The sequence below is a fragment of the Sturnus vulgaris genome, chromosome 6 (genome assembly GCF_052056855.1).
Source record: "Sturnus vulgaris isolate bStuVul1 chromosome 6, bStuVul1.hap1, whole genome shotgun sequence".
Classification (NCBI taxonomy): domain Eukaryota; kingdom Metazoa; phylum Chordata; class Aves; order Passeriformes; family Sturnidae; genus Sturnus; species Sturnus vulgaris.
Window position 1 is genome coordinate 32,702,855 of NC_142248.1, and position 288,358 is coordinate 32,991,212.

Consider the following 288,358-nt stretch of genomic DNA (forward strand, 5'->3'; position numbering starts at 1 on the left):
TTTGGTTCATCACATTCTTTTCTTAGTACAAGGTCTCCAGGGGATCATCCAATAAAGACTGGAAAGTACTACTATTAGAAATAAATGCAGAGCCCTTGAAATCAAATAAAGCTCACATGTAATTATAAAACCCACACAGAGATGGAAAACCAAAGCCAATTAGCAAATGGTATAATTTGCCTCTCTGGGATTTTTGCTTACCGTTTCACTTTTTATTAATACCAACAATGAGTGTAGATTTGATTGTCAATAATGCTATACTATTTTGTCTTGAGGAATAAGATGCTGGATGTTTCCATGTGCCTATTGTGGAGACACAAGTTTTACAAATCCTGATGTGGGTTGACCCAGCAGTTAAGCACCCACACAGCTTCTTGTTCATGCCTTCTGCAGTGGGGTGGGGGACACAACAGAAGAATAAAAAGAAAATGCCTCGGTCAAGGTAAAGAGTTCAAAAATGAAGGAAGGAGGGGAAAGTGCTGCTCTCTCCATCTTTCAGGATCAGACCAATGCCCAGCCAGACTGAGCAATGGCTGCACTGGAAGATGTTCCATCCCCTACCCCAAGATTTTTATCTCTGAGCATGAAGATGCGCAGTATGGAATGTCCCTTCGGCTGGTTCGTGTCAGCTGTCCCACCTCTGTTCACTCCCAAATCCTTGCTCACCTCCAGAGTGACAAACAAGAAAGCTTTGATGTGCAAGCACTGTTCAGCAGTAGCCAAAACCACTGGGGTGTTAAGTAAGGCTGTTCTAGTCACAAAGTCAGAACACAGCAGGGCATGGTCCCCTGTGAAGAAAGTGAACTCCATTTCAGCCAGAGGCTTTACACCACGTTTGGACACAGCCTTTCAAAATGAAGTCCTTTCTTAGTGAGATGAATGAGGTGCTGCAGGTCTGATGACTGATGAGGATATTTCTGGCTATCTGAAGCAAGGTAAAATAAGGACAAGTCTGGAAATGTGTGAAGTACCAAAATAAGAATCAAAGTTACATAAACCTTTACCTACATTTAGGTTGAAAGTTTCACTGATTTTTTTTTTTTTTGTCTCCCTCAAATGCTTAACAATTATGTGGAAATATCTTACAGATGGGCTTTAATCAAGTGATGACAATTAATAGACCTTCTGATATATTTCCAAGAATAAGCTCCAAAGAGCTATCATGTGAACACTGAAAAGAGGGAAGAACTTTTTCTCTATTGCCTAAAAATTAGAGTTGAGTGGGAGAAAAAAGTTGAAAAGGAGGTGGGAGAGAAGGAAACAACAACTTTCTGATTAAATTTTACTTAACTTTCTGAAAGCATGACAAAGTATCTAATCAAATAGCAGAACAGAAAATCAGATTGACTGAGGGATCTAATACGAATTTTCATCCAAAGGTGGCACTAGCCTTTTGCTGTTGGAGTTTTTGTTGTGAGCTGGGAAATGCAGATACCAAGAAGCCCTCAACTAATCCAACGCTTACCATTAATCCCAAACAAACCATCATTAGTATCTGGATTTATCCTGCTTAGTCCTTGCTGGGTAGTGAATTATGTAACCTTTGTTTTATTAACATTTAAGGGAAGCTTATTATCAGGTAGGTTACCTCTGGAATAAAAAGAATGCAAAAAAAGAGTAAATTTTCTGCTTTCTGTTATTTGTTTATTGTTTGAGGGATTTTTAAGGATTTCTTTAAGAAGTGAGTGGATATTTCATGATAGTTCCATAAATAAACAAACTTGAAACTCACCGAGTACACTGCTTGGTAAAAACAGCTGTTAGAGAAATTACATAGCCCTTTTCTACTTAACTAGCAGATAATGTTGATAACATAATTTAGAAGAGGACTACAAAAACTAGTCTTTTTGGTATGAAAGAATTTGATGTGATGTTCAGGTGCAAAAATTGATACTTTAAAGTCTTTTCAACAAATGCCTATTCTTGTGTCCTCATACATTGTTGCAGACTAGTTTTAATAGGTGTGATATGAGTAAGATGACAATTTCAGACACATAATGTTCAAGATCTTGGCCTACTTAGGGGGAGGAGTTGGTGCTGGAGTTGTAAACAAAAGTGACTAGGTGAGCACTGCAGGGAGGGGGAAGGATTTTGAGGTTAACAAATATGAAGGCGTTCAGTGCCATAGGATGTTAGGATTTTTACATACTCATGATGCAGTATTGCAGTGGCTGGTAAACAAGTAATTTTGGAGCAGCTATCAGAGATGCATCAGACTAAATGCTGATATAAAAGGAGAGAAAATTTTTGTAATCCATGATGTAAATGTGTATGCTGAGCAGCAGACCTGCAGCAGATACTCTGTGATTTAAGCACGTGTAATGTGTGATAATATGTCTAATTCTATTTACCAGATGTTAGCTTTCAATTCTTCTCTCATTTTTCCCAAATGATAATGGTGCATTATCAAATTGTCAACATTTTCTCAGTATTGATAGAACTCCAGAGATGGGAGAAGTCCCAGCAGTCAGTCTGAAGCATTATTTTATGCCCAGTGTGAGATAGAAGCAGTAATAGATGCTCTACTATGGCAAATGTTGGTAAAGTGCTCTCACCAAAACCATAGGCTGGACAGTCCTGACTTGCTGTGAAACCTGAAGAAACTCGAGTGCATTTTCAGCTGAGTCTTTACGTCCTTCTGAGCTTACACAGCAGTTCAGCTCCTGCAAAGGGCTGAAGATTTTAATTGCTGGAACAAACTCCAGAAAGATGTTTTGCTGTGCGTGTGAGGTGTTGCATCAAAGTTGTGCCTGCACTTGATTGCCACATCTGAGATCATCACTTGACACACTTTGATAATGATTAAATGCCTTTTCAAAAGTGAGAGACTAATCAAAAGGATATTTGTTTTTTAAAGCTCTTCTTCAGAAGATTTCGCTTTTATTTTTTTGGTTTTGGTTTTCTGGTGGGTTCTTTGTTTGCATGTTTGTTTGTGTGGTTTTTCGTTGTTTGTTTGTTTGGGTTTTTTTAATAAAAAGAGCTAGTTGTTCCACTCACATAGTAAATGGATGACATCTTTACTGTTGATGAAAGAGCACTACAACTGTAGATAATCATTCCTAGTACTGAGTCAAATTTAGAGCCTCTGTCTTCTAGGAAAAATTACATTGAGAGTAGTATAAAATTAGAGGAACTTCCATGTAATTTTGAGGGCAATATTTGATGTAAATAGAAATAAAAATGTTCTGAGGATTATGTTTGCAACTACCTTTTTGGTTTTGCTACTGCAAAAAAAACCCTGTGATATTTGAATGATCCAAAATTGACTCAAGACATTTTCAAAATTTGGCAGAAAGCAAGCAACTCTTTTTATTAGATTAGGTGACATATTTTGAAAATACAAATCTTTTCATAAATTTTTTTTCTAATAACAGATTCTGGTTTTGCCTACAAATTTTATCTCTGCTATTATTAAACCATCGTAGCTACCACAGTGATTTATACTCATGAGAAAAACTTTGAATCATACAGAATTCTAATGAAGGTGTTTTGATGTATCTTCACTAAGTATGAGTTTAATCTGCCTATTGCAAAAACCAAGCATACTAGGATAATAAAATCACTGAATTACTGGGAAAAATGCCAGCAATCTCATAAACTCACTAACACAACATTACATGAACTTTCCTGAGTTTATATCTGCGCATATCTGAGCATCAGATATTCATTTAGATTATTTTGAAAAGTTCTAAACAAAAAAATAAAGTTAGGTATTTTCCAGATATTTCCAAGAATTGAATGTGTTTGATTTCAGCAAATGTGTAGGAAACCTAGAATATTGTGGATTTAGCACACAGGGTGATTTAAAAGAATCCTGATGTTACTGATGATTCCCAGATTAAATGAATCAAACTTTTTTGCAAATAATAAATTTTGACTTGACCATAATATTCATTAAAACTCATAATGACAATTTCCTATCCCTTGAATCACAGGGTTTGTATTAGTTCATCTGAGTGAACAGATCTTTAGCTCTTTAAAATGCTGTTTTGATAATGCATGTATTCTACCACCTTGCAATCTTTGCTTGGATTCCCCAGCACGTGCCAGTTTTTGTTGCTGGTAAACACTGTTGGGAGAGAAGCAGAAATGTCAGTTAGAGGAAAACATCAGGCTTGAGTATCAAGGTCCTGCAAGGTATGCTTGACTTTATTGCCTTGTGTAGATATCAACTATATTCCTCTTTCCTCTTTATCAGTTGGAAAATAGGAATGCAAAGTAATAAAAATATGGCCGGCTTAAAGGAAAGGTTAAGCAATAATTTATTCAGCTGATAAACATCCACATTGTGACACTGGTGCTAATAGAGTGTGCTTTGCTTGGCAGCTGAAGGGATGATAAAAGCTCATCATCTCTTGGAAATGAAATGACACAGGAGGTATGAAGGGAAGCATTAACAGTGAAGGTAATTAACAGCTGAGTGCAACAGCAGCTGACAGGGGAGTTTCCCCACTGGGTAGAATTTCAGTTTGAAGGTGAAAGTCTTATGAAGCCTTGCTTCAGCTCAAAGTTGTGAGCCTTATTAATAGTGGATTCATAACTGGACCATGTGAAATCCTGTTCTGAGTATGTTGTGGGTATCTGATCATTCCTTAGGGGGGATCTGTGAACATGAAGTCTGATACCCAAGACTCCTGGAATATATTACAAGCATTAGGTAAAAGACACAAATAATCTTTCACTGTGATTATATCATCTACTTTATATCATACTAAATAAACTGAATCAGCTTGAATTGATTGCATGTAAATTATCCAAAAAATGAAAGCACAGGATTTGATTTTCTGCTATACATGAATAAAGAGGTGAATTCTAAAGAGCATGGACAGAGTTAAACCCTTGCATTAGAATGAAGATGGACTTCTGATCAGTTAATTCAGAAAAATATTAAAGCACCAAGCACTTGTTGATTCTGGAGGTTTTAATACTGAGAATTCAGTAAGTATGTTAGCAGAGTCAAGTTCTCAAATATAACAATTGCATTTGAGAACTTGAATCCAGCTGGGACGTGAGGTTGTTTCCAGCAGGTGGAGTTGGTGCCAGCAGCATGTTGAGATGGGAGTGTGTTTGGAGTGGCTGGCAGCACGAGCTACTCATGGGTGAAAACAGTGTTGTCTTATGCCAAATCTTAGGAAGGTCTCTGCGTGCCAATGTTCTGATGTCCCAAAAAAATGTGGGGATTCCTTTGATTTTAAACAATCCAACAAGCTGCCAGCAGAAGTGCTAACATATGTGGTTTATTCCTGCTCTTCCCATCTCCCTTCTTTAGTATAGGAATTACTGTAATGGAGAGAGATCACCTATAGAATTTGGAATCCTCCTTCAGTGGTTTTGACCCTCAAATGAAACTTTAGTGGCAAAACAGCTCTCAAATGGTCTTCCAATCAGAGGTTCAGCAAAGAAACCCATTCTCTTATAAATCATATATAGAGGGAAATTTTTATAGATATTGTTAAGTTTCCATAAGTGTCATCTCTACTATGTTTTTAGGGAGCTGTGCTATATGCTATTATTTTCTTTTCTGAACACCAGGTTTCTCTGCTCCAGATTTGATAAGGTGGCAAAATGCTGCAATAGAAGAGAATCCCCGGGTAAAATATTTGGGCAGAGCAGAGATCATTGGCTTCCTTCCTAGCACCAGTTATGCTGAGGCTGTGCCAGGTAGTGGGCAAAAGGTGAGTGTGCAGGCCAGTGCAGCTGCCAGCAGCAGGGGGGACTCTGCTAGAGATCTGTACTGAGCAACAAATGCACGTGAAGTAGCAGGTGGTTATCTGAGCTAAGTTAAGAAAGATGTGCCTAGGCACATTAAATCCAGCTCGAATAATCTTCATCAGTGAGGACAGCAGATTTATGTTCCTATGAACAGGCTGTGTCTGAAATAGCGGACACGGCTCCCAGAAGGGATTTTCACAGGCTTTGGCAGGCAGTCTCCAGAGGGATTTTCACTGGGTGGGTGTTCCCAGAACAGATCGTGCGCATTATTTTAAGGGAAAGTTAAGAAATGAAAGCATTTCCCCTCTAATCGAACACTTGGCCAAGTCTGAAATCCTTCCTAGTCAGGTTCCCATTCTGCTGACCTGCCTGCAAGATGCCTGACAAGTGTAGATGAGGCTGGGGAAAGTTCTTGCAGTGTAATGTGGGCTGTCCTTGTGTTAGGTGTCCAGGGACTGTGCTGTACCACTATTCCTGTGTATAGGTCCTGTAAAGCTGAACTGAGGGAGCTGGATGATGCTGGAGGAAGGGCAGCTTGCTTTGCTCCCTGAACTACAAACTGGCTGTGCTACCATGACCACGCACCCCCAGCTTGTGCGTGAGAGCACTGAACTCTTTTCTAAGCCCACCAGCACAAGGAGTCCCTGGCTGAGCAGAAGGGAATCAATCTAGCAGCAGTACCAAGCACAGAAGCAGGACAAAGAGAGGGCATTTATCCAAAGGTTGCAGCCTCCCTCCTCTGCCCTAAACACATGGGCAAACTGTCTCTGCCAGTAGCTTTTTCCCATGGCTCTGTTGCTAGTTGCAAAGCAGTCACTGTGCTGACTAATGAGAAAGCAGCTCCTAGAGAGTTTATTGAATGTCCTCCTCACCAGACCCCGTGCTTCTATCATATCTGTCTGCCTTCAGGCCAGATGGGTTCTGCATCTTTGCTATGCAAAATTGGATCTTGCCCTGGGAAGTTAATGCGATTGATCTGGCAGGTGATTTTCAGGATCAGTTCTGCTAATGCCAGGTAGGTAAGGCAGGACAGACTGAGAAGCCACACATACATGGGAATAACAGTGGGATTTTTTCTCCAGGGCCTGAGAAAAATTGTGAAAAACTCCTTCGGCCTAAATGTGGCTGCTTCTTAATCCACTCTTTCTTATCTACATACTAATTACAAACAATCCATAAAACAATCCCTGTGTCTGGTGTCCTGGAAATGCAGTGGCTGGCACTGGTGATTCCTACTGTAGCACAATATCCAGGAAGGATGTGCTAGCTCAGAGTAGTACAATGCTCCATTTTGCTACAGTTTCAGAAAACCTGATTAGTTTAAGGAAGAAGTAAAAAAGTTTTTTGTTTGTTTCTGTAATGACTTGCTGTGCCATCTGTTGCTTTTTTTTTTCTTGGGTGCCACTCAGCTAGCCAGCAGCTCAGGTGCCTGCTTTTGCAGTAGCAGTGGGACCTGCAGCTAAACACCAGTGGTCCTGTGCCCTGAGCAACATTGACAGGCTCCTCTGGCTTCCAGGGAAAAGTGGCCAGCTTTTTCTGTGCTACACGATCCATATCTCTGTCATTTTACTTACCTGTACTTTGAGGGTCTGGAACATACATTCATGATTAAAATTATAGTGAAAAGTACCCTGCTGATGTCAATCAGCTGGAGTCCCTTGGAATTAGTGAAAGCTGTTTTATTCTGCAAAAAGGTGCATTAGAGTTTAAGATGTTGACAGCCACAGACATTTTACCTCCTCAGTGAGCAGTAGAAGTGAGATGAGAGGCTTGTCTCACCCTTGCACCCATTTAATGTAAATATAGTGCCTCTGGTTGTGGTAGGACTACCCCAGATTTGTGTGTGAGAGTTTTCTGCCCAACATCACTCAGTGACATTTGTACCCAGATCAGAAACTGGGAAAGGAATGGCAGAACATGCATGGCACCACACTTCCCATTGGTGTGGTTTCTCACAGTAGCTTTGCAGCCTGGTCTGAAATTTCAGGGGATATTTATTTATTTATTTATTACTGTTATTGCTATTATTTGAAATTAGTTGTGAATGCACTGTTGCTTAGAGAGCACCTCTGGATAATCAGGTAAAAAAAATCTTCTGAATACTGATGGAAAGTCTCTCATAAATCTATCTTTCCAGGTTAGTTAACTGGAAATATTAGAAAGCCTCTGCAGTCCTAAAAAATTTAAGTTTTGAATCAGTTCGGTTTTTAACAGTTGCCTTCACCTGTAGTATTCTTTTTTGCTATTTTCATCTAATATTTATTTATTTGAATTGCCTAATAACTGAGGGAAGTCCACAGACAGTGATAATGCAGAAAATGTGCTTTATGGTTTATTATCTATATTAGAAAAATCATCTTCATGGTATCTATGCCAGGTGTTTGTGTTAAAAATCATAAATCAGTCTAATATATGGTTTAAGTTTTTTATGTCTGGATTTTGACTTCTGAACATGCTGCCCAATGAAGTTGTGCAGTCTTTTTAAGCTGGAGGTTTTCAAGCTCCAGTTCAACAAAGCCATGGTTGACCTGTTCCAGTGCTGGAAAAGATCCTCCTTCAAGTGAGACATTAGACAGTCCAGGAGTCTTCTTCCAGTGGAGATTTCTGTTATTTTGAATCTGAATTACATTTATCATCTTCTTCCACAGTAATGAAAACTCAACTTTTACAACTACATGAAGTCATGAAAGCATAAAGGAAACCTTCTAAAGCTGAGCCTTGAAATAGCAGGGACGGCAGTGCTAAAGAACAGCAGGGCCTGAGAGTCACTTCAAAGCAAACTTGAAGGCAGTCTCAGCAAGTTCCTGACTTTACCTTGAGAACTAGCCTGAAAAAGATACTTTGGGACCTTATTTTGGGAATATTGAACAAGACAAAGTGACACCCAATATAATAATAAAGATCTGTCCCAGCTGTATAACTTTAGGATTCTGTCCAGTGGGGGATTCAGCAAAAATGATTCCCTGAGTATATGAATATAAACACTTTGCTCTTTATAGAAGTATGTGGGAAAGAAAGGCTGTCAGCTATATAATGTGCTGCGGAATCACCAGCATAACAATTCTGATCAGACCTGACACCTCCCATCTGTTTCTATATGCAGTCTGTTCAGCATAAATCATAAACAGATGGTGTCATGGTGTCAGTGTCTCACAAGTCATGCTGCAGTCACCAGGTGTTAGCTAGGACTCACTCAATGCCTAACTTTGCCACTTTACCCTTAATTGTTGAGTGTGCTTCATCCATAGAAATAACCTTTTATCCCACTGAAACCAACTGCTTGCTGGTTTCCATGGTGTGGGTGGCCAGAGAACAGGTTTTTCCACCAGCCAAGCTGTTCATCTTCCAAAGCTCCCTGACTGTAGCACCATTGTCAACAAGTTTTTCAGAGGATCAGGGGCTGGTAATGCATACTGACTCCCTCCAACCCATTTCCCCTCTCTTTACCACCCACATAGTTAGCCTGATTCTCTGAGCAGCTCATGCTTTCACTCTCTCATCCTACTAATTTGTTAGCTGGGGTAGCCAGTCCTTTTGCTTTACTCCACTTGATCTCCCAAGCTAGGCAGGGCTGGAAGAATAGCCTACCTTCATGTAAAAAGTCTCCCATCACTCAAAGATTTTGAAGGATTGGATAATGGTGATGTAGGGCTTAACCCTTATTATTTGTGACTACTGTTGAACATCTGGCACTTTAGTGGGAGTTGTTTCTGGTTCAAAATCCAATCAGCTAAATTCTTCCTCTCTGATTTCTCCCTGAAGTTGCAGCTGAGCATATTCAACTACATTTGAATGACTGAAATTAATTTTTCTCTTTTGTGATTTCCTCTTTGGTTGTATCAAGGATTGAGTTTGAAATTCATCTCTCTAATGCTCTGACTTAGAGCCCAATCAGCAAAGCTGTAGGAAACTCCAGATTTCTTACATCTTCTTGATATTGTTGAGATCCGGACTCTTGGTTGTCCTGTTCAGCAAGAGACTGCTGCTTCAAAGCTTGGATCTAAGTATGGACCTAATGAGTTCAAATAGCTGGGAATCATCTGTGCCTCAGTTTAACTGATGATACCTCTGTCAGACTCCTGGGCAACTGCTTTAGCAGTGCAGCTGCAACTCTGGGATGTGACATCGGCTATTGATGGCTCTGTCCCAGAACCCATGACACAGGATAGACTTTGTCCAAGGGGGAATGACTCTTAGTTTGCAGAGGCAAAGCTCCAGGATATTAATTCCTCACCTCAGCAGCAGGTTTAGTTCTTCCTGGATTTCTCCAAAGCCTATGATTGAGAAAATAACCATGTGAGAGTCAACAGCACCTGAATGTCTTGCAAATCAGAACAGCCAAAGTTCATCTGCTGTCCTGTCACTTTGACATGTGTCTGTGTGCAGAAGTGAGGCACTACATTGCTGATTTATTTCAAATCAAGCAACAACAGACAAAACTCCAAAGCAATTTTCAGCCTGAGTAATCACTGCAAATTTGCTCCAAATGTTGAACAGATGGAATCTGTATATGACTTCTCTGAGTATAAACACAAGCACCCTCTCATATTTCAATTGCTGATGTAACAACACAATGTTGCTCTTGCTGAAGGGAAGGTGCATGAATTTGGGGGTCTGATTATTTGTTTTCTCAGTGCAGTAAAAGATGTGGTGTGTTCACTTGCAAATAACACATGACACTTGCCAATTTGTTCCTCTCCATTCAAATATTTAATCAGCAAAGCAGTAGCATGAGTTCACTGCAAAAGGTGTATCATTGATATCAAAACAAATTTAGGCTTTATTTAGCTTCCTTTTGCCACATTTGGTCACTTCTCACTGCAGTGAGTCTTCTAGCACTGTTCTCACCTCCTGAGCACCTGAGATTGCGACCCCTTTTCCTTCTTCTCCTGCTGCCAGCTCCAGACCTGTGCATGATGGGAGGTATCCCAATACTACCCCAGTTACTGAATCCCCAGTGCAGCAGGACACTTCTTTCAGAAAACTTGAGCTGCTGCAGACAAGTGACTGAGCTTTTCCTGCCACCTTTTCCCAGTCACATAAATTCATTACATCCAAAACTTGTCCCGAGTGGAAGAGGGGCCAAGCAGCCAGACGATTGCTGTAGTTGATTGCAGCATCGGCTGCAGCCTCATTAGTGTTTCAGCTTTCGGACGTAGTTGTGGGATAGATTTGCTCGGTTCATTTGCTTTCAGCAAAAGCTGCTTTAGGCTTACAAGAGGCCAAGTACCCCAAGAGAGGATTTAACATGGCAGACCTATGTGTTAATGTTTTACATAATGTTTGGTAAGAAAACCAGCTGTCATTTGCTCTTAGTCAGTTGACTAGATCTGCAGGTTCCAATACTCATGGCAAATTTATTTCCTGCTGAAGATGCTGAAGATGTCAAAACCTCACACATAGTATGTTTGAGAACATGTCGTATTCTGAAATGTGTGCAGGATTTTCCAGCTTCAGCTCTTTCCTTTTAGATCTTACTAATATCATCTATATAGATGTAGAGACATGGATTTTCACACCTTAAACTTCTTTTTACTTCTCTGTTATCCTCCTTTTCTGTTTAATAGATGCCTTTAAGCTCTTCACTGTCAGCAGGTTCTCATCACTAGCCTTTAGTCTGGTTCTAGTTACACCTGCTTGAATTTTTTTAAACTACTTTCTTTTTTTTCTCTCCATTAGAAAGAGAAGGGGAAGAAAGGTTAGAGAAGTGTTCTCAGTAGATGTCTTCCAAGGGACTTCTTATCTTGTGGCTGTGGAAATCAGTTGCTGGAATCTCTCAGCACTGCCATTGCTGTCATAAAGTGCAGCAGTTGGTTCATGACCTTCCTATGGTATCACTTGCTGACTCTGCTCCCTAGTTTGTGAGCTCTGGCTGATCTGAAACCTGTATGGAGGTGAGACTGGAGCCAAGCAGAAAGGTGTGGAGGGAGCCATGTTTTGGTTATCCTGTGCTCCCCTTGGCATGCCTTTTGTAGCTGCAGAGTCGCTGGAGCTCTGGGCTTTGTGGTTTTCTGAACCCTAACCCTAGGCACAACACTAACCCTAGGCTGAGCTGTAAATCTTGCAGAGGGGTGAGCCTGGAGCCAAAAGAAACATGTGGAGGGAGCCCTTCTTATAACAGTCCTTGGCATGCATTTTTAAGCTGCAGAGTTCTTGGGCTGTGGGCTTTGTGTTTATCTGAAACCTAACCCTAGGCATGACCCTAACCGTATGCTTAACCCTAACAGTAGTCATAATCCTAACCCTAGGCAGAGCAGGTAAACCTGTAAGGGGGTGAGGCTGGAGCCACACAGAAATGCATGGAGGGAGCCGTGTTTTGGCAGTCCTGTGTTCTCCTTGGCATGCCTTTTGAAGCCGCAGAATCCCTAGAGTTCTGAACTTCATAGTTTTTAAACCCTAACCCTAGGCAGAACCTTAGGCATTACCCTCACCCTAGCTGAAACCCTTCCTTTAGGCTGAACACTCCTTTGAAATCTATTCTGCTGACAAGCTGTTAAAATATATATCAATAATATTTGTAAATGAGAAACTATAATCTAGGGGATAAATGGCAATTTGCAATTTTGTTTTTTTTTCACCTTTGCTATTCCAAGTCTGTCCTCTGTGCATATATGTGTGCCCTCTGACATGAGCAATTACTTTCAAATGTATAGATTCTGTCAGATTTTTTCTGCTTTGAGTTATTTTTTGCTGTTTTTCAGTGATGAATGCTGTGTCATAGCTTGTAAGTCACAGGATGGTCTCCGGATTCTCACATGATCAAGTAAAGGAAATTTATTTTAGTGCCCCAAAGCGCCTGCTAGTCCCTGCATTCTATGTATCTTTTTCAGTTATGTGCTGAGAGGCTGCATAAATCTTTTCAGCTCATATCATTGCTGAGCCTCAATATCCTTTAACTGGAACCTCATCACCCTAAATGGGGCTTTCATCTTTGCTGGCTGGTTTGCATTTGATGTTCTGCCACTATGAATTGGGAACTGATGAGTTTCATCTCACTGTTGCTATTGGGTGGATTTAATAACACCTTGCAGTCTGATACAGCACCTTCCCACTACTAAGTTAGGTAGTTCTTCTAGTAGTGCTATTTATGAGAATTAAATGAAAGCACATTCAAAGATACAGGTATCTTCTAAGTGATGGAAAAAGATAGCCTTGCTTTTCACTCCGCTCCATGATACAGAAAGCCACAAATGAAAAAAATGCAGACTTTGGAAAATCAGGATAATAAAATCTTGTTGAAAAAATTATCATTAATTTGTTCAGGGCTGAGATTTGTCTTGGACCTTGTGTAATGAATTCTGTGGGGAAGGTAGTACCAAATGTTACTGCTCTGATGTTGTGCTTTAGAGCTTTATCCCTCCTCAATATTGCTGCCCAAGGGTAATCTACAATACCATGGGTCTAACCAAGCTTCTTGCAGCAGGAACAGCCTTTAACCTTACATGTGTTTCCCCCTGCTCCCAAGGGAGAGGACTTGTCATTTGGTTTAATTTTTCAAGACCCAGGTCATGAGCAAGTGTTTTTCCTCTTTACCAGTGCCACTGAGAGAGTGCTCACTTTTCCTTTTACAGTTTAGTATCAGATGGAGGATGCTTTTCTGAAGAAAGAGCAAGGAAGAGCATGTCCCTTGGGACCTGACCTCAGTCCGGATGTGGTACTGCATACGCTGCTGAAAGAATGACCACTTGAAAGATCATGAGATCTGTGTAGTGTTTCAAAAGCTATCTGTTTGCTCAGCCAAATGAAACATAAGAGGTCATGCTATATGCTGGTTATGTAGTTTTTACAAAATCAGAGTATGTTTGTTCAAACTAGGTAAACTGCTGTACATGTGTTTTGTCATCTGAATAATATTTAGCCCCATGGCACTTTATAACTTTCTACATATTTTCAAATGCTGCAGAATTTAAAATCCTTCCTATTTAATATAGCTTTTACTGTTTGAGTCCTTGAAAAAAACTTGAAGTGTTCCCTGTACTTACACTTTTGAGAGCTGAAGCTGTGCCAGAATGCCTTCACAGATCCTGAAAATGGTAATTATAGAAATGGAAGTTAGATGTATGCACCAGGAACCTCGGGAGCTGCAATCTTTCTAGCTGCAAATAGATACATGGCCTAGGAAACTTTAGCATGGTGATTCTTGATAACAGAGAAGCATGTAAGAAATGTGGACCAAAGCAAATACTTTTCCTTCTTTTCCCATTATTCTTGTTATTTGCAGTATTACTTTTGGTCACACATGGCTTCTCAGAGAAAAGCCCCCCCTTAAGTCTCTTACTGGTCTGTACTTTCTACAATTTTATTGACAACTTGAGATGTAGATGGTGAAGAGAAAGAAGGGCTTTAGGCTTTACTGGGGAGAACAGGACTAGAAGGCTGCTGGGTAAGTGAATGCCAACTTAGACATGGTGAAATATTTTTTTTTCTACATGGAAAATTCTAATTAAAAATAAAATTCCTGAACATCAAATTCATAAACATCAGTGAGATTTTTTTTTTCATTCTCAGCAAATGAACTCCAGGAAACTCACCTTAGCCAAATTTATCTATATTTTTGTTTTCCAAAAGAGAAATGTATTTTTTAAAAAAAGAGTACTTAGTAAAGTATTTGGCTGAAACATGCTCTAGTTTCTTTTCAGATCATATAAATCTTTCATATAAAGTGTACACTCTCTGTTGAATAAGTTTTGGAATAAAATTTCTGGCCAGCCTCAGTCTTTGTAATCAGCACTGCAGCTGGTCTGCGGCCTCAAATCAAGTGAAATGTAGAATTTAGTCATGCTGCAAATGACCTTCTTCCTCCAGCATTTCTGAAAGTTGCTGGTTTTTCACAGAATATTTTTGACTTGGTTGTTCCTGGCGTGTGGCAGCTTTGCATGGAACCAGAGCACTTCTCCTGTGCTGTATTTAGCTGGTGCTGCCAGAGCTGCCTCTCCAAAGGCAAGCAGGCTGCCTGGGAGGATGAAAACTCAAAGCCTGGGTGTCAGGCTGCTTTGTACTCAATACAGGAATCCAACCTGCACAGAGAGAGCCCAGCACAGCTTTGTGGTTCCCAGGGTGCTGATGTTCTCCTGGCAAGTGTTAAAGCAGCCCCGACTTGCCTTGGCAGCATGTTTACCCTGGTTAGATCTCCCCAGGCACCTTCTGCAGGCAATTTCTCTCAGCAGGGCTTGTACCCTGGGCATCAACAGCACGCAGAGTTTGTCTTGTCTTCTCAACACTGCCTGAAGATTTATTTCTCCAAGCAGAGACAATGTATACCTGCTTCTTGGAACATGTCTGTGGCATCTTTGTGTTCCTGGAGAAGTACATGGGCGCTGTTTTGACAGCTTTAATCTAGTCCAGAGGAAGTCAGTAAGACAGCCATGAGGTCAGCTTCTCTCTTTAGTGAGCTGTGTAATGTTTGTATTATGTGACTTAGGGTGAAAGGACACATCTAGCTTATGGTATCTCAACAAACAATCCTGCCTTTGTTGAGTTGTCATGTCACTGGAGATGAAGGTCTTGCATCATTGATCTCAAACAGGGGCATTTTCTGCAGCTGATCTTTGAATAGATGAACAGATACTCTAACAAACACCCTGAAGACATTTACATATATTTTGAAACAAATTTAGTAGCTAGATATTTTTCCTAACAAATGATGGCTTGTTTATGATAATTGAAGGAATTGCTTTATTCTTCTTCCGGCATCACCTTGGTGGTAAATAATTTCTTTAATCCATCACAAATCTCTTGAGAACATTTGGAGGAAAAAAAATGTAAAAAACCTTCACACCCAAAGTGCTGCTCTGCCTCCCTGATTTTTCTCACAGCCATTAGCTCCTCAGTGCCCCAGTTCAGTGGAGATGGCCTCTGAAAAGATTTCTGTTGTTTTCCAGAAATCTTTTTGTATGAACAGTATCAAAAAGATGACAGGGAACATCCACATGTATTATTCACTGTTAATACCAATACCCTCTTTTGGTCTTTTTATAAGTGACACCAGGTGAAGGAATCTGTGCCGACCTGCAACAGAGCAACCTACTTAGCTTTGCTTTGTGGTCCTAAGTAAAGAACTGCTCAAAATTTTTTGCAAAAGCTATTCAGCAACTTTTTTTTTTAATCAAAGAGACAGTGTTGGGTTTTGTAAATGCCTTACTTACCTACAATTTCCAATAGTTTTTCAAATTACAAAAAAATGGGATTGTGTAAGAAACTTTCACTTCCTTTCCTCTGATTATCTTTTTAATTTTGCCTGGAAAAAAAATCTGATCAATTTAAAATTTTTTTTTGAAACAGCCTCTCTGTGGCCTCATTTCTGTACACTGGTGCATTTATGTACAGCATGCTGGTGGCTCTGCATAATTCAGCTATGGTCCTTCTCAGAAAAATATCTTGATGGGGTAATTTACACTGCAAAATCAACCACTCACTTGTAGATTCATCCTTCTCCATTGTAGGTAACTAACCTAACTGAGGTTTTAGGGGGATCTTACAAAATTGTATCTCATTTCTCTCTATTAGCAGTAGAATCCAAGGATGGCAGAGCTCCTAACTTGTTTGGCTTAAGTTACATGTCTGAATACAGAAGTGCTGTGGGATGAATCCAGGTCACTGCCCCTTGCCCTTTGTCCATCTGGACTGGAGTTAAAAACAGCATCACAGAGCACAGGGTCCAGTCTCCTGTGTTGGAGGCTGCCCTTGTTATTCACAGTAGGGTTTGCAGCAGGATTTCCTGTGTGCTCTTTGAGTCTCCTCTGAAAGCAGAACTGGTGTTTTCTTGACAGGCTTTTTCCTAGTGCTTATTGTCCTCTCCATGCTCTGTGTACTGCTGTGAATTGATTGCTTCATGCCTGATTTGCCATTATTCGCTTTTTGCTGATAGGAAGTTGAGGGAGGGAGGCAGAATGGGCAAAAATATCTGCAAAATTGGGCTCTTGGGGTTAAAAGGTTATCTGCACTTTTAGAGTTAGTCCCTCTTTTGCTCACATACAGTCCTTCTCTGTGTCCACATAGGTAAATAAACCAATATCTGGTAGTGAACTTAAGCTCTAGACAGCAATTATCCATGTCACTTAGTTGGCAGGTTACTGCCATCTGTGGCTGGGCTATGCCAGCTGGTGGCTGGTATGGCTAAGGGAAGATGATGCTCCAGAGACCATCCCTCACAGGCAGGATGGATAATAGTGTGCAGTGTCTGACCCCTCTTCAGTCCCCTGACATGCTGCAGCAAGCCTTAGCTCCTCCAGCATTCCTGTAATGCCCTTATTCCCTGCTGCATGGCACAGATATTCCACCTGCACTTGCTATAAAATTATCATTCCGCTGAAATCACATAATGTGTTTAAGTCATGGCTTAGGTCACCAGGCTTTTGAATTAAACACCATCCCCTGTCCCAGTTCTTAGGGACACAAAGCTGCAGAGGATATTTATGATCTGGTCTATGCAGTGTGGATGCGAAGATCAGCAGAAGGCTGAAACACCTCTCCTGTGCAGATAGGCTGAGAGAATCAGGATTGTTCAGCCTGGGGAAGAAAAGGCACCTTCCAGTACCTAACAGGGTTCAAGAAAGGTGGAGAGAGACTTTTTATTAGTGCATGTAGCACCAGGACAGGGCTTCAAAATGGACATGGCTTCAAACTGGAGGGAGTGGGTTTGGGTTAGACATTAGGAAGAAATTCTTTATTGTGAGGGTGGTGAGGTCCTGGCACAGGTTACCCAGAGAAGCTGTGGATGCCCCATCCCCAAAAGTGTTCAAGGCCAGGTTGGACGGGGCTTTGAGCAACCTGGGCTAGTGAAAGGTGTGGCCCATGGTAGGAGAGATGGAATGAGATCATCTTTAAGGTCTCTTCCAACCTAAAGTGCTCTATGGTTTTATGACCCACTGTAGTCCACTTGGCCCCAGTCTCAGTCCTGTTGTTATTTAGGCAGAGAGGCTGGAGGTCTGGAGCCAGGTACCTCTGTGGGGGAAGGGCAAATGACAGGGGTGCTGACTGTAGGATCTGAGGGAGCTCCTGGTGTTCAGGAAAAACGAGGAAGAGACATCTGCTGCACAGAGGCACTGGCAAAAGGCCAAAAATAATGTCATTTTGGGATTTATGAAAGCTGATAGTGCAGCCAAAAAGTGTTGCCCTGAAAAGAAGGTTGAAATAGCCTCCATCTGTTGGGATTTATCTGTGCTGTTTGTCCAGGTCTCCAGCCTGCAGTCTAGGGCAAAAGTCACATTATTTACGTGTCCTATTTTAGCTTTCTAAAAGGTCTTTAAATCCTAGTAAATAAAGCACACCCTGAAATCAGGTAGATAGCTACACAGGGATGAATAACTCATCCTTTTGGGCTGGGGCTTCTGAGGAAAGTTGACAGACTAAGCCCATTTTGGCTTTTTCCCCCTTTTTTCTCCACAATGCTATTTGGTACCAGAGTTGAATGCAGAAGTTGTGCCCACTGGGAACTTCTGCACATTTGACACCTCTCTGAAGGGTCTGATACTGACCACTAGAACAAAGCTAGAGCAAATGAACTTGATAATAGATGTGAATTTATCTATCAGATATCAGAAACTGTCAGAATAACAACAAAAAAAGATAGTTATTTCTGATAATTTTCCTTCATGCAAGTCTGCAAGGCTTTTTCCCCTCAGAAATAGAAAATGGGAAGTACTTTTTGGTCCGACATGTCCTCTAAATTCTGTGGTTTGTGCTCCTTTTAACTGCAGTTGCTGACTAGAAAAAAGTGATTACTGTTTTCTATTGTTATTTTTAGACCATAGATATAAATGGTGCAATAAAAACAGAAGGGACAAAATAGTGCAGTGCTTCAAACTTTCACTGTTTCAAGAACAGCTGCTGAAGTTAGGCTCGTGCACTAAGATGTGGTGTACCTGGTAATACTGTCAGGAGCTGTATGTGTCTGCTGTGTGTTAACAGCAAATCTGAGGTGACAGGTTTTACAAGTAAGCCAGACATGACATTTGATCACAACATGTACCAAAACCCAGTGGCTGCATTTTCTAAGGCTCACTAGGAGGCATGAGTCTGGAATTTTCAGTAAGCCACTAGCTGTAGGCTCTAACAGCTGGAAATTATGAAGAGTGTTATCAGCTAACGAATGCAGAGTTAGCAGTTCACTGAATGCTAGTATTGCAATGCTGTGCAGCCCTGAAGATCCTTCTGTAACCAACTGAATTTTTTAAACTCCTTTTCCTTGTCTCCAGTATAGGAGAGCAGGTGATTATGTTTGCAGAAAAGATCCACTGATGAGGAGAACCAGATTATAACTTGGGATATGGTTGTTTGCCCCCAGACTGAGCAAGCATTTTCTTTGTTCTTGTTTTGCAATGGCCTGCTTGTCCTCCCCTTCTCCTTGTGTGTGGCGTTCCTATAAAGGGATCCCAGTGGGAAGGGCTGTAGGAGATAGCCTCAATGACACCTGTATTCCTGTGCTGAGTATCCTCTGTTGGCTGATTCTGCCATAGGTTACAGTCAGCCCAGAGGCAGGCTCAGCAGGGCACTCTGCTGTGCCCAGCATTCCTCATTGCCAAGATGCAGCAGCAGTTCATTTCCTCTGAGCCATAACGTCCAAACAGAAGCCAGTGCCCTTCTTTTGCTTGTTTTATGAAATTGAAAGTAATATTTATGTGATCTTCATTTGGACTCTGAATTCCTCTAGGTTCACTCACTAGGTTTAATTAGCATTACTAAAATTTTTAGTAGCTTCCTACTTGTAGGAACTGCAGGTCTGGACAGTCGGGACTGATGGAGAGATCTCTAAAGCCAGGTGTTGGAACTTGTGGTTTATTGCAAAGGGCGTGGATAGAAGGCCCTGCTTGGAGCTGCCAGCTGCAGCTCAGAGCAGGCCTGTGAGAGCAGGAGGGCAAGAGTAAAAAAAGTAAAAAGGGAGCAAGGGGTAAGAGGTAAGAGCATAAGAGGGGTAAGAGCGAAGAAAAGAGTGTAAAGTAAGAGAAGTAAGAGCATAAGAGAGCGAGCTTCCCATTACAATACATTAAATCTTCTGTGTTGAATATTCTTATTTTCCTAACCAATCTAATACAAGATACAAATCCTATAGCATTTACATACAGCCTATAAGAATCACTACATTACTATACTGTGTTACACTTTAAACCTTAAAACCTACTCTTTGGACCCCCTTTACCAAGCTAGTAAGGCCTTCTTTGACCCTTGGACCTGTCTGCAAGCAGAGGGGATTGTTCTACAAGAGAGGATTACTTTCAGCTGGCCATACTATTGTTTTCTACTTGTTCAGTAACTAAGGTTTGGTATCTCAAAGATGGCTTTTATTTCAATTTCGCTTATAGTTTCCATATTCTCAAAATCTTTTGCCAGGCAATCATATTTACATGGTTTTCCAGTTTCATTTTCTCCAACATCACTGATCCTCAGGACTTTAATAAAACCTGAAACAGAGCAATTTATTTGCAAGCCTTTAAGACAATGCAGATCTTTTCTGAAATGCATCCCTCAAGAGCATAGAAAGTAATAGCTTTCCATTTCACCCCCAAAGAAGGATGAAATTTCATTTTTAGGTATACTTTCATCTTCCTCTCTAGGTGAGAGGAACACCCACAGAGCTTTCCAAGCTCTCAGAAAAAAAGCCAGAAAGGACTGTAAGAGGCAGAGTTTTCCACAGGTCATTTGGGTTATGCATGGAATGCAGACATGGTCTTTCTGTAGCTCAAACATTTTACCAAAGCCTCCTTGTCCAGCACTGCAGGTTGCTGGTGTGGAGGCCCTGGGCAGGAGCAGGGAGTTTGATGGGTGCTTCCACTATGGTGGGATGCACTACATGAGGCCAAGCAAAACTCAGCTGCTCTTCCCCCCTCAGTTCTGCCACCATTTTTGAGCCTTACCTGCAAGAACTTCTGCCCTAACCTTTGCTGGGATAGCAAATGCCACTGCCTGAAGTTTTATTGCATTTAGACAAACATTCACTGATAACTAAGCACTCTATCTACAGAGTCATGTGGGGCAGGGACATCTTCCCACTGGTCAGTTTGCTTAAAGCCATTTCCAAACTGGCCTTGAACACCTCCAGGAATGGGGCATCTATGATTTATCCAGGCAATGTGTTCCAGTGTCTCACCACCTTAATGATAAACATTTTTTGTCTTATTACTCATCTAAATCTAACCTCTTAAAACTGTTGCCCCTCATCTTGACACTACAGGCTCTGCCAAAAAACCTTTCTCCATCTCTTGTATAAGCCCCTTTATAAAAAGCTGCAATAATGTGTCTCCAGGTTGAACAACCCCAACTCTCTCAGCCCCCTGACAATTTTTGTGCCCATTTTCCATTTATTACTCAGAGTGGAATCTGTTTTGCCAAATACAGGAATTGATAAGTGATGTCCCTATCTTTATCTCAACATATGAGCTTTCTTGCTCCTTTTTTTTTCTGTTTTCTACCCCATCCTATTGGGTGTGTGAGAGTAGAGAATGAGCAGCTGGGTAGGACTTTGACTGTCAGCCAAGGCTAAGCCACCAGAGATAGCATCTTTGAAGCACATTTCAAATACAAATATAGAACATGTTTCCATGTTTCTTCTTGTGTGGTGTTTTTGCCTATCACACACTTTCAGCCCCTTTCTCTGCTTAAAAGGACTCAAATTTTTACCACCCTGCCCTCTTGGCTGTATAATACTCTGGCTTTCTTCCTTCCCTATTATAGCTGTGATTTTGGAAAAGAAAAAAAAAAGATTAAGTGTTGGCTGGAACAGAGATAGTAGGAAAGAGTAGGTGGTGCACTGACTTGAAAGGCTGGTACTGGCTACTGTCCTGACCAACTGTTTAATGTGAATATGTCATTGGAGGAAATGTATAAACAGCCCATGGAGCAGGAATCAGGATCTGGAGTACCACAGAGTTTGATTCCCTTTCTGTCTCTAGGGGATTCAAGGATGTCAGTCTTTAGTTTGAGAGCCAGTAGTGTATGGAAATTATTTGGTGAAAAAAACGATTCTGTCTTCTAGGGACTAGAATTTCCCAAAGTATCTTTGGCATGCAGCAGGTCTCCAGAGCTCAAATGGATCATGAGGACTTGGATCACAGAGTTCAATTCCTTGCTCAAATCAACCAGAAGTGGTGATTTGGAATTATCTGTTAGCTGGACCTGTTTCTCTCTGGTTTTGAACAGCCAGTTTCAGAAACGGGCTCACATCTAAGCAGACACAACTGCATGTTCTCCTTGGGAGCCTTCCCTGTTGGCTTGGCTCAGGCAGCCCTTGCTTGGTGTGTCCATTTTCAGTGAAGCAGCTCCCCTTTCTACCTCCCTGTGGCATTCCCTGGGGAGCCCCAAACACCCCACCCAGATCTGTGAGCTCTCCCAGCCTCTGACAAATTCAGAGGCTCTAAATCCCCCCTTTGGATTTTGCTCTCAGGTCAAAGTATCGAACTTGTCTACTTTGTGATCAATCTTAATTTTTAAAAAAGATCTCTAGAAAGGTGGAACGTTAGTGTATGGTATCCTCTAACTTTACACATTGCACAGGGGCAGGTTGGAGACTGCATGTCTGAGCTAAACAAACCTGAGACAAACTTCTTCAGAGATCTAACAGCGTTCTTAGCATTCCCTCAAGTCCTCTCTTCCTCTGCTAATCCTAAAACCCTCTTTTAAAAAGTCAAGAGCCTTGTGCTCTTCATAGACACTGCTAACCTTGCTGCATTTCAGTACACTGGGCACTATTTCATCAATTGTTTTCTCATGGAGAAAAGGCACATTTTTCTTGTATTACCATCACTCCTGGAAAATAAAACATAGAATAGAATGATTTTAATTGGAAGGGAACTACAGTGATCATCTAGTCCAACTGTTTGACCATTTGATAGCATGTTAATAATGGAATTGTCCAAATGCCTTTTAAACACACTGACTGAAGGCACAGCCCCTCTCTAGGAAGTCTGTTTCAGTGTTTGACCACCCTCTTGTAAAAAAATACTTCTGAACATTCAGTCTAAACTTCCTCTGGGGACAAAATATGCTAATAAACTACTTTTGCCATGGCTATAATGGGAAATACCTCTACTTAATTAGCTCAATGTATTCTAGCATTTACTCTCAATTGCATACAGAGAAGCACTTGGTCTGGGAAAAGGCTGTACTGTATGTAGAAGGGTTAAACTGGACAAGTATTTCCTGTAGAGTAGCCATATGTGGCTGTTTTCTTCTCCAGACAGACAAGCCCAGCAGAACCTCTTTGAGGATATAGATCATGAGTTTCTGTGAAGCTTTCCAGTGTGGGCTGTTATGATCCCGGTTTCATCTTTGATCAGATGTGAAGCCAAATCTGGTGAGGATATGGACATGTTCTACCTGAAAGGCTTATCTGGGGTTCTTGGATGATTTTTAAACTTTTTCGTACCTCAGTACCAAGTTCCTTAGTCTAGTTTAGTTAATTGTAGACCATTATGTGGAGTAATAAGTGTCTATTTTCTGTGACTTTCCTCCAAGTCATGAAGACCTGGACAGAAAAGCAGCTAGCAATACTGGAAATGCTGCTGGACAAAATAATCAGAGTCCCAGGTGTTATCTGTGGCCTCTTTAGATTAATTTTTCAAATCATCTTTTTAGAAATTATCAATCATTCAGATACTAAAAAATGTCATAGAATATATATTTTAAGGTTTTGAGTTCTCTGTACTTTCAGCAGCAGTGGCTCTCTGTACCTATAAACTTAGAGAGATTGCATGAAAACCAGTCCAAAATACATTACTTTTCAGTCACTGGTGACAGATCAGATAGGCCCAAGCAGTTGGTCCATCTCTGCTGTCATTCTTTCTCAGCAATACTACATCTTATTGACAACTTTGTTCTTGGGTTTTGAGTATGGATTCAGCCTGTCTCACCAGGAATGCACAATACTGAATAACACAGCAATTTTCCCCTAATGAATCTAATCATGTTTCCTACATCCTAAACTGTCCTGATGGTCTGAGGTCATTGTGTTCTTTTGCTTAACTCTGATCAGGCACAAGTGCTCCTACATAAGCAAATGCCCCCTTCGGGACTGCTAGCTCAAAATTCTGTTCTCTTCTACTTTCAGAGAAAACTAGAACCTCTGTGACATTAACTCGGTGAATTAAACTTTTGTTTAAGTTGAATTATCTTGAAAGACAGAAATAAGCTTGAATTGAAACTTCACAGTAGAAATACTTTGCTTATATTTATTTTGTTTGGCTGTACCTTCCTTGAAGGTAACTTAGAGCCACTGCATTTTTAGTTGATACTGAGAAAGAAAGAGTTCTAGCTATCTTGTAGAAACACAGATTTGATTAAAATATTTCATTTCCATCCTCTCCATCTCTGACTTGGTTGAAAACTTCTGTTATTGGTCTGAAAGCTTCGGTAGATTGAAAATTTCTTTGGCACAGCCACATGAAGCTTGTGGATGTTGTTTACTGCTCCTTAGGCTGTAACAGTAATTATATATCAAAAGGCAGAGTGGAACCTCTAGAGATTGGAATTACTTCTGAAACATTAAGCCTGTGACAATGCTGTTCACCTTGCCTAACCACATACTCCTTACATATGTGTACATAAACTTCTTTCTAATTTTACTTATATTGTAAAAAGACTTAGTACTTAGCTGCTGCTCTTGGATGATTTAGAGATTTAGTTCTCACTACACTAGGAAATGCTTTTACTCCAAATAACTGATGGAAATCTGCAGCAGAGAGCCCCAGTGTGGCTGCCATAGAGAAGGCATGGTGAATAAGAGGCAGAGAAAGGCCATGAGGGTACAGGGCTGTGCCCAAGTCCTGTCTAACCAAGCAGAGCTAATGGGTTCTGAATTGAGGTTGGGGGTCGTTGTTTCTCATACTGCTTATAACAGGAAACCAGGAGCCCTCACTCTCTGCTCTTTGGTGACACCTCGTAAAGACAGCTCGAGGACCTGAACAGTGCAGACTTAGGATGATTTAAATTCATTCTTTAAATAGATACAATGACTATCTTATTGACTCTCAATGTACTGTTTGTGTAAGAACCTCTGTTTGAAACACAGCCCCTAATTAAACACCAGGAGAAAGAACATTTTCATTAAGCTCCAGTCTTTTATTTTATCTCATAATAACTGTTTTGCTATTTTATTTCCTTTGTATTGAGTGTAAGATCAGAGCAATAACTTTGTTAAAAAGCAATCAATTCTAATCAGTTTAATAAGCAGCAGAGGAATTGCTTTGACTAAATGAAGAAGGTGTAGCCAGATCTCTGTGGCTATGAGCCTGTGCCTGCTGACACTGCTCTGTGCGTCATGTCTCAGCCTCCCTTTGTCCCTTGGTCACTGCCCCGTTCAGTCCCTGTCCTATCTCATCACTTGTGGGTATGTGCCTGCTTTTCCCACTCTGGGAGCTTGAGCAGCTTCAGGCTGTTCAGCTCACATGAGAAAGGCCTGAATAATTACACCTTGGAGACTTTCCTGGAGCTGAGGGTAAACAGTAGGGAAGCAGAATTTTATTCACTTCTAAGCAGAACTTACCCAGCCCTTGGTACCCAGTGAGGAACATACCAGTTTCTTAATTTTTCCATTTACCACTGTCCAGTCCAAAATGAAGCAATAAGTTGCTGCATATGCTCAGGCCATTACTTCCTAGGGCTTTCACATACCAGGGCTACATTTCTGGAATTCCTCCTATTCTTTAAAACATAAAGCTCCAGTTATCTCCAAGCTCCTGGTGTTAGCAACTTAATTTACTTTTCAAGTTGTGCCACTGATGTGGAATGCCAGGGAAGAAGGCAGTGACTGGCACTAGCATTAGCATTATCCACAAGATGGAAGTAAGTATTCCTCCAGTCCCATGTGACTCTTTTATTAAGAGATGATAGAGCAGAGTATACCCTCAGCAAACTGGGAAGAGTGGCTGATATAACAGAGAGTTATACAGTCATCCAAAGGGACCTTGACAGGCTGGAAAAATAGGCTGACAGGAACATCATCGAGTTCAACAAGAAGAGCAAGATCCTGCACCCTGGGGACCCTCCAGCTGGAAAGCAGCCTGGAAGAAAAGGACCTTGGCAATCTGGTGGATGCTAAGCTGAACAGGAGCCAGCACTGTGCCCTCGGAAAGAAGGGCTGATGGTATCCTGGGACCCATTAGGCAAAGCCTTGCCAGCAGGTTGAGGAAGTTGATCCTGGCCCTCTGCTCAGCACTGGTGAGGCCTGGAGCATTGAGTCCAGTACACCAGAGGCAGATGGGCACAAACTGAAGTGCAGAACGTTCCATCTGAACATCAGAACACACTTTTCCATGTAAGGATGACTGAACACTGGCACAGGGTGCCCAGAGATACTGTGGAGTCTCCATCCTTGGAGATACTCATGAGTTGGCTGGATTCAGTCCTTGGCAGCTTGCCCTAGGTGACCCTCCTTGAGCAGAGGGTTGGACTAGAGGATCTGCAGAGGTGCCTTCCAACCTCAGTCATTCTGTGATCTTTCCCTGTTACAGACTGCAAGGCAGAGGATGACCTTGTCACTCAAGTTTGATACTGAATGTCTTTGCTCTAGCTAATGTAATATATGAGAACAATTTCTTGGTGGATTCTTTTCTGAAATCAAATATCTTGAGCTAGAGTGTATTAAAAGGAATCCTTTCACTGACACCTTTGGGATTAAAGGAAGGACCTACAGGAAAAATTTCTAAAAATAGATGTGGCAAGTAAATCTGAGTATATCTGGGTGCCAGCTTTCACATTATTCATATGTTCCTCCTTTGCCACCCACATCTTCCTCTGGATACACCTTTTGGCTTGGGCAACATGAAAACAGCACTGGGGATCTTTCATCCTTCTTCAAAAGTAAAAGGTGTGAAGCAATTCAGCAAAAGGTGACTCTCAGGCAGCAGGTGAGCAGGCAGGCCCAGGTACAAGAAGGTGCTGTGAAGTCTCAGAGAGAACAGAGCTGCACACAGACACCAAGTTGTTCCTTACACTATGAAAGGTCTCATCACACAGTACTTGGACTGTACTTTTCAAAGTACATTTTGTATAGTTGTATTTTTCATTGAGAAGCTCTATTAAGCTTTAGAATGAGACTGTAATCAATCACTATGCTGTTTTCTGATGTTTGTGATGATCAGCTGGAACGTGCTATTTAGTAACAGTGTATGCATCATTTCTACTATAGATTGGCACTGAATAACCTCACAAATATATTAAACTGTTAATTTGACTTTAGTTTGTCTAAATGCTTCAGTCTAGGCTGTGAATTCTTTTTCTTAGAGAGCATTCATCCCTTTTAAAATAGAGCACACTGCTTGCCTTCCCTTTTAAATATCTCAGCTATAAAACAGTTGCAAGCACTAAAGTCAAACCAGCAAAATAATGTGGGAATCTTCAGGTGAATACTATTATTTTAAATTTACTTTCAAGTACTTTTCCTAACAATATCAGGGATAAATTTCTTGTATTTGATGATGCGCACTTGCTGATAAGCCAGCTACTAATTAACATACCCTGTACTTAGGATTCCCTAGTGACAATCGAAGAACAAAGGTATTGGGAAAGAATAACAATCAAGGCTAAAGATAACAGCTGACTTCAGATCAATCTGATCTTTACCAGAATGCATTTGGCTACAAAGACATGAAGTAACCCCTGTAATCCTTTAAGTGAGGTTACTCCAATCATACAGAGGCCATAAAAATAGCACTTGAAATTTAAGAGGTTTATGATGGCTAGTGTCCTACATGAAGAAACATCAAAAGAAAATATTCAACTGTTAAGTCTGCTTAGGCTCAAGAGGCCATTTAACAACTGTAGCACATCCTTCAAGCTGGGAAAATGCACTTCTTTTTCCTATCCCATACACAACCAGGTAACTCTCAGTTCTGCCTCTTCCTCTGTCCCCTCATCTTCACTAAATCCAAGTGATCTCCTCTTATACAACATTTAGGTGACTTACTTACTTTCTTTTGAGTGTGCTGTTACACTCCACTCTAAATATGATCAGCTCTTTGCTTTTTCACCTTAATGTTCTGCTTTAACTATGCTGAATCCTAAAGCAAATTCTATTTTGGGAGCATCCTAGCTTTTGGCATGTTTGTAATCGAGTCCTCAGCAACCTGAAAGTAGAGTGATGGTTGGTGTTCAAGGCTGCAAATCAGCTTAGCTTGGTTGCTGATAAATATGACAAACACGTGTCTGCAACTAGAACTTTTTCTTGCTAGGACATTTTTAGGGTAAAAAAGGAAGATTTTAACACATCTAATTGAAAATCTCTCCCAGACATATCTATATCTTCTTAACATACTGTTCTGGGGCTGCTAGTGTAGAAAGAAAAGGGAGAACAATTTTAACCTTACCGAAATTGAGTAAATTGGATTGTGGCGGCTAAGTTCAAGTGAAAGCTTCTTGTAAATGAAGAGCTTACAACTATTGAGCTGGCAGAAAGCCATGTGATCTTACTCATCTAATTTGCAGGAGACTTTGAGATAGTGACAAATCCTACTGCTCTGGTGGCTGCACGTGTGCAGGTGGAGAATCACACAGGTACTCCAATGAATAGTGAGGCATGAACAGAAAGAAGGGGAGACAGGATGCTGCTGCTCTGTTGTCAGTGCTGCCACTTGCTCTCTGTGGCAATTCTTGACTGTAATTTCTTATTTGTCACCTTAGTGTCAAAGAATCAGGAGTGATGGACTCAGTTCACAGTGTGGTAGATGCTCTGCAAACACAGAACAAAAAGACAATTTCTGCTCTAACCCCAAGCTTGCCATGTGATAATAAGATACAACCCAGCAGGATGCAGACAGCTTAGTAGGAATATGTGGGATCCAGTGGAGACATCATGCTCACTGTCAGAGGCAGGTTGCTCCAGCTACCAGCAGCCTGGCTAGCTGGTAACATTTTGGTGACATCATGGCTAAAGAGATTTTAAGAAATATTTGAGGGTACACATATGCATGTCTATGGTACTTCATTGATCACTCACGTTGTGTGAGGGCAAAATAAAGAAGGATAACATGTTTTAAGGCTCCAAATAAACGGGTCGTGCCACAGTCTGTTTAGAAGCATACTTGAATCCCTGTGAGAATGACTAGAAGGGGTAGAGGTTTGAAGAACTGGGAGTGAAAAGATGAGAAACAAAAGACATTAATGCCATGCAAGGAGAGGAAAAAGTGAAGGATCCAAATAGCATCACAGGAAAATAATTTTCTAGAAGGGTTTTGAATGAGACAGATAGATAGCAGGGATAGTGGTAAAAACAAACTGTCAGACTGAGATGTCTCCTGGCCATGGAGACAGAAGATAAGACACAGAATGGCAGGGGTAAAAGGCCAGCAGTGTTTCCCAAGTGAGCTGGAGAATAAAACCAGGAGAGATGGTGGGACAGATGGGAACCCTTTTGACTCTGTGTTAGATATTACATGTGTATAAGCAGCTGATGACAGATAGATTTGCATGTAAATAAAAGGCAGGCCCAGGTGAGGGAGGGCAGCATTTTTATGGATAAAGGGACAGAAAAGGCTGGGGACTCTTAGTTTTAGTCCAAATCCAGTTCATAGTGAGTTTGGGAGAATGTCTTACCCTCCTCTACACTCCCTGTTATTCAGATACCTGTGTAAGGCAAGGGTAGTGTTAATTGGATGGTAAAAGATTTAACTGATACATGTACATTGCTTAGAAACCTCTGCATGATTCTGTTATCAAAGTACAAAATATTATTTACCCAAACCCCGAAAATTCTTTCTTTCACAAGTTACTTTGGTGACTTCCAGACACCTGCTATCGCTTCATTGCGGGTAGAAGAAAAACCCCATCAAAACTAGGTCTACAACTTTCAAGAAACTTTGCTTCTCTAAAGGTACAGCCTTGAAGACCATGTGGGGGCTGAAGAGCTCTTCAGTTTCCATTCTGAAAGACACCTTAATCTAGCCAAACATCTCACATGCATTAAGCAAGAGGCATGCAGTGGTTTCCCAGGTTACAGTTCATTAGTGTCTGTATCTGAAGGCCAGGGTACCAAAGTAAGTACAATGCAGGTTTCCTTGTTGCATGGTGCTGACAGAGACCTCTCTTCTCACACACAAAATTAGACAGGCCCTGGTACTTCAGCTGTCTTTAACTTGTGTTATGATGAGAGTTTTAGAGATAGGAGAGCTGGCATAAAGGACTGCATGTAAATCCACAGTTCACAGCGTGAAGTGCTGGTCTTTCAATCTTACAGCATCTAACAGCTATGGTGACAAATACCCACATGTGGGGAGGAACGATTTGCTGAACACTCTGCTGGACTTTGCTTCCTAGAACATGCACACTGGTAGGTTTTCCAGCCACAGGGGGGATGACTTCGGGCATGAGGACCCTACCCAAGGGTGCAATCACAGAAAATAAGCACCCTTAGCACTCTCCCAACCCTACTCCAAGGAAGAACCTCCTTTAGCTACATTACAATGTGCTACTTAAAGATCATGGAGAGATTTTCTGCATTTTTATGCATTCACAGGACCTGACCTTGGAAGGTGCTCCCAGTGAGAAAACCACAGTGTCTGCACAGGGCTCCAGCAGGCACCTTGTCCATGCAGCATTCCACATATACAGAGCATTTTCCAAGGACTAGGGCCATCAGTAATCAGGCTAGGAGTTGGGACTGCTCATCTGCTAAAATCAGTGCTTGTCATACTAACACCTGCTGCTTCAATGGTGCCTGTACTCTGCTCCCTGGGAGTGTCTCTCCAGCTGTCTTGTTCTGGCTCCTAAGGGCATGCAGCTTTGATGGTCAGTGTTTAATAGTGCCCAACACCACAGGCTCCAGCACAGTCTTACCACAGATCAACAGAAGTAACAGAAACAGGCAGGAGGCAACAGCACCTTCTGTGCTTGGTGCTGTTTCAAAATAACTGCATAGCAATATGCACCAAATATCTGGAGTCTGACTTCAGAGACGTCAAAAACTAAGTTTTATAGTGATTAGAAGCTACTGAATGAAAAGATGAGCCTGGAAAATGAAAACAGGCTTCCTCATTCCATTTTCTAATTATCCTGAAAAGAAGAAAAGGGATCTTTGTACAAAGTCTCTAAGAATATATTCCCTTCCCAGTTACTTTTCTGGATTTGCTGATGGATGGGACAGCTCACTGAAGAGGTTATTGGTACATTCAAACATCAGTTTCATAAGCCTATTATTACTAGAATCTGTGGGATAATTAATGCTTGCATGAGGAGTTAATGAAGGACAAAGATTCTTTACTGCTGATGGTCTCAGTAAAACAACTGTCTGGAACATATGAAAGAGCTATTGTCAGTAACAAATTACCATTACAGAGAGCCACATGAATATAAATCTTTCAGAAAAGGTGATATGTTCTTTATTTTGTAGCTCTTATTCTAACAGTGACCCTACTGTCCCTGTGCATTATCTCTCTGATGCACTCATTTGGCTTCTTGGTGGGGGCGTTTGTACAGCTGAAGGTCTCATCATTCTGCAGTTCTGACAGAGTCCCATTTACCTGCCACCCGAGTCTTGTTCTTGTGTCTAAAAACTCGTCATCTCTTCTCAGTCCAATTTAACTGCCTTATGTAATCCCTGAGCCAAATACCCAGATGTAGAGGCCAGCATCTCAAGCAATATTGATGTCATTGTTGTGGCACTGAACAAACAAATGTCATGTATCTTCACCTGTGCAACATGCTTCTGTACAGTGCTGCTAACTTGAGCTTTCATTTGGATGGTAGTTTTCTCTCTCTAATGGCTGAGGGCCAGAAATTGTTTGAATATGAACTTAGAGGTAATTTAACTCATATCTAGAAAATCAACTGGATAAGAGTATGCATAACAGCACAAATCCTGATTGAATTTAGGCAATCTAAAGGTAACAGGATAGAGAATTGTAGGTCTGGTTAACGCTGTTAACATCTGCAGACAGGATTGCGTTTGCTACTCACTTTAAAATGAAATGTGACTTAGAAGATAGACGTCACCAAAAACTACATTTTCAGTGCCTTTCAACTTCTCTTGAATCTTTAAGAAAACGTTATATAAACCAGAATTGCTTTTCCTTCTGAGAAAAAAAAATGTTCTGAGTTCTACTTGGCTAGTTAATAAAATGATTTCCCATTTGGGTCATGATTATCTGGTTGACAGAGTACGAGTTGATCCTCATCCCATCAGGTTGTGATTTTTCTGAGACTGCTGCAAACCCCACACAAATGTGTAAAAACTGTCCATTTTCCACTAGATTTAAGTTAGTTCAGGCTTGTAAAACTGCTGGGGGAAAAGAGAGCTCCTTGTGTATTTGACTGCTTGGAAAGTTCTTGTAAAGTGTTTGTCCCTGCTGGTACTTGAAAAGACTTGCAAGGAAAAATTGATGTACGGTTTTGCTCAAGACATCTGTGTATTGCTTAGGCTTAAACCCTGAAAACAAATACTGGCCAGGGGAAAATTCCTTGAATGTGGCCTAAAATAGAGAAAAGCAGCTCATCCCACAAAACTTGGTCGACTCTTAGCTATAGGTGACCCTTTATCATTCTGTTTTGGGATGGCAGTTCATGTGTAAACCTGGATTCTGGACCAAATCTTTACAGCATCACCTCTCTTGATCATTCTTCACTGATCTTGCTAAGATCAGGAACCTATTTCTTCTTTACAGAGAGGTTATGTTCATGTCATTACTTCAGAGTGGTTGCAGTTCAAGGAAGAAGTGTTTGTACTGAAGGGAAGGGCTGCAATGCTAATGTTAGCATCTTCAGCCAGGTAAGAGCACACAATGTGCCAACACAATCCCATATGTATAGAGCATTCTTTTATATACAGCCACACAGGGATAGCATCATAGCATGACTGAAGCTCTATTAAGGCTGTTTTGAAAAGATCTTTAACATAATAAAGAGCACAACTGACTTGATCTCTGTGTAACCTTGAGGAGGAAGAAGGGGAAAAAAAATGAGAAGATTTTTTTCTGTCCTGCAACAGATCTATTTCAGTTTGAGGGGCAAGATACTGGTGGCTTTTCTGCTGCAAACTTTATCGACCTCATAATGGTCCCAGTGCATTTGTATTGCTATAGACCAGTCCTTTTTGACATAAATGCAACAATTAAATATTTAGTAAACGTGGGCAGACAAGATGAGTGAACCCTCAAAGGTCATGCAGGAAGTGTAGGACACAGCAGAATACTGACTGCTGACTTTCAATAGACATTACTTGGTATAGGTGAAGCTGTTGGATGATTATACCTCAAAGTTAATGGACTTCTACTTTCTGGAAGTGCTAGATGAGTGGACAGACTTACTGGAGAAAGGATCTACCTGTTGCATGGTGTGGGATGTCTGTCTTTCATAATACTGAATAACATACAGGAAAAGAAGGAAAAAAATCAAAAATATAGCAACATTGTTCGTTTTCTTTCCTTGCAATGCTGAACTTAAGGGAGGATCAGTTTAGTAGCACTTGTCTGTAGGCATAATGGAAATCAGAGTAAAACTGAGCACCATCAGTTGTAAAAACAGCTACGTGTGTTAGCAGGAGCATCAAAACAAGACAAACTATAAAATACCAGTGATGCTTTAAAAAATCATTTAATCTTTAGAAAGATGTCATAAGTAAAAGGTTTCTTCATGAGAAAAGATCTGGAAAAACAATAAACCAGCATATCACAAAACAGTCAGCTCCTGCGCTGTCATTTCTAAAGAGGTGGAAGTGTCAGGAATTATCAGAAAAGACAAATGTGCTTTACTAAGACTGTTCAGAGAGCTCACATTAACTTCTAACAGCCATAGACCTGCACACGTGAACACATTCATCTGCAAATGCAGGGCATAAGTGGTGAAGAAACTTATGTAATGAGTTTGCTCATGAAAAGCATAGAAAACACACTGATACTTGTGCAAATAGCAGAGGCAACAAACTGAATATAAAGGAAAACATCAAGATATGATGGTGAGTGATGGAGAGTGGAAAATGTTTTGTGCTTTTGGTCACATACTAAAACAAAAAGCAGCAAGTTCAAATGTGAGATTAGCTTTAATCATATCATAGACATAACCAAATAGTTTTCAAATGTCTGACTGACCTTAACTGCAGAGGGCAGACAGGCATACACAAGTAGTGTAACATCCAAAGAGTCCCTTTATGGTCAAGGGGAGAAACCCGATCACCCAGCAAAAGTGAGTCATGTAATAGAGAGGATCAAGTGCAATAGATTTTGAACCACAATGATTATGGGCAGCTTTCACATCAAAAATCAAGTGAAAGCAATCTCTGAGGAATGCTCAGAATTTCATGTGATCTCAGCAGAAAGATGTAGACATCAGGTTCTGTATTGCCAACAGAATATAAACAACCTTGACACAATGGAGGGTGTCCTGCAATAATGTAAGGACACGGAAGAACTTAGATGTAGTAATTATGTCAAGATGGACTGGACTGACACCCATCATCAGTCCTTTATTAGAAAACTTTACATGCCCCCTTTCAAGCAACCCTGACTCCTTTCCTCACAGGCAGCTCCACACAGCGCTGACTCTTTTCCTCAATAGCTGCTTCACACAGCACTGACTCCTCTTCTCTCTGCAAGTTCTCCTCTTCCTCCTGCATGACTGGCTAACCCCAACTTGTCCCTTACCCAGCCCCCTAACCCTGTCTGTCCCTCACGCAGCATCTTCTCACCTTATCCATCCCTTACCTCAGCACAGCCAGCAGCCTCCATCCCAAACTGCAGCAGACTCCGGGTCTCCAGCTCCAACTGTAATTAATAATCAGCTGATCCACTCTTTTATAACCCCCATCGTCATTGGGCAGGCAAGGCTGTTTCCACTCCTCAGTAATCAGTACAGCTGTAATTCTTTAGGAAAATTGCCTTCTGCACTATGCTTACAAACTATTCTCCTACTCTTGGATTCAAAAACCTAAGTATGGGGAGAAATTCAAAGCCCTTCAGTGCTGCCATGGGGAACCCAAAATATTTTTTGTAAACTGCAAATCTGCTCTGCATTACAAGAAAGAGAATGACAGAGGTGGGCAGGCAGACAACTGTTGCCTTATCTAGAAGCAGCCTTCTAGCATAAAAAGGCAGCAACAGAAAATAAACTATGCAAACAATACAGACCTCTTTCTTGTGAAACATCAATGAACCAGTGAGACAAGCACAACATCTGTACAAATACAGCTGACTCTTCACACTCAGGTAATTCTTTCAAATATATCTGCAAATCATCCAAACATTGATACTTAGAAAATTAGATTATCAATTTTCCAGGTACCTTGGTACAACAGTACCTGGAAAAAGAGGGCAGTTCTTAATTGAAGTAAGATGAGCACAGACACACGCAGAGATCTAACAAGCTAGTTATGGATATCTGACATAAGGCATCTGTAATTGCAAAAGATGCATCAGAAAAAAAACCCTTACAGGAATGGGCAAAGCTCAACAGAAAAAATTGCTTAGAGTTTAAAAGAGGTCTGCAAAAAATAATGAAAATGGGCAGTAAGTTGTTCCCAGATAGAATATTTTGAATAGTTTTTGGTAAAAGTAACTTGTCACAATGTCTGATACCATAGCTGGGATTGCAGTACCAGCACTACTCCAGCTCACAAAAATGGAGGAGAGACACTTGCCAATCAGCAAACTCAAAAACTCTGAGTACTGTGAGGTCATATAAGGGTCTAACTGTTTTGGGGCAAAAAGGGGCAGATTTTTGTTTCATGGGGACACGAATATGTACAGTCAGGACAAGCATGAGCCAAAATCACAATGATGAAAGCGAAATATTCAAATCTTGAGATTTAAGCATCAATTCTTAGAAAAGACATAGATCTAATAACAGCTATTGGAGGGAGCACTCAAACCTGGACTGCACTGGCAGGAACAACTGCCAGGGATGTCTTGCATTTCCTGGAGACATGTACTCTTTCCACAGGTAACTTCTCTGGAAAACTACTTGGTAATAAAGCATGAAAGAGCTACTGTTCTAAAGTAAGAGGAAAACATTCTCTGTTGCTAAGGGGAGCGGGGGCTTAGTTAACTCATCACTTTTTTCATAGCGGATACACATCTATATGGGTACAGAACATGCCTCATGATGCACATTCATGGAATGATCACTATATGAATTGATTAACTCCTTTCATAGACACGATTCTCAGACTTAGTTTTGCTGTTTACATTCTAGTAAATGCCATTCTTGATTTCAGTGTGGGGAGATGTTCCTTCTCTACCTTTTGAGCACCGGATACTCTTAGCAACCCAGTTTGGTGACAGCTGATAGGGGTTGCTTTCTGGCTTTTGATGCAGGTGACCTTTAGCCACTGGGTTATTCTTACTATATATTCTTACTAATATTCTTATTCTTATTCTTGGGTTTTTCTTCTTTAACTCAGTCTTCATAGACACAGAAAATAATTTTTCTGTATTTTTTATTTTGTAAATATGCCAGCTTTAGGTAACATTATTTAGTTCTTTCTGACACAATGAAGTATCATCTGGTGTAGTGAAGAGTCTAATGCACCGGTACTGTGATAACTCTCCAAATATTTCTGGTGGTTAATCTTGGATTTTCAGTCCCAGGCAAAATGTACACACATCATAAATATAAATACAATGTAATGGCAACACTTGTCTTTTGCCTCCTCGGTACTGAGAAGTTTGAGGCTTAAAATAGTGATGCGCTTGCCGCATGGATAGTATTAGATCGACAGATGGTTCACTGTTCTCACTTTGTAATCATACAACCCATATTTCCATGGACCTACCTACTGCCTGATAAGTCAGCATGTGAATACAGAAGGTTAACCTGTTAGGCGTGCCCTGGTAATTGGAGAATTGTCAAGTGTTTTCTGCACTCCTGAGCACACTGCTGCACGCTGATTATTTTCTAGCATTTTAAATATATCTTTCTCTTACTCTTGGTGGAATGGAGAAACATAACAAAGACTGATGTGCCTTCCAAAGAGAATTCCTTCTCTCTTACTGTTTATATATACACAACTGGGAAAGCTGTGTTCCCCTCACGCATCACAGTTGGTCACTTAGTGGCATATCCTATAAATGGGGTACAGTTTTCAGGGGAATTGCTAAATTTCCTTTGAGGCTCCTTCTAACATACAGACTCATGTTGTAAGCGTCCTAGCATTGTTCTTTATTACTTTTTTCTTTTTTTGCATTAAAAAATTCAATTAGTTTTGTAAATCATTCAAGATAGAGGCTGCAGTGATATCACTGGTTCAAGCACCTTTGTCCATTTAACTTTGCCAGGATTATATGACTTTCTACTCCTACTGTGTAAGCTCTGTAGCAGTTGTTCTGGTCCCTTTGTAGCTAAGCTTATCTCAATATGATTTCTGTTTCTTTGTTTCTCAAATATTACCTTTATTAAACTTTTGCTTTCTTAGATAAAGCATGAAATAAGCATTGCAGAGGTGCATAGGGAAACCCATTGTATAAACAAGAAGTATCTTCTTATGAAGATATGAAAAAATTCTTTATCTGGGAATCCCTCAGATATAAAAAAAGAACAAAACTCTGCAGTTTCTCTCCACGCACAGTCTATTGGTTTTGCTGGGGTTTCTCCAAATTAAAAAATCAAAATTTAATACTAGGTTATTACCCAGAAATATGCTCCCAAGGCTCTATGTAAAGGTTTTCCTTAATTTCTACTTCTCTGAAATAGTCCTATTACACAAACCTAAAAAATGCTCTGGGAAGGCTTAATGAGACATGTTATCTTTGATTTTTTCTGTTGCCCTGCACACAAGTTTATCTAATCAGATGGTGATTGCAGAAGCCTGGATCCATCACAGTTCTTAACATCAACTGAGGTTTCCTGACTTCTTTCTTTCATCTCTCTTAGCTTGTCCTGAGACAGCAGTTTCCAAATTGATCCAAAGCAGCTATTGCTGGAATGACTATAAGGAGTAGTTGAATAATGATGATTGGGCAGAATTAATTTATTATTATTTTCTGCATGGTCATCTCTTTTCTATGTCTCACTATGGTGTAAGGAAAAGATCTGATTCCTATTAAAAAAAAAAAGAAAAAAATATTTGCATTGATTTTGCTAGGTTCTTATCAAGGTTCTGTGACTCATATTAGTCATAACCTTGTTAGGGTCCTGATCACAACAATTAGTACATTATACAATAGAAAAACAGTTTGAATGTTGAGAGCTGTAATAGTTGGCTAACTGACAAGTGAATCCTCAGTTTTTATGTTCTTCAAAAATTTTGTACTACAGGGCTGGGAGCCATTCAAAGTTTCAGTGTTTTGCTGTTAATGAGAGATTTTATGGTTTTATGGTTGTGTATACTTAATGGTATGGGCCAAAGAAAATTATCAGCCTTGTTAGGGACTGAATCCCATTTGTATTCCACAGCACATAGCTCTCATTCTCTATTTGTCTTTTGTAGGAAAGAGTTTTAATTCCTACTGGAATTCCCACTGTGAAATCACTTTTGGAGAAACAGAGAAAGTGATACTAATACAAAGACTAACACATCTGCCTTGAGGCTATTCTTTGTTTTTCTTTTTTTTTTTTAGCACAACCAGCCTAGCTCAGCAAAAGGACATAAGATGATAGAAAAGGTAAAATAGTTTCTTTATACTTTGTTTTTCATAAACAAACAAAATATACTGATGGATCAAACTACTCCAAGTATCAGCATTTAAACTAGTCACTAGCTATCTGGCATTAAAAACAAGTCTTTTTGAGATTCAATTTCTTCAACCTTGTTTTGCAACCTCCAGTACTAATTGGTGCTCAAGATACATGGTGGACTAGTTGGCTTTTATATTTGTTTTCAACAGCAAAGCCTCTCTCTATCTTCAATAAATTACTTAGTCCTTTGTGTGTATGGATGATCATTAATACTGATTCTTACTAAGCCTCTAAATACACAGACACCACATACATATATAAAACGTGCAATTGCTCTCATTTTACTTAATGGAGTTATAGAGTGATCTACTGAGACATGGCACTATGTGCATGCTGTAAATAATTCAAGAGAGAAAGAAGCTGCCTGAGCCTTCAGAATAAATATTATACATCACCTAAAATCAGACAGACATTTGATTTCACCTCTTTAACATTCCTCAGGTAGCAAAAGAGATATGACTGAGAAGTTTAAAGGTAGTGTGGAGCTAGATCTAAAACATTTTCTCTCCCTCCCTCAAAGTATGTTTGTCAGTGAAGTCTGAGACTGTAAAATATTTTACTTGCTAAATAGCATTAAATTTTTAAAAGTGTGATGATGCCTTAGTACCTTGGAGTTCAACAGAGAAATTATGAGTATTCATTCTAGCCAGATATTTTATCAAGGCAAGGAAAAGATTTTCAGTGTTTTGGATTCTGTCACAATGATTTCTGGCTAAGGCTTTTTCAACAGCCTATCAATTAAAAAATAGCAGTTAGGATACTTACCTGTTGTAAGTTAGCATTTGAAAATCACTGGTGAGAGTGCAAATGCTCTGTGTCTGTTGGTCACAGTGTGATCCCCTCCACAAAACTCTGAGTCAGGGGCACTGTTTCAGGGACAGCAAAATTGTCTGGACTTCATGTAATTCTACTCACATAAATTGGTTCACCTGCCTGTTCAAATGTGGAAAAAGTATCAGGCCCTGAACATAATTTTTATTTTGTGTGTGTGACTTTTAAGTATTTTTCTTTTTCTGGATGGCAGGCTTGCTCAGACTTTTGTCAACGAGCTGGAAGAGTTTTTTTCTTAGGACTCAGCTCAGGGTCTGTCACTAGGGAACAAGTGGTGTTGGTGTTTGTTAGCTTCCTAACCACCACAAAGGTGCAGCAGTGCAAACCCCGAAAGCTGAGCTCTGCTGCATTCCCACCTCCAACAAGTGGCATTGCAGGATGTCTGCCGTGGCACTCACACAGCCATGGCACATGGCAGAGCAGGCTGTGCCAGGCTCTGAGCAGAAGGAAAGCAGGAGAGAGCCTGGCCCTTGATGCTTCTGACCTGGCCTGTGGGGACAAAAAGAGCTAAAACAAAACTGTGCCCTTTCACTTGGTTTTCTTGGCTAAGCCTCTGGAGATTTTGTGGATTTGCTCTGCATATAATTAAAAAATTAATTAATTAGGGTTAATTTAAAAACGGAAAACAAATTTTCAGGCTAGTTAAATCTTCCAGAATTATTGCCTTTTTAAAAAAATGAATTTATTAGAATTTGGAAGGCTGACATTCAGTTACACAATAGCTTGCTGTGAAACATTCACCTCAATGATCTGATTTATTTCCAGCTTATCAACCATCTTGATAGCTTGGGCAGGAAAATTACAATAGATTTCCAACAGCAAGAACAAACTATCGCATGAAACACAGCCCCACTTCTCTTCTTTTTCATAGTGCCATTATTCTAACAGCATAACCAATTGTGTGAGACTCCATCAGTCCCAAGGCTAAATTCAACTTTTAAAAATGATTGTGAAAGGAACAGCAGATCACTTTTCTCCAGATAAACATTTATTTAGCTGTGTTTTTATGCTATTATTGAAGATGTGTGTGCATAGAAATAATTGTATGAATTATATTTTTCAAAAGCTGTGGTGTGAATATATTTTATGATGATCATTACAACCTGTCTGATGCCATGGTGCTCTGCCAGCCGATTGTGAGCTGGCTGGGCTGTTTGTTTCCATGTGCCTCCAAGCCAGCTGGGTATGGGTAGGATCTGTTCCTCGGGGTTTGCTGGTAGCAAGGTCTCACCAGTGTTCCAAGCATCAGTAGACCAGTTCCCTCATGATCCACTCATAGCTGACTGAGGTTGTGGGCTATGTGGAGATCTCATTTACCATCTGACCCTCTGTGGGACCCTCCAGGAGAAAGGTGCTCTCCATGCTGCATGATCAAATCAGTGTTTCAGGTTTGTAGCATCTGGTCTGCCCTCCTTCAGGTCAAAATTTTCCTAATGTGCACTGGCAGCTGTTTACCTGCACAGAAAATACAGACAAGTCTCTGAGCAAGAAGCTCCACCAGTATTGCTTCCATCTCCTTGTGGATCCCTATGAAGAAGAAAACCATTGTTTCCAGCAGAAGGACTTTGGAGCAACTGAAAGTCAGTAAAAACCTCAGTCAGTCCCAGGCAACAGCAAAGGTAACATTTTGAGAATGTTCTGGCACCTTTCCTGGAGCAGGCAGGTCTTTCTGGAGTGGGTCCTTTAGGCCACCCTGGGCACCAATATCCAGAGCTGGTGGATTAATAGAAATGCATCCCACTCTACAGTCTGCAATTATGAAATTTTACTAGTGGCCACTGATGATAGGAATGATTCTTCTTTCAATCTCAAGACAATTTCCAGCATTAGGAAGAGGTTTTAGACATCTTCCAGGACACATCCTTTGCCCACAAGTGAAAACGTGATGGTCTTAAACGTGGTTTAAAAGGCTATAAAGAGCAAATAAAACTCAAGTCTCCAATACTTTGTTTCTGAATCTGCTCTGAACAGAACATCTTGTATGGAATATTTGAATGTATTAAGTGTTTCTGTGGTCAATTTGTTGATGCCTGAAGTAAATATGATATTCATTACAAAGGTTTATTTGAGTTTTCTTGCCCAGAACACAGTTGAAACATTGGATTTTCCTTTGTAGCCTTCACTACAGGCAACACATAGTTCAGTAAAGCTAAGGTTGAGTAAAGTCACAGGGAAAGATTTTATGACGTAAGCACAGGCAAAAGCCACGAGTTGCTCCTTCCCATACCTGAGAGAGGTAATTATGATATTTCAGGATATATAGTGACAGATGGACAAAGGTATGCTTTTATATTTATCCACAGGTATAATTTAATACCCATTTCTGAGCAGAATTGCTCTGTATATTCATTTGCATAATTGGAAGGGCCTTGACATATCTAGCTGCATTTATTATTCCAGTAACACTAATCTTCTTTTTCCCATGATCTGATTAAACTTTGCAAGTGTCTTGTATCACAGTCCTCCAATGCCCACACTGCTATCAGGAGGGAGTTTTGATTTGTTCGAGGAAGGTGGTGCTGCTGACCCTTAACAATACCATTTCAATTGCCTGACCTTGCTGATTAAGTAACTCCAGTGGTCATCTCCACAGGGTGGTATTATCTCTTGTGTCAGAAAGGACTTCAGCTACTGAAAAGTTTATATGGGGAAGTTTTATTTTCTTGTTACATGCAAAAAGGTGAACTGTTCTCACTTAGAAGAAAGCAATAAGGACAAATATATTCAGCAACAGCCCAATTAATTATCCATTTTATAATTTCGAGTTACCCCAAGGTATGTCTCTGGTTTTACTGACAGATGACTTACTTTTATGTTTAGCTGCTTCCTCACTCCATTGTTTCCATGGTAACACCTCTGAAACATTGCTTCTTTCTGAGGAGATGAATTGTAAAGTGGCTGGAATATCTGAGTGTTTAAATATTAAATGAAAACAACAGAAAAATGGTGGAGTGAGTCAGACATTACAGGCAGGTGACACCCACAATATCTGCTAGTGAATTGGACTGTGGAGTAGTGCTACCTTTACTGTTCTCCTACTACAAGCTGAAACAACAGCCAGCTCTTAGGACTTGTCCTGAACCTGGGCTCTCCTGATGCCGAGAGGCAGCTGAGCACACTTATGACCAAGCCTGGCTAAAAGATCCTGTTACTAAACTCTATAAGGAGTTAGGAACAGCAAAAAAGTTAATTTACTGGAGTGCTGTATTTATTATTTGCCAGTGATAAACATTTATTGTTAAAATTGGCAATAACTACAAATTTTCTTGGTATTTTGCTGTAAAATCTGTTAGGAAGCTAACATGGAAATGCTGTAAAAAGCGTTCCTGTCAATGTTTGAAAATACACCAACGTTAGCTTTGACCATGTCTTTTCACTAATGGTAACAAACATCAGTTGTCTGGGTTTGGAGGGGGCTGTGCTACAGATGTGGCCATTTTTGTAAACTTAAAAAGGAATTTCTATGGAGGATTCTTAATGTGCTCCAGTTACAGTGATGTCTCTGTCCCTCTATACCAGCCCTCTTCAAATTCACAGTAGAAGGCTTGATCTTCAAAGCAGATGTGGTGGTGCTCATTTCCCCAGTCTAGTTTGTTTCACTCACCCTTCTGATCCACTTTGATCTCGGTTCCCTCTGCCTGCTCCCAGCGATGACTGTGCCCAGCCCACTGGCTTACAACCATCTCCTGTTCTTGTGTACCAAAGCTCTCCCTTCCTTCCCTTAAATGCCTCCTTAGACAAAATCCTCTCTCCTTCCTGTTCTGAACCTGAATTTTAAACCAGCCTTCTCAGTCCTCTCCTCTCCTGTCTGAACATAATGAGGAGCAAATTAACCCCCCTTTCTTATCTTTTCCCCAGGAGACAACATGAAACAGCAATGAAATAAATGCCCGGAATTTCTCCAAAACACAAAATACTCCATTGAGCACAATTCCCACTCATTTGATTTCTCTGACTGCCATTCCCTCTAGACTATCATTTTACATGATTTTATACACTGAATTTATCTTCTAGGACAAGGTTGTTTTCTTCCTACTGCCTATAAAAGAACCTGATTTCTACTAACTTTACAGAAATAAATGGTAAGAATATTCTTCCCATTTTCTCATTAACAGTTACAATTCCTTTTAGCTTCCACATTAGAGGTTTTCAATAGAATAAACATTTGTTTTTGAAAATATGTGGTCATATGAGGAGGAAAATTCCCAGAACTACCCAAGCTCTGCTCACTAGCAGTGTTAAAAAAAGATGCCAGCCAAAGTAGGAGGTGTAAATTTTCTTAACATTTTTCACCATAATTTTATTTTAAAAGCTTTGATAGGCAGTCAAACAGCAATTTCAGCATAAAAATGGGTATTAAGTTTCAGAACAAGCCCACTCAACATTAGGGAGAGTTGGTGTTGCCTTAGGAAAAGGGAATTAACAAGATGACCTTTCCAGGTTCCTTCAAGCATGTGTTCTACAAGTCACCAAAAAAGGATAGTTCTCACCTTTCCAATATTGTTGTTTCAGTATTTTTGTACATCAGTAATCAGGATACATGTTCCTGCACTTGTATATATAGTGTTTGGAGTTTGCAGTCGTTTTTTTCCATAGTCACTAAGGATGAATACTTGCTCTTTTCTTACTAAACTAATGAGGAAAAGGAGCTGCCCTGTCGAATCTCTCCCAGCTACCCCAACAGGAATTTCACTGGACCTCTCTGGCCTTCAGGCTTTCAAGCACTGACACTATCCGAGGCTTTTCTTGGTGAGAGAATTCTCCAAATACACAGGAAGCTTCCTCCTGTGTATTCATAAGATCACAGCAGCCTGTGGTTTGGGCCAACAACATAGCTGCTGAAAATTTTTCTCACTGTAATGAATCAGTTTTTCTTTATTTAATAATCCTTCTCATTCCGAGGGATTAGCAAAGGGTTTTGGAAAGAATTCCCAGTAGGTATGAAAGCTGAACAGAAGTGTGGTTGACTGAGGTGTGTGAAGATGTCTCCTCAGTAGCTGTTTTTGAATTTCACTTATTTCAGGCATATAAAACTTTCCAGAAAGAAAAAAAATTGCGAGCATTTTATGGAGCTGAATTTAGTTTCTTTATCAGGGAGTGGAATGAGATTATGAAGAGCAAACAAATGTGTTGTACACTGATGGAAAAAAGTGCTGTGATTAGCCCCAGTCCCTTGTGTTTAGCATGATGTCAGCTGACCTCATTCCTCACAGTTAAGGGTAAGCACAGTCAAACTTCCCCAATCCTCTGGGAGTAAGGCTTAGAATCAATACTGAGCTTAAACCCATGTGTAGATTTGAAGAGAAGAAAAGAATTCTGCTTACAGAGAGAGGAAGAAATGAAAAATTTGCACTGGACCTAGAAAATCAAGAAGTGGGGAACAAAGTCGTGTAGCAAACAGAGGGAAAGTATAAGGGAAGCAGAGAAGTAGGAAGAAGAGAAAGTGACTGTGAGAGCAGAGAGGAATTGGCAAAATGAAAACATAGTAAAGTTAACTGGAATTTGGAAAAGTTAATTGGACACTGGAATTCACTGGAGACAGCAAACTTGAGAAATTGAGGAAGACAGAATGTGTGTGGGGAGCATACGCTGTGTAACTGTCCCTGCAATTTAACCCCCATTTCACTACGGCTTTATGCACGTGCATGAGTTCTTCAAATCTGGGAAGGATTTAATCAGATCCCTATATCCCTGAGAAATCTAGAGGGCTTTAAACATAGGTACTGTGATGAATTTGGAGGGCTTAGATAATATTGATTTAAGGGTTCAAATATTGAGGTTTTTCTAACAAAATCCGTTTTTTAGCTAGACGTTGATTGAAACCTTATGAGGAGAAGGACACATTGAATACCACTGATATGCATAATGTCACTCCTGTCCTGCAAGAAGACATATTGGTGGGCTTGGAGAAATGAAGAGAGACAATGTACCTAAACTAAAATATGTTAACAGCATATGTGGGAAATAAAGAGTCAACTGATCTTATTTTCTTGTACTTTAAAGGTCACATCAAGTGTATAGATCTGGTTGGGACCATTTGTACTTACTGTATGGCAGGAAGATTATATGCATCAGCTTGACCTCTTTCCTGTGCTTGTGTGAGATCGTTAATTTCATAAAGGATTTAAGAAACTCTTGCTTGTAGCATGTCTGCATACTGTTGTTAAACTCCCAAGTAGGGTCTTAGTGACTGTGTGGGTCCTAGCTAAGTGTTGAATGTGAGGTGTAACCACAGATGCTCAGCAGAAATACAAAGTAGAATTACCCAAGATTATTAAAGAGAAAACAGCAGTTGGAAAACTGCATGACATAAAACACAAGGGAGGAGTTGGGTAAGTGAAAGGAAAATGTGGTTCCATGTTACAACGTGAGACTGACTTCTTCACAGCATTTAAATTTCAGCTCACAGTTCAGTTATTTACAGCCTTGCAAGCAAAAGAAAAGGCCTGAGTTAAACTATAGAAATAACTCTTAATTAAGGAATACTTCTGGCTTTGAAGCATGCAGAAGTACTATGTGATAACACAAGTGGCAACTCTCCACTAGAACTGGAAGATAAAAATCTGAGAATGCATAGAAAGTCATGGAGGATCTTAGCACATGGATGAGTCCTGAGTACTACAGCTGGAGCTCCTCTGTAATATAGTGGTCCCAGTTCTGGGCTTACCCATCACAGAGGCTCTGGCTGGATCAGTACTGATGCCAACAGTGGATCTGCTTCCCAAATCTCAAGTATGGTTCAGCAAAGCACCTTTCACCAGTGCTTAAAGAACAATCTGGTTATATATATATATACACACACCTAAGCAGGTAGGGTGCCTGGAGTTACAGTTCAAAACTTAAATTTTGATTTGCTTTCTGCAAGCTTGTATTGTCAAGACATATTTGCATGCTCTCCTTTGTCAGGGACTAGGTCCTAAATAAACACAGGATTGCTTCTTGCTTGAAAATCAGGTGATTAAGGACAGTGCAAAATTAGATTCTCTCCATGGTTCCCTTATAAGAACTACCTGGGCCAACTAGCAAAGGCAGTACCCCAGTCTCTTTTCTCACCAATGCCTTTCCTCTCAGTAACATTTTTATGGTTTATGGGAGATTTTTGGGTCCTTTTTTAAGGGAACATTGTTGCCTTTTCTTTGCTATTACCTCTTGACCTTGCAGACAGGACAGAGGGGTTGATATTGGGATGCCAGTTGTATCAGCCAGAAAAGTCAGACTTGAAAAGGCTCCTAGGGCTGGCTGGGTACCTGCCACAAACAATCACCTTCTAATCATCCAGAGCTTCCCAGCTCTTTTGTGCTGGAACAGTCTTCATGGCCAGCTAACAGGGCCTCAGCTTCCAGTAACTGTGCCATGCCTTTTCTGCTCCTTTTAGGGGCTGCCATAGAAAATTAATCCAAACATACTTCTCCTTCAACGCTCAGCAGCATCAATATTTTCTTCTAGATGAGCTGCTTTCATGGATCTCCTGTGAGACACTTCCCTAATTCAAAGCCTTTTGGCTGTTTCTCAGTTCAAGATACTAATTGTGCTTGAGATGAAAAACAAGCACATTTGGCAGTGCTAGATGAAACTAACATTAGCATGTGCTTCCAGTGAGACATTTTGGTGTGGGACATACACAAAAGTTAAATTATCACAATGATAATAAGAAAGAAGATTTGTTTTGTGTTCATCTTAAAGACAAGTGCTTTTCAATATTTTTGTCCTCTACACTTTGTTTTGATGATATTTCTCAAATACTTTTAATTTTCAAAATGTAATTCTTTCAGCAATCCTAGACCTAGTCTGGAAAGCATTTTGTTCTGATTATACTGAAAACAGAACATCTGAGGTATCACCAAACCACTCACTGTGAAAGTATCACTCAGAAAATGTGTGTCTTACTCCTTTTTTTTTTTGAGACTATTAAAGGAAGGCTTCACTGAATTTATATACAGTTGTTCTGCTTCCAGTAAGAGATAGCAATAATTTAAGATTAAAAAAAAATGCAAATTTCTCTGATGTCACCTTATGCAGAAAGCATTTGCCTCTTTTTTGCCCCCAACACTGTATCACTGTATCCTCATACACAGCATGGATGTCTTAAATCAGATGAAAGTGTTGGGACATCATTCCAGTAACAACCTCCATGTGAATGGCTCAAATATACTCAAATAGACCCTCCTGGTGAGAGGTAACTGGAGCTGAGTTCTGCAGCACACCTTTTCCCTTTGAGACACCCTACACATTTCTCAAAAAACGCTCAGCAAAATAAAAGTGATTTGGAATTCTGTTCTGAAAGTTTAGTATTCAAGTACAATTTTGAGGCTGCCCTGTGATCACCAGACTGATTAAAAATGCTAATCAGAAGCTTGTATGATTAGGAGATTAGTACTGTCTGAACTTTGATCTGCCTCATTTGTGTACACAAGAAAGGGAGAGACCCACACCATCACACTGAGAACTGCTTTCATGGGTAACAGATTTCTCCTCTGTAAGGAATTCACAAAAGCACTCTTCACTGTTTTGGTTCTAGTTTCTTGCTTTTAGTGGTTCATAGGGAAGGCCTCAGGGTTTCTATAGTCACTAACTATTAACTCTAAACCAGGCAACTTTATAACAGGCAAAAATAAGATAAGGCAAAAACCTCTATATCAAAACAGGCAATATTATAATTGCATTCTTGTTACTAACCATGTGCTTTGGTTTGATCCATGTGATGTTCATAGGATCTGACAGAATTAATGAAAATCCCTCACATGTGAAACTCAGGACCTATAACAATGGTTAATTTCCATGGTCCTTGTGTAAACAACATATTTACACAAATATGGAATATGTGTGAGTGACAGCCTCAACTCCAGACACAACTCCAGACACAAATTTACCTCAATTGTGGCAAACTTGTCTTTGGATGTCTTAATATCAGTACCTCTTCAAATCAGAAGTGTCATGGCTTTGAAAATGTCTTCAGTGTAAAGAGTAAATAAGTGAACAAACATAAAAATCACAAGCAACTTTCATCAGTTGTGGGAAGAGACCCAACCATTAGAACAGCTTCTTTGAAGCCCTTGTAAGTGAAGAATGGTCAGGCATTGGAACAAGCTGCCCTTGGAAGTGGTGGAATCACAAACCCTGGAAGTTCAAAAAATGTGTAGAGGTGGCACTAGGGTACATGGTTTATTGGTGAATGTGTCATTGCTGGGTTAATTGTTGAAACTGATGATCTTACAGGCCTTTGACAATCTTAATGATTTTATCATTCTAAGCAGATTATAAACTTATTTTGCTGAAAACCCAACAAATCTCTACAATACCCTCCAGTGTTACTATCCTTCTATTGCTAGATAAAATCTTTATGCAGAAAACTAGTCTTGTCAGCACTGCAACTCTCATTTAACACACAAAAAGGACATGGCAGACTAATATTTGCTTTGAGTGGATGGGGAAGATTTAGTCCCAGAAAAGAGGGTATGGAAAGCCATGTGAAGAATTAGCTCCCACCTGTTATGACAGCTGACAGGGTATAAAGTGGCATCTCTACTGACACGGCCAACCAACACCTTCACTGGAGCTTAAAGGTCTTCAATGAAAAAACCAAGTCCACTATAAATAAAGGTGCAGATCTAAAGACCTTCAGTTGCCTTTATCCAGCTTCCATTGCCTCTGTGTCTAATTAGCTTGTAAATTATTTTGGTTGGGGATAGCTTTCACTATTCTGGGTTCAACCTTGAGATTTCCTCTCTGGCCATGGAGAGAAATCAAAAGACACAACCTGATTTGTAATCTTCTCTGTTACCTTTTTTTGTAGAAGGCAAGAGCTCTCACAGTTACTTTTCCTCTGTCAGCACCTACAATTGGAATGAAAGAGAGGAGACTGGAGCATGTCTCAGTGCCATTCTTCTGATATGCAGTTGTTCTCCTGCTTTAATGTAAATCAGAAGGTCAAAAGCCCACCAGAGCCTAGGTGCCCATGGAGCTTGGACAGTTAAAACACAACTTTCCTTACCTACATGCACTTAAAGCAGCAACAATATTAACATCACTGGCAACAATATTAACATCACTGTTCCTTTTTGGTTCTTGAAAAATGCCTTTTGCACTTGAGACAATTGGCAGTCTTCAGGATGAATCCAGAGCAATTTCATATGCAGTGTGTACCAGAGCATCCTGAACACTGTGCTTCTGCATCTTATTATAGTGGATAGAATTCACAAGCAAAACTAGAAAACACATTTAACGATGGGAAAACAGAGGATTGGTGATATTTTATTTGTGATTGTTTATGTAGGCTATTTGTATTATAATTACGAAACCACGACAAACAATTCCAGATACGTGCTGTAGGTTCTGAAGAATATAGACAATGATCCAAAGGGAATCACCTGAAAGGACTTCTGTCGTAGGCCAAATGCTGTATCAAAAAGAAGATCAGATGAGTTAATCCCCTTTTGTCTACATGTGCTTCCTCATGAGTTTCTGGGAGGAATACAGAAGTGACGCGTGTGCTGTAGGAGGCTCGTTGGCTAACAGAAACCACTTAATTAATGTAAACAGAATTTTAGTTAAAAAAAGAAATGAAATCTCGGTGGCACAGCCTGGAACTAACCACCAGTTCACAAAACGGGTCATTAATTTGTTCTCCGAAGCACCAGGCGTTCGTTGCAGTGCAAACTGCGCGCAGAAGCGCCATTCTCCCCATGGAAGCCCATCTCGAAACGCATCTCCTGAGACAGGTGGGAGAGCCCCGAGCCATCGGCGCTCCCCGCCAGCCCTGGCGTGTTCTGCTCGCGTTCCGGCGCTCTGCAGCCCCTCAGGCGGCCCGGCCCGGCCCGGCCCCAGCGCGGCACCGACCGCTGCCCGCTGCCCGCCGCGCACGGACCGCAAGCGGACACCGAGAGCGGGGCATTCCTGCGCTTTTAGGGGAAAGGATTAATTTCGCCAGTTAATTCCTTCCCCCCGGCCCGGAGGTGGGGGAGAGCACATGCGCGTTGCCATGGGTGCCGGAGCAGCACCCAGAAAGTTGCGGGAGAGGGGCGGGGAGAAGGAGCCGAGCCGCCCGCCGGGGCTGGGTGCCCGCCCGGCGCCGAGCTCAGAGCCCGCGGGCAGCTGCTCTCGCCGCGGCGGCTGAGTCGCCCACCTGCCGCTTACGGCTGCCGGCGGGGGGAGGGAGGGAAGGGATAAACTTCAAACTTGGCCGGGCGGGCAGAGAGCTGCATGGATGTCTCCGTCCCTCGGCGCTGACTCGCAGCCCGTGGCGCGCTGTGGGGCGGCCGCTGCCCGGGGAGCGCGGGGCGCCGCCGCGCCGCTTCCTCCGCCGCCGGCCATGGGGCGCGGGGCTCAGCACGGCCCCTGAGCGCGACGCCTCGCCCCCCCGCTCCGGGCTGCCGCCGCCTCCCCGCCCGCCGCCACCTGCCTCTCCCTCCGCTGCGCCGCTGCCGACCTGAGGCCCTGGGCATCGGCTTCTGTTCGCGCTGCAGCCCGACCGAAATGGAGCCGTCCGCGGGAAGCTGCCGGGAGTGATCCCCGCTTTCCCACCGACCCACTGGCCGCCCCCTCGGCGCCCGCGCTCGCTCCGATGGAGCTGGAGGAGACGCCGCTCGCCCCTCCGAAGACCATGCTGCTTATGCTAAGGAAAGTTCGCAAGAGGCGGGAGATGCTGCTGCAGCAGCTGGGCTTCATCTGCGCCATCCTCTTCTTCGCCTGGTGCATGTCCAGCCTGCTCTCCAGAGCGGGTGAGTGGCGGTGCCGGCGGGACCGACGAACCCCGGCAGGGCCGGGCGGGCGGCTGGGGCGGCCCGGGGGCTGCAGCCGCCCCGGGGCTGCCGGGCTTTGGCGGGGTGTAGCGGCGGTGGCTGTTCCCGTTTGGGGTCTTCCAGTGGAAATGCCCCGGCTGCGGGCGGGGCGGGGAGCAGCGCAGGTTCCTCGGGAGAAATCCCCGCACCGGGCGGATGCGCGGCCGCAGCCCGGGGAGAGGGGAAGTTGCGCCGCTGGCCCCTGCTCGTCCGGGGCTCGCCGGCGCCGAGCTCTCGGGTCGGGACCGGCAGGGCAGCACGGGGCAGCTCTGTGCCTGGGAACGGCCCCGAAGGAGTTTCCCCCCTGCTGTTGTATCAGACTGGAGTTCTCTCCAGCCGCCTGTGGTCCCCTCCGCAACTTCGGGCTGCCTTTCGTTTTGTCCTTAGGCTGTAAACCTCTATCCGCTATAGCTGCTTCTTTTCTCAATCTCACATGCACCCCCAACACCTCTCCCCCATTACAGTATAGATTTGAGAGATAATTCTTCATTTTAGGCTAGGAACGGTGCTAATCATATGTTTTGTCGAGAGAGTATCATAACAGAGTCTTTTGCATCATTCGTGCATGTGCTGTATTGGTAAACTGATGCATTTATAATTAACCATATAATTCCCATTTGTTCCTCTGCCTGCTGGCACAGTTTGGGCTGTAAGTGTGCAGCTTCAGACCCTCATCCTGCAATATGCTTGGCATCCCTCAAATACAGAGTGTAAGGTTGCTGGGACAGCACTCCTATCTCTGGGTAGGGCTGCCAGCAGTCCTTGAAGATTTAAAAACAAAATCGACTAAGCCCATCACTAAGCATCTACGTTTAATATAAGAAACTCAGATTTAGGATGGGTCATCTACTTAAATTAAAGCTGAAGTTCAAGTGTGTCCTTTAGGGAAGAAAAATCTGCTGGAACTTGTCATAGTTTGTAATGCTCTTGTGCTCAAATTGTTGCCTGGCTTCTTTGAGCTGTATCTAGGATGACAACAAGCCATCCATATAGGAATTTGGTGTCTTAGACCATATTAGCATATTACTAATCTTAAAACTTTCAACTTATTTTTTTAACTTGGAAACAAGTAATAGGGGTATGAATATGTTTGCATAGCTTGAGAGGTTTTTTTGTTGCAGTTGTTGGTTTCCACAACTTTTTTAGGTTTTCATGAAAAATGTCATGACTAATGAAAGTTTTTAATCTCCTGGGTTATCAGCTAAATCCCTCATAACCTAATTTTTGATGGTATGCTGCATCAGGTAGGGTTTTTTTCAGCTGGCTAATTTACAGTACATGTTATCCATAAACACTGACCATCTGTTGTCTATGTTTCTTATAATTGTGGCTCAGAATATTTTACTCTGGAAAACCTAAGTTTCAAACAAGACTTCTCTTTCCAGTAGTCACTAAGAAAACACAGGTGTTACATGACGACAGTATAAACTCTAAAATTGTCCAAGGAAGAATTTTTGTTGTTATTACAGTATGTTCATTTGAAATAGACAAGATTGAGGTGGAAGTGATTTAATTAGGAGGTTCTATTCTTTCTTTGGTTATTATGATTGCATATGATGCATGATCTCACAACTGCTCCTATTTAACAGGTTTCGTTGAGAATGGTTCTGGAATATGCATTTTGGCAAAAGCTCCATTGACTTCTAAAAAAATTTTTATTTTTTTAAGACTTATGAGAATTCACTGTGATTTCCATTTTCTTTGACGAGTTATGAATGGTTTGATATTATTAAGTATACCAAAAACTGAAAAGTTTGGAATAAACTAAAATGTAACTGGAACATATCCATATGCATTTTTATTTTTTCATGAAGGCACTAATGTAATATGTGCAAGTACAGATGACTAAATGGAAGTGTGATTTTTGCTCATGTCAGCATAGCTGGGCTGGTTTCATCTATAGGAGCTGCAAGTGTTGACTTTCACAGGTACAGGCTTCAGCATTTGCTTGCTGCAGAATATTTTCCTGCTGTGGGTCACAGCCAAGTGTTCTGATAGCTGGAACATGCCAACAGCTCGGATATGGCTCCTAGTTGTACCCTTTGGAGCTAGGAGCACCTAGCACGTGTCTGTTGGCACGTGCTCCAGTCACACCTTGGATTTTACCCCATTTGCATTCTGATGGTCTGTCCATGCTCCTCGTTAGTGGGCACGTGTAGTCCAGCTGGGATTATGCAGGAAAAAAAAATCAGTGCTAGTGGGCATAATGTCTTTTTATTTAATATAGGGCAAGAATCACCTGTTCCAGACAGAAGCATTGTGTCAGGAATCTGGAGGAATAGAAGGTTGATGGCATCACCTAATGGGACACATGAGGAGAAGAACTGTACAGAGCCAGGTAAGATGGGAAAACTTTGTAATGTCCTACAAGCTCTGGAGTTGTATTGGATAGTTTTATCATGACCGAGCTGCAGTGGTGTGTAAACATTAGTATTAAACTTAAAAAACCCAACAAACCAGGAGTATTCTGTGTAGAAATAAGGTTTATTGTGTCACATAATGACATGATTTTATGTATTAAAGGTAAAAGGTAATGTTCAGATAAAGGAATGTTTTGGGGTCATTGTGAGAGTAGTGCCCACAATTCAGTGTCTTTAGTTTTGTTGCTTCAGTGATTATTCACTTCTGTTCAGCTGATGTGTGTATATTGTACAAGTCATGAGAGGTGTAGTCCTCTTAGAACTATGGGTAGTAAAATATGCAGTGTTTAGGATGACATCTGAGCTCATGATTTATGTTCATTACCATTACACAGTTAATCATGGTTTGCTAGTTTAGTGATAAACTATGTGTACAGAGTAGGAATTTATGTTGTGTGGAGGGGGTTAATGAGGTAAGTGATTTGGAAATCCTGGAATCCATTTTACTTCAGGATGTCTATCTTGGCCAAGCAAAAAGAATTGATTGAGGGCAGGAATAGATGATGCATTTTAGTAACAGTGTTAGTCCACAATGCTTTCATCTTCCCATCTGTCTTTCCAGTGTGTATTTCCTTTCTCTCTCTCTCCTTGCCTCTCTGTGGTTTATGGTGTGTGGGAGATGAGACATTTTGCCAGTGGCACTAGCCAAGTTAATTTAAAGTTCAGATTTATTTTTTTTAATGTGACTCTTTGATCAAGTCTGTGATAGCAATGGAGTGTGTCCCTTCTCTCCAGCGGTGTCAGCATGAGTTCTAGGATACTGTCAGCCCCAGGCTCTGGGAGAGTTTGGAGCAGTATTCCTGCCCTCACTTAAGTATTTGCTGTAGTACTGAGGTGCCAGTTGTACAGATTGAGGATCACTGGTGTGCTTATACACTCCTGAGAGAGGAGTGGAAGAACGTAGCTCAAAGTATTTGGGTCCCAAAGTTTTAACTATATCCTTTTGGTGTCCAAGAGTTTCCCTGTGCTTTTATTAAGAACTTTGTGGGTCGGTTTGCTGTGTTCTGCATCTTATGATGGTCTTGATTTGCCTGTCAAAGTTGTTCACAAATAAAAAAGAACACAAAAAGGACCTTTTGGAGACACATAATGATTCTTGATGAATAGTCAGAAAATACTATTCTTTCCCATTTCTCTTTAATTTTTCTCCATATGTGTGGATGCATCAATGTGATCATGTCTGAGCACATACTTGGCAGCACATTTGGAGTCAAGGCAATGGAGGCCTTTTTTGGCCAAAATTGTAGAAGCTGGATCAGAAAAGCACCTGTCAAAGTTCTGATGGAGACTTCCATTTGCATGAGCGAGAATTTTTTAACAATGATATGAGAAAATGACCAAGGCAAAAACATGCTTGCATGTCAATTTGAATTTCAGAAACCATAATGACTTCTTCATATGTTTAAAACAAATAGTTCAGCTTCCTCCATTCTTCCAAAGTCATAAGATTAGTTTAAGAACAATTGGAATAAATACAGCTGGGTCATTTTGGTGTGCTTTCTGAAATTCAGGTCTCTGAGGTGCACTTTTCTCTGTAACCACAAGAGATTGACACAAGGGAGGCCCAAATATGCCTCAGGATGCCTCATGTTTAATAAAAATATCACAAGACTTGCATTAAATTAATATTTTCTACTCACAGTAATAGTAGTAGCCTTTCTTTTAAAAAGTGTTTCTTCAGTTAGAACACAGATTTACCAGTCAAGTCTGTCACAGGATTGCAGTTGTAGCATTTTTAATCACTTCCTGTTATTCTGCAGTTATGTTCTGCTTATCATTGTGTATCTTCTGCAGCTGAAAGAGGAATTGAGATGCTGTAGTAGTGACTAGCTAGACACTGCAAATAAAGGGAACATCTGAAAACAGCTGAAGTTGGTGTTTGTCAGGCAGGAGTGGATCTGTAAGAACCCCTTATTGTTATTGCTCAGTAACAATTTCTGTAGATTTGGGGTAGTGTTCTTTGTTTGCTGTGTTTTTTTTTGTTGTTTTGTTTTTTAGTGTATGGGATGTTGACTTGTGTTTTTTCTGTTTTTTCCCCCACTCTTTTCTGGTAGCTAGGGATTGAGATTTGTCATGGAATGAGAAAGTAGCAATGATTGAACACTTATCAAAAAGGAGCAAGTAATACAGCTCATCTCTATGGGAGTGTAGCTTGTGCAATCACATGACTACAGAGAGAGAAGTCCCAGGAAAGGTCGAGAGACTTGATGGAGATTGCATAGAAGATAGGTGGGAGTGTGGATTTTCAGCTGGAATATGAGTACATGGCTCCCTGTAGGCTCCTGTATGAGATGTGCTTACTCTTACCTGTGTCATTTCTGTGTTTGCTCTAAGCATGAGAAGCTGTACAAATGCATGGCTGTGTGTATGGTATGTAGCAGTTTGCTTCTGTTATGTGGATGTTTTTGGATGTGTGTTTAGGATACAAGAATTTAATAGTACCTTGAGAAATGCAGGTTCTTGCTGAAAGCCTGTTATTCCCTTGTGTTATTGCTCTGCTCCCTTTTCATTAGCTTCCTACACAAGTCTGCAGGTTTGCCTCCCCTTTTCCATAAGCTTCAATGAACTTAATATATTTACCACTTCACTTGACTTTTTCACTTAGGTATAAGTAAAAAAGTAAAAATCCCAATTGTTAGAAATGGCAGCTATAGAAGTTTATATGACCATGACATCCTTGCACTTCATGGCAAGAAAGGCTCACCCTTTGTAATATATCTTGGGATAAAAACTGAGTAAGCTTCTAGAAGTAATGTTAGAAGCTTGTGAGAGCTGCTGTCTTCTAGAAGTTCACATAGTCTACACTGTCAGAGATGAGTCTCATTGGCTGAAGTAGATAATTTTGTGTTGTGTTCTTCTGGAAACATTGATAATATTTCTGGGGCATCGTTACAGAAGAGAAAAAATGCTGAAGTGTTGGCAATGCTGCTTTAAAAAAGAACCGGGGGACTCTGAAAGAGGGCAAGAAAATACATGTCTGTGTATGTAACTAGAGACGAAAAGTTGGGAGTTTTTGTATCAGAGGACTGATAATCATGAATATCTTAAGAGGTGCTCCACATTTTTTCTGATAGTAATCTGCAATCATGGAGAGTTATAGATTGTGTCTATCCCATAGCAGAGAAGGCACTGTGGGTCAGCTGCAGGAAGCAAGTGGAGCCTTGGGAGCATCAAGCCAACCTCAGGTCTAGTCTAGGCTGAGACCAAATCCTCACCACAGTTAATGTGTTCTGGAGCATTTTTCTATTAAAGATCATTCGTGGCTTTTAATTTCCCCATTGTTGAAAGCTTCTCTGCTGTGATAAGATATTGGTCTTTATATTGTCCTGGAGGCTAGAGGGTTTATAGATTGTATGTAGAAGGCTCTGGACTTCAGAAATTTCATGAGAGCCTGGGATTTTTGAATCTTGAAGCTTATATTTTTTTGGTATTGAGTAATTCTCTGGATGGCTTCCTCTTGGAAGGAAACCAAACTACCTTTTCATTATGGCTCCGGGTAGATTTCTGTGGGAGGAGGAGTTGACCTGACCCTCAGTTAAAGCAGAGAGATCAGAAAAGAGGAGTAGTTGTCTCTAGCATCTTAACGTACCTCATTAGTTTGCAACTGATTTTTTTGCTGTATCCAAGCTCTCACTTCCATCTGCCATCAGCTTGCTAGCTTGCAGTGCCATCTGCCCAGAAAGTCTGATTTGTAGCTTCTCTGCTCCAATGGCTTGCCTCTTGTTTCAAAATGTTCCTATGACTCCATGTCCTCCAGAACTCCTAGTAACGTTTCCAGGGCACATACAAGGTGGGGTGACTGGGTGTCATGATGTTTCTTACCATGTGCCTCCACTGGGGCATGTCAGGCTATTAAACAACTGATCCAGACTCTTTGCTGTTGTGAATATTTTCAAGTAATCCCTGTATACAGATAGAAAGTTTTTTCCCCTGTGAAGTAGGAAGGTATGAGAATATATTTCCACTGTCTTCTCACACTAGTCAGGGAGCAGCCTTGAAACAGAAAGGCAGTGGGATTTTCTTGCCTGTGGTTTGTCAACCATGGACAGTTCACGAGCTACATTGATTTTAACGAGCTACATTGATTTTAAATAGGTGGTGATTTGGTTCAAGCATGTTCCTCCCATTGATATTAGTGGGTAAAGAAGAATTGTGGACTGGGGGAAAGACAGGTTTAGCATTTCTTCCTGACCTATGCTGCATTTTTAGTTCAGCATTAAAAGGTATGTTGTAGCAGAGAGAAAGAATCAATCCTGTACAGTAAAGTGTGTTTCCCAGTAGCATGTGTATAAGTGAGTTCTGAGTCAGGATCAAAGTCATTAAGTCTGTGTATATTTTACACTGTTAGTTATAACCTTGGGGACTCGTGTAAGATGTGATGCATTGTACAGAAACTATAGAAGTCTTAGACAGTTTTGTTAGTGTACCGTAGAGAGAACAAGAGCCTGTTATTTTTTTCTACAAAAATCGATGATGACTAGAGAAGACAGGACTGAGTCTTCCAAGCAATTTTACAAAGGGACAGAAAATGTCATTTCTTGAACACTTGTAGTAAAGACACTATAGGAACTACTGATTTCCATTAGTTGTATTTAACAAACACACTGCTTATTTAAATGCATAATTCTTAGCATGCTGGATTGATGTATCCTTATTTTCCTTAATCCTTATAGACACATTAATATGTAAGATCATAAACTTAGAGTAATAAATGCTGGTGGATTATGGATTATTTCGTGCTGATGTAAATTTTCTTTAAATTATGTGATAATATGTGTTTCTTTTAAACAATGCGCTCATGATCTTCCCTAGATCAAACTTCCATTTTCTGGCAGGGATAAATACCTTCACTTTTAAGGATGTGATATTAATCATTTCACTGTAAACCTTTGTTTCATGAACAGCCTAAATTAGTAAGTTCAGTGTGACTTGCATGTGCTTACTATGCATTGATACAATTCCTAGCACAGAAAGACCATGGTCTCATTGAGATACTACAGGAAACTAATGTGTTCTGTTATGTTATTTGCAAATATTCCCCACGTGCATATTAGTCAGACTTCCTCTCTGCCTTGATGCATAGAATATGTGCAGCTATTTCAGTATGATAAATGTGATAGTGCATGTATGTGGATTAAAAATATTTTGTTACTCCAGTGTGTTATGCCCTCAAAGACAAGGAAAGTTATAGTTATAAACAATTTCTTTTTGTTTTGGTCTAAAAGGAAATGAAAATGAAGAAAGGTTTAAGAAAAAAATTGTAGTTGCTTTATGCATATGGTATTCATATAACATATAGGTGCAGTGTCCTGTGAATGTGTGTTTATTTATGTAGTTGAAAGACTTACTAATTAGCTAGTATGTGGCTTGTTTCTGCAGCCACTTGTGATATGGTGGTGGGGTTTTATTTGGTTTGGCTTTGCTTTGAGTGATGAACTTTACTGATTGTGATCTCATTTGTATGGCTTCTGAAACTGGGGAAGATAGATGTGTGACAATTTAAAACCACTTTTAGTGGGGTAGTTGATGGCAAATAACAAACATTTTATCACAAGTTTTTCTTATGTGACTATCAAGGTCTCATAAATCAGAATTCACACCTAGGTTGAGGTTGAACTTCTGCCATCTTTGCATGACCTTTGAGTGTGAGTATTGAATGGTTATGCAGGTAGGTGTAGTTGAAGTTAGCTGGGAAAAGTGGAGGGGTTTTCTTTATTGGGGTTTTTTTGTTGGCTGGTTGGTTTGTTTATTGTTTTGTTTGTTTCAGGGTGTTTTTTTGTGAACCAGTGTAGGAAAAGTGCTTTGACTGAACATAGAATTTGAAAAATAATCATCCTTCTTTCTGAGCTGCTCATTTTCCAGCAGCATATTAAAACTGGCATCCAAAATACTAGAAAGGAATGAGACATCTTTCTGTGCTTTGACTCAACCTGCCAGCAGCATCCCCTGGAGAGCTGAGAACAGAAAACTCCAGGGTAATTTATCCATTTTGCCAAGTCTAGGTGTCAAGTTTGCCGGAAGCAGTTTAACACACAGTAAATTAAGGTCTGACTAAAATGCCATGTAGAGATGTAGTAAACAAAGGCAAATTAAGCATACTAAATAGTATTTTCTTCTCTTACTGTATATTCTTAAACCTAGTAAAAATGTTACTTAAACGTTATTTCATATGACTCAGATTTATTTGCAGTTGGCTTGGGTCCAGTTGAAGCACAGTGTCAGTAAGGACTTCTACAAGTTAAGTCTTTGCTTTGAAACCAAGAAGCAGGCCTGAACAAAAATCCAAGTTTTTAAAATGTAGCCACTTCAGAACTAAATTTAATGTCCATGAACACAGGTTCTTGAAACATCCAGGTTGAATGTTCTGAAGTGCTGAAGATCTCAAGTTTCCTATATTAGTCCAGCTCTAGTATTTAGATATCTGATTTATCTGTATTTCAAACCACATTACCTAAGCATCCATCAGATATTAATATAGCAATAGTACAACATTTCTTTTTCTGTAACTGCAGACAACTCAGGCAGAGAGCAGCTGTGTAAATTATCGGCCAGAGGTCAAAGAGGAAATATGTGACAGAATCAAATCCAGATACCTCAGTTTTGATTTGGGCACCTGGAAAAATGATGTTTGGATGAGTACGACCTCCTGAGGTTCCATCTAACCTGAGTTATCCTGTGATGTGATATGGAAATCAAACGAATTACATTTCACCCAGGACATACTTGAAATCCTGAATTAGGGATTTCAAAATCAAAGTTAATAAGACTTGGACATGCAGCTCTCCACGGTATTTCTGATGAACTCACCTTTAGTGGGGATAATGTGTGTGTATTTGGATATGTTCTTCTCTAGTTTGACTGGGGAGATAGACTGTTTTGTAGATATGTATTCCATTTTCCACTTAGAAAAGGGTATAAAAGCTGTGTTTAAATTTACCAATCGTTGTCCATGGCAATTTTCATTTCTGTGTCACCTTGTACTGCAGCTGAGACTGAAGCACTGCTGTCCTGCCTTGTGTCATGTGTGGTTGTTGCCAGACCTGACTTTGCTGTTGTAGGAAGTGGGTTGAAAAGGCCTTGTACATCAGCCTGTGAGCATTATCCACACTCCAGGGGTTGGCCTGGCACAGTCTTTATGAGATTCTGGGTTGCTTGATAGATGCTAAAATGCTGGATTCATTTCTTCATCGCTGTGCTCTCGGTGTTTTGTCGGTCTAACTTGGACCACCAGTGTGAAGGATTAAGACAAAACTCTACAGGTGCAGAACTGGGCTGCAGGGAAGTGAAGATTGTCACCAGAAGCTGTAAGAGGGATAGAGAAATTTGGAGGTTGGAACTGTGTGGTAGAAAGATTATCCTGTCAGGCATCCTGGAGTTGGAGGATAGATGAAAGAGACACATGAGTGAACCATGGGAGAGTCTTGGAAATTGCAAGGCAAAGAGGTAGGCCCTGGGAAGTAGTAAACAGAAAAAGTGATAAAGTGAAAAATCAAATTGTAGGGAGAGGTTTGGTTTTGGTTGAGCAAGAAATTACAGTAAATTAGTTTTAAACTTTGTTCTGCTAATATTTCTGATAAGAACCCTTATAATTGTTTTTTTTCCTAAGGTTACAAAATTTTATTATACGTAGAAGTGCTGTATTTGTTATGCCAATGACAGAATAGATGTGGTTAGTCACCTAGCCGGCTGAAAATACTACATGAACCTGCTGACAATTCAACTGGCATCAGTCCTGTTCTACAGGGAGGCGAGACTTTCAGGCAATAAAAGAGTGATGGTTTTCTTTATTCTTTGAAATTGACAGACATTGAAGACATTCTAGTAGAAATTGTAATAGCCATAGAAACTGAGTCAGATTAATTCCTCTTGGAAGTCTACTGGTAAGCTGAAGTACAGCAGAGCAAACACTTCAGATGGAATGCAGGTTGCCATATGTATGTTGTCAGCCAATTGGTTTTTCTTTCAACATGAGATTAATGGTTTAATGTTAATAACAGGTGCTGTATTAACGATGCTGAGGGTGACATTATCTACCCATAGTGAAGAACAGTGGAAAATGTGCCTTCCTGCAAGAAAGAGGATGATAATTTAGACTCTGTCTGTTCAGTTTCCAGTCGTGCTTCTTGGAAAATTCTCAGTGTTTGCCTAGGCCTGATGAATTACTTTTCTGCTGCATATGATGCATTCAGTTATTTAGTGGGTTGAGGGCAATATGATTGAATCTATTGCTATTCAAAGGTATTTAAACCTTTTAATATCAAGATGTAAGAATTCACAGATGGTGGGAAACATTTAAACTTCTGGAATGGAATTTTTGAATGAAATTTATGTTTAGAAGTTTAAATTGACTGAAATGTGGAAAATGGACTTATTACCTGCTCCCCCCATTTACTGTGAACCAGCTTGTGCTTTGAGTTTTGTGAGCTCCTAGAGCAAAACTGCCTCTTTGAGAGAGGCATTTGTTTAGAGCCTCAGGGAGCATATCTGTGCTCTCTGAACTGTACCGTCAGTACAACCGTGACAGTTTACAGCAGCTGAGGCTCTGTCCTACAGATTTACTGGTGGATAGTGGGATGATGTTTCTGGTTTAGTTCTTCGATAAGAATTTTCTCCTGTTACTTTTCATGCCTTTGTAAGGTTGCATTCTTTATTTGATTGTTACGGTTTTTTAAATCCCTCCATAGGATCTTTTACTGCTGTTGCCTAAAATTGTAAGGCTTTTTCTTACCTTCTGAAGCTTTTGCAAGCCTTGCTCTTCCCTCTTGCTGCTATCCTTTGTCTGCTTCCTTTACCTGTGCCGACACTTTGAGATGTTTCCAATGTTCATTTACCTTTTCCTGTTATTTTTATGCAGATGCTTCCAGAACAGAAGGTGAAAGAAACGATCTGTAGTATTATCATTCCCTCCTTTCTTGAATCTCACTTCATGAGCCATGAGTACCATGGTGCTCTGAGAAATTGGCCAGCCAGGATTGGCTAGACAGAGAAGTCAAGGCTAACTTCTTTATTAGTTCTGTTTCAGTGATGTTTTGCTAGTTGGGTGTAGGAGGTCCCTATAGAGCTATAGTGTTGTCTGTCCTTGTTATGAGATGCAGTGGTAGTCCCTCAGAGTGCCTAATGAGAATGAACAAGGAAAAGGAAAAGAAGACTGAAAAAAGGCAAACTGTCTTACCCAAAGTCTGCAGAGAAGGTCGGTAGCTAAGCTCCATTTCCCCCCACATAATCATAAATTATAGCCATATTAAGTTCATTGAGCCTGGAGCTGTTGCTGCTGCCACCACCAGTACTCCTTCCTGATCAGCTCGTGATTTGACACTTTCTTTGTGCTTATTAAAATGAAAGATACAACTTTTCACATTAAGTAAAGTTGTAGCACATCACAGCTAGTTAAAACTGGTAGCTCAATGCTACACTGCAGAGCACTTGTGATTTCTTCACTTTTTCTTCCGGGAGGGAGAAGAAGCCTTGGAATGTATAGATCTTAGTTGCTCCCTAGAAGGGAGTGAGTGCATTCCTGGCTGACCCATCTTTGGGCCAACTGCTCTCCACAGAGAATGAAAATGAAAAATTGTGACGAGGGACGTTGCAGGTCTCTGCTGTGGTGATGTTTCTGCCACTAGGGAATGCTTTTTGGGACTGCTGTGTGAGGGGGACTGTGTAAAATGCCAACACTCTGTTGCCCTATCAGGACTAAAATGAGGGCATCTTGCTGCTTGCAGGATGAAAAAGGAAAGAAAATGGTCAGCAGTATTTTCTCGTGTGTGAACAAACCTGTGCTTGTGCCTGATTCAAAGCTCTTTGAAAATTAATATTTTTTTAATTATTTCATGGAGGGTGAGGGGAGGGTTTATTTAGGCCGACTGACATTTGAGTGCAGAATATGTACTTCAGATTTGAAGGTAATCAGTTAATCAATTGTGTTTTTCAGTACCCTATGTGTTTACTATAGTTATTTGGTTGTACAGGATTGTTTAGTAATGGCACGTGATGAGAGAGTTCTTACTTGGAAAGACTATCTGGGATCATCTCCAGAACTGCTTTAATCTGTGGATATTTAGGGCAACTAAGTTTAGTAAGTACTACTTAGGTAATTAGAGGTTGGAGCTGGGCTGCTTTCTCTGCAAGACAGCAGACTGATAATGGGAAATTAGTCAACTTGGTACAGTGTTACCTTCTGAACAGCACTAAGCCTGGCCACACAACTGTTTTATTTTTCTGTTGTCTTAGGGCTTTTAAAAGTCAAAATAATATTATGTTTCCTAACATAAACCATGTCAAATTGCTTTGGTTGAAAGGAGTAGTTATGGCTGGAAACAGTCACAATACCTATCTTGTACTCTGGGTTCTAATTTGCTTTAAAGAAAAAAATGCAGGCTGGCTAAAGAACGATTAAGTCTCTGCTAAATAACTACTTGTGAAATTCTTTTTACTCAGTGTTTTACCAGTTGCTTCTTAGATACAGGTACAAAACCAATTTGCACATGTAAGAAAGATGTTATATTGAAAAAGGATAGTTGCCCATATCATACAAGCTTTTCTGGGTCTTAGAAAGTACTATATAAGTTTCTGTATAAGCTCAGTGACTTTTGAAATTGTTCGGATTTGGTGGTGAAATTATTTGCAGAACCTTTTGGTTTTGTTGAAGACTTTCTAAATTTGATGTTTTCTCCCTGATTTTACCTGTTGCTGTATTGAGTACTACACAAATGCCACTAGCATTATTATTATTCTGGGATGAAATTGCAGATGGGATGGGAATAATGATGCATGTACTCTATACTTCTTACAAATAAAATTGTGATCTTCACAACTAAAATTCTTTCCTTCCATTCAGTAACCAATTCCAAATATTTTGGTCCTTCTGCATTGCTGACTCCAGGCTGGACTGTGAATTGAACACTCCAGTGCAGCTCTGAGGGATCTCTGAGGATACCTCCTGCCAGGGGCTCAACTCTGCAGGGTAATTCCATCCTCCAAAGGGTTTTCAGCTGTGAGAGGCTGCACATCTGATAACTTATGGAAGAGATGAGAACCTTCTGTATCCAAAGTGTGGAGAGGAAATGGCTGTGCTGGACAACGCTGGCTGTGTGCCTGTCTGTGCTAAGACTTGTGACATCTCACTGGCCTCAGACTGTAATAGTGGGGTATGTCCTGACTCTGGAGTGCCTACAGACATGGCCCCAGACTGACATCTTGAATGTTGTTATAAGAAACCAGATTATCATCTGTTTCGTCTAGAAGTCTAGGTTTAGTCACTAAGTACTAAATGGAGAGAGGTTTTTTTGCTTGTCTTATTTAGAGTTTCTTTACAACAAAATCTTGCATCTCTTTTTGTAACTAATAGATATTTTGTAAATATCTTGTTTTAATGGTAATTTTATTATAGTAGCTGTACAGTCAGTAGTTCTGTGCACTGACATGAAACGTACAGAGCTTCATAATAACCTTATGCACCAGTCTTTACTGCAAGAGATTGAGATCCAATCTATCAGTGTGATACGGGGACCAGAAAATCCTCAGTTCTAGCTGTGCCTGCAGCAGTGAATTTCTTTGGAACTTTGCCCTATATTCCTTCACTCCAGAAAAAATACTTTCTTTTTATTTCCTGGGGAGCAAAAATATAATTCAACACTATCAGGGAGTGAAAATATAATTCTACACTAGCAGAGAATCTTGATCTCTATTCCTTCTACAAATATTATCTATTTAGATTAGGCTCTGAACATGGAATACATCTTTATAGTAAGCTTTGTTCTCCATAGAGAGTGAAGATGATCTTGGATTTCTCAGTGGTAGATTAGCAACTAGTTAGGTGCCACAATATAAATTCTGATTTAGAATGAGTGTAAATATGATGTAGCTTGTCAGTGAGGCACCCTTTTTTTGCCCTCAGATTATTCGGTTCATTGCTCTGATTATTTCTCTTTTTCCTCTGCAAAAATGCCTTTCCTTCTTTTCTGTCTGTAAAACGGATCTTTTGTATGGGAAAAGCAAATGGCTTGCTTGTTTTCAAGTAATGTAATCAGATTAGGCATTTATAGGAGTAAAAATTCAAAGTTACAGTCATCATCTCCCCAAAGAATGCATTTATATTCTGCTAGTAAACGTACTTAAATATTAAGGAAACAGTAGTGCTTTCTCTTCTTTATACAAATGGTGTAGCATATCCTTTGGTGTCTTCCTATTTTAGTTGCATGGTGACTTTATATACTTAATCTTGAAGAGGCATTTGGATCGTATTATTTAACAGCCATGGGTAAAAGCCTCTTGCAATTATGAGATTAACAAGAGTTACACTGTTTTGATTCTTCCTGAGGACTGATAGGTGAATACATGTGTGCTTTGACTAGGTGCATGTTTGACTTTATTTTTGCTCTCTTTTGGTTTTTCCCCCCCTATTTTTCCTTTAGAGAAAAATTATGTTAGCTGAAAGATTTTCAAAGAAGGTAAAAGGCTTAAATGCCATAGGTGTTCCCTTCAGATGCTGCTGTGAGTGCCAGACACCTTTACAGCTGCAAAGTAACAAAATCCAAGAATAGAAATTTAGAATTTGTCTTTACTGGCTGTTGAGCTATATGGTCTATGTTTTATGAGAGGATAATTTGTGTAATTTGATTTTCTTTAAAACAAACTTGGAGAGTAGTGTACATTTTCTCCCCTTTGGGAAAACTCTCCAATATTGAAGTTCTAAACATGTAATTAAAAGTGTGAGAAAAATCATACTGTTGCAATGTATTAATTACTCATGAGTTTATGCTAACTGTAAAATAGCTCTGGCTTTTTGGAACATCATGCATCACTGTATTTATTAGTTCCTAACTACAATATTTAACTTTATGATGTCGAATAATTTTATGGGGGAAAAATAACTGCTAATTCAGAGGCTTGAAAATAGCACCAGGTTGGCTTTCATAAATTAGCACAAGCTCCTATTTCTCGATGTTGTGTAACAACTGTTGATGTGATGCTGCAATTTAAACTTCAGAAAAAGCTGATTAGTGTAAACCTCCCACATAATGTTGAGGACAGGCTGGAGGCCCAGCTAGAGTGAAATGACCCACACAAACATGGTCACACTTCAATATTATGGGAAAGTCCAATGTTAATCTGAATGTATTTACTTTAGGTGTTTGGTTGTTTTTTTGTTCAGTTGACATTTTCTTGATCTACTCTTTGAAAACAAAAGCTGTGGAGTGGAGTGTTGGGGCTGAGGTACTGCCACACACACAGCAGTACCTGGAGGGACCATTTCTGCTTCAGGACAAAGTGTCTGGAACTGGAAGTTTCTTACAACACTCCATACTACAATGCATTCATTTCAGTTTGAAGGGCAAATTTTTAAGTAAGGTGGATCTAATACATGATTTTGCTTGACTCACTTGAGATAATACTCATATTTAGTACAGCATTTATGCAGAACTTTAACACTGAACATGTAATTGATCTGAAGTTGTTGATCTTGTGAACTGCCACCTTTCCAATGCCTTGGGTCTCCACTGGGAAGGATCATTCATGCTTAAGATAAAACAAGGTCTTAGACGCAGGCAGGAGTCAAAGGTTTTGAGTCTATTGGGGTTTTTTCTTAAGAAGTATTTTGATGTTGTGCTCTACCTAAGCTGCCGTTCACATTAATAGGACCCCTACAAACACAGCAAATTCAGCACTTGACTGCCTTATGTCATGGAAGTTAGAATCTTGTTATTATTGTCTGTGATTATTACCTGCATGCAGGTTCTCTGCTTTACATGAGGGATGATATCTTAAGAAGCACTGCTACTCAGAATGGGGAATGGAGATTTTATATGTCTTTTGTCTGCTATATTTACACGGCCTGTAAATCTAGAGTGTGTGCTGACCATCCAATGACCTTTAAAAATGTGGCCTTTGGAGAGATGAAGAGGGATTTGTTAGTTGGCAGATTTGTGCTAGCAAGCTTCAGGTTATTTACGGAAGTCTGGAATTTTGTGCTCTTGGATTTAAAGAACTGTGTAATTCAGATCAAAGGCAAAGTATTAAAATCTTAATTCCACTGGGAGAAATATCCTCTATTTTGGCATTCTCAGACATTATTCTTGATTCATGTTACTAGTGTATACCTTATAAAGACAAAAAAGTTAAAGTTTTCTCATAATTTTCTGTGAAATCATTTTTCTTTCACAATAGGACTATGTAGCAGTCTGTGAAGGTTATTAATAATTTTAAAGAGTGAAACTTCTGATATTAAGTCAGACAAAATCATAATTGCTGTCAGGTGTTTATATTTCCTCCATTAATTATATAGTGAAAACATTGACATGCTCAATTTCATTGTTAAAATACTGAAATATTTCTGTGTCATCCGAACTATTAGTGTATAGATAAGGAAGGGAACCAAGGAAAAAGGCATTTCAAAGCTATTACAGTTCCTGTTCTAGGGGAGTTTTTAAATCTGTACAGATGGAAGATGCTAAATTGCAGTTCTGTGGACTTTTGCAACTAACTTAAAATTCATGAGTTATACATCTGAAAAAGATCACAGTGAAACTAATTTGTCTGGTGGAAAGCAAAGTAACCATTGCTTGAAGTATTTCCCTCTCAAATGATGAAAACTGATCTTATTGTGCTGTCTAGGGCACAGAAGTACCTTGGATCTTGTTGGGTGACTTTGGGTGGTAAAACAGAAACTGTAAATCTCTGTGTTTGAAGCTGTTTGTTGTCCTTGGCCTGTGGAAAAGTGCCAGATGATGTTAGAAAGTGTTCTGTATAGTCTGGAAGCACTATGTCGTCCTTGGAGTTTAATTTCTCTGCCTATTTCTGTGCATCCAAACCTATGAATGGATACTGTCAGTGTAATAAAGCAAAATGTGCTTGTAGTGTAAGTTGTACCCCTGTCTGCAGAAATTGCATCTGTGACAGTGAAATAACTGGGTATATTACTGAAAACTAATAGATTACATTCTCATAAAAGTCAGTAAGGAAAATTCCCTTGAACAGGAAAGGGAAATGGGATGTAGAGTGGGATTTTAAGGACCTCAATACTTAGGTATAGAGAGATTCTCTGTGAAGTCTTTGGAGTAAATGTGCTCAATTCTCTGGATTTTAGTTGGAGTTAGATGTCTTTGGCAATCTCACTAAGTGCATCTTTAGGTACCTGGATATCTTGGCACTTCAGCAGTAGGGGAAAAGTTAAATAAAACTTTCTACCATGTTTTAGAAGAATCGTATTTTCTTTTTGAAATGATGTAGGCCTCCAAACCTGAATCATACCTGCAGTGTGTCCACTGAAGTTGGTGAGGACTTTTGAACACAAAACGAGCCTCACTACAGAATCTTTCACAGTAAACACAAGGAACAGCTGAGAGACAGTAAAGCAGCAGAGAGCAACAGTCTTTGACTGTAGAAAACTCATGTTCCAAAGTTAGCAATTCTTGTGGGGCAGGCTGGGAACTGTGGAGCTGTTCTGCCTTGCTATCAACACTTTCACTCATTTTGGACAGACTTACTAGTAAATGTGCAAAGATGCAAAACTCTTCTGCTGTATGAATCAGCTTTAGGACTGTAGTTGACATAGTTACAGGCTGTATCCTTGGGGTTTTATTAAAGAGAGGTGATACTTCCTTGAATTAGTGGCCAGTGAGGTGTGAGAGAACTAGGCTGGAAGCAGAAGAATTTAAGTTTAACTTTTTAAATTGAAATGGCCGTAGTAACAGTGGCTTGTGCTGAATTCAGTCTTACTGAGGTGTGTAAGGAGTACTTTGAGTACAGCTAATGGATCTAGTCTCTCTGGAGGCTTTGGCACATTTCAGTGCTGTTTCACCTTGCTGCTGTGCTTGTCTCTTTCCCCACATGAAGGCAGTAGCTCTGTGCAGGTGACAGTGCCTAGGGAACCTGCAAGATAAATAGGGAGGTGCTGTATTTGTGCTTCCTCCAGGGATAGGTAACTGCTAATGCAAACTTCCTGGATCGTTTCTTTATTTACTCAAGTTCTGTATTAATCCTGCTTTTGCCCAAAATTTGGTAGTGCCCATCTAATCCCCTATGTTTCAGGCCTCATTTGTGGATTGACTAAAAATACTTTTTTGTCTCACAAACATACAGTGAAGTTTTGTGCTTTAGGCAGAAATGCTATGCTACAGTAATGGAAGCTGCAGAATACTGCAAACAGAAAGACAGTCATAACCACAAGAAGGCTTGATGCTAGGCAGTTCTGTTATGCCCAAGATACTCTTAAATTGTTTCTCAAATCAAGCATTGCATTTGAAATACCTCCTCCATGAAAATGCTTAATGACAAAATTACAGACCTTTCAAATTACATACTACATTTTATGCTATAGTTATTTTAGCTGCAAATTTTAAATAATATTCATATGTTCAGAAACAGTGATGAGAGTGTTGTTGGATTTTTTTTTTTTACCTGTTGGATATTTGCTCTCTAGACAGTAGTGAGCACTTACCATTAAAAGCTTGGTTCCCTGTAGTGCATATTATGTTGGTTGTTTATGGTGAGAGTAGCTTGCAAGTGACATTAACTGCTTAAAACTGAGACTATTAGTCATGTAGACCATGGTTATCCTCAGTGGAGACATGCATCCCAAATGACTTGTATACTGATAGATGAGTTTAGGGTCTTACTTTTCTGTTCTAAAATAAGCATCCTTAATGTGTTATGTGAGTGAAATTCAATCTCCAGAGACACAGTTCTAAGTACATTTTGGTAATGGCCCAGCTAAGATGGTAGAAAGAAATGTTCCTGCTTAGATCATTCTTCCAGCTTCTTTCTTAATTTGCTGTTGCATTGTATTCTTGTCTATGTTGTCCATGGCCTCATTTTGCTTTGACTTATTTTAGGTTTTTGTGAGTTGCTGTCTTCAAGAGACTTTTCTGGTTTTAGAGGAATTTGTATATGTGACTTTGAATGACATTTTGTTGTCTCATTTGTTGCTGCAGCAATCACTAGTATGTCTCATAGAGGAAGTGACAAGAGATGTGTCATGTACCTGGACATTTCCTTTATTCATTTCTTGTTGATTACATATAGTAGAGGGAGGAAGTTTAGGAAATAAGAGTTAGGATAGTGTGAGTATTGTCACCATCTGCATATGGAAAATGTGATTTTAAAAATGGCAGCTGATGCTTTCTGGCAGCTTTCTGCCAGGATTTGGATCTCATATTAGACACTAGAAATATTTTAGGACTCTTGTTCTCTCCTTGCTGTTCCAGAGTGGCAATTCATCTTCTAAGCATTGTTAGTATTGAGTGCTCCAAATCTGCTTTTCTCACCAAGCAGGCGTTGCTGACCCCCTCCTGAAATGCTGCTCATGATGCAGGTTCCTTTAGTTGGGCAGCCCAGCCACCAGTGCTGCTGTTGCTCACTGCCCCAGGCTGCAGCTCAGTTCTCTTCACTTGTGATTGAAACCTGCACTGAAAGATGCAGTTCCTCAGAAAGCCAAGTCTACAGAAGCTGAGACACTTACTATCCATCATCTTACTGGTTATCTTCTAACCAGTATACATTTGAGTGGTTTTTTTAGTGATTTCTTGTTCTTCTGAGCATGCACACATGATCTATCAGTAGCAGCATTATGTATCTTCTTCATACTATATATTTTTTAATTATATATTTAAATAATTCCGAGTCATATTCTCATTGTACATTATCACTAGCTCCTGTGTGGAATGTTACTAGTAGTTGTGGACTGTAGGCTTTCTGCAAGCTTCATTACTTACTGGTTTCACTTGCAAAGTATCTTTCAGCTGAATAGGTAGTAATTAGATGTCATGATTTTTAGGTACACATAGTAATGTTTCTTCCACGCAAAGAATGTAAACTGTAATATACCTGGGGCACTTACTTTAGTGTGGATCTCTTTTTAACTAGAAGAGTTGAGAGAGTGTATTTATGGGAAATCTGAGGAAATTGGTTCATCACAAATAATTGATGTGGTGCTATTTGTGCCTCTTTCCCTCTACACTTACAGCTCCCCATCATGTTCAATTATTTATCTTATCCCTTTTGGGGGAGTGACCTCCACACCTCTCAGACCCATGTATCAGTACTGGCATGGTTCTGTCTGTGGATGCCCTGATTTAGTATATTTGACTAGAAAATAAATATTAATGTGGGTTTTTTTTTAATGTAAGTAAATGTATGTGTTTGTTGAATGTAAAAGCTGAAATACTTTGTTTCCTTTCTTTATGGTCTTACCATGCTCTCTCTTCTCCCCTTTGTGAAAAACAAGTCCATCTCCTCTCAGTCAGATGGGTGCACTGTAGCACAGGAAGTAGAAATTCATCTGACCAGCCAAAATAATACAAAGGAAACATACAGTACCTGAGTAGACACACTCAAGAACAGTGCTTATAGCCGTGTTCCTCTGCTATGGGAGAGCATTTCCATTATGTCCTCTTACCTTTGAACAGCAACCAAGCCTGTCCTTTTCAGACACTCAGTGGTCAGCATTACTTTTATGGTTTTGGACACTTGTATGTAAATTGTATGCCTTGAAGCACTTGTTAAATATGCATTTCTCAGGGAAACAACTCAGTATTTTGAACTCTGAGAGACAAGATTGCAAGAGCAAGCCATGTTGCTTCACCCCTGCAAATCAATGGGCCCTGACAATATCTGCCTGGGGATGTTAAAGGAATGAGCTGATGTCGTTATGAGGCCACTCTCCATAATATTTGAGAAGCTGTGGAGATCAGGGGACATCCCAGAAAACTGGAAGAAGGTGAAGGTCACCCCCATCTACAAGAAGGGCTTAAAAGAGGATCCAGGAAATTGTAGACATGCCTGTCTTACTTCAGTCCGTGGGAAAATTGTGGCCTAAATCCTCCTGGAGGCTGTCAAGTTAGATGAAGCACACATGGATTCACCAAGGGCAAATTGTGCTTGACAAACTCTGTCACCTTCCATGACAATGTAGTAACCTGCTTGGGTGATGTGGGGCTCACAGCAGGCATTGTCTGCCTGGATTTCTCCAAGGCTCTCACTGTGGTTTTCCACAGCCTTCCCCTAGAGAAGCTGGAGCATTGGGGTCTAGAGAAGTGCTCCATGCAGTGGGTGAGGAACTGACTAGGAGGCAGCAGCAGGGTTGGGATAATTAGATGTTTTTCAAACCAGCAGCCTGTCACAAGTGAGGTCTCCCTGGGATATTGGGGACAACACTTTAATATCTTTTAAGTGATTTGGAAGATGGGATCAAGTACACCCTGGTGAAGATGATGTTGGCTGATGATACCAGCAGTGGGGAAGTGGACACGTGAGGAAGGAGAGCCACCCTGCAGGATGATTTGGATAGGCTGGAAGCGTGGGCTCACATGGACCTTAGGGAGCTCTGCAAGTACAAGTGTTAGGTTTTTGCACCTGGGAAGACATTATCCAGGAGTGCAGCATAGGTTGGGATCTGACAAACTGGCGAGCAGCTCTGTGGAATGGCACCTGGGGATTGTGGTGAGGAAGCTCTGTATGAGTGAGCAGTGCACTGTTTGGAGAAGTAAAGACAGCAGGATGCTGGTTTTCATCAACAAGGGCATTGGCAGCAGAGATAAAGATGTCACTATTCCACTCTACTCAGCGATTCTCAAGTAACACCTGGAATAGTTTGTTCAGTTTTCATCTCAGCTATGAAAAAAGAGCTGCTCACAGGCTGCAAAGGGTCCAGAAAAGGGCCACGAAGGTGAGCCAGGGTCTGGGAAGCTGGCCATACGAGGAAAGGTGCAGAGAGAACCGTGTTTGTTTAGCCTTGAGAAAAGAAGACTTAAAGAAGATCTTATCACCAGTATTTAAAGGGTGGCTGGAAAGATGGAGACTCACATTTTACAAGGAGACATGTGGAAAAGATGAGAGTAATGAGTAAAGGTTGCCCCTGAGGAGATGCTGATTGGATGCAAGAAGAATAGATTTCACATTGAGAACAATCAGCCACTGGAATCTCTCCAGGGAAGCGGTGAATTCTCATATGTTGGACATTTAAGATTTGTCTGGACAGGATGCCAGAACATCTTATCCGGAATATGCTTTTGCCAAAAAAGGTTGGACCAGGTGATCCTTCAGGTTCACTTCCAGCATGGTTTCTATGATTCTATGTTCCTCTGACATAATTGTCTAAAATCCCATTTGCCCAGTTGGGAGATTCTGTGGTGTATGTCACGTGCCTGCTGTCACCAAAATATGCACGTGTGGTGAATGATCTAAGCAGGAGCAGAATATGGAATTGTATTTTGTCATGTGAACATTTTGTTAGTGTTTGCAATGTTTGGATCTGCTACTGGGTAATAGATGTCATCTCAGGTGGATACAAATAAAGCCTGTATAATATACTGCATCCTACTCTGTTTTTATTTACTCTAGATATTAAAGCAAAATTGTCCTTAAGTGAAGTGTTTAGAAGGTGGTATTTTTTTCACAAATATGTATTTTCCTGTCTTCCTGTTCTATTAAGCAGGCAGCCTTAGTAACCATGAGTCCATCAGCACAAGCTTCCAAGTGATGAATTACTATTAGTATATTTTTGCAACCTCATTAAATAATCTAAAAGAGCTTAATTATAGAAATCTACATCTGTGGATGTTTTAAGGAAATATTTCAAAATCGGCTGCCAGCTTGATCTCATGCAATAGATAATTAAATTATGGCCCTAATTCAGGAGAGCATTTAAGCATGTTGTTACCAGGGTCTGTTGAAGGTAGAAAATTTGAGTGCTCTTAAACAGAGGCCTTGGAGAAAATTTAGTTTATATTTGAACTGATGTTACTGTGGGAGAGGGATGCTCTTTTCCAAACCAAAGAAAGATGAAGCAGTACCCTTGAAAAGAAAGATTTTTGTTTCTTCTTATGCAAGCAGTCTATCTTGTGAATATTAGACATTTCATACATATATTGAATTATGCTCAAGATTAGCATAGAGCAGTACTTTTAATCTTCAGGAGTGAACATCATGTCACCACTTTATTTCTTCTGAGTTTTTTTTTTTACAGCCAAAAGCTGAAGGTTTCTTTCTGCATAAACTATTGATCTCATTCCAGCTGTTCCCCCCAAGTCCTATAGATCATGTAGCATCTGCAGAACTGGTCAGCAGACAATAAATCAAACATTTGGAGCCTGAAGAAACTAAAGAAAAAGTTGAAAGAGTATGTACCTTATCCTTTTTAGGGATCACCCCATCATTATTTTTGTTTATCTCAGTGATCTTTCTATTAAGCAAAAGTATTAAATAAGTATTTGTCAGAAAATTGAGTCATCTGTGAACACATGCTAAAAGAGAAGAAATTGTGGAGTACATTTTGATCTGAACCCCGTTGTAATTGTGAACCATTTTCCAAATGTCTCTTGAAACAGTGTGCCTGCTGCACTGCAAGCAAGGTAATGCCTGCTGTTTGTTACTACTACAGATTATTAGATGTGCTGTCTTAGAGTGTTAAAGCACCTAGATGAAATTTTGTTCTCAACGTAGTATTTTCCAGCTTGTAAAGGGAGTATTTTGATTCTGTTCATATTGTGCTTTCTGGTCATATATGCAGCATAATTGCTGATAGTAAGAAAATGGACTTCCCAATTACCAAATTGCACATTAATTGCATACACGTGCATGGATGTCACATCCATTACACAATTACACCCTACACGTATGAGATATGACAGAACTGAATGAAAGAAGAAAATCCATCTAACCTCATAAAAGAAGATCTGGAGATCTCTAGCAGAGCCTGCTTTTATTTTTATAGCATTCGTGTCTGTATGGGTGAGTAAGGGGATTTATACAGTTTCCCATATGGCAGTACAGGCAATCTGTCAGAGCCTGGCCTTAGGCAAGAGTAGTACACTCAGGCTGCTGCTACTGGAGCACTGCAGCCGGGTAGGAATTGTCTGGAAGCAGGTGAAATCTTAAAGCTCCTTCTACAAGATGCTGCCTCTAGTGATAAAACTGACTTAAGAAGTCCCAACCTGACCTCTTGTTTATGACTTGTTACTCCCATTTACTTTTACCTTTGTTCTGCTGTAAGGCAGCTGAGGTAAAGAGCTATCCCTTATTTGAAGGTATCTCAAAATAGAGGTACATGCATAGCTTGGATGGTAGGGAGAAAAAGCAGGAAAAAATTGAGTGACAGGGCACAGACAAGACAGGAATTTCTTCCTCCAGCTTTGCCACCACCTAAAACTTGGTGGGGGTTTTTAATTACATGTGGATTTACATCAGTGGTGCAGCACCACTTACGAAGGCTGCACAGCTGGAGAATGCAATACTGAAATGCCCACAGTGTGTCCTCAAAAGTGTTTTGCTGATTCTGGGACTTCCAGAAAATCTAAGACTATATGTAATTCTTCCTCTAGCAGGATAAAACTTTCCTCCCTGCCCCAGCTAAACCGAGGACTGATGGGCACTTTCTATTCTGAGGTTTAAATCCAGCGACATTGAAAACAAGAGAATGACTTCAGTTTCCTGGAAGGAGAGTAGATACTGAGTTTGGATCTGACCAATACTGTACTTTCAATCTGAGCATACGTGTGTGTTCCAGGGTCACAGCCCTGAGCTTCAGTTATCTTACTGCCTTAATCATGAATACTTCAAACATGAACTGTTTCTTACTCAGGATGTGTTTTTAAAGGTTTAACATTCTTTCAGCAGCTCTGTTAAACTAAATAGTGCAGGTATATCAAGTGACCATGTGCCTAGGGCAGTAGAACAGAGTGGTTACTGCATCTCTCATTACTAGGATACTTTATTTTCTTTTTTTTTCTCCTTCCTAGTCAATAAAGTTTGCAAACTCTATTTTGTAGATGTGCTACAGGCAGCTGTGTGATTTTGTTGAGGCCATTGTTGTTGTTTTAAAGATGAACTTAAGGATCATGTTGGTCTGGGATGTAGTCTACTATGTAATTGTCTTTGCATTCAAGGTACAGGTGTTCTCCAGTCAGAGGAACTGTCTTAGATGCCCAAAAAAAGTTTCTAGATATTATTTAAGGTAATTTTATTTGCCCATTTTAGTCCCTTGTTGAAATGGTGTAATAAAGAAATGAAACCATAGAAGTTATATGCAGGTGTCTGTACTCAATTTTTTATCACTGAAAACTGTTATTAGATTATTAGTTTCTTCTATTGATTTAGCTCAAGATTCTATACAGTTCATAATAAAGTCAGTCAAATGCAACTCTTAATTTTGCTTTTTGTTGGTACACTGATCATAACACTTGTCTTCTGGAGAAAGACAGTTCATTTCAGAGACTCTTAAATAAGAGACTGAAATTGCTACTCTATCTGAGGACCACCTAGTTTCCTTTCTTTTATTGACCAGATTACATGTAAAATGTAGGTTCTTATATTGCAGTGAACAAGGGTTTCTCCATTTAAGTAGAAGTTTTTAGATCTACTCAGTTTCATGAATCAAACATTTCTTGGCAACCAGTATGCTAAAAGCCTCTGGAACCAAAGAATTAAAGCTCAGACACAGCTCTTCTTTCTGCTCTCCACATTGCTAGGGGATAGAGTTACACACAGGTACCTTTAGCATTAGATGGGATCCGTCCGTGGTTGTTTCTCTCCTGCCTTTTAGAAAGAAGTTGGACTCCATTTTCTATGAAATTGAGTCTATTTTATATTGTATTCAAGTTCCATTTTGATTCCATTCAGCCAGGCTTTCATATGAATTTTTTTTCGTGCCTCAAACCATAGGACAATAGTGGTGATGCTGTTGGGGTTTTAAGATGAAACTCACTTTGTAACTAAGGAATATTAACCAATTTATTTTATTGTCTTGTTACTAGCTTTACCACTGTTGGCCATACTGTGGCTCTCACTATTTGGTTGTATGTAGTAATGGAGGTATGTGCATAAACATTTTGTTTAAGGAATCAGTTTGGCCCTTTAAGTTAGTAGAATGCTGGTACTGCAATGATATGAAGTAACTGCTGGTCTGCTTGATACGTGTTCTCTCTGCAATTAGAAATAGTTTTAATCTCTAGAATAACCTGGACTTCAGTGCTGCATGTATGCTCAACTCTCTTAACTCTTTTAAATCTATGGGTATCAAGTTTAGATGTTCTAGTAGCTGTTCAAATTTATATATTTCTCTCTGTGGCCCATAAGTACTTCTCAGTACTGTCTTTCCATAGTAGTGCCTATTTCTCACTGAACTCTCTGGAATTACTTAAAGAGAATTCCTGTACATCCAGCCATCTAGCTGAAGAGACTGGGAAGAATGTCCGTGCATGAGGAGTGAAGAGCAGGATTTCTGCACCTGTTGCTCTTTTAAGTGCATATATTTAAAAGGCCTTCTCACAACATGTAAATGGCATTTTTGCTTGTTTTGAAGTACTATTATTTTTTTTTTTCTAAAGCCATTTGTTACTGCTGTCATCCTTAGGGATCCGTCAGGTGTCTGTCATTGGTATTCTTTTTTCACTACTTAAATGGCAGTGACTCTCATATCTTTCTTTTTGAGTTGCTTCTTGACTGCCATCAGAATGAAGCTGCTCCTAAGTTTCTCCAACAGTGTTGGAAACTTTGCTTTTGTCCAGTCAGGCTGTCACCTTTGAAGGGACCTCAGGAGAGAGACAGCTTATTGCTTCATCTCATATGGCTTGTAGCCAAATACATATTTTTATTTATTCTTATGAGGTAACAATAAGGAGTGGGGCACAGGGAAGGTAAGCATGCCAGTAATTGTGTTTGGAAGGCCCATTGTTCAGCAAATCTGCAGTTCTTCTCCCTCCCCACCCCCAAGTCTTTTTCTTCACTCTCTTTTCATAGCCCTACTATGTAGATACAAGTGATGCATTGCTGAATCTGACCATTTCCCTGTCATTGTTAATTTTAGCCTTCCTTTTGTTCCCAATATTCATTCCTCCTCTACTCCTTTTGGGCTTGTTACCATTCATGCTTGCAACTTCAGCACTGTTTTCAGCACATATTTTCAGATATGGAAACAGCTAAAACATGTAAACACAGCAGTTGTCTGTTACATGGGCATCTTTTTGATTCATGTGCATATTAGTAATTGGATAGTAATTAGCTACTATTAGCTAATTTAGATGTATTTTTTCTCATGACGTTGAAATCCTCACTGCTGAAATGTTCTTGTTCTCAATATATAAAGTTTGTTTATGATGTACAATATAGCCTACGTTTTCCTTATTAAAATTATTTATATTTTTGATGACAGAATTTGACATTTTATTAAAAATAAGATCTTTTAAAATGTGCCATTGTCACACCAGCCTGAGATGACTCTGATTGTAGAAGTTTTTTGGATCTAGCTATTTTCTTCATTTTTCACAATATGGATTCAGTGCAGTATAAACTGATTTGCAGTTGTGACACTTGAGTGGTGCATCTGGTGTTCAGCATCTCACCGGCAGCCCCACAGGAATCAGCAGCAGCAGCACTCCCTGTCCAGGGAACCTGCAAGCCATGGATTCTTTCCAGTCTTAGCCACTGCACCCATTTCACTGTGGTTACTCTCCATAGCTGAACTGCAAATCAGAAGCAGCTGTCCAGCTGAGGTTTTGAGGGTGTTCTGAAAAGATGTGTGGGATGCTGCTTTCACAGAGCAGGTGTTTACCTCTGTGTAGAATGTATGGGCATATGAACCTGGCAATTTTCCTTCTGAAACAACAAAGAAGAATGCAGATTAAATTATCTGCTTCATGTATATAAGACCTAGGTAACTGTTATCTTGCCTAAAGCAAATGAATTAATTTCTGCATTTGGTAATTGCTTTATATTTGTGCAGTGATGTTTAAGTATAGGTCTGGAACTAAGTTATTCTAGTATAATAAGATTTTTCAGCACTAAAATGTAACTGTTTGTGTCTATAGTAGGCAATTATACTACACTGGCCACCAAGAGCAGGAATAGAACCTGCTTTTTACAATTATTTATGGAGATAGGCTTGCGTCTGCTTCTGTGACTCAGGAACACAAGAATATCCATACCTGACCAAAATAGCTCAATATCTCTTTTTTCTTTTTCCAGAACTGAATGCCTCAATGAGCATATGCTTATAAGAAATTTGAAATAATTTATTTGATAAGTTGTTGAAAATCCTGCAGTTTTATATCTCATCATGTCTTAAGCAGTAATGATGCAGAACTATACCCTGGGATATGAGATAGAAATTAATATAACTGTCCTGAAGTCTCTGAAAAACTGGCACTTTCATCTGGCAGGAAATGGAAATTACCATCAAGTCTATGAAAATTTCACAGTAAAAAGTAAATGAATGATTTAACAATAAGCATAATCCAGCTTCAGAATAGATTACTTAGCAATGTAATGTATTGTCTTTAAATCCCCAGTGGATTAATAAAAAAATGATTGTGTGGGGTTTCTTGGCATAGCCTATCCTGCTGTAGGCTAAATTGAAGATTAAGATACCTGATTAGAAAGGTCCTTTCAGACTCCAAAATGTGCAGGTCTATGAAAACTAATTGGAAACGGGACAAAAAATAGCATTTGCTGTGATAGAAATTTACATTAGCATATCACCTCACTTATTTTTGCATGTGTCTGATGAGTTGATATGAAATATTCAAAGAACAAACAATAATACATTTCAGATTTGAACACTAGGAGAGTACTGAAAAAATGAACCCCTATCAAAGGAACCATTGAAAAGGAACCACACCAGGTGTCCTTGGAAGAAAAGTAGTTAGCATTTAGAAGTTAGATTGTAAAAAAACCAAAACCAAACAACAACAAAAACCAAAACAACTTGTCCAACATGTGAGAATTGATCACTGCTTGATATTTTGTCTTCTTTTTATTTTTTTGACTTAGTTCTCAGGAAATGGGAATATTCTAAAATTGAATTTAAGAGTAACTGAAGAAATGGAGACTTTGCCTCTTCCTTATTGAAGACTGTGGGTCTTCAGATTCTTGGACATATGACTACAGTTGAGATTTCGTGGTTTTTTTAAAGATTTTAGCCTTTCTGAAGCAGGACTGCCCACAAATGAAGCATGTAATTCATATATGAAACTAAATGGATTTCTTTCTCCTTTCTAACATCAAAAGTAGTGATGGGCAAGCTGGAAGACATTTTTCCAGGATCCCTGTGTGCTAAGGGTGAAACATCAAGATGTTTCACATAGATGACTTGAAACCAGTAGGCAAAACATTATATCACAGGAAGCTGGACACCTTCTATGCCATTCCCGAGAACCATGAGACTTCTCCAAACCTATTTTTGCACATACTTGATGTTTTTAGATAAATGTTCATATTCTATTGATAGATCAGTAGAATGGAGTTTTTAATTTTAACAACTTTTCAGGCAGTTTGTACTATTCTTGGTAAAAAAGCATTCTTGAGTTATTTTTATGGTAATTCTGATTGATAAATTGTAAGTTTAGATTTAGAAAGTTTATACTGTGGTTGGGATAATGATATACATTAGTGCAAGTCCAAAAGCGCTTCATCTTTCATTTTCTCTTTTTTTTTTTGTTTGCTTTGTGTAGCAAAAGAGAAATTAGAAATTTCCAAGGCAAATTGCATCTTACAGAGAAGGTGAAAGGTTCTTGTCAGCTTACTTTATCAAAAGCATAGACCTAATTGTTTTTTTAGTACACTGACAAGGATTTACAGATACTTTGCTCATTTCATTTTCTTGCAAGAGGGAGTAGTTTATTTGAAAATTATTTTCAAAATTGCCTGATATTCTTTTACCTAATTTAATTGCTGGCTGTTGATGATGTTCTGGCAACACATACTTTCTACCTCAAAGAAAGGAAGCTGAGAAAGTAAGAATAGACTGGTCCCAAGGGAAACTTTAATGAGTTATATATACATAAAATTAGACATGAAGGGGATAAGTAAACAGCAAAATGAATTTTTAATTGCCACTTGAGCATAGTGTGTATTTGTGACTAACATTCATGACTAACATTCATGATTTTTCTTTCTTTGAGACATGCTCCTCTGTATTTCAGAAAAACTTGGCAGGTGGTGTTTTTTGTGTAACAGATCTCCAAAATGAAAACTGTTCTAAAGGAAATTTACTGGTGCCTTTAGACTGTTTCAGTGTTAATGCTCAGTTTGTTTTTATAAGATCACCTTACAGGACAGTGGGTGATGTATGTGCACAAGATTTTTGCATGCAGACTCAGAACCTATGGAAGGGATATAACTTTAGGTTACTTTTTGTGAAGGCATTGCAATTACAAAAGAATCTACTTAAAAATTGCCAAAAGTGTCTGGCAGAATTTGAGAGGTAATTAGAAACTTAGCAAGCTTCTGGTTGTAAGGAAAGGCTTATCTGCAAGTTGCTTGGCCTTTGTTCAAGCTTTTGACAATGACAGTAAGACTGGTAGTATTATAAGTTGATAGTATTAGTGTTGAGTGTTGTACAAAGCAGCTGTGTCCATCCTTCAGTGTTAGTTTCACTTTTTCTTTTGTTAGTATCTCTAGTGAGATACACCAGCTTATTCATGGAGGTTGTATTATTATTTGTTGTCAAGAGTGCTCTTCCCTTTGCAGAAAGGAGGACTGTGGATTACTGTGTACGGGAAAATCCATTTTACAGAATATTTAGACACCAGGATTTGGCAAGAATAAATAAGATTTGTGTTCTGTACTAAATTTTGGCACTTTTGTTTGACTAAACAGATGCCAGCTTGCTCTGTACCTAGCCAGAGATGTTCCTCCCTTCCCATAACCACGTACAAAAAATGAACACAAGCACCCAAATATGTGCAGGACAAAGAGAATCGATGTAGTTGAGCACAGCAACTCACTTCTTGTCTTTGACAAGGGACTGATCTGGTTAATGGAATGGAATCTTTTGGGAGAGATTTTCTGCTAAACTATAGCAGTTCACATTCTGTTGAATTTCATGCACTTAGTCATTTATGACAACAGAAGACGTGAATAAGGCCTTTTCTTTTTGGATTATGTGTGTCACACAGTAACTTTTCTTTTTTAGCAGAGAAAGCTAAGGGGAAATGGAATACTTTATAAAGCAATGCGTTGGGTGCCTGTGTACCTAATACTTGAGATATACTTAAGACATTTTAGTGTGTTCTTGACCTTCTTTGCTAAGGCTGTCTATCCTAATATTGATAGAATAGCTAAAGTATTCATTTTTTATAATTTGCCAAGCACCTAAGCATGTAAACAGGTAAGCACAATGCAATTAAGTGTGCTGTGTAATCCTCTATGTAATCTCAGCAGAATGCCCCTTCATCACCTGATAGAAAGATCTTGTCTCATAGGATTTGAGGGGTCATGCTGCTTTGTATCTTGATCTTTGCTAATCCACCTTACATTTTCACATTGAGACTTCACACTTTTATGCTTGCAACACTTGATAATCAATTTATATTTCTAAGAAGATAGTGGCATGTTGTCTTGCATGCTTGACAGTCACCAAGAAGTAGGAAATCATGGAGTTTATGAACAGCTTATTTGTTAATTAAAACTGAACTATCAGTCTTGTGACTGGAATTTTATTTGCTACTTCTGCATGAAATACTGCTCAGAAATCTGATTACATATGAATTATGGCTTCCAGAACAAGTGATAAACAGAATTAAAGGCACAAAATGTATGTTACAATGACATATTCTGCACTGGTTGACACGTAAATTAAATGACCTGGTAGGTTTTGTCTGCTTAAAATCTGTATCCATGGCAATCCACACCAGGTGGTGCTGTAATACATAAGCTTTGCAGTTCTTATTCCTGGCGAGTTAATGCTTTTCTTTGGAAGATAAACTGTATATTAGCACTTTATTTTTTATTCCAGATTCTCTCAAAAGAGAATAGTAGAAGCAGTAAGGGTGTAATCTCGAACCTTGATTTTTGTATCAGAGATTCTGGTTCTTTACATACGATATTGGGAGCTGAACTCTTAGACTGTCAGTATGGCAGCTTCTTAGGTATTTATTCTGTTTTACATGACATTTTCAATTGTCTAAGATAATTGAAATATTATTCTGAGATAATTGGCATGTTAGAATTGTTACTTGAAAACTTTCTAAGTACGGTCTTAATGGAATTTCTCATTAGATCCACAGTATTGTATCTTGCATTACAATGTACATGGAAATTAGAATTTTAGATATTTTATCCCACTATCATGGAATCTGAAGCTCACAGATGAAATTTAAACAATCGAGTAAGGGATTTGGATACACAATTTGAATAAAGTCAAAATAGGACTAAATCGTCCAGTCATCTTTGAAAACTTGCATCTTCATTCTTTTGCTACTAAGTTTTCCTGTTTTGTCCTGCAGGTTTTTTTAATGGCAAGAATCATGCTTCTGGCTTCTTAATTGCTTTTTTTTCATTACAGAGGACAAAAGCTGTTTCTCTCGGTTCTTCTGTATACTGTTGTGACCGGACTTAAGATTACTGGTTTTGAGAACTTTTAAAAGGTGGAAGTAGGAGGAGAAGAGGGAATTATTAGAATATCTGGGACTATATTGTAATATAAAAATAGCTGTATATTGAAAAGACTAGGATGAATATATAGGCAAATGTTACATATACCCTTCCTCTGGCCAACAATCTATTAAAATAAAAAGCCCTAAACCAACCCCCAAATGCAGTCTCTTTATAAGTTTTCTAACAGCTGTGTTTCATAACAACTTTCAAATATATTCTAGTTCAGTAAATTAAAAACAGCCTAAAATTTTTTCTCTGATTTTATCTTCTTCTTCTAAGAGTCTGTAAGTTTACAAGATATCAAACAGGATACCTGGCAAAATATTTATTCCTGTGCCCTGCCTCAGCTTTCAACATGAAGCACAGCCCCAGACTTTGGCTTAATATCATGTATTAATTAACTAGGGAAAGCAAGTTTAACCATGTTTTAAGGTGGCTCCCAAGATTAGGGTCTAAAATAAAAAGTAAGAAAGTGACTGAGATGAAAGAAGATCCTGTGAGGGCTGGAGAGACAGAAAGGCTGGGGGTTGGAAGTGCATTTAACAAAGGGCTGAGAGCAAGTTTGGTGTAAAGAGAGTGGGAGGCCGAGGTAAGCATGGGTGGCAAGATGGAAATGTGAAGCTGAGAGCTCAAGAATTGACAACAAATGGTCAGGCTGGATAATTACCCAGAGAAAGGCATCTGTAGTCATGATGCTCAGACCTCATTTGGGGCACCTGCATTTGAATAAATTAGCCAGGTTAACCTTCCACACAGGGCTGGGAGTCAAGTTTTGGGTCATCTAGACTTTGTTTTTGGGACAGAACTGGAACAAGCACTCATTTAGGAGAATCAGGTCTTAAAACACTCCCAGTATCTTCTGCAGAACAAGCACACACACACCATGCCCTGAAGTTTTATAATGGAGTTGAAATGGAGCTTAGTGGCTGTTTCATTGTAAATATAATTGTAAAATTTATAATAATTAGAACTTTGGAAGTGGTATTTGATAGTTGTTTGAAATGTTCACCCTACCCCTAATGATGTGTTCTCTCTTTCTCATTGTGATCTGGAGTATTTGTCACTCAGCACAGCAGAGTCTTCTAATATTCTCTGGCACCCCATTATATTGCTTGTTTATGTTTTAATAAAAGCTAGAATGCAAGTTATTTTACACTCTTCAGTAGGGTTATATAATTTATATGATTGAATGGGAGAGGGAAAGTATATTAATATATCAAATTAAACAGGACATTACTTGTATGTGGTAGCACAGGTGATTCAAACCTGAGCTAGCATGCTGTTTTACCTGGGTATGCAATTCAGAGAAGTCCAGGTAGAAGAGCATGTTTCCCCTTCATCTAACTCCATTTCTCACTTGGTGTAGTCAGTGTGCTTCAATCCACCTGATTAAAAGCAGTATTGTTTCTGCCTCTGCAATTCAGTGATTCATTTTGCTGGTGGAAAGGCAGATGCTAACAGGATCAGATCAAGTCTCGGACTTGATGGAGTTTAAACCTTCCAAGCATGAAATGTAACATTGTCTAATAATATTTTCTCTGAGACCACAATGGCTATTTTGTGACTCTGCACAGCATATACTCAGTTTGGAGTGGTTTTTTTCTTCCCTTTCCTGAATTTTTGTTTAAGAAGCAAAATCTTGAGACTGTTATGTTTTGGTACCTCTAAAGTCTGAAATATTTCCATCAAAATCGCCTAAATAATGCACTCACATAAGCGTTATAGACACATTTATCAAAACTAGAAAAACACAGCTCACACACATCTGTTTGATAGTGTTAACTGAGCTTTTATGAAAATTGAAGTAATATCAAGTTCAACTAATAAATGTCTATCTAATCTCCTACATTACAGCAGATGTGTTGAAAGTGTATTCCTTACTCTTACTGGTGTGTTTAATAACAAGGAAGGTATTTTCATAGCTCGTTCTTTGATGTAAACACTATTATTTACCAAGTCTTCAGTTGTGAAACCTCTTTGCATCCCCATCACCAAAAGTGACAAAATGGTGAGATGTGAAATGGGTGACCTGAACGATCTGAATCCAAATGGTTTATTCAAGATAATATGTCAGGGTATTGCCTGAGTTGAGGACAGAATAGTAGCCCAACTGTTACAATTTATTAATTAATACTGTTCAAAAGTCAGCCAACAAATAATTTCGATTTTGGCAGAGAAAAGATTCTAAAGCCTAAAGAAAAATTATGAGTTGGGTCAAAATGTGCAGTCATATTTCAGGGAAAAGCCACTGTGAAAATAATTTGGCTTAAGTAAGTACTGGTGGGTTTAATTTACTGTGTTTTAGAAATTGCTATTAGAAATTATTGAAGTCTTTCTGATCACCTGATCTGAACTGCAGGTTTTACTTGACTGATACTGTTGAATCCAGCTCTTTACATTACGTTACTTATTTTTGTGAGTTCTTTTATAGGAGCTACAGAGTTGGTGTTTTGGTTAAAATGTTTTTAACATCTATGGTTCCCATAGGTTCACTTCTAATGAAATACGTGGGGTAATTGTGATTTCTTTGTGTGTCTTTAGCAGATCACTGGGACAGTTCTTGATCTGTCTGTGTATTTCTGCTGATACTATTTTCACTCTCTTCCTTTCACTTATTTTCTTTGGTGTCATGCTCTGTTAGATATCTTATGCTTTACTCATAGTTTACTTGCCCTCCTTTTTATTTTTCTTTTGGCATAATTCATGTTTCTTCCTTCTGTTGCCCTCTTTATAACATCTTCATCTCTGCTGGTTTCAATCATCACTTCTTTGATATTTAATTTCCAAGTGTGTGTATCTGTGCCTGATTCTCACACATTTTTTCTGTTCTCAGATCTTTAGGCTTTTTTTCCTGGATGTCCTTGTGTCTCATTAGCACATCACTGAATGTTTAGTCAAAAACGGCATTTTTCCTCTTAGTAATTATTCCTTACTGTGCATGTTTTGTGTAATTTCCCACTCCTCATTTAGTTTTCTATACTTCTCTCTGTATGTTCTGCACTTGTCTTAGTCTTCTCTTTCTTAGCTCTTTGTGTCTTCATAAAAAGTCTTTGATTTCTTCTTCTTTGACAACCCTGGATGTATGTACAGACGGAGGAATGGGATGCTGGAGAGCAAGCACTGTGGAAAGGGATCTGGGGGTGGATGGCAACTTGAACTTGGGTCAGGATGGCCAACCCTGTCCTGGGGGTGGATGGCAACTTGAACTTGGGTCAGGATGGCCAACCCTGTCCTGGGAGCATCAGGCACAGCATCACCAGCAGGGCAAGGGAGGGGATTGTCCTGCTCTGCTCTGGGCTGGGGCACTTTGGGGTGCCACAGTGTAAGAAAGACATTAAAGTGTTGGAAGGAGGCCACAATGATGGTGAAGGCTCTGGGGGGGAATCCCTATGAGGGGCAGCTGAGGGCACTGGGTCTGTTCAGCCTGGAGGAGACTGAGGGGAGACCTCACTGCAGTCACAGCTTCCTGTGAGAGGAAGAGGAGGGACAGACACTGATCTCTGCTCTCTTGTGACCAGTGACAGGGCTCAGGGAATGGACTCAAGTTGTGTCAGGGGAGGTTTGGGTTGGATATTAGAGAAAAGATTCTTCACCCAGAGGATGGTTGGGCATTGGAACAGCTCCGCAGGGAAGGGTCACAGCCTCAAGCCTGAGAGAGTTCAAGCAGCATTTGGACAATGATTTTGGACACATGGTGTGACTCTTGGGTGTGGTCCTGTGCAGGGCCAGGAGTTGGACTTGGTGATGCTTGTGGGTCCCTTCCAGCTCAGAATATTCTGTGATTGTGTGGTTCTTACATGCTTTTTTTTTTCTGTTAAAACATTTTGCTCTTGTAGCAGTTACTTTATCAATAATCTCTTAATCCTGTATAGTGTTCTCTAAGTTTTCTTTTTGATTTCATCACATTAACTGTTGTGCTTTGTTGTGTTACTGTGTACATAAGTCCTACAAAAGGTTTATTTGGAATAATGAATTTTAAGAATGCTGGGAAGATAATCCACTACTTCAGTTTTTCTTAACAAGGAGAACATTCCGTAATGATGAGATTACTTTTGTGTATACTGTTTAGCAGCTCCACTTTGTTGGACTTGAATAGTGAGAAGTTCTTTGCAAAATTAGGTTATTACTATGTTTATTTCTTGATTAATATACACAGACCTGTGATCTCACTTTCATGTCTCTAGAATGGAAGTATTGTAGTATTTAAAGGCTTATTTAAAGTGCAGCTGACATTTAAGCTAAATACATGTAAACTGGCTTTTGGAATCTCTAAGCACTTCCCTCCTATATCCCTTAACCTAGAGCTATGCCAGTGGGGTGGTTTCTTGGGTTTGTTTCTTTCTTTTTTTTTTTTTGGGGGGGGGGGGAGGGGGGATAAGGAAGAGATGGGCTGGGTTGGTTTTTTGCTTTTGGGTTTTTTGGGGGGGGGGGGTTGGTTTTTTTAGTTTTTTTGAGAGGGTTGGCATTTTGGCTTGGTTTGGGTTTTTGTTGTTATTTTTGTTTGGGGTTTTTTTTTTGGAAGATAAATGTATGATTGCATATCAAATGTGTGGAGAATTGTGACTTTGTAAAGACTGTAGTTTTGTTTGGTTTTTTTCTGTCATCATTAACATTGTGTTGTATCCTATATCTAGTTTTCCTACAGCACTCTTTCTGTCAATACCTCTACCAGTGCTTTATTTGGAAAGCTATTCAATGTTCTAATGCCTTTATGTGGCTGCATTTATTATTAGGGAAAGGTTCTACTTTTGATTGTTCATGTCAGTTATTCATGGTGCAGTGTTCCCTCCTTACATGTTAATTTTAGACAATTACCACCTGCTCCTCAGCTTCTTGCAGCACCACTGACACCTCCTCAGCCTGCTGGCACAGCTGTGCCATCCTTTCCTTGGAAGTTGTGCCTTCTTCAGGTCTTCAGCCAAATTTCTTCCTCTTGATGAGGTGGCAGGGCAGCCCTGTGGACAGTACCCCATCACTCTTCCCTGGCTGCAGCCTTTTCTGTCATTACTAACATTGGTGGTATTTGTTGAGGTCTGCAGTTATTACTGTATGTGTCAGAACATGTCACCTCCTTACATTTTTACCATTCACAGCCCAGTCTTAAGCGTGGTTTGTCACACCCAAAAACCAGGGCAGGCCTCTTCCACTGTGAAACACCACTTGCATCTGAGTCCTCCCATGATCTCCAGTGTTCCAAATACTTCCAGAAATGATGGAGTTTATTTCAGTCTGGCAATCATTTTCCCAATTGCCCCAGCATCTCTTGAGTAAAAGGGGCTAGGCCTAGCTTGGGCTGCTGTCACTGTATGTTACTGGGTATGGCTGGAATTCTCTAACACTCAGGTGTTATCCTTTCTTCCTTAAGGGGTGGTGTTGCAGGTGCTCTCTAGGAGACATTTGCCTTGGGAGGGGCACCACATTTTATTAGAGTGACTGAGTAATTCGGAGAATTCTGCTGCTTCAGCATGCAGGTAGCAGAGCACAGTGCCCACAGTGCCTGGGTTAAAGGTTGGAATAAGGAGCCCAGGATGACACTGATGTCTTGTAACAGGGTGGTATCTTGCAAGTTTCTTGAAGTTTCTTCTGTCTTCACTCAGAGCCAGGATTAAAAATACGGAGACGAATTTTCTCGTGTTGGGGCTTGGTTGTTTATTAAGTCTTATCTAAAGTACAGAAAGTTCAGCAACACTTCTAGCCACCAGCTGGAAGTGAGCAAAATGGAGTTGCATCCAGCTAGCTACAAGGTCTCTTAAAACTAAGCAGTCCAATAGAGAATTAAAACTTGTATTATTTATACTTTTAACGCAATAACCAAATTCCCATAACCCTCAGTGCAGCAGTAGCTGTCCAACCAGAAACTACTACCTGAAATCATGAAGAAGGAAGATGAACACTGAGATAGCACCCAAAATCTTCTATCTTGTCCCATACCTATTACTATATTACAAAATCCTCGAATTTAAAACCCTTTACCATGTGAAATCACACACTTCTATTTAACTACACACCCGTGACTTTAACTCCATCTCTTAAATTTGGAAGCCTTCTCCAAGCCTCAAGTCAATAGCAATATTCTCCAGGGTTCAGTGCTAGAAAGCACAGAAAGCTCAAAAACCCAGGTTTCTGGTATTCAACAATGTCTCAGTGCTTTTCCCCCCCTCAGCCGTGTAGAAAGCCTTACATTATGGCTTTGAGCATCCTGTGTGCTAGTTCAGCTTTATTCTACACTCTGTGCTGGGACTGTAGCTGCAGGAACTGTTAATGGTGTGAATCCATTGGAAAAAGGGCATCAGTGCCATTGAGTATAATGGTTAACTTGTCAACATATGTTTCTCAATATTTAGAATTTTGTTTTGCCTACCAGTGGTGTATATATATATATATAGTACATCCTTGGTATAATATATAATTATTTCTCAGTGTAAATAGTGCTGTAGTCTAGCAGAATGTAATTTTGCCATTTAGTTACAGCTGGAACTATCTTAAATGAAATGAGCTGCAAAGGCAAATATGTCTTTGCTTGGTGGCTTTATTTTAGATGAGATCACCACAGGAGATTTATCAGAGTAGTTAAATAGGTGCCTGACTCTAAAAAGAAGTTTAATTGAAATGAGACCAATATTAATAGGAACTTCTGTAACTAGTAGGCTGGATTTGTGCTGATGACCTTACTCGTACAGAGCACTCAGCCCATTATGTAATCTAGGTCCTTGATTTGTGCCATGTAGTTGTTATAAAGCACCATAAAAACTTTTTCTTTTTTGAAATGCATAAGCCAAACAGTTTTTCTACTTCAGAATTTTTTTGTCTAGGTCTACACCCAAACTTGAGAGCAACATCGTGCAGTTACAATGTTTGCACTATTTATGCCTCTGAACCTTTCTAATTAAAGCAAAATATGTGGGCTGGAATCTCAAACTGATATAAATCAGCAGAGCTCCATTAACTTCTGTGAAGGTATGCTTCTTAATTTCAATATTAGCTTTTCAGCAAAAATGTGGTTAGGAAATGAGAGTTAAAGGGAACTAAAATTGAAATGAGTTTTACGCTAATTTATGTCTGCAAAGTGCAAATATGTTAAAATCCCCATGTTGACCAAAAATAATCCGTACAATTATTTTGCTCACTGAACCATTTAAGCTGTTGATTTATCTGCAGACACATTTCAAATTCTTCCAACTGTTAAATTTAGGAAGAAAAAAAACAAATTGATAAAAACAAGCTGTTACTTGGTTAGCTGCCCAGTCTTGTATTAAATCACAATATATGCTTTCACTGTAGGGATGGGAAGAGGTTTTTCTAGTGGATGGAGCAACTGCTGGAAATCAAACTGGTACATATCATTCCCAACTGTGGCATTAATCACACCATGCAGTTAGGGAAATCATGTTCTATCATTCAGCTTGTGTCTTCACTGCAAAATTAATTTGAATGATCTATCTCAAATGAGTTTAACATTGATGAGAGAAACTGCACTAGAAAATAATGCAAGAGCTTCACACAGTGATTGAATGACTGCAGTGATTGTATTAGTGGCTGATGAGAGTGCTGAAGTAAGCAGTAACTAGTGCTTTCTGACAGACTAGTCAACTGGAATCAAAGCACTGCCATGCTCAAGTTAAGGATTTTAAAAGGCATAATCCATTATTAATCAAGAATGGTTTATCAGGCCTTACTGTTTTACAAACCAGGCACAAGATTTTATGCCCAGTATTCGTTGTTTTTCAAGTACCAGAAGAAGCATTTTCATGGAACAGTAGACTAGAAATAGGTACTCATCTGGTAGCATCCTTTGGTGTTTGCAAACCCTTGATTCCAGGTAAATTGAAATACATAAAAAGGTCACTAATTTTACTGTCTTCATCAGCTACATTGTGCCAGGCTGTTGAAGGGAGTTACAATGATACTATTAAGTCAAGTTAATAGATTAAATAGTCCAAAATGGGCATATAAAGATGTTTAGAAATGCTAGGTCTGGCTCTCTGGGCAGATGAGATATATAATTGATCAGATCAGCAGTTTAAAGCTCTGCTTGCCTTACATCAGGTGAAAGCAGATGAAGTTTGTGGTGAGGCTGTGCTGTCTTTAAGTACTCACTGTCCTAGTCCACATTTCTGCATTTTCTGACCACTGTTTTAGCCGCCTTCTGCTTCTGCAGCCACATTCTATCAGATTTCATTTTATTACTGTCTCTGTTTTCTGGTGCACAGCAAGAACACTAGGAACCACCTTATTTTTGTGCATGTTGTGTTTTTCCACCTTTTTGAGGAAAATCTAGATATATATATATACAGAGAATATGAACAGAATATATATATATATATATGTATATGTTCTGTGAATTTCTATTACAAGTTAGGAAGGTGGGGTTTCCTCTTCAGTTCATCTAAACTAAGAGAGTAAAACCAGTTTCTGAACCACGTGATGTAATGAGATGAAGATGATAAAGGTTTCTTTTAAGACAGAAGAGGAGTGCAGTGTTGTTCCTACATGGGCAGAAGTGAAAGCAGTCTGTGTGTTTTGCAGCTGTTTAGGCTCCTTGAATGGCATTGCAGAGTGTAATGTGGGTAACACAGGAGTCTTGCCTCATCTAGACAAGAGTCAAAAACATCCTTCGAATGAGCAATTTCTACATGTATTTTGTGGGCACAATCTTGGTGAGACATTTCTTAAGAAAATTTTGGGTGGTGTTCTGAGAGGTTTTTTAATTTCTTGTATATGGTTTCAGAAAGTGCTTTATAATATATGGCCTAAATATGTGCTACTGTTTGGTATGATTAGATGAGTATGTCATTTTCCTATTGCTCCTGTTGTTGAGAATTTAGTGTTTATACTTAACTGTTTTTTTTCTGCCTTCCTTAGCTTTCAGATACTCATTCTTTTCCTGCTGTGTTCTGAGACTCTGTAATTCCCTGTCTTTCTTTTTGTAGCTACCTCAGTGATATTTAGAGACAGTGATTGTTTCCTATGGTGCCTTTCTGATGGTCCAGGTAAATGTACCATTCTTGCTTCTCAAAGCTGGACAATATAGTTTAGTGCCTACTAAGCCATTTGTGAACATCCATCAGTTACAAATATATTTTTGATGTGTTGGTTTTGGGATTTTCTGCAGAATGGTATCTCATAGTCTATATGCAGACTGAGTAGTAAACCAGTGCAGAATAAGCTGGAGAGAACTCATCAATTTGCTTGTCAGGCAGTGATGTTTGGAAAGAAATTAAAATCTGCTAGCACTTCTTAAATTGTTTGCACTATTGATGGCTGCTTTGGCATGAGAAGCAGATGCATGCACTCCAGGCACTCAGGATAATGACAGTGGGATACCTGGTTCTAAAAAGCAATACACCAGACTTGCAGCTTGAGAATTTTTGCAGAAATGGGGAAATACCTGAGTTCAAGGAGCTATTTGTAGTACCACCAGCAGTGAAGCAGGAGCTCCAGCAATGACCTATATATCCAGGCTTCCAGCTGGGCTTGTGCCATATGAGCTGAAGCTCGTGTGACAGTAGTTCCCCTGTTAATGGTATCTGAGCTGCCTGGATTACAGAGAGACGTGTGTTGTGTTTAACTGTACTTTCTTCTACACTTAACTTCTGAGGTCGAAAAAAATCGTGTACAGATATGTCATGACTGGGCTGTGACATTGCAAAATTGATGTACCTTTTTTCCTCTTATTTCCTTCCTTTTGCTCATTTCACTTCAGTGGCTTTTGGCCTTGTATTCTGCTTTGTGTAGCATTGTTCTAAGTAGAGTTTCTCTCCTTCTTTTTGTGAATTGGTATGAGCTTCATTGCAACATTTTTTTACAGATACTAAATAGGCATGGAATAGCATTCCCTGTGGTTGAAGACAGAGTGAGGACTGTAACTTTGGATTGTGAATTATTGTAATGTGTATCTTACTACTTTCCAACAGTGGATTCTCCTGCTATTTGCCTCTATTCTACATCAGGATCACTTTTATTCTGGAATAATTACTATGCATTTAGGAGATGATAAATCAGTTTCCCTCCCTCAAATCTCCAGTACTGCTTAATAGGCTTCTAGTGTGTGGAAGTCTCCAGGTCTTTGAAGAAGCTAGTTTTTACTTACCAGATTTCATATCAAATGTGAGGATATTGAAGTGTGTAGTAGAGGATAGAACTTGAAAGAGATTGTTCTTGAAGTACTGCAGTACTGTTTACAGCTTCTTTTTGAGTTTCTAGACTAAAGAGAAAATGCTCCAAGAGATATTGCTTGGGGAGGACTATGCAAATCTGCCATTTGAAAAATTATTTATGCAGCAAATGAATCGTGACATAGGAGCTGGAGGGTTGAATCTTAGTTGCCTTGGATGGAATTGCTTATGTGGAAAAGGTGAAGTAGATTATTCATCTGTGGCATAAGAAACATGTTGACAGAATTTTTTATTATTGAGCAGAAACTGCATGCTGGAACATTCATATATTTGTGACTTGGAGCTAAAGCATCTGAACTGAGAAGTAATGCTGGTAATCCCATGTGCTCAAAAAGTGTAAACCTGGTCCCACAAAATTGTGATGTTTGTTTAAAAGATAAACAACAAGTGTATGTTTCTTTTTTATTTGTCTCCTGGGTTTTGTAAATATTTTAGGTTTTTAGGCTTGTGCTCTCTTCTACAAACACAAAGGCTAGAAGCAGATTTTTTTGTGTTAAGTGAAACCTGATGCTCTTATATAATTGCATGATTTCAGGACCATGGTTTCAGAAAAAGTAAAAGACCAAATATTCTATGTTTTACAAAGAAGTAATGAGACTTGGCTATACCATATCAGTGTGGCTCACACGGAAAAACTGTTGTGCTTCTGATTTCCATATGAAAATAAGCCTTTCAAAGCACCAAGGGGTACATGGAACCAAAAATTACACTGAATGCTTGACTCCAAAGTCTGACTTCATCCAGAGGTTTTTCACACTGTTGGAGGGTTTTTTTGAGAGTTTAGTTTGTGCAACTTGAAATAGTTTTTCAAAATTCATCTCACTTCCAAGACATAAGCAAAATTTGGAGAATTAACCAGCAGATAACAGCTTGTGGCATCAACAGTCTGATTTTTTTTAAGGGCTGGGTAGGGTGTCTGAGTTCCATGAAAATGTTGGCTTGCCTGTAGTGAAATCTCTTGGGTTTTCTGGCCTCAGTAAGGTCACCAAAGAGGCCTTAAGGCCTCTGCCTTATTGCAGTATCTTTGAATTTTATCTGTTCCCTCTTGGTTAAAGGAGTCTTTTGGACAAAGTACAGAAAAACTCAGTGTTAGAAACAAACCTAAATCGGCAGGGATGGAATAAATGTTTGAGTTAGGTATTTTTACAACTGCCTTCCATAATTTTCCTTCTATATCTAGAAAGAGAAGCTTCTAAGTAAGAAAAGTTTAAACAATACCCATGCCTGACTTCACTGTATGCCTTTTTCTGCTCTTAGTAGGCCTGACTTAAAGTCTGCTGTTGTTTTGCTGTTTCATGCCCACTTGATTCTAGAAAAGCAATTTGTTTAACTTAATCTTAGTCTGGTAGAATCTTAGCCATGTATAGTTTTTGTGCTATTTCAACTTGAAGAATATCATAGTTTTCCTAGATGGTTAAAATCCCTGCTTGGATGGGATGTATTTTAAGTATTAAATTTCATTTCCTTTTCTATGCATTTGGGAGAAACAATGGTGTGTGCCAATACAGCTGCTTTTAAATGAGCCATGCTGAAACTTTTACTGAAGTAGAAGGGATTCAAAAGCTTATTATTATGCATTAACTTTTACTGAAGGCACAATAGCACAGTTTCATTTAAAGTGCACTACTGTTCTGAATGATAGCTGCTGTCACAGCTCTTGTGGTTACTTAATTCTTTCTTCTCAGTGCTTTTATGTGTGATCTGTTCAGTTTTCAAGTAACCTGGTAGCTTTTCTGGCTACCAGCAGTTCAGACTTAATCTGTGGTCTGACTTGGATCAAGTCAATTTTGCCAGTCATTTTGCCATTTGAATGTGGTTGTCACTTCTGCTGAGGTGTACCTGACAGGTAATAGCCTCATATTCTGTGGTATTTGAGGTCTGTCTCCAACATGTGTATGGAGGTAGTAATCACTGATTTTATTCACTGAAGAAGGGCGGGTAGAAGGAACTTGGTTGTACAGAAAAGTACTTTTGTAATCATTTTGCAGGCAGAGATGTTCATGGAGCGGGATCAGTGATACTTTATAAGGAAAGAGGTTATTTCCTGTCACTTCATTTATATCCATTCTTAAATGTAATCGTCTTTCTTATTAGCTCTGCCATGGTAGCCAGCATTTACTTTTTGAAGGGCAGTTTTGATCCCATTGTTCACATGGCATCAATGGAATAATGTTGGAATGGACTAATAATGCATCCCTGTGCCAAATGAGGTCTTCAGATACTCAGAAAAGAAGATTTCTACCTTGGACCAAGTTCACTTGACTGATCCCTCTTGCTTGCATATTCAAGCAGCACAAGGAAGATTTTCTTCCTGCTATTGATGCTTTGAGGAGCTGGAACAGAGGCTACACACAGAGTTAAGAAGAATAAAATGGATATTTATTGAGAGGCCTATGAAAGGCCTCCAAAAGCCACACCCCAGCAGTATGAGTGCTACAGCTGTGACCCCTGCCTGGATGGCTCCAAGATGGAAGCAAAGGAGGAGCTGGTCACGAGTTGTCACACCTTTATAGGTTTCAGTCCATTTGCATGCAGGAGTCAACTGTCCAATTAATAGTCCCAAATAGGGAAGTTTCATCCTCCTCGCTTGCTTGTGTGTTTGCCCTCCTCTTTTCACGTTGTTTATGCTTAGGGCTTGAAGTTAAAAGATGCTGTCCTTGAGTCCCTAGCTGGAATCTGACTGTTTTGTCCTCATCACCCAAGCACAATGGAAAAGCACATCCAAGCAGAACAGAACAGAAAACTTAAAGGTATCACTATGAAATTCTGTAGTGTGGGGAAATCTGCCAAGGGCAGCTTCAGTGATGGTTGTTCCTTGTGTCCTACCTGTGGACAGAGTAATTTTGGGAACCAAGGAAGAAATAGTGACCTGCTCTAATTGTCAAGCTGTTCATTAGGCAGAATACAACAGTATATGTAAGAGCAGCTCCAGTGTATACTCAGCAAAAAACCTAGGGAGTTAACACCCACTATGTGTAAAAGTATGCTTTTGTGCCAAATGGAGTGGGTCATTTTAAAGGGGGTGACTAGTCCACAGTGTCTTAAAATTACATTACACTTTTTGTAATCTTTTTAGTGAAGTGCTGCAACTTGTCTGGTTGATTTCAAAGCCCATTGTTACAGAAATCAGATTGTCATTTTTACTCTGCAATACAGTTTATGAATAGATCTGCAGTGAAATCCCCTTGAAGATGCTATTGACATGTCAGACAAAGCAGCCTCTTCTTGGTGTTACTGTGAAGTGACTACACCGAGGTTTTTAAGTGATTAGGCTGAACAATTAGCATACTTTACATCCTTTAGTTCTAGAAGAGATTTTTGAGTCTGACTGGAAGTAAAAAAAAATTCAAAACAAGACCTCATTGAGCTTGTGCTGAGGATACCAAAGCCTCATAGTGTGATGTTTGACTCCAGCTTGTTTGCAGCTGGAAGGCTTGCCTGTGTAAAACATAAAGAATGATTCTTTTCTGTAGGTTGAAAAGTTGCCTGACCTTTTAATAACTGTCTTTTTTTATATGAGTCACAGTATTTGTTGTTAATCCAGTCATTATCCTTTTTCTAAAAGGTGGTAATCTTGCTAAGGACATCACTTCTTATCTGTATTTAAAAAGGACACAGCCAAACTGAGTCCAAAGACCCAGCACAGCCAGAGGGCTCTCTCCTTCAAATGAAACAAGATGCTGTAGACCACAGAAACTATAGACTTTCAGGAAGCAACAAATGAGAGAAAGGTGGAGAGGGAATGTCAAATGTATGAAGCTCAGAATGGGAAACTAGAGGCAAATTCCATGCAGATGACGCAATTATTTACTGGTAACTGATGTCTGTAGTTAATTCATAGAACAGTCAAGAGGTAGTACAATTTAAACCATTCACATTATTCTACTGCATTTATTCAGTCCTGAGAACCAGAATTATTCCCCCAGAGCCTGGAAATGACATGTCATATCTGAAAAAGCTGCACCAGTGCTGGACCCTGGCAGTGTTTGAACTGCTTTGCCAGCCTTGGCTCAGAGCAGTGTAAACAGAGCTGAGGCAGTGTGAGTCAGTAAGTGAAAAAGGGAAGAAGGTGAACATTATTTTAGTACCCTGGTTTAGGAATCTGATGTGTAAAATAAAAGGGTTGGTGTCCATAGGTGGCATTTTGAAGAATACATACATGCTTTATGGAAAACCAGTGTCTCCTAATAAGAGAAAATACTAAAAGAGTTCAGAAATTGTGTGAATGGTCTGGAGGCAAGGGAGAAAAGACCAAAACACGATTCCAAACCTTTGGAACCTTTTAGAGATACTTTGAGGACATTAAGACCATTAACACAAAGGTTAATATATGAAACGCTGCTCTCTAGTATTTGGATGCATCCTCGTGTTGCAGTACTTGTGTATTCTTGTGTCATCACTGAGTCCCTAGATCAGGAACTGGGATTTCATAATGCCTTTTAATTTTTTGATTGATAGATAATTCTTAATGTGTTTTTTCATTGTTTGACATTGACTTAATGAGTGAAAATACTTTTTTTATAAAAGAGAAAAGAAACTCAATGTAAGTCTAGGATTTAATAAGGTATTAATTCAACTTTTTATTGTAGCTAATCCAGTTTTGTATAGATATTTTCATAACTTCATACTGATGGAAAGAGAATTTTCAAGACTATTTCATAAATAATACCATTCTTTACAATCATATATTAAGTGGATTTCATGGTTCAGAGTTGAGTCAGTTATTTGCTTCATAAGCTGCCACTTTTCCATTGCACGTATAATCACACTTGGGAGTCCTCTTTTGGTTGAGCAATGCAAATTGAATTAATATACCAGAGAAATAAAATTTGTTCATCGTTCTACTGTTTATGAGGTGAGGGGTATGGAGGAGGATGCTTAGTGTGCCTCCTGCCAGATGGTACCTTGCCTGCAAATAGAAAGCTTGATCTTTGGCATCACACAGTTTTATATGGATGCACAGATGCTTCTCAAAGAAGCTGGGTGGTGTTTCAAATAATTTAATTGCACTTCATTTGGATTATTGTTATTGTTGCCTTGTTGTTGCTCAGGTAGTGTAATCAACGAGACAAGTTTACTAAAGAGTTATCTCTGCAGAAATGTCCTTGAAGAATTTTTCAAATAAACATGTATTTATTTGAATAACCCTTTCCTGATTTGCTGTAAGACCACTGCCTAGGGTTAGTAATCAGCAAAAGCTGAACTGAGCATGAGGGAAAATCCACAAGTCGTCCTGCTACAGAAAACTGGAAACAGCTGTCTTATGGGAATGGGAGCTTAAAGCTTGATAATTTCTACTTTTTCTAGAGGGCATCCAACATGAACAGTGAACTGTTCTTTTTCTTCTTTGGTCCTTCTAAGATTTATATGTTACCAACTTTCATGTTTAAATGTGCATTTTTCTTCACAGACGATTTAGAGTTACGGGCCTATTAGCTTGTGAAAAAAAAATCTTTAATGTACTATGGCACATTTATGATTTTTTAATGACTGTTCACATCCATTACATACAATATAGTAAGTAATATTAAAAAGGAGGACTTTCATATGACACATTTTACATTTGAGTAAGCTAGTTTCACTGTGATGGTAAGATCTTTGGGTTTGACTTTGTTTCTGGTATTAATACTACATTGCATAACTAAAGTCAATACTTTTCTATGAGCAAAAGCTACCCACTATTCTTTTTTCAAATATGCAATTACCATCACAATATGTGCAGTGCACAGGTTGTGCAAGAGGATCAGCTTGTGTATTATGTCATTCCCTAAGACTGCCTACATGCACTGAGGTCACCACTGTCCTTCTGACACTTCAGCACCTGAAGTAATAGGTGAAACACGACAGGGGACTGACGCTTTTGACATTCATGATAAAGAGAATATGGGAAGATGTTTTCAAAGTTGCTAACCATCTTTCTGTAAAAATCTTCCCAGTGCACTGATTTTGAAGAGCAGTATGGACTAAAGTCACAAATGTTTTAAAAGCAAGAGTAGTTCTAAGACATATTTATCCTATTCATTGCAGTTCAGCTGATATAGGACCCTTGCATTCAGGGAGATGTTAGAAGGAGTGATGATTTTCTGGCTTTCAATCAAATCTTGCAGCAGATTAGTACAGAATTATAAATTAGTGCAGTTTGCAATACCATGAAGTCTGTTGGGAAGTTCAACTCTTGTCACACAAACTGTTGACATTTTGCTGCTGACACCAGGTAATGATGCATGCATTTGCTTGACAGGTACAAAGAAGCTCACTTCTGCACACAGTAATGAGATTGTTTGCTGTCACTGAGGCACAATTACATGTGTATGAACACAATACCAAGCCTGGGGAAGATAGGATCTGGAATATGAGAAGGGAATTGCACACAAGCAGAAATACACTTAGCTGCAGAGGTGCCTAAAACTGTTTGCAGTGCTTAAACAAATGCCACAAACTTTAAATATTCAAGCTGTCTTGTGACTATGGTCATTGAAGGGGTAAAAGTGGAAGTATGTAATTCTGTCTTCTGCCTATCCTTCATCTCCTTACACATCCGTTCTGGGTGATTCTGATGATCAGCAGTCCCTGAGTGCCTGGGTGAAGGAGTAGGCATTGCAATCTGTAGCTGTAATGGGTCCTGAAGGGACAGAGGAGCAAGGTGTAGGCATTAAAAGGGGCAGTGAGCTTTTGTGTACATCATGTGCCTAACCCCCTTCCTGCAAAGGCAGAGCTGATTGCACACAGCCTTCCAAAATCTGCAGATCTATTTTCCCTATGGGGAAAAGTGTTAAGAGTTGTAGCAGACTTGAATGCTTAGCAGGTGTTAAGACTTGGCATGTTTGTTGTGAGTAAATCAACTGCTAATAAGGTGAAGAAATCACATGTCAAGGCAGGTTATAAAACCTCAGATCCACGTGGTTGTTGAGGTGGTTGTCAGGCTTAGGGGATTCTGAAACTTAACTTCATTGGCAGCCTGCCTCCGGAGTATGGGCAGGGCATGTGGGAACAATGCTCTCACGGTACCCACAATTAATCGGCTCACAGCCTCCCAGGGCAGGTGTCACCCGCATGCCGGGGTTGCCCCAGCTGCTTCGTGCCAGCTCTTTGCTCCAGAGCCATGTGGCTCAGAGCTTATGCTGTGCAGCTGCTCTTGTGTTCTGTTCTGAGGCGTGCTCTTTGCATGCCTTTATCGCTCTTTAGCCACAGGCAGCTCAGCCAGAGCTCTTTATCAAAGGTGAATCATCCTTTCTGTCATGCCATAATCAAGGATTTTTTTAAATGTCCATGATTCAGAGGAAAAGGTGGTGGTGTCCCCCTCCAAGCCATAACTGGATAAAGGTGCTTTTGTTTTCCTACTCATTTAACGATTGGAGGGAGGGAGCATGCTACAGAACGATGGCAATTTTAGTATAGACTTGGCTTTCTTGGTGCCCTCTCTTCCTCCTGAGATCTCTGTTGGATAAGATGAGCTGCAGGACCCATGAGTTTGCCACAGTACCAGCAGGATAAATATTTCTGTATTTCTATCTGATTTTAAGATGATGGGTGTATGTTCCCCTCCTTTTTTTGGCAAAGGTTAGCCCCATTAGATGTACTGCTCTTCATTTCATCTCCTTCTCCCATCTGTTCTGTCTCTTTTCAGTAGAAACCAAGGAGATGCAGCTCCCACTCAGGCAGCCAGATAGCTCCATCTCCCATACATGAGAAAATATCTGTGTGAAGCAGAGCAGTGCCTTGCTGTGCACATATCAGATTGTACCACGAGGGCAGACTGCTCTCTCAAACTCTGATAATGTCATATTCCCTCTGTCAGCTTGTACAGATGAGGGAATGCCACTGCCCCCTTCAGTTAAGTGTTGTTGAATTCCCAGGCCTAAAATAGGACCCAAGGGAATTCAAACAGCTTTTTCCTGAGAAACCAGGTTATCCCAACAGTAGGTAAGAAAACTAAATAGTTTAAAATACTAAAGCCATTATACAGCTAGTAAATAAAGAACAGTACATGTAGATAAGGTATACGGAATTTACAGATGATCACTAGACCAAACCTATGATTATTTGAATAATAAAGCCATAAAGTCAGCAAATGTTTATACAGTAAATCTCCATACTGTACCTCAGAACTCACTGGTAGGTGCCCATTTCATTGAGGAAGAAATCTTGCCTACCAAGCTCCAGAGCTTTGTTTAATTTCCCTGACTTTAAAAGAAGATTTTGAATTGCCTCATTGTGAGAAAAACTGTACACCATGAGTTCTTTGTAGAGAGGAGCATTATCTTTGATAAAAGCTGTCTTCATGTTAATTCATGCAATGTTACCTCTGTGAGACAAGCAGGTATTTATTACTAATGCTGTTATCACCAGAATATACTGTCTGTGAAGCAAGGCAGTTTGCCATGAAGCTGCTTTGCTTTTGTTTTGTGACTAGATGCCTACACCCTTTTCTGGCTCTTACCTTTGATGTCCTCAGGACTTCTGATTTCCTGTTTAGTATCAACTTCAGATAAGTAAAGTCACCTTAGAAAGATTAGGAAAATGGTGATTTTTATTCATGCTTCTTAGAACTTCAATTTATACTAATTTAACAATTTTTTAACGTTATGCTGTGAAATATCGTGCAGTCATCTGAATGAGATTACCAGGTAGATACTGGCTTCCCAGATGACACATCCAGTTTGCAGAGTTAGGGGACAGGGATATATTCTTCTGCCATATGGTGGCAGTGAGAGGATGGTAGTTCTGGCACAATCACCTGTGATGGGAGCTGCACACCTTTGCATCCAGTTGTATGAAAAGATCTGCTTCATGTGCAGGGTCCAGTTATCATTGCTCGAGACTCAGGCCAAGGCTCTGTTCTTTGCTGTCCTATGTGCGTTCTCACAGCCACAGCTTGAATGGAGGAGACAGAGGACAAAATGAGGGTTGCAATGTGAAAAGTAATATGTGTGTCCTGAATACATCCATGTGGACATGGTATTTTCACCAATGATGTAAGAACCATATTGTCTAAGATGCCAGCAGCTGTAGATCTGGGTCTTTCTCCCACAGGAGAAATTTCCTTAATGCTTTTTTAGTTACAAATCACTTCACATAATATTAGTTTTTAATGGGCAGAATTTATGAAAAAAACTCCTGCCTTGTGTGCTTACTAATTTTTTACCATACATTATTTCATGTGGTAGAGAATAACTTCTCTGGAAAATGTTGCTTTTGTCAGCTATGTGACTGACAAGAAATTGTTAACGCTAATAGTATTTCAGTATTATTCCAGAACAGTACTCCACTCTCATGGAGGGAATGGTATTTTATTATACTAGATATTAGTATATATAGCAGTGTATTACTACAAGGAACCTACTTGGCTGTTACATGCATATGTGCTTCTGTTGGCATCTTAAACTGTTCATAAAACATATAAAATAGATTAAAACATTGCAGATTGCTGCATCTTGACCAGTAGTTTGTGAATTATCCTGTACTGTGTTCCTGTAAGAGTGTCAGCAGTGATTACACAGTGTCTCAAAACTACAGAGCACTAAAGAAATTCTGAATTGGCAAGCTGTAATGTAATACATCAGAAGAGGCACTTATTTTTGGTCATCTATTTCTACAGATGCTTCCTTATTTTTCATTCTTTCATTTATACGTGCTGTACATCTTTAAAAAAACATGTTTTTCTTTCAGCCATTAATGAGTTTCCTGAAGATATATTTACAAATAAAGAACGTCAGCAAGGAGGAATTCTGCTTCATATCATTGCTGTAAGTTTTTCTCTACTCTGCTTAATTTTTGTTTTCCTTTTATGTTACTTCATAAAATAATAATTATCATAGTGACCTTACTAAGTAGAGTTCTGGATGTATCAACAATTTTTTAATACTTTGATTGGAGTATTTCTAATATGTCTATAAAAGTACAATTTCTTAAAAGGTAACACTTTGGAGACATGGTACAGTGATGTACTTGGTATTGTTGGATTAAAAGTTGAGCTTGTTGGTCTTAGGTCTTTTCCAACCTAAATGATTCTATGACTCCATGATTTAAGGAAGTGATAAAAGTCTGAATTTGCAGTACCTATTCATTCATCCTCTTGGAGATAAAATCCTGGCAGAATGGATCACATGACTTGTATTTCATGTTGTTTAGACAGACTTTGGGATTTCTTCGTTGATGACATTGAGCATGATGTGCAAGTTTCTTGAGTCACTTTCTTTTCTTTTGTGCCTCTATGCAATGGACGCCATTATAGTTAAAAAACCCCACACCAACCCTGAAGAAATATAGAAAATATCACGTGGAGTTTTATTTTGTATTGTATTAAAAACAGAGCAAGTGTTGCCTGCAGGCTCCAGTTCTTCATTCCCAGCTCAGGGAAAGTAAAGTGTAAAGAAGCTGTGGTGGATGGACAGCAGCAGAATGAAGTCCAGTGCATAAGACAGTGGGAGGATCACGTGTGTGTAGGGAACCAGGGTCAGTCCTGGCTGTTTTGGTGCAGCGATACATGGCCAGGGTCCGCTAATTTCCAGGTGTATATTATTTCCTGAATATTGTTAATCAGCCTGGTTTTACTTTCTATTTAATTACTTGGTCTGATAATTAGTTAAAAATATAGATGACTACACAACTTTGTAGCTTTACCTGTTACTTTTTCTTATATGAAATCTCTTGTGGCATCCTGGTCTGTCAAAGTGTGGTACCTTTCATATTTTTAGGGTCTGACAAAAATTCCTGTTCTAAATGAGATCTTACATTCAAAAATCTGGTTTTATGCCATAAATTTATCAACAGGGAGATTTTTATTTGGAATGGAATAAAAATTTAAGCTATATATTCCTGCCAGTTTGAATAAAGGTATCACTGCCTTTTGTCCTCTTTTCATGAGTATTCCCTGAATTTGTTTTCTTCACAGGCTCTTTATATGTTTTATGCTTTGGCCATAGTATGTGATGACTTCTTTGTTCCATCCTTAGAGAAAATTTGTGAGGTATGTTAACAAACTTTATTACTCTTTTAGAAATTCATTTAGAGAATATTATTTAAAGAATCAAAAATTTTTTATTTTTTTTCATCATTGTTCAGAGTTCATTCCTGTCAACTTTTTGGCTTCGATCCTTTTCAGATTATTTGAGCTTCCATCAAAAAATGAACCGGTGGTCTGTGCACACTTTTTTCTCTGGCCACACTCAAGCAGAAAAAATCAAAGATTTAATGAGATCAGATGGCAAAGCCCATTTTTAAATACCTGAAACATGTAAATACGAGAGTTATGGGTTATGAATGAGTCAGGTTTATTACTGTAGTCCTTTTTAAAAAAAGTAAATTGTGGAAAGATATCATAGGTAGAAAAATTAATGTGATGGCTTTGCAAATCTTATTGCACATCTATCACTGTGTCAGTGAGGAGAAAGGAAGCATATGTGGTCCTAGCATAAAGTGGAAAAAAGAGAAAATGTATGAGAAAAGTATGTACCTTACATATGGAACCAGAATACATATTTTATATGTAAAAAAAAAGAAGTAACGTAATGCCTTTATATAATTTTTGAAAAGACTGCAAAATTACATGTAGGATTCTAGTTGAGTTGATTGTGACAGAGTAGAATTTATACATGGCATGTCAATGTTGTGTTGAGCATGATTTTGGTGAGCAAAATGAATACATAATACAAATGTAGATTTTAACTCCTTTTTAAAGGCAAAATGAAAATGTTATCTCCTTTGCTTTTAAATAAAAGTAAGAGCGACCATTTTCTGCAAAACTCCTGGGGGGTTTTGTAGCTAGTTTAAAAGTCAGTTTTCCTGAAAACATGTAATATTAAATGTACTGAATGTACTAAATACCTGCTGGTGTTACTCAGAGTTGTAAGCTTACACTTACCAGTAGAAGAACAAATGGAATAATAAGGGAGGTGATCAATAGTAGTAAAATACTCAGTTGGGATCTTTTCTTTCGCTTTCCAGATATTCTGTATTTAGCATGCACCTTAGACACTATATTTAAGTTATACCAGTTGGTTGTACCAATTACTGGTTATTGGTCCTTCATAAAATCTTTACAACTTATCTCATGTTCTGCTGAACGTTTAAACAGCTACCAAGAATTCAGATAGCACATTTAAGTTTGAGCTCCTGCAGCAGTATGACTGGTAATAATTATATTTGTGTTTGTTTTGTCAAGATGTGTAGGATGCCATTGTTATCAAGATGTTTTCAGGCAAACTGCTTGAAAAATACAGGATTTCTTTACTTCTCCTTTGTCACTAGTTACTTTTCTATCCTTGAAAGAAAAATAATGTACTAAAGATGAGCCTGGAGACTCTCAAAAAGGAAAAAACTCCTCCATAAAACCGTGTTTATAGCTCAAGAGCAGGATCTTCAGACTGCTGAATTGATGCGATGCACTTGTGGACCTGCACGTATTTATGCCGGTCTAAGTTATCTATATCCTATTAGAGCTTAGGAGACACCTCATAAAAATAGATCTCTGCCATCCACAGCCCTCTCTGTGTCTAGCTGGACTAATTTTATCTGTGTCTGTGGACTCACTTTTGATTAACACAGCTGAAAAGTGAAGCCAGAACCAAGCCTGCTGTTTGTAGGATTTATTCACAAAGGTTGTATTTTTCTGTTACTGATTTTCATTTTTAAACTTTAGAAGCCCCAAGAGTTGGGGAGTTGAATGATTGTGTTTAGAGTTATAAAAGTAAATTAATGAAAAAAAATTGAGATGTTTACAATCCTTTTGAATCTGCAGAGATACTTTTCTTTAATCAGCTCCATGTAAGCCACAATTGACTATTCATTTACATGTATAACTATAGAATTCCACAATGTAAATACAGTAGCAGTGCTGAAATTACCAATTGTTTTCTTGTAGAAACTACATTTGAGTGAAGATGTTGCTGGAGCCACATTCATGGCAGCAGGGAGCTCCACCCCAGAACTGTTTGCATCTGTTATAGGTATGGAGCCCACACACAAGCTTTTTTGAGATCTGCTGTTAAAAAATCAGAAGCAGATCAAGCACAGGTACCCATTCTTCTGACAATTTATAATCAGCAATTGCAGCTGTCAGCTAGTCTGTGGTTCATGGTATAATTAACTGCTCAAAATATCTCATGAAACTATGTGTCTTCTCTCAAAACACAGAGAGGAATGTCTGATGCTGAACACAAAAGAAGAGATTTATTGAAGTCCCTGGAGAAGTAATTTGATATATTTGGAAATAGATTAGGAGCAGCCCTGAGGAGACAGACTTGGGGTGTTGGATGATGAGAAGCTCATCATGATGTGTCACCGTGCAGCCAGTGTGCGCTTGCAGCCCAGAAAACTGGCTGTGTCCTAGGCTGCCACAAAAGCAGTGACTGGCACCTGAGGGAGGTGATTCTGCACCTCTACTCTGCTCTCATGAGACCCTACCTAGAGGAAGAGACCTTTAAAGGACATCTAGTTCAGCTGCCCTGCAGTGAGCAGCAACATTTCCAACGAGATCAGGTTGCTCAGAGCTCCATCCAACCTACTGCTGAATGTTTCCAGTGGTGGGGCCATCTTTGTGCCAGCATCTCACCACTCTCATTTTAAAAGATTTATTCCTTGTATCTAGTCAGAATCTACCCTCTTTTTGTTTAAAACCATTACTCCTTGTCCTAGGGGTCCTAAAAAGTTTGTCCTCCTCCTTCCTGTAAGATCCCTTTAGGTGTTGAAAGGCTGTGACAGCCTCAGAGCCTTCTCCTCTCCAGGCTGAACAAACACAGTGCCCTCAGCCTTTCCTCACAGGCACTCCCCCACTGCTCTGTCCTCAGCTGTCCCTTCTGAGCAGCCCCTGGCCCTTGGTAGCAGCACTCCAGCTGTGGGATTCGTCCAACCAAATTTCAGTCATGACAACCAGGTTGTAGCTTTCTAGCAGCATGATGGCCTAAGTTTGAGAAACCTTTAGTAAAGCCTTTGTAGCCTTTATCTCAAGCGACATTTTTACAAACTTTAGGGAAATACAGTCCAAAGGAATGCACCATAACCTCACATTCAACTTCTTGAAAAGCAGTGAGTGTAAGCCTTTAGGCTCCCTTTAGCAATCAAGTAACTTTAGCAAAAGTTATCTGGTTGCTCACCTTGGAGAAAGATTTCTGTGCTTTAAATAAGTTCTGTGCTTCTAATGTGACTGGAGATGTTTCATGCTCATTTGGATAGATTCTTGTACAGCTAAAAACTAAGCTGTGAAACAGAGAACTTACTGTTGAACTAATTAGTGAAGAAATAATTTACTAAAAGTATATATGTAGAGGTTTTAAGCCACAGCTGGGGAGCTGCTAGCTAGACTAAAAGCACAATTCATTACACAGAGAAGCGAACCTTAATTATGAAACATGTTTTGGTCAATCTTTGAAACAGTCTCTACAAAGAGTACATGTTCTGAGTGACCAAAAATTAAATGACAGAGGTAGTTATTTGTGTTTTGCTCCTTCTGCAGGTGTATTTATTACTCATGGAGATGTAGGAGTTGGGACCATTGTTGGTTCAGCAGTTTTCAACATCCTCTGCATTGTTGGTGTCTGTGGACTGTTTGCAGGACAGGTGAGTAAGAGACTTGTCTTTACTTAGTTCAATTGCTTACAAGTTAGGGGTTTCCATGAGCATATATTAAAAAAAAAAAAAAAAAAGACAAAATCACAGACAAAAATGTCATTGTGAAAAACCTCAAAGATTGGAAAGAATTTACAAATGCTTTATAAATAGCAAATGTTTCCAAAAAGCTCAGCAGTAGTGCCAGCACTCTGAACATGTAGCACTCAGAGGAAGCTGGTTCCTCTTCATACAATACTGTGTTTACAGTCAACTGATCAGTGGCATCTGCTGATCCTTCCTGGTACTGATGACAGTCAAAGAATCTGGGATACAAGCATGACATTTCCTCCACTTACTCAATAGATGGTTAAACTGTTTATCATATTTTTTCAGGTAGTAAGTTCAATATATCAAATAAAAGGAATGAGGAACAATTGATTTGCTGCAGTAAAATGAATTGTATTTTACAATTGAAATTATGACCCAATCAAGTATCATCAGTAAGAAATGTATTTCAATAAAGGAAGTTTCCACATGATTGTTATTGCTGATGCTTATTATAGATCCATTGTCTAACAGACTGATACGTCTTCGTGGTAATATGAAGCTGCATTTGGTTTCAGAATTGCTAATAATAATAATTACTCTGCTCACACACCTCAGTTATTTTAAGATAGGAGCCTTTTTGTTCGTTTTTGGAATCCCGTATTTTTTGTTTGCTGAAGGTGTGATATTTTTCAGGTGGTTTGTCTCACCCAGTGGGCTGTGTTCCGGGATTCTGTGTACTACACAATATCTGTGATCGTACTTATTGTTGTAAGTAGTTCTCTTAGCAGTTACTGTGTTTCATTGCTTGAATTTTTGGAGGACCATCTTGCTAACAATACACACTGGCAAATAATTATTTTCCTAGATAGCTCTAGTGGCATCTGGAAGTGAGGGCTGAGCCTCCACAATGTTGTGTAAATATGAACATTTCATACAGCCCCATGGAATATGTGCCCACCATATCCATCAGTGTCCCTTCATTTTGTGCCTAAGGTTTTTCAAATTCTGCAAGCTAGTAGGATACTGTTATAAGTGTAGAAGAGATTACAGGCAGCCTTGCCCCATAAGTCACAGTTGTACTAATTACCAAAGAAGAGGAACAGCCTTGCCCTTAATGGGTCACAGCTGTGACTAATAAAACTTAGTGTGATAAAAGGGGTGGGCTGGCTGGGTGGAGGGATCTTGGAGAAAGAGGGTCTGGAGAAGGATGACTCCTGAGGAAGAAGAAAGGCTCCAGAGAGACACAAAGAAGAATGAAACAAGGGAGAGAGTTGCTGCAGTAAAAGTTCTGCTATGAGGTCAGTCTGGTTTTGATGGCATTGGAGCCTGCAGTCACAGCTGAGCTGGGTAAAGGCCAGTGCTCAGAGTCTGCAAACCAATACTTGCAGTCACAGTCCAGCAGGAAATAGCCACAGTCAGAGTCTGCAGTTAGTCCCTGCAGTAGGAGCTTGTTGTATTTAGTTAGGATGGCTAATCTGTAAAGAAGAATAAACTGGGACCCTCTTTGTGTTGTTGGGTGAGAGTCTGTGTCCTGGCTCATTTTTACCCTTAATGAGAGATCTACTCTAACAGTTATGCAATGCAGGTAGCTCTCTTCTCAGACCTAGGAGACTGCTTGTTGTGGAGGTGAAAAATTTTGAGCTACACATCTATTTTGAATAGAGAATGTTTCTTGCTTCTACATAGTAATTTTATTTCAGATTCTGGGTAAGTTTATCCATTTAGAACACAGGTGAGATATCACTTTGTTAATCTGGAGCAGTGTAGTAGTTCCTGAACGTACACATTAAATGTGTCTGGTGGCAAGGCAGGGAAGAATCCACTTAGTCTAGATTTTGTAATGCAAGTGGATCACTAGCTGTGTATTCAGTAACAGCAGTTACACAGAGTGGAGTAGAATGTGTATAACCACTTGACTCAAGAGCAGAGGGAAAATGGCTGCCTGTTCTGCCAAGACTAGTCTAGTTTTTAGAAGGACTCAAGGGTTAAGGTTTTTTTAATAAGTGCTTTGCTGTGATTTGCACAGCACAGCATGTGGGTACATGAGTGCATATCTATCTGTCTTTCATGTGCTTGTGTCGTTTCCCTTCATGATACTTAAAACAGCCAGTGAGGGATCCAGGCCTTTTTCACAATGTTTGTGTTTTGTGAGGGGCACAATCCATACAGTGGAAGTTCTGGTTAGAAAGGGTCAAAATTTGAGTAGGTCTGTCTAGATATTGCTGATACTTGCTGAAGAAATTTGATTGGCTTTTGAGCTAGATCAGAGAAATGATAAATTTATGTGTTTCCTTTTTCTCCTTCTTCTAGTTCATATATGATGAGAAAATAGAATGGTAAGTTGTGTAAATTATTCCATGAAGTCCTGTATTTGCCTTGAGGCTCAACAGTAAATAGAGTTGTAGTGTAACTGACTTTCATTCTACACACTCAAAGTATGACCTGGATTGAACACTTAGGAAATCCTATGTACTTTGTTTGGGCTTAGTTTTTTTGATGGTCACAGAAAGCCAAAAGAAAATGGAAACATTAGGGAAGTACATAGGCTCTGTGTAAGGCTTGAAGACTCCCATGTGCAGAGAGGGTAACCAAAACTCTTCTGCTCTGATTCTGACTGTTAACATTTATAGGGATGCCAGGTGTTCCAAAGAACTCTCCAATGTGAATCCTAGTGAAAGATCATAGGCACCTTCTAACAGTGCTCTCAGAGTGCCTGGCCAGTGCTTCAGCACTGAAATGACAGAAGGCCTTGGTGTTATGATCCTCAGAGGGTAGCTGTGTTTTCAGTCTGCATAGCACATTCCTGAAATATATGCATTTTATTTGCTTGAGAGTCTGCTTCCCCCTGGTTCTGCTGAGACACCATCTAATCTTAATGATGTGAGTCCTGTGTGCACAAATGTGACTTGTACCAGATGTTTAAGGCACGCTCATACATAAAACTTGTAAAGCATGCAGCTATTTGAATGGCCTTCTAACACTTCTTTCTGTCTTTTTGAGGTGGGAAAGCCTTGTACTCATCATTATGTATTCGTTCTACATACTTATCATGAAGTAAGTACCTTACCATACCCTTTAGATGTTAACTGACCATCACTCCTTTGGTCTTGTTTTGTGCTTGGCCTTCCTGCCTGAGGGCAATACAGCCAGTTATGTTTCTGTGTAAGATCTGTTGGGTTTTATGCTTAACCAGTTTAATTCTAAGTTTGTGCTCAATCAGCAGCAAATACTTTCATGCATCCTTTTCATAGCTTTCAGGAAAAGTAGAGAAAAATGTCATTTATACAATGGTATATGGAAAGATTGCAGGGTACTCTGGATTGTAAACACTCATCATGTCAGCTCTTATACATTTTGTACTCCCTGGAGAGTAAGGGCAAGGAACATTAGAGAGTGCTAAGCAAGTATTTATCTTCAGACCATCTCATAGCAGGTTGTTTACTGACATCTGTTGTGTCACTGCCTCTGACAGGAGAGTCAGAGGTCTGACTGTTACTGCAAATGTGAATCTACCCTTCAATTGCAAGTTGCTTAGACTTCTATCCCTTGGTGCCTTCCCCTCACAAATCACCCCGTTGGAACTCCCTTTTCTCCTACATCACTTCTTAGTAGAGTTCATTGATAGCCCTCTTAGATCCCACTCTAGTGCTAAAATAGATACATGCTGTCTTTAGATGGGTATGCAGTCCCAGAAATGCTCAAGAGCCCTCCCACAGGGAACACATATGGAAAGAAACAGGTGAATTGTGAGCTGATGCAGGAGGAAAGAAGCTGCTGCATAGTGAATGTCTGGGCTCTGAAATCCACAGCTCTGGCATTTTGCCTTCACTGAATCTGCTCTAGTGCCTTTCTGCAGTTTATGTCATGAGAGATAGGTGCAGTCCTTGCTTTCCTATCAGCTTGCCACTGAATTGGCAAGTCCTTTCTCTTCACTTCCTATTCATTGTCAGAGAACATGCATTTAGGCTTTACTGCTTGCCTGCACGAGTTGTTCTCAGATGGCTGAAAAACTTGCCAAGAAAATGCAAAAATCCAACCTTTTTAAACCTTTCTTTTGCACTTTCAGGTACAATGTGAGGATGCAAAATTTCTTCACCCTTAAAAGCAAGAATGTTGGAAATGGTGACACAGTCAACAATGAGCTGGAAGATGGTAATAAATGTTATACCTCTAGTTGTGATGACCCATCCATTCCATTACTATGGAAAGGTAAGGCTGAGCAGACAGGACTTGGAAAAAGGGTAGTTCACAGGATATCCTTTTTATTTCTTTAATAAAATTTCTGTAATGCAGATCAAAACAGTGTCACTATTCAGTCATTAGCAGGGTTAACTTGATAATTCAGCACTGAGACTGGCACATTAAAAAAATTATTTTTTTTAATATTCTGAAAACAAACTGCTTTGCACATTGGCAATTTTGCTCTCTTTTTATCTCCTGTTCGGTGATGGGTTACAACATTGTGAAAGAAATAAAATTTTTTACCAGGAAGAAGGCAATTTTCACTTCAAAAATGAGTTTGGAATGAGAAGCTGAGATGTGGATGTTGAAGGAAAGGACATGGGCAGATCAGTGGGCAAGAGAGGGGTTACATGTTGAGTTCAGATTTTCAGAAGACTGGTTTTCACAGGCCTAAATAGTTTGTATGCATCACCACACACATATGTAAAATTGAAAAATGCAGGTTCCTTGCTCTTTGTGTCTTTGTCATAAAGGAAAGGAGATGATACCAAGCTTCTGGTACTGAAAGTAAGCAAAAATACCTGGGTATTTTTTGGCTCGTTTTCAAAGCCTGTTTTTTATCTTTGTCTTATTCCTCTACTCTTCCACTGTGTCTTCTCTCTGTAGAGCAGAATCATTCCACTTTCAGAGCACAAACCATGTAACTTAGTGAGCACTTGGACTGCTCTTAACAAGCGAGATCTCCTCACTTTGCTCATTGCAAACATCTCCCATTCTAGGAGGCTGAGCTCATCAGCAATGTCGGTAGCACTGGGAAGATCCTCATGTAATAACAAATAATGCCAAACAGAAATTTAGAGGAGACTCAGAGAATCCCACTCTTCTCTGCTTTTATTGTTTAGGTTGGGATTTCTTTAAGGTAGAGGTAGGTAGCTACAGGTTAATTCAGTGAAATCATGCTTTTGCTCCAGTCCTAGATGAGGTGTTTAGACAATACTCACTTAAAATTATTTCTCATAGGACATTGTAGCATAATTAAATGATGGTGACTTTGAAATACTTTCATCTCATTTTATAATGAACTTTTGGGAGCATTGGCTCTAATAAAATGAGGTCTGTCACTTTGATGTGGTTTTGTGTCCATGTGAGGTTCTTTAGATGCCTCCTGTATTCAAGTGGAGGCATGGGAAAAGGATAATCCAGTTAAACACCACAGATATTAGTGGATTTTACTTCTGAGGAATTTGCTGGTTTCTGATGTCATCTCCCAGCAGGCTCTCCTCTCTACCCCTTGTGGTAAAGAAATGATAGCACAGAGTGCTTTCCTGTCCACCTATTTCCTTTTCAAGCAGATGTGTACATTATTGGATGCTTGTGAGGGACATGCAGAAAAGAAGGAAGAAAGCTCCGCTAGCAGCTATCTACATCAGATTTCTTTTCTGATTTTCCCTCAAAGATGCACTGATACTGCAGTTTCTGTCAGATTCCTTTTGCCTTCTCCAGCACCCATTACACAAATACATGCTGCATTGGAGGGACAATTGCTCAAAGAGTGAGAGTGTAGTTACTGTCATAGGCAAACACGCCTGGGATGAGAAAGTACAGAAAGAGGAGATTAAGGATTTGGAGTGAGCAGTAGGAGGGGATGATGGCAGTGTTAGCCTAACTGCTTTTTGTGTCAAGATGCTGTCCTAGAAAACTGTCACATGGCTGCCTCTAGCTTCTTCCCTCCTGTTCTCTCAAAATATGCCATGACCCATCAGTGACTCCTCTTAGTTGACACTCTGGCTTCACAGGCTGGGCTGCATTTTCCCCAGCAGCAGCTTTCAGAAAGGAGCACTGCTAACAGCAAGGAGAGAACTGGGGCTGGCCTCTGCCTTGCTTTCAACCACTGGTTAGCAGCTTTTAGGGTCCACCAAAAAACCTCCCGTGGCTTCACCAAGGCGTGGGTTTGACCTTAATCTGATTTTCCACAGGAGAAAGCCTGATTGCTTCCCATAAAGGAACAGTTGCTTTGGGTGAGGAACTTTGTTTCTAGCAAGGATAGTATGTTGCTCAGGGTGCAGGTAAAGGTGTAACACTGTAAAGCTCTTTTATGCTTGTAAGTTTCTTTACTTTCAAGAGCTTCCTGTGGTACAATATAAAACCTTTCATCACTCAAGTTTCAGAAAGAAAAAGAGATTTTCACCATAAGAAAAATTTCATTTCAAGGGTGAGTTCTGCACACGGGTAAAGGCAGAATAGATGTACTTTGTGAATACTGCTCCAATTTTCAAAATACACATGCGTGTTACCCTTGACTTTTATTATGTTGACCCAAATTTCCACCAGGTGGCATGGTGTGACCCCTGCCTGTGTACTGTATACAGAAAGTACTGTGGACAAAAGCAGGTTTCTGGACTGGGTTTCAGAGCTAAAGTCATCGAGAAGTTTTCTGTTCATTTTGACAGGGTTGTAGGTGATGAACCTTGGTGGTGAGCAGTAAGTTTGTTGGAAAGAAAAGCTGTTCTCAGTAGGTTTTTTGGGGTTTTTTTTAAAGAAATTATCAAAAAGGAGAAGTGCAAAAAGTTTTTCTCCTTTTCGTGTTTCTTAAAACAACTTTTGGGTGGTGTCCATACTATATTGGGCTACAGTATGTATTTTTGCAGGCATAGGGAGTCAAGCTGAAAATAATAAGACCAATGTGCTACAGTAAGTCAGAATAGCTGCAGTCACTTATATATATATTTAGCATGAGGTATTCTACTTTAGTGCTGAGTTTTTAGTTATGGTACTTTTATCAAAGCTGAGTGTTTGCTCATGGTCTTCATAGGGCTCTGAGAAACAGTTTCAGAGTAACTTCAGTGCTTCCATGCTTTTCATGTTAGTGTAAGATGAAGCCTTTTTGTTAGTTCTCTGGAGGAACTTATTTGGGAGCAGTTAATCTGATGACACTGTTAATATCTGGCCTTTTTGCCTTATGAGCATTGCTGTCAAACATTTTCTTTAAATAAAGCAAATGTTAAGTTTATGTGATTGAGTCCTATTCTGTGAGGACTGATTCCTAGGAAACCTGTCTGGCTGTATATTCCTTCGCAGAAAAGATGCTACACTCCAAGAGTCACTGGAGTGGATGTGCTCCTTATTTGTGCCCTCAGCCACAGTACTCAGCAGGATTAATTTGGTTTAGATGCTGGGATGGAGGAAGATAATTGCTCCTTTACATTTAGCAAATGTAAAATTACTACTAGTTTTATTCTGTATTAAAGATGTTAAACTGCAAGCAAGACTGCAGAGTGGGTTCTTTGAGAGGGGCACATTTCTTTGTGAACAGAGATGTTATATTTATGACACTTCAGGTGACCCCAGTGTACTCACTGAACCCATTTTAGTGAAACAAGGCAATACACTCAAAATGCTGATGGGTAAAAGTTACAGGTGTTTATTGGTGACTTACAGGCTTGCTGTTTTTTCTTGTTGAATTGTTATGGAAGATGTATTTCTTCAACTGCAAATATGCTAGAAGATACTTGAGATAGCAAAGCCTTTATTGCATGATGTGACTTAGATGCATGCATGGATCCAGTCTTCCTGAAAAACAAAAATATGTCAGCACTGTAAGAATGCAAAGGAGTAACAATATAGGCTTCTGTGTGTTCAGAAGAGGTGCATTTACTTCATTGTTTGAGTTGAATGTTTTCTTAGATTTCCTTTGCTTCCTGACTGGAACCATGCACTAATTATCTTTCACTTCTATCTCCTAAATTCTCCTTCTCTTCCTAATGTAAGTAACAATGCAAAAGGGGAGGGAGAGGGGGAGGCCAAGCTAAGCAAAGCAGAAAACAAGCAGCAAAGAATTTTTTTCTGTACGTATTATTATATATAATAATTAATATTTATTATAGTCACGTATGTATTTCCTGCCCTGCTTTCTAACACCACATGGGTATGTCTCCTGTCTGCTGAGCCTTGCTCTGCTTGCTATGTGTAGTCTGTAGCATTTGTGAGAATATTGGTTTGTTGGTGAGCTCCTGAAGTCCTTGCCTGTATTTGTGTTGATTCCAAATAAAATTTTGTCTCTGTGTTCTTAACATGGTACAACTTTGTTAACTTTGTAGTCTTAAACTTGGTACAGGTTCCTTTATATTAACAAAGGCTTACCTATAGCATAGATTTGTTCTTGGCAATTGTTGTTTTTCATAATTTTAAATCTTTTCACATAAGAGATACTGGTAATATTCCGTGAAGGTAAAGTGGAGATTTCCAGAAGGAGTGAGCACAACATTAGGGCCTTCTGCATGTGCAGCACCTTGATCCAGTGGAATAGCTTTAGAGGTTTCAGGAGTGCTGTCTACACTGCCACAGTGCAAACACTTCAAGAGAAAAGGTACAAAAAATAAGGGACAAAAGATAAGCAAAGAAAGCTGGTACTACAGCAAAACAGCTGGGGAAAAACTGCTCTCAGTAACTTGATATTGGCTTGGTGACTACCTTTGTAGAGTGAAATCCCTTTCCAGCATGTGGTTTAAACAAAGCGGGCATCTGATGAGGAGATTCACTAGGCTGCAGAAATACTAAAATAAAATAACTCATAAATTTGGGTGTTCAGATGAGTAATTCACACACCTGAGCCTGAAAAGACCTGACTGGATGATGGGATGCATGGCACAGTCAATTATACTGCTAACTCTGTCCATTGTGATCATTAGTGAAGGGGATACAACAGTATGGCAAAAACAGTGTTGTGATGGTGGATGAGATAATCTGCTCCAGTCCTCCCAAGTACCGGTTCCCTGAAGCTGGATTGCGGATCATGATTACAAATAAATTCGGGCCACGCACCAGAATGCGGATGGCAAGCCGGCTCATCATTAACGAGGTATGTTCATTAGGAAAACAGGAAATGGGCAGAGGGCTTACCAAAGAGCTGTGCTTATAGTGATCCTGGAATTTAGATACTCCCATGTTCCTATGGTGGGATAGAACTGTGTCTTTGTCAAGCAGTTATATGAGAACGGATTTGAAGATTGATTCCCAACTGGTGATGCTGCCAGTTTTAATGGGAGGGCAGTCAAAAAGGAGGGACTACCTTATCTTCCTCACAGAAGATATTTCTCTGTGTGTGTGCATATGTGCACATCTAGGTTTTATTTCTAGCAGAAGAATTGGTTTTGATTATTACAAAAGTGGTCGGGTTAAAAAAGATAATGGACAAGGCAACCAAAATTCTTAAAAACTACTCTTATATTATTAACCCTTCAGGATCCCTTCAGAGATTTGCCTACCTCTTTAGAATATTCACTGTAGTTCTCAAATCAAAATAAAAATGCACCAAAATATTTTCATGAGGGGAATTTGCCCTGAACATTGCCCATGCGTTGTCACAACTGTATATTGCTTGTTCATACCCTGCAGCTGAAGTGACAGGACATGGCAAATGAAACTGTTCTGAACTTCCTGAAGTACTAGGGGTGAGATCTTTGGCCTACCAAGCTTGTGTTTTATGAAGGCAGGATTTTATAGTTTGCTCCCACAGTATCAAATATGAGAGGTATTTACTCTGGCAAGTAAATAGATTTCAACATCAACATATGTTTAGCTGGCCTTATGAACACCACAATAAAAGAAAGTACCATTAATGTATTTGTAACAAAAATCCAGTTTGACAGTAAAATAGAGAAAGGTGTTGTGGTCAGGAGTCGATCAGTTGACACTATGATCAATGAATTGGACTAGAGAAAAGGACTAGAGAAAAATTCATAATAGCTATGTAGGTAGAAAGCTGACACTTGGCCCTTTTAACATCTGCAAAAAACATTCTCTAAATTTGAGCATTTTGAATGTATGGTCTTATGTATTCTCACTTACATATTCACAAGTTTTGCAAAGTATTCAGATGGGATTTTTTCTCTGTTTTTCACTATAGTATGTTGATACTGCTTTCAGAAATTTTTTTGCATGTTGTGCAGTTACTTTATTTTTCAAGGCATTTCAGAGCACTTTTTAGGAGTTTGCTAATTTGTCAGGAAAAGAGAACACTTACCAACCTTGCATTACCTCATCTAATGAAATAAAAGTTTTGGGTTTTTTCAAATGAAAGAACTTACTGTTGTATCTGACATTCTCCAGTGCATGAGTGGGTATATATACTATATATATACTGATGTTTAAAACTATCCCTGTAATTGTTGTTCTGTGTATTGGAACTGCAGCAGTTCTTGTACGTGTCTGTAAGGCCAATTATGAGTTTCATATGGTCAGACAAGGGTAGCAGGGATTAGTCTTGCTTTTGAAGTTAAAATAGGAAGCTGAAATTTACCTCAATGAATGGAGTTGAGAAGGAGGGAGAAGAGTTGGATCTGAGAAGGAGAGCTCCTGGATAATGAGTCATTCATAAGCCAACTCTAATTGTGCAGAGATGTCTTGAGTGTTACCATTTAACTGTGGTGCTATGGCTGCTTTAAGTGGGAACTGTTGAGTGAGAAGTGCTTTAGAATAACTACATTGGTTAAAACGTGATGTGGAACAACATATTACAACATTCTCCATCATGGCTTGAACAACTCCTGCCAGTAATTTTGGAGTGGATGGTTAACCTGGTGAAGCCTGATGAAGACAGGTAGGCTGCTGACAGATTGGTTGTTGACTGAAAGGAAAGCTTTGAGGAAAAACTTCATGGCTCATGTGACTGGGGCTGGACAGAGAGGAAAACTCAGATTTCACAAAATAAATACTTTGTGAACTATGTCAGTTTTGTGTTTTGACACTGCAGCGACAGAGGTTAATCCAATCTGCCAATGGCTCAAGCAAAGCACTTCAGAACAGGAGACAAGAGAATATCGAAAATGGAAACATCCCTGTGGGGAACCAAGAGGAGGAAAATGAACAGGACAGTCTAACTCCATTTTCAGTGCCAGGTAAGGCTGACTTTCTAGATGTTTATAGTACTGAAAAAGAAGAAAATTTAAATTTCTTACAACCCAAACACTGAGTTGTAACAAAGACAAGGTATATGGGGAGAGAGGAGGAAGGGGATTGCTTTGACTGTCTGAAGGATGGATTTGCTGACAATAAAACTGGCCTAGAGGCTGGGTGGCTAAAAGCAGATCTTAGGAAAGTGTTTTCTAGTCATCTTGGACAGCCATGGTAGAAATGCTGATTTGCCAGAGATGAAGGGAAAGTAGGAAAGGGAAGTTTATATTGAAACATGTCAGAATGACCTGATGAGCACTGCACTACAAGTAATTTTGAAGTCAACAGCTGATAATGACTTGCTGGAAATGGCTAGGCCAGTGGCACCTTGGTGTATAAATATATAATAAATTGCTTTAGTGACTGTAGCAGGAGAGGGTTCTTGGATGAAACATAAAAAATATTTAGGCAGAGAAAGTGTTTAAAATTGTTAGAATAGCTGTGTGCAATAGTATTCACCTTTTGAATTTTTTTGGTGTAAAGGGCTATGTATAACCAACCTCTTGTGCTGGTGCCCTTGGAACATTGCAGGTTGACTCTTGCCCAAATGCTTTGGAGATGAGACAACAGAGATCAGATTGGCCCTCACAGACATGTAGTCTCTCACATAATTACTGTTTAACTTAAGTATTGCTTGGCATGGATAAACACCAGTCAAAAAGAAAGATTTTCCATGTTATATCAAATTTCTTAGCCATCCCATTGCTTCGGTTGGTATCATTGTATAAGAGATGTTTGTGATGGAACAAGCATTGAAGCATACTATGTGAAGACTAGATGATACTGTATGTTTCTGTGCTACTGTGCTCCCACAGGAGCTTCTCACAGTCAGCAGGTATGGATTGGAATGAGACATGGAGGCAAACTAATTCACTGAAGATAGACCCATTTGATGGATATCTGCTCATTCATGAGACAGTGAAAAAATATTGTATGGTGAACTAACAAGATCCAAGTCAGTAATGTGCTTGTGCACATGAGCACATCAACGATAAGAGTAGTAATAATAGTAATAAAAAAACAGAAACCAATAAACAACTTCTAAAAAGTTCCTTTTTAAAAAGGAAAAATGTCTCCCCAAATCATCTAAACATCATTGAATCCTAGAATCATTAAGGTTGGAAAAAACCTCTGAGAATGAGTGCAGCTGTTAACCCAACGCTGCCATGTCCAGTGTTAAACCACATTACTGAGCACCACATCTGTGCTGACAGTGATTCCACTGCTCCCATGAGCACTCTGCTCCAAACATTCACCACCCTTGCATATGTGGCAAAGAAGACTTTTAAACTGAGATGGTTTTTAACAAGTTTTTGGATACAAGTTTTGATTAAGGTAGTGCAATCATGCATTTTTTTCTTATGTTCCAGGCAGCTTTTTTATGAATAAAACATAGGTAAATTTCAAATTAAAGCTTCCTAAATGTATGACATTCACAATAGACAAAATGCTTTGAACTAAAGAGGCGGTTATTAGTTGTAACATTGGTCTTCTTTAAATGCATTTTTTCTAAATTTTTGAGGGAATCTTTAAAGATAAAGTGAGGTTTAACAGGCCAGAGTGGAATCACCGGTTATTCAATTCATACTGAATGGAGCAAAAGTTCAACATGAGCTCAAGAGAGTTGTGTAAAAGTAAGTGATTGCATAAAATTCTTATCATTATCTTCAGGTATTGTCACTCTGTTGCTTGGAGTTGATTATCCCTTGGTTGGATTTTCATTTCTCAACTCCTATATTCTGACCAAGCATTCTTTCATTAAGCTTTCAAAAGCACTACTTTAAAAAGTTTGGTGAAAATGTGAGGACCCAGCATCATACTTTGTTGTTGTTTAAGTCCTGTGGCACAATCAGTAGCCTAAAAAAATCCTGACATTTAAAATTGGCTTCAGGGCAAGGGTAGCTTGCAGACAGTTTCTAAGAATCCCCTGTGGTTTTCTTTGATATATTTTCAGTTCAGGAATAAGGCACGTACATTTTCTAAAGATCAGAAGTTCATGTATTTTTTCAGTACTACAGAGTGTTCTATGAAGAATAGACTTTCAGTTTTCAATACGACTTTCCAATTCAACTGGTTATGATGACCTAGGTAAAAAATCCACTCTTGTGTTTTAGGAGCTGCAACTGCAATGGCTGTGAGTTGGCCCAACCCCCTTTTTGTGCAGTTTTGTAGTCACATTTTTTAGCCTAATTTGGGATTTGACTTTCTTACTTCAAATTGCATGTTCTAGATACTTTTGCAAGAACAAGTCTGGGTTTTTTCTGAAACCGAAGTAAATGTAAGTGAAGTATAAAGTTTCATCTCTGAATGATTCACAGTTATTATTTGTTGTGTCAAAATGCATCTTTTGCATTTTGTTCCTTTTTTATCCTCTGTCAATAGGAGTGCTCAGCACAAAGTGGAGGGCTTTAGCAAGCAGAAATAGAGAATGTAGTTGTTACATGAAAACAGTCTCAAACTGTTTCAGCATATATCCCCTTTGTCAAACATCCAGAGAGATTCACTCCCGGGTGTGGCTCCCATCCTGAGAAAGGAGACAACATACAGTTTTTATGGAAACTGCATATGATATCATTCAAACAGCCTTTGACTTTGGCTTCTGTGTGGGAAAAATCACATTCTCTTTAAAAGAGGGATTTGTTTCTTGATCTAACCTTTAGATTATTATGATTATCTCCCAAGAGAAAGGCTCATTTGAAGTTTTACTATTTGATTACTCTGCAGTTGTTTGAAGACAGGTCTTAAACTTAAAAAAACACCCCACAGATCAAATTAAAATAGAACAAAACTGGGCAGGCATATGTTGACAACTAAATGATGTTAAAGCCCTTTCATAGGTCAGTGGTCTTTTAGAGCCCAGACTCAGAAAAGCACTTCTGTGCAGCTCTTAATGGATGCTTAAATCCCTTCCATTGTCACATGTTCAGCACCCTTTAAAATACTCTGTGATCTCAGCTCCTGATCATTTCACAGGAATGAAGAACTACTTCTCTTACAGAATTGGAGCATGGATGCTTTATGTAAATCACGATGGTGTTAGCTAAAACAGGAATAATAATTCCTAGAGCTAAAATGAGATAGCAATAAAGGAGATTAGCAGTCCTATCAATTTTTGTTTGGATCCAAAATACAAAGATAAGGTCTAGGATAGAATTAAAAAAAAATTAACAGTATCTACTAAAAACATTTAAAATGTTTGTACTTGGTCAAAACAAATGTTTATCTTAATATTCTGACTCCATCCATGATTTTATGAAGCCTGGGGAAGAATGAGACAGGACAAGTTATTGTTCAGTTGTTTTCACCTCAAGGAACTTCCTGGACTGGATGTAAAATTTTGATCTAAAATTCCTTAGTGTGTTTCAGCTTCATTAACCTAATATTAATGTCTAATTGTCATGGAATCTTTGCAAGCTTTTAACACCCACAGCATCTTTTGGGAAGGAGCTTCATGATTTTGTAAAGAACCTTTTACTTACTTTGAACCTGGCTCCTATTTGCTTCACTTAATGTCTTGCTTTATTGGAAACACGGTGGACAAGGCAAACCCAGGGTCCTTCAGGATGCTGTAGCTCCTTGTTAGACAGCAAGGGTAAAACATGCAAAATAAACCAGGGCAAAATCCAGCCAAGTCGAACAAGATATGGGGAGCATTTCTGTTCAGTTACATATTATTTTTGTTGAATGTTGTCTTGTGTAAACCTGTTGTAACTCTGTGAGTAAAGCTCATTTCTGTGTAAGGAGCAAATTCTTTTTTGTAGACCAGTTTTTGCTGTACCAAAAATGTGTATTTAAGGGAAAATTATTGGCATAAATCCAAATATTTGAAGTGTGGTAAAGGCACAGGCTGAAAATAGAAATCTGAGTTGTTTTGGACAGATTTCATGGTCTGGAATTTGGAACTCGTATTCTGGTAAATGAAACTTCTCAGAAGAGTATCAGTAGGTTGAAAAACAGTCTGTTTTGGATGAGGATGAGAAGTAAAACCTTGGTATTTTCCAAAGGGAAAAAAGAAAGCTTCCAAAGGTCTGTTGCAAGAGAACTGCAATAAAAATATTTTAATATGTCTGCTGCCCACTTGGAAGAATGATTAAGTCTGAGCCTCTTTGGATACTGTTTCACACACTACATAGCCTTTTTTTAGTGTGCTTATATACAGAGAATCTCTTTTCTCACATTTTATGGGGTAATTTGCAGAGATGAAGTCAATAAGAATTTCCCAAGTAGGTAGAGTGTCAGCTGCTGTGTTAATTTTCCTAATGAAAAATTGAAAACCATTTTCTAAAAATTTTTTTATTATTTTGCAACAGACATTGTTTTGTGGAAAATCATTCTGATGGACAATTCACAATAGACCTAGTTTGCTGTATGTGTTTCAGTTGGTTCTATATTGAGTACCATACTTGGGAGAAAAAATGGTATTTCTGTTTTGGATACTGCATGTGACTAGAAATTAAGTTTTCAGATTGGAAAACTTCAATATAAATAAATTAGACAATCAGTCTGAACTCTGAACAGCATTTTCTAACAGGAGTTTACTTGCTCTGTGGGTTATTACAAAGCTCCTAGTGTAGAGACATATTGTTACTTTTACACATTTTTGGGTTGAGAATTGAATTGACATTGATAATAATATGTGGGTGTTAATTCATCTTTGAAAATACAAAGCTTAATTAAAACCAAGGGGACAGGTGTTTGGAAAGTCATTTTTAATTGGAGAAAAAACAAGCTGGGTTTTTTTGCTTGGGTTTTGTCCTTCCCAAATGAAAAATGATAAATTTTAAAAGATAAAAAAGAAATTAAAAATTATGAAGTGAAACATGAAAAAAGTTTGCAGCAATAATCTTTTTAGGTGAGCCTGGATGTGCCTCATTTTTAGTCTAAATTTACCATCACCAAAAAACCCTGGAAAAATAGCAATCCATAGTAAACTTCAAGAAGCCTTTCTCAATTCAATTAGAGAATACCTTTCCCAGTTTTCAAGTTACCTTGAGATTTATTTGAATTCACAAACATACAGTTATGAAGGTCCTGTGTGCCAATTAGATTTATGCCTTTCAGGGATGTTACAATTTTTTTAGATCAGTCAGCTAGTTGCTGCTTTGTGCAAGGAGATGCTTCTTTCACTTGGGAAGGTTTAGGCATTTCTGAGGTAACTAATGTATGGAGCTGAGATCTGTGCTTGGCTGACATGCTTTTAAAGGGAAAACTGAGTGGGAAAGCTATCAAATTTAACTAGCTACAATAACTTAGATGTTATTCCTGATGGTGTCGTTAGACTCCACTCCATTTAAACTGGAAAAAGTGTTTTCTCTGCAGCTTATTTACTAGGATATGGGGGCTGTCTGCACTATATGCCTCTGGAAGTTCTGTTTCAGTCTAGCTCTAGCTTGGTCCCATGGACAAAATGCCCATTATTACCTGGAGCACTTACTATTTTGTGCCTCTGGTTCAGCTTTATACTAAGGGAATGTTGCTGTGTGATACAAGGCTGCTCCATGTTGCAGACTAAAACAGAGCAAATTGAAAACCAGAAAACACTAAGTGGGGTCAATCAGTACATTTACTTCGAGAGTACACTTCTCATCTAAAGGTGAACACAAATGTCATTTCACACTTTAAAATGAGCTCCTCTCCACTCTGTGAGTGTTGCAAATAGGATTATTTTTTCTGTTGTTTCTTCTCAGTGCTGTGATCTGTGTTGCTGTCTTTGTTCACCAGAACACTATCTGAATGTGAAAATAATTAAGCATAACATCTGGAACGATGACTAGCCCAGGAATGTATTGAAAATTAGCAGAAGTCTTTGTTGTAGGGCTGCTACTTCATTTTCAGAAACTTTGTAATGATACCTCTCTGAAATACTTGGCATGCTTGGCTTCCAAATATCTGTGGAAACAGAAAAAATAGATGTACGAAGTAGTGAAAACAACTCCTTGCAAAAAAACCCTCATCTTCTTTTACAGCAGAGTGATGTGAACAGAGTGTAGACCAGTGTTGCTTTCTGTAATAAAGTATGATTCTTTCATTATTGTGAGGGGGTGCAAAATACACCTTTTCTCAGTTGAGGGGGTTGCTGCAGGAGCCTTGAAACCCAGGGCTCACAGGAGTGGGTGGTACCACTGTTAAAACAACTGCCCTGGGGTCTTGTAATGGGACAGAACAGCTGTGTATAGAATAATGGCCTAAATGGGAAGGATAATTTTCTTCCTTGCAGATGTACTAGGGAGCTACTCAACAGTTGTAAAACAATTTGTCATGAGCTATAAGCATACTTCGCTTTAACAACTTAATGATAAAGTTTTTTAAATTATTATTTTAGAGTGGGTGGTCAAAACCAAAAGAATAGAACAGCAAAAGAAGTACTTTCAAAAGAGCTAAAAAAAATTGTTTTGCATCTTTTAGCTGTGTATTGATTATGCATTCATAATGCAAATGAATAAAGTCATCAGTTTCCTGAGGAAATAAAGTCTCACTTCACTGAGGTTCCTGCTTAATGTACTTAAGGTCTTAAAAAAACTGCCAAGTTACAGCATAAGAGTAGACTTCTTTAGTCCTGTGTGCCACACACATTCCATGACCCAGAATAGCAGGAGCTGAATAAAAAGGCCTGAGGTAGAACTAAGGACAGATAAAAGCTAGAAAACCAAAACACAGAAGAGAAGCCAGTGTAGACTGTGTCAAATAAGTTGTTTTGGCCATGGTACTTCTGCACTGTTCCAGGCTAACTGCAAACGGGCACTTGGCTTCCCTTGTTCACCTGGCAAAGTCCAGAATTACACACTGCTCTTCCCCAAAGTCTCGAGCCTAGTTGTCAGTATTGAGTGCAGATGTCACTCCCACAAACCATCCAGCTAAGCAGTTTCGACTCAAGATGTTGTGTGGGTTAAACATCACCCCTAATCGAGCCAGGAATTTTAATCTGACACACATCCATTCAAACTCAGCAAAGATAATGGAAAGGCAAGTCCTCTTCCACTAGTTCTTAGGTTTTCCTGGAAATGACCAAGCATAGCTGTGCCAGTGGTAAGGCACTATGTGTTCTCAGTTAAGCATTTGTTTGAGTAATTCAGGATACTAAAGAGGATGCCAGACGAGTTGCATATTCCCCAGCAGAGACTATTTTCTCTTAAGGCAATTCTGGTTTTTTTTACTTATGTTACTGAAAAGACAAATGAGACTGCCTATGTGTAGCAGCACCAAAGTCAGTTAGATTACACCCACGCTGATCAGAATTGGATCCGTAATTTTTTCAATCAGTCATCCACTGACCCTGCATTTGGAATTGTGTGCTGAGGATGTTACTGACCTAGGCCATGCTGACTTGGACTATGAACCAAGCTTAGCAGCTTGAGTACACAGAGTACAAATTAACTATCTAGGAGTGTTAAAGTAATCCAAACTGTAACAAATTAAGCAGCAGGCGGTATAAATTACCATAGGATATTTTGTAGAATATTTGCAGCCTTGTTAACAATTAAAGAGAGAAGTGAGCCAAGAAGTGTCATTTCCTGCGCAGAACAGGTAAAAGATAACTGTTTTAAAAAACATCTGTGCAGAAGCATATGTAAGCAGAGAGAAAAAGGTCTTTCCTGTTAAATCTGTAATACAGCCTCAGTGACATGCAAACGTCTAGAATTAGAAATGCCCCTGGAACACTTCAGTAGTTTTATGCGTTAGAAGTTCCACAGTCGCAAGCTATAAGTGAGAATAAAGAGCAAGGCTTAGTCTAAGGTTTCCTGGTGAGTTGATATAATCTCAAAATTCACAAGGAAATCTTAAGTTAGAATGCTGTTTCATAACTCAAGCAAGAAAATTTAGCTCTAGAATATATACAAAAGTAAATGAATAAAGACTTACATTTGGACTCCACGAGTTAAATTAGACTTAATTAGCAAGTAGCCTCATAAATGATAAAAGTATTAACAGTTTTTAAGTGTAAAATACTAAATTTTATTGCATCCTGGCGCACATTGGTCCAGAGGACTGAGTTCAATCCAATTAAAATCGCTAACAAAAATTCCTGTCAAGTACATCATAAATCCCAAAGTCTTTGCTGAAAGAAAATGATTGGTGAAATTGATAGGAGCTGGTTAGTAACTGTTCTTTATAATGTAGCTAAACAACTTCACTGGAAGATGTACCTGATAATTTCCTTCAATGTGATCAATGATTTTATTCAAAACAGCATATTTTAGTAGATCTCAAGCATAGCATTATCAGTTAATGATGGGAACCCCTACTTAATTCTAGCATAATTCTAACACAGTGTAATGAAAACCCAAGTCAAAATTACCACAACATTGGTTGTGAAATTCTCACTTAACCTCATAGGCAAATTTGTCATCCTACTTGAAGGATGTTTTATGAACTGTATAAATAGTATCCCATTTACTTATGGCCCAGTTATAAAATTCTGGTTTATGCATTGAGATTATATTTGTAATACTGTCGATTTTAAACAAATGACAATGTGTTTACCAGTCTTCAGCAATGACAGTTCTCTGGTATTTCTCACCAGTTGATTTTGGAGAGCTATACAAGGGAAGTCACTACCTTGTTTCCTTTTCCAGAAGTTTTCTTTTATCATCTCAAGGTGGTGTTGTATGCAGATGGAGAGACCTAACAAATCTAGATCTTCTGAGTATCAGTTTATTTGAACTTCTGCCCGAATTAGAACAATGAGGCACGTGGAGAAAAAGTGCCATGTTCATAGGTTGGGTCTTGCACTTCTGTTTTCTGTTGCTGCACAGAATGTACAAGCTCTTTTCACCACTTGGATTTCGAGATTTCTATCAAAGTGAGAAGGTGGGGTTTTTTGGTTGGTTGGTTTTGTTGTTGGGTTTTTTTGTTTAATTCTGGATTAGTAGTAATACATTTCAAAGAACAACAAACTTGACTTAATTTTGGTTTTAGTATCAGCCGTGATTTTAAATCATTGTACTTCTTCCATGGATTTTCATAGATCTTGGCAGACTTAACTACAAGAAGATTCTGGATGACCATGCAGAACTTGACTGAAAGTAGCAAGGCCAAGTGTAGTGGGAAGGTACCCTGGAAAATGAGCTGACATGCACAATTGTAAACATCCTTCTGGGATCATCTGCTCTCCTTAAAGAGGTGTAACTGAGCCTGGGATAGTGATGGGAAAGCTAAACTGTTTTCTTGCTTTGTCCTGCAGATGGAAAAATGAACAAAATTAAATGGCTTTTGACATGGCCATTGATATTCCTGCTGTTTACCACAATTCCAAACTGCAGCAAACCACGCTGGGAGAAGTGCTTTATGCTGACATTCATCCTCTCCACTCTCTGGATTGCCTTGTTCTCCTACTTCATGGTGTGGATGGTAAGTGCATGTAACAGGACTTCAAAAGTGAAACGTGCATCTCAATGTGTGTAAAAATCTTCTGTGCATTTGTTGAAGAACGACTTGTAATTGTAGTGCAGTCTCTTCAGCTCGTACAATGATTATTATGATTTTAGCTTTTTGCTGCCTTTTTTCTGCAGAAATAATTGGGCCTTTACTGTGTAGGGCACAATAGGAAGGTAGTGGAGAACACTCGACTTTCCTCAAATGCCTGTCAGGCATTTGAAAACTGCTTTATGTTTTCCTCTCATGAAAGACTGTATTTTCTATATACTTTTTGCAACTTTCTATGTAATTTTGGCATTGTAAAACAATCCTTAATGTAGACTGCGTCTAAGAAATTGATTTTCCAGCCAAAGCCACACATTTGTATCATATTAAATGTCCTTTGGAAGGTCATACTCTGTGCCTTGGTTCCATATATAGATATTCCTTTCACAAACGAGAGAGGTGCTCATTAAGGCTGCAGCCCATAATACTTCAAGGGACGTCTGGACCATAATACCTTGTTACCAATCTCAGCAAGAGAACCATGCCAGCTTTTATTCCTGTATCTCTGCTTGCCCCTGAAGACGAGGTTTGTCAGTGACTTCCTAAAATACACCTTTTCTTTAGTGAAGGGTCCAATTTTCCTCATGTGAGACACTGGCAAACTGTTTCAAGAAAACATTACATAGCCCAGAAGACTTCCATCCTAAGAAGTCTCAGCAGGGAAACAGCAGTCTGTCCCTGGTTCAGTCTTCCCACTCTCACAAGCCTGTTTCCTTTTCAGCTGCCTTTTCTTGATGTTTTTTTAACCCTCTTTGGATGTTCCAGAAAAATTCAGTTCCCTGTCCTTTCTAAGAGCTCTACTGAAATCTTCAGTGATTCCCTAAGCTCTTTTCAAGCTGCATCTGGAATATCAGGGACAGTATAACCAGGCATGCTCACTTTGGGATTATATGAGAAGTCATGCAAGAACCTAGGTCCTTATTCTTGTGTTAGGTTAAATAAGTTATTTATATCTCTGCCACTATATTACAGTATTATATTGGTTGCAGTCCTTTTGAGAATAGAACCAGTGAGAATCCTCCCATTTGTGGATACCAAAAAAACCTCAAACCCACAGATTGGATTGTATTTCCTCAAAACAGCAGTATGTCATGTTAGAAGTACAGGAAATTGAGATTTTGTTTATCCATGGAATGTTGAATAATTAGGCCCAAAGTAATTTTCCTTTGCACAGGATTGGTTTTAGGCTGGTAATTCCACAAGTATTTAATCTGTAGAAATGGATAAATATTCTGAGTCTATTCCTGTTAGAGTCCACACCAGAAATCAAAGTTAAAAGTATGCCACAACTGTATTGGAATGAGGACACTTTCCAAATAGGATAAGTTAATCTACCTTCCTCCTTGTTCAGGTGACTGTGATTGGATACACCCTTGGGATACCAGATGTGATCATGGGCATTACTTTCCTGGCTGCAGGAACAAGTGTCCCAGACTGCATGGCCAGCTTAATAGTAGCAAGACAAGGTACTGTGTCTGCTGAAGTGCAACTGCAATCTTACATATGTGCTCTGTGATTTGCTTCCTCCATACATACAAATTGCCAATGCAAGTTTATAATTTTATTTTAATTTTTTTACTGTTTCAGCACCTCATTAAAAGCCAAAACAGTTTGCTAATTATTGTGAACCAAAAAATTATCTTTTGCTTATTGGGATGGGGCAGTCTAGCATTCTAGGAGGTAACTCAACCTCAGATGTCCCATGCATGGTATGTATCAGTTAGGGTAAAAAGACAAAAGTCATAGACAAAAACTAGAATATCAGCTATCAAAAATTACATTGAAGAATATGTACTGATATATACAACACTTTTCTGTGTAAAACCTTTACTGATTTCTACAAGCCCTCTCAAATCCAAGTGGTTTGAGAGGCAGAAGTGTTGTTGCTCCAAGCAGAGTTCTCATCCAAATGCAGACCTTTCCCCCTGGAACATACGAATAGCTGCATTGGAAAGAGTTTGGGATTACTGACATCTGCATCTTCCTCAGCTGTCCATTTGAAATTGTCGAAGGCCTTCTCATTTATCTTTAAATTTTGTTTAAGTTTCTTTATGTTTCTTTTTTTTTAATTTGTAAAACGCTGGTAGTAACATCCCTTCCTGTTGTTGAAAAACATTAGACCTGACAGTGTGATCCTCTGAACAGCAGGCGAATAAGAAAAAGACCTAATTTTATTCTTTTCCACTATTTCAATTCCCATAGCCTTTTTTTATCAGATAATGACATCTCCAGCATACTTCATTTGGCAAACAACAAGGGCTTTACAGTGATAAATTAAGTACTCAAAAAGCCCCACCTTTGTAATTTGAGATAGGAGTAGTGCTGTGAAATGTTGCTTGCTTGAAAAGTATTATATATTTAAAGTATATAATTTTCCATGTTGCATTATTTGTTGTGTGCAGAATATTCTCACAAAAACAGTACAACAAAGTCTTCAGAATTATTATGGAACCACCTTCCTACTAAATTAATTTTGCATGTGTATTAATTTAAGTGAACGAGTTTTTTCAAGAACAAGGAAAATGTTGCATTTTTAGATTAACAGACTGCTTCTTTAGATTAGTTCTTCTGTTGTGCTAGACAAAAATACTGCAAAGATTGTTTGCTCTGAAAGTTAAGGTAAGCACTAGATTGTTAAAAAGGGACCCAATGCCCCTAAAGAAAGTACAGGGACTTTGCACTGCTTGAATTCAAGAGAGTTGTTCACTGACAGAAAGCAGACAGGTAGAGATGGACACTACCATAACTTGGATCCAAAGCATTACCTTTCAGAAGCTTCCTGCTAGAGGATCATGTATTTATGCTATGGTAGTGTCTGTCTCCACTCTGTTTACTCTGAAACTATTTTTGGGACATGTCCCATTTATGTCAGAGTTCTTCTTCCTTTCCAGTTCCTTCCTTTCCAGTATTCACTTGGTGTAAGTGATTCAATAGTTAGGCCAGTTAAGTCTAAGGGAAGTTAGCAGGGACGCAGAAAAATTTTGCCTTCCTCATATCCACTGAAACTGGTGCAGAATGAAATGGCAGCCAAAGGTAAGCATTAGAAGTAGATTTTGAGTAATACCCAGGTACTTGACCACCATTTACCTTTCTATTCCTTTCCTGTAGTATTTTACTGCTCTTGAAGTGAAATTATTACTGATTAAACCCTACAGAAGTGCATAATATCTTTCACTATCATCTGGTTGGTTATTTTCAGGATCTCTTTTCATTCATGAGATAAGGATCACATATCCACATACTAAATCCACTACATAATATTCAGGTTCCCTGTGGCTGCAGACTGCCTAGAAGAAGGCTTTGACATAACCCTCAGGTGCTGCTTGGACACCACGTACCCTGTAAGGGCTTTGCAACACACAAAGAAGATGTAGCTGGAGTGAGCAACTTTTGCACTTTTTTTCAGAAGTCAGCCAGTGTTGTGGAAATTGTCTCCCTACCTCAGATACTCTGGCCAGTTCAAGTGGGATTGGGTCAATGCAGATCATTCCCCTTTAGTTTACTCCAGTACACAGAGTAATGGCCATATACTTTGATTTTATTGGAGTTGTTTTTTGTTTTTTTTTCTCTGCAGGCCTTGGTGACATGGCAGTATCCAATACAGTAGGGAGCAATGTCTTTGACATTCTAGTGGGACTTGGTGTTCCTTGGGGTTTGCAGACCATGGCGATTGATTATGGATCAACTGTATGTATACTTGGCAAATCTTTAATTTGCTCTTTTATTCTATTTTTTTTTAATCCTAAAAAGAAAGCATTCAAATAGAATAAACTTAAAACCAACCTGTTGATCATGTTATTAGTTGCTAAATAAGTGTTATTTCTTTGCCAAGGAACCTAGTTAAGGAAGCAATTTTTCTTCCACAAGCTGCAGTTAATTTCCAGTTTGTCAGCTGGAGTACATTACACTGTGTAGCAGAAAACTGTTGCCATGGATGGTTCATGGTTCTACCATTTTCTTGCTACACAACTTCCAGTAAACCTGTCTCCATGTGCCTTAGCATTTTTGTCACTAAGATCAGAATAACAGCATGAGGATTTTTAACATAAAATCCGTTATAAATGCTGACTTCTTTTTTATGGAGATAGGATCACTCTACATTTGGTTTGATTCCTTAATCTTCCTGTTCTTCATTAGGATACATCGGTTACAAATTTCCATAGTTTAAAATAAGGCACTATTCAAAGCAGAAGGTAGACTTTAAATCAGTAAATTGATTTTTGATCTCCAAAGCCCAATTATATGGTCAGCATTTTAAAAGTCTTTTCTGATTTCCACAGGTTAAAATAAACAGCAAAGGATTGGTTTATTCAGTTGCACTTTTGCTAGGATCAGTGGCACTTACTGTAAGTATTAGAGCATCTACAAGTGTTTCAGTTTGACAGTACTTGTTAGGTATTTACATGTTACAGAAGGATAAAATACAAATGTTTAGCATTGATTCTTGTAAAGTTTCATTCTTCTAGCAATACCGTGAGTTGAATACCCTTGCCCTCAGTGAGGACTGAAATCTGGCATCCAGTGCAAGAGATGCTGGATATGTGTAGGTCCCATGGATTTCAGTGGCAGTGTTAAATTGTTAGTACTAGAATAGTACTGCTGTGGTCCTGTGTCCATACCCCTGGCCTTGTCTCTGCTGAGACAAGACCTAGTGTCCTTCATCATCCTTTGCCCTTACCTCTGATTTCCAAAATCTGCCAAAATCAAGTGCTATAGCCTAAACCCTTAATGAAGACTAGTCTGTGAGGACTGTGAACCTCAAGACCTGGAACAGACATGCTAAATGTCACTCAGCATAAGACACCCTCGTAACACATGACTTCTTAAGGTGAAACAATAATTCTGTTAGAAAAATCAATTTTGCTGGTACTTAAGGTCTGATCCTGCTTGACTCCCAGGAGACACTCTGTAGGAGGAATCAAATCAGGTATAAAGAATCAAAAAGGTATAAAAATATCCACTTATACTAATGTCTTTCACTGATTGCCTGTGGAGGCTTTGTAGAGGACGTGGTCACCACTGGAGATTTCACACTGTTGCATGACTAAGTCTTATAAAGCTTCACATCACCGGTGCATGACTTAAGTGATAGAATGACCAGGGCTGTTCACTCTGCTACAAATTTCCTAATGTATCTGATCTATAAGGTGTGAGAATGTGTTCTTTTCATTTCTTAACCCCAGCCTGCCATACTGCACAGTGCCTGTGGAACAACACAGGTGTTCTGTAGACATCTGTGCCTGGTGTTGCTGCGTGCATGTTGTTAATCAGCACTTTGGGAAAAAATGGGAGGATTATGTCTTCATGCTTTTCTGAAGAGAGTCTTTTCATAGCAGAAGCCAGATCACTTGAGTTTGAGGCATCTGTTACTGTCTCATTTTTTCTGCTGAGTACCTTGATTTGCACAGACCCTCCCACAGCAAACAGTGGAGAGTTTTGAGCAATATTAATAATAATCGAGAGGCACTGAACACTGTGAAAAATAGATGCCTTCATGAGGAATTAGTTGCTTTGCTACCTGTAACTTGTAACGCCTTAGTTCTAGAGCTCAGTAAATAAGCAAGCAGGACACCTCTTCTGAAGCTGTTGAAGGTGTGGGGATTAGGTGTTGGTGTACTACTGGGACATAAAAGATTTTCAGGGGAACACTTGAGGGAGGGACATTAATTGATTTAGTTTAGTTCATTGAATATTGTAAAACAGTCATAGGACAAATGAGACTCAGAACAGAGTACATCATATGGTGCCTTTTTGATCTATAAAATACTGAGAATATATTTTTGTCTTCCTGCAAACCTCTAATTCAAAAGACTAATTTTTTGGCTTATAATGGTTGTTTCCAAAAGTCTCCTTCAGAACTTAATTAACTGACACTCTGTTTGCTTGCAGGTGTTTGGAATACATATGAATAAGTGGAAACTTGACAGGAAGCTAGGCATCTACGTGTTGCTTCTTTATGCTATTTTCCTGTGTTTATCTATAATGATAGAGTTCAATGTCTTCACCTTTGTCAACTTCCCTATGTGCCGAGAAGAACTTTAACCCACAACAAGGAGAGAGACTGAAATTCTTCTGATTACACATGCTGTAAATGACAGGAGGCATTTCACAGTTCTACCTTCTTTCCATCAGTAATTTGAGTGTCATTCCTGCTTAATCAGCTAACGAGCACTTTTACCTATACGGAAGGAAAGCAGACCTTTCTTTTTACATGCTAGCTGAAGGCAACCAAAGCATTTTCCTCATCTTTGGATATTGCTGCTCAGTTATAAAGCTACATGGATCTTATGCAGAACTCTAAAAGGACCCATTTCTGGGCCTTCTGTTGTAGTTTTCATTCTCCTTTTGCAGACAATCAACCACCACCATCAAGGTTAGCAAGAGGATGGGAGAAAAATCTCTATAGTTCTTTTGATTTTGACATTTTCTTTCCATGGAAGGATAAAAGAGGCAAGTTCAGAACCTTTTTTGGCTCAGTCAGAATATTTAAACTACAGGACAAGAAAGTCCAAGGCACATATCGTGGCATGTACTGTTGAGGATCATTTCCCCCTTCAAGTGCTCTGCTTATAGAGAAACTGCACTGACAGTTTTTGATGGCAGTGTTGGATATTTATCACTCTGTTCAATGAACTGTATGGCAGAGAAAGAAGAGGAAATGGTTGTATGTTGTATCACTTGTGATGATGCACACTAGAAGTCAGAGTAACTGCATACTGAACAAGAGAATTTACATGCAGAAATTCATACTTGAAAAATATGTTTTATTGTTAATGAGGAATGCTGTATACATAGAAATAAACTGATATTTGTGGAATATTACGCCACAAGAAAATCTTCACGTTGGCCATTGTAAGCCCATTGTGTAAATTTAGAAGAAACTAAATAAATAAAATATAATTGGGTGCTCAGTAACTATCAGTTACTGTTACCAGCTGGGAGTAGTAGCTGAATGTAATCCAGACTTTCTGACAACAAAGCCCACCCTGATTATGATTTGATTTGATTCAGTTTGATTGGTGGGAGGAAGAACCTTATTTCATCAGTCAAGAAGCTGGTGTATTCTTCACCATTTTTTTTATTCCCAGAAGCTCAATGAAGATGAATGTCTGACACGGAGCAGTGCAGATAAGAGTCACGCTGACAAAAGCAGTCTGTCAAGAGAATATGGTCTTTGATTTGATTGCATGCAAGTTTTGAAGCATGATATACTTCTTTTTAACCCCAAGTAGAAGCCAAGTTTTGATATCCTTTCCACCAGCATAAGTCTGATATAAGGGATTACTCTGGATATAATTGACAGCAAGATCCAGCCCAGAGTATTAAAATAGCGGGTAACATTCCACAATTTAGCAGTGATATAATTATAAATCACTGAGACAGCATATTTTGAATTGCTACTAAACTTTAAAAATATTTTGAAGCTGTATGTGAATGATCACATAAAGTTTCTAAAGAAGCACAGTTACCTTTATACATAGATTTTTAAAATTTTTTAATGTTTATAAACGAAACCCTATCAACTAACAGTTGATGTGTTTTTAAATGCATTAATATTTTCCACTAAGACTATATATTAAAAATTATGTCAATGAGAATATCCTATAAAAACTTAGCAAATAAGCACTTACTCAGAAATTTCCTTCTTTTTGACATATATGACAATTATGTTTAGCCGGCTGACTTGCAGAATACTGTTTACACTGGGCAATGAGTTTACAATTCAAACGATTTTAAAAATTATTTTAGGATAAATTAAAGAGTATATGCTGCTGGTGGTGTGTTTTTTAAGAATTGGGTCCATTCAATGTCATTCTAAAGAGAAAAAGAGCAACTTATTTGTTATTTGCTTTACATTTTGTTACAAATGTCAGTATTAGTATCCATTTAGGGTTTCTTACCGTAATGAAATTGTTACATCATTAAACTAAGAACTAAAGATGGACACAAATACAGCATTACTAAAATGCTTTTTGAATAGGCAAGAATGGTAGTAAACACATTTTATCTCAAGTATGCCAATGACCCCATTTCCAGGCATTCACGTCGTTTTTGCTGCAGTATAAAGCTGAGGAGATGGAATTCATGTTCATCTTTGAGTCTCTGTTGCAGAAAGGCTGTGAAAATGCAGCATACTGCTGCACCAGTGTAGGAATATCCCTTTCCAGTCATACCCTCTCCCCTGCTGTCTTTCAGGAGGATGGTGTACTGCTGAAAATCTGGTGATGGCTTAGATATGAGACTGAAAGGAGCAGAGAGAGAGAGGCTGAGTAAATGGGGCTTTTCCTATATTCTGTTTTTGTGGTCTTGGAGAACTCTCTCCAAGCAAACATTTGCTCTCCTGTGCATGCTTCAGCTCACTTGTCTTTACATAATAGAAGAGTAGTTCCAAAGTCTGGATTTTCAATGTGCTCTGATCAGCTGAGTTGACAGGGATGAGGGAATCAAAGTTCATAGTGCCAGATCTAGAAAATTGTACTGTACCTTCATATTTCTGAGCCAGGCAACTTTAGAAGAGTATGGGCACCATTTTTTTTCTGTAGCAGCTGACTCTCAGCACAAATATGCATAAATTTTGTTTTCTAATTCTGTAAGTCCTTCACACATAATTTAAAATTACTCTGCCTAATCTGAATATCACCTGCTCCAGAAAACCAGTGCTGTGTTTTAGCAAGAAACAATCTCAGAATCCAGAACAACCCTTACAATTGTAGCTGGTTCCTGTCTTCTACAGCTCTCCCTGAAACATAAACTCACTTCAGGACAATTTATATTGAATTCTAATGCTGCATTTCCTGGGATGTTCTCATCTGCATCTACTGCTGTGCTTATCATTATAAATAACATTAGTAGGATTCTCCTTTGACACCACCATATGACCTAGGATGTATCGTTTGCCAAAGAATTATGAGGAACTGTGTCAGGGCTTTGATGGCACATAATCATATGAAGTACTTTAAGAAGCCCCTAAGTAGTCCTTGCCCATATGCTAAAATAAATAGTTATACACTAAGCCATGCAGGTAAACTTAATGGTCCAAGAAAGATCTGATTGACAAATTGTTGTATTGCAGATACTACATCAGAATGTATCAGTAATTCAGGAGGCTCTTGCCGAGTAATAACAGATTAGTGCCTTTCACATGTATACAGAAATAAAGAAAAACATTAGCTTGTGTGATCAGGAAACCATTAAAATTTTTGCCATTTTCTAGTCATGAAGATAAGTGATTTGAGCTTGGCTCTCCACTGTTAGCACAGTTCTATACTGCAGCTCTTCAGATTGTATCCATGAGATTTTGTAGCCATTTTGTTTCATTAACCATTGCAAAAGTTAGCTGGCTGAGTTTGGAATGTATGTCACAATGTTCTGTAAGTTAATGTTCAGCTCAAGAGTGAAAAGAAAGCTGGTGGATGTGAGAGAGAAAACTGTTAGTGTGATCTGAAATTTGCCAGCATACTAACGCTGAAAAGTAATACAACTCAGAAGAAGATATCCCATATCCAGCAAAGCTTACTTCAATAGGTTTGATTCCATTTTAAAGCTAAGCATCTATCCAAGTGCCTTGCTGGATTGTGTCCTGAGATGACAGTGGAGTATGGTTTCTGGGCTTTTTATCATAGTCAGTTCTTTCCATGGTCTATTGCTTTTGTAGTCTAAAGGTTTTATTTCTTTCTCAAATTAAAAGGTTTGACCCGATTCTGTGGACTTCTGCTCTGTTGATACCGTTTTGGGTTTCCCCTCTTGTAAATAAGAGAACTCGTTCCTTGTCTCAGACTTCTCAACTGTCCATCTGCCCTCATGTACGAGCAGCATCAAAGCTGAGTTACAGCTGGCCAAGAAGGGCTTTTAGAAGCCCTTTTGTGCTGCAGTTACCCTGGAGTAGCACAGTCCCACATAGACCCATGGAATGTAATCCTGTCTGGAGCAAGGAACTGGGAGTGTTTCCATTGAGTTCAGCAGTGTTTGATTCCATTTCTTTACTATAACAATTGTACTGCATTGTAAAGTGCTGCTTGAGTAAAGATTTCAAGCTGAGGATCTGCATGTCTAAATCTAAGAAGCTGCAGATATGGTGATCTTAATGTCTGTGTGATGGTCTAAGGGCTTCTGTCTGGGCTGAAGTCTGGCCTAGAAGAACACCTTAAGTCTTCCCAACAGGTACAGCATAGTCAGCCATCTTTCTCCTGGCTCAGTCATCGGCGTGCCAATTTTATTCTGTTTTTATATGCTTGCTGCAGCTGTAGCAAACAAAGTCAGGTTCTGGTTTTAGAATTTTTGTTAACTTTCTGTCAACATGTAAGCAAATGACGAAAGTCTTTACTAATGTAATACTTAGCAATTATAGAGAAGATTCTATTCCGTCTTTCATTTCCCTTGTGACTCTGCTTTAACTACACTTGTTTCTATTATGTGTTTGCTCTAGGTGCACTAATGCCTCATGAGTTTTGTCTTTCTCTCTTGGATTTCTTGTAGTTGTAATGCCATTTACTTTTGTCCCACTGTTAGTCGGTTTTGGTAGAGTTCTTCAAGCTATGGAAATACTGCCTGATTATTCATGCCAAGGAAAGATCAGACATTATGTAATATGAAACAGACACTAAAATAACTCTGATAGCCAGGTGAAACCAAAGAATCTTCCTAATTGAAGTCCATCACCTTGGAGCATAATGTTCTGTCATTGCAAGCCTCAGATCTCTGTTATTTGTGTTTAAATACTCAGAAGAAAATCTCTACAGCACATGCATTTGCTGCACAATTTTCTTTCTATTTCCATGAGTCTGAATGCCGCATTTTTCATTTTGTTGGATGGTGAGATTTTTATGATGGTTACCCAGGTAAATGACAGTGTTGAGTTACAGTGATTCAGTACCAAACCTGTTACTATTCTCTTGAACCATTTGAAAAAGTCTGTATGCAGGTGATCAATGTCCCACTGAAGAAGAGAATGTCATTCAACTGATGTGTGCATTCCAGTTTCTATTGTACATGTACAATGTACCTGTTGTGTACATGTTTAAAAGCCTCTTTTTGAATAACTTGAGCATACGCTTTTCTTACATTTTCCCACATGTGAGGTCCCGATGGTATTTCCCCAGAGCAGTCTGTGATATTCTGTATATGCCTCTCCTGACACGTGAGATGTGTGTAGCTGCTTCTCCACAGGCAAAGATGTGTAGTGATTGTGGCAATTTGTTCATCACATGGTTCTGCTTGCTACCATACAGTGCACTGTGTGAAAGAAATGAATAATTATGGGAAACTAATGCCATTTGGATATTTTCGTAGAAGAATTGCCAGTTGGAATTTAATCCTGTTTTGATTTTTCACTTGCACAAAGAATGTAGGTGATCATTGCTGTCCTATCACCGAGATGGTCTTGATAAACTTGAACGACAAATAAAAAGATTTGTTTGTAGCACTAGACATGGTAACAAATTCTAAAGATACCAGAATATGTGAAAACCAGACAGATATAATCTCTAGAAATATTAATAGCAATTGAGATGCTTCCTTTCAGAGGGTTTTTACAGAAAGATTATGGCCTTTATTCATATACCGGTTATTTATGCAAAGAAAACTTGTAAATCTTCTTCCCCAGCAAGACCTGTGTTTCAAGTGGCTGTTACTGCAGCAAAGTTATGACCAAATTCTTACTTTTATATTCTTGCGAGTGGTGCCAGTGTTCATTAATGTCCTGGTAGTTGGCACAATTTAGTATCAGTGGAACTGAGCAGAGAATTTGGCTCACGGTATCTCCTCCGTTGCAAGAAATTCTTTGAAATCATTTATGGTCACTAAAATAACTTCTGAACCTTTGAAAAATCTGTGTTTCATACTTGCAGGCGTTTTCAGTGCACCCTTCAGAGGTGCAATACCTCTTTAAATATTGTGAAAACCTAGAACTACTTACTTTGAAAACAGAAAGGGATGGGTTTGTAAAATGTAAATAACAGAAATCTCTCATGTTACTTATTTTTTCAATGACTGTGACCTTATGCACTGTGAATGCTCTGTGATATGGGGTCCATTGTACAGATAAATATGTCATGAAATCCAAATGGATTTAATGTGATAATTTGTTACAAAATGTTGGCATGATATTTGATTATTTTTGTTGTGAGAATTTTAAAAAATAGTTAACTGAGCATTTATAAAGATTATAGCAGTCAGTATTATAATGCACTATATAAAAATATGTACACTATCAATAAATTATATAAACAAGAGGGTTTGCTTTTTTTGTCTCAGATGATTAGTAGATGTGAAACATTCTTATATATATTGTTGAAAATCTAAAATTTCAGGACCCAAATACGACATGTGCCTGCATGTTTTTGGTGAAATCTGGACCCTGCTGAACTGAGTGACAAAAGGCCCATTCTGTGTATTCTAGGGAGTATTACCTGGATCAAGCCATTATTTGGAGTGAGTTAAGTGTATTGGTTTGATTCGCAGCAATTCTGAAACACCCAATTTGCTCTTTTGGGACTAGAAAACTGAGAACTCAGTCTGCTGAGAGCACAGTTTGCTGTACTGAGGCACTGATCCAGAAGCAATTCTGGCAACCTCAGAAAAAGCCCTGCTTAAGAGCATTTTGGCTGCCTCATCCTGTGGCATATTGGTGTCCAGCAGGTTCACACTGAGTATTGCATGCTGATGAGAGGCTGGAAATAAGGTCCAAAGGCCACACAGTGCTACTTTCCTTTCCCAGTTCCCTGGGCTCTGGAGATACTCCTTACCCCTGACTGCCCATTTCCAGCATCCCTGCATTCCTCCTCAGGGTGTGTGGAGACTCCTGCTGTGCTGTCTATCGTCTGTGGTGCAGTCTGTGCTGGGCTTAGGAAAAGCTTTAAATGCAGTTCTTGGAAAAAGAGGAGCTAAGGGTTTATTTACTTCATCTCAAGGCCTGGTATATTAACAGTTTCATTAGACAAGAGTCTTCTCATGAATACTCCTAGCCAGTTTACTAGCAGGAGATGCAAGTTAAAACAAAGCTTGATCTTTTTATTAAGCATTGTGCATGAGAGTGGAATCCCTACTGCTGTATAAACCTGGCATTAGCCACTGTGGGCTTATGTACATATACAGAAAAATCTTATGGAAGTGGACAAAAAGGATATTCTGCATTCTCTGACTTTTGCAAAAGATTTCATTCTTTAGTGTATGCTAGGCTAAATTTCTCTAAGCTGGGGAAACAAGAAGATTCCTCCTTTTACATAGAATTAACTTCTAAAAATCAGAATCTGAATGTGAAAAGTGCCTCTTTATAATCCTTCCATCCTTGACATGGTGACCCATCATGATCTGTTATGTAATAGGCTCTATAAAAGGCACATAATCTATGGATTAGTGACACAATAGGCATGACAGTTCCTAAGGGCTCCTATCACAGCAATATTATTGATGCAGCCACTCCCTACTGTATGGAAAGTAGAACTGTCATGTAATCTGGGCATATTCTGAAAGCCTTTATTGTAGCTCAAGTGCTCATTGTACTTAATGGCTTCCCCCATAAGTCATTTTTAAACCTTTACAACCCAGCTGCATGAAACTACAAAAAAGGGCTGCAGGATGCTGTGGCTTAAGATGGAAAGGGTGAATCAGTCCTAGAAGAGACATGAATTCCTCCCATTTGGCTTGGATTTATAACAGAGGAGTGTCAATTTTAAATAGCTGGATATTATTTTGTCATTTAGCTTTTGTGTAATTGTTTCCTTCCAAAGCCTGGTTCTAGAACACATTGACACATACTAAACCTGTCAAATCTCTGGCTCAAAAAAACACCTAGTAAAGCTTGGGCAAAATTTGTCTTCTTTTTCATATTTTAAATATTTTACAGAAATATTGAGTATTTTGCAGAAAATATGGAACTTTAAAAATTAAATTTGGTCAGTATCTTTAACGAATGTCAAAACTTCAAATTTCTGAAACTGCATTCTTTAGATTGAAAATAGAATGAAAGATTTCACTCAAATCACATGAAACAGATAGCACCAAAATGCTGGAATTTTGTATTCTGTATTTTTGCCATTTTTTCCTGGACCTTTTTAATAGTTCTAGTGATTTTTTTCTTCTTCTTCCCTAAAAATATAAATGGAATTGTCTAACTCTGTTGTGTTTTGCATTTGCAAAATCTTAGGTATTTGCCTAGGATGGCTGCCTATTTGTGTGAACAGTCTCCTCTGCATGAGCAGGTCCATGCTGGCAGCAGAACTTTGCATTTTTTTGTCTCAGCAAACCTTTTTTTTCCAGCAGAGCAAGGGCAGATGCTGAGTGGGCCTGGTCCCTGCTGAATTGCAGGGGAGGGAAATGGAAATTGGGGTAGAGTTGAATTTGTGTGGTGCATGTAGGAGATTGTTCTCATGCCAGTACCTGAGGTGCATTTCAAAGGTGCCCAGCTGGTGAACAAATCTAGAAGATATTTTTTCCTCAGACCTCTGAACCCAGAACCCACAGGAAGATTCAGAGCTGAGATCTGACAAGTCTGCAGTAAGGGATGAGTTTGTCTAAGACAACTAGATTTTTCATTGAATGAGTTTGTCATTGCCTGAAAATGACTCCAGGAGTTGGAGCAAGGCGATCTTTAATATAGTAGGAAAGAGCATTACAAGATAGAGTAGCTGAAAATTTAAAACTAGATAAGGCGAAAATCAGGTGTGAATTTAAATAATATCAGCAATTATGCACTAACATGCCTTACTTAGAAGGATGGTGAATTTTCCATCATGCAGTCTTTCAGTAAGGCTCTTTCTCAGATAATAGAATTTCTAAGATAAATCCTTGTAAAAGCTAGAAGATAAATTTCCTAATGAGAACTGAAGTTACAGTTTATTAAAAATAAATAAATAAATAAAGGAAAAATGTTGTCTTACGTTACATCAAAGGTGTGACTTGGTGATGGTAAAAGTGTTCCTGACTCTCTAACTCAGTGCCAGCAGAATTGGCTCTGTGCTCCACACTGAGGTCTAGTTTCCCTCTTGCCAATCCACTGACAGCTCCCTGGCATTTGCATTTCTGCTGTGGACTGTGTGACACTGTCTATTTTCAGAAGGCTGAGGAATTCCTTCTAAAGATAAAAAGGGCAAAAAGTTACTTTCGTCTCCCGCTCCATTCCATGCAATTGCTCTTCTCCACCTCTTCTTTCTACTTCTGCCTTATTTTTTCCATTATGTATTCTCCTAACATCAGCTCTTTCTGGAGCAGCTGGGCTGCCAGGCAGGAGTGTCCCCAGCGGGTGTGAGGGCACATCTGTCAGCCCCAGCGTCCCCAGCTGTGAGCTCAGCCGTGCTCCCCGCACAGCAAACCCTGGCTCAGGCTGCTGGAGCCCGGCAGGAGCTCCCCAGCAGCGATAGCTCTTCACTTGCCAGCAGTCACACCACCTTACCATTGCCTTCTGCCTTAACTGGGAATGCTTCTGCCAAGCTGTCCTCTGCCTGTGCTCGATGTTTCGTTTTCTCAGGTCCTGTGTAAATATAAAGGTTTCCAAGCTCCATCTGGTTCCAGTTACTCAAGCAGTAGAAATACACATGCTTCAGGAATTTGCAGACGGAGACTTACTGCCTTGCTGCCTTACAAAATCCTTTACAAAGTTCACTGTGCTCCGTTGCCTCCTGATATACCTGCAGTCTGAAAAACTGTTTCCTCTGAAACTTACTTAGGTTAGAGAAACAAATTAGTTGAAAGTCTCAGGCCCTTCTTTCTAATAAGGTTAACCTGCCTGCACTGCTAAATATGGCTTCATAACACACACACTCTCACACACTCACACACACACACACACACCCTTGACCACCAAAGACTGCCTCTTCCTGAAATCCCCCGTTCATATAAATACAGGAAGTAGAAATAAGAGAGGCTAAAATCGGATCTTCTTGGTAGTTTGCTTTCATTTCAGTGCTTGTTTAGTCTTCTGCCCTCCGATACTACTGAGCCTGAAGCTGGCTTTAAACATCTTCCCCCTCACGCCCTTGAAATACCATCTTCAATACAAAACCTGAGGATGTGGAAGTTCTGCTCAGCAATGGGAAGGAATTGCTTTTCTGACCGAGGAACTCTCAAGCCACTGTGATACAGAAAGTGACTTAAAGTTTGCTGTAATGATGAAAACATCAGCAGGAGAGAAGGGAGCCAGGGATGACTCAGGGTAAGTCCTGAATCTTTAGTGACTGTTCATTTTTAATAACAGTTGCTTTCCTTTTCCTTCTTAACAAAGAGTTCTCGGCTGCATTTTGAGCTGACTGCTGAGTTACTGCTTACACAGTCACAATGGTGTAGCATGACTGTGTTGCAATTTACAGTATTTCCTTTAACTGACCAGCTAAAAACAAACTGCAATACCTTTATTTAGCTTGAACCTTGGCTATTTAAGGAAGAAGGACGAATCCCAAGCTGCAGTTTGGGGCAAAGGACAGAAAAAGGGACTTCTTTGGTTTTGGAAATATGACAAAGCTTTGCTGGGAGGTTTGCTTTGTTTCTGCTGAAATGCAGAAGTGGATAAGGGCTCGTTCCTATGAGCTGATGGTCACTTCAATGCCTGCACACTAAGGTGTACACAAACCCTGTCCCCAGACTCCCAGGAGACTTCAAGTGTATTTTCTGTCAGGAAAAGGCTAAAGGCTTCCCTTGCTTCTGGCCAAAACTCTGCACCTTGCAGGACCAAATCCTGGGAAAACAGTGGGAGAGAAAATGGGTTTTGACACAGAGGACAGTCAGCAAGCTACTGGGATTCCAGGATAAGGCTGGAATCCTCCCAAGGCTTGGTTGTATCATAAAACCCATGCTGAAACTGGGCATTTCTGTTTCCTGTTGTAACATAGCTGCTTGTTGTTACATAGCTGCTGAAAATGTCAGTCACACACCCCACACCCTCCCTCCTTCCCCTTTGGAAAATTATAATAATAGCAGATACTGAGACTTTTCCTTATCTGTCTAACACACTTAGCCTGTCTTCCATAAAAGCTCCCAGATATTTCTGTGATGGATCCAATAGAAGCAGCCGTGTGGATGGGTGGATAGATATGAGGTATTTGCATCTCCAGTTGCTGAGGGTGCTGCCCTAGTTAGAGGACACTCATTCAAAAAGGGGGGAAAATTGCTGCTGACAGGCCACTGTGTGGTGGTTTTACCATAGCACTGTTCCCAAATACACAAATGGAGTGGGGGGGATGGAGGCAAAACCCTGCATTGCCATTGTCACTGCTTTTGCCTTGTCCAATTGTTTGCATTAAGTGGAACAATGCCACTCCTGTTTCAAGGTATAATTCCTCAGTTCCATGTAATGTTAAACACTGAGGGACAAAGATCACACAGCCATCAGGAAAAAATGAAAGCATCCAATCCCTGTAGACTGGCAAGAGGAACTTAGTATATGGTAAACCAAAGAGATTGTACTTTGCAGATATTCCCTGCATTTGTGACAGTTAAGATGTTAAGTATGATAAACTGAAAGATATATTCATTTATCTCTTTCTGAGATGTCTGAAAGGAGCCACATGCTTACAAAGGTTTGCTTTCTGTCTTGAGCTGCAGGAGAAAGTAAACAAGCCTAGATTAGAACAGTAAATCAAGTGGTTGGAGGAATATTGAAGCATCAGTGGGCATGCTGCATGCATTCTTCTGAACAATTTAACAGAATGGACCTTTCATTTCATTAACTTATTGTCTTTACTTCCAATCTATCTCCCAGTCATAAAAAAGAGCTTGGGTATTTTAAAATCTCTTGTAACTGTTTCTGTTTACATGCTATAATATCGCTGAAGATCCTCAAAATTACACTTTAGCAGGCATATGTTGTGGCTTCCAACACATTACAGAATTAGAAACCTTTCTAAATGGTGTTTAGCTGATTTCCTGTTATGGTTACACTGAATTAGGTGCAAATTACGCAAAGTATTTGGAGTTCATAGCTTTCTAAAGAAATAGTAACCTAAGGCAAGGTGTTGATGGGGAATCTAGACCTGATTTTAAAATTCTGTGCACAAAAATTGCGTGAGAAATTGCTGAGATTGTCCCTCTATTCAGCATAGTTTTGACATGAGTTAAAAGGGAAATCTTACTCACATGCACAGAAACTATGGCAGTGGAAATTATCATGGAAGTACCCCAGCAACTTGCAAATATGCATGCATTTATTCCTAGTAAGGACTTGGGTCTATTCTTCATGTAGTAAATCTATAAACATGTTTTGCTGCTTTGTGTCTGCCAAATGTCAGAAAGACACTGGGGAGAAATCTGCCTCCAGAATAAGTTCCTCAGAGAGGAATGAGAGAGAAGTGCAGCTAGGAGCTGGACAAAAATCAATCTAATCAAATTCTTCCAAAATGCTATGGGTGAGAAGCAGGGAAATTTAACCATTAATTCTCACCTAGAGTCAGGCTAACTCCTAGGAACATTAGTAAGTGGTGAGATCACAAAACATCTGGAGAAATGTGAGCTCCTTGACCATGGCAACCATGGGTCATATAAAGATACACGCCTTCACTCCAACATCTGGCAAATGTATGGAGGATAGGATGAGTAGAGCAGGCAGGAGCTGAGACAGAGATATTATGTGCAAATATTTAATCCATCTTTAAGAAAATGGCTGTTTCAGGTAGCTGGGATGGGTTCCAGTGGTTCTCATTTCTGGGACACTAGATTACCTAACAAAGTAATGATTGTGCATCTTTTGGTGACATGTCTTTTTTGGCACAAAACCCACATCACAGCTGACAGATTTCATGTGATGAACGTAGACATGAAGAGGTCAAACACTGGAGGAATCTGTAAACTGAACCGCTCTCATAGGCTCACAGATTTTAGCTTCAGAAAGGAATGTTTTGATTGTCTAGTCTGATCCCCTGTTAGAGCAGACCAGAGAACCTATGAAACATGCTATGAAAACCATGACTTCTACTGGAATGGGAGTTTTCACAGAATCACAGAATATTCTGGGATCCCACAAGGATCATTGAGTCCAACTCTTGAGTGAATAGCCCATACAGGGATCAAACCCGTGACCTTGGTGTTATTATTTGGCCACAAGAGGTTTGTTACCAAGGGATTCTTCTATCCAAGCTACACATACATCTCTGCAGTGCAGTAAATAAATCTTACGCCAACTGTTACCAGGTTCAGGTTTGAGTTGAGAAAAAATTCTTTAAAATTTCTCAAGAGCCTTCCTTTGTAAAAAGCTAAATCTCAGATTATTTGAATCAGTGGAAAAAGTCCTGTTGACCTCGGGAAGTCTTGGATCCAATGCAAAGTACTCCTCAAGGAAAAGGAGTACTCCCACCAGAACCTGTGAGATGTGGTGTTTAAACGGGGAAGGGACAGTTCGGGCAGCTGGAAACAAATCAGTGTAATTAAATCCCTGCTGTCTGTCAAGCTCTGATAAGGGATACACTTTCCAGCTGAGAGGGATGGTGCTTCTCAGGAGGGAAATCTCTGTGCTCAAGATGCATTGCACCAAGACTGGGATATCACTGTAAAGATACAAATATGGAGGTGCTCTCCAAAGCTACCTGAATTTGTTAGCGGGGAGACAAAAATCTTCTGAAATTCATTTAACTGAACAGCATGTTTACAACCACAATGACTTGTTACATTATTTTTCCAGTACTTCTAGTACGTGAGTCCTTGCCAAACTTAGCGAACGTTTGGAACATATTGTGCAGTGGTACTGGTGGCAGCAGAGAAGTCACCTGCCCTTTGGTTCCTAGAGGACAGAACACACTGGGAATATTGCCCCTGAGCCTCTCATCACTGCAGACAGTCTTATACCAGTGCTCACAGGAATGGGGGCACAAATGTAAGCAATATTCTGATCATCTACTTTCTGCTACAGGTTCAGCTAAATATAGTTTTTCACTTCCTGTCCTGAATGGCTATGTGCTGGTTTGTATTGTTAGCTTTACAAGCTAGAGGCAACACAGGCTGAAAAATGTACACGCAAGTTGCACACATCTCCTTTGCTCTGTGTGCATGGGTATTCATGTAAAGCACTGGGTCCTGGACACCAGCTGGGAGAGTTGCTTGGCACAAATTGGGCTGGCTCCATCCCTTATCAAACCATGTGGACATAGTCCAGGTACTTTAGAGATTATCTATTTTATAGCATATTTCCAAATGATAGTAGGACTATATTTTCACTCATTCATCAGTAAATATAGATTGTTTCTCTGAGATCAACAATATAGGATTGTAAGACTCAGAAGAATCTCCAAAATAACCTAGATAATAGACATTAAAGAAAATTCCTAAACCAAATCCATTAGGAAGAAAAAAACTGGACAGTTTTAAATGCTTGTTCAGGTCAATTGATAAAGAGCACAGAAACCGAAGTGCCTTAGTGAAACTTGGACAAAATATTGTCCATCACAGACCTTCAACCTTTATAATTTTGAAGGGAGAAGGTTTTTGCTTTTGGCAATTGAAAGAAAAAACTTTTTGGAAGGTAATTAAAACGAACAGGCAGCTGTTTGGAATGACTGGCCAAATTCTAGTGCAGATGGATCTGTGGATAGAGTGAGGATATGGTCATCAAAAGCCCTTGATGCCCCAGAAGACTTTTCCACTTTTCCAACTGTATCCAGAGGCAGTCCCCCTGTGTAGGGAAAGGTGTCTGTAAGTTTTTGATTGTTTCAGTTGCCCTTTGTGAGGAATTACTAATTAATGACAATGAATTTAGATATTTAATATGTCATTATAATCTTTCTAATTAGAATTAGGAATAGAAAGAACCATGGGGAAAGCATGTTTAGCACATGTTCTGTAGAAGACCAAAGAGAGGCTATGATGCCTCTTGCTATAATGTCATCAGTTCTGGGTGGTCCTAAAGTCGCAGGGGATGGGTCGTGCTGGGATGGACCTGGTCTTGGCAGTCCCAGTGTTCAGAGCAGCAGCTGTATCACAGATAATTTTGCTGACCTGGAGCCTTTAATTCCTTCTGAGGAATTAAAGCAGGAATAGTTATAAAGCTGAGATATTTGATCATTATAAAAAATTTAGTTTTAAAGTATTCATACTACCAAAGAAGACTTTTAGATTTATCTAGACCAAAACTGAGAAAAGAAGAATGAAAAGAGACTATGTTTCACTGCAGAAGAGAGTTTAAGTAGGCCTTCAAGAAGCAGTGGAAGCAGTTAATGCAAATTCATGCTACAAGGGCAATGAAGTTGCAATTCTTGGATCTCAAAGCAGGCACTGGTCTGCAGTGGTCTGCAATTCAGTCTATGTACTACATTTCTTCCTCATCCCAATTTTGAGATTAGTTTTTTTCTGTGTTGTGGGATAGGTGTTTCATATGAGCAACAAAGCAGAATCTCTAGAATAAATCCTCATCTGGAGCCAGGTAGAAGCTAGACAAAATCATGCATGCCTGTCTGCCTGCATGAGAAAATGTATTTTTAAAATCTAGGCACACATATATGAGAGGTTTAGTGAGGGTGCTTTCTTCTCCAGAATTCGCTGAATGAGAGGAGGCACTGCCTGCACAGCTCTGGTAGGCATGGCCTGGGTTCCTGACTGTGTTCTCTGAGCTGTAGAACTTGCTCAGAGCTAGGTCAGGTTGCCAGAAGAACTGGCCATGGGCCACAGAGGTCATTGTATGGCACTTGTGGGGTGAAATGACTGGGGGCTGCCCATGAATTTGAAGAGCAAAGTGCCTGAGGGGGATGTATATGACTGAGTCCTGTCCTGCTTCCACACCACTTGAATGAGAGTGCAGAACTTCTCCAGGAGACCCAGCCAGCAGTGGAATACTCTGAAATTCACTGTTCCGAGGTGGGACATGTACTGCAAATTGGGAGATGTAACGTTGCTGGGCACAGCCTAGTTCTGACACTGATCTAGTTGCACAAAGGTAAGAAGACAGCTGAACAGGCAGGCAGGCATCAATGGAGAACTATCCACCAAAAAATGTGCCAAGGGTCAAAATCTGTCAAACTATTTCTATGCTTCCCGGCCAGAGAGGGCTTCCTGTGGTACAGAAAGGAGCGGAGAGCTGTCCTTGTGCAGTGGTTGCACCCATCTGCCATGGAGGGCAGGGCTGTTCACTGGGTTGTTGGTGTGTGTGCTGTATTTTCTTGGCATCCCACTCTGCCTCCACCGCTCTGTTGGCAGCCCTGATCTGCTCGTACAGTGCAGGAGCCCACGGGTAGGGGAGGAGGGAAATGTGTCTGTGCAAGTACCTGGTGACACAGCACTGTGAAGCAGCTGTGGCTGGGGGAGCAGTGCTGTTTAACCTGAGCAAATGAAATAGAGCTACAAGCGTCACCCACTATGGTAAATATTGTAGCCACAAGCCTTTCCTCTGTCCATTCTGTGCCTGGCTGAGCTATCTAAAGTAATTCTACCCACCTTCAGGAATGAGATCCCTCTATACCCTGCTGGAGGGGACCATAAAGGTAGTGCTTCCCTCAGGATAATCAGTTGCAAGAGTTTCGAAGTGCTTAGCTCCTCTTTGCCTGCACCCAAAATGGTATAAATTTTTTTGCAAGTGAAGATGATTACTTGAGCAGTAAAGGATTAGCAGATGTGAGCATTGCATAGCTGGTTGTGCTAGTCACATTTTCCTAAATAGATACTCTGTTAGATACACACGAGCCAGGGAGTGCTATGGAATGCAGCTCTTTTCAAATAGATTAATACATACATGCCTATGTGTGTGCCTTTCCCAGACTTTCTATAAGCTTTTTGCTAAACATTAAATGTATTTATGTCTGAGTAAAGGATTTCTGCTTTCTGCATTACTGGTACCTTTAAAGGACAAAGTGTTTTCAGTAACTGTAATCACATTGTGTGATTAATATAAAGTCCTTGTCTTTGTAAAAGGATCTCTGGGTGTTTCATGGATATTAAGCCTCCCAACAACCAGCTGAAGACAGGTACTGTTACTATAGGAAGGGAAACTGAGGCATGAATTCATGGAGCTGATTTAATTATAGTTATTTACTTCATAGCCCAATCCCCTGGATCTTTGTTGAGCAAAGTGAAACTCTGGTCTTTCTCAGACCATCTTTTAAATTTGACGTGATGCTAGAAGCAGAATCCATTTTTCAGAAAGCCTTTTCTCTTTGGTGGATGAGTTCCCTGCTGGATTAGGGAGCTAAACCAACTTCCTCAGTGTTTGCACAGCTTCTAGAGCTGAAACAAAAGTGGTGTGTTGGATGTGGAAGTGGTACTCTTCCTGCAGTACCGTCCATTGCCCTGGATGAGGAGGAGCACAAAAGCCCACCCTGAGACTTGCTCTCTGAGGCAGCCAAGAATCCTGGCTCTGGGAACGATCCTGCAAGGGGTGGGGCTGCTGGGATTTGCTCTGGGTGACTCGGGGTCTGTGTATCAGGACTGCTTGAAATTATGTCCTGACCATGTTAATTAGTACTTTCTCTTTGCTTTTGCAAAGCTAATGACTTGTTGGGGAATTTCAAGTGCTTTGTTGAAAGCAACTGAACACAGACAACCTTCTGGATACTGGGAAAATTTCGCCAAATATAGGGAATCCACATAGCTCACGTACATCCCTCCCATGGCCCTCTGGAGAAAGCCAGTCTTTTGAAGTCTCTCTCTTGTGAAAGCAGCTGTTGGGCAGAACAGAAAGCAGCTGCAGCTCCTTACGAACTGGATTAAATTTTCTGCTGCTTGGAAAAATTCACCAAGGAAACAGAGAGAGACCAACAAATAGCAGAGTCTGGGGACAGACAGCACTGCTGGCTACCTGCATCACTATTCTGCAAATTGCTAGCAGACTTCTAGGCAAAAAAAGGTTGTCACACATACTCGACTAAATGACAGCCTGGGACCCAGCCCAACCTTTCATCTTGCCTGCCAAAAATCTTTCTCTTCTCTCTTTCCTTTTTTGCCCCCCTTCAGTTCTCTTCAAGGAATTTGTCACTCCTGATACCCTACACAAAATAAGAAACCAGGCAAAGCTCAAAGCTTCTCCTGCTGAATCAACGCACAGGAAAGAGCTGGTGTTTCAGCTTCGGCCAATTTTCCTTTCTGCCCATAGGACAACTACATAATACAGAAAGTTTTTGTTTAATTGTGTCCTGAATTCCCATTCTAATCCTTTCTTAGGATTAGAAAGTAGTTAATTTTAGGCTGGATTTCACTGATAACCTTTCCAGCCAAAAGGGAAAATTACTGTTACCCTCCCAGCAGAGATGGGTCCTTGGTGCTGGAAATCCAGTAAAGAATGGAGGGGGGGCACTGTGAATATCAGCTGAGACAGTGATAGATGATGGCTTTAGTCCCTTGGCCTGGCTTTCTGTTGTCTCCCTTTGCTTTTAGAGCCAGCTGTCTAGATCCAGTCTGGATTTACCCTGCCTAGCTTTAGGTGTTTAATTGTTGTGTCCGTTTAGGAACCTATGCACCCATGGTGATCTCTGGTCTTACTGGAGAAGCAGCAGCTCCAGGGAGTAATTCAGAGTGACTGCTGCCAGTGAGCTGAATCCAAGTCTTAAATTTGTTCATGCCTCACCAAGCCGAGCAAGGGGCCAGGCCAGACAGCTATGTCGAGCACTAACCTTCTTTCCTCCCTGGCCCTCTGAGTCAGAGTGCCCCAGTGTCAGCCAAGCAATAGCAGCCTGCAGGTGGGGGTGGCTGCAACACAGATGTTTTGGGCAGGACATGACCCAGACAGCCATGCTGTGGATTGCCTTAAACTACTATGAACACAAAGCCTGTGGCTCATGACTTACCTACCTTTTACCCCTAGTGACACTGGGGCTAACCATAAACACAATTAAATGAACAAGCTTGAGGTCCCAGCAGTGGTTTGGTGGGGTCTGGGGGAGCTGACAGGTTTGTCTGGCTGGTTGGCAGGATCTGCAGTCACATGCTGAGCTGCCAGTCACTGCAGGGACATTTTAGCAGTTTCTGATGCTGCTCCACTAAGCTGCCCTTTGGTTCCAGGCTGTCCCTCCAGCAGAGGAGGATGAAGGCCATGGCCACCCACAAGACAGGTTGCTCAACTTAGCAAACTAGAACACCTCTCCCACTGAGTTGTTTCCAGATGTTCTGGAGGTGTTCACCACTAGAAGGTGGTGAGGGACCATGTCATTTCACCACCTTTCCATATCCCTGAAATACCCAAAAGAGCCCTTTTCTTCTTCCTCTCCTTCTCTCAGGAAGGCAGATCTCAACCTCGCCCCAGTGTAAATGCAGGCAGGGACCCCATCAAGTAACAAAGCAAGAAATGAACACATTTCTCTAATGCTTAATCAATGTTAGAGGCATATGAAATTGCTGGAGTAATGCTTAAGGAGGACAGACAAAGAGTAGTTTCACAGATTTAGATATTTGTCTTTTTCACTAAGAGCACTGCACATTGAAATTCATTCCCACTGGAACATGAATATCTGTGTGTAAGTAAATCACTTTGCGTGGTGCCTTGAGAGGAGAGACCTCAGAAGTCCTGTGCTCTGCTCCTTCAGATACTGCAGAATGAAAGTCCAGTGGATTTATTTCCCTTGGCAAAACAACCATTTCTAGTTGCAAATCATGACTGAGATAAGGGTTTGCAGATATTTCTTAGTACAGAGGAAAACTGCTCAGCGTTTGTGTGGTTAGGCTCTCATGTCTTGTGTGCCCCATGTCTACACTCAATCCCCTCACGGGGTGACCGAGGCCATAGCTTTTTATCACTAGTCTGATATTCCTCTAAATATTTTGCCCAGGTTTTTGGCTCTAACACATCATGCAGATTTCAAATAATTTTTAATATATACGGTTTGAAACAGAATGAGTTTATGAAAGCCATGAAACTGCAGTCTATTCTTAATGAAGTTTGAATTGGAAATTTGTCCCTCCCCTTTATTTTCCGTTTCCTTTTCCCCTCTTTGTTAGGTGATTACAATATAGAAGAGCGTTTCCAGGGTTTCCATTCCCGTCTTCCTTCCTGTCCAGATGAGCTGGAAAGGGGCAAAGCCTATGCCCGTCACCTTGACCCTGCAATAAAAGCAGGGGTGCTCTGGACTTCCCCTTCAGGTGTTTTTGGAATGCAGAGGAGAAGCCCTTCTCTCCAGGGCCCCTCTCGAGCACTGACATGGGAGGGTGAGGGAGGTCTGGGATTTCCTTATGGTCTTAAAGCCCAGGAAGTTGTTTCTCCACAACATTTGCTTCTGGTTTCTGCACTGCACAAGCCTTTCCAGAGAAGCTGAATTATCCAGCAAACATGTTTGCAGTTTTTTTGCTGAGGAAAATGTCTGTTCTCTAGCCACTGTGACCCTGCCTTGGCTGGTGTTTCAGCAGCTCCCTTTCCTTTGCACTGAAAAGGCCTTGCAGAAGGATAAATGATCCTTCATTGCCTGCACACAAAGAAAAATCTTCAGTTTTGCTGATACACTGAAATTCCTATGAGAATAATTTGAGTTTGAAATAAGCAAAGGACAAATGCCCTGAAAATCTCTGATTGCAAATGTGGAGGAGAACTTTTCATTCTGTTATCAACTGACTGTTGTTAGGGAGTACAGCTAATAAAACCTGCAAAGTGTTTTTGACTCGACAAGGTATGTTTTGACTGAGTAAAAAGAGAAGTTGATGTTTGTGAGACAAATTGTTGACTGCAAAATATATATGTAAAATAAATACAAAATAAATTTGCAAAAATATGTACAGACAATTCAATAAAGGCAGCAGTATAATTTGTGAATATCAGCCAAGAAACTTTACACCAATAGGATATAATAGTCCTAGTCCAGTGTGGAACCACAGGCAGCATATTCCATTGGTGTTAATGAATGCAGGAAATGGCTAGACTGAAGGGGGAAAAAAAGCAGGGGGGTCTTTGAAAGAAGGGCTCTTCCTTCAGGAAATTTTTGGAAATTTTTTTATATTGTTTCTGTCCATGCCATGGCTGTGAGTTTGTGTGAGAAGGCTTGTTTGATAGTGGAGCTGACCTGGGAACTATCAGTAATGAGAATTAGCTTGTTCTTTGTTTGGGGTTTTATGCATATGCAGTTCTTTATAGTATACATGACTTTGTGTATTTAAATAGAGGGACAGACCTAATTAACCTAGGAAACACAGGGAAGCTGGGAACTTCATAAACACTTAGTTGCAGCTCCCCACCCCTTGAGAGAGCTCTTCACTGGAAGGTTGTTGGCAAGGTCAAGCAGGAGAGTGTGACAGGGGTATTGCTGCTCCTGCACTATAAGCGCCTACAATTAATTTGATTAATTTAGGAGGAAGCAGCATTGGAGGGTTTATGGGAAGCACTGCAGACACCCACTTTTTCTCTGTTCCTGAGTTACTTGGCCCTGCTGCTCCTGCCCTTAGAGAGCCAGCACTGGCCCTGAACAGCAGGTTTGTGCTCTGACGAGGGACAGTGGTTACATGTCCCTCACAAACATGAGCAGCTCTCACCCAGCAAGGCTCCTGCAGAGCTGACCTGACTCCTCACCTTTCAATGGGGGCAAGGCTCTACTGAGTTCAAAAGCAGATAAGCTGTAGTCACATCCTTTGCCTGCACTGTGGAAGTGATGAGGAGAATACCTGTGCTAGCTCTAAACCTGGTGATGGCAGCAGCCAGGGCAGCAGGGCTTAGCATGAGCTCGGTCATTCTGCCAGCACTCCATGTGTTTGTGCAGAGCCTGCTCCTGATGATCAGCTCCTTCAAGCTATTCCAGCTATCCTTGCTGTGCTCTGCAGGCAGCAGTGTATGTCCAACATGTTGATCCATCAGCAAGCCGAGCCACATACTTTATAAGACGCCTGTCTGGTGTCAAATATGAACAGAAAACTCTGTGGCTACTTGTTACTTAATAAATTCACACATGATTTAGAGTTCTTCCACCTGCACAAGTGGCCATGGCATATTTTTGCCCTTGAAGTATAGTAGAACTTGTTCATTTTTGTAACTTCCTCTGTTGGTTTTCACCAGGGTGGTGAGGGTTTGGTAAATTGGTGAGTGGTTTAAGGGTAGGTGAGCCGTCCCACACCTGATCACCTGATTCCTCTGTGCCTTTAATGGAGCTCCCTAGCAGGGTGAGGACTTGCTCCACTTTGGCAAACTTTGACGACCATGTGCAAACAGGGTCCAGCTGCATGCAAACCTGCTAGCCTTCACAGAATTGGGCATTTGAGAATCCCTGGCAGGTACAGAAGAGATCACTTGAAGTGAGACTTCAATTGCAGAGGGCAAAATTCACTGCTGAAATTGGCTGTACCTATAACAGAAAGTGGAGTAGGTGGGAGATAGAGAGTTTTGCTGAGCTATGAGGTGTCAGGATACTTAGGAGACCCTTGGTTTTTCTTACCTTTGACAGCTGGAACAGCTGTTGCCTTGGCTGTTAAGCTTGGTCCTTCCAGGCTGAGCCAAAACTCCTGGATGTGCAGAGCATCAGCTGTAACCAAAGAGTCGAAGGGTGGACATTTAAGTAGAGGAGGAACAAGGGGACCAGTGAGCAGGAGGAAGTGCTCTGCCAACCACAGGCTCTCCACAGACCACAGGCTGAGAAGCACAACTTCCTGAGCTATAAACTCGTCACCAGGGTGGACCAGTAACACAAGCATTCTGCAAGGTAGGGAGGACACTGGACAGGCAAGCCTGCCTCATGGGACACACCAAGCTTCTCACATCATTGTCCAATTTTTCTGTACATCCAAGAAACTTACAATGCAGGAAGCTCCCATGGCTTGCTTTACATCCTATTTCTTTCCCGCCTCTTTCTGCCTGTCAGACAACAAAAAATTTGTTTATTTCTGACTAGAGGATGATAATTACCTGGTTGTGATCCCTGAAGATCTCAAGAACTTATTTTTCTACTTTTGGGTTTTTCATTGTTGGCTATATTTTAGTTTGTTGATTTTTGTCAGATCCCTTAGCTCTGTTATGAAAAACCTGAAATTTCTGTAAGTCAGGGTTCACGTTTGGTGCACCAAATCAGCTTTTGTGCTATGGGTTTTTCAGTATATCACTTTGCTGCCTTCCCATCTCCCTAAAACTCTGTTTTATGATGAAACATATAGAATTTCAGAAATTTCCAGGATTTCAAAGATGTTGTAGCTCTTTCTGCAGCTACAGGGTCTCACTTCCACCACCTGTTGGAAGAAAGAAGAACCCAACAAGGTGACCAAAGGCAGGTCCAGAGAGTAAATGAATCCTTCTCTTCCTTCTCAGATTAATTTGATCCGAACTGATGAAGTGATCAAAGATAGGCTGGCTTATGAGAGTAAGTAGATGGCGTCAAAAAATGGCCACTTCTAAGGTAGAAGCAAAAGGAAGCTTGACGTCCTCTAGCTGTGGCCCTGCATAACTTCCCTCACAGTAGTAACAGCACGTGAATTCACATGTGTCTGAACAAAGATATTTAATAAGTCTGTGCAGTTTGGACACCAAGCTACCAACATTCAATGTGTTCCTCAACACCTGTCTAATCAGAAGTGATACCAAACCAAAGAAAGCATAGGCAGCTCTGTTTCTTGCAATGGGTAAAACCTTGTAATTTAGTTGCTGTTTATGTAATTCCAATTATTCCTGCAAGGAAAGCAGATGACTATGAAAAAAAGGGATACAGAGATCTGCCCCTATTGTCAGTGTCCTGCTGAGTTGCAGCCGAGTCCAGCTGGGTTGGTTGTGACACAGGATGTAAACCAGCCTGTGAGTCTTCTGTCAGTCTTTTCATCTCAGCACTGTCATCTCACCCATCTCCATGAAGCTCCATGATCCCAACTCTCTTTTAACCACAGGAATCAGCAGCACTGTCTATCAACTTCCATCAGGACTGCTCTGTTGGCTTCAGGAGCTTCTATTTTTTCCTCCTGCTTCAATTCCTCCTTATAACCACTGGGCTTGAAGGGTTTCCAAATGTCAGCTTCAGTCACAAGCTGGCTTGTCCCAAATGGTATCCCTTCAGGTACCAGGTAGTTTTGGTGCAAAAGGTTGCTCTGTCACCTGGCACATGGAGTTTGTGGCTGTGTCAGTATTTCTCCCTCAGTATCAAGTCAGTTGGCAGCAGACATTTTAAGACCTGTGGTTCCTGCTCTGCTGTAAATATAAATATACCATTGTATCTCTTTCGTTGAGAATAGCACAGAAAACCCTTGCTCTTCGTCTTTCTTGATGTCTTCTCATTTTCAGAGAGAGAAGGAAAAGCAATAAAACATAATAATAAAAGATTAGCTCCTAATTCTTAAATCTGGTCTATTTAAGCAAGAGTAAGGCACTCATTCACTACTTATAAGTGCACTGCAGAGCACTTGATTTCCAATTTAAGATTAGTTTTAGTAACTCGTTATGTCTTCTCTCAGAGTAAATGTGCAGGAGCGAAGAATTAATCTGGCAGTCCCTGCTGCTGTTTCACACAATTGCTGTGTGTCTCAGCTGCCTCAGGGAAATTCAGAGTGACCAGCCACATATAGCCCAGCCAGGAAGCCCTTAGTGTCAGCAGGGTTGTGACAATATTTTTGAAACCCCTTGCAAAGATATGCTCAGGCTTTCACCCGCACAAAATTCAGTGGATTATATCTCCTTGCTGGTCTGCTGACTTCTGGGAATATTCAGCTGGCAAGTATGGCTCCTGGTTTCTAAAGTAGTGAGTCATGGTGGTCATTATTGCAGTGTACAGTCACTGTGCAATAATTCAAACCACCATTGTCATTATTATTGCCTCCAACAAGCAACCTGATACCTTCTGCAACCCCAGGGCAGGTATGTGAATGTAATCACTGTGCAATTAATTAGCCTGTGCTGCCAGTCAGTATGAAGCACACAGCTCCCTGTTCCCAACTGAATCCAATTTAGCAGAACCACTGCAAGATTTAAACATACTTTACAGTAAGAACTCAGTAAAAGAAAAGAAAAGCAGGCAGCTCTAGGGACAGCTTTTCAGCTTCACATCACACCTAGCAAAATGAGCACCTGCCTCTATCAGCCAAAGGTTTTTGCAGGACTGTGGGACAAGAACAGAGTTTTTATGTTATTTTTGAAAACTGAGGGTTTAGAAATCATCTGCTGCATGAATTCTGAGTGAGCAAACCGGAAAGGCCAGCTGCTCACCACGGTGGCCCTGGAAATCCCTTCAACTGGCAGCACAGCAAGAACCCAGGAGCTGCCTGGGCTCCCTCCTCTCTGTGCAGCCACAGAGCTGCAGCAGAGCCAGATTAAATTGCTGGATTAAGCATTCCCACAGCCCCATCCAAATCTTTGTGACAGCTGTGCCCAGGACAGAAGTCAAGCATTGGTGCCATAACTGCGTCAACTGGTGTGTCATGGGTCACAGCATGACAGCTGACAAAGGTCTGGGGGGTCATTCACTCCCATTTCTTAGCCAGCACAGATTTGATTCAATAAAGTGTGTTCTACTGCTCCAAACTCGGCATTTTAAGAGATTTGGGCAGTGCAGTCCTGTTCCTTTTCTTTTGGGAATTTATCCATCCTCTCTTATAACACTGACAGGAAACGTCTCACCAAACATTCCCCTGATTCCATATGATCCCATTAATGACTCTTCCTACCTCTCCTTTTGCCAAAGTCTCCCCTTTCACTCATCTGTGCTTTTCTCCCTCTCTACAGGCACAAGAGCCTGCTTAGCTCCTTCTAGGCTGGTCTGGCTTTTGAGAGGAGTATACCTCATCCTTGAGAGCCCAAAATGTTGAACTCCTGCTCTGCCAAAAAAAAAAAGCCTTTTCCACTGCCCTAAATTTGCTGCACTGAAGGACTCCACACACTCAAATAATGAGATTTTCCATTAAGGCAAACACTTCCAGGTTCTTACTTTTTCATCTTGTATATCTGAGTTTGGAATTATTTTCAATTTTCTACCCATTCTCCAAAATTGTGAGCCTACATGCAGCCACATGTATTTTATATCTGTTATTTTTCTTCACCAGTCTGTTCTTGTGGCCAAACCCCAGTTGGTGCTGTGAGCAGGGCTCTCAGATGTTGTGCCCATGGGAGGGAGCAGAGGGATGGATTCCTGCACCTGTGGGGAACATTTCAGGTTCCAGGGTCACTGTGTTCCTGATGCTCACCAGGTCCAAGCTGGTTTGTGTTACTCTCCTGACTTTGTTGATAACCCTCATTTCCCTCCAGGCAATGGGATTCAGATTTTGCTGGCCCTACCATAGATAATTAATGGCTAACAAAGTCCCACACTGCAGGGGCTATGGCTGTACATGTCACCTTCTGGTGCCACAGTAGGACATTACCAGCACTGGCCTCCTTTTGATTTAGGTTTCACACACCATTCAGATGTGATCAAGTTCGTGTCTATGTGACTAATTAGGGGAGTAATTTGTGCTGTTATGAAACATTTCACTATATGTCAACTTTCCCTTCAGTTCATTACTTCTTTCCCACTACTGAGTATGAATATTGCCATCCAACACATGTTTTCCTTTCACATGGTTACAAGACTTTTTTGGTTGTTGTTTCTTTTGTAAAAAACCCCCAAGAGATGACTCAGGGTAACTTCCAAAAGCTGTCTTCTACTGTTTTACTCTATATATTCAGATGATATTGATTAAAATCACATGCTGTTACATCTGAAAGAAATTCCCTCACCTATGTGACAAGCTGGGCTTCTATCACAAGTAAAGATAGTTTCCTTCTTTCAATTTGATTTTTTTTGAAAAGCACAGTTCTTTCATTCCTACTGTCTTGACTATGATCTTTAAAAATGATTTATGAAAATCAAGATTCTGTGAACCAATACCCTTAATCTACAACTGGAATTACAGAGGAACCTGTATTTTCCAGGAAAGCTGTCTGTGAAGGGTTGAAAAAGAAAAAACTGCTAAAAATAAAATCTCTGTGTTGCTTTTGGGATTTGAAAGACTATTTTTACACAAACTGACTTTTGGGACAGACTTGCTGTGTTATTAGGTAAGGCCTTTGAAATTACTCTCTTTTAGTAATTTAAGACTGAGCTTATTTGAAATGTAGTACCTTAAGATCTGTATCTTTTAAAAAACGAAAAATATTTGAAGTAAGACCAAATAAAAAGCGAGGGTCCTATTTTCAGCTCTGACATCTCAGCAGAAAATTAGAGCAGCAAAACACTTTTTGTGTATGTTCTCTTACATTTTCTTTAAATGTAAAATCAATTAATCAAATGAATGACAAGTCTGCATCCCCATGAGTCCATGGTCTTACCCAGTAGAGCTCTTGTGACCAGACTTTTCAGTACAAGTATTTTCACTACCTGAAGTGTTCAGCACATGTATAAATACTTTGTCAAATCAGCATCATAGCTCAAAGCCAGTATTTAACACCAGTCTGCCATCAGACTGCAGGAATTCCTCTGCTGCATTGCTACTTTTGAAGCCATGAAACGTCTCTCAGACCCTTCAGCTGGAGGTGGCATCCAGGGGACAGGCATGCTCCATCCTCTGTGGCTCTGTCCTTGCCTGTGCATCCCTTACCTGTGTCTGTGAGCACCTGTACTTTGGCAGCATCGGTGGGTGAGCCAAAACCAGCAGAGTTCAGCCCAAAGCACCCTGCCAGCCTGCTGTCATACCAATGTGCCCGGGGTTTGATGCCCCTCAAGGACCATTCCTGATGTCTAAGTGCTCCTGTGTCTGCCTCTGTGTTTGCACTTACAGTCCTCACTCCCTGCAGTTTTCCGTTTGCAGTTCTGCTTACCAGGGACTCCCTTGCTGTGTTTCAGCCCTGTCAGAGATCCCAGTGAAGAGGAGGAGACACATCTCTGTCAGGCCATTGCTGTGCGAAATTGCCTCCAGCTTCCCGGGATCAGCATCCTTGACAAGCTCATCAAGACGTGTCCTGTCTGGCTTCAGCTGAACATGAGCCAGGAAAGGGCTGGGGCGATCCTTGGCAAGGAAACAGCAGGGGTAAGTCCAAAGTGATTTCAGTTCAGACAACCACATTTCCTGCCCTTGGTTAGGAGAGCAGTGCTTTTTATTTATGTGGAAGCAAAAATATTTAGCAGACTGCTCTCTGTTTCCATTACCGTTTGATGCTTTGCCTCTCTCAACAGCACAAACCAGATATATTTGCTTTGGGAAAACAAGGAATATTATCTCTGGTTTTATTTGCTTAACATGTAGATTCATGGAGATGGCTTCCCATTCCCCACCATACCCACAAGTACGGTGATTATCCTACTCTGGAGTAATGAAAAAAATCCATGAAGAAAAGGACCTTAGATTCAGGGAGCTGCTGGTAGTCATTTTTATTGCAACAATTGGTATCTGGTTTGTATAAACCGAGTATTAGAGAATTATACACTTGTGCAAAGCGCAGAGCTTGCTTAAGGAAAACATCTCTGTGCCAAAGGGAGCTGCTCCCCTTTCCTGAGAGGTCTGAGAGGTGAGGTATAGCAGGCTGTAGATGTCCCAGCTGGATCCTTTGGGAAGGGTAGTACAAATGACCTGACCTGATCAGGGCACACCAGCTCTGAGGACGTTTGGACCTGTTCCTTGGCTGAGTCAGTCTATCCCAGGGCTAAATGCTGGCACAGCTGAGTGACACCCTCCAGTGGGATTCACCTGAGCAGCCTGGGCTGTGCAGTGCATTGCACCCTGAACCAGATTTCTCAATTAGATTGAGCAAGTAATTCTCTTTGTTTTTCTGCTCTGTGTGTAAGTGGAGATGTGCGTGACTGTGATGTAGCCACGTATGGCCCCGAGCCTCCTCAGCCAGTACCCATTTGCCTGCAGGCAGAGAGTTCCCCACCTCTGAGTGGCTTTGGGAAAACATCTTGCTCAGTTCCTCCTGCTCACACTGTCCTTGAGCACAGCTTCCAGCTGCAGTTAGAAGCAGGCAAGAGAAGAGGTGATGCACCAGGTGTCCCATGGCAAGGGCAGGATCTCCTGTCCTCTATGAGCCCTCCTGAAACTGGGCAGCACCATTCCCACTTGTGTGAAAACAGAAGAGACTGATTTCAATACTGATCCTGACCCAGGCTGTAGGGTTAAGGACAGCTCACAAAACCCACTCCTACTTCTCTGAACAGCCATAGTCCAATTTTAGCCTTTGGCTCCATGGCAACGAGGCGTGCTGATCAGGAAAAAAGAAGTGATTCATTTCCAGGTTTCATTTCTCTGGTTGCTTAGATTAAATTTGAGATGCAGCAATGCAAGATGGTGCTATCTGGCAGTCATGGTTAGAGGGACAGCACTGCCATGTGGGTGGTAGGACCTGGGCAAGGGAGAGCATCTCCCTGCAGATACTGCCTGCCTCCTACGTGCAGACACTTACTGCAATGGAAGGCAGAAATCAGCCTGTTTAGGGCATACACCTGGGCATTTATTTGCATTTTCTCTGCCCCGATGGGGGACCTGAGCCCCTGGGGCTCCATTTCTTCTGAACTCAGTGGCCAAGATGACAGCACTGTGTGAGGTTGCAAAGCAGCCCCAAGGCTGTGTTCAGCATGGGTGCTTCAAAGTGACTGGAGATGCCCTTACCACTGGGACTCATGCAGGAAAAGGTCCTGGCTTCTAGATAAGCTTTTTAAAAATTCCTGTGCCCAAGAAATTAGTGTTTTTTTCACTAGATTTCCATACATTACAGTTGATTAATGATTTTATCAACTCACACTTCTCTTTCTAATATGAATACCCAGGCTACAAAATAAGCTTGATGTTTTAATTCAGTTTTTTTTAAAATACCTTGACTCCCTTCTGCCTAAGCTTACTATCAAAGAAAAGATGAAGGTGAACATTTTATCTTTCTATCTGTACCTTCAAAATACAAGCTAAAAATATCCCTGACAACGAGCTTTAAATAGAAACATACTTAGGATCTCACACAATACAAAGAAGGAGGTATTTTTCGTTTTTCTTGGAGGAGCAGCTCTGTGGGAAAGCACCTGTAGGGATGGTGGGCAGCGACCTGGGCACAGCCCCACTGAGCAGAGGCTGTGGGACCAGGGCTTGTTCAGCCAGAAGACAACTTCAGGGGAGCCCACAGCAACCCCTGGGACCTGCAGGGCTCATGGAGAAGATGAAGCCAGGCTGTGCTCAGCTCTGCAGGGTGGGAGGACAAGAGGCAACAGCGTTCATGGAAACCAGAGGGGCTCAGGCTGGGTGCAGGGAAACATTTGCTCCCTGTGAGGACTAGAAGGGGTGGGACAGGTTGCCAAGAGAGGCTGTGCAGTCTCCATCCTTGGACATTCTCCAGACTTGTACAGACAAATCCCTGAGAAACTTGGTCTGGCCTCATGGCTTCACCCAGGGGATTGGAGAAGGGTCCTCCCAGGATACCTGCCAGCCTGAATGATCTTCTGGTCCCAGAATAAAGCTCTGCCATGGGCACTGTGGCCACCAGAGCCTTTGGCCTTATGTTCCACTCATGAACACTCAAATCCTTATGGACTAAATGTACAAGTGACTCCCTTGCTTTAGACCTGGAATGGGACGTTCTAGGGTGACTCATCTGGGATTTAGGGCACTGATGTGAAGACCATCACTTAATAAATTATAAGTGCAGGTTTAAACTCTTTAGTTAGTGAAATAGTTTGCTTTAGGCGTAAGTGGGACATCAGTGATGCATAGAAACTGTCCCTTCACAGGTCTGAATTTCACTTAGATGAAATATCCCTATCACCATTATTTTTGTTGTAAAAAGCATAAGTGGAACAAAGCTAAAATATTAGCTATTTAAAGGCTATTTAAAGGTGGATTGTACTGATAAAATTCTACACTGCCAATGACCTAAAATAAAGTTTAGAAGCTCACATAATGTAGCTGAGCTCTTGATTCTTTTCTCTTTTTTCAGATATTCTTAGTTAGGAAAGAGGGTAATGTGAACAACATGGTCCTTGCAGTCCGCCTGCCAGTGCAGAATGAGGCTCCTGATGTGCTGGAGTACAACATTAAAGAAGAAAAATCAAGTAAGGACTTTACATTTTCTGGTCTTGCTATGGTTTTGTATTGAGTCCTCTTCTGATCACCAATATTTATGTAATCTCACTTGCACTGAACAGGTTCCCCTTGTGACCAGCAGCAGATCTTGCTTTTATGGTGTAGTTCAGTTAATATTTCCTACAGCTGCTTTACCTCAGCTCCCCTGCGGTTCTGCACCTTTATTATCATTTACAGACTCACAGTGGGGAAATAAAGCACCTCCAGATGAGGAGGCCAGTGCTTTGATCGTGTGAGGGGAGCTGCCTTTCACCAGCTGGAAGTCCTGAGGAAAGTGGAAAGCAGTGGCAGACTAAGCCTTGTTAACTCACTGATTCTGTCACTATTTAAGCCACTGAATTTGGGGGTCACCAGTCATCTGACATCTGCTATGTTGCCTTTTCATGCACCTCATACAGTCACACTGAGCAGCAAGTTACTCCTAAACTTTCTGTTTTCAAAGCCAGCCAGGGGTGCAGATGACTGCTGGTATTGGTGCTATTCCCAGCTGGATAGCCAAGTCTGCCATGAGCAAGGGAAAATTAACCCAGCTTGCAGTCAGCCACGTCTAATGCAGCTCTCTGTGTGAATGGATGTGTAAGGCACATGATTTCCACTTTCAAAGGAATATTTGGAGACACCCAAGTCTTAGGATAGTTATAAAAACACACACTCAAAAAAGTTCAGAAAAATAACTTCACACTATTTATTTATCTGAACACATCTTAATCTTCTGCTGCTGAGCTTTGTCCCAAAGTCAGCTCCCCAGAGAAACTGTTTTATTCTCTTGTGCTTTTTGTGCTTCTGCACATCAATGTTGCAACATTACTTTCCCTTTGTTCAAATGAACTTTTACAGTTGCTTAAATAGTTTTTCCTTCTGCTATATTTCTTTGCATACCTCTGCATGGTAAACAGACTTTAAAGCAAAAGGTACAATTGAATCTCTTAAACTGCTCTAATCTCAAGGCCAGACACTGTCACAGCACTGCTCCTGCACAGGGTGTAGCTCCCTGTCTGGCTGCTGCATCCCCCTGGGAATCTTTCTCTCTCATCTGCCTGCTCCTGGGAGCACCCAGCTGCAGAGATGTTCAGTGTTCAGTGCTCCCAAGTGAGGGCAGGAACAGAAAACCTTTTGCCACAATTTCAGGTGTTCAATTAAGAATACAAGGGCAAGGGTTAGCTGCAGGGTAGGGAAACCTTTTCTTTATTTAGCTATTTGAACTTGACCCAGGACTTAGATTTTTCGTGGTGGGGAATCAGCTTTTGATGATTCAAGCTTTCTTTTGGATAAAAGTTGAAAAATCAAATCGTGTCATCCTAAAAAATGTCATTTATAGAAATGTTAACTTCTTGACTCATGTCCTGTGCCATAAAATCTCATTTCTTTTAGGACAGGCAAAGTAAAATGTAGTACAAAAAGGTCACTGAGCTAGCCTATCTAGAGTGACTTTGCTGCCCTGCTTTTCCAACTTGCTTACTTTTTCTAATTTATCACTACCTTAATGCAAAGGATGTATTAGGAGTCAAGCTTTCTGGTAGAAGCAAGAATTAAATCAGTTTCTGCTACTTTCATACAAGTTGCAAATTAACTGGAAGAAGGTAATTAAAATTCAGCTCTCATTCATAAAGCAGGAAAGGTGCAATCACATGGAACAATCCCAGAGGCTCATGTGTTCCTGTGGTGGATATTCACATTATTTTTAGCTTGAGTTCATGTCAGTTGGTAGAAAGTCTCTCAGTTCTCCATCCTGCACTGTGTTGACAAGAACACACTGGGTACAGAAGTGGTCACTCTTTTGTTTCTTTTCTTATTTAGGGCAAGTACCCTGGGTTTTAAATTTTAAAGAAATTGAATGATTTTTTGTTTATAAAGCTGAAGGGCTGTACTTAGTACAAGGAGAGATGGTAAATCTTCTGTGTCACAGAGTAATCTAATACTTTAGGTAATTAACTAATTATTTATCTTTTTAACTGCATTACTACACTGGCTTCTAAACTTTTTTTCAGAAATAAAATTAAAAGATGTCAAAATGCTTTAAAATAATTTAGAACCTGAGCTTCCTTGACAAGTAACCTGGTATGTCTGGATTGCCTCAGATTAATGATGTGCCCTTCACTCATCCCTGGTATTCTGTAAGTGTCAGGGTAGGAGACCTCTGAGCACCCACAGAGATACTCTCTTGCTGTGGAATGCAAGTTGGAAGTTCGGTGTTACATTCCTGAAAATATGTAAAACACCCCAGCTGAATAGCCTGAGGGCCACTGTGGACTGGCAGGGTTCTTCCAAACATCTATTCTTTAATTTCAGAAAATCTCTCTTTCCTTTCTGAGTTGACACGTAAGCAATGTGTGACGTGCTCCAGGGAGGGCTGTTTGTCCCTTTCTGAAAGCTGGCTCCTCCTAAAGCATTTGGAGAAGTGGGAACAAATTCTTGTTACCTCAGTTCAACTCGTTAGACTCCACACAATTGATGCATTCAGGTGTAAACTGAAATCGGAATTTGCCTTGACATATAGAGTTCTGATTTTATGGAGAGCCTTCCTTCAGTTAAAATTCAAGTTGCAACCTAGCAGAATTCAAGTGGCAACCAGCTTACTATTTTGAATAACCTTGCCAGCTACTTATTGTCTTTGGCTGTTTGTAGAGTCATCCTCATTCCACCCTGCTTCTCAGTCAGGGTCTGAGGAGGCCTTTCCCTGGTATCATGATGATGGTACAGAGGTTGTTGCCCAGCCCCTGTGTTCCACACAGGGATGGCCATTCAATGAAGTACAAAAACAACCTTCTTGTCATTGCACTGCCAAATAAGAGTGGTTCATTGTTTTACTGTTTCTTTTCCCCATATAAACTTCGTTGATATTTGGTGAAATATTTAGGGAAGTCTAGTTTTCTGATGGGAAGACTGTATTTAATTGTGTTTTCTCTTTTTAAATGGAAATCCCCAAAGAACCCACTAGGTAAGAGAATAAAGAAATGAAACCTCTTTCCCTTTTTTTTTTCCTTTTTTTTTTATTTTTTGTTTACTGGGGATATTTTCACATCTTCTGTGAAGTAACCCTTAGAGAGAACAGGAGAATGGACTTTACAATTTTTCTTCTGGTTCTTTTTGGTTGTAATTCTTCCAGAGACAGGGCAGCTAAATCCCAGTGGTATCAGTAGCTACAGAAGAGACCAGTGATACCAGGTACCATATGGTTCATCAGAAAGCTGAGAAACCTGACAAGTTTCAAAGCCTTGGATCTCTGTGGTTTTGCACTTGGCATGAAGGATCCCGTATTTCTAACTCAAAGCAGTGGAAATCTCCCAGACCTAAAGCTTCTTAGATTTCTACCATTTAGAGATGCAGTGTTGGCAGCTACCTCTCAATCTTTGCCAAAATCTCGACTACTTTGTGCACTTTCTATTCTTAGAGTTGCCCCTTACATCTGCTTCATTCTGAGATGGAGCCCCAGCCTCACAAACTGAGCATTCCTTCCTCAGCTGATTCCTGCCCTTGGCTCTTCCCAGAAAACTGGTGGCAACCTCAGGCCCTAATTGTCCCTCCTTTTCAGGTATAAACCTTCAGAAGTCATCCTGCTGACCTCAGCTCCATTGCAGCAGTATCAAAAAGGGAAGAATCAGGTGTTTAAAGTACGTGTGCATTTCCGAAGTAGTGTATACTGGGAGCTTGGGTGAAGCATCTAAGCACCATAAACCATGTAGTGCAGGTAGTGACAGCAGCTTTTACTTTCACAGAGTCATTAAGGCACCTGCCACGGGCATAAAGTCCTTTAATAGAGGAATGTTCTATCACCATAAACCGAGGTTAATAGTTTCTTTTTTTCATGGGAAACGTTGTGAATAATATCTGAAAATAATTTGATTTCACAAAACACACGAGTTGATCACATACTTCCCAGGAATCTTTTACATATGCTTTGGTGTGGGATGCGTAGTAATTGTTTTCCAAGCTCTTCTATACCAAGAAAAAAAGGATGTGATTCCTTTTCAAGTAAGCAAAATGGCACTAAACAGAAGTATCTGCAGTTTCACAGAATAAGGAACATATTGTTCATATTATTAGATTTTTCAAAAATAGAAGCATCAATGAAATTTATTTTCTAAGTCCAGCTTGGACTCTTCAGGTTCATGTCATAAGGGCTTTGAGGCTGGCCTGATCCTGCCATAGCTGCCCATCTCCTGTAATCATGCTCCTGCCTCCCCCATGCTGCAGCTGGCTTAGCTCACTTGCAGGTGTATTTTTGGAGGCAGACCACACGAGCCCACGTTGTTGAGTTGCTGTCCTTGTTCCTTATTTAAGCTGTACCTGGGGGGACGCTCTGCCACCAGACTCAACTGTTCAGAAGCAGCTTTTACAACACATGGGGCCGAGGCTGAGTTGAGCCCCCCAAAATCAATGAGTGCACAGATGAAGGAGGGGTTGGTAGTGAAGTCTTGGCTTTAGTGTGGCTATTTCATTTATTAGAGGAAAATTGTGAGACTTAAAATTCTCTGTGCTCTGACCCTCCAAGCTCCCCTGCAGACCAACTCTGAATGAGCTGGAATTTAACAGTGGTCTTGAAATAATCTTAGGAAAATCAAATAGGAAAACCAAAATAAATTATCTCCAAGTAATACAAAAATATCCAGAACATGATTAATACCTCCTTTGAAGGATGAGACACGGTGCTATTGGACACGGTGGCTTATACTCAATTTCTGGTTTATGGACAGCAGCTGTACTCCAGGCTGTGTGGTATGAGCTTGTGGTAAGGACCTACAATACACCTTGACAGAAAAGGTGCAGGCAATTACTGCACTCCAAAGCAGTTTAAGAGCAATCACTGAGTGTTGCTGCAAAATTGCAGGTCTGGTAGCAAAAAGGATGTTGATAAAGAAATCCAATGTCTGCCCTGGTCACCTTATTTGACCTTTTCTTAAAGTCAGACTGAGCTCAGGAAGTGCAGAGTGGAGTTTGATATAAAATGCTTGAGACAGGAAGGATTAAGGAAAGGATTACAACTCAAGTAAAACATACAGCAGCAGTTTAACCTGTCTGGTTAATTCTCCAACTGCTTTTACCTGCTTGCCATGAAAGTTTGTGAGGATGTGACCACTTCATCCATCCATCAGTGAACATCTGCCAGCAAACTCTATCAGGACAGAAAGAAGAGTTATACCAGATACAGAGGCAGCAGGAAGGCAGGACTTGCTGGGGAGGCCAAACAAATTTAGATGAGCAAAGTTGTTCCTTTCTATGTTGGATATTAGGAAATGTGAAATCAAGAGGAAAAGATTACTGAAAGGCTAAGATTTTCCAATATACTTCCTTGCCTTAATGATCCCAAATAGGTGCAGTCTAAAGATGTGAAAGCAAGCTTAATTCTCAAAGTCGACTTTGACAATTATTACAAAGTCACTTCAGTCACTTCGACACTGCTATTCCTCCTTCCCAACACATATGGGAAAAAAACTTACAGTTTTTTATTATAGACAATGCCATTTGCACAGATAAAAAGGTCATGTGCAGCCATTCTGACGTCCTGTAACAGTAACAGATGGAAATTAAACAACAGTAATCAGGCAGCAGCATGTTTACAGAGGGGCATTAGAGCAACAAGGGGATGGACTTTGTTCGTCTTTGCAGGCTTAGCTCTAAACAAAGCTGCTGAAAGCCCTGGTCTTTACATCCCAGCCAGCCCGAGGTGAGGGCTGTGGGCATGGCTGGCATGATGGCAGAGCTCAGGTATGGAGGAGACAAATTCCTGTGTGTGCCTGCCCGGGTCAGTGCATCCCAGTGCTGTGTGAGGACACCCACAGGGCAGGGAAGAGGAGGCAGACTGAGTAGGAACAACTCAGTAGATGCTCTCTGTTGGCTCAAGCACCTCCAGATGCTGACAATAGACTTGTCTATTGCACTCCTCTGGCAGCCCAGCTAACATGGCCAAATATAGTCATTTATGGCAGATTTCCCTGTTTAATTTTGTTAATGTTTATTTTAATACATAATGCTGAGGCTGGATTAACAAACTCGGAGACTAAAGTACTTGCTGCTAGCATGTCACAGTATGGTCAGGTGGCATTTTCCCACGTCAACTACATTGTAGCTCTGCACAAATGAGGTCATGGGAAAAAATAGGAGGATAGCTGGTTACTGCAACCTACTCACAATTTAACTCCTTTACTGTGAGTGGCCAGTTGTGTAGATGAACTTTGTGATATGAATATTTTTTGTGGAAGTGCTGACAGCTCTTGCAATAGCTTCCTCAGTTTTGCAAGTCTTTTTGCTAACACTCTGTTTCCTGTAATCAGGAAGTAGAGTGAAGATAGGGAATTTTTTTTTTTCCAGAAAGAAAAATAACCATCACAAATGCAGAGAAAAACCTTACAATTTTGGTAATACTCAGAAAACAGAAGATACAGGGAAACAACCTATAAGAAGACAATCTGCCACTTTAAAAATTAATTTTAATTGCATTTATTTTGGATCCCTTCTGAACTAGAATGAAGATGGAAGAGATAGAAATCTGCAGTACAGACTGAGGTCAGAAAGATGGGATCCTTCACTTCATGGTGAAAGTGAATAAACTGTTGTATGTGCTGGTGTACCTGACCCTGACTTCTAAGATGAAGACATTTCTTTGGGTAGCACTTGCAGATTTCCATGGGAGATTTTAAAGGTTGGGCTGGATGAAGTCTTGAGTGACTTGGTTCATTCTCATGGATGGCCCTGTTTTTAGCAGAATTTTGGGTTAGAGATCTCCTGCTGTCCCTGGCAGCCTGAGGGATCCTGTAAGTGATACTGAGTCAGGCTGTGGGCAAGCTCAGGGCAGACAGCAGTTCTCAGAAGCGTTGCCTCAGCAGAGCAGCAAAAACACTTCCCATTCTCTAAGGTCCAGGTTCTTGAAGAAACACTGCTAAGATTCACAGGGGGATAGTGGTGAAAAAATAAGTAAAACAAGTATTTGCTGTACTATTGTGTCACCTATGATATCCCCAAAACCCTTAACCTTCCTTTCTTCAGCGTCTCCCTTTGTGTATAGGGAAAGATAGAATGTGCTCAGTTTATTTAATCAGTGCAGATTTGTAGTCAACACTATCAGGTACTTGAATGTACTTGAAAAGGCCCAGTAATGCCCCACAGAGGTAATCATATGCCCTTAGGCATGCTGGAGAGCTGAGCTTGCTGCAGGCTGAAATAGACTTCATCATGTGCCATTAATATCACTGCAATGCTCCTGGACTGTTGTTGCACAGATATTAAAGGGAATTTGGCATGGGACAATCCAAGGTGTAAACGTACATTCCACCCAAGTTAAACCTCTCAAAACAATCTCTGGCTCCTCATACAGCAGGCAGAAGAGCCCATTAGAAAGTATCTTTGGTTACTTCTCTTATCACAGTAATTGTACTGCAGTTCTTTTTTAAATGGTCACTTTAAACGAAAGAGTTGGCCTCCTTCAGTGGAAACCCTGCAGCATTCAATACCGGAAAGAAGAATTCTTAATTCTGTACACTAAGGCATGAAAGCAGGGTAGGACTATTTTTAGCTTTGATTTCCTCTGAATAGATGAGAGGCTGAACTTGACATTACAGAGTGAAAAGATCAAGGTGGTGCTTTTTTTGGCTTTTGGGATGTGAGGTGGGGGGAGGTTTTGATAACCCATTCTGGCATTCAGAGAGAAAGCAAAGAGAGGACTGACTTGGCAGCCACCACATGAACTGCCCTGGAGACTTGTCTACCAGTCAGGAAGGTCATTAAGCATCTTCAAGTTCACTACAGAATATGACTTTACTGAATATATATTTATGTGTATACGGAAAAAATATCAGTTGTCCCAGCAATTAGTAGTGAAGGTACTGCAGCCCCACGAGTACGAGTAAAGTAGGTGGAAAAGGGCATGGGCCCTCTCCTGAGGAGAAGGAGTCAGGTTTTATGTGAGTTCAGGCTGTAACTTCGTGCTGACACTGCTGCCACAAGAAGGGCTCTTGGCATTTCTCATCTGTCAGTAGCACGTGTCCCTGCCCTCCAGCCCCTCTGGTCCATGTCTTGTCTCTGGTCTCATGCAGGTTATGGCTGGGAAGGAGGGAGCAATATGGATGTGGGGGTGTGAAAGCAGGACAGTGCAGTGGAGCAATGCTTCCTTAGAGGTGTTACCATATGCTGGGTTATGTGGAATAAAGTCTGGAATGGAGAAAAATGTAGTAAAGGGCTGAGGGGGTACAGGTGACTTTGGGAAGGGTGGTGGCACACTGGAGAGAAGTCTGACAAGAAGCTGGAAAGGGGCAGCAGGTGACCAAGGATGGAGTCACGTCCTGTAAGGCTGAATAATTGTATGAGCCTCCAATGTGCTCCAGGCTGGCTATCAGAACTGCTTTATGGTGCCAGGAGAGGAGGCTGCAGGCAGGGCAAAAGCACTGTGGGGATGGGTGGGAAGTTGGTGCAAAACTGTGGCCAAATTGCCCCATAGCATCCAATCTTCTGGAGGCAGAGCATTGCTGGCAGCAGGATGAGGAGCTGACCTTTTCATTCCCTGCCAAGATGAATTCAGCTGACTTTTGCAAAGGAAGGCACTGATTTTACAGGCTGAGGGCTAAAGCACAGGTTACTGAAAGGGCTTGGCCAGCTGTGCATCACCAGCCCATCCTGGCCAGTATTGTATTTACTGGGCTGCAGAGAGACCTTTTGCTTGCTGAGCTCTTGACAGAGTCCAGCACTGAGGTATCAACGCAGCTATTCAGACTGCTTTTGTATGCTTTTTGTATAGCCTGACAGGCAGCTCAGCTTCGGTACTCTGTGGAGAGTCAAGTTTTCCAATTTACTTAAGAGGAATGTTTTCCTTTATTGTTGCATGATGGAGCGTGTGATTGAGGCAAAGCGAGAATCTGTTGTCAGCTCTGAGCCTGACAAGCCTGAAAAAAGAAGAAATGTACTGGAAAAAATAACAAGTTATCAACACCCTTGGGACAGAAGATCCCTTCTTTCCCCAAAACTGGCTGATTCCATCTCAATTAAGCAAATCATACATTGCAGCAGCAAAACTTGTCCAAGACTACTTTTTTTTTGAGGATTAGCAAATTGATGAGTAAATGTTCGTGCATTTTTAGCAGGGAAAACTGGAAAAAGCTGAATATGTGGTTAACCTTCAGGTTCACGTTTTAAGGAGTGTAATTGCATTTGAGGAGGCCTCTGGGCACACGACTTATCTCCTACTTTCCTTGGAGTAAAGGACTCTGTTCAGGGGGGGCAGACACCTTGCCATTAAGGAGAGTAGACTGACGAATGTTGTCGCTTAACATTGTGGTTCCTGTTGCTGCCTGTAAGATGTAGAGCTACCCTAGTTATCTTCAGATTAGCCTCTCTCAGACACAGATAACAATCTGCCTGCATCACCCGGGGCTCTGCATGGGCTTATTTCCCCTGTTTATGCATGTTTCTCATTAGCAAGAAAATTCTGCCATCACCTACACAGTTTCTTGGCATGAAAAACCTCCCACTGAGCAAGTCAGCTCCGCAGCATGGGATAACTGGGCAGCCCTGCCCCAGCCCCGACCTTCAGCTCTGGGAGTGCTGCTTTGATGCTGTTCTCTGCTGGATCTCATCTGCCTCCACAGGCAGTACCAGACCAAAGGCCACCTCTGTGGGGGCTGTAATACGGACATAAGACATTATCTTTGTCTAGTCTGCTGTCTGTGGTTTGATTTGAGATAAGACACTGAATGATTTCTAGTCCCCTAAGGATGTCTAGCCTAGACATCTTCCCAAGATCAGTCTGTCTTCCAAGGATGAGTTCTCCATCATCCACGTCACTGTTAACCCTGAAAAGAGGGTTATGGTCAAGGAGTTCCCCCTCAGGAGACTACTCTGAACCAGAAGCCCAGAATTTTGGTTTGGCAAGAACAGGGACCACGGGCCTGGGGGATATTTTAAAACATGGTATGAGGACACATTTTATAACCTGTTGTTCAAGTCCATCATTTCTCTCCTAAATGCAGATGTGCACAAGGAAAGCAGAAAGTCTCACCAAGTCCTTCTTTGAGCTGAGTCCCACATCACTTTGACATACCGCTTATTTTAAAACATAAAACACTCGTGCAGCTGCTTTTTCAAGATTGATTAGTGCCGGGTTTCTCTGTGGTTTACAAGTTGTTTTGGAAACATTCTGGTTGCTTATAGCAGGTATCTTTTTTTTTTTTTTAACTCTCATCCTGAAGAGTTACTTCCTCTCTCTCCATACAAATACTTTCATTTTTACTCTAAGCTTTCAACTGATAGGATTGTAGGGAAAGCCTTTGGAAAGAAGCCCATGGGGTCTTCTTAGCTTTGTTAATCCTTACTTTGGCTTTTTTTTCCTTATTTTTCACTCCCAAGAGGCATAATGCAAAATCTGTGTGTAATCAGAGCTAGAGACTATGCGTGCTGTTCTAGGATAATATTGTCTTACCCTTCTCTGCTTAGTACCTTGAACACAACCCAAAAAGCTTACTGGCTTTAAAACAGCTACTCTAATTCAGTACCCATAATACAAGTGCCCTTGTCTCAGTGGCTAAACTGAAACAAATGATTATTTTTTGTCCTTTGACAGTGCTATCCAAAGATCTTATAGAGCTTAATAAACAAGAGTTTAGATTTGTAAACGAGGTAAATAATATACTGTTGGAAGTGAAATGAAGGCATTAAGGACCTCACTCTTTGACCTTTGAGTAGGACCCTCAAAGTCAGTGACAGTGCAATCTATCCCAGTCAGAAGGAAACAAAAGAGCTTCTTCCACCTGGCTGGCAACTAGGTGGGATTGCAGCTCTAGGAAGCAGAAGTATATTTTTTTCCCTTTTTTTTTTGTCCACCCTACTGCCCTCTGCCATTTGAAAGTGGGTTATTCCCTTTCATCACTCATTCTTGGAAATGGTCTTGTTTGTAAAAGCTTTTCTTCCTGGAAGTGTCTCCTGCAGAATGTGATTCTGAATACTGGATGGCTTCCCTTAAAACGCTCAGCAATCTTCCTTTTTCTGTATGATTAACCTCAGCACTGTGGTACTTCACAATGTATCTCAGAGCCAGAGAAATAAACTTTTCTCCAAAATAAATGGAGAAAAATGTTTTTTAATAAAATACACCTGTATAATAGCACACATTTTTCACATAAAGATTGTTATCCATATGACCTGGAGACTGTTGCTAAGAACTAAATCCCTAGAATTTCAAATCATAGCACTGTTTCTGTTACATGAGGCATAGGTGAGATCTTTTATATATCTGAATGCTTCGTTTGCATCACAAAGTTTTACCAAAGAAATTTGCCTTTTGAGACTAACTTACGAGTATCTATGTCCAGTTTGTCTTATCAGCCATGGGCCTCAGCCTTGACAGTTTTAATGGGCAGCTGGGCAGCATAAATCTTGTACTGCCATTGTAATGTATGAGTGGATGCTGAATGATCTGCAAAAATGTGACTTCTCCAGCAATGATCCCAGCTCTAGCTCAGCTGCTTAGTGCAGGATCCATACTGATTGAATATGTTATCTTACTCCTCTGGATGCTCCCTTCAGTCCTCAGTATTTCAGAAAGGCCATGTTTCCTCCCTTATTCCTGCAAAAACAGACCCTATGGGGCTGCATCTAAAACTTCAGCTATATCTCATATTGACAAGTGGTCCTGGGAATTCCCCTGGGAAGAAGTCTTGGATCTCCTCTGGCTGAAGAAACGCTGGGATTTCTACAGACTTTAAGGTGTTTATTCCATACCTGGAAAGCAGACCCGGGGTTGAGGACCTAACAATTAAGGCAAGGGCTTTGAAATTGAACAGCCGCTCTCCAGCATGTGCTCTGCTCTTAATCCCTGAAATAGCTGGCAGTGATATCCACATGGACACCTTTAAGGAAAGCAGTGACACTTTTCTTTTAGTTGAGTTGGCTGTGCTTGAAGTACCTGTGAGAGACACTTTCTCATCCCCTGCTGAAACACTGATCACAGTGAGGAGGAAACAGAGCAGCAAAATGTCTGTTACACGTTCCTGCTGGAGCATCCTGCAGCAGAGACAACCAGACCAGGCAGCACCGGGATTTTAAGCTGAATTAAAGACATTAAATCTCAGCAGACACCAAGGTGCTGCCCATCTGCTTGGGTGAATGTAGATGAGCCAAAGTTCAGTGGAGTGGTCAAGACCCCTGTGGCTGTTAGGGGTGAGGACAATTCCTTATCTTGGCAGCAGAACATGCACACAGGATAGAGGGGAACTAACATCTCTACCAAGTGCCCTTCTACTCAGCTCCAGCCTGAGTACAAAAGCCTATGATTTGCGTCTTCTTTAATGACACTTTGTTCAGCACAACATAATTATATTTACTGAAGAACATAGTTTAAAAATAGATTTCTCTTGTACTCTACAACCAAGCTCATTAACACTTTATCACTTTCATAATTCATTAGTTCCAATATCCCAGGAGCTGCCATGAGCAGTGATTTTTTTCATCATGGCCAGAAAGATTAAACTCTGTAGGAAGCCATAAAATTGAAATCTTTTGAAAAAGCATGAGTTGGATACACAACAGGAGACTCAGGCAGAAGTTCAAACCGGGGAAGTTTCAGCCCTTCCCTGATGAGGAAAAAAGCCAGGAAAACTGGCAGTTAAGTAAAGAACACTAGGAAAGACAAGAAAGACAAAACAGATATAAGTTGAATAGGACAGTCTAGAATTGTGCAACCAAAACTGAAACTACAGCTTCAACATCATGTGGAAGAAGCAGAGGCATCGGATTACAGGATAAATATAAAGGCCTTGAAAAGAGAAAACAGATAAACAGTGGCAGTTTATCTGTTTTACAGAAACACAGCATTAGAAGGCCATACAGTACTGTCCACAAGGTCATCAAGAAATAACATGAGAAACAATGCTAAAGACAGATACTAGAAACTTCCAAACAGATATGTTGCAGAAAGGTACCATAAACACACCAAGGACTTCTACCAATAAAGTCCAAATTTCCCTTCTTTAGCAACATCCAGCTGAAATTCTTTCTCCTAAAATCACTACGAGGTAATTGCATGAATAAGGGTCAGAACTGGGGAACTGAAACAACAACCTGAAGGAAGTACATCACACTCACACATTTCTGCAAAGCACAGGAGGTAGGACAAGCACAGTGTATCGTGACAGAAACAACAGCCTCAGCACTGGGGCTATAGCAGCCACTGTAACACTCCATTAAAATACCCAGGGCTCATTCCCCAGTGGCAGGAAACTGCTAACCTGCAACAGCTTGAACTGCCAGTGTCTGGGAGTAGGAATTTTGGAAGCCTCTGCCTTGGAGTGATCCCTCTCATAGCAAGGTTTACTCACTGAGGGTAGCAGAACAGCAGCAAAGCTGCCCTGTGCTGCTCATTGCAAAGGTCATGGCAGCTGTGGTATCAAACCAGAGACTTATATCAAAGGAGAAAAACACCTCTTGTTAGGAGACTATGGATTTATAGTCTGAAAACTGAAATAGAAAACTGGAATCACACCCATAATGATAAATCTCAGTTTCCCAGACCTGGAAGAATGAGAGCATCAAAGCACATCCAGGCAGGACTTCTGAGAATGGTGTTCTCAGTAGGCCTCTGTCAACATAACTGCTGCAGAATAAGGAATTTGTGTCTTTGAATTCAGATGTCCCTGAAGGACTACACAGATACCAGAAACAAATGAAAAACCAAGTGGATAGCACTAACAGTGCCACTAGAGAAGAAGAAGCTGAAGTAATTGAGTCCCATGAGCTTGCAATAAGATGGAAATTGGCTTGGTTTGTCCGTGTGACCAGAACAATGGAACTAGCAAAGACGATTCTGTGGGGAAAAATCGGAGAGGAAAGGAAGGCTCAGGGACAGTGTGACTCAAAGACATCTGCATCTAGATGGAGCAATGGTGGGGAGATCCAAAGAGTAAAGGGAACATGAATACAGATTCCAGACAGTGCCTAAAGAAGACACTCTTCAGAGCATGCTGGCGTTTGAAAGTGGAAGATGAGACAATCATAAATACATATAACAGTTCATCTGGCCATGTTCTGTTCATTTACTAAGTTGCCAAAGGCTACAAAAACAGAGTATAGTCACCAATGAACCACTGATTCATGTTGCTAATGCTTCTGTCACCCATAGAAAACGTCAATTAATTATTATCTCCTTGTTTCAGACTACTCAAAATTACCCACTGATCTACACATTTCCCCTTTTATTTCGTGAAGGTGACATTTTTCAATGGGCTTCTAAATATCAGGTAAAACTCAATATGCTGTGGCAATATGTTTGGCTCACAGAATCCAGCCTATTTTTTCTCTTGCTTTTGATGATATTCTTGACATTCTGGCACTGTTATGGCGAGATGTAGATATTTCCTTGCTCTTCAGGTGCCCTGGATCTAATTTTACAAGCCCAAGAAAGGTGATTTTTTTCTTCGCACTTTTCATCAGGATTACAGCAGTCTGGCAGATGTCTGCTTGCAGATTCTGCAAAAGTCATGAGTTCCTATAAATGGCACCATCACGATCCCTCTCTAAGCAGCAGTTCTCATGTCAATGAAATGTCCCCAGCTACCCACAACACACCCACAGCCAGAGAAAATCACCTCTTCCTGACTGTCTTCTCAGAGCAGGGTGCCTTGAAGGCAGCAATGGCTCTGGGGAAGAGAAATATTGTCCCAGTCAGCAGAGCCCTTTTAGCTGTACAAAATTGTTATTTTCTGTGTTGTTGCAAGAATTAGAAACATGCAGCAGGATGCATATAATGGTCTCCACAGGTGAATGGCAACCATTCCTACAAGAGAAGTTCCTGTATCAAACCCATCATCTGCCACCCAAAAGAAAAGCACTACTTATCAGTGATGTCTGCTGGTGTCAGCAGGTGTCTAGAAAAAAACAGGTGAAGAGAAAAGTATTAAATTTTCTCCCAAGGAAGATGTTCCCCACGGGAGTTTGCAAGGCTTCCCCCACGAGTGCTGTGCTGGGAGCAGATCCAAGTAGCCATGGCAACCCTGTGCAGGCTGCTTGACACGGCCATGGTTCAGAATAAATTTTGGGTTGAGTATTGGTCCTGATGGTGTTAGAACCTCGAGTAATGACACATCTAAAGTACTATTCTTACTATTCTTCCATCTGTTCTTGCTTGTTTGCAGGCTGACCAAAAATGTCCCAGGAGAGCTGTGGGTCTCTGAATGATGAATTCCAGCCTGCTGAGAAATATGCTTGGTTTTGTTACCTTCTATGAACTCCTAGAGCAGGGACAGTCCTATTTATATATACCACCTGCTGAAAACTTCTGTCCTTGAGCTTCAGCAGCTTTTTTGTACCTAGTCTTTTCTAGCTGTATAATTCCTGGTGATTTGTGGTGTTTTATGCAATTTAACTATATATGTGCAGAGAAGTAGCTATGTGGTGGCAAGGCACTTATATGTGGAAACTCCTGACCCAGAGGCACTCAGACTAATAATTTTTTTGTCTAACATTTAAGCTCCCAAGTGGCAGAGCTTCCTGGCACTTGGGACAGTCCCAATCCAAGCAATTTGCTCATGTATGTGAGCATGTACAGGTGCAGCCTGGTCTCTTTTGGATACCTGCAACTCAGAATGCCAAAGTGAGCATGAGGTTCTTGACAGAAAAAAAACTCCCTTGAAACTATCATCATTTAATAGCTGGGGGTTCAAGTGAACTCAAACTCTTGAGTTTTGGTTCATTCTCCAGAACAGGACTGGGTTTTGTCTTTTATTTTTGTTTCCTGTGTCAGAATGGCAAAGCAGATGGGTTTCAAACTACAGAAATTGCTCATGGTAGATATTTTGATAATCCCTGACTGAAATATGAGTCTTATTATGGAAAAAGAAAAAACTCACCAAACATGATTTTTCCAGTTGTGAGAGAAAAGTGAGGGAAAGGGATTGTTTTGCTTGAAGTATGTTTTAAATTCCACATTGCAGTCTGGTATGGGTGCATACACTGAAATTGAACTGTTCATGCTGATCCAACATAAGCTGATGCTAGGAATGACTGTTGAGAATTACATGGCCTTCTTCTATAAAAAATGCCTACATTGGAATATTCAGCCCAAAATAGCAACCTTCTGGGCATGGGCTAGAACAAAGGGAGAAGTAAAGGAAGGAAATTCCTGGTTTGGGGAATGAGATTTAAATCTGAAAAAGATACAATCTTGAGCATTTCCTTGCAAGGGGATTATCTTCTGGCTGGAAAACAAGAGCCAGGGCACAGAGGTGAGGGAGAGGAGAGCCAGGGGGATGCTTGCTTCCTGTAGGTGCTGGAGGCCCTTCTTTGCAGAAGACCGACCACCAGGCAGGCATGGCAAGGGGCTGGAGATGGCTCACAGGGCTGTGAATCACGGCTGACTGAGGAAGCTGAATCATAATAGCTGAGTTTTGTGTCCACAGCTCTGACCTGTGGGCTAGTACAGTGTGAAGGAAGATGCATAGCATCTGTGGGCAGTGCCGTGGGGGTGGGAGCTGGTGCTGCTCCCCAGAGACTCCTGGCACGCTCCTGTGGCAGCTCTGGAGTGTAGATTTGGGATGGTTCTTTTCCACCAGTAAGTGGACATTTCTGAGAATCCACTGCAGATTTCCTTTCCCTTGTCAGTGTCTATTGTGGGGGTGTGTTGTGCACAAACAGGCATAGAGTTTGTGAGACTATAAGGCTGAAGCAAAGATGGACACATCTCTCCTGCAGATCCAGGTCTTTCTCTCTGCCTTGGGTTATCGGTTGGTGAAACTTTCCTCACCGGCCAGTGAATTTTTTTCTAGTTTAAAAGCCAAAAGCTCTATAGCAACACGTGAGATTTGGGCTACACAATGCCCAAATGCATGTCATTATAAAGGTCATCTTAAAGAACTCTGCAATATGGTGGATTGTACTCTGCCACTTAAAGGAGAGTGCAGTCACTGAATAACACCACAGGAGGGAGAAGACAGAAGAGATACAAATAGGCTGTGCTCACACTGCCTGTGTGACCCAGGTCAGAGCCCACACACAGAGTAATGAAGCAGTAATTTCTATTTTTTTTTTTCTTCAAAGCACTTTGTCCGTCCAGACCAAACCAGATTCCAGCATGGAAAGTCACAAGGTCAGCCCTGTATGTATTGCAGATATGCACATCCTTACGGACACATGGGCTCATAACAATCCCTTTGCAAGTGACGTTGGAGGTTTTTTCTTCCCATTGATTCTGTTAGTGTCACAACACTTGGATATCTTGAGCTAACTTTTCAGAAAGCCAGGCTGAGACATTTCTTCTCTAGCGTCTCCCTGAAGAATCTTGTTGCATTTGGCCACTTGAAGCCAGTTCTTCATGTTTTGTCATATTAATCCATGCAATTACTGGACAGTCACAGAACACAAGACGTGCCAGCCAAACCTACCTAGTTTTTTTTTATCATATAGCTCAAAGAAAGCAGCTGCTGACTGTCTTCTCTGTTTTTCACCAGTCCTGTACCTGGAAGGATCTGTCCTTGTATTTGAGGATGTTTTCAAACTGGTTGCGTTCTACTGTGTCAGCAGGTGAGTTGGATTCATTGTTTCCTTGGCACAGTCATTTTGCCCTCCCCTCTGATCTTCCCTTCCCTAGTCCCCAGTCCCAGCACAGACCCCTCTGTTTCCTTGCTACCCTCCAGCCTGCCAGACCAGAAGGTATTTCAGATGCTTGTGTCTACAATGGGGCCAGATCACCCCACAAGCACAGCTGTCCCTGCAGCTGGAAGCTTTGTCCATAGGGCTGCTTCCACAAAGAACAGAGGCACAGAACTGAGGCTAGGAGGGCAGGGAGGAAGAAGGGCCCTGAGTTAACTATTTATTTAAAGCTTTAAGCATACACACACACACATACACACACATACCTGGTAGCAACTTATCAAACCTACTAATGAACAACATGCTGCTTGTTGGTGACTCAAAGCACTTAGTCACCTATGGGGAATCTGTCAAGGAAAGTAGTCCTGAAATAATGTATGTTCTTTAGCTGAAATTTAAAACGAAAACAAAGTGTTTGTTTGCTAAGCACAGAAATACCAAGAAAAATGGGTACAGAGATGGGAAAAACTTGTAATGTCATTTTCACCAGTGCAAGGTTTGATCAGCAGCTGATGAGCCCCTTTGTGTGATTAAACCCATATGTCTGCAGCCTCCTCTAATCTGTGTCCTTGTGCTTAGCACACTGCAGCAATACCTCACCTACTTACCCCCTCCCTACTGCAGCAGGCCTGATTGTGCCTTGGTTGTAGACTTTTGACTTCCTCTATATAAACTTACATGACTTTTAGAGTAGTTATTTCCTTTTAGGAGGAGAAAGCAGATTCAGGATATGTTTACAAGGCAGTCACATTAGTCACTTGGCTAGGTCACACAGTAGGAAGAGTCTGTCTAGGGTAGGGTGCAGTGTGCTATAACTTACCTAGACAGTCCCCCACTATTCCCAGGGCTGCTTCTGCAGCCAGCTGAGCTCAACAGTACTGAGCCACAACTCCTACCTGCATACAAGAAACCATGCTCCACCTCACCCTCATCAGTTAATAGACATTTAGCTATCTGCATGTGTGTAGACCCTATAGAATGGACAGAAGTTAACCCCCGGACCCTTATAAAGATTTCTTTCTCACCACAGCAAAGAGCAGCCCAAATGCAAAATAGAACTGGGCATTTCTAGTAAGTGGCTGGTGACAGAGAAAATATGCTCACATCTGTTTTCCTGCAAAAAGGATCATGGCCTGAGAAAGAGTCTCAGAAAGAAAGAAAGAAAAGTTCTTCTATTCACTCCTGTTATAGATGTTGTTTCTGAGTGTCAAATACACATTCAGAGGGTTCATGTGATTTTCTAGGCTACTGTCAAAAGACAAGATAAAAAGGGAATAATTTTCTGAAAGAAGCAAGTAATAAAAAGACACTGACCTAACATTTGCTGGCAGCTCATAGGAGCTCTTTGTGATGGTGAATGTAGAGGCCTGAGAACAGGGATGTAGTAAATTATCTATGAATAGCTGGAAACAGCTTTTCAGGGCTGACAGGCTCTTCTCAAAAAACTTTTGCCTGGATATATTACCTACCTGTAGGTAATAGTTGACTTGGTGGCTGGTCTGCAAGCTGCTGCCCCATTAATAAAACCAGATTTTTTGAAAAGGGAAATATTCATGCATATAAAATAATAAAAAATGCAGAAGGTACATGGACCCTTTTCCTCCTTTAAACCTCATATCTTTCATGAAAAAATAATAAGCCAGGGAACATATCAGTTTATGTCAGTGTGACAACAGAGTTCTCAGCAGTGCACAGAGAATCCTTGGAGAACACAAAACATCAGTAAGATATGTATCTGTTAAAAAGGTCAGAAATAGGACCCCTGCATTCATCTGTCAACAGATAGGTCTGCAGTCCTGTGCTTTTTTGGGGTGTGCATTTGTGTAGCAGAGACCTCCTACTCACAAGGCAAGTTTTTTTCTATAACAATTCCTTGTACCATGTAGAACATTTTGTAAAGCTTGTAAAATGATCCTTCACCATTCCTTGTTATCATTTAGGGACTGGCTTTTCTAGTCCTTGTTAAAATGGGAATTGAGGCAAGAACAGGGTTAGCAAATCATCATTGTGCAAGAGGCAAACCTGAACAGTTTACTGGAAGAGCAAAGGCTCTGTTAAATTGCTTGAGATTTAGGGTGTGCTTCAGTGAAACCCGGCCAACATCTGAGAAACTCAGAAATCTTTTTTTTTTCAGCATTTTTCCAGAAACCAAGTACTCAGAAGTCTGAGAGTGGAGAGTTAGAGGGATATGTGTTTTCTCAGTGTCATGCAGCACTTCCTCACTGTCTGTCCCTTCACCCAGGGGTCACCCTTCCCCAGGCAGGGTCTTCCTTCCCTCATCCCTCTATGCCTTGCTGTGTACCCATGCCTTACACTTATAGACATTTTTAAAAGAGGAAGTGGAGTAGTAACAGATGGATAAACACAAAGTAAAAAGATTTCAAATCCTTTCAACATGAAAAAGATTGGGTTTTCTAATTAAAATAATTACAATTTGCAGCACCTCACTTTTAGTGGGAAGATACTTCAACCCTTGTGGCCTCCCCTCAGGTGAGAGGCATTCATGCTGTTTTCAGAGGACAGAGCCAAGACACAGTGATTAAACCAGTGCTTTGGCATGAAGCATCACCACAAAAGCTGGTGATCTTCTGTGAAATCAGAGCAACCCAGGCTGCCACAAAGTCCAGAATTCCTTACCAACCACGGCTTTGCAGAACACAGCTGAAATTGTGAGCCAATCCAATCACTAAAACCAAGTGAAGTCTGGAGTTCCTAACAAGTGGGGTTTATCCTTTTCTGCTTGTTTCTACAGGGATTTGCTGCCCTTTACCCTGAAGCTGCCACAAGCAATATTAGATGCCAGTAGCTTTCAAGACCTTGAAATTATCTCTAGTCTGGGGATAGGTAAGTACCTCAAAGCAGTCACATTTTACTTGGGCTTGTGGGAACAACGGTGCCTTACACAGACATAATACAGCTGGAAGATGGATGAGATAGCTTAGGAATAGCTTTGGAATAACTAAGGAGGTCTGAATGCAGAAGGAAGATGTTTTTGATCTTTTTGATTATAGCAGGATGCTGACAAAAAGGACACTTTGCCCTCTGGCCATAAACCTCCACCTGGATCTCTGTCCAGGCTGTGGTACCTGCAGTCTGGGTAAGCTGCATCTCTCACCAGCTGAAGTGCAGCACGACCTCTCAGGATAACTTATACACGTTGGAAGAAGCTGGCATCTGAGCTATATGGAAAACACCTTTGCAACTTCTCCTTCTGATGTGTGGGGGAGATGCTGATGAATGTGTGATATTTTGGAATTTTGATATTTCTGCTTCCTCCTGCAGGATTTCTAGTTGGTAGAGAAATATGTATTGTCCCAGCATGTTCTCTCACGTCACACTAATCACATGCAAAAAGGAACATTATTTTTAGTGACAGCACCAAACGAGCAAATTTTAGAAGAGATAAAAGTATAAAGTTACAGATAGAAAAAGCAATTCTGTTAACTAAAGGAGGTCTCCTTTTTATCCCTTTTTATGTAACACAGTCCACTTGAGACAGCTACTTCAGTTAGCCACTTTCATGCTCCTTGGTTTTTCAGTTTTTCTTCAGGTGTTGAAAACAGCCAAGCAATGGAGAAAATTGAAGAGTTAGCCCCATTTAGAGATAGTTATTAGAGCGCTCTCACTATTTTTGGAGCTTCTGCATCATACCTTCCAGAAGGCATGGGCAAACCCCACTGGTTTCAGTTCAGGCAGTTTTGTTGAATTTCAGCAACAGATTTGCCTCTAGCACTTTCAGCATCCTCTATTTTGAGTATGTTCCAATTTTTCAAAGCATCCTTTATATGGATGTCCAGCCAGCACTTATTGCTGATTAAAAGATACTTTACAACTTGAGATAACAAGTTGCAAACTTAATTTTTTATAACAGGTCTAAAAATTTGGATTAAAATGTAGGAAGTGTGTCATGAATCTGCAACCTTCAGTCTAATTTGAGCCAGCAGAGGCTATCTTGATTCAGGCAACCGTTTTCAGCAACTTCTGAACGAAGAGATTAAAGCACAAGCACCAAAGCAATATTGTTTGTCGTCTTTTCTCTCCTGTACTGGTGGTCATAAAAGTAGTGAGTCTTGGAAATTTATTTGTTATGGTGTATTCATGCCAGGCAAGTTTCTGACGACAGAAGAAAACCTGCTGTTGTGTGTAGTCTTCCTGGGGAATGATGCTGCTTCCTGAAGTGCCATGCTGTCTTAATAGAGTCAAACAGGCTCAGCTACTGACAGATGCTTTTTATTGCTTCCTGGAACAAAATTTTGTGGATACAAATGAATACACAAACAATTAAGTGCTGCCAAAGTGGCACTTCCAAAGGAAACAAATCATTGTCTGAAATTCTCATATGTTGCTTTGTATTTATTCCAAAGTAATATTTGTTTCAAGGGGATAGAAGTAAGATGTCTATCTGTAAGCTGAATTGTTTCACAAAGGTTCTGGCTGTTCTGTGTGTTGTCACAGAGGATGTACTGCAGGCCCTCTAGTCCTGACCTCACTAGTACAGAACTTATTTTAGCAGGAGAATTAGCATGATTGCACTGCACAAAGAGCACATACCATCACAGACATGCCAAAGACTCCAAGAGCTGCTTAATTATCCCTCCCAGAGTGCAAGGTAAGGGAAGATCCAGGACAGCAATGGGAGATGATCAAACTGCCTTCTCTGCAGTGTGAGGCAGTGTGAGACAGTGTAATTGCGCTAGGAAGTGTCCACTCTGAAGCAGCTGTGTTACTTGGTAGAACCACATCATCTGTTCCTTCCCAGCCTGAGTGGAGCTTTGCATTTTCATCACAGTCTTATTCTGACCACTACTGAGAAAAATGACCGACTTCCCCTCTGTAGATCAGTTTATTCACCATTTCCTCAGCCCATGAGACTTCACAGCATTACATTCTGGCTTAAAACAACTTCCTCTGCCCTGCATTTGCTGATACCAAGTAGAGCTGAAGAGCTAAAGGAAAATGGTACCCCAGCCTGTGTCTCAGATGAGAGGGGGTAGGCAGCATGGTGTTAGTATGTGCAGTTGCATCTGCATGTCTATTCCCAAATTCTGTTGTTGAGGGTGCTGTTGTTCCTAGCAACACTATTATTTTAAGCTCCTTTGTTCTTCTCCCTCTCAGAGTAAGAAATCAGAGAATAAAGCTGTTCTAAGGTCAGTCATCCTAAGATAACATGCTGACATCCTTATAAAGCTGAATTTGCCGTGGACACTAGCCTAGGCTGCAAGAAGTTAAATAGGCAATTTTATCCTGATGGGAATAGACTTTCTTTTAGCTCACCTCTTGACCTGAGAGCTGTACCCCATGCCCAGCACCGAGAGTCATCCCGTATATTTGCAGCTCCATCCATCGCATGTGATGTTTTGGCAGGGAGACACTCCTGATACCAAGCACAGGGCAGGGTTCAAGCATTGTGTGGCAGCCCCATTGTGTCCCCTGAAATCCACATTAAAAAGTGTGCCATCAGTGTCAGCTCTGTGTTTAGGCATGCTGAAATAGTTATTTAGTTATCAGCACCCTTGTATTTCCAGGATTTCCCATCTTCCCCTTATCCCTAAATCTATGGGCATCTATACAGTTCTCATCTAGTGAATACTCTCAGAGGTTTATACCCTTTTCCTTGGTCAGAAAATTTAGGTTTGCTGGGTCCTATTTCCTGATGCTTCCAGTAGTGGGCCCTGGATCAGTAGCTTTAATATTGATAGAAAGCAATCAGACTTGTAAGGCAGGTTTGAAACCTCACTTTTTGGGAAAAGGAAAAAAGTTGGATGTGATACTGAATAGACTCAAAAATTTACCAATGCTTTGTAATTTTTTTTAAAACAGGTATTGAAAGACCAATTATAGTAAGAGATTTCTGACAGGAATGACTACTTGCATGTGAAACACCATCTTTCTTTTTCTTCACAGTTGAAGGCACTGAAGTAGTTAACTATTCCTTAGTCCTTCATCATACATCCTTCCTGTGTACAGTCTTTTGCATTATCTTTTCTCTCTTACACCTGCATGCAGACAGTCTCAAGGCAAGGTGCAAGGCAGAGTGGCCATGATTATAGATAACAGTCATCCAGAACTATAGATTTTATTAGTAATACTAATCTGGGAAAGGTGTTTAAAATCATATGTTTCCAGACTGATTGTACTGCCAGGCAGGATCAGATCTCTGTATAGAACAGACTGCCACATGAGCTTGCTGCATTGTAGAGCCTTCTCCAGTTGTTGTCTCCTGGTGCATGTTGGATCCTGGCTGTCTATCTCAGACCTGCACCTTACTGTTGTGAGCAAGAGGCAGACACAACTTGCCTAGGGTCTTCACATCATCTCCTTGGATATCCACAGCTATTTGGAGGGCTGTGATCACTAAGCAAGCATAGATCCATTTTCACAATCATTTGTATTTGTTTCTTGTACTTTCCTGCTTGTACTGAAAATGTTGAACAGCATTAACAACTTTCACTAGGTAAGTGTCCTAAAATTGACCGGGGAGAGAATTCTGGTGAAGCCTCTGATCTTATCTCCTGGCTTGCAGAATTGCACATGCATAAAACAGGCAACTCTTTCTTCACACTGTTTTGTGCAGAAGTTTGAAAGTGCAACATTGAAACTTGTATACCATTTCTTTTAACAATAAGTAGATTTTCTACATATCATTAGCAGCTAAAATTATCTCCAATTTTTTTTGTTCATTTTTCTTTTTGCTTTTTTTTGGGACAGATTTCTGGGATTCCTATTTAAACCACAGAAGACAGGACTTATTCCACACTGCAAAAGACTCTGCTTTCAGTACTGCCCAAGCAGACAGTTCAAGATCTACCCAGTGTTTTGCAAGTAGCACAAACCACTGCTCATGTGAAATTGAGCTGTCAATAGGAAGTGACAGGCTGTGGTTCGTGAACCCTATTTTTATAGAAGAGTGCAGTAGTCCTTGTCCTCCAGATGTACCTTCTCCTAAAGGCCACTCTGGGAGCATTGATCTCCCCCCTTCCACCATGCTTACTGAAAGGAGATCTCCTCGACGGCCTCCTCCCCCTCCACCTTCTCATGCCCTCATTCAGAAATCTTCCCTGAAGCTCCCACAGGACCCCACGACTGCCTGTGAAAAAAACAAGCTACTTATTAAGCCACTAGGAAAGAGCATGGAGGAAATTAAAATTGAGGGCGGTGATGATAAAGAAGAAAGGAAGCAGAGCTGCTTGGCCAATGAGCCCTTGGCAGTGAGCCCCAAGAAGGGCTCCCAGCCCTCTGCTCCCCCACGGAGGCGGCTGAGTGAGAAGACCTCAGAGGAGAGCTGTGTGGGTAATCGTGAAAGTTGTGAAACGCTGAAAGGGGAAGGGGCAGAAGAAAACCAAGATACAAGTGAAGAGAGCAGAGATAAAACATTGCTGTGCAAAAAGGCTGCAGAAATGCCTGGGGAGGTTCCCAAAAGGGCTGTATCACAGTTTCAGAAGACAAGGCCTGAACCTGCAGAGAAGAAGGAGGACATGCCTAAGATAGAAAGCTATACCAGTGAGAAAGGAAAGTCACCTCCTATCCCACCACCGAGAAGGAAGAGGGTTTCCCAGGTACCGAGGATCCCCAGCTCCTGCCAGCCGAAGCAAAGAACAGAGACAGCCGTGGCCACCGGGCAGGCTGTGTGCAAGAACAGCCCAGCTACAGTGACAAGTGGTTTCACATGCACACACACCAAGACTGAAGCGAGACATGGCCACAAATCTGTCAGTTCAACTGAACTGGAAGGTTCCCACTTGTCCCTGGAGGACCCGGGAGGCAGCACCATGGCTCAGGCATCAACATCTGAGCCAGACTCCTACTCCACCAGCAGCACAGAGGATGACCTGGAGATACTGAGTAGCTCATCTGGTAAAAAGACACGGTCTGTGATCTTGGCCAAAGCCAAAAACAGGCTGTCCTTGGTGAACCTGTCCAACGTCTTCACAGTCTTTTTGTCTAGTGACAGGAAGCTGCAGAAGAAGATAGTGGAGCTGGCACAGGACAAGGATTCATACTTTGGCAACCTGGTGCGGGACTATAGAGTGTACAGTTTAGAGATGATGGCAAAGCAGAGTTCCAGCACAGAGATGCTACAAGAGATCCGGCTGATGATGACACAGCTGAAGAGTTACTTAGTGCAGAGCACTGAGTTGAAATCTCTGATAGACCCAGCCTCCTACACCGACGAACAATTAGGTAGGTAACTGTGGTTTATTCATCCCCGGGCATGGTTTGGGAAGGTGAGGAGGGAGACAGAATTATGCGGACACAGGCTCTGCTTTACAGAATTATAAACTGTCTCCTAAAACCTAAAGCAGCATGAATTGAAGCCTGCTCTGTGGTTTCCAGTGCTTGGAGAAACAGCTCTAAAACCTGAAGACCAATGAGGGGAAAAATCCCCTTATGAATGTTTTAAAGGGAAGAGTTTAAGTTGAAGAGATATGTGTTTGTGTGTATGAGAGACATACATGTATGTATATGTGTGTGTGTGTGTGTGTGTGTGTGTTTATGTATACAGATAAATTTGTACACACAGAGCTGAATTCACTGGAAACACAAAAGGCAAACCTTTCCCTTCACAGCTGCATTCCCATGGCCTTCTACATCTATTGCTCTGCTACAAGGATGAAGATTGGCTATGGATGCAGGGAGTTCCCTGCATGTGGCATACAGTTTAGAGGTCAATCACTCTCTCACAGGAAGGGACAAGACTATGGTGATTTTGAATGGCAGGTTGGAGGAATCACTCGATTCTGCTTTGTGTTTCTCAGAGCTCAGAGGTACAGAAGAGCTGTCTGTTGCAAGACTAGTGCCAGTTCCAAAATGAAGTGTTCACCTTTTTGCCACAGATATAATTTGCCTTAGGGGAGAAAAAATATTATTTAGAACTGTTTACAGGTGTTTAATTGTTTCTCATTCATATCTTGTGAGAGAATAATATGTTACTTCTCTCTTTCCTAAGGCTTGGACTGGTCTATTTAATGTATATCCATGAGGCTATGGTAAAAAGAGCTGTAGGACTTTTTATCCCAGTGAAAGCTGTACAGCCAGAAAAAGCATGCAAGCGCACACACACATGCTCCTTTGAAAGCTTAAAACTGTTTCTTGAGGACCTCAGAACCAATGCAGAACTATTTGTGGATACTCAAGTCAGCTTAAAACAAGCTGGGAGCTGGAATACCCAGAATATGGAGTGAACCACAGGAGTGACCAGGGATTCCAGGAGATCCTTCAGTATTAGGTATTCGGTATTAGGTATGCAGTATTAGGGACTCAGCTAAGTGGTGAGCCAGGGGTAAAAGGCAGTCCACATCGGTCACAGTGGGCTCTGCTGATTTCCTTCTCCCCCAGCCAAGGCTTCATATGATCCTGCAGATCCCCAACAGAACAGACTTGCAGCCAGCCCCTGCCATAGCTAGGAGTGGGAATCTGCAGTTTCACTTCCTAGGCACCTTGTGTAACCTCTTCAATCTTTGTCCTAATAACCTCTTTCTTCAAGGTGGGGAGTGTGGGGGCAGAACAAAAAAGTCTGTCTTGAATCTTGATTAGTGAAAGTGGAAAGGAAGAAAAAAGTGTCCTTGTTATGCTTGGTAGAGCTGCATGTGTGCATGTATCCCACCACCTTCCCACAGACATGCCTGGTTCTAACCCTGTATCTAATCCTGTTCACTGATGGCTCCTTAATAGGATGATGTGGCCCGGTTAGCACTGACAGGACTGTCTTCATCTGTGGAGGACAGGGATTCCACTGGAAGATTTACCACTTGAATTTGCCCTGTTTCAGGATGATTGGTTCTCTGGATTCTTTAAAATAGTTGCATTATGAATACATAAATATTATTGCCCTCTGGTTCGTTCCTCACTGCCTGAGCAGATGAACTCTTTTGCCAATGACCTTTTTGCCTCAGTGCAACAAGAGGATCTCTTGCAGTCCCTCTAATTCCTAGGAGTTGCCTCTGGTTTCTAGGAATCAGACAACAGACTTCCTCACAGTCTTCCTTCCTTTAATCTTCAGCCAAATATTAAGCAAATGCTCAACCCACTCATACTATTTTCTCCTCCATAGGTGGCATAAGAAATATTTTATAGGATCAGTAATTTAGCAGTAACAATGAGAAACTTCTGACCAGATATTGATATCTGTCTCTGAGCTGGTGGCTGCAGCTGCTTTGAGGAAAGAAAGGGGTACTTTGAGGGTGTAATTAATTTCATCCCAAAGTGAATATCTCAAACAAGTCAGAAGGGACGTGAGATGAATTGCATCTGGGCATCTGTAAGGGCACGGCTGTGAAAAAAATCACTGTTGGGTGAGATTCCTCTTCTCTCCCCAGAGTTGGCTTTCCTGCTGCCTGGCAATGCCATGCTGGTCAGCCAGGAGTCAGGCAAAGAGAGCAGGGACTGCTGGTAGCAGGAGGTCTCCTACAGCTCCAGTGACAGAGACCACACACTGCTGTTCATCTCAAGCCCATCTAGGACTTCTGGATAGTGTTGGTAATGAAATGTTTACTTTCTGGGATGTAATTTCTGTTCCCTTCTCACAGCTATGTAGTAGTGCTTGAATAACCAAACACATGCTTCCTTAGGACTTCCTTAGGACTTTTACTGTATTGCTTATTTATTATGGGCTTTTGTGTTCTCCCTTCTCTATGCAGAAGTGATTGCTGAGACAGCTTTGTACAAATGTGTCCTGAAACCTTTAAAGGAAGCCATTAATTCGTCCTTAAAAGAAATACACAACAAAGACGGATCTTTACAGCAGCTGAAAGAGAACCAACTTGTGATACAAAACACAACTACCACTGACCTGGGCATCACAACCAGTGTGCCTGAAACTGCTGTGCTGGAAAAGATCCTTCACAAGTTCACGACCATGCACAAGACTTACTCTCCAGAAAAGAAAATTGCCATCTTGCTAAAGACCTGCAAACTCATCTATGACTCCATGGCTCAGGGAAATCCAGGTACAGGACTCTTACTGCAAATGTTATCCACTGTGGGTCTTTCTCCATGTATCAAAGGAACAGTTTATGATACTGCTGGCATGGCAATATTCTCATTGGAGGTAGCAGTGATGGTTGATGTGTCTGGTATCAGATGTCTGCAGGTTGTATTCAGAATGGAATGGTTAGTGACATTTTCTGCACTAATAACTGGTATACGATATTACCTGGTTAACTTTAAGCTCCGTAACTCCAAAAACTGTGTGTGTTTTATGGATGTTTTATGGATAATGTTATTTTTGCACAGGTCTTCACACAGCTCTCCAAATATCCTCAGGGCTCTGTACCAGCTTGTTGCAGAGTAATGGTAAATTCTAGGAATGGGTCTTTGTGAAAAGACTTGATTTGGCCTTTTCAGGCCAAAATTTTAGTTTTGCCTAATCTGAGAAGGAGATGCAGCGTGCTAGTAGTTTGTCACTAATTCCTGATGCTACAGTAAATTCTAAAAGCCACTTCTTCAGTGCAAGGCAGTATATGCTCAACATGGGCCTCAGGCCAACCACTAATACAGAAATTAAATCCTTGGCCTGCAGAGAGGATGCATCTTTGTAGGTAGACCAGCAAGTCCCTTCCTCCAGCAATCTGCTTTGCTAGTTCCAGAGCTTTTTTTTGTATACTGTGAGCAGAGAAGCCAGGTATTAATTTGCAATAACCTGTGGTTGTTCAAGAACTCACAATCACAAAAGGTGTTTTCAGCTGTTCTGCTTTATTTTGTACTGGCAACAGCCTTGGAGTGCTCATACAGGGATTGTTATGTCCCTGCTGAGCCTCACCTCAAGGTGATCTCTTGGATAGTAAGCAGCAAGGTTCAGGGACCAGTCTAGACACATTAACAGCAGAGCAAGAAACCACCCCAGGGCTAAGCCTTAGCTGCAGAGTGGAAAGGACCTTTCACTGTCTCCAGGAATTATGAGATTTAGATATATGTAGAGGAATTTGCTGTAACTTTGTTAAAACAGTTGTGTGAAGTCTGAGAATAAATTTGGTTTAGGTGAAGGACTTGCAAGCCTCATTAAAACCCACATAGTCTCCTTCTGATGCTGGTGGTATGTTACATACACATCACATCTTAGTTTGCTCAGGGATGGAATTTCTCTGTTGAAGGAAATACTGTTGTGTCACAACAGAAATAAGGAGTCAGGGAAATAACTCAAAAACCCCTACATGTTTAAGATACTGACATTCATGAAATCAGATGGTTTCATTGTGGTTTGCTACACTAATCAAAGCACTGCATTTTGGCCAGCTCAGCTGTTTTCTCATTCTGAGTACTACTGCCAGCAGGGTGTAGGTTGGAAGCTGATTTCACCCCTGTGTATCCAGTTCCCTCTCCCTTATACATGATCACTGATGCATATCAGGGCTTGGCCAGAAAAAAACTAGCCTGGAAATATGGAAATGTACCCCAATGAATTCAGACCTGAAAAAGAGGCTAAGGGGAGAAGAATGCTGTATCTAACTCCTGGAAAGGAGCAGACTTGGAGAGAAATTGAGTGAAATGCCTTGTAGACCCATTTAGAAGTAAAATGTGTGAAGCCTCTTCCACAGAACGAACTGAACCCAGATAATTTTCATTTTCCAGTGGCAAAGACAAATTCTCAGCAACCTGAAATATTTTTCTGACAGGAAATTCCAGCTGGTGGCATGAAGAGCATGCTGTGGGCTGCTCAGAGCAGATTTCAGCAGGTGGGAATTCTGCTTCTCTCTGCCCATCTCAAGAGCAATAGAACAGGGCCCCTTTTGCTTTCAGCCAGCCATGAGGCAGCACAGTGTTCTTCACACAGGAAGAGCAGAGGCCATGCTCAGCTTCCTGTGCAATAACTTATTCTCCTTTTTGCTCCTTTTCCTCACTGCTCAATTAGAAAGTTCTCTTCTCTTCCAAGATCAGAGCAGGTGAAACACAAACTAATAATTTCCTTTGCTACAGGACCAAAATCGGTCTACCTCTGTCAGAATCACTGCTTGTTCAATAACATGGAAACCACTTGTGTTGCGTGGTTAAATTTACAATTTGTTGGCTCAGGCCAGGTCTTTATTCACTTTAGGCTGGCCACAGGATGAGCTGACCTAAGAATATGGTTTCATTTCTCAGAGCAAAATGCAAGCACCTTTTCTTTTCAAACATATATGAAAATACAAGTTTTTTAACATTTTGAGACCCATGTACAGCAGTCTGTGTTTGGCCAGGATGTACCTTGGTGCCAAGAGGTACCAAGTTTCCTTTAAAACTAAGGACAGGCTTACTCAGGAACATCTGTACCTGTGGTGGTGCCCATCTTTGTCCTCCTGAAAGAGTCATGAAACTTTAAAGTCTGCCTTGACTGACTCCATGTCAAGGCATTTTAAGAAAGGAGGAGATCTTTGGTTTGATTACAATTCACATTACATGACAAAATCTGCCTAATAAATTGGCTGTGGTTGAAATCCCTGATACTGAATACTAAGAACTGAATGGGTCAGATCCTGAACTGGTTTAAACTAGCATTTCTTCCTCAAGCTGAAGGCAATCAGCTTGTATAAGTGATTGATCACAAAGAATTAGGAAGGCAAGTTCACTTGTATAACAAGTCTTTGATTTACAGCTTTCTCTCGAGAGACCACTGAGTACAGCTCCATGACAGAGTTGAAGTAGAACTAATCTCTGGCTGCATCTCTCTGTAGGTGGCCACAAAGGGGTATCATGCCCAGCTTCCCAGCACACACATTGTGCAGGCAGTCCATGGAGTCCTGATGATTCATCTGGCTACATATAGGTTTCTGCTTTAGAGCAAGATGACTCAAGGCAAACTCCAGTGACAATACTGATTAATTCATTACTGGCTATAAAAGAAATTAAGGGGCCTGGGCTCAGATGCTCATATGTACTATGTAGGCAGTGATATTAGTAAGTGAATCCTCACCAAAGGCACAATTATGATAGTATTGAGATGTCTCCCTGAGCTTTTCCAATTCCTATGCAAACTTAAATAACTCAAACATATGCCTCCAAGAATATAACCGACAATCTGAAAATATGTAACCTGCCTGCTAAAAATACTAGGAATAGTAAGAATAAAATGCATTGGAAAAAAATAGAGTTTGGAAACCCATGCCCCACAAAATGGCTGGCATTTTTTTGTTGCTAAAAAAATTAAGAGACAGGGATCATGCAGTTCTTACACTTGGAAGGCATGCTGCAATATGCACAGGGACAGCTGGGCACATAGGTCATTTATGTAGAAACACAGTAATGTTATATAGAAAAAAACCCTTATTATGTGTCTTTCAGAAATACCCTTCCTCAGACAAAAGATTAAACGTACATTGTGTGATATGAGTAGAATGAGAATCTCTGCTTTTCTTCAAGAACACAAGTGACGCCTGTAGAGTAAAAAACTATGGAACTCTGCAATACGTGTGGCGTGAACTGGCAGTGGTGTGCCTGGGTCACCCAGCCTCGTGCTGCCTGGGAGCTGCCACTGTGGAAGATGATGGAAAAACAAAGCAGCAGTAGGCATTGGTTTATGGAAACAGTCTGTGAGGCAAACAGGCCAAATTTGGTCAGTCCGTGAGTGAGGAAAATAAAGGATGGAAAAGCTCTAAGTTTCGGCTGGAAGTTTGAAAGATGGGCAGATTGCTTTCAAAGGAGATTCAAGAAGAATGGAGGTACAATTTTCTTACTGCAACATTTCTAACTTGTGAACTACCAAAAATTATGAAGCTTCATTTTTGGACTATCTTTGAACTGCATAGGCAGCTGAGTATATAATTCAAAACTCTAGTTCATACTAGTTATGGAATTGGTTAGGTGACCAAAGCATCTGATATAATAATTTCTATTGCATAATTTTACATAGATAATGTGCATAGTCTGCTTTTGGAAAAAGCGGATAGATAAGACATATATTCCATTGGAATATTTCTCTTCCTTAGCTTTTAGAATGAAGTTTGTCACCCCTACAGAACTGAGCAGCCAGATATTAGCTTCCCTGATGCACTCCTATAAGGATCTGCAGTTGGTGAAGAGAAAGCTGCGTTTTCAGTGGGATAGCTGAACTTGTGCAAAGGAAACTGGACTCCAATACTTCAGCAGCCAGTGAAGAGCCCATTCTAGAAGCTCCTAAAGCTGTCAGAGCAATCCCATTACACTGCTTATTATCATATCTCACTTCTGAGAAGGAAAATAAGGCTATACATAACAGGTTTACTTTGATACCTTTTGGAAGAGGATATTTGTATTTAAGTTACTTTTAATGAAGACTGATGGACTGATTTTGGGTTTTCTGCCATCTAGCACATTTTCTACATTTGAATCAAAGAGAGTTCAAATTTTTCATGGGGAGCAAAATTCCTCTGATCTCTAAACCATACATTTTTGAAGTGAATTCATGCTGTCTGCAGCTATTAACTCACTGAATTCACTATATCACAAATTAAACCTTGCTGAAAGTATTATGGGATAGACAAGAGACAGCAAAATGCTAGTGTGTGGAAGGAAAGTCGTAATCTTTTCTTATGATCTTGAACAAATCCCAGTTAACCTTTCTGCATCTCAGGTTTCCTAGCTACAAACTGAGGCTAAAATTCACATTTTGTGGAGATCTGCTTCTAGACATCAAGCTAGTGTTCATAAAATATTAGGTGCAGGGCATCACCTCTGCTGGTTTTCAGAATACACACAGACAGAAAAGAAATGCATGAATGTGTTAAAATAGGCTGTAATTTCTTTATGGAGGCTTGGGCAGAATTCCAGTTGCTTTAAATCATGCATTTAATTAATACTCATCTATTCAAGTGCTGCATGCCAGCCAGGAGATGACGTTGTATTTGCTTTGCTATAAACATAATAGGATGAGTTTGTGGCAGAAGAGAAGGCTTATTTTAAGCTTCTTAGAGATATTTATGAAATAAATGTTTCCTGACCCCACAGGGAAGAAGGGGAAATAAAGCAAGCAAGTCATATTTGGAGTAGGACACCACCACCTTGAATAGGCAAACTCAGTCTCACTGTCACTGGAGCAGTGGCAGGGTCAGATCTAGATTTAACTCTGTCAGCTGCAATAATTCCCCTCTGTGAGAGACCACAGATGGAGCAAGCCACACAGGTCTAGGAATTTGGCTTGGTCCCAGCTTGAAAGTAGAGCTGAGGAGGCAGCAGCCTGCAGAGAATACTCCTGCTGCAGCTCCCAGATGGACACTGGCTAGTGCCTTGGTGCCTTTCATGGCATAGGAAGCATGTGGGTTCTACAGTCCTGAAGCAACCTTTCAAGTCTCTTGGTTCACAGGCATTACTTCATCTATCCTTGTAGATTCCTGCTTCTGGTCATGTTTGAGTTACTGACAGCACCTATTACCCCCAGGGATGGACTGAGATACAGAGCACCTCAGGGCCATACTTGGACTGATGTCAGAGGTAATCCCTGGACCTGCAGGGGCCAGGAGAGCAGGGGAGAATCCGAGTCCTGCCCTCTCAGGCACTTCTCCTTGGCTCCAGGTGCAGTCAGTGGAGAGATGCTATTGAGATGCCTACAAGGTACAATATACTATTGTATATGGTCTGACCTGCCCTTGGCCACATTGGAGGTTTGTGGCAACACGTGGAGTCAGAGCTATATCACTGGTGATTAGTTTTGCTTTTCCCTTGTTGACACATACTGCTCCTGCTGACTTTAGCTTTTGCTATGCACATGGGTGTTTAAAATTGGATGTCATATAGCCACAGGTGGATTAAGGTGGTGTCTCGTTATTTAGACAGCTTGTGGGCATACAGAATATGGAACATGTGTTCGTTCCATTATTTCAGTCAGACATCCCTGCTCAGCATTTATTACACAAAAAGGAACTGTAGATCAGATTTTAGCATTTAAGGCATATAAATGGCTGGGAGTCCAATAATATTTCTATGAAGTCTTAAAGTTGAGAAGAGTTTATACCAAGGACTGGAGGGCAGAGCAGCTAAATCAGCTTATAGAAAAGAGATAAACAGCATAAAAAAGAGTTGTCTTCATGCCTGACTGTACATACAACGACTTCTCACTTCTCACTTCTCTCACAAAAAAGAAACAGATTCTGTAGGCATTCTTGAGAATTTTCCCCTAACTTTACTTCTGTTGACACCAGAGGCTGATGAATGGGGACATTGAATTGTTTTGTTCCAAGCTGCTGTTTCCATTCTGCATTAGTTTGTCAGTCTGTTCTCCGTTCATGATCTATTTTGGTGACATGCAAAAAAACACCAACCAACCAACCAGCCCACCACCAAACAAACAACCCAAGGTTTTTCTCCAGTGAATAGAAATTTATACTGTGAAGTAGCAACTTTCTTGGATGCCCTATCAGACACCACACAAATTAGTAATGAAAGGGAAGTAGTAGGAGAAATTCTGCTGTTGGTGTTGCCTTGGAAATCCCTTGGCCTTCAGGAAACTATAATGATTCTATCCATGCCACTGGTAAGTACTTACTAGATCACAAAGAAGAAGTTTTTAATGAAGGGAAGAATGAGCCTAAAAAATCTTTGGTATTTTGTATTCCTTTACACTAATTTCAATTAGAGCTAACTCTGTTGGCCTCTGGTGTACCTGGAGCAAAAGGAGAATAGCACTTTTTGCTGTGAAGTTTTTCTGTTACATTTTCATGTCTCAGTTTTGTCATCTTTTTCTTTTTCCTGGAAAATATTGAACAGCTGTAATACTAAGCTGCTTGTATTAAGGTAATGTATACGACAGTAACGAATTAGACCCTTTGCATAGCTAAAGCTTTCAAAGAGACATAAGCCAAAGGAAAACCAGACAAAAAGATGTTCATCCAGATGTTAATGGAACAATGAAGTCCACTTATAGTTTCGTTGGAGACCTAAGGCTGTGTCTTTTAAGTAAATGCAGCCATAACCAAGCAACCAGAACTGAAAGTGTTAATCCAGCTTCCATTAAATAAACAGTCTGTGTTGTGGCCTGTGTGGGCTCTGTTAAAAACAGACTGAGTTACAGCCCTGATGATTTCTCCTTCTCTAACACTTTGTTTTAAATGGATCAACTCTCTGTTCGCTAGATGTATAACTGGGTTTATTTCAAAGCCACATTTTTTTTTTTTTTAAATCAGGGGCTAAGCTCATGTTTATTTGAGGCTTCAGAAGAATATCTTTCTTTGCCAGTGGAGAATCTGCGTCAGCTATGAATGACAAAAAAAGAAATCTGACTCATGGCAAATATTTGAAATAAGTCAGTGGGAACATTTGAGAAATAGGAATGTATGCCCTACCATGGAAGAGCATGTGTGCTGTGGCCCAAAAATGGCTAGAGCATAATTTCACCAAAACTACATCAAGGGTAGCTTTGATTCCTTGAGGTGAGACAAGCAACTCACAAGAGAGACACACACAGTGTGTGAAACCAACACATGAAACCAACATATCCAAGTGCATTGGTGAGAGAAAACTCCCCACAGTCTGAGAAAAGACATTCAGAATGAAGCAGATTAGGTTAAGACATCAACTCTGGATGTTGGGAAGATAGGTCTGGTAAGAAACTTGCTGTTGTGGGTTTTCCATGATGAATTTATAACATATTGGTTGAAAGTGAAAGTACCTTTCAAATCAGAAAAGTTATCCTTGTGTTCTTTGTGGCTTATGCAGGGAAGCTTCTGTTTGGATTCTATTTTAAACAGTAATTATTTAGAATTATGACTGTTAGCATGCTTTTTTTTGTCCTTAGAGATCCCAAAGAGCTCTTACAGACTGTATATTAAGTCACTTTGTTAACTTAGTTGATATGAATGTTTTAAGCACAGGAAATACTGAGCATCTGCTGCACACCAATTTAAAAATCTAGGTTTAAGTCCAATGTGAAAATCTTTCAGCTTTCTTAGCTAGCCAGCATAGTTGCAAAGGTGATTCCTCTTGGATCCTAGCTCTTGGGAGACTGTCTTAATTAGCATAATGTAGTGTGATGTTTTGCCTTCTGAAGGGACATAAACCCAGAAGTCCTCAGTCCTAAAACCACTGTCTCAAATTGTATTTTCTGTTTTTTGGTATCACACATAGAGTAAGCCTAAGAGAATAAATACCCTTAATGCATGTAGACAACTTCCCTACTAATAATGCCAACCTGAACTGCAGTCTCGATGTCAGTATCAAATCACAGGGACAAGCTGGAGGCCTTTGCATACTTCAAAAATTGCCAGTTGTTTGTGATCAATGAAGTTAAGTTTATATTTCTCCAGTTAATTTTCAAGATCCTATTTTGGGATTGAAGCAAATTTACTTACTTTTTAAGTGATCTGAATTTCTGTTTTTCACATTTTTTTCTTCAATGGTGCTTTTGAGCTTTAACTCTTCAGATAATATAAGCTATAGTCTGCAAAGGACTTGCTGTGTGAGAATCTGACAATGTTGTGTGGGAACATTATTTTGTGGTGTTATTGGGACCACACTGTGTTTCTCTTTGCTCAGGGAAGCCCTATGGTGCAGATGACTTCCTCCCTGTGCTCATGTATGTGTTGGCCCGCAGCAACTTGACTGAAGTCCTTCTGAATGTGGAGTATATGATGGAGCTCATGGACCCTGCTCTGCAGCTAGGAGAAGGTAAGAGTACAGTGTTTGCTCATGGCATATTCACTTTGGAAATCATCATTTGTCTCACTTCAGTGTTTGTGAAAGTGGGGCAGCAGGGCTCTGGATAGATTTTGTGAATAATGCTTTGGCCAATCTTATCAAATCTGAATTTAAATCTAAAAATCTAAAATCTAATATTATTGCCAGACACTTTAACTCCTTTCAGCAGTGTAGTGCCTTAAGACACAAGCTAGAAAGGCAGGGACTCATCATAAATGATAACTGAGGTGCTGGATTAGCAACCCAAACAGAGACATCTTGTGGTCCTTGGCCCAAAGGCTGAAAAAGTGGAAGGTTTTTGCTGAAAATTAAACATCCACTGCAAACAATTGTGCAGATACTTTTATCTATTCCAGTGAGAAAAGAGCACATTTCTTGAACTGCATTGTATGTCCCACGGCTACATTCTCATGGACACTCTACTTTTAAATTTGAGTAAACCCTCTGACAATGTTCTCTGACTGAGCATCATAGCGAGACAGAAAAAAAAGTTAGGTTAGAGAGGAATATTGAGTTTGGAAGTGACTAAAGACCCCTGTTATCAGAGAGATAAATACCCCAGGGAACTGTGGGCCTCTAGTTTCTTAAATATAGCTTGGGAAGCACATGCTTCCCCAGTGATAGTTACATACTCTAAATTAGGAACATAGATAATTTATCAGCAAGTAGTCACTAAACCAATAAAATGGGGTTTATTTTAGACTTTGCTTCGGTAAGTACTGAGGTTCTAGAAAGCAGTCCAGGATGAACATCAGCAGACTAATTTTATTTATATTAAATGAGGATATAAGTCTGAAACTAAGCATGTCATCCCAGCTCAGTGCAGCAGAGTGGGACAATAGTAAGTACTAAGAGGATGATTAGTAGCAATACAAGACATTAGTAAGGTGTTTCTGCACAGGCTAGTTTTTCTGCTGAAAATAATTCTTAGCAGGGAAAAAAAATATCTTAGCTGAAGTACAGCATTTTGTGGTCAACCAAGCTGCTTTGTGACTACTCTGCACACAGGCTCTTCATTCCAAAGGGGCCCAATACCAGGCTGGCTACTGAAGTCATCTGGGTTGAGGAGCTCAGGATATCGAAAGCAAAGCTGGCTGGAAGTTCTTTTAGCTCAAGGATGCAAAGACTCTGTGAAATGTGCACTCCAGTCAAAAGGGAATATTTTGCGAGGGAGTTTCAGATTAAACTGACTGAATAATCATATCAGAAAGGACACTGGGAGTAACTGCAGATGTGAGGAATGGGGGGGAAAAGAACATCTCAGTGAAGACAGCTCTGAGATTGCAAAGTGTAGAACTGGCAAAAGTTAACTTGAATTAGGCCTTTCAAAGTTGAATAGCAAAAGGTGTTCAGGTACAGAAAGTAAAGGAAAAGAAGTAAAGAGTAAGTGAGAAAACTGTGAAATTTCATAGGTCAATATACAAAATCACTTCAATTTTGCCTCCAAATGAAAAATATACTTCAAATTCATTTAACAGCAATGGCGATGCTCCCTGAAGCCGCCAGCCATGCCGACCATGGGCCCCGCAGCGGCGGAGGAGCCGCCGGGAGCCGCCGGGAGCCGCGGGCGGCCAGAGGGCTGGGCGATGTGCGAGGGCCATCTAGAGGCACTGCCTGGCGTGAAACTCCCTCACAGCAGCCGCTGGCTGTCCCCGTTCGCCAGCACCGCGGTGCTGGGCCGGGAGTCCCTGCTGGGGCCGGGGCAGGGATGTCCCCCATGCTGCTGCTCCGCAGCTCCGCGGGCTGACTGCCCGAGGCCGGCCCGAGCCTGAGGGCCGGGCTGGGAAACCAGCCCTTCATCGCCCTGCTCGAGCTGCCCTGCCACCAGAGCGCCTTCTCTGTCCTTGTCAGGGCCTATCTGCACCTCTGTGGCTGGAGCCGGTTTTATCGTGGCCCAGCTGCCACCCCGTGGCTGCAGCTGGTTATTTATTTATTTGCTGCTTCAAGTAGCGCCGCAGCAGCCGGGGGTTCTGGGGGAAAAGCCCTTTTGCCGCTTTACTCTGTTTCTCTGCGTTGCCAAGATTTATCCCGCAGCCCTGAACAGCCCAGGAATTACAGGTGAACGCCCGCGATGCCTGTGTAGTCAATAGAGAATGGAGGGAACAGAGGATGGATTGCTCCTGCAGGTCTAAGACATCCCTCAACAGTGTTGAGCCCACAGGAGCCCTGAAATCCAAACATTTGAATAGTGTAGCTGGAGCTGGGGGGCTTTGTGCTTCTCCTACAGTAATCTATGATTATTTCTATTTCCCTGCATTGTGGAGACTGCTCAGGAGCCCAAGTTACAGATCTGTTGCATGGGTCCTGTCAAACACAACAAGAAGATGGCCGTGGCCCAAAGAATAAACATCTGTGGCTTGGGCTTGTTTGTGAAAGCAGTTTTTGTAGCTCTTTCCTTTCAGCCTGTGTTCTCTCTCAGGACATCTACAGCCTCAGCAGTCTGGGCAGCAACAGCGATGTGGAGCAGAGGGGTAACACTGCAGGACACTGGTCTTAGGCGTCCCTCCCCTGGTTAACACCGTGACCGCTGCGCTGCCTCCAGCAGGGCACGGGCAGTGCGAGGGTCAGACCCTGCCCGGTGTGGGCATCGGCGGGCAGGGTGGGAGCAGGACTGAGTGCCCATGAACGTGTGATGTTCATACAAGACTTTCACCTTTTGCAGGCTCCTATTATTTAACCACCACCTACGGGGTCCTGGAGCATATCAAGAACTATGATAAAATCACTGTGACACGGCAGCTGAGCGTGGAGGTGCAGGACTCCATCCACCGCTGGGAGCGACGGAGAACGCTGAACAAGGCCCGGGCTTCCCGCTCGTCAGTGCAGGTAGCTGGCATTATATCTTGGGGAAAAAGCCTGCATGCTTTCTCCATACTTAGAAATTTTTAATATGGCAATTATTTTAAAATTAAATTATTTGAAATCACTATTAAAAAAGAAGAGTACATCCGGTGCAAGATTTCCAGATCTTAAAAAACCACACCACATTTGAAATACATACTACTTATGAAATAAATTTTGAAATCTTGGAGTACCCTTATAATGTAGTTTTAAATATTAGTGCAAAGTGATTTTTTTGTTCATTCTCAAAGGAGGTGTGCTAGGAGCCTTTGCATGTGGGAGCTGTGGTGGGAACTCAGAAGCCCTTCTTAAACATCGCCCTTAATGCCTGGGGAAATCATGGGCTAAACTGAGATGTGAGCAGGCCATGCGGGGCTGCTTCTAAATGCCATAAAGCTGTAGAAGGGTTTATGGAGAGAGCCAAGAGCCAGTTAGTCAGGCATCTTCCAGAGCCTGTCTGGCAGCAGGAAAAGATCCATCCAAGTCTCGTTAGTTTTGAAGCCCATGCTGTGCATGGCCTGGCAAAGCTCACCCTGTGCACCCGTGGGAGAGGGTCCCAGGACAGAGGGGTGCTCTGGGCCTCCAGCTGTGGTGAGGCTGGTCCAGACAGGCCCTGCCGGCCCCATGTGCTGTGATCAAATTGTTGCCCACAGGGAGGCAGCAAAGGCCACGTCTCACATTCTGTAGCGCTTTCAGGGAGGCAGCAGAGGCTATGTCTCAAGCTCTGTAGAGCTTTCACAGTGCAGAAATGGAAGGTCTCCGGTGGGAGGAGTAGTCCATGCCAAAGTATGGAGTTGAACAGGTTTCCCATATTGCAGTCAAACCAGTCCCTGATGATCTCAGAAACGGAATGGTGGATAAGATACAGCAAATATCCCTCTAGCCCTGAGTGCTGCTCTGGCAGTTGCTCATAGAAGTAAGTACCTAGCATGGAGCATAATAGCTGAGAGAGCAAATGACACATTTCTCCAGAAGACTGCCACCACCTCCAGCAACTGAAGGGCCATTTTCCACCCTTTTGAATGACGGTTAGTATCACAGACAGGAAAGCCCATTCTGGCAGAGCTAAACAGCTTGCTGATATGTTCAGCAGGCCTGTACCCATCCTTCTGCCTGCCTTAATTAACTGCAGTGATACTCCTTAAATGTAGTTTGGAAGCCCATTTGGAAATTCCTCTTCTGCCAGGGAACCTCATTATTTTCTGAACAAAATGTCTGAAATCTTTTTTTTTTAAGTTCACAGATGCAAATTAAACACACAGGTTCCACTGTGACCAAAAGCTCTCTAGATTCTGTTCCTTATGTGTTTAGCAAGATGAAAGTTGTCACAACAGCTGTTACTGCCTGAAATAGGATACAAGTAAATCAGCCTTCTCAGCATAACTTCTGCTATTTCCTTACTGATGGAAGGAAGTTCAGAGAACCCACTCTCAAGGTGCTGTTTGGGTGACTGTGAAGTTGCAAGGTCACCACACTGCTAGCCCTATCCCATCTCTGGGAAACGGGGTTTTCAGGTCAGATCTCTGACATCTGTTGTTCTTGTCTGTCACTTCTTTGCAAACCCTTTCTTCAGGAGCTGTGAAAAGATGGGAGAATGAAACATTGCAGATTGTTCTCTAAGGATATTCACTAAAATCAGAAAAAAGCACTTTAACTTCAGTGTCTTTACGGTGCTAATTACTTGGCAAAGGGCTTATTTAAGTATTTGCTGATTCAGAGCCTGTCAGAGAAAGAAAGGAGAAAATAACTAGGACATTGGAGAATGACTGCAGGATATTTGGGAGCTTTAGGCAGCTAGAGCTTTGTGAGTGAATTCTTCCTCCTTCAGTCCTAGGTTACTGTGTTAACTGCAAGGTGTCTCCTCATGTTTCTCTTCAGGATTTCATCTGTATCTCGTTTCTGGAAATCAGTGGTCAATCAAGGACACTTGCTTCTCGTCGTGACACCACAGCTGAGCAGCTGAGCCAGCAGTGTGCCGAGAAGTTTGAAGTGTCCCATCCCAAGGACTATGGACTCTTTGTTTATGTTGATGACCAGTGGCTGCAGCTAGACAAAGATGCTCTTCCTCACCATATCAAAGCCTCCCTGCTGAAGAGTGAAACTAAGAAAGATTTCAATTTTATTTATAAACCAATAGACCATAAAACTCCACCAATTCCAATTGTCAAAGAGTCAGACTTTTCCTAAGAGCCATGCTGCTTTTTTTCCGTCTTCGCCATCATCCTGGAAGAGCTGGATAATTTACCTTGTGAGATCCTCTGCAGACCTCAAAAGTTCTCTGGAGTGTGTCCTTCAACCTAGGGCAGATGGGCTAATTGCAGATAGTGTCTGAACACACGGCATTTCTCAGTAGAGGTCATTTGCAGACCTCTTTTACTTTGCAGAAGTAAAAGGAGCATTCAGGAGAACATTAATCCTCTGGAAAACTTGAAGTATCAATCCTCACAACCTCTCAGCTGAAACCAGCCAACACTGCAGAATGTAAATGAACAGTAGAGAAAATCCAGAGATCTTGCAAAAAGGTGGACATTTGCTTTAAAAAAAATGATGGCAGGTGTGAATCACATCTGTGCACAAGGCCTTTGAAAGGCCTGCACACACCTCAATCTGTTTGGAGGTAAGACTGTGTTTGTGCCTTATGGTATCTGTTCACCCAGTTTGAATAAACTGGGTCTTGTCTGATGTATTCAGTGGCATAGCATTGCCACCTGTAGCAGAATTCCATCTCTATCTTGATGTCAACAACATGTCTTTGCTTTTGAAATCCACACAATTACAAGCAGTGCAAGATACCCTGTACTTTCACTAAGAGTATGTTTTTTGCCTTCTATCTATTTGTCACTCAAATCAGGTAGCATAGGCATTTTCATCAATGTATTTTTCGTAAAGATTGAAAGTCTTCACCATCAGTTTTACATGTACAGCAGTTTTATTCACATTGGTTGTTTGATAGTGTCTGGTTAATTGTATATTTATTTCAGTGTGTGACATGGTGCAATTATTTTAAAATATGCCTTTGTAAAGAATTTAATAATTTGCCCAGTGTATCAAACCAGATTAAAATTTGAAAGTCAAAAGGAGCTAGAATTGAATACCAATCCCTTTTTACATGGCTGTCATTTTCACAAGTGTTATCCTAGCTGTAATTCCCACCAGATTATTACTTTAATAAATTCAGGCTGTTGTAGACAGAACTTTCTAATTCTCCTTTCTATGTGGGCTTTTAGTCATTCAGTCATTGCAGACTTGAATTTCCCTGAACAAACAAGTTCCCACAGAATATATTGAATCAATGCAAAAAATGCATTTCATTAAATTTTTCAGGATTGGATAATGGAAGCAGGAGCCTTAATTGCAAGTCAGGTCTGTGTCTTCCGGGTGCCTTCACACAGGCAAGATTCCCACTGAGAACACAAAATACTGGGTTGTCTGCATGCAGGAAGCTGGCAAACTCCACTGCAGCTCCACCAACTTGGAATCAGGCCTAGCAAAGCTCTGATTACAAAAAGGTGTTTTACTCTGGGTTTTGCTCAAATTTGCTATTGTTTCCTCCCAATAACATTCAGAAGAGATTTAGGGCACCTTGGGCCAAGCTGCCCAAGGTCTCTGTCATACTCCTGAAGCTCCAAGGATAAAAGGGTATTACAAGTAGCTGGTCCCTTTCTCAGTCTCTAGGGCTTGAAATAAATGTCTATGTCTCTGTGCCCCAGCTGTAGCCAAATCTGCACACAAAGGGCAAACCAGTGCTGTGCATCTGCCAGCGTGGGCTGTGTGCACATCTTGTTGGGAAGGGACAACAACTAAGAATAAGGAACAATGAATAACAGCAATCTTGGTTTTGATGATATGTGCAGAGCTTGCAATGCGTGACAGCACAGCTGACTCCGAATTCATGGCTATTTCTGCTGCGTGCAGCTGTTGGCACCTCTGCCTTGCCTCTGGGCAGCACATCTGCAGGATGCCCGAGCTGAAGCCCTCTCTCATAATGCCATCACCCTCCTGCAGGGCTGTGTGCTCCTGCTGGGAGCCTGGGCCCCTCTCAGGGTGGCACTTGGGATGCCAGGGCTAAACCTGAGACACAAGTTTCTGATCTGGGCGGTGATGCTGCCCTGAGGGCACTCACAGGTGTGGCTGTCTCCAGTGCCTCCCCAGTGCCTCCCCACCCTGCTCATGGTCCAGGACCCCACTTCAGCTTCCCAGGGCTGTCAGCCCCTGCCTCAGAGATGCTGCAGTAGGAGCAGCCTCCAGCTCTTGTGCCCTCAGCCTGTCCCCCAGCCTGTCCCCATTCCCAGGGAGGTTCTAGATGTCCAGGACTGGGGCTTCCCCTGATGCTCCCCTGATCCTTGACCCGATCAGCTTATCATTATACTATAGCATTCACAGTCAATGAGTCTAAAAGGGTAAGAGGTAAAATAAAAACATGGAATGAAAGAAACTAGGACTGATCTGCTGGGTATTTCTGCAGAGTAACTGAACTTTGCACCATTCATAGTCAAGCAAATGATTGATGAAGTGAAGCATTCCAGCACCTCAGTGTCCTCGGACATCTGAGTCACCAGCTGGACCTTGGGGCTGGGAAGAAGTACGGGATATAGAGCTGGTCAGTGGAGCTTGTGGAAACAGTGCTAAATCACTGCAATCCAAATGCGCTCAGACCTAAATTTACTAATGTCTAGATCCAAAATTAGACCTGCAGATTCTAGTTTTTGAAATGCAAGAAGTGCCTTGATCTTTTGCATTTATGTGGGCTATTCTCAAATTGCACATGCAATTTTCCTCTAGCATAACAACAGCAAACTTTGATTTGATTTGCAAGAGCTGCCATGGCTCTCCCAAACCCAGAGATTATTGACAGTAATGCGAATTACTGTGCCTAGCTGTGAGCTGCCTGGAAGGAAATCCCTGTGCTAGGGCTCAGTGCAGAGCAGAGTGTGCTCAGAGGCTGTGGGGCAACTGCCTTGTTTGGTCCCATCATATAAACCACCTGCAACGTTTCATTAAACATACATCTCTGAGGTATGGGGGTGACATGGCCACAGCTGTCCCTTGTCAGGGAACATAAGCTGGGAGATGGCCTGTATGATGGTATTTTGGATGACCCAGGACAGAGAAGGGTGCTGCCTCTCCAAGCTCACAGCTCAGTGACACAGCTCAGTGGCTGCACTCAGGCTCTGCCTGCACCAGGTTCACACAGAAACAGCCTGCCTGGAACAAACATGCCGTAGTTTTGGTGACCCTGGCAAAGCACTGATTCTCCAGCATGGCGATTGCTGGAGCAGTTCAGCATGTCCCCTCCTCTGGACCTTGGTGCCCAGGATCCTGCATTGCTTTGGGCAGGTATCTGACCTTTTGGATGGTGTGAGAAAAAGAATTCAAACGTGGGAATGAAATGGGCATTTTTAAATGCTTTTCCATGGGGTTTCCTCATGCTGCAGCCCAGGAAAAGAGGAAGCAGTTCAGCCTAGTGATCTGTGGCCTTCCCTGGTTAGTCAAGATGATCACACTGTGACTCACATGCCGGCCCTCATGTGAGCCCTCAGCAGACAGGAGTGTTCCAGGAGGTTTTGACCAAGTAGGGTTGTGCAATCCAGCCAAGGCCTCTTCAAACACTCATTTGCAGAGAAACGTTGTGCAATGATCACTCATTTAGTCACAAGGAAAGGATCAGAGTGTGACAGAGGGGAACAGGGAGACCTGCTGAACCCAGCAACTTCTCCAGAGAAACAAACAGCCTGTGTGGCCACTGAATATACAGAGCTGATTTAACACCAGTTTGCACCTAGTGACACAATCTGTCAATAATTCACTGAAATAATTATGCTAGCAGGTCAAGTTTATCCTAAAATAAAAGCCATTGAGATCAAAGGCAGTTTCCATGCTGAATACAAGAGCTTTTGGGCCTCCTCATGCTCCAGTCACCAACAATACTTTGAAACCTGGAAGGGGACTGGGTTTTTACTATGGGCCTGTAGAGTGATTGAGGCTGGCAAGGACCCCTGGGCGTCACCAATCCCTGGTCAAATGGGGCTGCCTCTCAAGGTTGTTCAGAGCCTCATCCTTTCAGTGCTGCAGTCTCCAGGGTCATGCAGCCTTCCTGGGGCCCTAGTCCAGCATTTTAGCACCTTGCACTGTGAAAAATTCTTTCCTCCTATCCAGCTGCCATGCAGGCCCCTGCCTGTCCCACCAGCATCCCTCCTTGGATGGGTGCTGCTACTGAGGGATACTGGCCAACTCTGCCTGTGGTGCAAGAGTCACAGAACTGTAAGACCTTTGTTGTCTTCCATTTCTTTCGGGGTATCGTGTCCCTAGGAAGGAAACAGCTTCTGATTCAGAATTGCCTGAGCTCTTGGCACAACATGCTGCTTTAAGTCAGCACTTTAGCTTAAGCTTCCTTTTCCTCTACTGCCCCTCCACCCCTGTTTTCACAGGCAGAGGCTAAACACAAGAATGAGAGGCCTTCAGCCTCCTGCCCTGCGATGGCCACAGGTGCTCAGCACTTACCTTAAACTGTCCCGGTGAGACAAGAGTCAACTTGTTTTGAAGAGACCTAAAACAATACTGCTTACTGGAATATCTAAAAAAGTGCATTATCTCCAACTCACATGAACTGCTTTCTGCTTTCTTGCTGGTAAGGAAGAGAGGGTGGTTACCAGTGCCCTGAACAAAGCTGTGTCCATCTAAGTTTGCATTACACAGAAGCAGCCAGCACAGTGTACTGAGAAGGCTGATCATGGACCTGCCCTCCAGGTCCTCTCCAAGGAAACGCGAACTCCTGTGAGCAGGATGTTGGGTAGGAACACACAGCAGATTTGGCACACAGGTTGGAAAAAGGCCTTGGATTCCACTCCTAGCAACAAGGAGGAGGAGGACAGGAAACCTGGGCTGCAGTGAATGACACTTTTCCCCGGGGCTACGGATATACACAACTCTTCTGCTATTTTTATAAATAGCACAGCCTCAACTTTGCCCTGTTTTGCCTGGTGGTGACAATTGGCTAGAAACCTGACGGTTTTCCATATTTTGCATTCCAGCATCCCAACATTCTAGGAATGATAGGCTAAGCAACTGCATGCCTGCAGGAAGAGCGAGGATGTCTGTACTTGCCCAATTCACCACAGGATACTCTGGCGTAAGACTGACATTGCACAATCCTAAAATTACTTTCTCATTAGATTCTATTACCATCACAAAATAAACAGCCTGCTGTGCAGGTACTAAGTCTGATGCTATTTTCAGGCCTTAAAACAAATGTATTGATCAGTGCAGGTGAAGGTTATTGTTTTTTCTTCTGTGGGGCTGTTTCCTGAGGGACTGAAAAGGCAATGGGTCTCTGGATACGAACTGAAAATTCAGAGCATGGATGAGAACCTGCTCCATCTCAGACAGCACTGTGGGCACAGTGACATCTCCAGTATCTGTCTTTCAGTTTGCCACATATCCGAGGGAAGGGGTAACAATGCCATTTAGGATGGTGAAGCTATGGAAATCACTTGCAAGAGGAGAACAGAACAAAATCCCACTCTCAAGTTTCAGCTTTGCATCCTCAGAGATACAAGGGTCTGCAGGAGGGTCAAGGCACATGATGTGTCAGTGATGTGTGAAAATAAAAACATGCTAGCAGCTGATTTCTCACTGATAATTACTTTTTGAAGCCTATTTACTATGGCTGGAGACTCTTGGTCATAAAGTGACACCATCTATTAGGAACATGGAGGACTCCTGATTAATCTCTGAATTGCAGATGTGAAAATCCTAAAGAACAAAAGCCTCTTCTGAATACTGTAACAGAAAAATGGGCATATATAAAGGCTTAAAAAAATGTTAAACTTATGAATTGATGATGCTAAGTGCTTGGTGAAGTAGCCTGGATTTCTAGGGCAGAGAACTCTAAAAGCAGAGATTAGTAGAACAGCAGACTGAATGCATATATTCAAACACGACTTTGAAAGAGTAATTTCTCCTGTTCTTTCCAGGTGTTTGGGAGCTCTTGGTATGCTCTTTCATGGTAGCAGCCAGAATGACTAAGAACTGTCTGTGCGGCCAGCCTTTCCTCCTGCCATCACGGACTGCAACACATTCTGGCAGTCGTGAATTTCATACTCTTTATTTTTAGATTTCTGCTAAAAAAACCCCAGCTTTACAGCAGAGAAGAAACAAGAAGCAACTCAGAAGCAGCACATAGCTGAACTTTCAACAACCCCCAAGGTCCAAACTTTCATCTATTAATTCAGTAAAGCCTGATTCCACAGGGTTTTACCTTTTCCATTCATCCTGACACTAGCTGTGCTCCAGGATCAATCTCTCTCTCACTAGACAGTGCTCATGAAGCTGTTCATGTTCCTCCTGGTTTTACCTAGCTCTTCTTTATATAAAAGTAGCAGTTACACCTCTACAACTCCTTTCTTCTGTGTGGAGCTACCTGGAACTCTCTCCAGCCTGGTGATGTTAGTTCAGTTTTTGTCAGACTTCATTCTTTTCACGTGGAGATGAGGTAATTTTGCATATTTTAACACGCTGTTTGAAAATTACTATTTCTGTATCCTGTCTCCATGTTAAAAAGGTGTGGACAACCTGACACTTTTGTGGATCAGCTCACAACCTCTAATTTTGCCATGCTAGTCCTTTACTGAGTCACCTCTAAGGAGTGGCACCTTGCAGTGTGATCTGGGGCTTTACAGACTTTGTTGTTGCTTTTAGGCTGGAGTTTTGGGATTTGTTTTGGGTTTTTTTGAGATGACCTGCCTTATGAAAGTCTAACGGACAGATTAACTTTTCAATGCATATCGCATAATTAATTACCTCTCCTTCATTTTCAAGACACAACATGTCCAACACAGTATTGCACAGTTGGTGGATCAAACTGTCAACTTTATTTTTATTCACAGGCAATTCCTGTACTGTAGGAATCCCCACAGGTTTGTGAGTATACACAATTGATTACAGCATACTGGTGCTAAATTTACAGCATTAGATATTTCTGTTTTTCTTTGGGAAACAGTGCTTTCTACTCACAAAGATTTTTACTGTTCAACATTTAACTGCTGTCTACATCAAATAGCTCCCAAATGCAACTCATTTCTTTAAACTGTTAAGGAGTTAAAAGAACAAGCTTTGGTTTCTTCACTCTTCAACCAATCTGCAAATTAGTCACTGTAACGGAATCCATTAACTTTCTTTTTTTAAGTTAAGAGTTAGCAAGAGTATTAAAAAAAATCCAGAATTGATGACTCAATGTTTAGATTTTGGATGGATTTAGCAATCACATAGGTGGCTTGTAGTGTCCATCCAGAGATTCCTAAGAGCATTGTGCTTTGAAAGAAATTATCCATCTTGAAAGCTCCAGGTGGTCTGCCAAAACACCTCTCTCAAAGCAGCAGGCTGTCAGCAGGTGGGGGTGCAGGGGAGAGCACTGGCAAGTGCTGCACAGCTCATGGTTTGGTGCCTCAGCTCCCAGCACAGTTCCAGTACAGTGGCTGACTCTCTCCAGGTTGCATGCACGTAGTCTGGATTATGACAGCTATGAAAAGTTATCACTTGTATTAAGGGGTTACATTCAGGACTGTTGTTTCCATCAATACCCAAGGCACACTTGATTCATGGCCAGCCATATTCTGCAAAAGAGAACAATAATGATGAATAACTTCTCAGGTACTCTGCTCTCAAACTATTTCCCAAACTGACTGCAGAGGGCTGCCACCAGGAGTGGGGGCAGCAGTTCTTCACTTCCTGAGTTGCATGTACACACTGCCTGAACTACCAGTCCAGGAACACATTCCCTAACCTTCTGCTTTCTTCTCTCCCTTTTACTGCCCTTGCATGACTCACAAGCTGGGATCCTAACCTCTACCACAAACTCTTGAGACAGAATTCCAACACCACGCTGCCCTTCGCTGTACTGCACAACCACAAGGGTCAGCCTGGACCATTACCTCCCTGCTTTTCTACCCCACACATGAAGGACATAACACCATATTCCCTTTCATCACCAGAACCCAGAAGTGCTGTAGTTTGAGCCAGCAGCTGAGGGGGAAGCACAGAAAACACAGCAGTTCCCAACCCAGCTTCAGTGTAAGCTCATACAGGAATTACAGGGCAACGCCCTTGCATCAGTCATGCTGTTTTGTTTAATGTTGTGTGGTGCAGTGGGATCCTCTGATTTGCTGTCACTTCCCCTGAGGCTCAGTATGGAAATTAAAGGGTTATGGGGACATGGATCATTATGAGTGGGAGGGAACTAATAAAGATGTTTGTCAAAATAAACATTTCTAACTTTAGAGTGATTTACTGACAAAATGATAACGAGCAGAACAAGTGAGGAACTTTTAGGATTAAGCTTCATCTGCCTATTAGCTTTTGTTCTTTTAGCCACAGTTAAAACTACAGGGCATATCTGGGAACCTCATTACCTCTCAATGGGGTATCCTCCTTCACAAAGGTTGACCAAGGCATACAGCTGTCTCAGTGCATATTCATACTGAAATAAACAAACATTGTTAATCATTCAGTGATGAAAAGCAGGGATTGTTTATCCAGAATAAATGGTGGAAATAATTTAGAGCTGCTATAACATCCAAGGTGATCACTGATGATCTAGTACTGGGCTAGATGGATCTTCTGCACACTTTGTTCTTTGAACTTCAGGCAATTCAGAAATTCAACTTCTTTGAACTTAGGCAAATTCAGCTGTGCTTCACATTGGCCTCATATGCAAGACCATGTAATCCACTACATTCTTAAAATCCCACAAAACAAAAACTCGACTAAAGAGGCTATCTTGCCTGACATCAGGACTTCCTTGTTCTTACCTAAAACTCTAAACTAAACAACAGGACTTGATCCTCCACTGGGATTCCAGGAAGAGCAAACTGTAATAAAGTCCTTTAACTAAAAAGTAGTTCTCAAGAATTCAGCAAGATGATGGAAATAGCAGTGAGGATACTGCGAGGAAATATGCATAATACATATCATAATACAGAAATCTCAATGCACCAAGATTATTAATCCACAGTGGTGGTGCTTGTGTTTCTGTTTTGTCTGCAGAGATGTTTCAAACAGAAATACAACTTTTAAATGACTTCTTTACACTGGGATTTCTGGGGAGGGAACTGATGAAAGCAACAGCACTAAGTAGTAAAAATTACAGATTATTTTTTGGGGTCGTTTTTAATAAACTTCTGGCTTACCTAAAGGTGTAGTAGAAATGGTTTCCTGCTTCCAAAAGCATTACTTACCCTTCCTCCACATTTAATCTGTATGACTGCCCCAAGGTAGCTTTTTAATAAAAGATGATTTTTACAGATGTATCTATGACTGTGCTAGTTTTTCTGACCTATTTTTCAGGTTATATCCAATGAGCGACTTACCACAGCTAAGTGCCAGTTGAAGCAATGAGCTTTGAAGTGGTTTGCTGCTGACTGGTAACAGTCATAATTGCTGATAGTCAGTCTGTCTGACAGAATCTGCTTGGCCTTTTCTGTTGATCCTGTTACTACAGTGACTATCTTCTGCATGGATTCTTGGATGAATTCTTTTACCTGTACATAAAACAAAAGGAACTTAAAACATGCTTTTACTAAATCTATTTAAAGACTTTGAATGAAAGTTCTTTTTCTTTAAACCACCTTTAACTTTTAGGCTCTTTAGGGAATCAAATTTTGCCATTTATTTTTAACATAGTCTCTTGACTCTTCTCTTAATACTCAGATGAGAACTGACAGAAAGTCAAGATTCCTGGAACTCAAAATTACTTACCATCCTACTGTTTACCAGGGAAAGAAAGCACCACCAACACCAATACTGATTTCCATTCTCCAGGAGCTATTTGATTTGGGATGTTTCAGTTCTACTGAGACATGAGTTTCTCTAACACCAAAGATTAAGTCTTCTCCACAAGAATCCCTATGGATGCAGATGAGGTATTTCCTGTCAATAAAAGCTGTGAGACTGACTTTTGCATTTGCTTACCTTTGGCTAGATAATCACTACTGAATGTGCCTTGTGGAACAGATCACTGAATTTTAAAGGAAGAATAAACCATCAGCTAGAAGTTACCAGTCTGAAGAGGAATGTTGTTAACTTTCAGGGATTTTCCTTCTGCCATTGCTTAGGATAGAAATTAATCTGGCCTGATGAGCAGTTTTTTTTTCTTTTCTTACCTCCAGGTATGCTTTCATCTCTGCAGCAATCTTCTTAGCCTCAGAAATGTCATTGGTAGCCATCAGCTTTCGTTTCATGATTGCAAAGGGCACATCAGGACTAGGTGTCAGGTCATAGTGTTCCACAGGTGGCAGAGAAATGGGCATAGCTTTCTTCCCTGTGCCCTGAAACTGCATCACTTTCATAGAGGAGATGCTCTGAAGAATGAAAAGTAAGCAGATGGAAACGGTCAGTCAACCTCAATAGGCAGTTCTGTCTTTGTCTGTCACTCCCTAAACTTGTTTTATTAGAGAAAATGAAGGAGATCACAGGGTTGTAGGTGTGCGTGTCTGTGTGTTGATTTTTTTAATACAATGAGGTAAGGGCTGCCATAAATCAGGGAACTTTTATTTCCAAAACTCGCTGGGGCGAAAAGTCTACCAGGTTATGTAACTGTACATTTTTTTTAACAAGTATTTAATCTGTTGCATAATGGAACTATTGCAAATGCTGTATCACTTCTTAGCTCTTCCTATTTGAGGGATCATTGTAGTTTTTAGTATTTCACTAGCACTCATAATATGCCTGGAAGTGGCAAATACCTTTATTATACTTTACTGAAGTGTCAAATCACTGGCAGAGCCAGGAAACTCTCTCAAATCAAATACATACTCTGTTTCCATACTGCATCACATGGCTGGTATTGGTGCGTTTCTTCACCAGCTGAAACTGCTTATGGAGTGTTTCTTTTCTTAGGTCTTCCTGTATGAAGAAAGTTCCATGAGGTCAAAGACAGTTAAACTCAGCTATTCTAAAAATGCAAGGGAAGCTGAAAAGGGTCTTAGCTGCCAGTGGGTAGAAGGAAGTATAGGGCAAGAGCTATACAACCTTTGAAAGACATAGAAGTAAAAACTGAGAAGAAGGTTTGACAGCATATTCTCATATTGCTTTTAGTAATCTCATCTCCCAGAAAATGGGCAAGAAGGGAGTGGACTAGCATACAAATCCCAGATTTGTTTCATTAACACTATTCTCCATTATACATGGAGATATATGTGGGCTAGCCACAGTTCCATATTTAAGCACCCCTGAAGCAGACATACAATTTACTGAATTGCCGAATTTGTTTAACACATTTAAAGATGCGGTCTCAGATAAATCAAGATTATGTGAATTTGGAATTAGAAGTTAGATATTTTCTATCTTATAAATAACAAAAGACAATAATATTTCTGAAAGTTGGTATTGGAAGTAAATTCAGTGGCCCAAACAAATAAAGATTGTATTTGTGTTCTGAGTAGTAGATAAATACTTTTACCAATTTAATTTGTTGATTTTGGTCTTACATAAAGCCAAATATTTTCACAAATCTTGTAAAAGATCTATGTTTAAAAATCCTAGTGATCTTTTTCATACATGAAGAAAATTTAAGTAACTTACCATATCTGAATCTTCCATCCAATTCACACTGTACCAGTCCCCAAGATAAGTCTGTCTTTCATCATCATAGTAACATGCATAAGATGACTCTTTGGGATTAGCAGCTGTTGTTGCATAAACTGTAAAACAAATAGTAAAGGGTTTTTTATCTTCTTTTTTTTTAAAATCTCCTCTCCCCCCTCCATGATTTAATACTTAGCTGCACATGATATATCTGCCTAAGTATTCTGCCTTTCAATCATTTACTTCTAAATAGCAGGAAGGAAAGAGGCCTGTTAATCATTCTGTTCAGTCACCCTCAGTACTGTTCCAAGAGCTTCTTCTTTGCTGCTGAACGTGGTCTAAAAAAAATGCCTGAAGGAAAAATCTACTATTCGAGAATTGCCTGAGTGCACTAACTACTATCCATACATTCATTTTCTTTATTACAATAATGAGAACTTTTCCCCAAACTTGAAGTGACTCCCCTAAAAATAATCTCTTCTTCCACATAATGGCACCTTCTAAGTAATATACTTTGTTGGATAATGCTCTACACTGAGACTAAAGTAAAATAAACCTAAGCTGTCCCAAGCAAAGTGTCCCCAGTAAGTCATCTCTAACACAACAGAAATGTTGTGAACACACATCGACAGGTATCAAGACAAAAGGAATTTTGGCTTTTTGCCAAAGTTGATACATAGCATAGCTGTGTAACTGAAGAAAAATTGGTATTTTAGAGTGAAAGTGTACCACATGATTTTATAGAACTATTGCATTGTTTCTACCAGAATGTACCTAAAGCTCAAAAGTAAAAAAAACTTCAATCTTGTCTGTGCAGTAAAATGCTTCTCTTAGCATCCTTCAAAATTCTTACTAAGTAACCAGTTAAACTTCTTAGCTCATCAGTGAAAGCTGCCAAAGACAACTTTGTACTCTAATACATAAACTGTCAATTTTCTGCCTGAGTTCTGTGGCAGAACTGGTTGTAAAACAAGAGTCCTCAGACTGGAAATTCCTGACATTCTGACAATTTGAAAAACAATGAGCATTTGTCTTGGACAATCGTCAACATGAAACTTTCTGTGAAAAAGAAAAACTGTTTGTAAGAAATCTTGCTGGGTGTCAGGCAGCATACCCAGGGCCAAACACGCAGGGTGCCATGGACAGGCACACGGCTGGTCTTCTCTGCAATCTTCAAAAATATCTTCAAAACCACAAGAGCAAGCCCTTCCCTCCCTGATACTGAAAGAGCTGTTTCAAAAGGTTGTGACTCCTCACCCTAATCAAGGCTGAGCTTCCAGCTCTGCAACAGAGAGCCTGGAAACCCTGAAAAATCCGAGTGCCACGTCCTGAGCTATTGTGCAAATGTGCAGCAAAACCGTCTGGCAGTGGTGTCTCTCAACTGCTTTGCTACTCCATGAAACTGAGAGCAGGAACTTCATGTCTATTAGGAGTGCTGAGGCTGAGAATTGTCTGTATAACCTGAAAGCCTTATCAGTCTTTTGTAAGACTCTATTAAAAGGAACTTCCTGTAAATGGAAAGCATTACTTTCTAGTGCTCCTCCACTAAAATTCTACATAAAAAATGCCTTGAATCTATTCTTGTCACAGTAATGCTTGTTTATGTCTGTGACAAGTTGTGATATTTAAGTCCAGTAAGTTAACTGATTGCTCACCATTGATATTATCAGCCAAATGATTCATCATAGATCCAGACTCACATGCTTCAATGTAGAACACCATCTATAAAACAAAAAATAAATCAGAGACCTTAAGAAATTCCATGAGGAAATGGAGAAAAGTTGTTTGGTGCTTTTTAGCTGTAGCTAGTTGGCCTGTACTGCTATTCCTGAAACAAAAGCTACAAATATATATTGCTACATAATGCTACAAAACAAAAGACAATTTTCCATTTTCAGGAACCAAACTCTGCAGAAAGGGGAAAGAATAATAATGAAAAGATATTATTATTCTCTACAGAATCCACAGGGATCTACTGGCTATTGTACAAAATCCAGATCAAATACACAGTCACTCTATAGGCACAGCAACATGTTAGTACTGAATGTACTATCTCTGGAACTAATGCCAGCTGGGTGTTCCTAAACACAACCAGCAATAGCAGACATTGCCACAAAGAACTGCTTTGCTTGAAAAAAGCACTAGTAAAATGTTCAAAATATTAATTTTTCTGCATAATAGCACATGTGATGAAATAAATTCACAGAATTTCCTGACAAGAGGTACAGTCTTTTAAAATATATAAGTAACTAAGAAAAACACGAGGTATATACAAACTTCCTGTAATAACAGTGAAGTCTGAAGTGAACAAAGCATAGGAAGAAAGAATCAGGTACAAATTATGGGAGTGCAGCAGTTACAGATGTTGTTTTTCTAGTCAGAACATGCAGCATTAACAAACAGCAGTTACACTACATATTGACTGCAAAAACAAGTAAATTATTTATAGAAAATTTGGAGGAGATCAATCCTTTTAACTGCAAAATCCTAATGCAAATTTAACTGCATGTAACAGATTCTTCCTACTTTGAGCCAACCCTCAAAATAAAAATATCTCTCTTCCATGCCAGCTACTCTTTTAATTTCAGAACTTCTGGTATGCTTGTTTACCTTCCGGTATTTCTTGTGATGATACATGTACCAAATAGTCTTATTCAAGTCCTTCACATGAAGCTGTAAAATAAGAAGGCTTGTATTAAAACCACTTATGTTCAACAGACATACAATTCACTTAAGAATAAATACTAACTGTTTTGAATATGTACACTATTTTCCCAATAAATTTATCCAGTCCTTTGCCCTTCTGATGGGCAACATTCTTGCATTTACCACTCTAGAAAAGATGAGCAATGGTGCCAGAGGATGTGTATGGTGCACCAGAAAGCCAAGTCACACCTTTGTGAAACAGTCTGCTTGGACCACCAAAGTCCAGTGAACTACAGAATGGCATAACTTAAATTTCAACTGAATGCTACAAATTCTAACTGGAAAAAATCCAAAAGACAGTGATGAGAAGAATAATGCCCTTTTTCAGCCTCTCCCCTCAATATAGCAGTGCACTAAATATTCTCGCGTTTTACATTTATTAGTTATTATTTTAGTATGTCACTAAAATGATGGCATTTATGTTATTCCCAAAATGCTTACATCATCATCAGGAAAAGCCAAAAGTCCTGGAGCTCCATGGTCAGTGAAATAAACAAACACATGATCCTTGGGACCACTGTAATGAAACAATTGCAAACAAAGTCTTTTTAACTACTCCAACCTAATCTTCATTACAACAATCATCTGCTTCTCGGTGCCAAGACATGTCAATATCTGAAAATAACAGAGCTGAAGCACCTCCTCCTCTTGGTAATGTTGTTTTCTCCCAAGCATATTAGTTTGGATCTTTATTGGAGGAGGTGAGTGCTGGCAAAATAATGAAAACAGGGATATAGGCTAGTCCCTCAAACATGGAGAATATGGCAATCACACTTCACGTTCCAAACTGTAAACTGTGAGACAGGGGCTGTTATGTAGGACACAATTTGTTTTTAATGGCTATGTGAAGAATTCATTATACTGTGAGCATTTGTGAAAGTCTGGTAAAAAAATGAATGCTTTTATAACTAAGTTATACCAAGGCACCAATAACACAGGGATAAATCATAAAAACCTCTTTGCTAAGACCCTTGGGTATGTGTAAGGACTACTATGGCCATAATCAGCCACACAGATGACCAGTGTCAGCCTACAGCTCCATGAGGAATTGATGAACGTGCACATGCACCCATGAGGTCAGACTGGCATTTGTATCACTGGCTCTGCAGTCACTTGAGCACTGAGCACTGACAGCCTTTGGCACCCTCACATCTGTGTAGCAGTTTTCCATACAGTCTGATTCCACTCTAAATCAAACAGAAAGGTAATAGAAAGGTCTTGCCTTAACAGCAAGACCTGCAAAGGAATTTTCCTTTTAAACCGTATTCAGGGACAATTAAATATAAAAGTGTAGAAAGATGAGAAGGAATGTCTACGCCCTCCTCTGTTCCTCTGTACCAGAGTCCAGAAATCCTTACATGCTTTTGCTCTTTCCTCACAGCAAACAGGTACAACTGCAGCAACTCAAGGGAACATTGCCCAGCCTTGTGTTTGGCCACTAACCTACTGGTTACGGGGACCACCTTAAAATTCAGCTGGAAGCCTCCCAGGGAAAGGATAACTGAGTTCTTGTCCCACCCAATAACAAAACTCAGGCCACTTGAAAATTCAAACAGAGCCTAATAAAGAAGGGTTGGGTGTTACTTTTTGGGTTCCTGCTCTTGATCCTAAGTGCAAAAAATTTGACCAAGATGGAATGTAAACAATTAAAACTTATCTGTGGGTTCAAGCTGTCTTACTGAGTACATTAAGAGACTTTGGCCCTCAGCATAGCTTATTTGAATGGGAACATCAAGCTTTCACAGGTGACGTGTGTTCAGATGTACATTTTTTTAAAACCAAGATTGCTTCATAGTCACCTCTTGACTCATTCCAGATTCTAGAAGAGCACAATGTGCAGTAATTCATTAATGTTTGGCCCATATGTGTTGCATATATCATTTACAACCTCAGCTTTTAAGGATGAAGTTTAAACAATTCAGACAAATAACTTATTTGACTACTGTCCTGCTCCTTTTTTATTTTTCTCCTCAGTGCCAGGGTGGGATTCTTCTGTTCTGTTTCATTGCTATGCCTCTAAAATCAACTGTCAGATGAAGACAGACTTCATAGTTTTTCTTTAACAAGGTTAGTCCTTCCAAATGGTCGAATTTAAATTCTTAAAGGTTTTACAGCAGAAAAATATATTCTATTTACATAGAAAAATATATGATAGAGCTCTTTACCAATAGTCAGAAATACAGTACAACTTAGTAAGGAGGCATCATACTTTCACATCTCAAAGTCTGTAGAAGCAAGATGAATAACTGACACCAGGTATCAATCCAAGAAGACTTCTTATTAGGCCCTGAAATATATTAACTACATTCTTGAATCATCTAAATTATGTAAGCCTTTATAACCATTAATTATAAATCTTACATTCTACTTAGACAATCTATAATTTATTATTCAATCTATAATTTATTATTCTTCATATATTAGAGTATTGCCAAACTTATAATAATTTGTGTAACTCAGTTTACAAATACTTTAAGCATAATACATACTTACAAGTTTAATTGCTCATATTACTTTTTCAGTCACAAAGATTTTTTTTTTTTTGCATTAATTATAAACCGCAATTCCATTTCATTGGGAATGGAATTATGGTTTCTATTCAGCCTCAATAACTGTATATGTGCTACAAAGACCAAGGCTGGGATTAGACATACAATTCCTCCAGCTGATGAGCTGGTTAAGCTCTCTGTCCCTCTGCCACTCACTGCTAAGTCTGGCCTGAATCTGACCTAAGTCTTCAGCTGATTAATAAAACTGCTCATGTACATTAAAACAAGCCTCAGAAAACCCTTTCCAGAGGTCTCCAAAGTTTAGCCACACTCTCTTAGAATTACCATTCTTGCAAAAGACAATAGTCTAAATAACAAATACCTTAATACAGTTAATACTATGCTCTAGAACCTTTATAATCAGTCAAATATCAGCAGTTGCTTTCTTGTGATGCATAGTTTAAGAAAATAGAACCACAGTATTTGTAATGTGAAAGACCTGGAATTGCCATCAATAATTTTGCTGGATTCTCGAATTGCTCGAATTTACCCTATTCTTTTGTTGAAATCATTGTCAATTTACAACTACACATGCAATTATTTTCTAAATTGAACTTCTCTTACCTTTTCAATACTTTTCCTGATCCCACCCCCTTCACTGCTTCACTATCTCCTCTGAGAACAGCAAGAAAATTCTTAGGAGTAACATCCTAAGGATTTGACAAGATTAAAGTTAGATCTGATCATAAAAACAACAACAACATCTTAATTTAAAAAGATGGCTTCTTGAACTTAGAATCCATGCATGGATGACAAATTTAGCTGGCCATACTTTTCAATACTTCTTTATCTAATGACTCACTTGGCTGCTGAATCATGAAATCACTGAGTGACTGGAATTACTGTACTGATTTAATGAAACAATTAGTTTTACATAGCCGTTTTTCAGATTGAGTTACAACATTTACAATCCAAAATCTTTTCTCCTTTTATTTCTTCTATTAGCATGGAAGCATTGTAAAGGTTCACTTTTATGACCAATGCTTCACTTCAAAGAATCTATTATCTATATTCATCTTATGAACACCAAACATCATGTCAAACCATGCAGGTGAATAAACCTGATGCTTTATTCTATGTGCATTTTGGAGTATAAGCTACAGGGTGAAAGAATATATTCAGATATTGGATAACGCTGAACCTTCTCCAGAGAAAGGGGGTTTGTTCCTACCTCCTTTGTATAGTCCTTGGGCACTCCAGCATACACATCTGAGCCATTAGGTCTATTGATGACAATACCTTTGGTTGGATTTCTGAAAGGTAAATGGAACATAAACAGGAATAATGTCATGCAATGACCATAAAACAACTAGGAGCCAGCTCACCTGAGACTACAGGAACTTGCACCATATGTCATTAAGTGATTTCAGAATATAAAGAGCTTTGCACTTCAGCCAGTTATGTATGTCTGTCTCAGGTGTCCTTGCCCTCAGAGTACATTCAAGTATTCTGCCTCAGATCATGTCCATTAATCTGAAGATGTAGGTGGATGGTCTCTATCATCTCTCTCCTTACAGTCTTGCCCTTATTCCCCTTAACACTTTACTCCCAGTGCTGCTGTGCCTGTAACATCTGCTGATTTTGGGGGAAGTTGTTTCAGAATTAGAGGCTGTATAAATCAATTGTTTCATACAGAAAGCAATTATATGTTCTAGACAGTCACCCAGAATGGGACCTGTACGCATCTTTATTGAATTACATGCTGGGAATTAATCTGATAATATCCTCCTAAAAAAGCCCTGGAAGTCATACACAGACCTCCCCGTCCATGAGTTTAGGTTATTTATCTGCTGCACACTGTTATGCCTGGGAGTTAAGAGCCCTGATAACTCTCATAAAAAAGCTCTGCAGTCCTCAGTGCCACAGCTGATGCTGAGCTGTGGACTAAGTCTTAGCTCATGAACACATTTCAAAGGAGAACTATTGTACTGATGGCTGATATGTCTATGTATATCACAGATGGTTTTAAGGGCTTTTCTTTCAAAACTACTACAAACTCAAAATATACTGGTGACTATAGCATGTTTGTAGTAACCATATAGTTTATGACCAGTGTACACTCATCACTTACTCCTCATTATCAGCAATGTCATCATACATCATGACAATGATCTGCTCGTCTGGAATTCCATTTCGGTGTACAATCTGGTACGCATGGCACACATCTGCCTGAAATTAAGCAAATTTTCATTACTAGTTTTACCAGAAATGTTATCTTTGATACCAGAAGCCAAATAGCTTTTCAGACCTAGGAGCAGGCTATTGTCCAAAACAAACTGCATTCCAATATAAGAGACTGAAGGTTGCTAGAGAGCTGAAATGCACAGGTTAAACCAGAGCTCATTGCCTTTCTCTAATTAGGAGCAGCTGCATTAATAGTAGAGACTATGATTAATATCTCTCCATTATCTATTTTGATCTTTTATTTAAATGGAAACCAGAAGTTACTTGAGACTTGGTAGAGATAACAAATTAAACATGAAGTTCTCAGCAATATTCTGTATTGTGTGAGAATATCAAAATTAAAACCTTCTGCAATGACAGATAAATCCAAAGTGTGCCAAGCAGACATAAAGAGTTGGATTTCCACCAATTTCACTTAGTTCTGCACCAAGCCTGCACAACTAAGTATTGAAGACTGTCCATCCTTGACTTAAGCAAGTATTGTTTAACAATCTCATCTGTGCAAATATTTTACTAAGTCTTGCTTTACTATGAGATGAGAATTTGGGTTAAGGAATTTTTTTAAATTATGTATTTCTTACTCTGAAGAAAAACAATTTCAAGGCACAACAGATTTCAGTGGAAAAGAGAATTGCAAAATTTCTACTCAGGCTCTTTTCCTGATTTGTACAGGATATGAATAAGCACATTTTCTTTACAGAATCATCTTCCTGTGATGTAGAAATAACAACATCTATTGAAGTGATATTACAGTAAATGCAGAACTCTATCAGAATGCTAACTTCTTAGTAACCCCAGCCCAAATGATTCTCTTCTTTAAAACTTACAGTCCCTGAATGCCCTAATGGGACTTTAACAATCATTCCTAAACTTGAGAACTACAACCCACCACATGCTAGAAAAAGTTGTGCAGGTTTAATGGAAGAGATCTCATCTAACAAATGCACACTCCAACTGCAGGCAACAAGCAAGTTTTAAAGCTTACTTGTGTTGAACCAATCTAATTTGCTAATTTGGAAACCAAACTGATGTGGTTTAAGTGAACCAATGTCTGTTCAGATTACTTAGGAGTACAAGTGATCTTGATTAGTTTAACCAAAAGGACACGGTAAAATACCGTAATTTTATAATCCTCGGTCTTCTAAGTGCAGATGAAACTGAACAGAGAAGATAGTTGTACAAGATTCTGTGAAGGGTGAGGCACATTCAATGCTAATTAACTCTCCAACAATAAAATCTCTTCATGTGACTAACCCTGAATGTTAAATTGTTCTCACTAAAGCAGTTCCACTTCCTACTTTGTATGTCAGCAGCCTATGTTCTCTTCCACCTATCCCAGACAATCTCCCAGTTAGTTTTCCGTTTCCTTATATGTCATTTTACCAGCTGCTGCTGCAATGAGTCAAAACATTAAGGTTAAACAGAATTAGGAAGGTATTGCATAATATGAAACAGAAGAGCAAACGTTTGACCAAGAATGCCCTTGATTTTCACAAGCAACCCAAGCAGAAGAAAACACTAATCAGAGCTTCTCTACATTGATTGATGAGTAGATCATAGATCCCTTCTCACTTTCAAAATATCACACACCTCTGTGATGCTGATAGAAACCTTCAAAAGTTGGCAACACAGGGAAATGCTTAGGCATGCATGGATACAGTATCACCACATTCAATCAGCAAGTGTCTGTGCTCCCACAGACATATGGCTGGCCACTTTAGAAGTGTTTTTAATTGATGCCAAGTACCCAAAATGAGTTAAACTTTATAAATGCATAATATCAGCTTTTTTGGTTTCCTCTCCTTCCTTCTGCTTCATTTGCTGTTTGCTCAGTATGTTCTGTCTTAGCAAATAGTAGTCATTAGTAAAATCCTAACTGCAAAGGAAGACAAATCAATATAGTCAATTTCCTTCAATCTTAACTTATGCCTGTTTGGGAGTTGTACCAGACTTTTGCTAAGGGAGCTGTACCTGCTAGTAACATAATGATATCACCAGCAAAGGCTAGAGCAGCAAAAACATGTTTTCCTGCTAAAACTCCACTGACTAAAATAGGACAGTTATGAGCAAACAGTTACAGTTTATTGCATAGAATTAGCTGACCTAATCAGTCACCTTTGATACTGCTCATGACTGGTCCCTGTGTACACATAAAAAAACCCATAAATCTCTATAAAACCAGAGTAAAAAAGTTTGCAGCTAGAGCAGGGAGGTGTATGTGAACCTAGAGTATTTCCTGTTGATGTGTAATTGCCTCTCAAATACTGCTATTTGAGCCCGTTTCTCTCAGAAATATTTCTGGTGTATCTGTACCTGTAAACCACTCTAAAAGAGATAGCTGTTTACTTGTTCCAAATTTCTTATTGGTGCTATTCTTGCTGGTTTAATATGTGAAATGTATGAACATTTCCTGGATAAATTATCACTAAATTATGTTTTTGTAAGTGTGATTTGGGGTAGGACAGCAGCTGTCCCACACAGCACAGGAAAAGGTGCAGCTGTACAGCTCCTGCTGCACAGCTGACCTTATAGGCAGCTCCAAAATGGACACTGTTAAGGGCATGGTTTAGACCTTTCACCCCCTGGTTAGTCTAAACCTCTTGCTACATCAGCAAATTTCAATGGAAGATCTGCTTAAATAATTAACTCCTAGATTTTGAAAGCATGGGGATCAGAAAGCGAATTACCCTATTTTCCTGGCACCCCTATTTTCCTCTGCCATACAGCTGTTCACACATTTGAATGACACAGCTTTTAAGCAAACTGCTTGGGAGGAGTTTTGGAAAAATCAAGTTGTTTATAGCACAAGCTTGCATAAATAGCTCCTAACAGGAAAAGCTTGGATTTGTGTGAAATTGGTTACTTCTTGTCTTCTGACTGCTAGGTTCATGGCTGAAAGGAACTGTCAGCTTCACCTTAAAGCAGCATGATTCCCACTACAGCTGTGCTGAAATGTCACAGCCTAAACAAGAATGAACTTTAATATATTAAACAAAGTAGAAAAATACGGCTGAAATCTCAGCCATGTCTTACTCCTTTGCTTAAACATACATCAGTGAATCTGCCCAAAGCTACAATTCTATCAAGAATTTAGGAAAGGTTTCCTGAAAGTTCAGTTTAAATTTTGTAAGCACAGTGAGGAAATGTTAATTGAAGCCATGCAGTCAAGGAATCATTGGTGTCTGTTACCTATAAGACAGGAGAATTTAAGACTGTCCTGGAATAAGATACTGCTCTGGCTGGTAGTGTCTAGAATCCTGAAAATATAGTCTCTGACCCACAAAGCTCAGTAAGTACAAGACTAAAAACAACAACTGAAAACAGACTCATATATACAAATTCATATTTTTTTAATTTTAATTTTGCCAGACTTTTTCAGTCTGGCATTTCTCTTGAGGATGCACTCCATCTTTAGTAAGACTCTCGTTTCACATCAGGCTTTTCCACAGACTATGTGGTTTTGAGTATCCAGGAAGCATAGGTCTGTCTCTTTTTCTGATCTGATATGAAGCCAGCTTTAGATTTGAGTTAACTGCTATGTTCATCCCACAGAAGAGCCAGACTATTTCTTCTAATGAGAACTAGTTTGTTGAGTCATTCTCTAAATCTGTCAAAAGCATTCAGTACTGTATTTGCTCATGAATGCCACTAAGCTTTCCAGAGGTATTTTATCCAGCTCTGTGTGTAGTAGAGAGCTGAGCCACTTTCCCTAGGAACAGGGGGAGTAGTCTTGAACAGCAGCCAGTCTGATAATAGAAAAGCTGCTACAGAGAAGTAACTGCTGAGAAGCACAGTGATAGCCCTCCCACAGGCCAAGCAACTCTAATCAAAACCACTACAATAAGGATAAAAACACCAAAGAACTGAGAAGCCATAAGCATAAAGCAATATACTGCAACAACAGTAAGCCTATCACACTGGGCTCTATACTACAAAAAACACTTAATTTATTTTAGGAACTTGATGAGATAAATGTGTAAGACAAGTTTAGATCATCCTGATAACAAAGAAGTCCCAGTTCTTCACAGTGGAAGCAACTGCCTGCAAGGTGTGCATCTTGCTCATATTAAGTGCAAATGGAGGGTTTTTTTCCTTATCTTTTCCATCCTTGGTTTGTACTGATAATGGATCCTGACCACTGACAGCTAAATAACCAGTCTTAGGCAGAGTTTCAGATTCCTTGAGGTTACAGGTGCAAACTCAGTGTAAAGACTTTGCAGACCCAGGAAACACATTTATTATTCGTGGGGTCTGTACAACATTTCATGTATGAAATGAGACATTTTTGAATATGTAATCTATTTGTTCTGCTTTTGTGGTTCCTCAGTCAGATGAACACATACCACCAGATAATTACTGTGGCAGACAATAGAGTATGTTTTGACCGTGTTGAAGCAGGCAGTATGCAAAACAACTGGAGCTCACAAAATAAAAATGTAACACAAACATGCAACATAATGTATTAACTGTACCCTGGACAGTTGAACCGAGCAACTGAAACCCAGATATGTGTCTGCTGAGTTCTCAAATTACAAAGGGACATTATGAGTGCTTAGTTGCGTGTAGGGAATAGCAACAAGTCCGGTAATTAAAAAAAGCCAAATTGAGTAACTACTTACTGGAACACATGTACAAATCCACTTGGACACAGGCTAGGTCAGAGAAGCTGTGGAGAAGAGGGGTGATGGCAGGAGTGAAGTGAATTAAAGTACAATGTATTTTCCTCTGCAGTTTCTCCCTTGAAAAGCAAAGAATTACACAAACATGCAATCCTGGAGCACTGCTTTGATTTCTCACAGCATACTGAGAGGTATGATTCTACTGAACAATACCACGAGTTTCTATGTGTGCTCACTATGTGTTCTCAAGCACAGAAGTGAAAAACCAAGTCCTATTCCTGGTTCCACTTGTGACTTGGGCAAATAATTTAATTAATTAAAATGTTTTTTCTTCTACCTCTGGAAGGTAGGGAACACTAACAAAGACATGGTGATCAGTCTGCATAATGTTTTCAAAAATCTGTTAGACCTCATCAGATTTCTGTAGTATCTTTCCTCCTCTAACTCTCCTAAAAGTCTACCGTTCTGCTTGTTTTGCTGGGAACAAATTTCTCCAATTTTTTGATACCAAAGGCACCCTTGTCTGGATGACAGTTCATGGCACAAAAAGAGGATTTCCCATGACTAACTGCTGGGTCTGTCTCACCACATACCACTCCTACCACGCATGCTCACCCCCACCAGGCCCTTAAGATTAGCCACAAAAGGCCACTAGGCAGAACAGCACAAGCTGCTGCTGTGCTGCACCTTGTGGGAATTGAGCTTTATTGTAACAAATTAAGATGCACAGTATCTTGCTCAGGACAGGCAAGTACGAACCCAGCCTCATTCTGAAGGATCCTTCATACAGATTCTTTTATAATGGTGCTTCTGTAAATTTAATAGGACTATTATTGGTGTTCTAATTTTCTTATTTCCAAATGTTAATACCTGAAGAAGTGGTAGTTTAAAATACAGAGATTTCTAGTATATAAATTCAGAACAATCCGACAGCAGATATTTCACGTTGTTAGCTGACATTATGTGCAAAATTAAGGTTTTTAAAGAAATCCTGTTCTCATTTTTCTAACATTGAAAAGGAATTACTTAATAACTATCTGCAAAGCATGACCACATTCAAAAGTTAACAGGCTTCTGTGAAACTGGCACATTCCAAAGACTCACTCACTGTTGGACACAAATATGCAAATGTGGATCTTGTGTTTTTCATAACCCTATTTACTTTGGCAGATACACTTGCCATTGAAGGCTCACTGACAAAGAGATTAAAAACTCTGCCCAGGAAACTGAGAAAAGGAATTCTCATGAGCCACAACTTCAAAATCGTAGTTTTATTTAAAGAATTAATGTTGTGATATTAACACCATCTAGAATGGAAGGGAGCCAGCTAGACTGGTTATACAGCAATAGCAACAGAAATAGCACACTCAGTAACTAAATTTAGACACCCCAAGACAGGCAGTAACCAAGCACAGCAGTAGTATTTTTATTGTTTCCCAATTTCAACTTTAAAACTCTTCTTTATTCTTTCTTCCTATTTTAAATAGGAATAGTTCATATTAAGGCTATAATATTATGACTATCAAGTGATATCTGCAGTGTAAGGAGCTGGAAAAATCCCTAAAACCAGTGTGTGAAAGTGTTGAGCTAGCACTTGCCAGTAACAGGTTGTTCTTCAGATGCAACAAGATTATCAGTCTGATTCATTTAGTTTTAAGCTCATCACTGTGCTGGAAGTTACAAACTTGTGAGCTGAGAGGGAGGAGAAACATACACAAAACCCAGGGTGCCCAGCACAGAGAAGGCTCGTTTGTTCCTCAATTGGTTAAAAGGATGAAGCCTGTCTGTATTTTACAGGCAGTTACATTAAAAATAATAAATACTTTAGAAGTTCCAGCATTCAGCAAATCAGCCAGTACATTTCATACAACTCAGTTTTAAAAACTACACTAGTATTTACCCAACAATACTATAATAAACTATTTTTCTAACATTTAGAAATACACAAATGTACACATAAATCAGAAGTAAGTTGATCCTGTTCTCCAGGAAAGCCAAGTTGCAAGTTTAGTGCAAAGATGGCATCTGCATAGATTAATCTGTTTAAGGGATTGTCCAGCAATTCCCCAAGGGGAAAATACTGCAGTTTCCTGACTGCTGATTATAAATCTTGAACTTAATCAGAGTTAAGTCTCTTGGATTTAATCCTGTCCATAGTGACACCCACACTCATTCCACAATTTCACAACACACTGGCTTTCCCAGCAGTGTTAGACTCAAGAGTTCCTGTTCCCTTTCCTCCCTGTCTGCCACTCACTTTGTTCCCTGCACCCTATTGCACTGTATCTTTGTTGTGCCAACATAATTCTGAGGCCATGCTGTTGAACACGATCAGCAAACTGGTTCAGGTTAAGAAGAACCCCCTTGCACATGTCCTCCACTCCTCAAAACATAGTGCATTTGCAGCCTTCAGAGATTTTTTTAACTAAGAAAAAAGGAAGCTTCTCATAGCATAATGAAAATAGGGGGAGGGGAAATAGACAGAAACATGTATGTGTGTCAAAATGATGTTTACACAACTGCAAGTTGGGGTTAGATCCTCTAGCCTAGTTAGTAATAGAGTATTTACCCTAAAAGGCACAGGTCTCCTAGGATGCAGAAGTGTGATTAGAGGAAGAATACTTCTCCTCCTCTAATGACAGCTTTTTCAAGAGGAGGCAGGAAAAAGTTGTATGGGAGAAAAAAATTTTAAAAAATCACATAGTAAAAATGAGCAGTGGAAGGGAATACTTGGGGTGCTAACAAGAAGAGCAGGGTCTGAGTGAATCTTGCAGCTGTTTGCTTTGAAAACTTCATACACACCTGGGAGTCCAGAAATAGAAGCACTTGCTCAAATGACAGAAGGTCTAAACTACTCTAGATGATAGGCAGCTATCACTTTCCTGCAAGTCTGGAAGCTGGCATTGTCTGGAGCATGGACAGCATCAGCATGTGGAACTTGTGGTCCTTACCTGGTGGCGATAGTTGTACCAGCCATTTGAACCTGCAACAATCACCACCCAGTGCTTGCCTCCATCTTCAGGTTCTTCCATGGAGAATGTGCTGATGCCCAGAGCACAGCCCAGCAGCACAACTGCTTTCAGTATCATCTCTCTTCTTTATTTATTCCACAAATGGGAGAAAATTTTCCTAATGAAGGATTTTGAGAGAAGTAAAGGAGAGGACATCAGTCAATGGACAAATGCAAAACAAACAGCAGTATCACAACTAGAAGCTTTTCTTGCTTGTGGGGTTTTTGTGTTTGTTTCACAGATTATTTAACCCACAGTTACATACATATGACCAGTACAACTTCTGCTCATATCTTCCTTTAGCACCAAGCTGCTTCTAGTTACAATAGCCTTTTTGTCAGTTTTCAAAACTGACTGAAAGGAATTCTGAATTGGACAACCAAGTTGTTCAGCTCCCTCTGGTTGTTTTGTTCTATAATAGCTGGCAAGGAGTAAGTCTCAAATACAAAGCAAGCCTCACTATTAATTACTCCACAGATAAAACCCTTTCAGATTAAAACTATTCTATTGGTCTCTGCTTATGTGATTCCCTGGTTTTCACTCACTGGCAAATAGTCCATTATTACTGAATCAAATCCCAGGTGATGCAGGATATTAAAGACATGGAGAAGTACTGGGGAGTTGGAAGGTCAGAGTGTCACAAAAGCTCTCTGTGCCCACAATACCAAAGAGAGTGGAAAGAGGCCATGCCACTGTTCTGCACAAGATGCAGCCCTAACTGCTGGGGCTGGGGGGAAGTACAGGCTGTGAGAGCCTCACGCTATTTGTGCAATGTGTTACTCTAGTGGAGAGCAAATGTTAACCAGTACCACATGAAAGAGCAGCATTTTTTGCCTCTTTTGCCCAATGGTTAAGTGTTTGTACAAGGTGCACAGTGAGAAAATTGCATCTGAGCCTGTAAACGTCAAATTTAGAAAAACAGAGCACAGGCGAGGTTTGAGCCCATGCAGAAACGGCTCTTTCTACTTTCTTGAGAGAAGTACAAGTAAGGTTCTTGCTAGTGAATGTCTTGACCACCTTGATTGTCTGATAAAGCATTTACTCTACAAGCAAACTATCCGGCCATATTTAATCTCAGGTTTAAGATCTGCTTTTTGAATTGGGGTTGGGGGAACAAGCAGGTTCCATTTATTGGTCACAGCCTCAGGTCTGCTGCATCCAATGTGAAACTCTTAAAGCAAACTGTCTTGATAAATTGCATGCTCATGGCACATGCGTAAAGACTACACATTTCCTCATGCACTGAGATGGGATTTTACACACATCTACTCACAAAAACGAGATTGCTGCTAGGGATGGAAGAGGTGTTATAGTAAAAGGCAGAGTAGTCCATTTTAACATGGTTTTCTCTGAAATAAAAGCTGGAAACCCCCAAGCCATTCAACACGGTCATAAGGCAAAATGTCAAAGCCAGCACTAAACCAAGTGAACGGTATTTAAGTCAGCCTCAGTACCCCAGTCAAAAGCACCCATCTGCAGCCACTCAAATGAGGCTGGAACAGAGAAGCAGACAGCTAAGACTACTAACCTAACACATAGCATGGGTTCACTGGTCACTAAGATTTAGTCTTGCAGGCAGTAGTATGAAAAATATATATATGTATATATTATAGTATATATATACATATTTAAAAGTTGGGGGTTTTTATCCTTTTTAGTGGAGATAGCACAAAGTAAAGGAAGATATGACAATCAAGACAAAAACAAACATTAACTGTTACGAAACTGCTTCTTCCAAAAGCTTATCTTTCAGGAAGAAGCCACTCCTGTCACTGCCTGAAACACATTTGAAGCAAGAATTGCTCCAAATTACACAGTAACTTAACAATTTAGGGTTTGTTGAATTATTAGCTCCTTTAGCACTCAAGCAGATATGAAGGAATAAGCAGATTTTTAAATTAGATTATTATACTCTCCCATATTGAGCTGGAATTGTAAAGTTTTGTCATTGTTGCCAAAGAATGTGGCTTTGTATGGCAACTCTGCCTGATCTATCTTGTAACTTCTTCAGATGATAAGACAAATAACATACTGTGCTGAAGATGCACTGTGTGTACAACATCCATAAAACCTGCCTATTCTGTTGCCTACAGCCTGGCTAAGATTCAGACCAACCTGTTTGGAAACTTTTGTAAAGTGCCACAATATGCCACATGCCAATGAGCCTATTCATTCCAATATTCAATTTCAGGTATATCTAACTCCTGAAATATTAGGCAAGAAAATCAGTATTGTTTAGACATTCTGCTTATAAATCTAAACTGAGTTTGACTAACTGGAATATTGAGCTGAATTTTCCACACACAGATCCCTCAGAGCTCAGTGTCTGTCTCATAACATTTCTCCAACTATAACATGAATTATACATGAAAAAAAAGAGGAAATTAATGGTTCAAATAATTGCTGGAGATCCTTCCACATAATGCTTAGCTCTTTGAGATGCCATTCATTAGAATGCAGGGCATAACAACAGAAACTGTATTGGTGCCAGCTGGTCACTGGGCCATACAACATGATGGCTAATTTCAAGGGAGGTCCTGGCACATAGACATGCATCACACAGAAACACTGCCACTATCAGTTACTGAAACACCAGACAGCTGGTAACAGTTTGAGGAGATTGTCTTTCCTGGTGAGTTCATGCTCCTGATCATAGTAACAAGGATCTACAGTTCACAGGACCCCAGCCAGTACCTGTGTCACACACCAGCACTGCACTCTGCCTGCAAACAGCCCCACGACAGAAATCTGGGCCACAGAAATCAGGAACAGAGACTGAAGCTACCAGCCCCTCAGGCAGTCCCTCCATGAGGGATTCAAGAGTCTTCCAGGTAGTACAACGGTATCTAGGTCCTCACATTTCTCTCCTCTCCTGAGACTAAAGTTGTGACTGATGCAGAACACCCAAGAAAAAAAAATAAACACCAAGAAACATTGCACTGTACTAGCAAATCATACATATTTTGTCATGGATTATTTAGAATAGAAAAGAACCTCCTCTTTGGCATAAATTAATGACATATAATCTTTCTTGTCTGTCTTTTCCTATAATATAATTAAATTTACACCAGAAAGAAGGGAGGAAAGAAAAAAAACCCGAGACATACCACAATGGACTAATAAACCATAACTAATAAATGCTCAGCTCCTTGAAGTTCCCTAAGCAGCACTTAGAAAAGGTTTAAACACCTGTGCAGTGGGATTGGGTCTTCATTGTTTGTTTCTAACTACTGCTTAAAAAAAAACCCAAACCAAACCAAATAAAATACAAACAAGCAAATGATGATGAAACAAACAAATGCACACACACACATATTTCTAATTGTTTTAAAGAAGGCCTCTGAGTGCAAGTGGGCAAGTTAAAAGACTGTGTTCAGGGTTGTGTTGTACGAGTTCTTGCCCTACAGTTGAGAAGGGAAAACTCCCTATCACATGCTTTGTCTTCAAGTCACATTAAGAGAAAGCAGCTCAGCTGACCAGCTTACCACCGGTACAGAAAAAGCCTTTCTCTGAAGATCCATCACATGCAGACAAATATTATATGGAAAAACTAAAAATACACTACAAGATCATCTTAGAATTTGGGTTGAGCCAAAAATATAAGATTTTATCAGCTTTGCCTAGTTTTTCTTCCAGACAAGTTAATTAACTTTGCCTTAAGAGCATGCCAGGACAAAGGCCCATCTCAAACGCAGTGGGTTCAGCATCAGACCACCACATGCAGGTAAGGCTGCTGCACAGTTTGCACAATCTGTGCAAGAAGCACATCCAGAACTGGGTGGCTCTTGCCATAAAAATTCACTCTTAAAACCAGTCTGTCCTGACAGAGGTACTTTGACCCCTTCCCTTGAGACAGCTAGCATACATCTCTGACTTGATAAGAGAGGGATGCTTAAGAAAGACCACATCTGGAAATGGCTGGCTGCTGCTAGAACAATTTTTATGACCAACTGCCTGTTCCCTGAGTTTGTAATTTTCCTGTTGGGAAACAGTTCTTTAAGATCAATACTCTTAGAACAGGATAGCACTCTAAGGAAAGGGCTTTGAGTTGATCAAAGCATTTTCCACTAGCTTTTAAAGCAATATTGACACTTCAGTAGCTTGTACTCCAAATACCTTAAGCACAGTCTTCAAGAGCTATATAAACAGACGTCATATCTCTATTTTACTTGCATGAGAAGTATGCTAACAGTAACCTTGTTGAAAAATAACAGCCTTAAGCTGATCAGATGACCATTAAAGTTTTTCTTTCTTAACAGCTCACTTAACTACTAACCTTTCAGATTCCCCAATCAGCCACAGTTCCTTTCTCCACAGAGTGCTTGTATATTTCCTGCCACTGTAATACTTCGATGCTAATTTCCACAAAATATGTGTCAGTCTTCCTCACAGGAAACTGATGTCCACACTTCTGTCAGCAATGTTCCACCTGCATGCTGTGCTGGCTGCTACACTAAAGCACCTAAACCTGTGATTAGGCCCCTGCACAAATAATCTGATTTTCTACTGCACTTGTGTCATAGAAACAAAAATATCTTTATCACTATAAATTCTGACAAGGTACATTTTGAAGGACATTATGGTCCCTATTGCAAAACACTTCCTTATAAAGTCTGCTAGTAACCATTCTATGAACTGGCTTAGTATGGTTAGAACTTGTAGTAAAATATTTGTTTAGCCACTGAAGAGATATAAGCCACTTTTACTGTAAAAACCCATAAATTTGTAGTTAAGCCAGAGTGATTCTTGATGTTAAATAAATATTTAAAATCAATTATAAATAAAGTTCATTGCCCTGTTGCAGGTTTACTTTCCTCAGCAGCAGAGATAATACAATTTACCTGAGGGTAAAAAAACCCAAAATCATTCCTAGAATGGAATACACCATGGAATACGTTAATATATCTAGTTTAGGGGATTTTTTTTCTCTACGTATTTCAAAAAACCCAGATTCAAATCTTGCAAATCTTAAGGCTTGAATAAAACTGCTTCTGCTATTTACTTTCTTATCTGTCTGCAGATGTACAAAGCCTCTGTCACCACATTCTGATAGTAAGAAGAAACAGACACTGCAACACTGCATGAGCAACTTCGTTATATTGCTTGAATTGGCATGGAGGTATAAGGATAAAAGAGTGAGTCAGATAAGGGTAAGAATGCCTGTTCAGCAAATTTGGAAATGTTGGGAGCACAGATAGAATAAAACTCTGAGAAGTTATTACGCAGAAATTCCAGTATGACATTACACAAGAGTCCTGTGCTCCACATGCCTTTTACTATGGCTTATCTTAGCATTTCAGATCTTGGCTACAATATCGATGTTAACCCGCAAATACAGACACCCAACACAGTGTTGTTCCATCCTAATTGGGAACTAGTGGTGCTACTAGCTCCAAGCAGAACCTCATGTCTCGGCAAGGCTGTTTACCAACTATAAATAACCAGCCATAGCGCAGCATCTTTCAGGCATCACCAGATCTCTGCAGAAATCCCGTGAATAGTTACTCCATCCTTGTCTCCCGTTAAAAATGTATTACTGGTGATTAAATCTAAGCTACTGCCACTGCTTCCTCCCTCCACCCCCCACGATCTCCCTCCTCTCCTCTGCCGGCCCTGGGCAATGCCCTCGGAAGAAGCCGCTCTGACTCCCATCTCTCTTCCAGCACGAAGGGATCAAACACAGTTCCCGGGCCAGGCGTGCCGGCCCCAGGGCCGGCCGGGGCGCCGGGCGAAGCGGAGAGGGCTCGGCAGCGCTCGGAGCCCGGGAAGGAAACCGGCACCCTCGGCCGCTCCGCTGGGAGGCGGCGGGGCCGCTCCCCCGCCTCTGCGGCCGGGCAGCGGAGCGAGTCGTCTCCTCTCACAGCTCCCTTCGCTCAGGCTCACCCCGCGTCCTCCCCCCCGGCCGGAGCCCCCGGACAGCGCAGCCCCGCCGCCCTCACCACGCCGCGCAGAGGAGTCGCCGCCGCGGCCGCTGTGATTGCGGCGAGCGCCGTGAGGAGCCAGGCGACCGCGGCGCGCGGGGGGCGGACCCGGGCCCGGCCAATCGCGACAGGACGGAGGCGGGGCCGCACATCCGCCCAGCCACAATACGAGCCCCAGCAAGCCCTGCGCCGTACTAGCTCAGATGGCCGCGGGCCCTGCACGCAAAGATTTTTGGGACTTGTAGTTCCGAGGCTGCCGGGTGAGTCGCATGTGTCCCAGGAATCCCGGGAAGCTCCTCTCGCGTGGCACGGGACCGCGCTGCGGGAGCGTCGGGAGCCGCCGGGAGCTTCCCGGTCCGTGGCGTTTGCGCAGGTTGTCCACGGGACAGGAACTGGGCATCACCGGCTGCGCCTTCTCTTTGGAACTGCCCTGTGCCATGGAGGCAGAGGGATGTGCCGCAGGGAATCCATGAAAGGACGGAAGAAAACGAACGGCCTTGGACGGTCCGTGCGTGTCTCAGCACGGATGGCCGGCGGAGCGCTAGCTGCCCATTGCTCGCTGCGGGGCGGGGCAGCCGCGGTCCTGAGCCACACGCACCGGCAGAGGGGCTGGGGCTGTGCACTGACACCCCTGCCAAGTCTTCTCCCTTTATAATGAGAGAAGGAAAAGTAAAGATCCTCTGTGAAAAGCAGAGACACGTGTTTCTTCGCCTAATAAACCACGTACAAAGAAGCGCATCAGCTTCCTCATTGCATACTATAAAAAACACTTGCATATCTGTAAAAAAACCCAAAATCTAACTTTGCATTTTGTGGCCAACTGACTCTTTTTGAATGTCTGCGGAAAGTCATAGTTTTGTTCTGACTCTGCTTTTTGCACAATCTGCACCGGCTCAGCTTTGCTTATGATCATAAACGAAAAAGGTCATTACAGGTTAATCATCAATGCTTTTCTGGAGCTGGCGTGCCCAGTGACCTGACATATCTCCTGACACAGTCAAGCTGTTAGAATTCGGGTCACTTCAGGAATCACCTTTTTGAGCTGACAAAGATCACCATACTGGTTATCCAGTAAGAAGAAAAACAAGCCGGGAATCTTAGTTTCACCTCATTTAATTCCAGCCTAGTAGTCAAGTGGGTTAAGCTTATTTTCTATTATCCTCCTACCCCTAAAAGATATCTAATATCACTTAAAAGCATTGCTGACCCATCATCCAAGTCCAAAGGTGTTTCTCGTAGCCAGGATACATGAGGTAGAGTACACCTTGTGTCAGCTGTTACTTCCGAGAAATCTAACTAATCTAACTTCTGCATTAGTAAACATCAGCAGGATGTTCCTTTCTGTGAGATAGATGGGAAGACTGCTACAAGAATCCTAAATCTCTGTTGAAATGTATTGGGCAGGTACTAAAGACACTCGAGTAATACACAGATTTTTACTACTGAAATCAATTATTTCTTTGATTGTGCTAGAAATTTAGGAAGCCATCCTGGATTGAGAGGGAAGTTTGACTAAGGGAAAAATGTGAATGGTGTTGCTGGGGTATATGGGCTCATGTAAGTAGAGAGATTGCTAAGGTACAGTTGTGAGGCTCAAACAGAAGCAGCTACATCACCTGCAGCAAGAATGCAGCATGATCCTTGTAACTGCTGCTGTCGTGGAAGAGAGGAAATGGACAATCACTGTAAACAAATATACATATCATCCTTTTCAAAAGAGAAGAGCAGATAAGTAGGTAAAACCATGATGGATTATGAAATTGATATGAAATGTTATTCAGCCTGCAGAAGCAAAGGCTCTTTGGAGACCTTATAGCAGCCTTCCAGTACCTAAATGGGGCTACATGAGAGTAGGGAGACAGACTTTTTACAAGGATATGTAGTGATAGGACAAGGGAGAATGGCTTTAAACTGAAAGAGGACAGGTTTAGATTAGGTATTAGGAAGAAATGATTTGCTGCAGGGTTGGGAGGCCCTGGAACAGATTGTCCAGAGAAGCTTTGGATCTCTGGAAGTGTTCAAGGCTGGGTTGGATGGGACTTTGAGTAACCTGGTCTAGCATGGCAGGAGGAACAAGATGGAACAAGATGATCTTTGGCCCCTTCCAGCCTGAGCCATTATTCTATGGTGGTACAAAACAATTTGCTCTGGCTATGACAGTGCTAAAAAGCAAAAGTAACCACCACTCTCATACGTCTCATAACAAAACTTGAACGCCGTGGAAGGCAGTTCCAGCAACCCACCAAAGCCACACACTACAAATGGTATCTAAGATACTACTAAATTCTGAAAGTGGTTACTTACTTAAATGAGAACCAGGAAAAAAAAAAAAGACCCAAATGTGAAACTTCAAAACTGCAGATAATGTATTTTCTTTCTTAATAGCTTTCCTACAAACCAGAAGGCCTCCATATGGTAAGGGTGGGTAGTTTAGCCCCAGTTCTGTTTTGCTAAGAGTGCTCTGAGAGAATTGTAACTCCTACATCCAACATTGCTAACACAAGGCTGGACTGGTGTTGCTGTTGGGGTTCTTGTTAAGGTGAAACAGGTAAAGAAGCAGGAAGGGCCTTTGCAAGGGTTTCACAGAGATGTTTATTTCAGCCACCCGCGAGCACAGTCCTGGAGCTCAGGGGCAAAGGCGTTGGTCTGGGGCTTTGGGTTAGGCACATGGGGGCTTTTCAAGGGTGTGGTTAGGGCATAGGGGCCAACAGAGAACCAGGGTGGGAGTGACCAAAAGGCTGACAGACAGAGAGAGGGCAGGGGGCTGTCCTAAGGAACAGAACAAGGGTTGTCTTGACCTGATAGAACAGGATTTGTTATCAAAAGGAGATAACTGAGAAGCTTCTCCTATCTTTCTAACTGGGAGTGCCTTTCAACATCTCCACAGACTGTTAGGGCTGGCATTGCAGTATTAGTTCTCATAACATACAGCTTTTCCCAAAAGAGATTTTCCCGATTTTTGGCACAACTCTGGAAATGTCTTAACACAGGTATTTATAGTTCCACACCACTACCTTAATAGCTGACAAATTTTGGACTGCAAAGTTGATTTTGCTTTTAATCTAGCGGAACAGATACTTCAGAAAATGTACACGAAGCCATTCCGGATTGCACCTACACTTTCCTTTAAGAGCAGCTGAATAGATCAAGATTGTTTTTTTTAATGAGTCAAGGACATTTTTTAGCTGGAAAAAATGGACTGGAAAAATAAATTGATCATATTTAGGCTGTGTACCTTTTAAGCTTCCTTAGCCTTTTTTAAACATTTTAACAAGTGCTTCTTCTTTCTAGTTCCACTAACTTGATAATAGCAAAACAAAATAAGAAATTCTAGGAAGAAAGAGCTAATTAAGGTGAAGAGTGGGACAGGTTTATGATAAATGAAAAAGTGTGCTGAGCTTGGTCTTTCCACATCTTCACTAGCAATGAGATTAGATTTGTCAGTCTAGCAGTGACACATGACTAGGTGCCTTGTAAAGGCAAACATCAGATATGGTTATTCTGTATGTTTGAAACAATGGAACATTCTCATTTTAGCAAAATTAATAGATGAATAGTGGGGTGATCTTAGCTATCAAATGATTAAAGGAAAAAACAATGTTCATGTCTATTTTGGGAGGAAAATCAGAAGACACTTAAAGTGATAAGAAAGAGAGAAAGCAAGAGAGAAAGAGAGAAAGAAAGAGAGAGAGAAAGAGAGAAAGAGAGAAAGAAAGAGAGAAAGAAAAAGAGAAAGAAAGAAAAAGAGAAAGAAAGAAAGAAAGAAAGAAAGAAAGAAAGAAAGAAAGAAAGAAAGAAAGAAAGAAAGAAAGAAAGAAAGAAAGAAAGAAAGAAAGAAAGAAAGAAAGAAAGAAAGAAAGAAAGAAAGAAAGAAAGAAAGAAAGAAAGAAAGAAAGAAAGAAAGAAAGAAAGAAAGGAAGGAAGGAAGGAAGGAAGGAAGGAAGGAAGGAAGGAAGGAAGGAAGGAAGGAAGGAAGGAAGGAAGGAAGGAAGGAAGGAAGGAAGGAAGGAAGGAAGGAAGGAAGGAAGGAAGGAAGGAAGGAAGGAAGGAAGGAAGGAAGGAAGGAAGGAAGAGGAAGGGGAGGAAAAAAGTTAATGTCAGGCATATCATCATGAAGATAAACTGAGGTTAAACAAGTCTGGAAAGAAGAGGGATTCAGTTCACTTACATAACTTGGGGACTATATACACATACATTCTGATAGTGAACGAGGAAAAATCTTGTCCTTACAGCTTTGTACATGATTTCTTCAACTGCTCTGATAATTTTAACTACATTTGACCATGTTCAATGTAGTTGGTTCCTATATTTTTCTTGAAGTAGTTGGGCAAGTAGAAGGAAAGACTTGAGACAGCACCAGAGAAAACATCATTTCTTTCCAGACCAAAAGAAGTTAGGTGTTTTTTGCTGTTGCTTTCTCCTATGGGCTTTATGAGGAAAGACAACAATGTCCCAGGAGAGGTAATATTTCTATCAGGTTGTTTCTCCAGGCAGAACTCTGCTGGGGAAGGAGAAGCTGAGATTTACTCTGTGAACAGGGGAATAGGAACATATACAGACACATATGCTGAAGACAGAGCTAAGACACATCCTCATCCAGCTACTGTCTACATGTAACAGTTTTATATTTATCTGGGGAAGTCTGAATAAGTATTCCACAAAGTTTAAGTGCAAGACTGTATGGTCTTAAGTGCAAAACAGTGTCAGTTGCAAATGAAGAAATGCTTCCTTGAACAGAAGCTTGCATGGAGAGATGAGAAAAGGCATATGACAGAATACAAATAACCCCCTGAATCCTTCGGCTTTGGAAGTCCCGGAGTCAAAATTCTAAGGAGAATGTAGCTGAGAAACACCTTCTATCCTGTTACTGTACCTTCCCTCACTACTTGCAGTTGGCTACTTTCAGAGAGGGATTTGTGCTTTGACTGCGCTTCCTAACCAAGAAAATGATGATGTTCAAATCACGGCTTTTTGCCTTGCTGGTGAGAGGCCAGTCCCATCTGGACAAGCTCCATACCTTCAGATCCCAGAAGTGCTGGTGATTAAAATTCTTGCACGTTCATTAGCACTGAACATGATCTGTCCCCAGAGTTTGTGTATTTTGACCGGACCAAGCCTGCTTTGCTCTGTTCAGGCACGGAGGAGGATTTCATCTTTAGTTCCTCCTCGCTATGCCTCAGTTCCCCACTGGAATGTGAAGAGAGTAGCAGCAGTTGCCTCAGAGGCTGTGGGTGTGTGAACTGGGTGTTGTGTGCGGGTGACAGCTGCCAGGTAGGCTCCCTGGGCCGGTGGTGAGGCCATGCCAGGCAGCTGAAGGAGGAGGCTGTGCACCCTCCTTTGCCGCAGGGTCCGTGCTGGGACATGCAGCCAGCACACCGCTGCTTCACAGCAGCTGTTCGGGCAGACCCGATTTCTCTGCCCACACTCAGGCAAAGTCACAGACAATAGCATGAACTTATGGGCAGGTTCATAGCATTTTATTCAAGGGTGCATTGAAGTGACAAATTCAAGACCACACAGTGAATGCTGAGAACGAAGTAAAAGCTTAAGTAGCAACTCATCCAGTGACCATCAGTTTATTTTGCAATCATTGATAATTGGCACATTTCCAATATACTGCATGAATCAAAGATCTTAGACCAGATAAATAGTTGTGTATGAATATATCATGACATGTGAAAAAGAAGGCTGAATGAAGATGCCATGACCCATCTTTATTTTTTGTTGCTATTTTTTTGGCAATTTTTATGTTTTTCGGTACAGTGTTTTACAGAAGCTAACTGCCAAAGCCCTATTTCAGTATACTTAGAGAAGAGATTAACTTAGTACAAGTCATGTGACTACATATCTGTTTTCCCTCTTCTACCTAAAACTTTACCTTAATGAACCATGATGAACCTGTGAATTAGATCAAAGTGGGAAATAGTAATTTAAAAAAATTCAACTGCAGAGCCTGCCTCTTTTTTTAATTAAAAAAAATCAAACCTAGAGCCCCAAATGTTTTCTTGCAATGATTTTTTGAGACTGAGTTAATCTAGCTGTGATATAGTTATTGAGGCAGATATTTTCTAACTTCATTATTTAAATTTCCTTACAATGAGAGCTATAATAGGCAAAAATAATGGCAGGAAATTATATCTTAAAATTACTTCTACTTTGAGTATGAATAGGGATCTAAAGGCTTTGTACAGAAAGTCTAATTTTTTCTCTGCAGCTAGATATAAATCTCTCCTTTCTCATGCTTACATACAGAGAATTGCAGCCAGAACCTGTCAAACTATGCAGCAAGATGTGTAGCATCTCAGATCAGGGCCTGGACCCTGGGGAGGGCACCTGTAAACTGAAAAGACACCTGTAAAGTTTTCAGTGGTAGTTAATGAAGCTGTATGCCTCTTGTGGCAGAATTAAATATTCTCACCACTCGAACTGGCAGTCACAGGATTCTTAGAAGTAACTGTGGATACAGCAGACATAAGGGACTTTATAAATAGGTCAGTGAAACAAGAAGCAAGTTCTCTTTCCTTCCTCTATCTGCCTCATCACCCTGCGAAACCTGAGAACATCAGTTATGGGAATAAAAATATAGATCTTAAAGAAGCACCAAGGAGAGAGATATCACTACTTATTCAGGGTCTCAGCTAGAAAACTTCCTGCCTTTTTTTTTTCTAATTTTATAAATGGAAACATTATTTTTTGAAACTATCAATGATTGTGAAAACGTAAATAGAACAAATTTTAATAGTGTTGCTGTAATCTTTATGTCTTCTAGACATCAGGCAATTGCAAAGATTACACACCACGTCAGACACTTAAATGGGGGAAAATGTAGTGGAGTTACTACATCTTATCAGAGTATTCAGAAGGAATAACTGTTTCCCAGGTTACACATAAAGTATGATTTCTTTTATTGAATGGTTCCATAACTGAAAAATTCAAAATAAAATCTATACAGGACTTAAAGGATTTGTTTTCTCCCCAGTCTTAGCCAATCCCTTTATCAATACAGGATCCCAGTTTTAAAGATTTTGTATGAACAGGGAAAGAGAGTTGCCATGGAATTTACTTCAGGGTAAATAATGATGTCCTCTGCAAGAACTGGAAATTCTCAGGCTGTGGGAAGTTCAGATGTGATCCTAGGAGTCTGCAAATGTAATCTTGAATAAAAGGCACTTCTGTCCAACCATTTACTTATCTAAACTAGTTTACATCTGTAAGATGATTCAGTCAAAAAAGGACCATGCAATGGCTCTAGAGTGGAATGGGAAATGTTAAAATGTGAATTGAATTCCTCTTATGCATCTCTGTTGTGGGTATATTTCCTAAACAGGTTTTCAGATTCTAATGCAGTGAACAGCTTGTTAGATGCAGTGATGCAATCAGATATTTGCTGTATTGAAATATGCTTTGTTTCTATTCCCTCTGTAAAAGACAGAGATAATCTAGGGCATTGGCTTTGGCCCTTAATGTTTCTTTTGAACATTATTCATGTCACTTTGGTATGCAATGATCAAATACTTCAAACATTCACAATCATACATGAATTTTCCATTGAAGGGATTTGTAACATGTTTTGAAGACTGAACAAGTTGAGTAAAACAAGTGTAAATTTGTAATTAATAAAATATCTTAAAAATCTCTCCTTTTCTTAGTGCCTGAGAAAGTGATACATTCACATGAATTTAAATTATGCTTATGTGCAGCTGATTCACATGATGGAAAAGTTGAAGGTTGTGAATTCATTTGGTTTATTACTATTATTTCCAATGTGTTGCTTAGTCTGCAATGAGGCAGGATGGATTTTCTATTAACTCCTGCCAGTACTAGTGCCATGAGTATGTTCTGAATAGGCAGCAGGGCTGATGTCTCCTTCTTGGGCTTAAGTCCTAATGATGCCCAATGATAATTGATAATTCATATCTGTAGACAAATATTTTGAAGCCTTTGACTACACAGGAACTCTTCAAAATCTTTCCGAACACTGCATGTTCCCCATTGGAAGAGGATTACCAGGATAAGATGTAAGGAAATTTCTGTAAACCAAGGAACAACATTCAGATAACTTGATAACAGCCTAACAGTGAATTTAACCAGAGAATACTTGTAAGATGTGATCTGACAATATAACAGCTAGACCTCTGGGGAAACATGGATGTTAGTCAGCCATGCATTCAGCATTATAATCTGAATTAATTAAGACAACAGGTCCTCAACAGAGGAGGATCTGAAGTGGCAGGAGGTGTAAGTGTTGTCTCCATTCACATTCTTGCTGATACTTCAGGCCTGAGTAGAAACTCTCTGTGAAGCAAGTATGATGGTTGGCTGTGATATGTTGGTATAGAAGGTTGAGGAACCAATAAAGGGGGATGAGAGGATAAGCAACAACAAAACTTAACCTTGTGTAGTCCTTTAAGTGTATCTTAAGTATAGCATATGTACACTTTAACAGCTCTCCTTACTAACAAGAAGTATTTAGAACAGCCGTAAAGCTTGAGATGGCTCAAGTACTGCAGGTTGCAGGCACCGAGTCACAGATGGCAAGAAAGGACGTGACAGTCAGAAGTACGTGGCACTTGGGAATGTGATTTTACTGGTGGATTTGGCAGTGCTGGGCTATCAGCTGGGCTCACTGCTCTTCGAGATCTCTTCCAGCATAGATAATTCCGTGATCCTGCGGCATTCTCAGCTCCGGACGAGTCTCACCTCACACATTACGGACAGCACCGCCAGGGGGCGCGCGCGGCGAGAGGGGCGGGGCTGAGCGGGGCGGGGCTGAGCGGAGCGGGGCGGGGCTGAGCGGCGCTCCCTGCGCCTGCGCGCGGCGGCCCCGGAAAGGCGGCCACGTCTGCCGGAAGCGATGGGGCTGCACCGCCCGGCCCGGCCCGCGGCCCCGCGCTGACCGCCTGCCCCTCGCGGCTCCCCTCGGGCCGGGGCTGCCCCCCGTTTGCAGGAGGTGAGGCCGGGCTGTGCTGAGGCCCCCGCCGCTCCTGAGTGGGGCCAGGCCTGGGCAGGGCGGTGGACAGGCCGTGCTGGGGGTGGGGGGGCAGCAGCCGCTCTGAACGTCGCCTTCCCGGGACTGGGGTAGAGGCACACGCCGCTGCTGTGGTGTCTCAGGCCCGTGGTGCAGCTGAAGGCACGCACTTGTCCGCCGTGTTGGTGTCATGGGAGAGGCAGCAGGCTGCAGAGTTTGTGGGGGAAAAGGTCTGCGTGTGCCGGGTTGCGAATTTGCAGGCCAGACGTCTAAGGCATTTTTTTCTCTATGATACTCTGTAGCAGTTGATGATACCAGATGATACCAGAAACTGATGCAGTGATAAAAATTTTCTGTTTTCCTCAGAAACTGATTTGGTTTATTTCCATTAGTTTTCAAAACAGCAAAATACCAAATGAGTAGAAGAAAAGTATTATAAGTACAGCACTAATACCTTAACACAGCAACCTGTTTACACAGGTAAACAATCCATCTTGTCTTATCACCAGCAATCTGATTTGTAATCCTTCTGTCTTTTGCAGTATATGGTCCTGAAATTTTAATTGTACAGAGTTCACCAACAGACACTCATCATGTCTTGGCTTGCTGATCTTGCTGGAAAGGCAGAGGATCTACTTAACAGAGTTGATCAAGGAGCTGCATCAGCTCTGAGCAAAAAAGACACTTCAAGCAGTTCAGTTTATGATAAGAAGAGCTTGGACTCTGCCAATGAGTATTCTGAAGTGCAGCAGCATACCGGAGAACTGAAATACCAGACATCATCCAAAGCAGCCTACATCTCATCAGCAGCTGAAAATATTAAACACCAAAAGGCCACAGTCCTAGCAGGAACAGCAAATGTTAAAACAGCACGTAGGACATCTTCAGAGGCAGCTTCTGCAGTAGAAAATGTTTCCACACCCAGAGCTGCCTCACATTTTGTGAGAAGAAAAAAGTCAGAACCTGATGATGAGTTGCTATTCGATTTTCTCAACAGTTCAGAGAAAGAACCTAATGGAAGGATAGATTCTAAAAAGGAGAAGAGCAAGGCGCCTGTTCTTCAGAATCACTCTCGGACTTCAAGCATTAGTTCTGTGTCTACCAGTACACAGAGTGCAAGAACTACTGAAGACAATTCCATCAGGAGCCAAGGCAATGGTAGTTAAATAGTATTGAACCTAGAGATATTTAAAACCCAAGTATGGCGAGGGTAAGGCTAGGTAACGCATGAAACTTCATGTCACTTCATGAAACATTTGATGGTGGTAGTATGTCAAAGGAGTGAGGTACAGCAGGGCCTTTCACATCTTTTCATTACTGGGGTAATACTAGATACCATGATAATTTGACAAATTACATAATTAATACCAAAATCTTTTGTGCTGTGGATCTGCCTTGTTGCTTCTGTTCACCCTGACCTCTCTGAGCTGTGGTCTAACCTTGCATCAACCCCATATGTCCCCATGTAGAAGCACAAGTGCTGCTGTTTTTGTTTGGTCACTTGGGCTGTTGTTGCCACGTGGGAGGGGGAGTGGCTTTCACCCATGGAGCAGTGATGTTGGCTGTTGCTCAGTGCAGCAGGTGAGGTGGAGTGAGGTGTTTCCTGTTCCACCATGCAGGAGTGGTGAGCTGGCTTGTCCTGCAGGAAGCTGGATGTGGACAGGCTGGAGCTACAAGCATGAGAGAGCCAGAGAGATAAAGCCTCTGGGTTTGCCAGAAGTAGTTCCAAACTGCAGTCTAAATCCAGAGGCCTGAATGAGCCTCCAGGGCAGTCAGAAGCTGGGGCTGGGCTCAAGATAACCACTCAGAGGAGAACATGGCTGGGAAGTGTCAGGAATTTGTGTTGTCTTATCAGACTGACTCCATCCTTGTTGCTGTGCTACTTTGCTGTTATTTATTTTAGAAAATTGTAGCAAGTGGTTCTGTTATTAATAATATAGTTAGAATACTTTATTGTATGTTTAGTACTTTGAGCGTGTAAAGTATTGTAAATGCCAGTTTTTTTACTTACCACATTAAGTATGCTGGAAAGCTTTAGACATAAAAAGGGATAATTTCCAAACGTGAATATTTTTTTTATTTCTGAGTCCGTGGCTTTTTAGTAAGGTTTACTACTAATAATAATACAGATATGTTGGACTTGGCTCTATGGTCTTGCTGATTGGTGCTTAAGAAACATTTGTTTTGCTCAGTGTGGTTTGTTGAATTTTCTTCTGAGGATTTTTGAGCAGAGTTTGCATTGTGGAGCTGCTAAATAAGAAAGAATGCAGTTACAACACAAGATTTGAGCATGCTGTTTTCCAAAGTTGATTGTACAAATATATCTGTGTCATTTAAATATTCAGCACAGAATCTGTTGAAGTAGCTTATGTTATATTAACTGTAGACAAAACCAATTAGTATTATACTTTGTATATTGCCATGATTGTAATCTAATCTGTGCTATAAATGGCTTGTTTCTTGTTTCATTAGCTTAATTAATCTATTGAGTTTTCCAGACAAAGAAATGAGCCTAAATTATTTCATAAGTTGGAAACTGGGTAAATGAATCAAAGGAAAGATAATGATACTTCTTAGGATCGCCTTAATCAGAAAAGGGCTTGAGAAAATGTGGAAGAAATCTTCCTGTCACTGCTGCTACTTGTGGGTGTGGTGTTGCTCAGAATTAATAGTGTGCTCTGTTCCCTGGGCTTGGGGTGTTAGGGGCTGTTGCAGTGGTAAGAAGAAAGGTGAAGCAGCTTGATTAGTGATCACAAGGGGACGTTAAAATAACGTTTTAACAATTTTGCTGCAGTCTTGCTTGGAATTAGTTACAGTCTGGCCCCGTGGATTTTCAGCAGTTACTCACCCGAGACATGCTAAATTCAGCAGTAATATGTTTGGATTGCTTTCTTGTTTGTTCATTGCTCACTATGTCATTTTACCTTAACGTTGATGCAAAGCTTCCAACTATCTGTGTGCTGGAATCAAGACTCTTACAGTGGATTTGTAGCTTTCACAGCATTAATCGAGGATACTGCGTGTGTGCATGATGGGAAAAGGATGTTGGTTCCTCCTTCCCTCCAGGGGACTGTTGTTCAGAATACCACTAGGAGTTTCTTTATTGTTCTCTCTTCTAAAATAAAATTGGCATTGGCAAAATCTGAATTGAAACATAGAATGAGTTTGTACTAAAAATTCCTGCAGAGTTGCTATGTATATTTAGTGTTTTCTGTTACTCTTCAGCTTCTGAGGACTTCTCTGAGCAGCAAAGTGTTAATGTTTTGGAATCCTAAAGTTGCCATTTATGTAATAAGAAATTTTATAACTTCTATATCTTGTCTTGCAGTATTAACAAAAAATTGCATGATGCATGTAAATTCTCCTGTTTTGTGCAATTCCTTGTGAGAAGCAGCTCCATATTCCATTTCATCATAAACTATTTTTATGTATTATCATTGTTGTTCCTTAACCATTGATAGAGAGCATGGAACTACTGTTTGTAGAAAGGCAGTTTACAAACACCTGCATTTGTTCTAAGTTGCATCTCTCTGTACAGAAACTCCAGACAGTTCAGACTCTGGCTTGGGAGCACAAGGGAATGGCCTGAAGGATTCATCACTAAGTGCAGTGACCAACCCCAGCCTTTCAGCTGATGATGATTCCAAATCACATGAGCTGTCCAATCTTCGCTTGGAGAACCAGCTGCTGCGAAATGAAGTTCAATCTTTAAATCAAGAAGTGGCTTCATTAATACAGAGGTCCAAAGAAACACAAGAAGGTACTTCAGCTATAACCTTAGTAAAATTATAGTGAACTAGGAAACAGTGTTCTGTACATCTATAATAAAAACTCTCCAGGTGCATTTGCTTGTATGACTTCCCATGTAATGAGATGGGAGAAATTAAAAGGCCTATTCAACTAGAAAGATAAATGGTGATGAAAATGATGTGTTTAAATTATTTGAAAGCTTACTGGCAGCAAATACCATGTTTAAAATACTTTTCCTGCATTTTAACGGCTTTTTCAAATTACTTATTTTTAAATGAGCAAATTCCTTTGAATTGTTCAAACTGACTACTTTCTGGCTGCAGTAGACTATAGTCTTTGATGCCTAGAAATTGACAGGAAAAATATAAAATTAGTATTTTTATTATGGCATCACTGGCTTTTTCAAAGCCAGGTAAAATGACAAATGTAAAAAATGTGAGTACAAATTAAACAATAAAACAGAGAGCAAATTCCTGCTGTAAGGCATAAAATTGAGGTACCACATTTTTTTCACAGTAACTGCATAAGCCAGATAATTTTAATATCCAGTGAAGTTTAATGTGTGGTGTTAGATTAAAAACAGAAGCTTCTAGTTATTCAGGCATTATTCACTACTGGGGTATTTTTCTATTGTTTTTATGTGACAATAAACTCAAACTAGAACTAAACTAGATGTTTTATGCAGACATTTTTCTTGGCACAGGGATATTTGACAGTAGGCCATTGCAGGGGATGGGGCAGGTGAAATCTGTCATCTGCAGTGTGACTCAGAAGGAAATGTCTATTTTGAGATCACCTCCAGAATTTTCTGGGTTGTGCTTTAACAGCCAGTCTGGCATTTGTTACTTCCTGGTAGCTCATAAATTTTCAGTTTTACTTCAACTTGGTTGTATTTAAATTTTTCTTTAAGAAATAGGTGCATCCTGACTGCTTACAAGACCTTGCAATATCTACTTTTATAAGCTTCAAAGAAGCTTCTTATTTTGCAGAACTGAACAAATCCCGGGAGAAGGTGGAGAAGTGGAATGTTGACCATTCAAAGAGTGACAGGATGGTTAGAGAACTTCAGGCTCGAGTGGATGATCTGACAGAAGCTGTTGGTGCCAAAGATTCCCAGCTAGCCGTGCTGAAAGTACGGTTGCAAGAAGCTGATCAGCTCTTAAGTGCTCGGACAGAAGCTTTGGAAGCACTGCAGAGTGAAAAGTCACGGTACTTCATAATTTCATACTTTGGAATTCTGCAAATAGTCATAAGTTTAAAAAAATCAAGGTAGATAATTTAATGTCTTCAAAAATAAAAGATAATAAACTAATGGGAAAAGATTTGAAATACAAGGATTAAAGTTTGCTCTAACACTGCTCTGTCATAGTTGGCAGCAGGAGCAGGACAAATGAGTATTAAATAGGGCATCCATTGGCATCTGATTGTTGAAATCCATTTTATGTAAAGTGTTTATGTTTGTCTCAGAGGTTCAGGTGAAGCTGAAATTCCCAAGAACTTTTTTTCTTGAAAAGTAGATTTGCTTATTCACAAATATAAAGATTTTTCTGAACTTACCTCACTGCTGGGATGTGGATACTCCAGAATATAGGCCAGGGAGGAGAAGTGTGAGTCAGTAACTCCAGGCCCCACACCTGTAGTAATCTAATGGGCAAATTTTCAAAGCTGGTCTGGAAGCCAGGGAGTTGTATTTCTACACGAAAAATCACACTAGCTTGCTTCTTTTCCAATTAATGTGTGTCTCTATTTCAGGATAATACAAGACCACAGTGAAGGAAGCAGTTTACAAAATCAAGCTCTTCAAACTCTCCAGGAGAGGCTGCGTGATGCAGACTCTGCACTCAAGCGAGAGCAAGAAAGTTACAAACAAATGCAGGTTAGACGTGAAGAGTAAGGAAGACTTTAAGACTCTGCTTTTGAGATCAGATCCATGAGGTTCCATGTGCTCTCTCCTCCCTTTGACTTCAGTTCCTGTTCAGGGTACTAATTGCTTGGAAGGATGTGCTGTCTGCTGCACTGAATACCCTGGAGATGCTAATTTATTTCTTGCATGTTATTTTTGAAAGTTTCATAAGTAAAAGTTTTTGAGGATTAACATTGACAATTTTTTGGGGTTTTTTTTAATGCTAACTTTAATGTTACTGTATGTTTTAAAAGTAAATCAGTAGTCAGTTTATGTTTCCATGGTGTGTTGCTGCACAACGTATTTTTACACAATTTTACTGTGAGATCTTAAGATGAAGGATCACTTCTGTGGTAAAGATGTGAGTAAATTATTAGTAGAGAATGTTTTCTACACTTAATTGGGCTTTTGTTATGTATAATAGCATCTCTGAAAATCTTTATCAGTGTCTGTTTTGGGTTTTTTTAACAGTACTTTAGAACATGTCATACTAAATTGATAATTTTTTTTTCAGGGGCAAGCTTGCTTTTTGTTTGCTATATAAATGTGAATAATAGGAAGATTGTTATTCCCTCACTATTTGTGGTGAGAGAGAGAAAAGCACATTTTTACTAGGGTTATTTATCACTTGCTTAAGCAAGCAGAGTTTCTTTCCACATAGCAGCAATATGTCTTTAAGTTGGAGGTGGTAGATAGGAGGTGGTGTGCTCTGTGTAGGTGCTTTTGAACTTTCTTTTTTTACTTCCTAGGTTGAAGTTGAGGCTGTGTTTAAACACCAAGTATTGTTTCTTTCTTGCTAATAGAATGAGTTTGCAGCTCGTCTAAGTAAAGTGGAAGCAGAACGTCAGAACCTGGCAGAAGGGATAACTGTAGCAGAGAGAAAGTATTTAGATGAAAAGAGGCGAGCTGATGAGCTTCAGCAGCAAGTCAAAGTGACTAAAAGCCACCTGGAATCTGCAAAACAGGAACTGACAGACTATAAACAGAAAGCTACTCGCATTCTCCAAGTAAGCATTGTTGTGAAGAAATACAGTGTGATTTATATGCTTTAAGTGTTTTAAGGTGTTACGCTTTAAATAATCTAACTTGTGGTATTTCTTTCAAGTGACCTGTAATGTGTTCTGGAGCATAGCTATAATGATGCATATCTAGAACAGCTACCAGTCTGCCTTTTGTAAACTTGAGTTTGTACATGAAGTTATGGAATTGAAATGGTAGTTCAGGTCTTGAACCTGAAAAAACCCCCAAGTGAACCGTTGCACTTACTGTGCGTCATTTGTCAGTGTGTTCCACATCCAAGAGTCCAGATAGTTAAGTAGATGAAACCTACAATTTGTTCCATATCCGATATTCTTGATTCAAGATATTGCTTTGTTCTGCTTGAGGCTGAAGCATAGCATAGAATGGGTACTTAACATGTAACCAGAGAATATTTTTCCATGTCCTGAAAGGCTGCTTATGATTAAGGTTATATGAACAGTGACAAAATAGATATTTTGTGCCTAGTTCTGTACTATGTAAATTGTCAAAGATACCACGTCCAGATGTAGTTGGTTTGAGTCCTGTTTTTAAATGCTAGCAAGATGTTGATGAGAGAGATCTCTTTTTAGAATAGTTAATTTAGTCAAATATTCAAGGACAAGTTTTAAATCATCTTGGTAAATATGAAAAGCCTAAAATCACAAGTTAGTGTTGAGGTAACACGAGTCTGACTGAATAAAATGGTTTATCCTCTTTCCTGGAAGAGTTATCACTGTATTCGGTTCTTGATTTTGTTGGCAGGAGAAAAAGGGGATCGGTTTTGTCTACAGTGTCTGCTGGTGAGCGTCTTGTCTGTTTCAGTACCAAGAGGGCCAAAATTGTGTTATGAATGACAAGTTTAGCATTCCAGGCACTTGTAAAGTGCAAAGCTGTACTCTTCTACAGATAACAGACTTTCAGAAAAATTAGTCTTATGGTATACAGGAAATCAGAAGAATTACCAATATGGAAGCATTTTCATTTTCAAATGTGTAGGGTCATTATTGGATAAAAGAACAATCATTATAGCATATTCTAGTTGAGCACTTTTTCAGTACTGCCATTAATAACGTATTGACTTGTTTTTTTCAGTCTAAAGAAAAGTTGATAAACAGCTTAAAAGAAGGCTCTGGTATTGAAGGCCTGGATAGCAATACAGCAAGCACAGTGGAACTGGAGGAACTGAGACATGAACGAGACACTCAGAGAGAAGAAATACAAAAACTAATGGGGCAAATACAACAGATGAGAACAGAGCTGCAGGTAGCTGTGCCTATTTACACCTGTATTTGCAGTTAGCTACAACTAACAAAAGGACTGTTCTCTTGTATACTGTGGGTCTGTTGTTTCTAGTGTTTAGTTCCTTACTTCTCTCTTCCTCACTACTGTGTACTCCTTTTGAGGGAAGTATTTCTTTCCTAACAGTCAGAGTGATTTCTCTAGCCATCACCTATATTCTTTTCTGTAAGAGCTACTAATCCTTGAAGCACTGTAGTCCACGTCATCTGCTGGCATAATGGGCTCAGCAACTGCACACAAGCCCATTTTACACAATTTTAACCTCTAGACAATGGAAAGGAAGAAGCAGAGGCTTTTCTTTTTCACAAAATGCATTTATTTTAGTACTGTGTTACTAAAAATATTCTGTATAAAATGATCAAATGTAATTTATCCAATACACCCACACCTTCCTTTTCCTTTGAAGAAATATTTCATATACTACATTTTTGCTGTTATCTGTGATAGATTTGCAATAATGTCTGAATGTTAGTGAAATGGTAATATTTGTGTTCATTTCAGGATATGGAGACACAGCAGGTAAGCGAAGCTGAGTCAGTGAGAGAGCAGCTTCAAGACTTACAAGAGCAGATATCAGCACATAAAATGGCCAAGCAAGAGGCAGAAGCTGAACTAGAACGGCAGAAACAGGTGAGGAGTTCTTGAAAGCTGCATCTCTTTTTTGGTCCCATGTGGTGCCATCAGCAAAGCATTTGGTTTAATAAGAGAATATTTGGATACTTAGGCAGTGTTTGATTAATTTTTTGTCTAGGGCTCCAAGGAAATCCCCAAAAGCTTGGTGAATGTCACTAGGTCAAGGAAAGTGCAGCCAGGATTGAGCAGTGGTCAGGGCCTTCTGGATACTGCTAGTGAACAGAGATCTCACTGAATAAACAGGGCCCTAAGGAAGGGTACAGAATCGATCAGGATCTTGAATTTTATTCAGCAGGGAAATATTCAAACAAGAGGAATATAGTAACAAGTATAAGATTTCTTATGTCAAAAACCACTAATACTGAAAGTGGCTACTGTGAAACTTCCTTTGCTCAATTAATACATAAGTTGTAGCTTGTAAAACAATGTCATTGTAGTACCAATTTAGAGGCAATTTATTTAATTTGTTACTCAGTTCTGAATATAATTGTCATTACTTCTAAACTTTTCTAGTAGACAAATTGCTGATAAAATTATTCTGTCAGGTTGTGTCATCATTTTGAGCAAATTCTGCCTTGATTGAAGCAGTTCTGTGCTATAAAGAGAGTGGGGGGGGGGAAGGCAAACTTGTATTTCATATGAACAAACTTATGCAATAGGAATTGGACAAATGCTTTGCACCCTGTTAAAAATTTTCCTTGTAACAAAAAGCTCATGTAAAGAGAATAGTGAAGAAAGCATGAGTCCTCTATATCTGCTAGGAACGATTTATCTTATAGGATTATCTATCCTTTCAGAAATTACATTTAATGGGATGCTCACAGCTTGAACTAATTAAAAGGCAGAAGTCGAGGTCTGCTCTTGATGGGTAGCTGATGTTTATTATGTCAAAGCAGATGGTAGATTGTATTTTGTTACTCCTGCCCTTCTGAGGAATATGCTTTAAGTCAATAGAAAGAGAGAGGTGAATTTTAAAAAGCATCAGTTATTGCAGAAACTGAAGTCTTCCTTTTGAGGACACCCATTTACATGTGCTTTTAACATAATTGCTCTTCTTGATACTTAATACAATTATGGTCAGTTCTGTCTGGGATTTGCTTTAACTCTTGTCATAAGGTTTCTGAAACTGAAGATGGAAAATAGGTAGAGATGTTATTTTTTTTTGTACCTCTGATGGTTCAAAGGGAGAATAGGGTTATCTGTTTTCTTTAGCAACTGACAGCTGAAGTGATAGTGATTTGAAGATTGCCTTAATTTAAAATATAAGCTTGCCAGGTCTGTAAGTGGGAGCTAAAATAGCCACTAAATCATGGGAGTAACAAAATTTACAGTTACATTTACTCTTCAGTAATTTTTTTTTTTTTACTAATATTCCTTCTTTCACATCTGCTATGTTATTTTGTCCTAAACTTCAGAGGAAGATGTATGTCATACAGAATTATAGATAGCTATGCCAAGGATTTTCAAACATGTTTAAAGAATGGTATTTTGAATTAATGAGTTTATTTTAGGAATACAGATAACCTCTAAGTATTTTGTAATTGTTACATTATTGACATAGTTTTAAGATACACTTTCACCATTTGTTGTAGTGCTAAGAAAGATAAAACTGTGGTCCCAATGAAATTGTGTGGCTCCTAGTAAACTAGTCTGGATTGATATTTGTATTAGGACAGTCTCCACAAAAGAATTTAATTGGCCATTTAGCTTGTGACTTGATACTCAGCTCTCTCTATCCCCATATTCCCCATCCTAGCCAGACATGTAACTAAGATAATATTTCATTTTGTATTTGATTGCAGCATATTGCTTTCTTGTGTTCTGTTGTGAAACTCTAGATAACTAGAGTTTGTCTTTCAAAATGCATACATGTATAAAATGTGTTATGTGTAATTGTGATAAATTTTATAGGAACTACATTATACTGAAGAAGAATTGTATCGAACAAAAAATACTTTGCAAAGCAGAATAAAAGACAGAGAGGAAGAAATTCAGAAGCTCAGAAATCAGGTGTGTATAGAAAATAATTTTATCACCTTCAGCTATGAAAACAGTGATAGGAACTACTCATTTGACTAAACTATGCTGGAAAATCCTGTAAGCATTCTATTAGTGAGGTACAGTGTACTTGTTTTCAATAAAGAGTAGAGTTTTGAAAGTAGGGAATACAAGAAGGGAACCATGTAAATAGCCTATTTTATAGTTGTATGTGCATTTATATGGGGCAGGGGGGGAAATCAACCACTGTCCCAACTTAGACCTGGTGGGGAGTGTTGAATCAACATTCTTCTCTTTGCTAACTAAAAAAACTCACTGGAGTTTTAGTTCATGAGTTCTGCCAAGATCCTTTTAACTGTTCAGAGAACCTAAGTTATATCCTGCAGACTGAACGATCCATCTGGCCCACTGTTGTGTCTTGGCCAGTGGCAGTAGGGGCCAGCATGTGAGCCTGGCCACCTCCTTCCCTCCTGTGCACCTGCTCGACATCAGCAGTTGAATTAGGGTTGTTAGTGTTTCAGTCTTGACTCAGTTCTGCTGCTGTGTTGATGGACCTGTTTCCCTTGTGTCAGTCTAATCCCTTTTGGAACCTCCTCATTCTTGTGAGCCCCCACAGTCTCCTTGGGCAGCATGAAGGCATAGGCCTCATTCTGTTAAGTTACCTTAGCATAGTGAAAAGTAGGCTGTTTGTGGAGAAATTGGTGGTGTGGAGTCAGGTGTGGTCAGCTGAGCAGTTAGAATGTCAGGATTTGGAAATGGTTGTGATGTAATACAGATTTTTTGGACATGTTGGCAGATTAATTTTCTGGTAGTGCTGAACTTCAGGACCATCTGCGTGGTTGCAGGCACTTAATTTGTATTTTGGATATCTGTAGTTCCTGATGATTCTTCATTAATGAAGCTACATCTTTGTGGAATATGATGCCACAAAGTGGCTGAGGTCCAAGATTAGTGAATAGATGAGCTATTGCACAGATGGCAGATCTGGTGATTCTCATTTACTTGAAATATTTTCTGCTAATTGAATTACATCATCCATGTCAAATGCATGATCCATTTGCTAGCCTTGCAGTTTCTATTTGATAGTACAATCACATTTTCTGCCTTGGTGCTCCTCAGTTCTTATGCAACACGTCCTGCATTTTCACCATTTCATTCATGTTTTCCTGTAAAATGGTGCTTGAAAACATTTTTACATACTCAGTACGTTGAAAGTATGGTAGCCAGGCTGGATTAGTGTGCTATTGATTGCTGTTTAAACTTGTCTCTGAGGCGTAGCATCAATGTTGTGATCAAATTTAGGCTTATATACAAACTTTAATATGATTATAGGTGGAAAACAGAAAGATGCATTTTTATATAGAGTTTTGTGTAATGTAAACAGTTAACAACTGTTGCAATTAAGTTTCCTCTTTATTGCACTCACCAGTGATAGTTTTGATGGCATTTCCTGTAAAAATTCTGCAGTAGAGTAACTTGGTTCTTGAAGGCTTAGGTTAGTATAGAGCTTTGTCATATGGCAGTTGGTCAGAAATTGAATTTGGAGTGATTTTATTTTCTTTGTTTTTTTTAGCTCACAAACAAGACTCTAAGCAGTAGTAGTCAGACAGAATTAGAAAATCGGCTTCATCAGCTGACAGAAACACTAATTCAGAAGCAAACCATGTTAGAGAGCCTGAGCACAGAGAAAAACTCACTTGTGTACCAATTGGAACGGCTCGAGCAGCAGCTGAAGGCTATCCAAGGCACAAGTGCTAATGGACCTTCCATTAACATGGCAGGCATTGATGGTGCTGAAGGTAAACTCTTGAAACTCTTGTCTTTTCTGCAGTCCAGGCTTTTTTGTTTCCTAATGCCTTTCCCTGAAAGCCTGAGTTTGTAAGGAAAAATAAATGCTGAAAATAGGCCACTTATTCTGGAGACCATGTCTACAGCAGCCAGTATCATAAAAAATAGTTAACTAGAACCTCCTTTTTGTGAACAAATGACTTCAGTAAATGTAATACAGCAAATTTAGTTTTTATTTCTCAATACTATGGCAGTATTGGAACAATTCTGTCACAGGTGCAAATAAACTTGTGTTTTGGGGTTTAAACTGAATATTAGAAACAGGATTGAAAAGGGTTTGGGAGGAGAGTAAGAATGGAATACTTCTCTTTGAGAATTGGTCTGGTTGACATGAATTTCTTCCTTGCTTTCTATTTTTCTTGAAAAGCAGCTTAAAATTGATGGTTCTGATGAGGTTGGTTTGTCAGTCCTGTGTCTCTGAGACAGCCTCAGCAGTTGATCCATGGTGTTGAGATGTTACTTTTCAGAGTCATAGTTCGTCATTTTGTATGTATGTTAAATAACTTTAAATGCAGGGAACAATCACCAAGAGGTGTGAAGTAACAGTCCAGATTTTTGCCTGCTTAACAAGGCAGGAATTGTTTGTAGTAACTTCAGAAAGCTGAAGTTTAGTTCCACACAAGTAACATTTTCAAATGTTTGGGTTTTTTTAGTAAAGTTGATACATAGTAAAAATGTAAATAAAGTAAAAAATTGTCGAATGTACAAGTTAGTGCCAGAAAATGCCAATCAAAGTTTTGCTGTATGAGAGTAAAAAAAAATTGAGAAACTACGCCAGTATCAAGCCCATCGTTTTATACACCTAATAATATTGTGATGAGATAGAATTGAATATCAAGATATCCATTTAGTGAATTTATAAATTTAAAAAATATACTATGATGAAGAAACATTTGACTTGTTTGTAAGTTTATCAAGAATTGTTGACAGTACAATCATGTTGATCACTATTTTTATATTATTTTTATCTATATTTGTTATATACTATCGATTTGTTTTATTTAAAGAGCAACTTGTCTAATATGTTGCACTTTTTGCCCTCAAACAGGTGCTCGTCTGCGTAGTGTCCCGGTGCTGTTCAGTGACACGGATGGCAGCGTGGCCGGAATGTACGGGAGAGTCCGCAAAGCTGCCAGTACCATAGATCAGTTTAGGTACGGGTGTGCTGAGGGAATGCGTTTGTGATTGCTGGCACCCTTTTAGTTTTCAAGTCACACACTTTGGTGTGTATTATTCCCTTTTATGAAGGGAAAAGTTTAAAATAATGCAGCTAAAGTATGGTATAAAATACTAAGTATTGATCCACTTCACTTGTGCTTTCCTGTGATATTCATATTATTAAGCTTTTGCAAATTACTGTCAATTATTTAAATGAAGCTCTTACAGATTTTGATGCAAGAGATTCCCTAAGTTATGAAAAAATATCTAACCAAATTCATTATGATCTTCTACATTTTTTACTTTTAGAGGTTTTGACTGTGTCTGTGATAAACACTGTGAGAGTGTATTAGTGGGGGAGTATCATCTGTACTCTTTCAGTCCTGATAAAGACAAGATTCTGCCTTCTAAGCCAATGCAGCTGTTTACCTTGGAAGATAATCTGTTTGAGGAATTAGTAGATGAAAATCATTCTGGATATAGCAATAAATCTGCTTTGATCCCTTTCTGAGAAGTTAGATGAATTGACAGTATTCATAGCAAAGGTCTGCTACAAAACTTGAAACAAATATCAACAAACAACAGAATTTGGTGATACTTCCTAGTTTTTTGAAAGCAGGATGTCTTGATGGAAAGTCCTTTCTGCTTCCATGGTACTTGAATTTCATTGTGAAAGGATTTCTGTGATTGGGAAAAAATTAGGAGGATATGTTTTAAGGTCTGAATTTTCTCACCCCGCTTAATGTTTTGAGTACATGAAGTAAAATTCAAGACAACAACAAAGCTTTGTGTGTATTTGAGAAAATTCAAGACAGAAACAAAGCCGTGATGTTTGAGTTTGTTGTGACTGGGATGTGTGGAACAGGAATTTATTGCTCAATGTTGAATTGTGTCTTTTGCTTTCTCTTGCTACCTGTGTAGCATTCGGCTGGGAATCTTTCTGAGGCGATACCCCATAGCAAGAGTCTTTGTAATCATTTACATGGTGAGTCAGCTTTCTTGGATACAAGATTTCTATAGCCAGTTTATCTGCCAGTATGTCTTAAATGGCAAGATTGGTGTTCAAAAGGCCATAACTAACTACTCAATGTGGGTTTTTGGAAAGTGGACCGAATAATACTTAGGCATTGGCATTTTGGAGTCATGGTGCTTGGTAGTTTTACATTTTTCCCAGAAATTCTTAGTATAGCAGTCTTAAAGACAGTTATGTAATTACCATTTAAAGGCCTGTGAAAGTTGATTGCTAGTAGTAAAATATGGAATAATAGTGACCAGTTGCCAAGGTTAACCTGCCACACCTGCATTCACTGCATTTAGGAAAATGACATTTTTTAGAGGTTTTTTAATATTTGACTCTTCATTTTGAATTTTTTTTTTGAATGGCTAATGATTGCTCTTATTTAGTAGCTGAAAAAGTAACAAGACAAGTTTTTCTTGGTAGGCTTAAACAAATAGTAAAAAATTGCTGGCCCACACCGGGCAAAACTGTCAGGCTGTCAATTGCTAGAAGTGAAATGCCTCCCTTATCCACTGGAGGGCAGGTGCCTGTCAGCTGCAGGGACCTGTGTAAAGGCAAGGTTTGCAAAAAACACCGAAGACTTCTGCTGCCCAAGCTGCAAACTGAAGAGAAACTTGATGGTTGCTGTATAGGAGCTGGGCAGTCAGTGGCAGTTATCCCTTTTCAGCTCAAACCTTGACCATGACTACTATAACTTGAATTTTTTAAAATACTGTTTTTTAAATGAATATGGATTATGTATTCCTTTTTGCACTCCTGGCAGAGCTTCTAATTGGATAATTTCGGCCAAATTTGAATGAGAATTAAAATTCCTACAGGATTCATAAAAATGCCTCAAATCAGTGCCTGTGGTAAGAAGGAAATCAGAACTTGGCTGGTTTACAGTCTGGTTCAGCCAGTTGGCACAGGAGTAGTGGCTTACCAGTCACTCAAGGCACACCACATAATGTGCTGCCTGGGGACTGGATATCAGAGGGAACAGCTGAAGTCACTGTGGCATGGAGGGAAAGAGAAACCAGACAACACAAATCTGTAGGAGAACAGTCTGCTTTATTTCTGCTGCTTGTGTGAAGTCATTAGTTTTCTGTAAATAGCTTATTCAGAATCTGATTTAGCATTTCATTGTTCAAATGCCAATTATTTTTTTTAAGTATCTGATTAATAGAAAAAATATTTTAATCAAAATATTTCTACAAAATGAGTTTTATCAGCTCTCCTTGAGAGCTCTCCTGTTTATTGCTGTGGATGGTGATTATCAGTGCTAAATTTATTTCTTTTCTTTTCCCAGGCATTGCTTCATCTCTGGGTTATGATTGTTCTCCTTACCTACAGCCCAGAAATGCATCATGACAGTCCCAGTGGCAGATAGACTGAGACAGGACCATATGCTGTGCTAGTGTAATGTGGACTGGCAATGCCTTTGAATTACCAGTCCTGAAACATCAGCAAACTTTTCCTCATGGTGTTTCAGAAGGATGAAAACCATCATGCCTAATTTATCACTACCTTTCAAATATATGTGTAATACTATGTAGCTTTTTCAATTTACCTAAAAGAGCATCACTTACCTGGAGAAATGAAGCTGTTAAGCTAAGCTCTGATTAGCCTTTACATTTTATGTACACCCTCTGATGGTTACAGTGAAAGATAAGGCTTGTTCTGCAGAGAAGTGCAAGGATTTCTGAAATTGCAGATATACCTGGTACAAATTATTTTAGGTCATACTGGATGTGGGCTATGGTCAGGTAATAAACTGTATTTAGCATTTTAAATAAACTTCTTTCTGGTTTCTTTCAGTCTGCTTTTGCACTTCTGTTTTTAACTTTGTACATAATAGGCTTTTCCTTAACATTAACTGGAAAAATGACAATGGATTGGTGCAATATATTTTTGTAAATAAGTTTAAGAATAAAATATTATGCATTCTTCTTAGCTTTGTACTTCTAGTGCAATAGATGTATCTTTCCTACCATTTGAATAGTGGAGCTGCCTATTTACAGGCTGGTATTTTAGCTTTATTAGAAAAAGAGAGATGATTTTTGAGAAGGAAGGTTTAAACTGTTGAGAAGTAATGGTGTTTCTTTTTGCACTTGAAATTTGTATAATTTAACTGCATTTTCTTATACCTCTCTCATTAGTACATGTCTTAATCAGATCTTATTGAAACATTTCTTTTCTAAAGCTTTGGGTACTTAATTAAAACTATTTCTGTATGAAATCTGTCAAAACATTAAAATTTTCTCATGTCTAAATACTCACCAAATATACTGATAAACCTCATCAAATATTTATAGTAAAGCCCAAAATACCAAACTTACTGTAAAAGTTCTGTTGTTGGATTGTGGCATTCTGTAATTTTGAATTATCAATAGACAATCACACAAGGTTACTTTCTTTCATTAAGAAATTTCTTGGTTTTTTGTGTGGTGCTCACAGCTGGGTAATGAAAAGATGACTGCAAGCAATTTGTCACCCTTGCTCTTAAAGATGTGGTTCAGTTTTCACGTGGCTTGAACACACAGCATTGGGTCCTGGGCATGAAGTCTGTCACGCTGGCTCCTATGGAAATGTTACAGTGGACAAATGACTGTATTGCTGCTCTGATTCAGATCTTGCAGAGGAAACTAAAATGTTTGGATAAACTGAGTAATAAAAGAGCATTTATTCTAAGTTGTGTCTGCCCTCTATCACATTTGTTGCATTTTGCCTAATTCCTGTTTTCTTTTCGATTCTGGCACTAAAGCCACTTTTGAACCCCGAGGGGAACTGATTGGTATGGAAGGAGATCAAGTAGAGGACCTTTGCACACTCGTTTTCTACACACATACAGTTTTTTCGTTGAAACACTTCCTAAACACTGAATCTTTCAGTATATTGTGTTATTTTGGGAGGAACATTATTAGTGGTATAAATGCCTTACAGCTTTATATATGTTCTTACTTCCTTTTCTCTTTTGGTTTCCTTTGTGTGTGTGTGGTTTTGGTTGGTTGGTTTGTTTGTGGGGTTGTTTGGTTTGGGTGGGTTGGTGGTTTTTTGTTTGTGTGTTTTGATGGAAGATATTCCAAGTGCCAGGTCTCTTGAAGGACTATCAAACTACTGGGCAGTTAAACTACTCCCACTTCAGAGACCAGAATATCACTTTAGGGGTTTTGAACATATCCTGCAAATGCTGACTCTTCTTTCCACATTCTGTAGCCTAGTAGCAGATATAAATGGTCGTCATCACTCACAGAGAAAACAGGAATGTCATTTGTTTCCCAGCTGCTGTATCTCACTGCCTTGAGAAGAGCACAATGGGCTATTGTGTGACTGCAAAGTTCCTTCCTTCTGTCTTTCCTTCCTTCTGTCCTCCCTCTGCTCCAGGTACCAGGGTTGATAGGGACCCCTGCATTCTTTGTTTGTCCCCATTTGTGCCCAATTTCCGGGCTGTGCTCAGAAGGACAGAGTGCATGATGGCATTGTGCCGCCTTTGGCAGGAGGTGAGAGGAGCGGTCCCCTCCAGGCTGGCTGGCAGACGGACTCAGGTGGAGGAGGCTGCAGACAGGGATGGGTAGCAAGAGCAAAACTCCTCTTTCCCTGATACTCTGCAGCCTTGAAAAGGCCTGTTTGTTTCAAACTGCTCATCTTGGTGCGTGTTCAGTTAGGCAGATGTACTTGGAGACAGATTTGGGTTTCTTGTGCATCCTCATGGGACATCAAACTCTTCTTGGCACCTTGGTTTGCTGATACCTGATCTGTGCTTTGTTTGCTGTGCCAAGTCAGCCACATGTATAGTAAGACCCTGTGCAAAGGAAGTGACTTTATTGCTTGATTGCAGATAACATTAACAAGGGGGAAATCAGAATTGGATGATAATGAATCTGCTAATTTCTCATCAATATGGATGACAGACATACTGCTTTACTAGAGAGAATGGCTTTCTCTGCTCATGCACTGCAGCCTGATTATAAGATTTGACATTAATGTGTTGCTAGATATTTAGATATGAAAGTGTAAGAATAATTCAAATAATTCATCAGAATTTCATGTGCTTTCACTTGTATTTTATCTTCCTGCCCTACAGCTTGAGTTTGAAAGCCTTGGAAACAGGCAGACAGATGTCAGCAAAACAGAAATTGTGACAGATGAATAGCAACTCCCAAAATTATCTGCATTATTCTAACAGCCATCCATGTGCATGCACTCACATAAATAATCCTCTTAGATACACAGTTTCCTTTCAGAAATGCACTCATTAATTTAATCTCTATTTTAGGGTACTCGATATTGGGCTGGTGGCAAAATTGGATCCACCACTGCATTCCACAAATAGTGGAATAATCTTTTGAGTTAATGTTGCTTCCTGCCAATACTGCTTGAATTAAATGCTGTTCATCAGAGAGTTACTGCAGCCCGTTTGGAGAAAGTAGCTGATATTCCAGGCAGCTCAAGGAACTGGAGGGATCCCGAACCATAGGCTGGATCCGAGGCATAAGTCAATCAAAGTGTGCAAAAAGATTGAGCTGGGAACACAAAGACACTTTTTCAAGTTGGAGGGGGAAAAAAAATTGCTGCTTTATGATTACAGACATTTTCTAGGAATGAGGTTAAAAGTCTGGCAGGTCAAATACCATGGAAGAGACTTCTTGTGAGAGAGTAAAAAATAATAAAATAGAAGCAACAGCCTTTTTGTGCCATTACTTAGGCTTTTATAGTCGAAAATCAGGAGCATGGGTGAGTGTTTTGTCTAGAATTGACCTTTCCTGTGTGAATTTTAACGTTTTTTCAGGCAGATGTTGCATGTGCAGGTTTTCATGTTTGCATGTTCTGTTCAAATCAGGCAAATTACAAAAACAGTATTTTGAGTCCACATTCTTTGAGGACGAACTCAGGAGGGAGGAGGACACAAATAAGCAAGAGTCTGAGCTCTGTGGCAGCATAGGGATGGGCTTCAGATGTTCTGCAAAATCAAGTATGTGCCTTTGGTAAAGGTCTGTGGTCAGAAATGGATGTTCTCACTTGCTGAAGTTAGCAAAGCTGAAATTCATCAACTGCAGCAAAATAACAGTACAGGGAAGATCTGAGCTTAGTGGAAAGGGATAGAGTGAATGTTGGTTTTTTTTCCCACAGAAAAGGAGCCTATTTTGGCATTCATAGTAGAAAGAAATGTTATCAAAGCACTTTCTACAGTTTAGTGCTAAAATACTTGATGTGTTTTCTCAGTAGCTTCTAAAAAATATCACCTTAACACTAGTGTCCTGCAGCAACCTGGAATGGATGTAGTCTGCATGTGCAAATTCAAGCAATAATTGTCCTAAATTGCTCTATTAAAAAAATTAGGAAGCTTATTGAAAACATTTGTGTTGGTATCTTTAGCGACAAGAAAACGTGATTCACAATTAGTGTTTAATTTTAAATTAGTGTTTAATTAGAAAACACATTCTGCTGAATGAGAGATGGGAATGCCATTTTTCTGCCCAAACTGGTGGTTAGTTGCTCGACAAGATCCCTGCCCATGAATGTCCCATCTCCACTGCAGCCTTCCAGTTTCCCTCCTGCTGCAACAACTGGGGAGGCTGCACAGCTGCAGCAGATGAAACAAAGAGCAGAAATTGGTATTTCCCCAGATGTTCATGCTGATGTTCAAAGCTTCACTCTACAATAAAGCTAGCTTAGATTGAATTGACTGTCAGTGTCTGCCAAGTGAATATGCAGGTAGAGACTTTCCCAAGTGGGATCTCCTAAAAACATGTTTATGCACCTGAAGGTAAGAGTCTGGGTTACCCAAGTGGACCATGACTTTGACCTCTATGGGACACTCAGCTGGCCACAAACTGTTGACATACAAACTTTGGTAGCCCTTGGTTTGCCTTTGCAAAGATGTGGGTCCCTTCTTCAGGAGTCGTGGGAGGCACCATGGGCTGCAGCTCCATGGCCCTGGCTTCATGGAGCCTGGTTTTGCCAGGCTGCTGCCAGTACCCTGCCAGTGACCCCATCTGCAGTCACAGAGAGAACATCTGCCTCGTGCCAGGCAATGGGATATCAAGGACCAGGAAGGACACACCTGGTTTGTCTGTGATGTGTCTGGCCATAACACCTCACCTTGACTGGGGTTTCTCACTGCATATGGCATTTTTGCAGGAGAGAAATAGGGGCAGTTGTCCAAAATTCTGCTTCCAAGCCGACACAGGAGCAGGTGTGCCTGTGGAGAAGGTGGGAGTGATGCTGCCTCTGCCACCAAGCCTGACACAGCTGGGGACTGTTTACAGGCCAAAAATCCTGTGTCTGCCTGTGGGGATCAGGGAGGGAGAAAAGGTTATCCAAGGACTGGGGGCCTCGCTTTGCAGCCAGAACAGACCTTTCCAGAGGCGTAAAGCAGAGTGGTGTGATCACCTGTATCAGCTATACATGACTATTTATCATTAATCCAAGGTTATTGAAAACATTGGTTTGAACTACCTGCACCTGCTGCTTCCCAAGGGTTCACACAGATATCCATTATGCAACAAAAGACTTTAATAAAAGCAAGCAGTACAGCTGCTGCTTTGTGGGACTGTGTCCTCCTGCCTTGGGCCATGTACCCAGCCAGCCATGAGCCCCATCACAGCCACCAACAGGCAAGTGTAACCCTGCCCTGGCTCTGCCACCTCCAGCAGGGTGGAGGCAGTGGGATGAGATGGGGCACCCACTCAGAAACATTCACCTCATCAATCCTTTCAGCTGATACTGCATTTATTTACTATTTTTACCTAGAACACCGTGTGTTTTGGGGGGAGATGTTGAACCGAATACTGCTCAGGTTGTTTCCAAAAGAGCTTAGCATTGGATGTTGAAATACAGTTCTATGAATTATTTTCCTAGGATAAAACTTACACCCGAAGCTGAATGGTGGGGAGGAGGTTGAAAAAACCTTGGCTGTGACACCAAGGAAGTTTCTAGGAGAACCAGCTCTCAACAGCACTGTGTTCCAACAGTTCTAAATTTCTTAGCCTCAATTTCCATTTGGATAACTCAGATAGTTTCAAGAAACTGGTGCTTTCTCTGACCTCTGGAAATTAGATAAAATATCTGTCTTTAAGTCTTAACCATTTTCCTCTCATTTTCCTCACAAGTTACCTGGCCTTTAGCTGCAAGGCCCCACAATACTCCAACCTCCTCCCTTATGACAGGAAGATACAATGCTCCATTTTGCCTCAATGATGGGTTCAGGTCAGCAGCAGCATGGTATGTTTTCCCCCCTGGACTCTGTGAAGAAAAGCAAGGAGGACACTGCAGCATCCTCGTTGACCTGTGGAAACTGACTTTCCATCCACCTGGGCTCTGGAAAGAGGAAATCCCTCAGCCATCACAGCAGCCAAACCAACACCAAGGATCTGGTCTAACCTTGAGACCCAGTCACCTCAAGCGTGGGAGCTGCTGAAGCCCAAGGTGCTTCTAAGCAACAGCTTCCTCTGCATGTCCTCCCTCAGGAAGGCTGCTCTTTACTTAGTACTTCAGATATTTCAAGACACCGTCTGAGTGCCCAATTAGGAATTCTTTCAAGATTTTGGTCTTACTGGCTTAAGTCCAAGTTGAGGTATTCCCTGCAATAATGGCTTATGTCTATGAAAAATTATTTTTCAGTGCTTGATCAAAAGTTCTTGCAAGTGTTGCTTTGATTTCGGTGACTAATACAGTGGTATTAGGAAAGAAATCTGCTCTCATCTGAGGTTAGGGGCTGGCTCTGCCAGTTTTCCCCCACTGAGCTGGTAGAATATTAGTTCAATGATTTTTATGGCCTGGAAACTACAGTTTCTCTGAGAATAGATAGATCTCGTTTGTTTTAACCTGTGGCAGAGTCTGGCTAGATAAGAGCCAAGTTTGTGTTTAGGTTGAGGGGCAGCAGTGGGCAGGATGCTGGTGCAGGTCCAGGCTGCATCCTCCAGCTGTGCCCTCCACTGCACCTGAAGTGTCCTGGGATACAGTGAAACCACAAGGATAAAACCTCCCCAGTGGTGGACTTCCTTAGGTGCAGGCGTGCTGAGTCCTAAGGAACCGTACTGAAGAGGGATTAAAAGGGATCCACTGTGTCCTAAAGCCTCTCCTGTCTGGAGCTGAAGGAGGAGCAGGCACAAGCCTTGCCACAGTGGCTGCTGCTGCAGAGGGGAGGAGAGGCTTGTCCTTCACAAGGCTTGGAGCTCATCTTTGCCTCCTAGCTAGGATCAGCTGGGTCTGGCTTTTAACAGCAGGGTGCCTGCCTAGATCACTGGCTGGTAAATTACATTTTTCTGTCTAGAATGAGGTAAATGTGTATTTTATCTAGATAATTAATCTGAGGGATAGAACTAACATGATTATTGTGTTTTCTTTTCCCTCGCTCCTGTCAATATGGCCATGTGGCATTTGTATCTCGAAGCCTTTATTAAACTGGTTTATTTGTAAGCAATCAAACAAGGAAAATTATAAAGACAAGGATGATTTTGTTCAGACTGTCACCTTTATGTAGCACTAACAAGCTAGGAAATGACACTGCCTTTTATTGTCTTCCTATCTCTGTAAACTTGCTGTTATTTAAAAAAAAATAAAGCTCTTAAATAAGCAAAGAGGAACAGGCTTGGAAAATTCTGTGGACTCCAAGGTGCTTCTCTGGTTTTCCTCTGCAGGAACAAACACTACCCGTTCCCCCTTTCCCACACATGGAACCTGTTTATTAATGTGTCAGGAAGCATGACTCAATCTGCAACTTTGTCAAGACACAGGCAGGAAATTCAGGTGTTTGCATTACCAATTGCTACTGTTTGATAAATCTTTCCCCCATGGGTTTGAATAGTTTGGTGCCTTACCACAGGCTGCTTCTTTGAAAATAGTGATTAGTAAGACAGTCAAAGTTATCTTGCCATTAGAGCCTCTTTGGGAGGGCACTGAGTTATATGAGAGGAAAATGCTGTATGTTACTTTGCAGAAGCAAAGCAGCAGGACAGTGTGGCACCTGCAGCTCTAGCAGAAATCATCCATAGGTACCCATCCATAGGCACCCACTTGTCCTGCATTTCATGTCTCCAGTGCCCATGTAACAATCCCTGCCACATCCCTTCAGTGGGAGCAGACCCAGGTCTCCCCTGGAATGGTCTCTGGGTCACTGGTCCTGTCGATGGGCAGTGCTGGGGTCACACCCAGGGACAGCCTGCCTGCACCCTGCCTGCACCCTGCTTTTCACTTGCCACCTGCCTGATCTCCAGTGCAGCTGCAGTCCTGGGACCTGGCCACTCACATAATCCATCTCATAGGTTTTTAATAGTGGTTTTCTCCTTGGAATTTTATGGGTTCCAGAGTGTGTTTTCCAAAGGCTGAAATCCAGGCACAGATCCCAGGAGCCTTGTGGCCAAGAGCCATCTGCACCACTGCAGCAAGCACTGCAATCCAGCAATGACTTACCAGATGGGAGATTGGAAAAACTGTTTTCTTCCAAGTTTCAAAAGGTTTAGTGTTTGCTCAGTACATTTTAAAATTTTCCATACAAGTTTAAGCAACAACTGAAATTACTGTTTAGTGTGGGACTTGAGATATTTTAGAAATGACCACTCTGCATGCTCAAATGTTTTAAATTTCATGGTGAGGTAAATTAATTCTGTATTTTAATTTCTGAAGGAGAGAAAGAAAAGGATAGTATTTGACAGAGCTGGCTGCTTGCCCAGGGTGAGCTAAGTGACCTGGCCCAGCACAGACTGGAGAGCTGCCTGGTCATCTCTGCTTTTCATGAGGACTGCAGCTCTTAAAAATAATAAAATGCAAGAAAATAAAATAATAAAATATATTAATCTTGTAAATCAAAGCTTTTACAGAGCCTCTTTTTTATCTTCTCTCTCACATACAAACATCCTATACAGATATATGCTGGCATGAGCAAGAGCAACCTTAGCAAAAGGAGTGTTAACTCCTTCACCTTCCCAAAGATGGTTCTATGTTGCAGTCATTTTACAAAGCTAATAAAACCAGCACACTTTTACTTAACAGTGTTGTATTAAAACAAGTCAGGATAACATAGCTGTTCAGATTTCATTCTTACTGTGTGTAGTTCAGATACCTTACATGGATGTCTGCTGTCCTCTTTAGAGGAAATTAGGCAAAGAAAGAATAACTGCTTTCTGAAATGTCAATTTTTTTAATTAGAACTATTCCCCTGAAGGGCTGAAAACCCCAATACAGTAAAATATCACATTATGGGAGAAAGTGGGACTGACTGTCAGAAATGAATTCCTCAGTTCATCCAGCCTCTGGTCATTGTTGACCATAGGGATGAGACAGACAAACCCAGAAGTTGAATCATCTCTGGAAAAAGAACAGCAATAGTGAGTTAAATAAGTTAAGGAATTACTTAGTGCACAGGAGAGAATTGTAGAATGTGTTGAAGGTGCTTCAGATCCTGTATTTTTCAGTCTGGAGGAGTGGAAGAAAGACATTTAGAAGAATCAGGCCAGAAAACCAGCTGTATCTTGGGTTGTGGTGGGTGAAGTGTACACATCAGCAGAGAACTGCAAGTCTGAATGTGAGCATTAGATGGCTCAAGCCATGTGTGTGGAGAAAGCATCTGGCACCTTAAATGTGAGAAAGATACAAAAAGAGGAAACCTGCAACTCAGGGAGGTGTTGCAGCACTTACTGGCCATGTGATGATCACACTGTGCTTCCACAAGGTGAAAGAAGCTGGCAGCAGCAAATCCCTGTTGGATGCAGTTCATGGTGATGGAATCACTGGCAGGTTGTGTCTGGGGGTACCAGAGCAGGCACTGAAGCAGCCCTGCCTTGGGATGGAGCTGCAGCACGGTGCCCAACACTCAGGTCTTGCAGGAGGAGGTCCACATTTCTCAGGGACATTCTGGTTTTGCAAAGGCATGAGGAAGCCCAGTAGGACTGACATGGGTACATGGAAATCTCAAGGGGAGATTATCTTTTACAAAGCTGCCTGTGTCTGGATTGAAAATCTACGTATGGATGCTTGCCAGTCTGGGAACATTTTGGAGTCAGTTGTGAGGGCAGCTTCCCTCTGTGACCAACTCCTCCCTTTCATCTCTGGCCTAAAGCTGGGAGAAGTCCAAGTCTTTAAGTCCAAACTAGAGTGATTCCTGCTCTGTTGTCTTTGACTGGTTTGGCAGAAAGGTGGAGCAGTGGGTGGTGAGCTGTGGGTGTGGTGTCATATATAATACAAGTATTCAATACAGGACATGGTCACCTGTGCACAGGGCAGCTCACAGCTGGGCCTGGGACCAGCATTTGTCACTTCACCACTGCACCACCTCTGGAAAAATGATGGGCTCCAGGGCCAAGGCATCCATTCAGGCTGACTCTTCTTTTTCCTCCATCTCAAAGTCAACAGACAGAAAGACCAAAGGAACAACTCCCAGCCTCAGAGCACGAGTTTGTGCCCTTGCTCTGCATTCCTGTGCTTGCACCATTGTCCCTCTGCAAGCCAGACCAGAAGGACAGCTGGCCCAGCTGGCACATCCAGGGCATGTGGATGTGCAGAGCTGAAGAGCCCCAGGCTGGCTGCCACTCCCTGCTCCCTGCAGGCTCCTGCCTGCCACGCTGCCTACAAGGCAGACACAGCCATGGAGCCTCCTGGCAGGCTCCCACAGGCCTGCATCTTTCACCATCCAGCAGGAGCAAGCTGCCCACTTTGGGCATGGCTATTGGGAATGGCTGCCCCGTGGCCTCCCTGGAAAAGGCCCAGCACATCTGCACTAACACGAGTGGTAAGTGCTCTGCTCCTGCCCCATTTGCCATGCCCTGGTGTCAGGAATCACCACATATCCCACTAAGTGCTTGCTTGTGGCAGAACCCAGGGAACTGTTCTACCGTGCCAGATGGGAGGAGGCAGAAGGGTGTGGGTGCAGGGTACAGCCATCAGGCCGTGCTCTCAGGGGACCATACAGTAATGCATTGCACTGTATAGCTGGTGACCCCCTTCTGACCTCAATAAGTCAGACCTGGAATGCTAAGGCAAAGAATAAAACTCACTGCCTTAAGCGTGAGCTCATTAGTAACTTACTGAGAGTTGCTCAGCCACTTCCAGAGCAGAGGGCAGTGACCCTACCATGGCTTTGAAGAGACCTAAGTGATTGGCAGCTTGTCTGAAACGCTCAAATTTCCCACATTAACCAATGCTCCAGGTCTGCCATGCATCACGTCCCACCCTCACCCAGCAAAGTCACCTCACCAAATTAACACAGCTGCAGGGGTGGATAAAAGTGTGGACCTTGATGTGCCTGCATTGCACAAGAGTTCAGTCAGGCCTTGGGAATCACACTCTGGCTAATGTGCCAGCATTACCTCTAGAAGGTCAGAGGTCTGAATGGGAATGAGCAGTTGTGACTGTAACTTAACCCTTCCCAGAGTACTTCAAGCTATTTTAAACAACTTTTCACTTCTGAGCTGCTGGAGTTCTCATAGGAAAAGCACTCTAAAACAATTCCAACTCTCCAGGAATGTGTCTAAGATAAATTCTGTAAGGTTCATTGCCCATGTTGTTCGGGAAAATAGATAATTTTCTAATTTGTGGAGTCCAACCAAAGTGAACAACTATCAGCATTACTGTACCTTGGAGGTTTCTGCTCATCTTCTCTGGACTGGTGGCTGCCTCTGCTTAGCATCAGGCATCACAAGTCTCGGCCACAGCGTCCTCAAATGGAGGCATCTGGAATTCAAGCTGATTTTTAAAAAGTGTACTTTAAGCTATATCAACCTCTCTGCTCCAGGTTCCTTACCCGTTAAAAAGAAGCGTGGTACCAACACATTAATGGTGTGGTGCTCTTGCATTTGAATAATATAATGATTCAGAAAGTTCAGAAAAATGGCATTTTAAATTTCATGTTGTTTCTTTTGGGGGAGGAACTGAGAATAGAATTTGGCATTTCTCGGCATATCCCACTGCTTTGCCAGTATAGCCAGTGCCCTTCTCCCCATAGCACCAGTGAGTCCAAACCCAGGAACAGAGGATTCTCACTAACAGCTCCCAATCCCTTTCTTACAATTTCTCTGCCCAGGAGCTCCCTTTCCTGTCTGATCCTCTAAAGGTTTCCTGCTTGACCTTGCTTTTCTTTTGCAAGAACCAAAGCTCCTTTCTGCCTTGAGCTCTGGGGTTTGCCTCCTTAATGCTTCAGGAGGGGGAGGTGGAATGGGTTAGGGCATGTCCCCAGAGCTGAGAGCTGAGAAATGGTCTCAATTACAGCATTTCAGGTGCTGTCAGCAGCTACTGCACTGTTGAAACTACCCAGCAGTGTGCAGTATGAACAACCTGTCCTTCTGAACCCTTTAGCAAAGTCAGAGGCAGCTGCATTTTTTTATATCTGGATGAGGATGCAGAAGAGGGATGTGAGCTTTAAGGATCTCTTGAATCCCATAGACCTGCTAAAACTCTTTGGATTATTTTATAATATTATTGTCAATATATATAAACATCCCACTAATATCTCCACCAGTATGGACTTTTTTCTGCCTTTCTTGTGAGTTCATGTCCAAATACATAATTTATCTTCTGTACCAGGAAGCTTCTTCTAATGCTTTTTTCTACCATGTTAATAATTTGATTTGGGAGTCCTGAATGTCACAAAACTCCCCAAATCTTCTGCTTTTATAGGAACTACGTCACATCTCCAAAGAAGTGCTAAGCCCATCTTGAAAGCTATGAACCTCTTTTTTTGAGAATCTCTTGATTTCCTTTCTCACTTGAATTCCCACGTTCCTTGGACTGGGTTTGAACCCATCTGTTTGGATCCTCTGACTGCAGCACACACACATATACCAAATTCTTCTGGGATTAATGTTAAAATGTTCTTGCTTCAATAGATGAGATATCAAAGTATTGGCTGGAGGCATGAGTTAATTTCACTGTTATTTCATGCACCTCATTACTCTACTCAATCAGAGTGCTTTCATTCCACTGGGGAGTGTTGCTGTAATTAAGATCATGGAGCTTTTTGAGAAAAAGGAGTAGAGACAAAATAAATTAAAGGAGAGCTGCTCTCACCTTCTGTGAAAGCTGTAGTTTCATTTGAATTTTCTGCCAAGCCAGAAGATTGGTGTTTGACACATGTCACTGGTTGCTTGGAAGCAAATTGTGGATCCATGAGTAAGTGCCAGCTTCAGGAGGAAACTACAGCATACAACAGCTGAGGCCTTGAAGTGATGTCTCAAAGACAGACTTTCTTGAGCACTGGGATTTATTTCATTTTCTAAAGATGTTTTGCCTCCAGTGTGTTGTGTTCTGATGCACAGTGAGTATGGGGAGAGGGTTCACTTACATTAGGGAAAGAATCCCTGGGCAGACATTGGGAGCATCCATTTATCAGTGCAGAGTGTGCAAAGGGAAGGAAGGTCTGCTAGAAATGAGTGTGCAGACCGATTCAAAAACCAGCCCATACTGCAGAAGATTTGTGGTTGAAGTAGGGAGACTGCAGATGCAAGCTGAATTACATGCCTCCAGCATGGTCTTCCAGTCTGCAGAAGGAATCAAATGTGGGAAGTGCATCTGAACCAGCAGAAACTGGCAGAGATAGAATTGATAATGAATGCCCTGTATCCTCTCACTGAGATCCCTCACTATCCCACACCAGCTGGCATATTTGAGTTTCTTCCTGGTGTCCCAAACTGCCCCATTTTTTTAACCTGGATATAGCTTAAGTAAGTAAATATAAAAATACTCAACCCATTTGTCAGAAGAGGAAAAGACACTTTGCATCTTTTTCCTCCTAAGCCATTTCCTGTAACCTTTGTTCATTACTTGATATTGTATTAGTGATCAATTAGATAAACCCTAACCTGGATTTCTCAATAATCAGTGTTTGCATGGTACAGCGAGCAGCTGGAGATGAGGGGAAAAGCTGCTTTCTCTTCTGTATCAACAGGGAATATTCATCATTAAAAAGCAGATCTTGAGGACAGGGCTGGTATAAGGGTCACACCCTGGCAGGGTCGTCACCCAGCCTGTAGCACTGGCCTGTAATTGATAATCTCCTGATACTATTACAGGCAGGGCCATTATGACTGTCAACTTTAATTAAGCACACTCCTGTTTGCTGTTTCCTTCTCAACATCACTCCAGGGCCACAGCTAATTCAGTGTGCAGCCAAGCTTCACCAGGAGGGGTTTTGCCTTATTTCCACCAGCCCGGGGTGGGGTCAGCCACTGCTGTGCCTGTGGCCAGAGGACCCTTTACAGTGCGGGAGGGAACTCTGGGCACAATGATCATTCACTTTCTGCCTTTCTCCAGACCCTCAGCAGCTGGCAATGCTGCTCCAGGGCTCTCAGCTCTCACAGAGGCTCAGAGGCAGAGCCCCCTCCCCTCCTCCAGGCAGGGGGAAGCCACGCAAAGGGGTTCTGAGCCACCACAAAGCCCCTGCACATAAAACCTTCAATTAAGTCTTCAGCATTTGGTGTTTTTAAGCCTTGGCCTTCAGTTTATTCTATGAACATGAATTAAGCATTAGGACATCTCTGTTCTGCAAGGACACTGAGCACCAATACAACCCTGTGTTTTATTCATTATGAAGGACTGAATCCTATTACATTAAAAATTCAAATATTAAACTGTATTAAATGGACATGTAGGGGATACATGTCTGTATATCAATATATCTATTTATTCATAGGCTCGGTAGGGTCTTAGATGTATGTAAAAAAAAGGGAAATCAAGTTACTCATCCAGTCTCATAGAGTAAATTGGTAGCTGGGTCAGGAGAGGTGCTTAGGAGAGGTTATTATTTGCTGTTGGTTACATGGGGAAGCTTAGACCCTCTGTCCAAGAGTCAATTTATATTTGCAAACTGTAACTGTCTTTCCTGAAATGTCATTTGTTTAACATTTTGAGAATACCATTGCCAGCTGCTGAGAAAAAAAAAGTATAGTTTCTTTTCTATTCTTCCACGCAGTTGTATTTTAAATTTATCAAATTACTTGTCCTGCTCTTCTTAGCACATGAGCCTCACTGACCTTTCCTAAGTGAGTTTGGTCCTGCTCAAATGGGCACCCAGCCCTTGTCACATTAAGAGCACAGCTGGAAGGACATCCAGGAGTGGAGTCTGGACCCTCTGGGCACCTTCTCCCCTCACCCCTCGCTGCCAGGAGCAGGAGCCGAGTCAGGCTCTTACAGAGCTGGGAACTTCACTTCTCAATCCTGGGTAAAGTGTGGATGTGCTGGACTGCCCAGAGAAACCCGGTGTGTGTTTTGTGCACATCTGAATTATCCTCTCAGAGTGTCTGCTCTTCCAAAGCATCATGGAGTCAAAGACACAACACTACTTAAAAATTTACCTCCCCCATCCCAAATACTGACCGCTGCCCTTCCCTATCCAGAGTGTGATTTGTTTTTATTTGTGCCATAAATCTCCTCCATCTCCGATTCCATCCAAAGTCACACTAGGAAATTTGCCCTCAGCACTGATCTAAAAAAGCTGTTTTCTAGAGCAACATGCTCTGATTTGAAGATTGTTAACCTTTAGTGTCTCTATTATCCCTTAGCCAGCTCTTCCTAAACAGCATCCCTGTGATCTTATCTTACTTGAACACTGAAGTGGGTATTTGTGGAAAATACCCAGGGGGTAGATGAAGGTCATCACTGTCCACTTACTTAATTATACTCCATAATTTAAGCAGTTACTCATGTGCTTTAAGGCTGGTAAACAAGTCCATTACAGATGGGGCTAATGGCTTCAACAAACTTTCACACATCTGTGAGTGGAATGGCAGGGATAACATGGACTTTATGAGCTGGACAGGTAGGGTGGTCTTCTCTTCATTGAGATCAGACCTGGATCAGCCTCTAAAGGACTAAGTACTGTGTGTGTGTCTAAAAGCTATTAAACTGTGCATTGACACTGCCTTGTCCCTTGTGGTGTTCCAGTCATTCCACCTGTGGAACCTGGACAACATCATTCAGGGAGAACACTCAGCTGAAAAACTTCATCCAGAGATATTGAGGGAAGTAACAAAACAGAAAGTGTAAAGGACCCTGCAATGCAATCTCAAAACTGGCAATTTAATGTCCTGTCCTTGGGGCAGCAGAAGCAGGATTATATGGGATTTTGTCCTCCAAAGGCATCTCTAAGAGAGGAAGGCATAGTTGCAGCCCAGAAGTTTGAGGTTCCCCTTGTTTAGCCCTTTTTAAAATGCCACTCATGTTTTCCCAACAGAGTGGCTACACATTGGTGGGTCTGGATGTAGAAATAGGATCACCAGAGGCCCAGTGTGGATGGAAACCTCCTTCAGTTCCCTCAGCCATGAGACAAGCACTGGGGTACAAACTCTCCACTTCAGGGAGCTTGTGCAGATTGCCCTGTTGTGTAGAAGTGCAAGGGCCTGTACTGTTGTATTACAGCACTGATGAGCAAGAAGTTTTTCCATTTAAGAAAATGCCCCAGAGACACAGAGGCTTTACAGAAATTAGAAAGGACAAATTCAGAATAATAAATTTATAATATGACCTGAATCTCTCATTGCCTATCATGTGTAGCAAGAGCTCATTTTTGTGCTGCTCAAAAAATACAGTTACCTGCAGTGCAGGGATCAGCACAGCAACATAATCTTGAAGATTAAGGAATGATTTGTTTTATAGTTCTGTATTTGTAGTTGTGATATTGTGACTTGGGTGAAGCATCCAGGCAACAAGCCAGTCTTCATGATTAGCAATATAATAACAACTGGCTAAACAAATATTTCACACACACAGATCTAATGAGGCTGGTGCTAGGGAAAATGAGTATTAAAAAGTTAATTAGGATATACTTTTTCAAAAGCATTATTCCTTAGTGTTGCTGCTATATCACCTGCATCACCCAGCATGGTTCAGGAAATGCTGTAGCCAGATATAGATACAGAACATCTGCTGAAGAACAAAGTGTGAGTGTCCTCTTTGGAGCAGTCACACTGCACCAGAGGGAGGTGTGAGGCCACAGCAGCAGCCCTGGCTGTATCCTCACATGCAGCACACCTTGCATAAGAGTGTGGAGGTCAATGCAGTACTTCATAGGAGCCAGAGCATCTCTGGTCATTCAGACTTCTCAGGGTCAAACAACTTTAATTGGTAGGTAGCCCTATTCTAACTCTTCCTCTGAAAGGCACATGAAGAAACACTGTTTGTGCCCCAGAGTATGATTCTAGTACTGGACCATCTCCAACCCTGCCACCTATACATACCTGCATGATAGTCAGGAGGCACAAGTACTGCCAGGCACCAGCTTGGCTGAAACATCAGCAGATGTTTCCTCTCTGCTCTCTTGTCACATAGGAAGGAGCTGCACAGCAACACAATGCAAAATCCCTGTTGTAATAGGCTTTGGTTGTGCTACATAATGTTTGATCAGACATGGGTTGGGATAAGTGCATCAAACTACTTACTCATCAAGGTGATTTTTGCCTTAGTTTCTCCAAATTATTTTGTGTGCTTGTTTGACTTTTATGTGTATGGTGTCTACTGAATTTGAAAAGCTTGCTGGGCAAACATGCCCTAATAGAGTCTGTGCAAACTGCAATAGGTGGATTAAATCAAGTTGCTTTTGCAAACCAATAAAGTTCTTTGCTCTCCCCAATTAATTTCACAGGTACTCATAAAGCAAAAGATTTAATTAGACAGTCCTTTATGTTAGTTGATATTTACTGTATATGCCATAAAAAATAATGAGGGTACATGTGTACTGAGAATATCCTGCTCTGAGTACTTTATTAGAAGCAAAGCAAAAGTGAAGCTACTAGGCTGTATTTATTAGTGGTTTAATAAATAAATTAGTCTATAACAACTCTGCACCTGAGCCATGGAACCTCAAAGCTCTTAACATGCTCTTAATGTTTAAACTTTGCTACAAAGGGATTGGTTGGGATGCAAGCTTCAGTAGCTGTTTCAGCATTTATTTGGATGAACAAAAGATTTTGGTGCAGTTCTCACATGTCTGCTTCATAAAAGTTGCTGACACACCTGCCCAGCTTTCTGCTTTTTCCCCAAGAAGTGCATCCCAATTTGTGACCAGAGGCTCTTGATAAGAGAATTCATGCAGGTTTTCTAATGAGAAGCATTGTTAGTTTTGTTGGAGTGTTTTAAACCAGAGAGACTTTTTTCAGATCTTTAGCTATGAATGCTAAGGAAAGTTAGAAACCGCAGTCAAATGTGAATTTTGTGAATTCTCTACCAAATGACTTCAAAATCCTGGTGAGAAAAGCTTGGACACAGTGTGTGCCCAGAGCTGATGGCTGCCTCTCCACACCTGATCCTCACCCAAGGGAACTGCTGGTCTGCCTCTGCCCAGAAATCACAGCAGCTCTCACAGGGACCCTGTGATGTGGGTCCCAGGGGAAAGTGGGTTTGCTGTACTCACATGCTTAAATTATTCTTGCTACCTTCCACAGTAAGCCAGCTGAAGCCTGAAGAAGTGTTAGAAGCCAAACAGGAAGGTGAGAGCCTGCTCGTGATCAGAAGCAGAGTTCCCAGAGGGTGGTGTGAGCCAGCAGCCTGCAGCACCAACTCAGGCTCAGGTCTCGGGTTCCTGTTCATGTGATCAGGTAAAATCAGCTTCCTTATTCCCAGTCACCCAGTGACCTTGAGGCATTTTAGGATCTGGAGGAATGACTTATTTAACCAGTGCTTCTTCTCACAGTGATATTCCCTGGACATCTGTTCACCTACACTCATACCTGCTGCTGTGTGTTACAGAGCAGCAGACCCCTCTATCTCACCTCCTTGCTCTTACATCTAAAATCCAGCTCCTGCTCCCTTTCCAATACAAATGTCATACCTGGAGTCTTTCTCTCTCCTCAGGAGCTTCGAATTTGTGCAGCAACCCATTCCTACTCATAGGCACTCCACCTCCCAGGTTCCAGGCTGCTGGTGGTGCTCTGGAGAGCCCATTTATGACAAACCAGTAGTATAAATGCCTTACTTGGCACAAAGGCACCTCAAGCCACTTCTTCTTGTCTCCTTCCTCTCCACCCTGCCCACCACTTACAAGCCATCAGTTCTCAGGTCCCTCAAGATATTTTTGGACTCAGATTATCTCATGGTTTGATCTTTCACATTTTACCCATATATACACACATTCATATATTTTCTTTTGTCCCACTTTAATTCTACCATGCAGTACAGCAAAACAAATAAAAGTATGAAATCAGCTTAACCTGTGTCAAATAACCTCTGTGGTAGTGTTCCTGCCAAGACATGTAACTCATCATCAAACCATCTGGTGCTGTACCATGCATAGGGAAAAGATTATTTTTTGAGTCCTGGAGGTGGCTTCTGTTTGACTCCGAAGTGCTTGAGTTTCTCCTCCTGATTTAGGCCCCTGAGACTGGCACCTTTTTAGGAAGTAGTAAAATCCAAACCCAGCACTCTCAGGAACCTGGTTCAGAAGATCATGCCCAGCCTCTATGTCCTAGTTTTAAGCACCCACAGTCATGTTCACAGAATGAGGAAGGCCAAACTCACTTCTCCCATCCAAGTGCCCTAAAAAGCAGACTGAGTACATATTTCTTTGAACTCATTTATTCAGGCTCCAATTGCATTGGGGAAGCTCAGGCAAAAGTGAGGCTGGGGTACTCATGGCCTTCCATGGCCAGGAGACTCTGAAGGGGATGGGAGTTATGGCTTTGAAGTCTATCAAACTGAGAGAAGCATTAAACCTTGAAATATTGCTTTCTATTTTTGGGAGGGAAAGGTGGGGATATGCCCTAAATACTGTCATGGTAAGAAAGAGGCATTGCACTACTACTACTACCTCACTGGCTCCTGCTTGTAACATGAAATTGTGATTCTTGCTCATTCCCTTCCACAAGCAGGAACCTTCCTTGAGGAGATGTTGCAGGGTCTGAGGCTCACACAGGAAGAGGCTTCTCGTTGTCTTGGGTCAGGTACCCAAGCTGCCTCCATAAAGTTTCACACAGCCCTCACCTAAACCCCATCCCACACTTTACATCAGGAGCCCACCCTTATCTTGTGGGTTTCATTCTGGGGCCAGTATGTAACACAGAACACCAAGTTATATACCTCACCTAAAACAAGTCTGCATATAGCTCTGAGCCTATAGACAGGGAGATGAGGAGCATGAGTAGGGGTAGATCCTCAGACTCTTTGAAGTTTTCCTTAATCATTTGTGTTTATAAAATAATTGGGTGTGTATTGCATGGGTTTAATGTCACACCTTTCTCAAGTCCTGAGAGGAAATCTGAGGAAATCGTAGGGAAAGGGTTAAAGGCACCACAGTCGAAAAAGTTTTGGTCTGGAGAGGTGATGCCCAGCAGAAACTGAAACATCCACTGTCATTTTCTGCTTCCAACTTCCTAAAAAGCTTTATAATAACCAGATGCTGAAGACAACTGAAACATACAACAAGACAATTGAAGCCATGGAATGGAATAAGGAAAGAAAAGCTTAAATAACATTTAGATTAGTGAGATGTATTCCAGCTTGCATAACCAGACAAAGTCCATCCGTGAGAGCTTAAGGACCATCCAAAGCCATTTCCAAGCTATTAACAATTGCTTTTCAGTAGCTGGGGTATGCAAGGGGAATAACAGGGGAACACTTAGTACCTGCATTGCAGGGAAAATCAAGGAATTTAAATATATCGCATTTTAATTCTTAGAAAGATTGTCAGAACCTATTATGAAACCCTCAATTTATAATCAGGCACAGATTAGTCAGTTGATATGAAACATGTTGCAGGGATTTGTCAAGAATAAACTGTGTCAATTTTTTTCATTTTTTCCTCTTTGATGTAGTGGTTAAGAGAAACAGATTTGTTTCTAGGAGTTTGGACACTTCCCTGGTAGATATGTTCAGGTGTGCAGCAGAGAAACACAGCACAGACTTGACTGGGAGAGCTGAATCCACCTACATGATAAATTGGAAGAGTAAAAGGTGGCTCAAAGCCTTGCAAGACCAAGGGACTGTGTGTTCAGCCTATGTCTGACCACTGCGTGGAAGGATGGATGATGGGGAAGGGAATGCAGCTGAAAGATGGATGAATACAGACAAGCTGCTGGATCTTGAAAGACCCTGGAAGGCAGGTTCATGATTCAAAATGATTGTGATCACTAGGAAAAGAGCTCTGAAATCTTCAAGATGAAATTGGGCAAGTAGAAAAGGAAAATCAATGTACAGCTACAATGAGGTCCACAAAGAAAATTCAAGGGAAATAATAGCACAAACCTGGGGATGAAGAGCTATTGTGCAGCAATTGCAAAAAAAATTCCAAAAACCAGCAAACCAAATTCAAATAAAGAAATCAAGAAATGGGTTTAAACTACCTGTGAAAACCCATTATTTGGAAAATAGAAGAGTATCTGTACCAGAGGTTGAAAATCTGAAACAGTTTTGTAGTAGATGAGAGTCAAGAATACTTACAGGGTTCAAGATGGAAAAAGGCAATTTTTGGCAGGGAGTTAGCAGAGGTGGTTGCAGGAACACAGGCCCTTCTATGGGATCCAGGAGTTTCCTTGCTAATGTCTTTCACCTGCTTCTCTGTAAGACACAGAGGGTGTTGCTGCTCTTGCAAAGCTTTAGTGGAGCTTCTGCCTTCAGCCTTGGGAACCCCATTTTGTGAAAGAGAGAGGAGATGGAAAGGACCCAGGACACAGCACCATGAATGAGAAGTTTGGAAAATAACCGAGTGTGAGGAGAGACTTGGCTAATTTAGAACGGAGAAGACTGGGGAGCAGGGTGGGGAAATGCAATAGCAATCTTGCACAGAGTGTGGGACCTCCAGATCCCATCCTGGACAACCTCGTCTGGAGGAAAGAACACAGGAATTAGGAGAAAGTGGTAGAGTTCCATTTCCAAAAGGCAAGGATAGGCAAACATTTAGATGAGTTCCTTTAAGTGTAAGACTGCATGTGTCCATCAGGCACGTGGCTGTCAATGCTGGAAGGTCCCACATCATCCACCCTGAAGCCAGGACAGTTGAATGGTCTGTAAGAGATCCCTTAGCCCAATGCTTCTGGGAGTCAGTCTTGTCAAAATCAGAGAGAAGCTGGGTGACATGCACCTGAAACCATGACAGTGTCAATACAAGAGATCCCGGTGGACTTAGAGTGGATTTTCCACCTTCCTCTGATCCTCACAGCTGTACCTGGTGGTATCATCTCAAAATTTGTTCACACAGAAGAGCATAGGCAGTAAAAATCCAATACTCTCTCAGTCTTCAGTGGCAATAACATGGTACTGCTTTTACCAATTTCTTTCAGACAGAGTTTGAAGGATTATTATATTAGAAATAATTTTCAGAGACATATTAACCTTAGTCCTGCTCAGTACCCCAGGGTGTCTTTTTAGTTTTCAGTCCTGAAACAAAATCTCTTGGAAGGGTAATAATTGGCACTGAAATGAGAGAGAAAAAAGGTGATGGGTGTGAGGAAGAGGGCACAGCAGGCGTGCCCGTGGCCAGAGTGCTCTGCCATTGCCCTTGATAAATTCGAAAATGGAGGTTAACACCTGGAAGGAGAACAAGGTACTCAGGATTTAATAGTGAATGACTGTCAAGAGAAAACAATTATTTTATTGTTTGTAAGACTGAAACTGCAGTGGATGCTAACACCAGGCTTCAGAGGGCAATGATCTCTGTTCACTGTCCTAAAAACTAATTTTCCTCATTTAGCTTACCCTGTGAAACAGCTCTGACTTGTTGGATTCCTTGAATGTGCTGATGAATGTTCTCCTAGCTTAATGACTGCCTGTAACCTTGCTGCTCCTTCAACCAGTTGTTTATTACTGCCAGTTTTTTCCCCCTCTAGGAGATTGTTTATCCAACAACCAGGGCACTGCTACTGGAGCATTTCTAAAAAGATCATTCTGCTAATTATTCAGCTCATTAAATGAAAAGTGAAGCAGGCACAGGCTCTCAGCTTTGAGCTCCCCGATACAAAAATGTTCCTGTTTACATAAAACCCTATATTTTTTAAATTCTGAAGCATTTAACCTTTTTGCAGCCTTTGAAGGAAGGTTTCAGCTCCAGCAGGTGTGGTTTGTTTGTAAGAAATGGATTTTTTCTTCTTTTTAATCAAAGATACATTCAATAATCACTGCATGCTGAAGATATTTCTCCTGCCTTTTTCCACAACAGTTTGTGTCATGAGGAGGAAATACCAAATGGGTGTCAGCATCTTTCACAGGCAGACACTCCAACTACCCCCTCAAATATCGGCAGGTTTTGCCTGAAAAACAGAGATTGTTCTTCTTCCCTCATTACCTCAGGGGTCTGTGGAAACAGACACAGGCTAGAAGTCACTTGTTGGTCAGGTAGAGGGTTTGAGAAGGGATCATCAATTCCCAGTCATTGCTCACCACTCCATGGGGAAGGGGGCAGAGTCCCTGCAGTGCAGGGCTCATCTGGAGCTGCTCTGCTTCCTTCACTGGTTTTGGCTTTGCCCACACCTTCAGAGCTGCACTGCAAGCGGCTGCAAAACTTTAAC

At 40.6% G+C, this 288,358-nt stretch overlaps 4 protein-coding genes and 1 long non-coding RNA gene across 5 annotated transcripts; 3 read left to right on the forward strand and 2 right to left on the reverse strand.

Annotated features, from left to right (window-relative positions):
* Positions 1–40,081: 40,081 nt before the first annotated feature.
* Positions 40,082–49,929, reverse strand: LOC148223405 (uncharacterized). The gene is made up of 3 exons (XR_015804216.1): positions 49,447–49,929; positions 41,935–42,033; positions 40,082–40,581 (listed from the first exon to the last, which is right to left on the reverse strand). It is a non-coding gene; the product is annotated as an uncharacterized LOC148223405 (long non-coding RNA).
* A 742-nt stretch (positions 49,930–50,671) lies between these two features.
* SLC24A4 (solute carrier family 24 member 4) lies at positions 50,672–141,239 on the forward strand. Its single transcript, XM_088166159.1, has 17 exons — positions 50,672–50,843; positions 53,131–53,241; positions 103,531–103,607; positions 104,756–104,830; positions 106,724–106,808; positions 108,314–108,417; positions 109,150–109,224; positions 110,767–110,792; positions 111,457–111,510; positions 112,523–112,608; positions 117,327–117,496; positions 119,390–119,534; positions 128,771–128,937; positions 130,361–130,475; positions 132,584–132,696; positions 133,290–133,355; positions 134,899–141,239. The coding sequence occupies exons 1-17, from the start codon at positions 50,687–50,689 to the stop codon at positions 135,049–135,051; spliced, it is 1,779 nt and encodes a 592-aa protein (XP_088022285.1). The 5' UTR covers positions 50,672–50,686; the 3' UTR covers positions 135,052–141,239.
* Positions 141,240–144,562: 3,323 nt separating this feature from the next.
* RIN3 (Ras and Rab interactor 3) lies at positions 144,563–208,991 on the forward strand. Its single transcript, XM_088166157.1, has 10 exons — positions 144,563–145,156; positions 162,603–162,786; positions 165,674–165,788; positions 183,240–183,312; positions 186,134–186,225; positions 190,090–191,562; positions 194,019–194,327; positions 202,795–202,926; positions 205,619–205,782; positions 207,676–208,991. The coding sequence occupies exons 1-10, from the start codon at positions 145,110–145,112 to the stop codon at positions 207,982–207,984; spliced, it is 2,898 nt and encodes a 965-aa protein (XP_088022283.1). The 5' UTR covers positions 144,563–145,109; the 3' UTR covers positions 207,985–208,991.
* Positions 208,992–214,644: 5,653 nt separating this feature from the next.
* Positions 214,645–240,495, reverse strand: LGMN (legumain). Its single transcript, XM_088166160.1, has 14 exons — positions 240,384–240,495; positions 234,385–234,562; positions 226,702–226,799; positions 225,802–225,883; positions 225,195–225,280; positions 222,523–222,598; positions 221,986–222,048; positions 221,031–221,097; positions 219,373–219,491; positions 218,605–218,694; positions 217,953–218,150; positions 217,161–217,331; positions 216,204–216,271; positions 214,645–215,408 (listed from the first exon to the last, which is right to left on the reverse strand). The coding sequence occupies exons 2-14, from the start codon at positions 234,520–234,522 to the stop codon at positions 215,369–215,371; spliced, it is 1,296 nt and encodes a 431-aa protein (XP_088022286.1). The 5' UTR covers positions 234,523–234,562; positions 240,384–240,495; the 3' UTR covers positions 214,645–215,368.
* An 8,700-nt stretch (positions 240,496–249,195) lies between these two features.
* On the forward strand, positions 249,196–266,630 carry GOLGA5 (golgin A5). The gene is made up of 13 exons (XM_014884507.2): positions 249,196–249,315; positions 249,876–250,491; positions 252,872–253,093; positions 254,073–254,292; positions 254,836–254,959; positions 255,790–255,993; positions 257,099–257,269; positions 257,807–257,935; positions 259,850–259,948; positions 261,510–261,735; positions 262,833–262,938; positions 263,864–263,927; positions 265,249–266,630. Exons 2-13 carry the CDS (start codon positions 249,927–249,929, stop codon positions 265,327–265,329), a joined length of 2,211 nt encoding a protein of 736 aa, XP_014739993.1. The 5' UTR covers positions 249,196–249,315; positions 249,876–249,926; the 3' UTR covers positions 265,330–266,630.
* Positions 266,631–288,358: the final 21,728 nt, after the last annotated feature.

Bases quoted from the DNA above. Each gene is read 5' to 3' on its own strand.
- RIN3 (XM_088166157.1), top strand. From the start codon at position 145,110: ATGATGAAAACATCAGCAGGAGAGAAGGGAGCCAGGGATGACTCAGG. The intron at 162,787-165,673 runs GTAAGTCCAAAG...CTCTTTTTTCAG, and splicing joins TTGGCAAGGAAACAGCAGGG to ATATTCTTAGTTAGGAAAGA. The intron at 205,783-207,675 runs GTAGCTGGCATT...GTTTCTCTTCAG, and splicing joins CTTCCCGCTCGTCAGTGCAG to GATTTCATCTGTATCTCGTT.
- LGMN (XM_088166160.1), bottom strand. From the start codon at position 234,522: ATGATACTGAAAGCAGTTGTGCTGCTGGGCTGTGCTCTGGGCATCAGC. The intron at 218,695-219,372 runs GTAAGTTACTTA...TTCTTCATACAG, and splicing joins GGATGGAAGATTCAGATATG to GAAGACCTAAGAAAAGAAAC. The intron at 217,332-217,952 runs GTAAGAAAAGAA...TTTTATGTACAG, and splicing joins AGATGAAAGCATACCTGGAG to GTAAAAGAATTCATCCAAGA.
- SLC24A4 (XM_088166159.1), top strand. From the start codon at position 50,687: ATGGAGCTGGAGGAGACGCCGCTCGCCCCTCCGAAGACCATGCTGCTT. The intron at 50,844-53,130 runs GTGAGTGGCGGT...TATTTAATATAG, and splicing joins CAGCCTGCTCTCCAGAGCGG to GGCAAGAATCACCTGTTCCA. The intron at 112,609-117,326 runs GTAATAAATGTT...TGTGATCATTAG, and splicing joins CAACAATGAGCTGGAAGATG to TGAAGGGGATACAACAGTAT.
- GOLGA5 (XM_014884507.2), top strand. From the start codon at position 249,927: ATGTCTTGGCTTGCTGATCTTGCTGGAAAGGCAGAGGATCTACTTAAC. The intron at 250,492-252,871 runs GTAGTTAAATAG...CTCTCTGTACAG, and splicing joins CATCAGGAGCCAAGGCAATG to AAACTCCAGACAGTTCAGAC. The intron at 255,994-257,098 runs GTAAGCATTGTT...TGTTTTTTTCAG, and splicing joins AAGCTACTCGCATTCTCCAA to TCTAAAGAAAAGTTGATAAA.